This window comes from Nipponia nippon, unplaced genomic scaffold (assembly GCF_047370975.1).
Source record: "Nipponia nippon isolate SJK-2023a ecotype South Korea unplaced genomic scaffold, ASM4737097v1 scaffold_40, whole genome shotgun sequence".
NCBI lineage: Eukaryota > Metazoa > Chordata > Aves > Pelecaniformes > Threskiornithidae > Nipponia > Nipponia nippon.
Window position 1 is genome coordinate 1,001,986 of NW_028262359.1, and position 286,251 is coordinate 1,288,236.

General features: G+C 52.9%; 1 protein-coding gene across 3 annotated transcripts; it reads right to left on the bottom strand.

Moving 5' to 3' along the window:
- Positions 1–20,957: 20,957 nt before the first annotated feature.
- On the bottom strand, positions 20,958–232,130 carry CNTFR (ciliary neurotrophic factor receptor). 3 transcript variants are annotated; one of them, XM_087777690.1, is made up of 10 exons: positions 231,971–232,130; positions 178,502–178,606; positions 108,970–109,051; positions 81,477–81,707; positions 45,157–45,274; positions 44,507–44,673; positions 36,963–37,126; positions 25,081–25,261; positions 23,071–23,215; positions 20,958–22,134 (listed from the first exon to the last, which is right to left on the bottom strand). In XM_087777690.1, coding segments are annotated over exons 1-10 (1,293 nt in total). In that variant the 5' UTR covers positions 232,070–232,130; the 3' UTR covers positions 20,958–22,133. The 3 variants fall into 3 exon arrangements, with proteins under 3 accessions (XP_087633816.1, XP_087633818.1, XP_087633817.1); XM_087777692.1 differs by having other exon boundaries at positions 178,495–178,606; positions 231,971–231,999; XM_087777691.1 differs by lacking the exon at positions 20,958–22,134 and having other exon boundaries at positions 23,070–23,215.
- Positions 232,131–286,251: the final 54,121 nt, after the last annotated feature.

A 286,251-nucleotide genomic window follows, 5' to 3' on the forward strand; every position in this document is an offset into this window, starting at 1 on the left:
TCCATGGCCAGCAGCTCCACGCAGCCTGCTCCAGTCCTGCTGCTGTGGCAGGTCCTCGTCCTGGACAGAACACCATGGTGGTGACCGTGGTTGCTTTATGGATGGGGTTTAAGGTTTGGAGGTTGCTGAGGACAGGGAATCCTTCCCTATGGGGCTGGGGACAGGCGCCCAGATGGAGACTTGAGCCACCCCAGCTGCTCCTCACGGCTGTGCACTGCAAGCACTCGAGCAGCAGCGTGCAAAGCACTACATGCTGCAAGACACAGGCAAACTTGCGTCTGAAGTGAAGGAGAGAGAGGAGACATTGTACACATGGCTATTTATAGGGGCTGCCCTTCTGCCAGGACTTGACTGGCAGCAGCAAGGTCTGGGCTGGTATTTAGGGACCTCAGTCCAAAACCACCAGCCAGCAACCTGGGGACATGAGATGAAACCTCCCGGCGCTCAAAGGGCTCCTGGTCCCTGCAGAGTCACGCGGCTCGCCGGGCTGCCTTGCTATTAAAGGGAGAAAATGCTAGTGAGCTGATAAACACGGGGAGGTGAGCCAGTTCCTGAAACCCAGGGCAATTTGGCAGCCCTCCTCCCAGAGCAGGCAGCCGGGTGCCGGAGCCCACCACGTGGGACTAAGCACTTGGTCTGAAATAATTGACAGGGTGGTTTGAGCCACAGAGAGTTAAGTATGTGGAGGGCACAGGGAGCTGCCTGTAAGGAGGATTTTTAGAGCTCGGTATTAGTTTTGTTGTGTTTAGGCATCTTAAGTCTGTGTTTTCCACCAAAAGGAAGTCCAGGCAGTGATTCACTGAAGGACCATGACAGTATTTGAGTCTGACTTTCTGAAGACGTGAAATTTATAGCGTGAGATAGCGAGCAAAAAAAAACCCAGAGAAGTGGAAAATGAGAAGTTATTTCCAAAGGAAAAACTGGAATGTTTCCTTCCAGACACTGCCGGACTCCACCTCTTCTTCCCTCTGTTGTGGAGGGTGGATTTCTCTCCTGGCTCTGGGCAGCATCTCCCTGGTGCTGGCCCTTGGCAGCTGGATGCGGCTGGTGGAGCCACCCCTGGGTGCTGCGCAAGGAGACCCTGCCCATGGATGAGGCTCAGCTGTTTCCCAAAGTCACCAGTGACTACAGGCTGGCTTTTGGCTCTTCAGAACCAGGCATATATCACTCACGTACCTGCACTTGGTCCCTTGGCAGAACAACTCTGCATCTTCACAGCAAATCTCAGCAGATCCAAAGTGATGCTGCTGTTCCTGGAACACCCGCCTTCTCCAGCTGGAGATGCTTCTGCAGTGCCTCCCAGACCAGCTCCGCTAATGCCCTGGCCCTGCTTCTGGCTGTTGGCAAGTTGTCTCCAGAGAGGCCTCCTTGACCTGCCCCAGACTGGTGTAAAATCAGAGGGGACCCATCCCTTGGACCTGCTGGGATCTGTCCCTGGGCTGCGGATCAGGGCAGGATGGGATCTCTTCTTATACATGTGCTCCTGGAGGCTGCTCCTGGTTGTGGCCCACATGGGATGGGAAAGATCCTTATGCTGATGTGAAAAGCCCTGTTGCTCCTGCCCCTGTGAGCCTGGATCTGTGTTTTTTGGCTCTGGGTGATGCTGTGGCATGGAGCAGAGCTGGGAAATAGGGGCAAGATGGGGACACTCAGAGCCCGGTGCTCAAAACCCTCCATCCTGACAGATCCTCTGCTCCATCACGGAGTGGCGGGGGGGTTTTACCCCGGGGATGGGCATGGTGCCGGTTTGGACATAGCCCCGGGGAGAGCAGCAGGCCCCAGGCTGGGGCAGGGGGTGCTCAGCAAGGGCTGGGAGGCTGTGGGGGGAGAGCAGGAGCAGTCCCCGCCGAGGCCCAGGCAGCAGGCCACCTTCCCAGCTCTGCTGCTCGGGCTGCGGCTGCCCTCTCCCGGCTGCGGACCAGGGCTGAGCTTCGCTTCCCAGGCGGCATCTGCCTCCTTTGGGGTCCCGGTCTGGCTGCAGCCCTGCATCCCTTTTCCCTGCTCCACAGGGCCAGCAGCTCCCCAGTAACTCTGACCCATCAAACTGGAGCTTCCCTGGGCAACGTGTGACCTCTCTTTCACTGCTGACAAAGTCATGGCAGAGGTGAAGACAGCATCAGGCTTCAAATCCCCAAAAGCTGCTCCTTCCCCCTTGGTGAGAGAGAAGTGTGATATCTAATGCCAGGGATGTCACGGTGGCTTGTTCTACAGCAGGTGACAGGGACACCTCTCCTCCATGCTCCAGGTCTCCTGGGTCCCTGGTGCTCAGGACCTTCTCCGTTGTAATGGGACCCTGAACCAGTGAGAGCTTTGGGGATATCTGTTTGGAGTTTTTTCCTCCAAACAAACAAATACTCTGAAAAGCCAAGTTTTGGAAGGAAAAAAGTCAGAAGGACTATGGTGGGAAGGGCAGTGGTGCTGTGTGGGCTGTGGCAGGTGATAGCCCTCGTCCCTGGCAGGACAGGGACCTGCCTGGGTTCGGGGACAGGCAGGCATCACAGAGGACGTCTCTGAGGGAGAGGTTTCCTGAGAGGGGCCAAACCATACCCCAGCACCATTCAAAACTCCACCTGGGTTTTGAATTTTGCAGGTACATTCTCCAAGGATGATGCTTCAGGCAACGGCTTTCCAATCTGGAAAAAAGGCAAAAGCATCCATTTTGGCCAATGTTTCTGAGCTGCGCTGCTCCATGCTGCTCCAAGCAGAGCGGGGCAGCTGGGAGAGAAGGAGCAGCATGATCCAGGGCATCTGCCTCTATGGCACAGGGTCATGAGAAGATGGACCTTGAGCTAAGAGACACCAGGGAAAATGAAGACCTGGCAAATAATTGCAAGTGTCCCTTGAACAGGGGCAGGTCTAGATGGAGAACAGCTCACCCATAAAGAAAGGGAGGGAGCAACAGCCACCCTTGCACCAGGAGGAGATGCTGTGGGCTGGGGATTTAGGTGAGACATCAGGAAACGCTGATGTTTGCCTGAGCATGGCTGGATTCGTTACCACCCTTGTGAAGAAACAATACCTGCAGAGCAGTGGGTGCGTTCGCAGGGGCACGAGCAGTGCAGTGGGTGTATGCATGGGGAGGAGAGAAGCGGTAGGGAAGATGGAGAGGTCTGTGAGCAGAAAAGTGGGATTTATGCATTGTGCCATAAAACCAGTATCTCCAATAAGTCCCTGGGATTTGCTGGCTGGCTGGGTTATACCTCATTGCTGGAAGCTGGTCTGGGCCTCTTTCTTGGGATCAGGATGAGAGGGTGGTGTGGGAGAGGGGAAATATCCCCTCTCAGGGGATGTCTCTGTCCCTCATTGAGGGGCTGCGTGAGCTGCCCCAGTGCAGAGCAGCTGCAGTGTCACCGAGATGGGGGTCCCCGTGAGACGTATCACCAGCGGGGTGGCAGGTGTTAGTAAACCCATGGCTGTTTGGGGGGTGTCCTGCAGGCTTTGCAATGGTCCTGCAGCACAGCCTTGATCTATGGGTGCATTTGGTCCATGAGGAGCTGGCTTTTGCTGAGGAGGATGGAGGTGTATTTCAAACCAGGACCTTCATGGCTCTACGCAGCGCGGCCGTGGGAGGGCAGCACAGACCGCTGCCCGCCCCGGAGTAAAGCAGGAGCAGGAGCAGGAGCAGGAGCAGGAGCAGGAGAAGGAGCAGGAGCAGGAGCAGACCAGAGCCTGCACACCGCAGCCAGGGACGGCTCCTGCAAACTGCTCTGCATCAAGCAAGGGCAGGCAGGACCCCTCCGCGTTTTCTGAGTTAGCCAGGGCTCTCTGGATGGGAGACACGGACCAGGACAGCTCTAGCCTTGGTGGCAGACAGGGACATGACTGTGGATGTGAAGCGAGCCCCCAGGTTCCTGCATCCAACAGAGCAAGGGTCCCAGGGCAGTGTCCCCACTGGACCTGGTGTGCCATACTCAGACTATTGCTGCATCCTTGTGGGCATGGAGCCCCTTCCCCAGCCAGGGCAGGTGGGCAGAAGGCACCTTCCCTGGAGAGGAGAGGCTGGGGCCGCCAGCTCCCACCCTGGTGTGCTGCACTGGGCAGGAGCAGCAGGGATAGGAGGGGGCTCAGCCCTGGCTCATGTCTACCCTGTGCGTCCATCCCTTGTGCCCCTGCTCTTCTACCCTCTGCAACGCTCAGGTGCAGCATCCCATGCAGGATGAAGAAGATGGGCTGGGGATGGTGCTCACCAGAGGAGGTAAAAGTCCACAGTCAGAGCTGCCTCAGTTCCCCAGCAGGCTGCACTCCCCGGCAGGCTCTCTGGCTTCGGGGTTGCACTGCAGTGGTCCTGCTTGCTGAGGACTTGTTGCGCAGGTCCCTTTGGGCACCCTTGCCCAGCTCTCCCTCTCCAGCAGGCCACTGCTTGCTCAGGTGGAGTGGAGCCGCTGCAATCTCTGCTGCTGGCTCAGGAAACTTTTTAGCTCCTTTCCCCATGGTGGGTGAGATGCAGTGACCAGCCTGGCTGGGTGTGCATGGCTCCAGCTGTACGTCAGCCGCCTCAGGCTTTGGAAATCCTGCTCATTCACTGGGAAAACCAGGCTGAAAATGGGAAAAGACATGAGAAAAATTGAAAGAAATTAAACTTTTTGGGAGCTGCATGGGGAGCCCTGCTCACCCAGAATTTGCCCTGAGCACCAACAGGTCACCTCACCACACCAAGCTGGGGACAGGGACTGGAAATTTGTCTGTGCCAGCAGCGTGCCAGCCCACTGCCTGCGCAGAGCCCTGTGGGGGCTGGACGGGAGGATGCCCAGAGTGACAGGAGCCTCTCTGGTGTGATGGGAGACCGGCATTGCTCCTGCAAGGGATGGGGATAGAGGCTGGGGAAGGTGGCAGGGCAGAAGTTGCATGGGCTGTGAGCTGCCAGAGGGACCAGCAGACTTTTGGGACCAGCTGGCAGTCAAAAGGGTGAGCGGGCAAGGGATGGTTTGTGTGTGATCCTGCTGGTAATCTGGCAGGCATCCCTCACTGCAGACACCATTTGTTAGAGACAGGCAGTCACAGAGAGGGCTTCCAATGTTTCCCAGCTCCAGACAGTGTCCGGAGGACTTTCCTCCTGGGAGAAGATCCCCAGTGGATGCTGGGACTGGGCTAACTCTGGATTTCTGGGAGGAGAGCCACGACTGCGGGAGCAGGTTACTTCCCAGGGCTATTCTTGTGCCCAGCCCAGCCCAACCAGCTCCCAACGGGCTGTGATGGGAGCGACTCTGCTCTCTGCATCTGCATTTGCCAAAGGACACCAAAAAAAAAAGGAAAAGACACTAAATTTGGGCATTGGTTGACTTTCTACTTAACTAAATTACCTGGAAACACTTGGGAAAGACCCATCCTCCCCACTGTAACAGCAGGCAATGGCACCAGCAGGTTGTTCTATCCAAGGGGTACCCCTATGCCAAGAACAGAGAAGGTTGCTCCATTTTTGGAGGAGCTAGCACACAGAGAGAGCATCAACCCATCAGCTGCAGCTAACCTTGATACCTGCTCGGGTTATAAAGTTATGTAGAATTGCAGTGTCTCCTCTCTGGATTGGACCGACCTTCCTTTATGGTTCCTGGAAACATTCCCTCTCTTCAGAAATGTGCTCTTGGGAATTTGAAGTACTCGGGGATACAGGTCTGTGTGAATCTAAACACGGCAGCAAAGCCAGTATCGCCCCATCGCAGCGTGGCGTGCAGATGGCGAATCACCGGCCTCCCCGCTGGGATGTGCTGCAGTAATTACGCAGCGGCTTCCACCCCAGCTGTCGGACCGAATGCAAGCGCCTTCTGCTTGTCAGAGGCACGAGGCTCAGGGACAGGGCACGGTGCGTCTCAGAGAGCTGCCAGCTTGAGAAAGCATCGGGGCTCCAAGAAAGCCAGGTCTGATGCTGCAGACCACCCTTGGATGGGTGAGCTGCGAGCACAGCTATGGGCCTGTGTTTCCACTGGGATCTGGAAGGGGCTGCTGGTGGGACCCATGTCCCAGACCCCTTCCCATCCTCTACTCCTTGATTTTTCTCAACCCTCTGCTCCACTGAAGCACAAAGTAGTGGTCCATCCTGCAAACTTCTTCCCTGAAGGAGCCCAAGGAAATGAAGAAAAAGACTTTTGTTACTGCCCCTGTTCTTAAGGCACAGCCTTGTCCAGGCAAAACGCTCCAGGGCAATGTCTGTGCAGGTTTCCCTGCACGAGTGAGCAGTCAGTCATCCCAATAATCCCATTAAAGCCAGAGCCACCACGCTCCTGCTCAGGCATCTCGCGCCCGGCATAGCCCGATAACACAGTTCATCCCTAGGACTTGCCAGGCACCATGCAAAGGACATCGACCTGGAGCAAACAGCTCCAGCTGGGCAGGGACTCTCATAACTCCGGCATGTCTGAGGCTGGGGAAGCTGTGGCCTCCCCTGGTTTCCCCTTCCAGTCGATTTACAGATTGCAATGACACCCAGGACGGTTTATTCTCAGCCATCTGATGCTTTCTCGCCTGAACATGCTCCCACGCCAAGGGAGCGCTCAGCAAAACACAGTTCTGGAGGAGCATCCCCCAAGACTGCAAGAGTCCATGGGATTTATCTCTGCAACTTATAAAAGTTTTACTACAAATCTTCTGGCCCAAGTGAGCCAAGAGCTTACTCCATAAATTACTACCAAGCCAGGGATTAGGAGCACTAAAACAGACGTACTTCGCAGCTAAAAATAAGGCACGGCACAAGCTTGAAGATTTGTTCTGCCTGGAAGTTTTATTGCACCCAAACTGTATGAGATAATGTGCAACAAAGAAACACTTAGCGGATCCATCTGCTTTTGGACACGTTCTCCTGCGCAATCACTCTGGAACGAGGCAATGAAACCACGAAAGAAAGTGGAGTTAGACAGTGTTACCCAGTGTAATAAAACTTTCTCCAGACAAAGGGAATGTCGACCCCGTCCCCTCCTAGCGCTGCTCGTACCGCAGCCTGGGGGATGCTGCATCCCCAGTGCTCCAAGGACCTCGAGCTCAGGCAGCATTTGGGGCTGCTTACGAAGGAGTGAGCCCCAGCAGCGCTGGTGCTGGGTGTTGCTCTTGCTGGGTTCCTGCCATCGCAGGAGGACTTCGTGCACAGCCCCAGCCCAGGCGTGGTGTCCGAGCCCAGCTGAGGACATGCGGACAGGAGGTCCCTTCCCTGGCTGGGGATGAGTGCAGGAGCTGTTGGCGTCCAGCCAGGCATAGTTAGGTCTGGACTGGGATTGCTCCCCTCTGTCTCCAGGCATGTCTCCACCATGCTTATGCTGGGCTCTCTTAGCCCATGGACATGAACAGGCTTGAGAAAGTGTTTCCCTTCTGCTAGGGCCTGGCTATATCCCCAGGGGTGCCCAGCTCCCTGCTCGCTGGGTGACTGAGAATAGTCCTGACACCTTCCAACCCAGAAACACGTGAAAAATTGTAATGCAAAAACTGTAATGCATACAAAATTGTTCACAGACTCACAGAGGTGTTGAGGTTGGCGGGGATTTCTGGAGTTCATCTTGTCCAACCTCCCTGCCTGCAGGGCCACCTAAAGCCAGTTGCCCAGGACTGTGTCCAGGCGGCTTTTGAATGTCTCCAAGGATGGAGACTCCACAGCCTCTCTGGGTAACCTGCTCTAGTGCTTGGTCACCCTCGCAGTAAAAGAAATGTTTCCTGATGTTCAGGAGGAACCTCCTGTGTTCCAGTTCGTGCTCGTTGCCTCTGGTCCTGTCACTGGGCACTGCTGAAAAAAGCCTGGCTCTGTCGTCTTTGCACCCTCCATTCAGTTATTTATAGACATTGATGAGATCCCTCCTGAGCCTTCTCTTCTCCAGGCTGAACAGTCCCAGCACTCTCAGCTTTTCCTCATGCTCTAATCCCTTAATTGTCTTGGTGGCCCTTCATTGGACTCTTTCCAGTATGTCCATGCCTCTCTTCTACTGGGGAGCCCAGAACCGGACCCAGCACTCCAGGTGTGGCCTCACCAGTGCTAAGTAGAGGGGAAGGATCTCCTCCCTCGACCTGCTGCCAACACTTTCTGTAATGCAGCCCAGGGTACCTACTTTTCAGCAAGGGCATATTGCTGGCTCATGGCCAGCTTGGTGTCCACCAGAATCTCCAGGTCATTGTCTGCCAAGCTGCTTTCCAGTTGGGTGACCCCCAGCCTTTGTTGGTGCACGGGGTTGTTCCTCACCAGGGGCAGGACTTTGCACTTGTGCTTGTTGAACTTTATAAAGTTCCTGTTGGCCCATTTCTCCACCCTGTTGAGATCCCTTGGGATGTCAACACAACTCTCTGGCGCATCAGGCACTCATGCAGCAGGAGCGGAGCAGGGTGCATTCCCCTGCATGCTCCCGAAGTAGACCAGTGAAATCCGGTAAGGAATGGGATGGAGATGTATGGCACATCCACCATGCAGCACAGCTGAGGCTGGTTGGACCCTGTGAGCATCGGCAGCGCATGCATGGTGTGGGTTGGCACAAGCCATGCATCCCTCAGAGATAGAGCCGTGCTGGCTGGCTGTATATTAAAGAGCTGTATTTCTGTCAGAGAGCCTCTGATGACATTGAGAGGTCTGGGAGCGAAGCGCCTGTCATTCATCAGCCTTGCTGGAGTGCCCATGGTAGGGGTGGGCTCTACACTGTGTGCCTTGGGCCAGAGGACCACGTTACTCACAAGGAGATGAAGGGAATGGAGTGAGTTAGGGCCTGCCTATCTGCGTGTCCCTGGCTCCTCTGCCACCTGTGGCTCACCCTGCATCTCTCCAGTGTCACCGAGGCTGAGCTGCTCCAGCAACAACCTCAGAGGTGGCAGCAGGACCCAGGATCCCAGTCCTGCAGTGAGGGTCAGCCCAGGCTGGTTAATATTTGAGGCCATGATCCCAGCAGCTTTTGAGGAGCCCCAAACATGACTTGGCAGGAGTTACCTGTCTCGGGATGAGTTTCTCTGGGACATGAACCAGTGCGCAGGGGAAGGCAGGCACTGAAGCAGTCAGCTTGGGCACAGAGTGCAGCCAGGGGATGTGCAGCTTAACAGAGCTGGGGATCACAGCTGCTCCGTGACCCTGTCCCCTGTCTGGGACAGAGACAGCCCAGCCCTGTCCTGTCACCCCACTGAATGTGACAAGTGTGCCACCAGCTTTGCTGGAGCCAGAGCTCAAGAAATGCGGCACTGTTGGACTTCAGCTGGGGCTCTGCTGCCCCTGGGTATGAAGGAGCCCAAGTGCTGAGCTGTGGTCACGCCCTTGGTCACGTCGCCAGGGCAAAAGTGTGCACCTGCTTCACAGCCCCATCTGAATCCTCATCCCACATCTGACTGACTCATGCCATGGGGCAGAGGAGGAGGATGAGGCACCCTGCTCTGGGAACTGCCTCTGCATGTGTGCAGGGATGGAGAAAGGCAGGAAAGGGTTTTCTGGGAGGGATTCAACAGCAAATGAAACTGCAGCCACAACCCCGCTCAAGAAAGCGCCGAATGTCCTGTCAGCTCCTGAAGGCTGTGAGTGTCCTCCTGCATGAAAACCCAGTGAGCAGCACAAGGGAGTCAGGTCTCCCATGCTGACCCATGGACCGCCAGCCTGGCGCCCAGCCCTACAGCAGCACCTAACCACCTGTGAAGCCCCACGCTGGCCGCAGCGTTTGCTGCTGCTCCAGGAATCCGCAGCCTCAGGTGTGCCCAGGTGGTCTTCAGGGCCACCACGAAAGGGCCAGCCCTGGGAACATACCCCGCGCTGAGACCAAGCTGTGGCGCGCGGCGAAGCCATCTGTTTCCATCCTGCAGCTGCTGTCCTTCCCATTGCAATTTACTCTGCCTCCTATAATTTATTCATCCCAGGATGCAGCTTGTACATCTGCAGTATCATTACTGGAGATGCCATTAGCTTGAAAATTTTATAAACCTCTGTGCAGGTGATAAGTTGAAAAGTTAAAGAGGGTTATTGTGGCAGGAAAAAAGGGGTATTTGATCAGTGTTCATCTCACACCAGAGAGCCAGGCTCTGGGGGGCTGTGGAGGGAGATCAGCAGACTGGTGTAAGCGAGTGAACTGCTGCCAGCTCCCAGCCACCTCACCCAGCTGCAAATCCCTCCCTGCTGAATCCATGTGCTGGCCAAGGGACCTGCAGGCATTTCCATGTCTTTCTCCCCTCTTGCCTCCTCCACTGCACCGTTTCCTCAGGCCAAGGACAAGAGGGGCTGCACATCCAGATGTTTGCATCTGGACGTGTTGCCCGTGTTTCTACCACCATCCGCGATGGACTTGCCAGTGACTGGTGAGTGTTAGTGCAATCCTGAATCATCTTCCTGCTGTCTGTTGTTGGTTTGGATGCTGCAGGACTCTCTAAGGAGCTGGGAAAGTCCCCACCATGTAGATGCCCACCACCCAGAGCATGCGTGGGGCTCCCAACCTGCTACCCCGTCCTGCAGTCCCCTCCTGCTTCTGCTTCCTGACCAGAGCACCCAGCTGCATGCGCCCTCATTAAGGACCACAGCAATTAACTCATGCTGGGGAATTTCCCCTAGGCAGTTTTCATGGCCTGGATGCAGGCATGCATCGAAGACTGCATTTGCAAGGTTTGGCAGGCAAGCAGGCACCGGAGCCTTCGCTGGAGGCCCCGCACCCCTCACCATGAATTAAGAGCACGCTGATCACTCCTGGCAGCTGGAGGTCTCTCTGACAGCTGAGCCAGGGGGATAAATTCCCTCTCCCCAAGGCCAAGGGAGATGTGTGTATAAGGATGATTTACGGGCTGCTTACAGGGAGTGATGAGCTGGAAGGCTGCAGGGAGCAGGGTCAGTGCCAAGCAGCTTTGGGGCATGGAGGAGTGAGGGGTGGTGGGAGCGAGTGAGGAGTGGCTGGGACCAGGGAGGGAAATGGAGGATGTGGGGTCCCAAGGGAGTCCTGCAGCATGCAGACAGCTTTCTCTCTCCATGTTACAGGTGAGAGTGTGGATCTGGACCAAGCATCCCAAATTCCCCCTCTACCCCTGGTGTACCTGCAGCCCTGCTCAGCGTCCTGCAGCCTGAGAGCTTGGACACCATTGCCTGTCCCCAGGGTATGGCCATGGCACATGCAGGTGTGAGCGCTGGGGACAGGCTGTTCGTGGGTCTTGCTGGCACAAGTCTACCCATCTTGTACATCTTTTTTTTTGTGCTGACTAGCGGTGGCTCTCTGTCCATCAGACATTTATTACAGACATTGGTTAACTGCATTATCCAAGCCCTGAGCCCTCACATGAGCTTTGCCAGCAGTTGGTGGCAAACCGAGTTCAAGCTTCAGCAGGCATTTCCCAGTCTGCGCATCTCTCTCCACCCTACACGCATCTTGTGTCTCCTTCCAGAGCTGCATTTGCCCACAATGCTCCAGGACCATCCTGAAAAGATGCAGGATCAAAATGCTCAGCTGGAGGAAATTCACAAACCCTTGAGCAACAGGAGGGGAATGAAGCATGGGGAGGTCTGCAAGACACATCAGCCCAGCTGGGACTGACCAGTTTCTGCTCTCCCGACATTGCCAAATTGTCTTTTCCTTCCCCAAACAACGTCTACACGTTAACTTTCCTGCTCCCCATACCTCTTCACTGTGATTTTCTGTCTCTGGTTTATTGCGGGAGATGAGCTTGAGATGGGACTGAGAAGTCTGAAATGGTCCTAAGTAGGAGGACAGGATCATTCTACTGCCTGCCTTGGGTAGCTGTTGTCTGCTGGGGTGACTTTGCCACAGGGCACAGTTCCCATTTGCTTTTTGGAGCGACATGCCATGGGCTGTGAGCATCATCTTTCCCACATTTCGCTGATCCAACACTGTTGATGCCAATATAAGGTCAACCTTCCCGTCCCGTCTCACTCTGCTGCATAGTTCACAGCAGCGGCCCTCTCCTGGTCTTTCCCACAAAGCCCTGGCTCCTCGGGAGCAGAGAGGGGACTCCTAGCAAGGCCTAGTCATCTTCTGCAGACAACAGAGTCCTTGAGGACTTTATGACCCTCAGCAAGCCTTGATGATCCTGGACTTGACCCCATGTGTCTTGGTGAGCTGGGACAGAAAAGACAGCCCTGCGCTGCTGTTGCTGCTACACACTGCCAGATTTTGGGGACAGTGTGGTGCATCTGGGGACTGCTGGCTGCCTGCCCAGATGTCATGCAAAGGGTGACACTTTGGAGGCAGCTCATCATCTGCTAGGATGGGATGGAGCCGCATGGCTGAGCAGAGGTGGCTGGAGGAGCTAGGTGCTCGTGCTACACTGAGATCTTATCCATGATGATCCCTTCTGGAGTGTAAAGACCAAGTGAGACTGCACTCGATGGCCAATTCTGGCAGCAAAAACTAGCTCCTTCTTGCTCTTCCGCTGCATTGGCTTTCTTCCCTCCATGCTGCACAACTTCCAGCCACTGATAGGCCAGGAGAAAGTCTTCTCTAATTGTTCCTGACTTCAGACTGCTGCCAGGTAAACAGTGTGGAAATTAGTGGAGTCAAGTAAATAATTTGTAAACAATCATTTATTTATTACTTTCCCCTCCTCTCTCTGTGCAAGCAGATTGCAAGATGCTTCAGAAGCACTCGCAATTTGGAGTGAGTTCTCTTGTGAGGCATTTCCCACTCCCTATGAATAACTTATGAACAGATCAGAGTGAATAATAAAGGCCTGAAAATCCAGAGACTTGGGCTGCTGAGCTGACTAAGTACCACTCCAGCTCCTCGAATAGATGAGCTATATAACCAAACAGCACTAAGTGGATTTACCGTGCTGTAATTAAAGGGTGTGCACATTTGTTAGTCAATGGGTTGCCCATCAGGTGGGGTAGGTAGTGTGCAGCAAGGGGACTGCATGCCTGAGGGATGTGGCAGGCCTATGAACGTGATTTGTACACCAAATGTTAGCATTTGCTTTTGGGGGTGATTCGTGCTGTACAGTGCTCCTACTGAGCTGTTCATGGGAGGCAAACACAACCCGGCCAGCTGGACTGGGTTGATGCTGGAGGTTCACAGAGGAGCTTTCTGTGTAGCCTCGCACGTCTATAAATTACCCGAGCGTTGGTAGAAGGCACGCACGGAGGGTTTGAGCCCCAAACCCACTGAGAGCACGAAGATGCACTGACTTCAAAGAGTCCAAAGCCAGGCTTGCACTTGGCTTCAGCCAGGTGCTCTGTGCTGGGCATTTATCCACCTTCAAGCTCAGCCGCCTGCTTTGTGTTATTTTTTTTAAAAAGATTATTATAATTTACTCAGTGAAAGACTCCCAACCCCCTGCTTGGCTCCTGAGGCAAGGGTTCAGATCAGTGCTACATGAAATGGGGGAGGTGGGCTATGGGCTGAAATCCCTGTTGCTCTTGCAAAGCTCCCTACCAGCCTCATGCACGATGCTCCCCACATCCCAGCCCCAGCAGGACTCACTGCCCAGGGTGGTGCTTGCAGGATCATGGGCTGTGTCTGATCCTGGGTGTCTTTCCCAGTGCAGGTCTCAGCTGTCTCCCAGTGTTGGAGGAAAGGCAGGAGCCCCCACAGCTGGGGACGTGACCAGCACCCTGTCCTGAGCCACTTGGCACAGTTTCTTTCACGCCACCTGGCTGAGATGGCAGGAGGAAGAGGGACTAGATGATCTCTCCAGATCCTGCCTCTTTCCTTCATTATAGTGGCTAGGAGGTACTTGGTAGGACTTAAACCAGGGGTGAATTCAATGTGAGTCACACAGCCATGGATCTGGGTACCTGAACACTTGTGGTACCCAGGGGATGCCAGCAGTCACCCGCTGTCAGCCAGAATGCCATGAGGCTCCTCTGGGCATCCTGCGGCACATCTACTGGCATGGTGTAGGTCTTTCCGTACCCCTGGGCATCGCCACGGCAGGCTGCATGGGGGCAGCCCTGCCAAGAGCACCCACAAGGCAATGCAGCAGGCTCTGGAACAGATGGAGGGGACTGTTCCCACCACAGCGATGGACCCGAGACAGCACACAGCTTGAGGCCGGCCCCAGCTCCCCCTCGCCGGATCCCCCATGCATCTGTAGTCCCTTCCCCTCTCCGTCAGCCCCGTGCACCTGCGCTCGAAGGCGGAGTGGGATTTATCCTGCCCCAGGCGCTCGGTGCAAGGGGTCAGCCCTCATAAACCTCGCCAGCACCGGAGCCCGGGCCAGCTGCCTCACTCATGCCCGTGGGGACGGCCTCCGCATCCTGGGCGCGTTTTGCTATCGGTGCCTGGGACCATTGTCCGGACCAGCACCCGTCCTGGTGGGTCCAGGGCATGGCGTGGTGGCAGCGCAGTGGGGATGGGGCTGAGTGCTCCCGGCCCCCGGCTCCCCTCCCCACACCAAGCACTCCGGGTAACCCCGGTCCGTGGGAGGCAGCGTGAAGTCATTCTGGTCCTCCAGCAAACCCCTCCAGCTGTCTGGAGCCAGCGCAGATTGTGGGACGTGTCTGGTGACTGACGGGGCCTCAAATCCACGTTTATGTGAGATGATATCGAGAGTTTTAATTTTTTTATGAGCAAGGGGTTGGGGGGAGGAGGAGATTCCCAGGGCAGCTCGGAGGGGAGGCGGCAGTGCGTGCATGTGCGTGTGTGAGACACGTTTCGTCCCATTGACCCCCAGCTGCAGGAGTCCTGTGCAGATAAAACCAGCATCCCGTCACCTCTGAGCGGCGGGGAGCAGCTGGGGAGGAGGGCGGACAATGGCTGCTAGCAGCCTGCCTGGAGCAGGGATGCCATGGCAGGGCTCAGAGCTGGCCCTCCAGACCAAACCCTCTGCTTAGGCCCTCCTGCACATCACCAAAGTCCCCTTCAGTCCCTGCCCGCATGGTTGCTCCAGGCTCAGCCCCTTCCTCAGCAGATGAATCCCTGGAAAGCTCTGTTGAGCTGGTCTCCTCCCTCCCCGAAGGAAAGCCCACTTGATGGAGCGCCTGAGTGTGACTTCTCCAGCATCCAGAGCCTGGTGAGATGCCATGACCACTTTCAAACCCCACTGATCCTTCTGGAAAAGCCGCTCTCCTTCCATGTTTGGTGGTGCCATCCATGCTGGTGGTTTCCACACAACTACCCTGTCTGCAGATTGCTCTGCCCTGGTTTAATCCCTGCAAACCTTAGGGCCTAGCCCTGGATAAAACCTCATCATGCCATTGAGGAATAGGTCAGAGTCACCAATGCTTTTCAGCTGGCCAGAAAATTGCCCCGTCTGGTGTCAGGCAAAAGCAAGGCAGAAAGTGAGCCAAGGTGGAGCCTGGACACCTGCTCCTGAGTGCCCTGTGCTGGGTAGGATCCTGTTGGGAAAGGACCCAGAGCAACTGCTTGGCCAGGAAATCTTGGAAGATGAAGGCACCTGCCTGCCGTGCATCCAGGGCCAGTTGCTGAGCCTGTCCCCAGGGCAACGTTGGCACCAGGTGACTTCTGAAGGTGTAGGAGATGCCCACAGGGAGCTGGGAGCCACACGCCATCAATATCCCATGGCCAAGGCTGTGAGGTGGCCACCAAGGTCACACATCACCATCCTTGACGGTGGGATGGGGATTTTGAGGTGGTGCTTGGCTCCTTTGGTGGGAAGATGCTGTCCCTGCTTCCCGTGGACAGTGAGGATGGAGCAACCACTCCCCTAACCAGCCGGAGTGCCTGCGTGCAATGACTCTTGCCTGGAAAGGAGGAGGGGGGCCGAGGCCTCTTTGTAACCCAATCTCGTCTGCATGGGCCCCTTTGTTGTTATTACATTTATTTATTGATCCCCCTTGGGAAAACCTTAGCGGTGCTGGACTTGCCGGGGCTTTATTAATGGGGGTGGGGGGTGAGGGAAGGGGAGGGGGGCCGAACAGAGCACTCGGACCATCTGTTCCCACCAAAGGGACGGAGCAACAATAGCCATGTTTATAAAACTCCTCTGCAACTCATTGTGTTTGCGAAAGGAGAGCTTCCACATCAAAGGCTGTTTCCGCTCCTGCTGCTCGGGGGCCCCTCCATCTTCTAACATCCTGCAAGGATCTCCCCGTCTTGGTCCCCTTCTCCCCCCACAGCCCCAGCCGCATGGTGAGGTGGCAGTGGCATCACCCATGGGGGGACCATGGCATCTGGGGACACCCTGGCTGAAGGAGCCTGCATCAGCCCACTCACGTCCAATGGTCCAGGGGGATTTTCCAAGGGGGGTTTCTCCTGAAAGCAATTAATCTCTACCATAAGGCAGTGGACAGAGTTTACAAGGCACTGGCTGGTGGGCAGGAGACCTGTCCCTGAGCTGGTTTCATTCAGTCTGCTTGAATGGCAATGTTTGTGAAGCTGCTTTGGTTTTGCTCAAATTTCAGATGTGGGAAAAGAAAGGAAGAAAAATGAAAAACAAGGAAGTGGGGTCTGGCCATGTCAAAACTGGCTGCTGGGGTTCTTCGTAATGAAACAACTGTGTTTGGCTTTGCTCTAGGCTTGTATTAGATTATCTGTTACAATCAGACATGAAATAAAGACCGTTAAACACAATGAAATATTTTGACTGAACCAATATGTTGTTTTTTCTTCCCAAACCAATCTCTATGGACAAGATGAGGGTTTAGTTCTGTCTCAGATCAAAGCTGAACGCCCTCTTGGGGACTTGGAGTTGTCAGCCATCTCCTGACCACGACCCGGCCCTGCGGCTGGGGGACGGGCTGCTCTGGGGTGAGTCTGCAGGCTGGAGGTTTGGGATGTGTCCAGGCTGTCACACATCCCCAGTGTGACCCTGAATAATGGCATGTCACCTCCTGGGACTGTGGCTCCTTCTCTGTTTGCTGGTGCTTTACGGCCGTGACTGTCTCCATGGTGTGATTCACACGTGGGTTGGTGATTCTGCTGGGGTTCATGCCCACTGGGTGTGAGGAACAGGGAAACCTCCCCTAGGGATATGGGAACATCCCAGTCCAGCCTTGGACAAAACTGAGACCTCTGGAAGATGCCGCCAGCCTGCAGGAGGGCAAGACCCCAGGCCGGTGGCACTCTGTTACTCATGGGAAAAGCTCCTCTCTGCATCACCTGGTTATGCAAGGACCTGATTTCCAGCCTGCAGGATGGGCACCCTGACAGCAGACTGGTGGCTGGACAGGCATGGGCTGTCTCACATCTTCAAACTACCCCTTCCAGTCTGGAAGGGGGAAACCTTTCCAGGGACTATATGACGCCTTCTTGAGAAGCAGTCCAAGTCCCCATTGGCCGTGTCCCCTTGGTCTGTCCTCCTCCAGGCTGCTGGAGAAGACCTGAGAACAGTCCCTGATCACTCCTGGCACGGCGTTGGAAGCACGCTGCTCTCTCCCAGCACTTAGCAGCTTCCCCAGGAACTGTGCAGGAAAGAAGAGGAGTCCAGACTTCTGGGAGACACTTTCATTTCATGCCTAAGCCACTGCTCCTCTGCTCAGCCACACGGCTCCATTAAGTCCCCTCCTGGCTGTCTTCTTTTCATCAATCACCCCATCTCTGTGAGCAGCCCAGACACCGGATCTGGGTTATAAATAAGACAATCAATCAGCAATGCTATTAGATAAACAGTGGCAGAAGCCAAACTAATGCTTGGCTTTTTCTTGAAAGGGAGGGAAAAAAGAGTCAATTGCTTATTAGGGGACCCTGGTGCGGTCCGGTCTGCGTGCTGCAGCTGAGCCGGGTGGGCTGCGCTTGGCTGCCGTGTCTGCGTGCAGGGAGGTTTGGGATGCTGTGAGCTTATGGTCTGTGTGGGTTACCCTGGCCAGAGCAGGCAGGGAACTGGGTCAGACTGGAGGTGGGCAGAGAGGTCACAGCACTGGGGAGGTGATGGGGACATGGGAGGGCAATGGTGGGTGCTGCCCATCCGGCCATAGTGCAGCTGGGGGGTGAGGAGGTGTCAGAGCTGGCCTGGTGGGGAGGGAGAGCATGAGGCTGCGGGTGGAGGTGTCTGGGGACCAGGGACACAGTGCCAGGGCAGAGGCTGAGCCATTCGGGATGGACATGAGGAAGAGGAGAGTCACTGCTTTGACAAAAAACAGACAGCCTCTTCTGGAGAGGCATCAAGTCCTGATCTGGATCCACCAAGGAATCCGGTGGCCCAAGGCTGTCCTTTGCAGTTTGGTGTGACATCTGTCACCTCTTGCTGCTACAAGCCTCTGCCCTACAGCATTGTGGGAATGCCCGGGGCTGCTGTTACCCCCAGGGACCCCACCTGCAGCTCTGTCTGCTTCTCTGTGTGGTGGTGGCTGAAGCCTCACTCAAAGCTCCTGGGCTCGTTCCTGCACCACTGGTAGTAGGCAGGAACCTTTCCTTGTGGTGGGACGCTGGTGTCTGAGCTACCCCTCCTGCACTGGGGAAGAAAGTACTGGAGGAAGGCTATAACCTGCCAAGGGCATCCAGTGCTACATCTCTGTACAGGAGATGTAGGCATTTTCTGAACTAATACCCCATGGTCTGGGTTGGGCTTTTTTATTTTGCTGGACTTGACACCAATATGTGTTGAGGACCAGGGGAGTCTGGGCTCCTCCAAGTCAAGCTGACTCTATTTGCATCCTTACCCCTCGCAGGTGCTGCTCTTCACACTTTCACCCTGGGGATCACCTATCCACCAGCTCCTGCTGCTCTCGCCTCCACCTCCCACCTCTCCCTGTTGTTGTGATGGAGGAGGACGTTTGCCCCTTGGGCCCCTGTGCAAATAAGCAGCAGCTCTCCTCTGCCAGCTGGCTTGATGGATCCCACCTGGCATTTCCACCCAGCTCGGCAGGATGCTCTCATGCTTGGGTCTGGCTCTGCAGCTATCTGTGCTTTCTTGGCAGCAGAGCCTGCCTTCACGCCCCTCTGCCTCCCTGGGACTGTCTAACGCTCTGCCCGAGCCGAAACACACAGCACCATGCCTGCTGCTCCACCAAAGTGTGGTGCTCCATTGAAGCCCGAAGACACAGCACTGTCAGACTAATTCGTGATAAATAAGCTGCTTGTTATCACCTGGGGGCTCCAGGTTCCTGGGAGGCTGGTGGGGGAGCAGGGAGCTTCTCCAACCATTGGGTGGGGGAGGGTGAGATGTCTGCTGGCACCCGCCTCAGAGAAGGATGCAGGAGGTGCAGTGACTCAGACCCGCTCTGCTGCTCAGCCCATCGCTCAAGCAAGGGGGCTTTCTGCTTCCTACGAGGCCTCATGGCCAGGAAATAGCTCCTGCTTTCCAGCCACACTTCTGATCCCTCTTGCAGAGCCTGGGGAGCTCAGTGCAAGGCTGCTCTCGCATCAGCAACAGCCGAAAACAACACCTAAGGTGGGATTTACTGCCACATATGTGCTGGGAAGGTGCAGGGACCAGTTGCGCCCAGCTGATGTATTGGATTTCAGGTTATGCGATGCACAGGTCTCTCTGAGCGTTGTAATTCCCTCTTTCTTCCTGTATGGATTTATACTGCTAAGTGGATGGATTTTCTGCTTGGCAAGGATGCTCCCCTGGGACCTTCCCCAGTTAGAAACATCTCCGCACATCTGTACGTAATATTGCCGGGGCACTTCACGAGTGGGCTTTTATGACACCCCTTGCTTTATGGACTGCTGCTTAATCTGGCCAGGCACCGCAGAGGAGCTGACGAACAGCATCCCGGAGCTGGCAGCAGGCTGCATGCCAGCTCCAGGTGCTGGAGGGTGCCTGGGGCTGTGTGCGACAGCCACTGCTCTTGGATGGCTTCTCATACAGCTGCCCTGGGCAGTGGGAGCACCGCTCCCTTGGTCCCTGAAACAGCTTGAGAGGGACAGGTTTCCTCTGCTTAATAACCTGTGACAGCATGCCTCCGGACCAGGCGTGGAGATCCTGGGTGGAGATGAAGGCAATCTGTCTGTCTGGGATGCTTCCCCCAGGCAAGGGCTGGGCCTGACATTTTCATTGCTGCTAAGAGCTGTCCCTTCCCCCTGCCCCAAAGAGCCATCTGCTATGGTAGATTACCCTGGCTTTTAGCGCTGTGAATCCATAATTAGTGCATAATTAATTACCAGATGTTTTTAACACTAATGAAACATTAATAAATGATGGAGGCATGTTGTCTGGTAATGGAACATTAACCAGTGAACCAAGCCAGCACGTGGGGCAGCGCTGCTGCCGGCCCGGCCAAGCTGGAGGCAGGGTTGCACAGTACTGAGCTCTCCTCTAATAAAGTCTCGGCATGGCGAAAATCATAGCAAGTGCCTGGTGGGAGCTAGTGACCAGCTTGGTGCTGCCTTCAGGCTCTGCAGAGCCAGGGCCGTGGCTACTTCGTCTCCATCCACCCATCCATCCATCCGTCCATCCACCCACCCGTTTCCCAGCTGGAGAGACCCTGTTGGTGCACTGGGCAGGCAATTTGTTTAAAAAAACAAGCTTTTTTTCCCCTGGGATGAACTGCAGCTCGATGACATCTCTGCTGCAGTTGGTGCTCACAAGCAAGGCACATGGGGAGAGGCCAGACCCCGACTCAGCATGCTTTGCTGCACCCGCTGCCCCTGCGCTGGATCCATGGGAGCCCTGCCCTGATGGAAGTTTAATTCAAAGCATCTGGGCCAGTGGCATTTTCCTAACGTGAAATTATTAATCAGACAAGGAAAGTGCATTAATTGGGACTACGTGTCATCTCCAGGCTGCAGTGTGGCGCAGGCAGGTCTGCCTGCCTCCTGCCTCCGTGAGACGTGTCAGGGTGGAGCCAGAGCTCGGGGATACATGGGATCCCCAAGGGCCTGTGAATGGGGACACGTGGCACCTCCCCATCACAGCACGGGTGCCATACGGGGTGGTGACAGCCATCCTCTTTACATCACCAGGGGTTTCCAGGGGTGGGCATCCCCTTGCACCTTCTCAGGATGTCCCGAAGGGCAGTTTTTGGGTCCCCCTACCCCCTGGGGACATGATACTATGGGCTCAAGCCCTGGGGCAGGCTCCAGGGTGTCTGTGTCCCCCTCACTGCCATCCCCAGGGCCTCCCCATCATAGCCAGCACCACGCGTGGGAGTGGGCCGCCAAACCCACCCACTCCAGCCAGAAGGGAAATAACACCCAGAGCTGCCAGTCATCATGAAATGATCATTTAATGAAGACAGTCTCTCCTGGTGCATGTGTGTGTGCGTGTGTGCGTTGTCTCTGTGTAGGCTTTATTTTTATCCCCTCTATTACTTTTTTTTTTTGATTTTTTTTTTTATATATATACATCTATAAAAAATTCAAATACAGCATGTCAACAGTGGGAATACTAGGACGTACGGTATTAAATACTGCGCTTGGGTCCAGGCAGGGGCAAGAGGAGGTGTCTTTACAAAACAGGGCTTGGGGCAGGATGGGGAGGAGAGCAGAGCAGGCACGGGGACAGCCAGGGACAGCGGGGGACAGCGGGGGACAGGTCTGCAGGGCTCCAGCTCTAAAGGCAACAGCAGAGCTATTCTGCTTTTGTTGGAGAATGAGACAAACGTCAATGGGGGTGATTCCCTGTATCCAACGTGGTTAAAAGTTTGGGGGTGATGTGGGGATGGGGTTGGAAGTGGCGAAGGCTCCCTCGGGGTGCTGCGGGGGGGGAGCCAGAGGGTCAGCTCTCCCAGGTGCTCGGCAAGGGGCAGGGGGGTTTTATCGGTGTTTCATTCCCTTTTTTTTTTCCATTACAACCCTGCCAGCTCCCTGCTCCCCACCACACTTGTGAAAGCCACCAGTTCTTCCCTCCATCATCCCCTCGGAGAGGACCAAGACCCCCCACCCGTGCACCCCTCCAGCTTCGCCACGCGGTCAAGAGCTAGGGGGAGCGAGTCCGGTCCTTGGTGGACCCCCATTTGCTGTAGGGGGGTACACAGCTGGGAGCATCATTCCCCTCACCACCACCCCCATTTTCATATCCCCTTTTCTCGGTGCACCATCCTGCTCCCTGTCACCCGGCTGGGTGGCGGGGCGGCGGGCACGTCTTTGGCGTGGGGGGGTTAGCTGTATGAGCGGGGTCCTCGGCTCCGGCGTGGTGCCCGGGCTCGCTTCGCCTTGCTGAGGAAACGGGGACGGGGATGGGGGTGACAAGTGCGTCTCCTCGCTCCGGGCTGGGAGAGGATTTCGCGGCTCCCCAGGGGACGGCAGCGGCTCTGTCCTCCTCCGAAGCGATGGCGAGAAGCGTGATACGTCCTCAACGTGTGCAAAATCGAAGAGATAAGAGACTCAACCCGGGATGGGGGTGGCGGGGCAGGGGGCGGTGGCAGCGGTGGGCGGTGGGAGGTCGTCTGCACTGGGCTGCGACGGACGGACAGACGGGCATCTGCAAGCAGGGAGGAGAAGGGTCACTGGTCCTGCTCAGGGCTCGGCTGTGGCTGGCCACTGAAGGGACACACTGAGCAGAATTTGGTCTTTCTCCATGGGGAAATTCACCCCTTCCCAGAACCTGGGTGCCCAAACACATCCCCTCCACCTCCTCCTCCCAGGGCCAGACCCTGCCCACCCACCCCTGGCTGTGTGCCACCGCCTCTCCCATTGCCACCGCTAAGATCACACATGGAGGTGACACAGCCGGAGGGGAGCAAAGGACCCAACACCCAGGGGAGCTGCCTTCTGATGGCTCCTTCTTGGGCACCAAAGGACAGGTGGCACATCCTTTATCCCCCAAAGTGACACAGGAGGCTGCCGTCAGGGTCGATCCCCCAGTCTTCGGGCAGCATGGGCGCAGGGGAAGGGCACAGGGGGACCCAGTGAGAGAACAGCGCTGGCCCGGGAAGGGATGGGGCGTTCTGGGGCTCTCCAGGCTGCCAGCTCCATTCTAAGACAGGCCAAGGACATTTTTGAGATGCATCTTTGAATTATCTGATGTTGGACAATTTTGCTTCCATCCCTATGCAGAGGCCTTAGATGTCCATGTGGTTTCTTTGCCTCTTAAAACATCAGCAGTGGGGAGCAGGGAGGGCTGCTGAGAACGAGGCGTTGAAGACCGACCCCTTTGCAGGCTTTGCAGAAAATACTTGAAAAGCCATTTTTTGAGATCTTCACCAGAACACCCAACTTGGAAAAGCAGCCAGATTTGGTGCATTTACAAAAATCTGCAAGAAAAACCCAGATGGCTCCTTCTCAACGCCCTTCACACAGAGCCTGGCTGGAGCATCCCCTTCCCAACCACACTGGAGCCCCTGGGGTCCCCAAGCCCCTGCCCCCTCTCAGCACCCACACCCTGTCTCTCACGTCCTCCTGTTTAGGGGATACTCACTAAATAAACAGGACACCATAGGCAGCCAAGACCAGTCCAGCTGTCCAACACACTGCCACGGCCCCGCTGCCCACCACGGCCCCCTTGTCGCAGATCTTGGTGGTGGGGGGCGGCATGAAAGAGGAGGTGCTAGCGCTCGTTGTCTCTGCAGGGAGGGAGAGAGTGGATGGCGAGGGGAGCTGGGATGCCCTGGGATGCATCCCACAGGGGCAGCCCTGCTCACCTGCCAGTAGGGACACTGCACCGTCCTGTCCCCAGATTGCCCCTCTCACTGCCATGCTGTGCTAAGGCTGAGCTAGGGGGCTGGGATGATGAGCTAGGGGATGGTGTAGTCCATGAGACTTTCCCTGTTCTAACACTGGACCTACTTCTCCAAGATGCTTCCACCACCTGGCAGATCTGGGCATCTCTCCTGGCCGCATCCTGCCCAGCCAGGCTGCTCTGTGCATCAGCTCTGCGGGAATTCTGGCTAAGAGGTCATGACGACACGGCCACAAGTGCTCAGCAGAGAGCATCCATCACCGAGGGAACGCCCTACACATGGCTGCGGCTGCTGGGCTGGCTTGCATGGCTTGTCCTCCTCTGTATGGGACCAGCTGGGGTGTCTGTCCCCACAGAGGGCTGCAGGATTGCAGGGAGGGCACGGATGGGCAGACAGGCTGAGGCAGCTTCAGTCACATCCAGAGGGTCCCAAGGTGCCTCCGGCCACACAGTCTTGGGGGGATGCTGGGGGTCACAGGGCATCTGTCTCTGCGTCTTTCAGACCCCACCAAGGTGCCATGGCAAGGCTCAGTCCCAGAGCCATGGTGTCACACATCAGCCCTGCATGGCTGCAGCCAGCTGCATGCACAGGGACAGGTGTGCGAGGGACACACGTGTGAGGGACACGTGTGTGCCTGCACAGGGAGCAGGCAAGTGCCATTTGAAGTGGTATTTGCATTTAGCACGATGCAGGCGGGTATAGAAGCAAACCCCAAACTCTGACACCAGCATGGTGTGCCTGTACTCGTTGTGGGGATTTATCCCCCTAGGGATGAGGGGCTGCAAATCCCTGGTGATGCCTGCATCCCCAGGTGCTCTGCTGGGTGCTGTTTCTGCAAGGCGGGGCGTCTCTGTGTAGAAAGGACTTCCACCCGCTGGCAGCGGGGCTTGCACCCACCGCATCCCCATGCAGGGAGCATCGCCAGGGCCTGCAGAGGTTTGTGCATGGCTCTGGCAGCGCACGGCTTGCACGCACGTGCTGGGATCTACACGCTCAGCTTGGAGGGTGGGGGGGCTGAGCACTCCCCCTCCCCACATGCACATCAGGCCAGCTCACAAGCACGACCCTGATGTATAAGCCTGGTTGTTGCCTGCCTGCCTGCCTGCAAACCAGTGCTTCTCGCCGTCCCTCTGCCGGTGCCAGCCGGGGGAACCAGCGCAGGGTCTGCTCCAGCCCTTCTGGGAAACGGAGGGCCGATAACGCCCATTTGGACACAGTCCCAGCTCTTTCCTAGAAACAGAGGCTTGTTAACTTTGTGGCTTTTATTCCGAATTGGCATCGCTCTGAGCCATTGTGCAGGGTATGGAGGTATGGAGGGAGTAGGACTGGAGAGGGAGGGCTGGAGGGGGGGCGGTGGCACTCCAGGGAAGAATAATATTAAATTAATAATGCTAATAATGCTAACAATGATAATAATAATAATAATAATAATAATAATAATAATAATAATAATAATAATAATAATGAACAGCCAGCTTTGCTGTCACACCCAAGCATCGTGGTGAGGAGGATGCCAGAGCCAGGTGAGCTGAGTCAGCATCCCTCAGGCCATGGTTGCATCTGCTGCCAGGGCCATGGGTGGGGGGCAAAGTGTAGGGTGAAGGGCTGCAGCCCCCTGGCTGCTGGGGATATCTCCTTGGCTGGGGACCAAACTTGCAGGAGCTGGACAGGGGGGAGCCTCAGCCATGACTCCTGGGTTGCTCCCCGCTGTGGGCATGGCCTGTTTGTACTGGGGAGGGGGCTCTCACCTGTCACCTGGGCCTCCGTGGTGAGATGCTTGGGCTCCTCCGTCCAGGGGGTGGCATGGACAGCCACGCTCCAGTCGCTCCACGTGCCGATGTCGTTGTCTTTGGCTGCCACCTGGATGATGTACTCCTTGCCAGCGTAGGCATCCGTGATGGTGTGTGATGTCCCATCTGACAGCTCGACCTGTGGGCAGCAGCGGGGAGGGGAGAGTGGTCAGAGGAACCCCCGACACAGGAAGGTAAGACAATCAGCGTGTTTAGCTTGGCTAGAGGATGATAATGAGATTTTCACAGCACTTTGGGAAGTGCTATGGGGTTTTGAGCAGAAGCAAGAGCCCAGGACGGGGATGCAGGGTGAGAATGCTCCAGCTGCAGCTAAGCCAAAGGTCTGGTGAGACCTCGTCCCGCTTCCAAACCTGCAGTGCTGGAGCAGAGCAGCTTCCTCTAGAGGTCCCCAGAAACTAGCAGATGTGCGGGCAGGCTCCGCTCGGACATGTTAGGGTGGCTGGGACATCCAGGGCAGCGGCTGGCATGCGTGCACACTTTCTGGGCATCAGTGCCAGTGCTGGGATGAGGCTTCCCCCACCAGCACGTCTCTGGCCACCGCTGGCATCCCACCGGCTTGGCTTGCAGCCCTCTGGCTGTATGGACAAGGATCAAGCCGTGCCCAACCGTCTTTCCTAGGAAAATTCCCTTTGTCCTGTTGTCACCACTGCCTGGGCCACGGGAGGTCCTGCCATCCTCCTGGGGATGTGGCTGCTGGTGCAATGGTTTAACCCCAGACTGTGTCCACACTTTCTGGGGATCTCTGATCTACCTGGAGCTTGGCCCAAGGACAGGTAGATGCAGGTTCCCGGTAGAAATGCACCCCCATCACAGGTCACCAGTGAGCAAACACACATGGGTGACAGAGGAGGAGGGCTCAGCACCCAAGTGACCTTCTGGGGATGGAGCCAGGCTTGGCCTCCGGGTCCTGCAGGCATGGAGGGGACCAGGGCAGGAGCATCCCACAGAAGCTGCACAGGAGATTGCCCTCCACCCAGTTTCTGAGGCTAAGGACTAACACGCTACCAGCTTCTTTTCCCCCCTGCACTGCCTGTGCATGGCACGGGGGAGACACGGGGCACCCCTCATCCTTCCCCCATGCCCTGGCCAACACAAACCACTGGGGATCCCGCTGCCCCAGGGAGCACCAACAGCTGAGTTTTATTAAGAACTCGGTTCAATGATACGAGCAAGATGGAGCCGAAAACTTCTGCCTGGTCTTTGATGACATCCTGAAGCCCAAAGAGAGAAAAGCTGCACCATCGGGGTGCCCAGGGGTACCTGGGCCAATGCACCTGCAGGACGAGGCTGACCTGGCACTGTGGCTTTACACACACAGGGATGGTATGCATACCAGGGACGTGCGTGATGGCCTGGCCAGTGGCCAGCGTGGTTAATCTCATCACCCTGCTATTTGCAGGGGTAGCTGAAAAGCAGGAACCCACCCTGAGAAGGAACCAGCCCTTTTCCAGTCCCCCCAGTACAGCACACGTAACACCCCAGCATAGATTTAATCCCTTTGGCACCCAAACTGCAGACCCTCCTGGCTTTTACAGCCGCTCTGGGGGATCCCTATGAGGGAGTGGGGCACTTTTGCTTTCTTGCTCTAGGTGAGAGCCTTTACTTCCCTATTGCTTCTTCTAGGGCCGCATCCAGCCTGCTGCCCAGCACGGCAGGGCCCTTGGGCTCTGCACTCCCAGCTGCTCATGCCACCTGGCTGGAGCCCGCAGGAGCCCCAGATGTGGAGCACATCTGGAGGCAGGCCCAGCCAGCCCCCACCCCAGCTGTCGGGGAGCAAAGGGCCTCCTGCTGCCCACGAGGCACGAAGCTGCTACCAAACCTCAGCAGGGGAGCAAGATGGAGAAAGGAGTGTGTCCATCCCACCGCTGCAGAATTTCGGGCTGGGTGGGGGGAGGCAGAATCCTGCCTCTCCTCGCAGCACCGACTCGGGACTGACGCCCACAGTGCCGGTGCGATGCAAGCAGGGGATGCCGGCGGTTTCACCGCAGGACTTGTGCCAAGCTGAGATGTGCCTGAGCCCCATACTGCCGTTAGCCAAAGCACGAGGGCAACTGGTGCCTAAGTCCATCCCTACTTTCCAGGGGACACCTTCCCGCCACGCCATGGGTCTCACCATTGGGTCTGACCTGTTGGCATGGGGGCAGCTTATTGGCATGCCCACCAAGATGTCACAACCTGGCTAGAGGGAGCCTGGCATTGGGGTGAGATGAGCCCAGCAACCTTGGTGGGGCTCCGTGACGGATCTCCCTCAGTTTCCAGCATGCCAAAGTGGCTGAGAGCCAGCCCTGGGGTCACACGTGCTGCCTCTCATCCAGATAACGGGGTCAGGCTTAGAGCAGTCCTATTTAGCAGCTCGCAGGTCCCCAGCACAGTCTATGTTGGGGTGGGGGTGGTGGTGGCTGTTCCTGTCCCAGGGCTGGGCACAGCCCATCCTGCAGGAAAAGGGTCTTGGCCCATTTCACTTATGGGATAGGTGAAAAATGAAATCCTGTGAGGTCTGGGCAGAAGGGAGGATGGGGAAAAAAAGATGAGGATGCCAGTCCCTTCTGCAGGACACAGCTGTACATCCTCCAACCCATGAGGGCCGTGGCTGAGATCCCTCCCACCAACCCCACCAAGCTCCAGCCCTCCTCAGCCCAGGACCAAAACCCAAGCTGGATCAGGGTCCCTGGAGGGGACAGGCTCTTGGCACCCACTGCTGCACCCAGGCATCAAGGGACGGGTAGGCAGGACAAGACACCCAGCAGGTTGTGAATGACCTGGCCCGTGCAAAGTGCCATGCTCGGCAGCGCATACCCCCTGCAGCCTCAAAGCATGGTGAGGCTGTCCCTGCCACCTAGACCTTGGGATTCACACTGTCCCCCACCTCTGCCACCAGCTCCGGTCGCTGCTCACAGGCGTGCTGCTTGCAGGCACAGCGGGAGGGGATGCACGTGCAGCACTGCGCACATCACACAGCGGAGACCTGCCTGGATGGGATCAGCCCAGAGCTGTTTGGTGGCATCCACCAACTTGGACGACAATGCCAAGCTGATCAAGCTCAATTAATTCCTAACGACAATTAATGAAACCTTGCTGGGTGAGCTGCCAGCCCCCTGCAAGCCTGTTTCTCCTAGCTTGGTCTGTGCTGGGCTGGGGGTACCTACGAAGCAGGGAATGAGAACAGGGCTTGGAAAGATGCTGGGCTTATTGGGCTGGTGTATGGGTGCCTCTACGTCTTTCAGCACCCTCTGGCTGCTCACTAAGCCCCACAGCAAGCAGGCTGTGGGCAGGCCAGCCCCACTGAGGTCCCGCTTGCCTGGCCAGGCTGCTGCTCTATCCAGAGCATTTTCTTCAGCCCAAAGAGTCCTCCCAACTGGGTGCTTCCCCTTGGGATCAATTCCTGCCTCTCCCCAGGCACATCCAGCCTCCAGCTGAGTGTTTGCAGAAGGGGCATCGCAGGCACAACGGGGTCAAGACTGTGCCTGGCCCTGGCGGGGGGATGTTCTCGCAGGACCCAGGCTGGAGGACCTGGAGGACCTTCCTTGTAGGACCTGGGAGGATGCTGCCCTAAGCTCCTCTTCAGACAGCAAACAAAAAGAGAAGGTGTAGACAACAGCATCCATCTCTCCCCACACATATGACGTCTGCATGCAGCACTTCTGAGCTGGGCAGCTGGGGGCCACATTTGCCATGGTGGGTGAGAAAGTCCCTGGGTGGGTGCCTGTGGCTCAGTGCAGAAGTGCAGCAGCAGATGGGAAAGCACATGGGGATCGGGTCCAACTGGACACAAACATGGAGAGCTGGAGGGGGGGACACTAGGGAGGTCGTGGGGGGACGGATGGACACACAGCATCAAAGGCAGAGGGAAAAATTCCTTAATCTGTGTCCCCGCCACACAGAGACAAAAGTTGAAGGAAGGCTGCGCATGGTAATTTTTTTGGCTGGGGGGTCTGCGTGTCGCTGCCTGCCTTTGTGCACCTGCCAAAAGTCACTCTGGCTGGCTGTGAAGTGCTGCCCAGATTAATGAGGGATCAGTAGCCAGTGCAATGCAGAGCTATTAGCATTGCAAAGAGAGAGAGAGAGAGAGAGACAAATGAAAAAAAGCCCTTGAACCCAGTAACTCAGCCAACAGCTTGCTGAGGACAGCGTGGGCCGGGATCCCATTCCCTGCCATGGCCACATACCCCCATATGGAAAGATAACGGGGCTGCCGAGGGACAGCCAGTGCCTACCCACAGCCCTGAGCACCAGGATGAGCCCAGGGGCCAATGCCACATGGACGGCATGGGGACAGACACTCAGGACAGGTGGAGGGGAGGATTTCCCAGCACTTGGCCTTCCCCCTGCCCATGCTGGTCCCCCCTGCACATGTGCTGGGGGCCTGGGGACATCCACAGGAGCCATCCAGGCCACTCCCACAGGGGACATCCATGTGTGCCCTCGTCCCAGTCCCTGCCTGCAGACTGGTAGCACTGCCGTGCAGTGCTCAGCACAGCAGGAGTTAAGGAAGCCATTCTCCCCCCAGGCCCCCCCAGCTCCCGCTGCCCCCAGCCCACCCTGCCAAGGTGCCCCGGCAGTAAAAAAAGGTCACTGTGCTCTGTTCCCACCCTGGCTCTGCTCCTGGTCCAGCGTGATCAGGTAGCAATTACTTGCAAATAGGGTGATGCACAGGCAGGTCTGACGCCCAGATGGCCTTTGGAAGGGGAAGGGGGGAAGAAAACTCCAACCCTCCCTGCCCCAGCAGCTGGGCTGGGGGCTGGTGTGTGTTGGAAGGAGGTGGAGGCAGAGAAGGGGGGATCAGATGCCTCCTTCTCTGCAACCCACATGAAAATGTGTTTGCCTGCTCCCCCGTGGCGGCAGTGGCTCTGCTTTCCATTCCTTGACACCTCCTGCTCCCCAGTGCGGCTCCCGGTGTGGGAAGGGGGTGCTCCGCTGCCGGGAAGCTGGCAATGCGGGGATGGGGGGCTGGCACCCCTCGGTCCCACGGCAGGGATGCAACACCTCTGTGCATGCCAGGACAGAGACCACGTGCCTGTCCCAGGTGTTGTATTGAGCCTGTATGAGCCTGCTTTCCCCAAAATAAAAGGAGCACCCCGGCCATTGCAGGGTGAAGCTGATCTGCTCACACAGCCTGTGCCACCCACAGTGAGCGGGGGAACGCAGACGGAAACCCCTTGTAAGAGCACAAGCCTGGGTCTGCCATGCATCTCATGTCCTTGCAGCCTCCTCCACCTCTGGATGCTCCCTGGGTTATCCTGGATAATGGGGAAATGGGAACTGGGAGGGGGATGGGGCACCCCAGTGGGCTCCATTTCACAGCCTCTTCTCCCCTGCAACAAGAGGCCAGATCCTGCCACCTGGCTGCAATGGGTTTTGCAGGGACTCATGCTACACAAGTAGCTGCTGTTTCAGGTGCCTTCAGTCCTCGCAGTCAAAGGGCGACCCTGGCAGGTTCCCACCTGCCCTGGGGAACAGGCTAAACCAAAATCAGGGGTAACCCCCAGCGAGCCACCCCGCTGCTGGGAAGCACAGGAGGGTCACTGCAAACAGCCACTGCAGCCCCTGAAAAGATGTGGCCAAGCAGAAAAGACATGTTTTGCTTTTTCCCTTTCAAAGCCATGTCTGCAGAGCAAATAGGTGTGACATTCATTACTAATAAACGAGCCCCCAAATACCTCCTCCTTCCATAGTGCCACAGGAATCAGCTGGGCTAACCCCAGACAAAACTTTCTGCCTGGACTCTGGAATAGCTAAAAAGTTGGGAAAAGTGAATGCCCCCCTTCCCCCCCCCCCCCCCCCGCCTTATTCTCTGCCAGCTGGGTAGCGGAGGAGCCCAGCAGGGCCTGAGCTGCAGTCCCTGCTGTCACCCCCCGCCCCAAAAAGGCTGCTGTACTGCTGCTGCACATAGCTCAGCCCTGCTGCCGGTCTGGGCGGACAAGTTATCGCAGGGCTCCTCTGCAGCCTGGGTTGTGTCACACCAGATGTGGCTGAACGGCTCCCTTCTGGCTTAAAATAAAGAGCATCATTGAAAGCAGAGCTGTAAGCTCGTTAATAACGGGAGTCTTTCTCCGGATGCACTGTCCCCTCCTGCCAAGTGACAATTGGCAGAGCTTGCTTTCACTTGTGGCTCCAGGGATGATGGTATCGGGGATGCTCAAGGCGCTCAGCACCAGCTCTAACCCTGCCCGGCACTGGCATCTGCTGCCCGCAGATGGATTTACCATGCTGATGAAATGGGCCGGGGGTGAAAGCAGATGGGTGCAGCTTGTGCGTGGGCACTGTGGGGCATGGGCACTTGCCTGGCATGGTCTGCACGCAGGCAGGGAAAGCTAAGCTTGCTGGCACCATCATGCCTGCGTGTAGCTGTGTGAGCATGCAGGTGAGCACAGGCACGCGGGTGCATGCATGAGTGCTCTGCTGCTCAGTGGCACTGTCAGGGATGTCTCTGGAGGCCTGATCCTGACGGGTGCTCAGTAATTTTAGGTCACCAGTGGTTCCCCTGGGGGCTGAGAGCACCCAGGCAGTGCCAGCCAAGGGTCCCACGCCCAGCTCCATCCCTGGAGCTGGCGAGGGATGGAAAAGGTGATTTCTGAGCATTTCCTCCCTTCATCCTCCTCCAAGGCGCTCTGCTCCAGCCCTGCCTGTCCCACACCGAGCCACAAGTGACACTATTACAGCATCAACATTTCGCTCCCACCTATTAATGCCTTTTTTTTTTTTTTTTCCCTTCTTTTTTAATCACTGACTTTGCAGCCGGGAGGGGAAGGGAGAGAAGTGCCGCAATAAAATCTACCAGCCGTGAAGCTGTAACCCAGATCGCTCAGGGTGACCTCCCTGCCAAGGTTGCCTTGCGAAGAGGGGGAGCGCAGGTAAAGCGGCAGAGGCACCGGGGGATGCAAATGGGCATGCAGAAGCGCACCACCACAAAGTGACATTGCTGCCGCGCCGGTGGGGATGCAGCTGCAGCGGGTGGTGGCACTAATTGCCTTCCCCAGCTCCATCACTCCCCCTTGCCTGTTGCAGGTAGGATACGTGTTAGCACACACTTTCAGGTTATTTCAGGCTGCCCCAAGGCAGGAACTTCCAGAGACAGCCTGTGAGATTCACCTATTTGACCAAAAAATGTTGCTTTGCTTTGGGGGATGAGCATGAGCCCACCCTGGCAGCCACCCCCGACACGAGTGACAGTGGCTGGCCCAGAGGACCATGCCCTCCTCACACCACCGAGCCTAACCACTAAATATTTGGCAATACCCATAAATTGCGCATTCCTGTCCCCAAATCCCCATCATTTGCCTGGATCAGAGCTGCTCAGCAGCAGAGCTGGCACAGACGCCTGCATCGGGGGCTCTGTGGCCCCAGCTCCTAAAATCCTGGGATGGTGGGAGCACCTCTGCTTGCTTTTCCAAAGAAGGACGTTTCCAGCCTTTACAAATGCTCATGGACATGGCTCTAATGCTTCCAGAACAGAAGAGGAAGGAGAGAACCCAACCACATTATTAGCTTTAAATATCTCATGACCTTTTACTGCAAATCTCAAGATCTGAGGCGCAGCCCGCCTCACGGTTCGTTAACATTTCATGTTGTCAGCGCGGCCAGTGGGTTCAATTAGACTTCACGACGGCATCTGCAAATTGCTGGCAACCCACCGGAGGAAATCCTCCCTCGGCCTGGCCGCCAGCTCTGATGCTGCTTAAGAAATACCTTCTGAGCCTTGCCACATTCCCGGGACGTGCACTGAGCTGGTCAGTGCTCAGTGCATGAGATCTCCCCCCAAAAATCGGGAAAAAGGGAAAGCCTGCTCCAGCAAATGCTACAGAGTGGGAGCAAATTGGGTGCAAGACCTGCCCTGGGCTCCCCAGAGATGCTTGGGATGGTGCCTGGCCACCCGCCTGCATCTAGGGGTGAGCGTGCAGACATGCTCGCGGGGAGATCGCATGTGCGAGCATGGCGTTCGCTGCTGTTGCGAGTTAACTGAAGGAGCCTGTAAAACCAGAAACAGGCTATTAGCAATCCATTAGGAAAGGGTATCCAGTTCCAGCCTAGGTAAGCCATTAGAAGAACATCTGAGAGCATTAGGAGAGCTCGCTTGGGGCCAGGATGGGGCTATAAAACAGAAGAGGAAACCACGCTAATCTGGCTTGAATTACAAACTTAAAAGCAGGAGAAAAATAAAGGATACCCTAAACATTTAATGTTTTATATTTAGGAGACAGAAGGGGAGATTCTGCCAAAAGGAGAGAATAAAAAACCTGTTTAGGCTACAAATATCCCATCTCTCTTCTGGCAGCAGAGAAACCACCAGCCCCTCTTCCAGAAAGGGAGGAGCGTGACTTTAAAGTTGCTTGAGTTTCAGAGCGAGGTCAGTGCTGGTGGGGCAGAGGGGAGTTGGTGGCCACCCGATGTGACACGGCTGCATCCCAGGCAGCCGGGAAATGCCCGTGCCCAGGTTTGAGGGAGCCGCTGCAAGGCAGCACGATGGTGCAAGGAGCATCGGGCACACGCCCCGCTGCACGCACATGTGGAAACTCATCATCATCATCATTTCTCCATGATAATAATTCCCAGAGCACATCATCACAATTCCCAGAGCAAACTGCAACACGAGAGCTGCTAAGTGGCCTGAGCGGAAAGGTGCTGCTGAGCAGGGGAAAGGGAGTGGAAACGGCACACTGGGGCTCAAACCCACCTTTGCAAAGCACTGGGAAGGGGATGAGGGTGTCCCCCCGGCTCTGGGCCAACCCCAGATATTGCTTGATGTGTGTGGGGATGCTTGGGCCAAGCATTGCACGGCTCTCTCTGGGGGGGGAACTGCATTTATGGCTAGCTTGCACAGCAGTGGTCTTGATAAGATCCACTGCTCCCGCCACGGATGGCTTCATCTTCTGGTGCCAAGCCCTGGCATTATTAAAATCCTGAAAGGAAGAGCCTGGGAGAAAGCAGACACTGATTGAATCAGGCCCTCCGGTATTCGACAGCTCAACATCCATCTGATCCTATTAGTGCTCATTCGGTCCTGCCTGCCGAGGTGCTGTGCATAAATCAGACCCTGCAAAGATAATGCGAGGTGGAGGGAAGAAAGGGGAGCTGCTTCTTCTGCCAAGAAACACCACGTGCGAGGGGAGCCTGCATGGATACTGCTGGCTCTGGGCAGTCTCTGGGGCTCCCTTGTGGGTTTGCTCCCGCAGGGATGCTGGGCTTCCCACAGGACTGCCAAGGGTGTGGCAGGAGATGCTTAAAGCCCCCAGCCGGTGCATGGGTGGGTTCCCATGAGGACGCAGTGATAGGGCTCAGCGTGGAGACCGTGGGCACACAGGGATGTGCCAGAGCATGAGGTTACCTAGTTCCTCCTGGCTGCTGGCAGATGCTTTTCCTCTCCTCACTGGGCTCCTGAGCTGCCCCGTTGTCAGCAAGCAGGTTGTGTGCAATGACTTTTCCATGCCAGCAAAAGTGGGGAGAGCAAAAGCCAAGATGGGGGCAGCCAAAAGACCTTCACCTCAGCAAGAATTAAGACACCCCCATGCAAGCATAGCACACGTGACCGCTGCATCCTTTCTCAGGGCACTTGCGCCTTCGAGGAGAGACCCAACACCACCACCGTAGGATGAGCTGGATGGCTGAGCTAGGCTTGGCCCTACCAAACCATGTCCTTCCCTCTCCTGGCTGGGTTTGGGGGAACAGGGACACCCCTCAAGATGCCAACAAGCAATAGGTCAAGCAAAGCAGAGCTCAGCGTGGCTTGGGCATGCTCCCAGCCTGCTGACATCGGCGGGTTTCATTTTTGGGTGCAAACCCCTGCATTTGCAGGGTGCCCGGCTGGGCTAAGCAGGCTGAACGTGCCAAAGGGGTCTGGGGTCGGAGCAGCTCTGGAAGCTGCAGCGCTGCCAGCCCCTGGCGTTTGGGAGCTGATTGAATTAGGCTTCGCAAATAATTCATCTGATGAATAGTGGCAGTTTTCCTCAAATCATCCACAAATCAGATTTTTCATTACCCAGCTGGCGGGGCAGAGAGTCAGAAAACAAGGCTGGTACCTCACTCGCTGAATGCTTGCACTTGCTTACAGAGCAAATTATTCCCCAAACACACTTCTCCATCAGCCAGCGATGGGGAACATATCTCTTGCAAGGGGATATTAATTAAAAGCTGTACCCAGGACTGCTGTGCCCTCCCAGGATGCTGGGACATGAGCCCTTCTCAGCTCTCCTTGCACCCACCATGAGGGCTGATACCTCAAGCTCTCTCTGCAGCTCAGGGTATCTTTAAATAGGAGAAATCAAGTTTTTACTGCCCAAGAACTGCCTTTTCCAGCCAGCATGGCCCTGCCACCGGTGTCGCCAACGCCTCCATGTATTTCCCGCCATCGCTGCCTGCCTGAGAGCACGGTTGGAGAAGCCACACCACCCCCTTGGAGGCCCTGCAGCAAGGGGACTGGCATGGCTTGACCCCGCGAATATGACACCTAATACCCAGTGATGGAGGGTCCGGCCACCCTGAGGGTGTTGAGGCAGGAGGCAGCTCACTGGCTCTCCCACCATTTTTGGGTGTAAAACCCTGCATTTGCATGGTGCTTGGCTGGATCAGGCTGCGGCAGGGTAACATCAGCTTTTTCCACAACAGTTTTACACCTTGAAAAAACTGATGTTGTGTCTGGTATTTCCCATTAATTCTTCCCCTTTTTTCACAGCTTCTACAACTCGAGTATTTCTCCCCCAAGTGAAAAAAAATATCCACAGCAAACTCATACTCAAACTCAACCTCTGCTTTCTTACCCCTCGGGATGCTCCACAGATGCTCTCCTGCTCCCAGAAGGGAAGCGAAGGGCAAAGAGACAAGCAAGAAAACCCTTTCCCAACCCTTCTCTGATTTTCAAAGCCATCAGCAAACGCTTCAATCTGAAACACGACCTGTGGCGCTGCCTCATCAAAAAACCCAACCAATGCAAAAAAAAGTCGCCAAGACACCGACATCGTGCAGAGACATGAGCAAAGCCTCCCATCCCCTCTCAGCTGTGTCTCTCCCCAAGAAGAACTGGTGGGCAGAAAACCTCACTTGGCTCCACAACACAGGTGAGCTCCCTGGGGATGGGGTGCTGCCTCCTATTTGTCTTTTTTTTGGGGGGGCCAAAACACTTTATCAAGCAAAGCACCTAATTGGCTTTCAACAGGCCCAGCTTGGTGCAGAGGGGATGCTGGATGAGCCATGCCAGCATAGCAACACCTCTCCTCAAGCAGCAGATTGCTTTCCTTCACAAGCTGAGCATGCAAGCAGCACAGAGGAAAAAAAAAAAAACAAAAAACAAGCCCGTTCGTTATCTTCCTGCAGCTAACAAATGAAAGCTGTCCTCCGGGCTCCCAAGGATTTCACTGACTATTTTTTTTTTAAAGAAACAAGAAATAAAAGTAAGAAATACGATAACATCGCGGCAATCGCTCCGTGGCTGTGCTCTGAGTTACAGCAAGCGGTATTTTATCTTTAGTTCAAAATCTAAATGTGGCAGAGGCACATTTAAATGTGGTGACATTTATACTTTAAATGCCTTTTACATCTCGTTGGCAGATTTTATATAGAACATATGTATGGAAAGTAGATAGGGGCCGTGGATGAAAATGTGGAGCAGGGAGAGCCTGCAGAGCCATTTGTAGGCAGAATGTGAGTTAAAAGAAAGAGAGGAATAGAGAAGGGAGGAGAGACAGAGAAGGAGAGGAAAAGGGTCTGGGTTGCCTGGGAGGTAAATTGACATTTTTTTTGGTCCCCAATCACTTGGTCCTAGTGCAACTTGTTCCCAGCCACCAGCTCCCCCTGCTCCCTCCCGTCCCAGCCAGCTCAGCATCGCTTACGTGTTGCCACTGGTCCAGGATGAGAGGCCGATACCGCAGGAAGAACTTGAGTGGGAAAGACTCGGGGTCCGGCCAGGACGAGGGGTTTTGCCATGACACCTCCAGCCTCCGAGGGTTATTGGGCACAGGTTTGGCGACCACGCTCTCTGGAGGGTCCGGCTTTACTGGAAGAGAAGAGGGTGGCTGGTAAAGCTCTGCACGTGGCATCCTTCCTTACACCCCTCGGCAGAGCTGGGTGGGTTTTGCGCCGTGTGCTTTCCAAGGGGAGCAGCAGAACATCCTTTTCCCGAACTAATTAGATGCAAATCACCTTTTCTTGTCCAGGCCAGTGGTACGGCTGTCCTGGCTCAAAATAACCACTGTCAAGGAGGTGCCAGTTCTGGAGACACACAGAAACAACCTGGCCAGGGCAGAGAGCATCCCTCCTCCCCAGGGCTACTTGGGCCAAGGTGAGGAGCCCACCAAGCCCAAATCCTGCACTTTCCTCGCACCTCCTGATTTTTGGGAGGCTGACCCACATTCAAACCTGCTTACCTCGCAGTAACGTGGCAGAGTTTGGCCCTTCGGTTTAGGGCTGGAGTTTGGGGGATTCAGAGCATTGGCACATCATATTTGCCAAGGGCGAAGGACTGCCATGGTCACCTTCCACCCCAGGTATCTCTCTCTCAGCCCTGCTCTGCTTTTGGGATACGGGGTTATTTTCTTGCTACCTGACAAGTATTTCAAGTGAATATTAATTGGCTGTGAGCTATGCAACGTGCTTTGAAGTTGCAGTGACTTTTAGAGTGCTGGGAGAAAATCACAGACAGGCTGTGATGAACGGCATTGCCTGTTGCAGAGAGAGCCTTGCTCCTCGCCAAGGGTCTTCTCAACTCCCGACAGCTCAAACTCCCAATTTGCAATAGGAGAGCTACAAAAAGACTGAGATTTGGGTACACCCACGCTTTTCCTTTTCTCACGGCCAGGAAGGAGCTGGGCATGGGGAGCTGGGCACACAGCTGTGCCTGGGGTGGGAGAGGGCTCTCTGTGCACTCTAAGAATAGCAATGCACATGAGTCCTCATGTCCTGGGAGGGCTCTCAACCCCCTCCAAAGTCCACGTGCAGGCCAATGGATCCCTCCTGGCCTGAAAATCTCTGGATTGAGTAATGGTCCTCTGGCTCTGACCACCGCGAGCAGCAGCTTGTGAAGGTGCCAGCCCTGAACTCCATTCCCAAGCATGGAGGAGGGATGCTGGGGCCGTGGGGAGCCCCTCTCTGCTGGGCAGAGCTCCTGCTCTGCACTCAGAGGTCTTCTCCTCCATGCTGACCCCAGGGGATCACCTGCTGCAGGTGGGAGGTGATGTCCACAGAGGGGCTTTGCTTCCCATGGGAGATGAAGGAGGTGCCGGTGATGAGTGAGTTGCTCCCTTGCCCACCTGCATGCCGGCTGCCTGCAGCCCTGCCCTATGCATGAAGGGCATCTCTCCCTCTGCTTGAAGCTGTATGGGACCAGGTGCTGATGTGGGACCAGTCTGCTGCAAGTGGAGTCGTGCGTGTGCTATTCGCTGCCATCTCTGCTCCAGGATGATGGTGGCATTGCAGCAACTGTCCTCAGGAAGACATCCTCCCTGCACCACCACTTCTTGCTCCTCTTAGGAGAAATGAGCCTCTGTGTCTTTCAAATCTGCTCTCTTGGCTGTGGGTGAGGCAGAGGGGAGCCACTGAAATGAAGCCGCAGCCCAACCACCTTGGTGGGACCCAGAATTGGCCCTGTTCCCTCCGAGACATAGCCCACCACCACCTCCCTCTCCCCAGCCCTCCTGCTCAGCACCCTGGCACACACTCTGCTGCAGTCCTCCTGCACTGTCATCTTCACCACCACCCCAACAGCCTCTCCTGTCTCTCATCGCCTTCCCTCTGCTGTGGTGGGTACAAGGAGGGCTGGACAGCTTCCTCCACCCCCACTGCACCCAGCGCTCAGAGGATGCTCCCGGAGGCTCGGTGAGCGGCTGGTGAGCAAGCACTCATGGTCCTGACCACAGGTGCCCAGTGCCACCTCCCAGTTCCCATAGACCCCTCTCTGCAGCAGGACAGGACACAATTTTCCATTTAGAGCTTTATCCTTGGTGGGAGGGACGAGTTGCTGGGGCTGCGCTATGCTGAGCTACTCCAGATGGCTGTGCAATTCCTCTGCTTGCCTCGAATCCCTGGGCTCGGGCTGGACATCAGCTTCCATCGACAGGGACTTGGAGTCCAAATGCATATGGAAAAATATAAATCCAGCACTGGCTCAGTGGGCTGGGTTTGCAAAACAAAAGTCTGTTTGGCTGAACGAATGCAGATGACTGTGAACTGCAGCTCTGCAGTGAGGAAGTGGGAAGGAAAGTGCTGGACTGGGGATGGACACGATGGGGTACTCCCTGGGGTAATGCAGGGAGCCTGGTCCTGCTTTTTGGCATGCCAGCCTGGAGCCACAGCAGAGAGATGCTTAAATGCAGTTGTGCCAACAGGGCACATGTGCTTGGGCAGCAGTGAGAGATGCCACTGTGGTGGGTTGGAGGAAAGCAAAAAAAAAAGCTGCCCTGATGCTGAGGTGGGAGTCACCTGCGCGTTTTGCAGGGATGTTACCCCCAGCTCCGCTCCTGTGGGTTGGAGACTGTCCCAGGAGGGCTGCCCTGGCTCTGAGCAAGCACGGCAGAGCCCAGCCATCCAAGGGAGCTGTGCTCCTGGCTGTGGCGAGCCTTCAAAAGGCGCTGAGGGTTAATGGGAAAACCAGCAGCCCCTGCTACCTCCCCATGTGTCCCGCCATCCACGGGATTCCTGCCCAGGCTAGAAAGAGCAGCAGTGCCAGCCCCTCCAAAAGCACAAAGCCAAAGCTGTTCCTGCCACGTCCCTCCAAAGTGGCAGGGATGCAAGAGCCGGGAGAGGGGACCACACCTCCGTCAGCCAGTCCAGTCAGGACAGACATATGTCTCTTAGGACAGACCTCATTACGCTGTGTTCATCATGGGAAACATTGTGGCTGGTCCTGCAGGGGCCAGTTGAGGAGCAAGGGGAGACAGGCTGTGTCCAGCTCCCCGATTTCTGTGTGACCTTGAAGGAATCATTTATCCTCTGCAGCCTTCCAGGTCCCTGCTCCGCACACAGGGATGAGCGCTCCTCCTTCCCCAGCCTTTGTCTGCCTCCATTTAGCCCACACATGGCAAGGCAGGGTCTGTCTGGCTGTACATCAGCCAGCATAATAGAGCCCTGTCCTCGGTGAGGGCTTGCAGGCAGTAACGTAATAAAAGCAATAATAGCAATAATAATGGACGATGGGCATTAGGCTGAGCACTGGTTAAGCGGCTACAAAACCAGATGTAATATTATCCCGCAGAGCTGAGGGAGCATCTCCAGACATTCCTGGGAAGGGGACTTGGCTGGGAGGCAGCTCACAGCTCTTCCCGCTTGGTTTTCGGCTGCTGCATCCAAGCAAGGGCTCGGTGTGCGAGGAGAGCCGCGGAAAGCGGCTTTTCGTAAACGCTCTGCACGCTCACGCTTAACAGCGAGTCTTTAGCTATCCATCACCCCTGGCTCTTGTTAGACACATCTCGAAATGAAGCCTGCAGTTCAGAAAGGCAGCTGAGACCCCGCAGCACGGAGGGGCCCATTGCCCATCCCGTCTCTCCCATGAGCGCTAAAATGGATCCCTTGCGGCCGTTAAATATCCCCTGGCATTTTCCATGAGCAGAGGGATATTAAACTCCATGTCTTAGCCAAATGTCAGTCTAGGTAATTTAATTCTGCCTCCCTAAGTAGTATGAATTGAACTGACCTTCTGCCTAGGCAACTGTATACCCGTGTTCAGAGACTCTGAATTTTGTACAGACATAGGCACGTTTGTCCTCACGCAGCCCCTCCGAGATGCTCTGCGTCTTAATCACCGCAGAGCCAGAGCTGGGAGGATCAAACAATCTTCCCAAGGTCACACAAGGGATGGGTGGCAAATCTGGGGAATGCACCCATGCCTGCAAGGCCCTGTTCAAGGCTGCCTTCCTCCCTTTAATGCTGTGCATCTTCGCCTGCTAATTTGCCCCAGGCTCACACAAGGAGAAAGGTGCTGAGGTGAGATGCCGGTGTTGCTCCGTGGCGGCGATGTCCCTGCTTTCCTGGGGGATGCACGTGCCGGCTATCTGGTTCTTGGGCTGAAACACAAGCGAGGAAGGTGGGGTTCTGTCCTGGAGGGCCGTAAACATCCCTACTCTGTCCCAGTCGTCACGAGGGAAGCGCACAGCTCCCGACTCACCACCTCACTCCTCCCCGGCACCTCTTTCTGCCTCCAAGCCTTCTTCTCTCCAGCTTCTCCAGCCCCTTTCCCACCGCCTCCTGCCTTGGGCTGGAGCCCTGATGTCTGCAGGACTTTGCAGAGCCTAGCCCTCCCCACGCTCACCTTTATTAATATCGATACCTTTGCAGAAGACGTAATTATGAAAACAATTTCCAGGAGTGCGATGGGGAGGAGGGCAGCCTGGATCCCTTGCCTATGAGAGATGGGGGCCAGAGGGCTGGAAAACCTCTTCCAGTCATCACTGAAAATGGAAATGCAGAGCGACCCCTCACAGCTGGCTGCTAATAACCAGCACAGCACAACTGCCAGCAAGGCATGGGCTCAGGATAGCAAAAGAAAGTACCAGTCATTTTCCACTCAATTAGAGCCCATCTTCCGAGCGGCTGGGGAAGGGATTTTCTGCTGGAGGCTCCAGGGAGGGAGGAAGGAGAGAAGAAGCAAAACCAAAGGAGGTCAGTCCTTCCCAGGGGACTGTTTGTGTTTGCCCAGGCTGGGTGGGTGGTCTGACTCTGCTCCTGGCTCAGCTGCCACCAGGAGGGAGAGCTGCTGGCCCCGTGCTGCTCTCATGTTGGCAGCAAGCAATGAGATCAGGGCTTCAAGCCTGGGGTTTAACCTCCATGCAGAAGGTGTGATGGTTTTCTCTAGGCTAAGTGGAAAACACAAGGCAGGTTCTGACATCCCCAGCCTTGGATTTTAGAAGCAGCATCATGCAGTCGCTTGTTGACACCGTCTCTCCATTTTAGCAGGATGCGTGCACATGTCGCAATGCTCCGATGCAGCATTTTTCCAATGACCCGATGCAATGGCTTTGTGCTAAGCCATGGGTTTTCCACTCCTCCATCCAGCAGAGCGAAACCCAGCACAACTTCCAAGATGAGATCCCAGCCTAGCTGATGCTGGTAGAGATCCCCAGGGAACCTAGTGGGTGCTAGATCCAGACTGCCAGCACCCACCATGCTGGGACACAGCCCCAGGCTTGCAGCTGCAGAGAAGAGAGCCAGAAGAGACACTGAAATGCAGAAGCTTCTGGAAGGAGAGCAGGCAACCTGCGGTAAAATTGCCTGGCAAAATACACTAATGCAGTGCACTTGTTTTAATTGGAAACACTGGGACGGCACAAGGAGAAGCTCCGTTCAGGGTAGGTGGCTGTTGATCGGCAGCAGCTGAGTTCACCCTGTAACGACTCTGCTAAGCCTGTCGACTGCTTGCTTGAACACTCAATCACCACCGCATCTATGCTTCTTATGCACGGCAGCCGTACCAAATCCTGAAGAGGATAATTTCATAGCTGTACAGAACGTGGAGATTTTAAGGTCACTAGATATTGAAGGGTTTATGGGAGCGGGCTGGCTCTGGGGTGCAGGAGACAGCCCTTCCTATCGGCACTGGCCCATCGTCCCTTCCCTGAGTGCCGTCCCGCAGGGGGTTAGAGCATCTGCCAGGTGCTGCCGGGGGGTCCCACCTCCCACCACAACCACCGGGATGTGGCCAGGCACCCTGCCACCGCTCCGGGCACTCGTGGAAGAGGAAGTGATATCGCACCCGTGCTAATGGCTGGCCTGGGGCAGCGCTGGCCTCCGCTCACCGCTCCTCTGACCTGGGCTGAGTTGAAACTGCTGGGCTGGATCCGGCTTGTGCTGGTGCCGGGATGCCCGGGTCTCGCAGCTGGGTGTGCTTCCCAGGGGGGTTGCCCTTGTGTGCTGGATGGAGGACCAGATGTTTGGGAAGCCAGGCAGGGCATGGGTGGGATGCAGATGTTACAGGATGATGCCCTGAACTCCTGCAGGAGGGAATGCAAGGAACTTGGAAAATGCAGCTTAATTGCTGCCCTGGGCCCTGCAGGCTGGAGGTTACCTTCATTTTTAAGGAGTGTATCTTCCACAAACACAACAATTTCCATTTAAAGGCACCCAAGTGACTGAAACTCCACCACTTCCCTGCTAAGCTCCTTGCCTTGTTATCAACATTCGCAATGCACCAACAAATATAAGCTTCAGATATGGACCATGGCTGCAGGGACACGGCAGGACAGCCCCTGCTCCAAAACAATTTCCCTGCTCTGTTCAGAGCTAGCACCTTGTTTCTTGTTTGATGTTTTCCAGGATTTGGGGTAGAAAGGGAAAATCTAGGATAGCAGTGGAGCTCCTCTTCTTGTACTTCGGCACTTCCAGACGCTTGGGACTGGGACATGCAGCACATCGAAGGCAAAGACTGACTGCTGGCTGCACTTCAAGGATTCATTTATTTGTTTTTCTAGTCCAGTAATTGCCACATGTAACCAGCAAATTGTTTTTTGACGTGTTCCTGAACTCTATTCTCTCCCATTTTTCCTGTTCTTCGAGGATGGGCAGTCTTGTCATGGCACCAGCTGTAATCCGGCTTTGGCTAGTGGCAAAAGCGCTGTGCCCAGCTCCCTGCTTTGCTGTGCTTGGCACTGAATCGCTCAGTCCACGCCGGCCCTTCACAGTCAGAGGAGCACCCATGCTGCGGGTCCGGACGTGGCCAGGCAGCATCCCTGCGGCACAACCGGCCGCACAGACACGCCGGCGCCCGGGGCCCGCTGCTCTCTGTCCCACATTGCACGGCATCTGCTGCCTGGGTAGGGCAGTGAAGAGGTGCAAAGCAAGGAATAGGGTTTTTAGGAGCATGTTAGGTAAGGGTTGGTGGAGGATGACTTTGGGAGGGCTTTATCCTGACTAAGGGTGGGGGCAAGATGATGGGACATTTTAATTTCTCTTCCAATCCTAATTCCCATGACTTTGCTTCCAGCACAAACACCAAACCTCTCTTTTAGGAACACTCACACGGGCAAGAAGGTCAACGCCATTTGGACCACACCAGTTTCACACCCCAGTACTTGGCAGCCACTTCCCCAGCTCCCAAGCAGGGAGGAGCTGAGCAACCACGGGAGACCTGGACCACTGGGGATGGGACCAGGCAGGGCACCAGGCCACTGACGGGACCAGCATGGGGGCTGCCTGTGGGCATCCTGCCTGGCTCCCCCAGGATGCTCAGGTGCCGGCATCAGTTAGGGCAGGGCCATGAGAATCAGGGGGGGCACGGGGAGGATGCCAGTGTGGCTCAGACCCTGGCTCCATCTCATGCATGGATAGGCAGAGGCTCCACTTGGAGAGCCCGCCCCTTCCCTGGCCCATTGCTCTGGTGGGCGACGCTGTGTGCAGAGCAAGCCAACCCCAACACCGTCTCAAAGAGGCCAGTTGCCGCCGTGGAAGTTACCTATGGCGAACTCGTCAAAGGTGAGAGTGGTGGAGTTTTTGCCCAGAGCATTCGTGACTGTCAGAGTCACCTTGTACTTCACCGTCGAGAAGAGCTGGAGGTATCTGATGTGACACCTGTTTTTGGGAAAGACATCCTTCTCACAGACCATCTCTCTCGTGCCGTGTCTGGAAAGCAGAGGTGAGAAGAGCTGTTACCTATGGAGCGGTGCTTGGGGTCGGGGATGATGCCATGCCATGGCCAGGTCTAAGTGAGGGACATTGCTGCTGCCTGGCCACAGCCAGCATATGGCAGAAGGGAGCATGGTTGTGCCAAATGCACCAAAAAACAGTGGGCACAACCTTCACTGTGGACAAGTGGTGCAAAGAGGATGGACTTGAGGGGCATGGAAAGGGGACCTGGGAGCTGGGGACTTTCCTGGTCCCCTCTGGGGAAATTGGAACTTCACTGGGACAAAGCCCGAGTGTCAAGCATCCAGTTTGGATGTCCCTGGATCATCCTTCCCCAGGCCCATTTTTGGGACACCAATCCCGTATGCTCAGCCCAGGTCAGACCCACTGCCCCAACACTTCACGGCACTACTTGGGATCTGCTCCAGGCTGCAGGGACAAAAACTCACCCCAGTGCACCCTTCCTTCCCAGGCACTTACACGACGGAGATGTTGAAGGAGTTGGGGATGTAGGTGGGAGTAGGCAGGTGCCAGCTGCAGTAGAAACCCTTCGGGTAGTTGTTGGACCGGCACATCAGCACTGGGTCCTTCGGCGGGGCTGCCAGGGAAAGAGAAAGAGCAATTACCCATTGAGGTGAGGTTATCACCAGGTCCTGAACAAGGGGATGTCCCTCCACTCTCAACAGCAGCCAGCTCAGGAGGGGACACAGTTTGCAAGTGGAGCCTGGTCTGTGTTTATCAGCTGCCTGAAGCATCCAGGGGCCCTTGTCCCATGTCTGCTGCTGAGGTCCCCGTGAGATCTTGCCTTGGACTGGGCTGCGCACAGCAGCTCACCTTCTTCCCTGGCAGCTCACCAGCTCTAATGCGAGATGGAGTGGCAGAGGAGATTGGCAGGTACCGGGGGAAATTGTCTTCAGGGCTGCGACAGAGACGTCGTTGATGGGGAGGAGGTGCTGCTCTCTTGACCCTATTAAGCTACAGCGCTTACAGCTTTCTCTGCCATGTCCCTGGGGAGGGATAAACTTGTTGAGGGATGATCCTCCAAAAGACCAGAGGTCCTCGAAGGGAGGAAGAAGGACTGCTTATGGCAAGATGAGGAGGAACAACCTGAAACCAGCAGAGAAAATTCAGCTCTGCAGGAGGACTGGCAGTGTTAACGCTTTCAGCAGTGGGGTAGAGCATCCCATCCTAGGGCCCTGCCTCCCAAGAGCCATGGAGGTAACTGGAGATAGGACGCCAGCATGCAGCGGGGAGCAGCCTTCCTCTGGCCTCGTCAGCCGGTCCTAGGGGTTAGAGGCAGAAGAGGATTTTAAACCCAACCAAGTGTTGACACTGCACTCAGCTTTCCCAGCCACACGTGCACTCTGTGCTCTTTGCAGGAGCAGACAGAGCTGCAGGAAGACTCTGCAAAATGCCAAGGGGCTGGTGCGTGCAGGAGGATGAGATGTGACACCTTTCAGCTGATAAATTTTGCTCTTGTAGGTTGGTAAAAATCTTATCTGACACTGAATTCAACTCCTCTCAGAACCTGGACACTTTCATTGCTAAGAGCAGAGTTTGGCTCTAACTGGAGGACTTTGGCACAGTACCTTGCCATAAAATACACTCCCTGGGCTGGGTGTGCACCAGGGTTCCCTTGGAAAGGCTGTCTGAACCTGTGGCAGTCCCTCTTTCCCTTCCTTCGTTAGCCCTCATCCCTATGCATCCAGCTGGGATATCCCAGGACATGTTCTTCTCTCCAAGCAGAGGTTTTGAAACAAACCTAGCAGACCTGGCAGCCTCAGTGCTCACCAACCCACCATGGTTCCAGCAGTGCTCCCCATCACACAGCTAACCACTCTCCTCCCTGCCTCTAAGACAGATGCCTTACCCATGGCCGTTACCGAAAATGAGATGCAAACCGGGATGCAGTGATGCAAGAGTTCAGGGAGCAACCCCAGCCTGGGAAACTCCTTCCCCCAAGGGCTGCAAAGGGCAAATCACAAGTCCCACAGCCCTGTGCATGCACCACGCCTTGCTATGGAGCAGCACATACTGATGCTGGTACAGGGAAGCTGTGCACCAACCTAACACCCCTCTGCATGCCATGCCAGAGAAGCAAAGGATGCAGTGACTTGGCTAAGGGTGCCCTTGCTGCACCGGTGAGCTGGCAGCACCAGGAGGATGCCAAAGCCTCAAGTCATCAATGCAAAATGGGACATCACTGCAGCCATGTCTCTACGAATCCCCCATGTGGTGCACAGCCCTGCAGAGCTGCCGGTCTCCAGGAGGTCTCCTCAGCCCCGCTTAGGCGCAGCCCAGGCCGCTCTGGTGTAACATGCTTGGGGATGTGTCTAGGACTAGAGCAGGACGCTGATGGGAAACAGCAGCCTGACCGTGCCCTCTGGAGAGGGCCAACCCAGCCTGTTTGCTGTGAGCGCGGACTGCCAGGGTGGGCTCAGCATTGCACAGAAGAGCCCATCGTCAGAAAATAATGATGGGTTTTGCTAAAAAAGCTTTCTGAGAGGATGCCATGAGCTCCAGCTGCAGCACCCTACTGCAGCCTACAGAGGGGAAACTGAGGCACTAGGCTTGCACCCATGCTGGTGCCTCTGGGGCAGGGCTGGAGAGGGAGCAAGCAGATGACAAGAGAGGGAGAGGGAGCGGGAGAGGAGGGGGCTGGCAGGGACGGGAGGCTGTGCCAGTCCACGACGCGCGTTCCTCCTAATGGCTATTTCAGCCTTCAGCCGGCAGACGAAGGCCAGAGCCTGGTTAATGAGCCTCCTAGCTAAATTATTCAAGCAGACCCTTTGCAGCAAAACAGAGTGGCTAATCACAAGGCCAGAGACAAGGGCCCAATCCCTGCTACAGCTCCATCCTCCTCCTCCTCCTCGCCAGCTCCTTAACCCCTTCCCTGCTCCACAGCTGCCCCCGGGGTGGGGTGGGAGAAAAGGCAGGGCAGCATCGCCCTTCGCAGGGGGCAATGGGGGAGCCGGGGACTCCCGGGAGGGGTTGAAAGGGTGCAGGGGATTTAGGGACAACCTTTGGGGTCCGAGCGACCGCGTGGTGGCAGTGTGGGCTAACAGCACCCGCCTGGCACCCGGCAAACGGGCAGGGGGCTGGACATATTGCCTGGAGGTAGAGGATGCTGGGGATGCTGCCGTGGGACTCACCCACTTGCTGGTTGTGCTCAGCTGCCCCGCACGACACCAGGAGCCAGCCGGGAAGGCAGGTCAGAGGCAGCTGAGGCTTCGGCGAGCATCCCTGCGTCCTGCATGGTCCCTGCCCAATGAAGAGGCTCTGCCCTACCTGCACGGCCCCAGATGCCGCAATGCTACTGAGCCGCAATTAGTCCGTCTGAGGATAATTTATCTCCATTGTCTCCAGTACTGTGCCGGATCTGGCTCTTGGTGATCTGTGCTAATTCCTCCAACGAGGAGGTTGGGACGGGTTTGTGCCTCCCGGTTTGCTTTGCTGGGAGAAGGCGGGCTGCCCAAACTGCCTCCTGCTTCCATCCCCCCTCTGCAGCAGCCTTTGAAGACGCCCCATTTTCACAGCCTTGAATGCCTTGAAGATCCTGTCCTTTGCTCCAAGATGGGGGGCCCCAAATGCAGCCCCTAGCCTCTGTGCCCACAGCATCCTCCACCTTTCATCCTTTGGTGCCTGTTAGCAAGCCAGAGGTTAAGGAGAGCCTGGGGAAGGGGGACAAAATGACCCTCGTGTCTCTGCCACCCTGGTGCCCATGCAGAATCCTCAGCCTGCTGCAGCTGAAGGGATGCTGCTGTATGAAGCCTGTCCCGCCCCAGCCATCACCCTCTCTCTCTGGGCAGGGACAAGCTGTCTCATGGGCACATTCCTGCCACCTCCATCTCTCCAAAGAGCCATCAGTCCCAGAGCCACAGGCATTTTGGGAGGGGCAGAAGTCCACCCCATGGGAGAGCGCAGGGCCAGTGCAACGTGCCACTCGGGGCTGTCACCATGACACTATGCGGGTGACTGTGACCATGACCACCAGGCACCACGAAGGAGAGGGCTGTAAGCTGCCATGGTGCATTGAGAGGGCTGTCTTTGCCCACCCTGCCACAGTGTCTTCTGCAAGCTGGTGGCAGGGTCCCCATCTCCCTATGGGAGACGGTGGCTTGCAACCCCATTCCTCTCCCCTCCTCTCCCAGGAAAGGCGCTCGCCAGCACAGCTCATCCTGCCCATCAAAGGCTCTTAAAGAGAGCAAATAAAATTGCAGGCTCCAATCGATCCGGCACTCCGTAATGCTGTCTTTGGAGGTGGGCCAGCCCGTCGGGCCGATGGAGAGAGTAAGAAAGGCAGCGGAGGAAAACAAAGCCATCAAGGGAGCATTAAAGGCTTTTTCTGCCCTGAGGCTTTGGGCAGTGCCTCTGGGTGTCCCGCTCCGACCTCCTCTATCCTCTCCTGGCTGATGTCCGGCTCTCAGCCCCTGCCTGATGCTGAAAACAGCCTGCGCAACACATTGCCCCTGCATGGGCACTTCTCCCTGTGCTCCTGCATGCAGCCTCCCTAATCCTGGCAAATATTTACTTCCCCGTCGCCACATGGAGCTGCTGAACTCTGTAAAGGCAGAGCGCCTTTCCTTTCGCTGCAAACAGTGCCTGCCCTCTCTAATCTGTCTATTAACCTCTCGCATGGCAGGAAGCCACTTCTCCCACGCACTCTGCTGATGTCCTCTCTGCAAACCCAGCGTATTTAATGCCCAGCCGTGGCGGCTTCCCAGCGGCTTGGGCTGCAACCAGCCTTGCTGCAAAAGCTCGGGGCAAGGGGATGAAAGGCTGTGCCAGACCGGGCGCATCCCACCTGGGTATGCCACTTGCAAGCCATGTGATGCTGCAGCAAATTCGGAGCTGTAAGAGGCAGTGAAGGCTGGTGCCAGGGTCACCGTCTCTGCAGACCCCGCAGAAGACCAGTGGCAGGGAAGGGGTTGGCCTTCCCACCACACAGTGACCAAGCTTTGCATCCATTTGACCACTGTCTCTCTGGCTTGTTGGAAATAGCTGTCGCTTGACCAGCTCCAGCATTTCTGCTCAGCTGGGGAGAGCACAACAAGTGGTCCTTAAGGATGAAACCGCTCTGGATGCATCAGCACAGACACAGATTTTTGTCTCCCTCCCCATCTCTAAAGCCCAGTCGTCCTTGTACCCTGAGTCCCACTGTGCAGGGGGAAAGTGTGACCAATCCATTTTAGAAACCACTAAAAATGATCTACAATAGCTTTTCCTAGCCCTGCTAGGTCATGAGATAATGGACATTAAAATTGTGGCATTTTTATATATAGAAAAGTTATTTTAGGTCATTTTTAGAGGTTTCTGAAATGGATCAGTTATAATTTTCCTCTCCTGCTGAGGGCTGAACGTACTAAAGATACCTTGCTCCACAGGTGGAGGGATACAAAAAATAGTACCAATAAAAGTTTTAAGAGGCCTCTCAAACACTTCTGTAGGAGGTATTTCTTCTGGTGCACTCAGGGCACATTCAGGCACCGGGCTGCTGAGGGATGTTGATCCTACAGTGTGCTTGTGGGGTCACCTGCGTAACTCATCATCCCTGTCTCGGGCCAGCAAAGCCTCAGGGTCCATGACAGCAGCATGGGCTTGTGCTAGAGCTACAGCTGTGACACAGCCTGCCTGGACGTGGGCAGGACCCCTGTGCTGCCCCGCGCTGGGGGACAACCCCAGCACCGATGCTGTTCTGCCACCAGATGCCCACTGTGAGCATCCCTGCCTCTCCCCAGTGCCCATGGCAGGATCGCTGCCCCGTCTCTTGCCTGTGTCTGAAACAACCTCCACATCCTCACCCGATGACTTTTTTCACACCACAGCCATGACCTTGCAGGCGGTGGGTGTGTGCCAATAAGTAAAAAGGGGCCGAGGCCAACTGTATGAGGTTCAACAAGGCTCAGTGCCGGGTCCTGCACTTGGGTCACAACAACCCCATGCAATGCTGCAGGCTGGGGGAGGAGTGGCTGGAGAGCTGCCTGGAGGAAAAGGACCTGGGGGTGTTGGTCGACAGCCGCCTGAACACGAGCCAGCAGTGTGCTCAGGTGGCCAAGAGGGCCAATGGCATCCTGGCTTGCATCAGAAATAGTGTGGCCAGCAGGACCAGGGAGGTGATGGTGCCCCTGTACTCGGCACTGGTGAGGCCACACCTCGAGTCCTGTGTTCAATTTTGGGCCCCTCATTCCAAGAAGGACATCGAGGTGCTGGAGCGTGTCCAGAGAAGGGCAACAAAGCTGGTGAAGGGTCTGGAGCACAAGTCTGGTGAGGAGCGGCTGAGGGAGCTGGGGTTGTTCAGCCTGGAGAAGAGGAGGCTGAGGGGAGACCTTATCGCTCTCTACAATTACCTGACAGGAGGCTGTAGCGAGGTGGGGGTCGGTCTCTTCTCCCTAGTAACAAGCGATAGGACCAGACGAAACGGCCTCAAGCTGTGCTGGGGAGGTTTAGGTTAGATATTAGGAAGAACTTCTTCACCGAAAGGGTGGTCAAGCATTGGAACAGGCTGCCCAGGGAAGTGATTGAGTCCCCATCCCTGGAGGTATTTAAAGAACGGATAGATGTGGTGCTCGAGGACATGGTATAGATGGACTTGGCAGTGATAGGTTAACGGTTGGACTCGATGATCTTAAATGTCTTTTCCAACCTTAACGATTTTATGATTCTATGATTCTAAGGCACCCAAGTGACCAAAAGCAAAGCTGCAGAGGCTGGAGGGCACAAGTGGGACACACCTGGGTGTGAGATGCCAGCCCTGAGCACACGGGCACATGTGCACAAGAGCAGCACACCCTGCACCTACACGGATGCTTTTGTCAAGCACAAGCTGGCTGCAAGCACAATGTATTATTTATCTAATGCCACTTTTCTAAAATTGTCTGTGTACAGCAGGCTGGTAGAAAACAACAAAGAAAACAACAATGAATATATCATATTTCTATACGATCGGGGAGCATCTGCTTGCTGTGCACCACCTGTGCTGGAGTGCAGCATGGCTGTGGCTGGGGATGGTCACCTCCGCTGCCCCAAATTTGGGATGCAGCTGTGTTTCGTTGCTGGAGAAAGAGAGGGTGGCGAAGCTCCGGTTTTGCTCTATTAGCCCTTGTCCAGAAGGTTCTTGGATAAGGGTGAGGATGAGGAGGGTTGCAGAGGACAGTGGCAGGCAATGTTCCCCTACGTCGTGTGGGAACATCATGTTCATAACCACTGCTTCTTCAAGAAGGATTAAGGAAGTTTTTCTTTAAAATTAACATGGCAAAATTCATTTGAGAAAGAATTAGAGAGTCCAGGGGTGCAGGGTGAGATGGGCTCATCCCTCACTGACCTCCTAGGTGACCTGGGCAAGTGATGGAGACAGGGTTCAGGTCTCTCCCAGTCAGACTAAGCCACACCAACCTTAGCAAGGGACATTTTCAGGGGGACATTATTCCCCCTTGAAATTAGACACCGAAGACTTATCCCTCTAGAGTGTGAGCCATCCCAGCTGAACACCAGAGTTGCCCAAATTCAGCCCAGCCCCGACACCTTCACGCTGCAGCATCTCCCCGGGAGCTCCCAAAACGGGCCAAAGACACCTGCGGCTGTAACCAAAGTCCGCTGGCCCTGCTGCCACCTAGGAGCCAGTTCCCCAGCCTCAAAGAGCAAGAATTTATTCCCCAGAAGGTGCTGGAAAAAAAGGTGGACTCAGCAAAAGATAAATTTCTAAAAGGCCCTGTTTTACACTGATTGGGGCTCGTAAACCAAGCTATGGATTTTCTCATTTCCCTTGCAGAAAACTCAGCGCGTGTGTCAAGAGGTAGCGCTGTAAATTTTTGGGTGAGGCATTACTCATAGAGAAGAGAGAGCTCAGAGCCCCGCTTTAAGCCCATATCGCAGTGCAAGCTCCTAGCCCTAAAAGCTGCCTTGCCGCAGGACAGTGTGATAACAGGCTCACCAGAGTTTGCTTCATCCTGCACTGCACGAGGCCGTGCTATTTGCAGAACAGCAGAGCTGCTCTTCAAACCTGACAGCTCTCAAGCCTGGTTAAGCAGCAAGAGGAAAGAGCAAGAGGAGAGGGGTTCCGGCAGCCATGCCATGGGGTGGGGTGGCCAGCTGGCACAGTAGTCCTCTCTGGAGATGCTGCCCAAGGTGCGGGATGCTGCTGGAAGGTGATTTCGGCAGGTGAAGCCATCAGGCATCCTGCACTCATGACGGACCCCCTTGGTCCCAGCTGCAGAGATGACTCCCTCCAGCAGCGCAGGTGCTGGGCAGCATTGCTGTCCCAGGGCAATGCCCACACGGGTCCTTGGAGATCTCGCCTGGCACACCAGCACTCCAAACCCAACTGTGCTCCTGCAGGTTACCCTGTCCCCACGGGCCGGGATGCTGGGCTGGATGCCTTAGGGAACGATGTGCAGAGGGGATACTGGGCATCTCCAGCCTTCACTTGGGACCACACCACAGCAGAAAGTCCCTCCTAACCCTCCTGTCCTCCATCGGAAATCAAAGAGCAGCTTTGCTCTGGAACAGTATTAAATATTGAACAAAAGAAAGCAAATCTGTTATCTGGGATAATTGGGAGTAAATAAAACATTTAACCAAACCAAATGCAGCTGTTTCTACTTGGAGCCGGCACAACAGCAGGGAAGCCAGCTCAGCTACTCTGCATCCTCGTTACGGCAGCTGATTATTGTTTTGTGTATAACAGTAGCACCGCCAGGCCTCGAGCGAGGCCGGGGCCCACGGTGCTCGGCGCGGCACACCCGGGAGGGGTACACCAGCAAGGCAGGACATGACAGCACGGTGAGTGCGCCGGGCATGGGAAGCCCTTTGCAGCGCTGGGGTTTGCTCTCCAGCCCGGGGAGTTCACGGCGAGGCCGGCTTTCCTCCCCCAACACCTCTGCGAGGGGATTTGCATGTAACATAAACCATTTCAGAGCCAGGTCACTGGTTCACACATAGCCCCGGGCAGTAATGACCAAACCTCCTTACCGACTGCTCTGGGATTGAGCGTGCCGGGCCTCCGTCCAGCTCCTGGAGACCTGAAGAGTGGCGTGGGGTGAGGGACTGTGCAGCTCCCAGGGGAAGGTGCCGGCAAATGGAGCCAAAGGAGGCTCCAAGGATGGAGAGTGCCCAGGTGGCGGGGAAGGGGCTGATGTGCTCTTTGCTTTCTCAGAGCAGCCATGGGGCTTTCCACCGTTGGGGTTTGGGGAGAAGACCTTGATGCCCCTGCAGCTCCCACCCAAATGCTGACCCTAACCCCTCTAAAATGGATGGGAAGGATGCAGGGCATGAATTGCATGGGGTTTTCCAGTCCCTGCCAAATAGTTTCTGCTTCTGGGGGACCTTCTCTTCGACATGAGGCTGGATGCACTGTGCCAAGGCGATGCAGGGGGAAAATGCTTCCTAGCACCCACACGAGTTCCCCAGAAGCTGCTCCTCACCCCAAGGAGCTCGTGGTCGGTGCACATGGGAGCACATCCCAGTCCTGATATCCAGAAAGGAGTAGCTGCCTCCCTTGGTACCCCTTGATAAAAGACTTGATCAGAGCAGCCCAAAACTGCTCTGAAGTGTTGTTTTCTGCCATGCCTGGTCTCAGTGTACACCAGCTGTGAGCAACACTCAACCCTGCAGCCCGAGTCTCCTCCAGGAGCTCAGCTGGAAAAGCTGCCAGCCAGAGGGAGGGAACATCCCTGTCTGCTGTGTGGGAAGGCTGTGCCTTCCATGGCTCAGCTGTGCAGGGGGCATGCGGGGTCCCCCTGAGGGCTCCCCAGCAGGTACTGGGGAGGCTGAGGGTCTGTGCCATGGCAGCCCGCTGCCTCCATGCCTGTGGAGGTTGCAGAGGGCACTCAGCATCCCCTTCTCCCTCTTTTCCCAGCTCCAGGCACAAAAATCCTGCACGATCTACCCCGTGCAATGCCCCTGTTCCCTCCATCACCTTATTTAAAGGTTTCAAGAAAGCAATTCATTCTCCCGGCCTCTCCAGATGGAGAAGACAGGGAAAATACCAGGTGCAACCAGACACAACTGGGACCATCAGCAGCCGTGTATCCTCGGCAAAGTTGTCCCACCAGAACTCCTCGAAATTGTATATTTATCCAGGAGGAGCCTCTTGAGAGAAGATACAAGCACTTTGTCATGTACCAAGCAACAAGCTAGCCACGAATATTACCAGCTATCACTCCCAGTGGGGGAGTGTGGGCTGCCTCTAACAGCCAGCAGCTCTCCAAAAATGCCTCTTCTCTCTCCATCCCTCACGAGAGCAGCCTGGATACGTCCCCTTGTCTGCTCTGCTCTTCCCCAGGCTGCTCTCTGCAGCGAGGGGGGTACCTGCTGGCAGAGAGGTCTCTCACCCCACAGGGAATGGAGAGGAAGAAGTAAGACATTTCTGACTCTATGGAGGAGAAAAACAGATATTTTTGGGCTTCTCTTCTCCTACCTGGGCAGGAGGAGGAGTTGATAGGAGCGGTTAGTAACCAGACATACCCCCCATCCACTTTCTTCTGGCACTGGCTTTTGCAGGAGAAGCTCCTTTCCTTCAGCATTTACAGAAAACCACCCTCTCCTCTTTTCTTCGTTTTGCTAGAGGAAATGCTGCAGACTGTGCTCCCATCCCCTTACAAGGCAGACCCCTATGGCACTCTCCAGACTCCACTGGCTGCTCCACCTTGGATTCAGTTGGGACAGGGGACCTGAAAGTGGGCATCTGTGTGCCGGTACTCCCTGTGCACTGGTTGTCTGCACAGGCAGCGAAGCCATTTGCTCATCCTCGAGCCAGCCCTGTGTTTGGCCATCCAGATTGCATCTGGGTTTGCTCACGGAGACTCAGCATCCCCTGGCCACCGACTCACATCCTCGGGACTGCCCTTCTGCCCCACACCACTGCTCTCCTGGTGAGATGCTATGCTGTCCCATGGGGCTGATCTGCAGCCTGTGCCTGTCCCTCATCCCCAGGGACCATGCAGCACTTCATGTGTGAGACACCCGGCCCCTGCAATGCTGGTGGCTTTGCCCTGCTTTGTGTCATTGGCACAGTTCTGCTGGGAAACCAACTGCAGGCACCTTGTGAAAACAGCTGGGCTGGAGCCAGAGGTCCCCCGAGAGATGCCGAAGTTGCTGTAGAGAGCTGACACAGGACCAGAAGGCGCCTCATATGGCTTCTTTCTGTGCTGTTCCCACCCTGAATCCGTGCTAGTCCCCGCAGCAGCAGCCAGACTCCTTGCGTGTCTGGTGATGTCACCTGGCCCATCCCACATAATATACATATGCATGTATATTATGTCCTTCTGCATAATATACCCTGGAAAATCACAGCACTGGACTCTGGTGGGGACGGGGCCGAGATGGACACCCCGGGGGGTGGCTCTGGTTGCCGGTGCTGTTCAGGCTGCTCAGGGATGCTGCTAGCCCATTAATGACATGCATCAGGGAAGATGCTTAATTTGTCCCAGGAAATGAGGTCTCCGCACCAGTCCTTAGCTGCGCACTCTCTGCCTTTAAGAAAATATCAGTCAGGCATGTCACTAACAGCAGGAGGGTCCCCAGCTCAAGCCTAAATCCTCCCCTGTGCTGCTGTTACCATGGGGTGGAAGCAGGAAGGAGGAGGAAGCCCAACTTCAGGGCATCAGTCTCTGCAGCTCAGCCTTCAAGGGGACAAAACCCAGAGGACCGTGGCATTTCTGGAAGAGGTGGGCTGAGATACCAGCTCAGCTAACCCCACTGCTTGACATCACTGCTCTCTTTAGGAATATCTTTTTTTTAGCCTCAGGCCTGAATCAGGCCCTGGCCTCATTCTTATCTTACGGCAATGAGATCCTTGGGATGATGTAAGTCACACAACCCCAGACTTCACTGCATTTGGAAGTAATAGCTGCATCCTTAACTCAGTCAACTTCAAGGGAGGTCCCATTATTCAGCCCATCTGTAAAGAAATGGAGCTAAAAAAAGGCTCTTTGCTTTATGAATATGATGCTCATCTTCCTCAAATCCTGGCTTGACTCTTAAATCCCCACAAGTGGCAGAGAGCAAACCCCGCGGGATGCTCCTGCTGCGCACGGTCAGGACAGCTTAAACAGCTTGAGGGGCTTGGGGAGCCCCCTCCCACCCGCGTGAGAGCCCGCAATTTGCAAAACGAAGCATGAAGCACAAACCAACTCGATTACTCACAGCGACTGTTCTCACCCGCTCTAATCATCACCTGTAAAATCTTTGCAAGGTTGTTTTCATTTTCTTCCCTGACGCTTCCCCCAGCTATGGTCTGCAGCGAGCACCTCACTAAATTCCCTTAATCTCCCCTTTAGGTCATACGCTATTTTCCAGTCTGTTAATCAATTTTCCTCTGGACTCCCTCTAATTTATCAATGGCCTTTTAATAATGTAACCCCCAGAAGCGAACACACTTTTCCTGAGTGCATTGGCACCAGATCAGTGCCAAGAGCAGCATCGTTGCTGACCCTGCCCCGGCAGCGATAACCTGGATGTTCAGCACAACTTGTCCCTTCTCATGGAGGACAGAGGCTTCTCATGCATCCTCTGATTTGCTTCCAACCAAGAACAAATAACAAGCAGTTATTGTTACGAAAAATGCTGTTATAAATATTGTAATTATTTCCCGAGGGCTGGCAGGAGCCCCCAGCACAGAGCTCCCCCGGGGCAGGCAATCCTCCTGCAAATGCCAAGCACCAGAGCTGGGGACTGAGCTGTCGCCTGGAGGTCCCCAAATCTCTTTTGGGCAGGGCAAGAGGGGCAGGATGCCAGGATGGGCACCGGTCACAGGTGATCAGCGCACTGCTGCTTTTTTTGGGGATGCACCGCACTGTGCACACAGTGGCACTGCCCACCACAGCAGGAGACCCTCAAGAGACCTGGGGCAGAGGGGAGAGGAGGGCACGGTGCCCAGATACCCCACCAATGGGCTGCAACTGATGCCTGGCTGGGTTGTGGTCTCTGCAAGAGGCTCAGCATAGGATCAGGGAGTTTGGCAGGGAAGCCCAGGGCTGCTCTTTCTTCCCTTGCCTTTCTCACCCCCTCCAAGGTCAAACAGTTCTGGACTCTCAATAAACTGTTGTAGAGGCTCCAGGGGATTTCAGGAGGTATTTGATAGGATTTCAGCAGACCTGAAGCGTGACTTCACAGGGACAGGGGGGAAATACCCTAGAGCTTTGGAGGGAAACGTTATTAGGGTCACTGAAGGATTTTGCTGTGCTCTCTGAAGCATTGCACAGAAAATTGCAGGAGAAGTGCAAGCCCCATGGTCTGGACCTTGCCAGCAGCAGGATGCTGTGATGTCCTGGCTCACATGAGCCCCACTGCCCTGTCATGGACCAGGAGCCCACTGCTGCTGCATGCACTGCAACTGCCTCCTGAAACAGGGACAACTCTCCCCTCGACGCACGCAGATGGCTCAGCATCCTTCTGAGATGAGGTGAGTAGCGGGGACAGGTCCGAGAGCCGGGGCTTGGCTGCAGATGAGAGCTGCAAGGACATGCTGGGGAAAAACAGACAGGGCAGGGCAGTCTAGTTTTCCCTGAATACCTTGCTATCCTCTCCTGGAGCACAAAAAGCAACTCTGGCTGGGTTAATGCCAATGCAGCTAGGTCTGTCCCATGGCGTACATGCCACCAGCAGCACTGGAAGGAAGGCAGCATGCCTGGAGTAAGTGGAGAAGTGTGGTGATGCCGCCGAAGTTTCTAACCTTTCCAGCAGTGACATGGGGTTGAACCTGCCTAGGATCCAGTACAGGAGGATTTGGGGGTTGTGTGGAACAGGGAAATGCTGGAGGCACAGCTTGGTACCTGCCCCGTGCCCAGAAAATTGTTCACAGGCATTTTTGGAGAGCAGTTCCCACAGCAGCACCCAGAGTGTTACAGCAGAGCAGCTCAGCCATGGCCCCACATAATGAAATGCAAATGACTTTTGAGGTCATAGCTTACACATGCATCTCAGCGGCTGTCTCTCCTGCTTTCTGCACTAATATGGGCTGGAAAGGCAAGAACTGCGCAAGGACCCGGAGGGCAGATGCATGGTCTTTGTTCCTCCTCCCCATCCCAATGCTTTACTTGGACCCTTGGGTAAGTTTGTAGCTTGAATGCAGCCCTTGCTGTGAGCCAAATGCGTTGCAAATGTATTGGCATGTGTTGTGTCATCTGCAGCAGTTAATAGGATCCATTTTGCAAGGAAGGGGAAAAGAAAAGGAAGAAGAGGAGGGGAACGCTTAAATCTGCAAAACAAACGTCCATCACCCGTTCTGGAGCACTAAACCCACGGCAATAGATTATATATGAAAAACTGGTCTAGAGCAATAATCTGCAAGAGCTTCTCACAACAATGCAGCTGGATTCAGATGTCAAACCAAAATCCTTAGCCCTTAATACCTTCAAAGCCTGTACAAAGAATGGATGTGATGCTGGCCCCGGTGGGGTTATCGGGATATTTGTCTCTGATTTCACCAGGAGCCCCATTAACACACCAATTCCTGCTGCCCCAGGAGAGGGCAGGGGACCTCCCTGTCCAGTGGCACCTACGCCATGCCCCAGCTCTGAGATGTTGCAGGAGTTGCTTTCCCACGTGGTATTTGCTGCAAAGCTTCGGAGAAGTGATAAATGAGAGAAAAGCACCCTGTGCCACCTTATAGCCAAGGAAATGGAGGTACAGAGCAGCCAAGAGATGGCCACTGAGGTTGGAGAGGCTGATGGAGGATGCCTGCTAAATCCCTCAGCCTTGCGTGCATCTCCCCATGCATCCTGGTGAACCTGGGTGCTCAGTCCACCTCTGCCTGTACGTGAGCATCGCCGGGCTCAGCACCCATGGGTGGCTGAGCTGCCCAAGCCCCTGTCCCCCCGCTTGGCCCCAGGCAGGGCTGGGAGAGCCCCACTCACCCACCCGGCTTCCCTGCAGCCCAAGCAGATGTTCTGGGTCCTGGATCCTGGGACGGATCCCGGCTTGATTTATTACTGGACGTGACTTCTGGAGTTTGTCAAAGGCACCCGCTCCCCCTCCCCGACTTTCCCCACACCCTTCCCATTTTGTTTTACGTTCACTTTGTGGTCTCCCCACCATAGCTTGCAATAAACAGAAACTCATTTCCAGTATAAACAACTGCACACTCTGCCCCAGCAAGCCCTACGACCCTGCCTTTCCTGCTCCCCACCCCTGCCTGCTTTGGGCTCTGGGAAAATGGTCTCTTCCTTCTGCTTTTTTTCACCCCCCACCCTCCTGGACCTTAGCATTTTTTTTCTGTTGAGATTTATAACGTGCCAGCCGGAGCCGGAGTGGTCTATCCCACTCCACGTCACGTACGTGCTATTAAAAGTAACTCTACCAATAGATCTCGGTAAGGAAAGCCACCCGAAATCCCAAAGAGCTGGAGAGGGGAGGAAGGCTCTGCCTGAGCTGGCGGTTTATGCCCAAGATGGGGATGTTGGCCCTAGCACAGCCAAAAGCCTCCCAAGATGCAGGATGCCTCTCAAGGCATGAAACAGGGCAGGATTTAGAAAACTTGAGTCATAGGCTCAGCTCTTGTGCACCGATGCATGGGGGCAAGGCTTTGCCCAGTGCTGGAGCGGCTGCTGGGCAGCTATTGGGATAACGAGGCTGTTAGAGACTCTGCACTGCTCATAAACCAGAGGTGTTAGTGCCGATGGTGTTATACAGGGGGGATGCTAATGGTGTTCCCATGGGGGTCGTGCCTGGGCAATCACCAGGACCTGCCTGCAGCTACTTGTGCCTGCAGAGCCCCTTCCCCATATGGCTTTAACAAAATGCCCCTGTGTTGACCACTTTGGCCCAGAACCTGTTTCTGCTCAAACATCCACCAGCTTGTGCTTGTTCAACCCAGTGATCCCCTCCAGGGTGCCTTGCCCCCAGTGATGGAGGAGTGCAGGGCAGATCCTGCCCTCCCCAAGCCCTGAGTCGGGAGGGATGCCAGCAGGATCAGACGACAGCCCGGTGGGAGCCAAGCCCAGGGAGAGAGGCTTTGCAGGAAGGCCATGGAGAGCTGGATGGATTCACCTCTCCGAAGGGCTGGGCTGATGCTCTCAGGGTTGCCTTTATATATCTTCCCCTACCTGGAAGGGAGCTGGCTGGGCCAAGCAGCCTGTCTCCGCTCTTGCTGTGCTCAGTGGGGACAGACAGGCACCTGGGGAAGGCAAATCGAGTCTTTCCTCTACATGGGGTACACAATTGTCTGCAGTGTTTTATGGCTGTACAGGGAGGGTAGCTAATGCACTTGTGTTAGAAAGCCCCTTAACTTTGCAAACACGATGCCCATCAAATGCTTTTGTCGCCCAGGGCGAGCACAATGTGCAAAGCCAGGCTGGCTGTGGCTCAGTGGTGCGGACGGTGTGCCCGACCCCACCATCCTGACCCTCCATCTGCCAGCATGAACCCAAGTGGATGAAGCCAAAGCTGCGCAGATTCAACCAAGAGAAATGGTGAATGTTTTTGACACATGGGTAATTAAACTCTGGAAGAGCTCGCCGAACGCTCCAGTGGATTCTCTGCCACTGGAAGTTTTTAAATCAGGGCTGAATGCTATCCTGGCGGCTATGCTGCCTTTCAAAGAGGGATTCATTCAGGGCAGTGCCCTGGCAGGGGCCACCCAGCAGGGCAGGTGGCAGCAGCGGTCCCCTCCAGGTCTCCCTTGCATCCCACGTCAGAGGGATGCTGCAGGGGATGCACACACCTGCCTCTGTCCATGGCACAAGGACATCAGAGTCAGTTACCTCACAGTACTGGGGGACAAGGCTGCTTGTTTAGCCACAGCTCCTTCGCTGCAATTTTGCTCCCCATTACCCTCTCCCTGGGACAAGCCAGCCCAGGACCACCAGTGGTTAGGAGACAGTCATTTAATTCCAGGCAAGGAGCTGGTCAAAGCAGCCAGTGATTTCATTTTTGCTGGGAGATTAAAACAAACAAGGAAATGAGGTGGGTTAGTGGAAATCTGAACCCAAGTGGTTTGGCTGGAGAGTATCCCAGCATTGCAAACTGGCCTCTAAGAGAGTTGGAAATAGCCTTATCCCTTCTGCAGATGCTGCCTGACCCCAGGCTCATGGTACCACCGGCTGGGACTCACTGACACCAGGGCTTGTGCAGCCCCAGATAGTTGGATTCTGGCTGCTTGTGCAGCATTTCTCTTAGTTTTGCCCCATTTGTTGTTTTTCATGTTGAAATGAGCACCTTGAGGGGGGTGCAGAGCACTGGGGTGCTGCTGGAAGGCTGCAGAGCACCGGCAGCACTGCACCGGGAGATCCACACCTGCAAGAAGGTTGCACTGATTTGGAAAAAACCCACGCACATCATTTATGGGGACGTTAAACCTGAATGACTGTGCAGAGCCCGAGTGCAAGCAGAGATTGAGGTACCCTGGTGCAGAAACCCTGCACAAAGTGCAGGGGAGCTCCAGCCACAGATCCCGGTGTCTGCCCACTCCCAGCAGCGGCAAAATTTGCAGCTACATCAAACAGGTGGGTTTGCCCACCTTCTCTGATTCTCAGGGAGCAACTGATGCTGATTGGGTCTGTAATACTCCTGAGACAAGCCAGTGGGCAGGATCTGGGCTGAATCGTTATCTCCGTTCACCCACTGTAATGCATGAATGCGCTGGGTTGAGCTGCACATACGACACAAGTACCAGGCTGCTGGCTGGCCCCAGGGAAGTCGTGTCTTCAGTGAAGGAGCTGCTCCAGGTGGTTTAAATTCCCTTGAGCAGGAAGGGACTCAGTGACAGAAGTCTGGTAATGCCAAGCCACCTTGGTATGTCCCATGCTGTCTGTGCTGCAGGTCCTGCAGATGGTCTGCCCGTCATATTTGATGTGAAAGTTGAAGGGCATGGGAGGTTTCCTCTGCAAAATGACCGATTCCCATGGAAGCACAATGATCGGGAGGAAACACTCATTTAGAGAAAAGTACAAACGAAAACCTTCAAGCAGAAAAATCCCTGGAGTGGAGAAACCCTTCTGTTATGTGCTGAGACTAATTTTATCTCAACAGCTTGGCTATTATCTTGCATCATGTCTCCATTTGCCGATGGCATGGCATGACACGGCTCCATATCATGATGAGAGCAGTTGGCGTTGCAGGTGGCTGTACCACAGCACAAGAGTTACAGCCGGCTACAAGGAACTGTACAGGTCTGCCGGATTCCCTAACAACAAATCCATAGCAATGGATTAGCTGTCTATGGAGATAGCTGGCAGCATTTTATCACCCCTTCACACCCCATTGATAAAAGCACTCTTGGTATGAAGGGTGGCCAAGAGACCACTCTTCTCCTCTCCTATGGATGACCAGCTGAAGCTGTCTGCAGCTGGCTGGAGCCCCTTAGCCTTTGCTTTGTCCACCCAAACCAAGCATCCTCAGCGCAGTTAATCACCGCAAGCGTCAAGGCTGGAGACAGCCAAGGCCGCTGAAGCCTGGTCCAGTTTGCTGACCCTGGGGAGGAATGCAGCTGACTCACACCATGGGAATCTGACCTCCATCGCGGCCCCAAGACTGGCTGAGATCACAGATATCCATCTCCCGGCACTGCGGCTCCCGGCACTGCTGCAAACGGTCTGGCTTGCCCTTGAGGGTCGCGGCGGGTTGAGTCTCTAACCTCTCCGCAGTGATGCTCTTTAGGCATCCCAGTGCACGTCGCACACCCTGGTGCAGCCTCTGCGCCCCTATCCCTCTCCCTGCCCACTCAGGAGCATGGGCAGCAGCCCTGGCTCTCTCCAGCATGATATCTGCAGCTAGGAAATGCTCAAAGTGTGCCAGCACTGGAGCTCTGCTGCCTCTGATTCTCCTCCAAGAGACCCACAGGGTCCTGTTAGAGCTGCCGTTATGGTGATTTTTATTTAAATCAATATCTTCCATGTTATCCCTGAAGTGCTCGCTACTAATAACCTCTCATCCTCCCAGGATGCCTTCAGCCGTGGTCAGATTTGCTTTGCTCTGCAGAGCTACAGGCTCTTGACACTTCTTTGCAACTCCACCTCTGCCCACGCCGCGAAGCTGCTTCTACCCCCGGTGCCATTCAGCCCCTCCGGTTGAATACCTGCGAGACTCCCAGCTGGTATTTAAGCTTCCAGCCACTGTGATGAGAGGAGAAAGCCCCGAAAAATCTCATTTCCAAAGACTTTTTTCAAGTGCCAGCCCCAGGTGGGAACTGATGAAGCATATCCCCAAGTGTTTGGGTTGAATAGCAGGTTTCAGGTCCAGCGTGTGGCTTTTGAATCCTGCCTCTGCAACACTCCTCGTTACTATTTGCACAATTTAGCCCCGCATTTTTGGCCATGCGATTGCGTGTGCATCCCTGGGGAGAGCAGGGGTTTGTCTGGCTGCCATTTCTCAATGCGAGCATGGAAGAAGTCTGGGTCACTTGGTCACCTGTGCCAGCAAAAAGGGGCAGGGGAAAACTCTGGGCACTGGTGAGATCCTGCTAATCACGTGGTGCACAAAGAAATAGCCTGGTTTCCTGACATCTCTGAATTTAGAAGAATAAATCCTTTCCTGTATCATCTGAGCAAGTACAGGTGCTTTCCTAACGGAGCTAAAAGGCTTGGTGGATCTTCCCCATGCACATGCATGGCTCAGCCTGACAGCCACAGGGTGACAGCCCTGGGGTTGGGGACCGGCCAGCGTGAGGCACGGCCCTGAGGCGACCAGAGATGGAGTCCCACAGAGATGTGCTGCAAAGCCAACCCTCGCTGCGAAGCACCGTGTCCGGGGTGCTGCAGACCCTTGTGGGAAAGGCCTCCCAAAATGAAGCACCAGCCACCATCTCACTTCCTCTGTCTGTCCTGGCTACCCTTCCCCAAATCCCTCCCCAGTGGCTTCCCCCAAGGCTGTAAAAGCCAAAACCAACAGAGGAAAAAGTAAGGCGTAAACCCATCATCGCAATGGCAGATTGGTGCGTTACGGATTTCCCATGTCAAAATAATGGATCAAAACTTGTCCTGCTGCCCGGGCTCCAGAAGGGCACTGCCGCTCCTGCCCATGGATTATGTTTGATGAAACTGAGTTAGTAGCGTTTTTATCTGTCAATTAGGAACCATGAAACAGTTATTAAATAGAGTCAGAGCCCTCCTTGCTGCTCTCTTGGGCAGTGCAGGAGACACATAACAGCCTGTAATGAAGCATTAAGCAGCAGCAGTTTTGTTTCTGATAGGATTGGAAATGATAAGCCAGCGAGGCATGGCTGGATGGGGGGAGCGGGTCCCCGGCTCAACGGCCATATACTGGCAGCTGCTATGGGGAAGATCAAGACTGAAATTTCTGCCCCCTGCCCCGAATAAAGTCTCTGCAGGACTACCATCTTGCTGCATCTGCTTGCTGGGGGAAAAGCGAGGGCCTGAATTTAATTACCTGCTTTTCCTGATGCGGCTACGGGTGATTACCATGGAGCCATGAGGGCCTTCGGCTGTGTGCGGAGATGTTATCCCAGCCCCAAGGAGAAAAAGGGCTGGTTTGAACAAGCTTTAAGAGACAGGGACTGGGCTGTCTGCGAGGATGGAGATAACAGGCGCAATCCACTTCTGGAGATCATCAGAGTCCAGGGGATGCTATCATTGCCCTCTTGCCGCAGATGCAATGCCCCACGGCATCTTTCAGTATGCTGGCACAGCTTGGGGCTGAAGCTTTCCCCAGGCCAAGCTGGGATGTCTACCTGCTCTCAGGGGCTCTCTGCCCAGGATTTGGCACAGGGCAAGGCGAAATTCTGGGCAGAGGGGTGGTGGTCCTGCAGGGAGGGAGATCCCAGGGAGGGGGAGAGAACCGTCCTAGCACAGGAGGGGGCAGAGGTGGACGGTCCCAGTGCCACTGGACACATTTACCCATCTCCTTCCCAGCCCTCGTGTCTCAGGGCTTGGTAAGCCCTTCCTCTGCCCTGGCAGCTCTGCACCCATACTAGCCCCAGGATGCCCAGGAGGGTGTTTGCTCACCCACCCACCATCATGGACACATCCCCTCCCCAGCTGGTGCAGGCACACCTGCAGGCAGCGCATGTTTTCAGCCAAGGGGCCACCCAAATGGGGACAGAGCAAACTGTCCTACCCACACCTCGCCCCAGTGAACACCAGGGATCTGGCCACGCCAAAGGGTTTTGCACATTTGTGGCTGCTTTGCAGCTTGCTCACTTCCAACAGAAACAACAGAAGGTTTTTTTGCTTCTAGTTTTTTTAAATGAAAGGTTGATTTTCCAGGGCTTTCCCTTTTGGAGCTCCCTCCAATTTCATTAAAACCTCATCAAACAAAAATAAAATGAGCAAAATCTTGAACCCAACTGCTTAATTCTCTAACTTCCTGATTCATCAAAAATTTTCAGCTGGCTCTGACTTCCAGGGCATTTTTCCGAAGTTGCCAGTGAACAGCAAAACCCATTCATTCCCCTCTTCTGGGCAAACCCCTCAGGCAAGCAGGAGGGAAATGCACCGTGGTGTTATGCTGGCTCTTTACAAGCCAACACCATCCACACCTCTCTTCCCAGGGATTTTGCAGAGGTTTGGTGTTTGCAAGCTCTTAAGGGACTCTTGGACACGCTGCATCATTGCACCGCTGTGTCCTGAGCCCTGCCAGGACAGCATCCCAGCAGCACAGTCTGCAATGCCTGGCCTTGAGGCTAAGCCCTCTCCTTTCCTTCCAGTCATGCAGAAATGAGAAAGAGACCTCAGCCTGGCACAGATCTGAACTCTCCCTGCGTGGAATAATGTAGCTATAGTAACAAATCACTCGCGGCTGCAAGGGCAATGACAGACAGGTTTCAGCATGGCAGAGAGGAGGGATGCTGATACCCTGGCAGGTAGGATGCTGGTGAGAGGAGCGTGGAGGGGACAGCGATGGGCACGCTTCCCAGGAGAAGCAGCCTCCTCCTGCACCCTCTGCCCTGCTGCATGCCCATAGGGCTCTCTAAACCTCATGGACAGAGGCAGACTTGTTGAGTATTTATTGCTCCCAAGCCATCTCTGACACCTTCACCTTGCTAAGATGAAGAAGATGCCCAGGACGTGGCTGAAGCAGTTGTGCTGCCTCTCCAATCTATCTGTGGAATAAAAAAGGGGAAAAACTTGAAGCGGAAGGAGAAGCAACAGCTGCTATAAAAGAGAAGCCCAGAAGACAGGAAAGGCACAGAGCCGTATCTGTAGAGACTGGCACACCCAGCCCCTCTGTTCACCTCTGCATTGCAAGCTGCTCCCTCGAGCAGCTGCGAATGTGGCCTCGGCACATTGGGACGGGACAGGATCTGTGGCAAGTTTTCCCGCCCTGCACCATGGCAGGTTGCACATGGCTTGCAGGCAGCAGGGGAGCTGAATACCACCCAGCCTGGATTTCATCCCAGCTCCTGCGGGCAGCTTGTGCGCAAGCCCCTGTTGTGGTTTGGTATCAGCCAGTGGAGCTGGTGCAGCACAGCTGGGGCAGGCTGGGGAAGGAAAGATGCAGCAGGGACAAGAGAAATGGTAATCCCTGTCTGTTCTGGGTATATGGTGGGAGGTTTCCAGCCCCTTTCCCACCTCAACCATGCCTGCAAGGTGGCCAGGAGGGAAGGCCATGTTGGGTTGCTGGAGAAAGGCACATCTTTATTCAGTGCACCAACATCAAGATGGGGGGCAAGGAGCAGCCCAAGTGGTTCTCCCCCCTCTAGCCTGAGAAGGATGCAAAATATTAGGGCCAAATGCAGCCCAGGGTCCTTACAAAGCACCTTCCACCCTCAGCTGCCTGGAGACCTTGGCCTTTGCAGCCCTGCAGCAGCAGGATGCTGCCCTCACTGCACCTCTCTAGCATAGAAAGAGAGGCCCCAGGCTGTTTCTTAGGGATCAGCCTCTGCTTTCGGAAAGCAGCCAAGTGGCAAAACCAGACTGGAGCCTGCCACCGGTGCCACAGAGCTGCTCAGCCAAGAGACAAACCCAGGGCAGGGATGCAGACAGGGAGACCCGCGGGGGCTCTTTGCAGCAGTGATGAAAGGGGTCTGTAAACACCTCCATCCCAGCATGAGCATCCTCTGGCTGGCAGGAGGGGCTGCTGCCTGACCAGCTCTTCCGTGCATGCTTTGTACCCAGGAGGGATTCTGAGGGCGAGGGGAGGGAAGGCAGCCAACCCCTCCTCCCACACCTCCCCGGCTTCCCTGAAATTTGCCCAAGAACAAACTCTCAGGGATTAGCGGTGGCCACATCCTGGTGAGAACAATATTAAGGGATTATGAGATTAGAAATACCATTTATGCCGAGAGGAATAACTCTAATTCTTATCTGATTGTCTACAGATGTCAGCAATCAAAGCGCCTCTTTCATGCAAAGCAGGGAGCGCTGCTGCCGGAGCAGTAGGTGAACGCAACTTGGCCCTCTCCTAGCACAAGGAGAGCCAGCTCCTCCTGCCGATACGTGCCCTGGATCGTGTCTGGCAGCAGCCGCCAGCATGCAGACAGGGTTAGTTTCTTTTGTGGGGAAAAGCTGCCCAGCAGGAGCCCTGGACTGGGCCTGCATCCCCCTCCTCTTGTGTCTCTGCTGGGCTGCTTGCCCTGTACAAACTCACACATGCCCGCTGTGTGCAGGGTGCTGGTGGCGACCCTGGGGTGGTGGGTGCTGCTTTGCCCACAGGCAATACCAGCCTGAAACCCCACATCTCCAGCTCAGTTGCAAGCCCACCACAGCCCGTTTGCTACCCTGGACCACCAATTCCTCCTTCGGACAAGGACACGGCACCATGACCTGCAGGGTGCATGGCATCCCCTGAGTGATGCGTGGCTCTTCTTGCTCCTGGAGGAGTCAGACAGCTTCAAAAAGAGACAAACTAACCCGGTCTCACCTGAAACCGGTGTGCTACCCTGCTGCACTCTCAGAGTCTGCCTTACGCCCAGTTGGAGGGGCCAGGAGCGCCGGGACTGGAGATGGCATCGCTGGCTCCGTGGCACGACTGCTCCCTGGGCTGGCTGAGCACTTTGTGCCAGCTCGCCTGGGGAGGCAGCTCCTAATGGGGCAGCCTGGGAGGCTCTGCCCGGCCATTAAGGGAGGTAAGTGCTTCTGTGCACGCTGTGCCAAGCTCCTGTCTGCATGCTGAAGCCAGAGGTTCACGGGAGCTGCTCCCCGCTCCCTCCGCACCGCTGTTTGATGGCACATTATCTCCATTCGGTTCCTCATCAAAAGCTCTCTGTCAATCCCTCCTTTGGAGGAGGGCTGCGGGAGCTTCCTCTCCTTCACACTGATGTCTCACATGAGTCTTTCCTCCCTGTCTCCTTTCCTCCTTCCCTTTCTCAGCCCTGAGCCATCTCATCCCATTTTGGTCCATTTTGCTTTTCTGCCTTCCCCGTGCCTTGCAGACACCCTGGTGCTGAGCCACTGCTCAGCTCCTCCTGGCCGGGAGCAGGGTGCACACAAAGCTGAGGCATCAGGGAGCCGGGATGGAGCAGGGCGAGGAGCCATGCTCCTCCTGAGCTCTGCAGGACTGCTGCCAACCCTCCCCTTCCCAGGCACCTTGTTCCAGGGTGCTTGTTTCCCCAGCCCCTTGCTTAACCTCCCTGCACTGGCCGGAGCAGCTCAGACTGCAGGGAGCTGGCGTATCTGGAAAGCCACCATTGTCCCCATCCCATCACTGTCCCACAGCAGCCCTGCACAGGGCTGGACTAACTCAGTTTAGACCCAGTGAGGGCAGCTCTGACCTTCTCCACCTCCCTCATTTTGCTCCTTATAAAATCCACTCTCCCGCTGTCTTTCAGGCCAGATATGAGCACCAGTTGTCTCAGAAGATGCAGGGGATGAGGGGCATGGTCTCAGCACTATCCTAAGCAGGGACATGCAGCATCCTCCGAACACCCCACAGCCTGCTGCGCTGCAGGTTTGTCCTCGCAGCCCTGCTCCGCACCACCAAACACCCGAGTCACATTATCCGACGAAAGAAACAGCCACCGTGAAGCTAAATCTGCAAGACAGGGATATGCACCCTCCTTAACTCACCGACTTGAAGGCCACAGGAGGAAATTAGTTCATCTCACCTGACCTCCTGGGTTGCACAGGCCATTATGCCCCTCTGTTACCCCTCTATTGAGCCCAATAACTCATGTTTGACTGAATCATCTTTCAGCAAGGCAGCCAGCCTTGCTCTGCAGATAACAAGCGACAGAGGAGCTGCCACTGCTTTTGGCAGTTTGTTCCAATGCTTAATCATTTTTTCTATTAAAAATATGAGCCTCATTTCTAATTTGAATGTGGCTGTGCTTAGCTTCCAGTCATTGGCTCTAGTTATGGCTTTGCTTGCTGGTTTAGTACCCAGTATCTTCCCCGCTTGGAGGTAATTACCAACGGGAGTCAGGGCATCTTTCCAGCTCCTCTTGAAGCCACTGAACAGACTATTTTAAGTCTTTCTCTGTACAGCAGTTCCCCCTGCTCTCTTTGCATCCTTCTTTACTTTCCCTGGTTTTCCAAGGTCCTTCTCAAATTACTCCTCCCATAACATCCCAGTACCAATCTGCAAGGAGGTAAAATTTTCTCTTCGTTGTACATATGCAGCATTTGGCAGAGTTGGCTCAATCTTGGCCCCAGAATGGTCTTTTTTGGCCCGCCTGTCCCAATACAAACTCCCAGTTTGGGGCGTCTCCATCCTGCCACCCTCCTGCAGGAGGTATCTTCTGTGCTTTCTGCAATTTTGCTTTTTTTCATCATAATTAAGCCCTGGAGGTGTGTGGCAGACCAGACCTCACATCACCGCCAGCCCCGGGCAGCTGTTCTGCTCGCCCCAAGTGAGAATCATCCCCGAGGTTTGCTCTGATCCATCAGTCTCTGGGAGACGGGGAAGGGAGAGAACGGAATGCAGCAAAACGATGCCTGCAATGACTATGTGTCACAGCAGCTTTGTGAGCTTTTTAATGCCCGTGAAAAAGCCCACTGCTCTTTTTCACTTCTGAACAAACCCCTCAGCATCTCCCGTGGGCTGACGCAGCAGCCCCCGCACCACTACGGCAAAAATCACACCCACAAACACTGCCTTGGCAGCTAAAAAAGAGAGTGGGGTTTCCCCTCCCAAGTCTCTGGAGGCGATGGGAGCGTTGTCGGTGTGCTTATGCTGCTCCAGCAAGGCAAGCCTGGTTTGCAAAAGCCATGTGTCACCACTGGCACTTGTAGCAAAGAGCAGCCTGGTGCTCTTGCACAGTCCCCAGCCCAGCAGCTTTTTCCCACCTGCTTCGCATTAACACGAATGGCAGGGATGGCCACAGAACCAGCTACCTCCCTCCATGCTCTCTTCTCCAGGAGGAGTGTAGGGGTCTGATTTTGGACCTTATTTTGCTACTTATGTCCAACACAGCAGGTCAACTGGGGATATGAGAATTCCCCCCTTCCCCAGGCTTCACAGCTGTGTGCTGCTCCCCCAGGGTGGGCTGTGGTGGGTGGGAGCCCTGGGGTGGGGGGTCCCAACCCAGCACACCTGAGTTGAGAAGCCATATAGGGTGAGAAGGGCACTGAATCACCAGTCTGGCTTCTAAGCCCAGTTGTGTGGCTTTGGGAAATTGCTCTCCAGCCTGTGCCTCAGTTTCCCCATCTGCCTTTTCATTTAGGCTCTGACCCCACTGCTTCCCACTGAGCTGGGGCTCTTCTCCCTGGCAGGGAAGGGAATGGGAGGTGGCAGGGGGTGCTCCGTGTCCCCAGCACAGCACTGGAGTCCGAGTCCCTGGGTTTCACTGAGGACAAGGGAGGAAGAGGAGGAAGAGGCTGATGAGGCCAAGGAGTCTTTGCAAAGGGCAGCTGCACCTGGCTGGTGACTCAGGGAAGTCAGGCACAGAGGGAAGGGGGAGCGGCTTGGGTCCAAATGCAGAGAGCAGAGACAAATCCAGCACTGGACAACTGAGCGTTAGGAAATCAATCGGCAGCCAGAAACGTGCTCACAACAGCCAGAGACCTCCATGCCAGGATCTCCTCATTGCAAAGGCACATTCAAACCCACTGCACACCATCTTTCAAGCAACAGAGCTGCCTGCCGGGCTCTGCAACCACACTGCTGTACACGCAGGGATGCTGCAGCATGTGGGCAGTGATGCACAGGTACGCATGGGCAGGTTGTCGCACCCCCGACCAACACCTGCACAGAGACAGCCGCACAGGCACCTTTCTGCCCAGCACCCTCTGCTCTGTGCTCAGACAAATGCCTGTGCAGCACTGGATGCTTTGGGCTCTCAGCTCGCTGCAGGGATGGCTTTGGGAGAACAAACTGCCTTGGGCACTTCTCTGGAAGAAGTGTGTGTTGGGACCCACGGGACACGCAATCAGCATGTCCCCCGCCATCAGAGGCAGGGATTCAGCAAGGTGGCTATTCCCCAAAAAAGTGAATGGCACCATGTCAACTCCAAAGACAACAACAGACAATGAATCCCAGCCTGCTCACGATACACACAACGTGTTTCACAGCTCCCTGGCTCCAGCCTGACGGAGTCCCCAGGCACTGGCTTGGACCAAAAGTTTGCACAGCATCCAGAAAGCAGCCAAGAGGCAGAGAGCTGCTCGCAGCCCTCTGCTTTCTTCCCTGACTGAAAGGACAAGGCACGTGCCCCCACGACATGAGACAACAGACGCCGCCCAAGGTTGCTCCTCATGGAACATGCACTGAGTTGGGCTCTGGCTTTTCACATCCCCAGAGCGAGACCAAATTTCCCCTGCTGCTTGGCACAGCAGGTTGTCATTGCTCGCTTGCTTTTGGCAAACACCCTGCAACGCTCTCCGTCCCCTGCATCACCAGCAGCCAGGCTGCCCAGCCTGGTACCCTGTGAGCTGGCAGGAAGAGGGACGAACATCCCGCCGTTAGCCACATCTGCGCTCGGCAGGCTGTGCACGGCTCCCAGCGGTGCAGAGAAGACCATCCTGGAGAGAAAACAAGCAGCCATCACCCTAGGGATGGTATCATAAACCATTTTAATAAGGCATTTTGCTCCCCCTCCCCACCATCCCAACTCATGCAAACACTGTCTTGTTTAGTTGGCAGCAAACGATAAAGATCCCCAGAGAGCAGAGGAGGGGGAGAAAAGGGACATCTGTTTAGAGCATTTCTACTGCGTGGCTCTCCCAGGCTATTTCTATCTCTTCTTGTCAAAATTTATCAACTGCGTAATTGTTTAAATAGCATTAAAGTGCTTGGAGCAAGAGCAACTGGAAATTGTCCTGCAGTTGCCTCTGGTACCGATGCTGACAGCTTGGGAGGGGACTGGGGAGAGAAGGGATCCGTCGGGCATGGGAACCCTCTGACTCCTTTTCTCGGGGGGAGACACCAGCCCGTCCTGATAACAGGAGAAAAATAATCTCACTTTATTCCCAGTGCCCCTCCCTGCTTTCCAGACACAAGACTCTCCTTCCTCTCCTCTCCTCCCCGCCCTGACCTGCTGTTAGCACACATTTACTCTGCTAAATTATTTACAGCAGACGCACCGGCTCGGGAAACCATAGCTAATGACAATGTCTTTCATGCTGAAGTACACTGGATCCTGCCCTGACCCTGCTGAGCCCTCGGCCGGGACCTCACCGCCTGCCCAGGCCCTGCTGCAGTTCCCACCTGCTGCTGGCAATTTTGGAGAAGGATGGAGAAGCACTGGGAGCTGGGAAAAGATGAGGATTTGCTGCTGCCTGCCATCTCCTCTCCTTCCAGGTGGCAGTGATGGGGCTGCAGAGGCTCTTCTCATGCCTGGGAAGACTCCCTGGCCTGGGTCCATGCAGACACGGGCACATGTGGTTGGTGACAGGCAAGAGCTGTACCCCAAGCTGGTGACAGTGCTGTGGCTTCTTCTTCGAGCATCATCTGGGAAGCGGACTGTGATTTTTTTTTAAGTGCCACAGCTGTGTGGAGCCGTGGGTGGAGAGGGAAAAGCAGCATCCACATGCAGAGCATCATAGAATCATAGAATCGTTAAGGTTAGAAAAGACCTTTAAGATCATCAAGTCCAACCATTAACCTATCACTGCCAAGTCCACCACTAAACCATGTCCTCAAGCACCACGTCTACCCGTCTTTTAAATACCTCCAGGGATGGAGACTCAACCACTTCCCTGGGCAGCCATCGACCCCTTTGATCCCTGCCCCATGGCTGCAGCGACAGGAGGTGGCTGCATCTCGGCTGGTCCCTCCCCTCCCAGCACCCTCGAAGCCAGGGACCCACCGCCGGTGGGCAGCAGGATGCTCACACCAAATATTTTGACAAGGGGCACTTAAGAGCAGCTGAGACAAAATCCTTCCTGGTGCAGAGGTCAGCACAAACAGAGCGCCAGCATGTGTCTGCTCTGCTCCCCCTGGCAGGCACAGTCCCAGCCTGTGGCCACAAAGGCTTTGTCCTCCCAGCCCTGGGCATCCCTAATCATGGGGAGCAGGGGTTGCGGGAAGCTGTTTAGACTGGACTTGGGCTTCTTTAATTACAGGGCTGGTTTTGTCATGTTAAGGAGGATAAACAAACCTCAGGAGAGTGGGAGGAGGCTGCGCTGCCATCTGCCTGGGATATGGGATGCTGGCGTGGCACACAGCCTTCGGCATTCGTGCTAGGCGAGGACGGGGAGGGTTTTCCAGGAAGCTGCCAAGCCCCAAAGCCCTTTTTCCTCTTCTCCTCCAGCCCAGCAGCTGCCGGGATGGGGATGCATCCCATGAGCTCATCCCCAGCCCCGCTGCCGGAGAGGATGCACAGGCAACCTTTGGGCTTGTTTCACACCCAGGTCCAAAGCTTGGGACCCCACCAGGTGCTCACCAAGGGCGCCCTTGCACCTGGGAGCACCCTCTCTCTGATGGATGCTCCATCCCCGGCTCTGGGTGGTCACTGGCAACCCCAGGACTCCCCCACCTCTGCCCTGGGGAGGGGCATGGCGAGGGTGCGACCACGTTCTCCGCTTCTTGGTGCTCTCATGCCATGTGATGCTCCCACCACGACTCACATGAAGAGTGAAACTAAGAGCTCTCCACAGCACCCAACCCAGCATGAGCTCATCAGTTGCTGGGGTCAAACGGGAGGCCATGTCCCTTCAGATGCTGGCGAGGACACATGGGACCCTGCAAGCGTTGGCCACCTCCCGGGCATGCTCTTCCCTTGGACAGGGACTCTGCAGGCCACAGCATCAGCGAGGCCAGGGCAGAGCTGCCGGCGCTGCAGTCCCACGCCGCGGCACCTAATAAATGCCACGTGCCGCTCCGCACGCCCTGCCGCCGCACGCTCCCCGCCGCCCCCAGCTCCCCCGCGCAAAGAGGGGGGCTGCAAGGATGGGAGAGGGGATATTTTTATTGTTTCTGACACCGGCTGCCCCAGATTATCATATTTTACACAGCGAGCCAAAGAAGCATCACTCTGCTATGCTGCAGCTGGGCAGGCTGCCCAGCCCGGCGAGGGGAAGGACAGGAGGAATGCGGCGGGGTGCGGGTGCGTGCACACATGGGTGCGAGCATGCGAGTGCGTGCACACGCAGGCCACGGGGTACTGCTTCATTCAGCCCTTCCCGCTGTGGCCCGGCAGCGTGCATCCCACCGGACGGGGCAGAAAGGTCGCCCGCTGCCTGCAAACGTGTTTGTTTTTCTAGTCTGGCTCCTAATTCGATTAGGACTAATTGCATTTGGGAGCGTGGTGGTGTTTTTGGGTGGTTTTTTTTTTTGGCCTTCTCCTTAAAAAGCAGGGATGGTAATTTGCATATTGTTACCCAGCATGCCTTTCCAGCTCCCAGCTGGGCCAAGACCCAAAATCTGGGCACAGGCAGCAAAGTTCATCCGTTGAGTTTTCCCAGCCGCAAACAAACAGCTCAGCATGGCAAGGCGGTGATTGGAGAGCATGTGTGCCTCGTGAAACAAAGCGGAATTTCGATGAACAAGGCACTCTTGCAATCTGGTTGACCCTGTCTGCAATGGTCCCTTCCCACGGCTTTCAGGAACTGGGGGGCGATGCTTGGCTGTGAAGCCCCCCAGAGCCATTGCACCTACTCAGCTCCCAGTGCCGCAGGCATGTGGGGGAAAAATCAACCACATCCACAGCAATAAACCCAACAGCTTTGGGGTACATGTCCCGATGCTGGAACATCAGCAGCCACATGCTTAAATCTATGAGCTCTATCCCTGCCATAGGTTTGTTCCAGGTTAATGTAGTCCTGCCCCAAGCACTGCTTGGGGCTGACCTTGCACAGGGCCGTCCCTGAGGGGCAGGAGGACATTTGGAGGGTGAGAGGGATGAATTGCAGGGGCGGGTGCTGCTCCTTGCCAGCTGGCCCTGGTGCCAGGGAACGGTCGCAGTCATGTTTAACTTGCTGCTCTCGAAATAGCCTCAGTTTACACGGCCACGGGAAGGGATTGGATAAGTTCATAGGGGAAAAATCCATCAAAAGAGCTTTTTAAAAAAAAAAATAAAAACAAGCCCTGCGTCACAGATCACGGGACACAAGCAGAGAAATATCTGCACGCGCTGACCCCGAGCCGTGCTTCTCCATCAGCATCCGCGCTAGTGGCAGGAGCACTGGCCCCACTGGCGGCACCCTGCTCTGAGGCAGAGGCATCCTCGCTGCTGGCTGCCAGAGCCAGCCAAACCTCTGTTTTCCCAAGCCAGCATGTCAGCAGTGCCCTCCTCCAGTTTTTCACACCAAACCAACATGCGGAGGCAGCTGGACAGACACCGATCCCTGGCACTGCCTTCCTCCACTGTTTAGCCCATGCCCATCATGGGATGCCCTGGTGCTACATCGCTCTCCTGGGGACCCATAGGTGCACGTCTTACATGGAGAGGTTGTTACCTTCTTTGTTTTTTCTGTATTTCGGATGGGTGAAAAAGACAAAAAGTTATAAAAACAACAAAAAAAAGAAGATGCAAACTGCAGTCCAACCCTCTGGTTGCAGCTGGAGCCCAGCTGGGAGGAAAGGGACTTCTAAGGCAGAGAAAAGGGAGGCTCTGATTATTTATTAGTGGCCGATGTTTGATCGTTTGCTAATCAGGCCAGAGAACACACTCGGGCTCTCCCGGCCTCGCTACTCACATGTGGTTCCTGTTGCTTTGCCCCTTCCCCCCTCCCTCTCTCTGGTTTTGCTTTGTTTGTTTTTCTGTTAATTTGGTTGTTTTTCCATGTCGTTTTCCGTCAAACCGCATGTTTTTTCCCCTTTCCCTCGCCAGCCACTGCAGTGACAGACACGGAGAAAGGAGGCCAGCCCAGAGCCATGTGCCCTCTGCCAGTCCCTTTCCCACCATCGCCTGGGAGCCAGTGATGCCCACGGGGCAGGGCTGGGGCTGGCACCGGGCTATAAGCCCCCATGCCACCACTGCGATGCGGAGGGCAACTCCACTGCCTGCATCCTGACCTGTGTCCCTGCTGCTGGAGGAGATTTTGCTGTATTTTCTCTTTCACGAAGACCCCATCCTTGCGGGCATCCCAGCCCACCCAGCAGCAGCCCCATTAGGCAGCGGGCAGCAGCGCAGCCGGCATCATTTGGGCATCCCCAAAGCCGGGCAGAGGGGCAAACAGGCAGAGTTGCTGGGTCAGGATGGAGATAAGCAGGTTAGAAAGGGACAGAGGGATGGGAGCGGAAGGACAGACGCCCACCCTGGCTGCCTCCCTCCCTCCCCTCTTTGCATACAAGGCCTCCCCGCTCCCATGTGCGCTCTCCAGCTTCTGGCAGCCTTTCCGCCGCGCATTTCCACTCCTCTCTGGCCCATTAGCAGTATTTTTATAACATTCTGTAATGCACAGTGCTGTGTGCCAAACCTCAAGAGCGCATTATTTCCCAACGTCTTTGTTATATCCATCCCTGGGCCCTCCAGCCGCGTGTTTCCAAACGCAGAGCTGTGGCTCATGGGGGCAGCCGGGAGCCCGGTGCCGTGCTCCTGGTACCCACAGCCTTCCCCTCCCTCCTGCCTGCTCCCGATGCTCATCCCTAGGCTCAGCTCCAGGATGCCCAGCATGCAAAAAGCCCTGACCCCATCGCCTGCTGCTTCTGGCCACCCTGGGGCAACCACCGCTCTCCAGGCTGCAGAGCAGATGATCCACTGCAGATAAACACAGAGCATCCCGGTTGCTCTCCCTGTGCTTCACCCTATGCTCAGCTGCCTGAAAAAAGCAGGCAGAGTAACATGTTGCTGCTTGAAGTCCCCTGGAAGAGGCTGCCCTGGAGAAGTGCCACCTTCCCCTGGACTGGTTTGTGCTCAGGGTGATTAATGAATGGTGGTGGGAAATGGGTGATCTGGGACCCTTAGGGATAAGCAAGCCTGTGGGCCCTTCCTCCTCCCCAAGGTGGGCTCTCCATCCCTGGTCACCCCATCCCTGGATGCATGCTGCCCTCACTGCACGTGCACTGGTGTCCCCATCTCTGCAGGGGACAAGACAGCCCACTTTAGCCCCAGCCATCTGCGCTCCCCTGGGTGCTACTGGACTCCTGGATGTGTCCCCCATGATGTGGACCTGGGGGTCAAACCCCACCCCAAGGACCCGCTGAGCTACCCATGTCCTCCTGCCCATCTGCTGAAGCTCATTGATGAGACAATTTCTTTATGCCTCTTTATGCAGCATCCTGGCCCCTCCAGCATGACATCCCCAGAAATCCTGGGGTCCCTCTGCAGCCACTGGCATGTCCCATGGGAGCGCCCTGCTCCTTCTGGGCCGGAGCCATTACAGGAAACACTCCTGAGAGCCGTCTGAAGGCTGATGCTGAAGCTCCCCCATCCCTCCCAGCAGCTCCCCTTTCAGCACAATCTGATCCCCTTTAGCCATTTCCTAAGCCATGATCCAACTCTAGTACTAATCCACATTTTCTCTGGTTTAACTCATAATTTCCCATGTGGCATCATAGCAAATACTTCACTGAAGTCAAGACAGATTACATCGACCACATTTCTGGGCTTAGGAAATCAGTTCCCTTATCAAAGTGAGCTATCAGGTTAATCTGGTGCGATATATCCCTGGCAAGTCTTCCTTATATTTTTCTCCCATTTTCCATTTGTCTCCACGTCTTTAATTGCTCCCTCTTCCAAGCACGCCCCATGACCCTGCTGTGCTGTGAGGTCAGGCTGTCTGATCAGGATTTTTCCTTCTCTCAAGCACAGGAGACGTGTCGCCTCTCCCCACGGCACTGGGTGCCACCAATAACCTCTCAGCTGCTAACAAGCCTTGCTAATGAACAGGAGATGTCCTCACCTGGGGATGAGGTGCTCCCAAAGCCTTCGGTGCATCATTTTCTTTGAAGGTGCCTCCATGGCAGAGGACTGTCTCCAGGTTTTATCCTCCTTCCTCTCCCCCAGCCTGTGCTGCCCTCGTTCTCAGCATCGCCACTTAGACCCGGTGGGGTTCATTCGGTACCAGGCTCTGCCGAGCTTACCTTTAATCTCACTGAAACCTGGCTGCATAGCCAGCTCTGCTATTCTCTCCTTGTTTGCTCCGTATTTATACAGCTACCCCCTCTTTTCATTTCCTCTGCAAGGTCTTGCTCAGCTTGACTCCTGGCAGGTCTCCCTTCATCCCTGCGCTTGCTGACCCCCATGATGGAGCTTGCTGTGCTAATTGACAACCTTTCCTGGTCCTTGCTGTTGCTCCACTCCCTCCCCACATCCTTCCTGCGGCATTGTCTGCCCGGGAGTGCCCCTGCCTCGCTTGGGGGGCAAGCTCCACATACTGTCATTTATTTAACAAGATCCCCAGACCTGTGCAGCCCCCAGACCCTCACTCCCGCTGCTGTCACCTTTTTTGTTGCCCCCGTAAGACAGGAAAAGGCAGGAACAGGCCTGTTTTCATTTAACTTTCCATCCAATTGAAATTAAATGAGTCAAAGATCCCTCAAATCCCAGGTTTGGGTGCCCAAAATCCCAGGCTTGGGACCCCTCAGATCCCAGATGAGGGCTCCAATTGCACTCAGCTGCAGCAGGGATGCTGCCATAAGGCCATGATGCAAACCTCCTGCAAGCCACCCATCTCCATCCCCACCTTCACCACCGTGCCCATCTCCATCTCCATCCCTATCCCCTCCTTGGATGCTCCCAAACCCACAGCAGCCTGCACACCTCCAGGGAATCAATCACACCCCGCAAAGGTAAGAAAGTTGGGGAGGTTGCAGGCAGGGGCTGGGGGTGGCAGCACAGGGAAAAGAAACCTCGCGGAGAACATTAAATTAAAATCCAGGCAATTAAATTAATTACCACTAAAAGCATCTCACCTGATTAGTTCCTTGCATACTTAATTGCATTAACAACACTGGGCATTCGCTTATTTATTTGTCACCCCCTCTCCTGGGGCTGGTGGCCCCTGCGGTGTCTGACTGGGCTCCTCAGCTGTCTGGTGCTCGTGGGGGCTGTGAGCCGCCAGCAAATGGGAACACACGGTAATAGGAAACAGCAGGATTTGGGCTCTAACGCTGAGCAATTCCCACGGGTCCCTGAGCGGATTGACAGGGATTACTATTAGTGAGGTGCTTAGCAGATGGAAGAGCCATTCCGAAGTCACGGCAATGCCACAGCTGCAGAGGAGGCGGTTGGAGGCTGCAGCCCTCTCCCCAGTCCCCTCGTTTCCTCCAGACCTGGGCTGCAGCCCCCGTGCACTGGCATGGCCTGGGACCTCTCCCCAGGTGTGATCGGGCAAGCAGGTGCCCAAGCAGAGGAGCCGCACAGCCTCCTCCTGCTGCTGCCTGTGCTGCACCCAGCTCCTGCCTTCCCTGCCTCCGAACTACCCCCGAGCACCTCCTCACCCTGACAGTGTGGCTGAGAGGCCCCTGACTCATCTGCCACTGCCTTTTTGTCTGCTTTGCTCCCAGCCCCTAAACCTACTCACTGCCGTATCCCCTGCCCTACGCCAACTGCTCCCCCCTCGCCTGCTTCTCGTGTTGCCTTTCAGCTTCTTCCAGCATCCCCTCCCCTTGGCCCTCGTGTCAGGCTCCCTCCCAGAAGACCCTAAACCATGAGTTGGACACGGTGCAGCAACCCTGAAATGTGGATTTCTTCAGTTTTACCTATGGATGCAGTGAACCCCCCCCGCCTGATTTGCCGGACTTACACAGACCATGGCTGGTCCTCCTGCGACCCTTTGCCACTGGACCACGGTCTAGGATGGAAACGCCACTCTGGCCCTGATGCGAGGTGCAGAAGGTGAGACAAGGAGCAGAGAAAGGCTCTGCCATGTCCTCCAAACCCGGGAATGTACGGCCACCTACACGATGCATCCCCAGCTGGCGGGGCTCCCAGCTGGTGCCTCGCAGCATCCTCTGCAGCAGTTACCATCCCACAGCCAGCTATGCCGGCTGGTGCTCCCAGACACCCACCGCTGCCGGTTGCAGACACCATACTGTGAAACACACAGTTGCTATCAGCTGTACAAACACAGCAGCCCACCAAACACACAGCTGCTATCAGCTCTCAGCGTTGTGTGAAATATAGCACAACTCTTATCTCCTGCGCTGAGACCTGTGAATCAGCGCATCTTGCATTTAAGATATGCAAAATCCGGGAAACGTGCAGCTGTCCTCCAACATGCCTGTACACAGGGGCTCCTGCAAACACACAGCAACTGCTACCACCTTTTGGCTGCTCCTCTGAAACAACCACGTTGCAGTAAGCCCAGCCAGGACTTCTCCTTCCTAGCTGCAATCCCCTCTGACAGCTCAGCCCCAATGCTTCCCACCTGCAGAGATGGTGGTTGTGGTACTGGGCTGAATGGAGAAACAACATCCCTTCCCAAATTATTCCTGGGGCATCATTTAATCTAACGGCTTTGATGCAAAGTTTGGAGCAGGAGGGGCTAATTCCAGCACCGTGGGGAGCTCGTATGGTGGGGTGCAGCAGGCAACTGTACGCATGGACAGTACAGGGGTTGGTATGGCAGGAGGGGGCTGTGAGGGGTCAATATGGGAGCAGAGAGCATGGCTCTGTCCCCCGCGCTGTCACACGTCAGGGTACTCACTTCCCACCCTCAGGTAGGTCTGGTATTTGAGGTGCCAGGAGGAGCCCTCGTAGCAGGAGTACTGGCCGCTTTGTGTCAGGTCGACATTCTTCAGGATCAGGTAGGACCCGTTCAGGTGGGACTCATCGATGTCGGTGCCGTTGGCTGTCCAGGTCACAGCTGCGTCCCAGTCCATGGAGCCACACTTCATGGTCACATCTGCACCTACCCGCTCATACTGGATGTGGCTGTCTGTGAGGAGGAAGAGGAGAAAACCAGATGAGCTCGGAGCGCCATGGGCAGGGCTGCCTTGGAAACAGCATCTTAGCATCACTTGTACAGGAATCGAGGGAAGGACTGGGGCATGGACTGACACTGTATGGGTGGGCAGGGAGGCCCAAGTTCTCCTCCTGGCTCTGATAATGATTTATTTTAACTTTAGACCAGAGTGAATCAGCTGGCAAGGACCAGGGGATCAGTACTCATGGACCACCTGTCTCACAAGATGCTTTCCTCTGACCTTTACCTTAGAGGAGACTCAGGGCTGCACCAGCCAAATGCCTCACAGCACAGGCAGGCGCTCACACCAGCAAGTCATTGCCACTCTTGTATCTACGTGGCTTGTTGCAGGATGCAAACCAAATGCACACATCAGAAATTCACAGCAGACAGGTGACAGAGCCCCAGGACTTGTCACCAGCAAACTCAAGTTATTTACTAGCAGAGATGGGAAGGAGGCAGCTGTCCTTGCAATTCCCTGCCTAGGAAATGAGGTGGGAGGACTGCAACCTACCTGTGCCATGCTTTGGAAAGGGGCAGCTGCTTGGTGCATGCTATGCTGTTTGTCTCCCTGGCTGGCTTTTCTTCCCTCTCCACAATAACATGATGCCTTGCTGAGCTGTTTGATTTAGCATCTTGCGAGTGGGCCAATACAGCTCATTGGGCACCAGCTGCCTAATTGAATTTTCTCAGGTTTCTGGACAGGAGCTCAAGCTGACATTCATTAATGATCCTTAGCAATTGAATCTTTCCCGTGTTGCTACACTGGCTGTGCTGAGCTGTGTGTGGCAAGGATAAAAGCATGTGTGTGTATGCATGACACCGGGTGAAGCAAGACAGGGGGATGAGCAGAGGATGAGGTTCCTTCAAGGCTTCATCAAGCCTTTGTGCACAGACAAGGGCTGTTCGGTTCTCAAAATACTCCTGGGTTTCAAAAACACATTTGACAAGGTGTCTCCCAAGGAAACCAAGCAGCCCTGATACATGAGGAAAGTCCTTGCAAGGATTTATAGCAGCGAAAGGTCAGGAGACCAAAGGTGAGAACAAGCGGTGAGACGTGGCAGTAGAAGACATCACTGGCAAAGTTCGACAGAGATCAGAGCTGGATCAGAGCTGCCCAACACCCTCATAACTCACAGAGAAAAGGGGGTCGAGGCAGTGAGAGGAGACAGCGTGCTGCTGAGGCTGTCAGGGCAGCCAAATTACAGCTGGGTGCGAGAGCATTGCAGGAGGACATCACGGTACAGACCCACCAGGTGATAACACGGCGTCAATAAATGCACAGGGATGCACATAAGGAAAATCAAGCCTTGCTTCCCCTACCACTCACAGCTCCAAATGAGCTGCAGCCTCCATGGAAACATATCTTGGAGGTACTGTGCTCACTTCCCTGAAAACATCAGCTCAGTGGCGACTGAAAATGCAAACTCAACACTAGGGGTTATTCAGAGAGGGATGGAGGAGAAAATGGAAAGCACTGTACCCTAAAAGCCACACACAAATCTGCCCCCGTGCCATTAGGAGTACAGTTCAGCTGAAAATGGAGCAGAGGGAGAAAATGGGGAAGAGCAAAGGCTGGAAACAGCCGTTGTGTAAGAATGGCTTAACAGACTCGATCCCGTCATCCATAAAAGGAGACAACTGAGCTGAGACATGACAGACACCTAAGCAATGATGAGTGACATGGAGAGGATGAATAGAGAAGGACGGCTTGCTCCTTCTCCTAATAAAATAATTAAGAGGCAGCAAATGAAAACAAGCAAAAGAAAGTGCTTTTTCACACGAAGTGTGATTAAGTTACAGAAACTCATGTCCATCAGATGCTGTGGATGTCAACATTTTGGGGAAAATAGTGATTAAATGAATCCACAGCAGAAGACACCACCCAGGGCGGTAAAACACTGAGCTGCCTGGTGAGCCCGGGGAGGCTGAAGGGAGCTGGTGGTGGGGAGGGACGGGAGAAGCACCCCTCATGCTTGTCCTGCTCTTCTCTCCCTCTCTAGACATCAGCTCCTGGGTCCTGTTGATAGGTGGGACCACATGGGCATGATCCAGCCATTCCTTGTGTGAAAGCCCCCAGCCTGAGCCCATCTGCAAAGGAGAGAGCCCCAGGGCGAAGCTGGGTCTGAGTCCTCCTGCAGACGCTGTGTCAGGACACCTACTTCAGATAGGGAAGAAGCACCTTTGGGGGTGCTATCCCTGCTGGGAAAGGGGTTGCTAAGAACAGACGAGGAAAAATTGGGTTGTAGCGAGTAAGATGCTGGTGAGATGCCTCAGAATCACCTGACACTAGTCAAGAGTGGGGACCTTTGAGAAACTGTGCTGACCAGACAAGTGTGTTTCAAGTGTCTTAAAAAAGCGTAGAGCATATACTGACAGGCAGAAAGAGGGGAGAACATCTAACCTGAGGCGTCTGTGTGAGGAGGGGTAGCTGGAATGGGCCCAGATAAACAGGCAGATAGGCAGAAGCATGGAAGAAAATGGATGGGTGGACAGAGGAATGAATGCGTGTGTTTGCAGACGGACAGCTGGCTGAATGGGCACAGATGGGATGGAGGGAAGTGTACGAAATTGACAGGATGGATGACTATGCAAGTGGATGGATGGATGAGCATACATGGGGATGCAGAGACGTGTAAGAGGATGGAGGGATAGGAGTATAAGCAGCTGGCTGGCTGGCGGCGTATCTGGATGGAGGGATGGGTGGACGGATGGGTGGGTCAGTGGAGGGAGCGATGGAACGATGAATGATCAGCAGTGGGGTTGGGTGGATGGTTGGCTGTTCGAATGGCTGTGGAAATGGATGGATGGATGGATGGATGGACGGACAGACAGACAGAAGACTAGGCAGATGGGTGGATGGATAGTTATAGATAATAGAGCTAAAGTAAGAGTCCCAGCACCTGAGTCAAGATCTCCTCTAATTTCTTCTACTGCATAAGGTAAAGACATTTTCTCTTCCCCTTTCCTGCTGGCTCATAAAAGGCCATTGACTCTCCTGGCCTTACACTTGGGGATCTGCTCGGCAGAGACACTGGAGACGCTGCAACACCCACCAGCCTCGCACTGAGAAAGGCTCATTGCAGCGATGGGCCCACAGACCTGCCTGCCTTGCCTGTCTCCTGCCTGCTCAGTGCCTGGCCCCCAGGAAGGCTTGAGAGCCTGGGGAAGCTTTGGGGTGTCCAGCTCTGCTTCTCAGGACTGCAGCTGAGAGCTTATCTGCAGCTGGTGGCAGCAGGACTAAGCTGGGAAGGGGGAAAAGGGACCTTGAATTATTTCCTATTTGTCCTTAAACACAGTGCAAATATCTTGGCACTCATCCAGAAGGGCTGAGGGAGCCATTCCTGGAAGACAGGTCTTTGAAAGCAATGCTCCTTTCCAAGGCAATGATTTAAGGCCCCTGATGAAGGAAAAACCCAAAGCACAGCTTCAGAGGAGGTGTTTCTTCCAGCCGGGTTTGCTGAGGCTCTTACTGGAGCCAAGCCAGGTCCCCAAGTCCCTCCTGCCCCGTGCCAGCCGCAGGAGTCCCACCCAACCACACTGCCATGTGAACACATGGCAGCCCCACTGGCAGGCTTCACCTCCCTTTGAGAAGGGACACCATGGGGTCAGCCCCCCCCCCACCCGCCCTCGCAACGCTGCAGCAGCCCTGTCTTGCGCTGCGGACACCAGTTCTGCCTTAGGATGTGGATGGGCAAGGGTGACCAGAGCTTTTACTGGGGACATTCACTTCCTGCAGGCTGGGTATGGGCAGGACCCGCCTGCCCACCCAGAGCCTCACATCTCTCTTGAGCAGGGAGGGAAGGGTGATTTGTCCCCTGTCCTGGTCATCACATCACTGGTAACACATGAGATCAATGCCCAAGATGTTGCCTGTGCTGCAGGGCCAGGCCTGCTGGATGGACATCAACTGGTGGCATGGGCAGAATGAGGGCCAAGAGCCAGGGACTGCAGCTTGGGAGGTTCAGGCTGGACATGGAGGAAAATTTATTCTCCAGGAGGGTGGTGCAGCCCTGGGACAGATACCCACAGATAGGGAGGATCTCCATCCTTGTAGGTTATCAGGGCTCTGTTGACAAAGGCATGGCTGATATGGTCTACTGTTGCGAATAGTCCTCTTCTTGAGTGGGACATTGGACTTGACACATCCCTTCCCACCAACACTGCTGTGATCACTGGCTACAAGTGATCCTTAGAGATGTTGCCCTGCCCCTACACTATGCAGCTTCTCCAAAGTATGATGCTTTTTGGGTCACGTGACAACACAAGGGTGAAGCACACACGGTGGAGAGGTCGTGATGCTGGACCCCAGCAACCAATATGCCTCTGAGCACGCAACCCCACCAAGGGCCACATCATCTGCTGCAGCACAGCACAGCCAGGCACAGCATGGCTTACAACATAAAGGCCCAGAGCTGGAGAGGAGCTGTGGTGATGCATAATGAGGGCAGAAATCATAGCTTTACCCACAGCCCTGCACAGCTGCAGTGGAGGGAAGATGGGAGCTGCCCACGGGACAGACACACACACACCTCTCAGTGGTGGACCTGGGGCAGCTTGGCGAAACAAGCTGCGAGCTGCTTTGCTGCCCTCCTAGCGATGACGAATGACAACTTGACGGTGCAATCTGTGCAGCTGCAATGCAACCAACGGGGACCAACAGGACAGCGGTCCAGGGAAGAGACACAGAGGGAAAACGAGACGAAGTGGCTGAGAGGCAGGGCCCATGGGAACACGTTTAATGCTTCCCAAACCCATCCTGCTCAGCTGGAGCTCCTCAATGGAAACATAATCCTTGTTTTCCTTCTCAATGAATCTTGATCTGCATCGAGACTAGGAGGACAACAACACAGGGAAATCCTACAAACCTGAGGGCTGCCCTGGGGAAGGGAGCAAAACTCCTCTCGGGACCCTCTTGCAGTCCCAGCATCTCTACTGGCTGCTCTCCCTCTGTTCCCACCAAGGCTCCCACCCTGCCCTATGCAGCATGCATGGAGTCACACCATGGATGCGGCCCTGGGGGTCTGTGCCCAGATGCCCAAGGGGTCTTTTGAACAGTGAGCAGAGGAAGCAGAGAAGATGGTTTGCATTCCTGGCACCGGTACTCACCGCAGCCCCTCAATGGGGCTCTTTGTGCCAGGGCCATTGCAAGCCAACCTCCAGCATTCACTCGCGGGGACCAAAACCATCCTTGCCGTCACGGCGATTTGCAGGCAGACAGGGCCAACTGTTCCCCCTAGAGCCCTCTGGCCAAATGCACCACAGGGTTGTGGCTGGCGTAAGCGCAGAGAGAGCGAAAGGAAAGCACTGAAGCATTTTTCGGGACAGACACAAGCACTCTTCTCCTCTGCAGGACCCACGGCCTCTGGCTCTGCCCCTTTTTTGCAGATGGGGAAACTGAGGCAGTGAGAAAGGACGTGTTCCCACTTCCCCCAACAGGACATGGAGCACTTCTGCAGCGGGATGGAGAATTACATACATGCCTTTAGACTTCACTTAGATGTGAAGGGCCTTCACATCACCTCCATTAGCCTTCGTACCTCCCTCCCAGAGCTAAGCAACTAGCCACAAATAATCATTTCAGTGGCTAATTAGCTCCCTGTGTATGTATTCATAAATTATACATTTAATATTTACACAGCACCAGGGCTATGCAGAGAGCTTTCCAAGCAGATAAACTGGCAAGGTCTTGCACCCTGCAACTTCCCATGGTAAATGAAATTAATAACCCCACAGGAGACGAGTGAGGAGCCCCAGAGGGTGGGGAGGGCGAGGGGAAAGAGCCCAGACAGCATGGGGAGAGAAGAAGGAGAGCACTGATCCCCACCTTGGCTGGCCACCACTGCAGGAACTGCAAGTGCTTCTGCTCAGCTCTGTCCCAGGCTGCCCTGCCTCCTTGCAGCAATGTCTCATGTGCTGGTGCCTGGGAAGGAGGTGGCTTGGCCATCTCCCGTCATCCTTCCTGCACGGAGGAGGACATTCCTGGCCATTGGGTCTGAGTCTCACAGAGCGGTGGCACAACCCTGTGGCTTCTCTCCTGCTCCTGCACCTGTGCTGGCCAGCATGAGCATCACTGACTATGCCCAAGGGATGCTGGTGGCTCTGCTCCCATCTGCAGCTTCGCAGCCCTGAGGTCTGCCCTTCTTGAGACGAAACAGCCTCTGGCACGGGAGAGGGTTTCCCGACACCAGGTTCCTGAAGCACACCCCATCCTTGATCTCCTCACATCTATTCCCTCCAGTGCTGCTTGGTCTTTGCACAGCTTTTGTTGCCAGCAGAAACCTCCCTTTCAAGGAGAAGGAATTTCATGCTTAAGGAGGCAGTTCTTCCACGAGTGATTTAAAACTAGATACATCTTTGTAAGGAAACAGGCATAATTAAGTGTCATCGATGTAGCCAAAGATATGGACCATTCCAAGTTAATTTTGTCCATTAATGAAGAATTGCAGCAAGCAGAGCCCACGTTTGTTTGCTCTGCTTTGGTAAATCCCTGGAGTCAGCAGCTTTGCTCTCTTGACAAGAAAAAATAATTAGCAAGAAACTTTAATTAAGAGATAACAGATGGGTGCTAAAGGACTTGTACTCAATCACTCCACGATAGCCTGGAAGCAGACCTCAGTTTACTTCAGGGGTGTTGTAAAGGAGGCACTTTCCCCCTCCGCCATGCTCAGCTCAGGGCAAGATCCAGGGCAGGAGAGCCTCCTCTCTCGGCCTGGATGTGACCACAAAACATTCTCCTGTGATGGACAGCAAAGCCCTGCTGCCCCTGAAGAAGCTCTCCTCCAGCTTTGCAGCAGCCTTACCTCCCACCACTGCTCTGCAGCTGAGTGTACCTCCCTCTGCAGCTACACCCCAAACCCAGCTAGGGATGTCCATCATGGGGTGAAAAGGGCCTTCATGGCTGTTTGACCCACTCAGCTGCAAGAAGCTGAAGCATCTTCCATGAAACTTAATGCAACATCTACTGGGACTTTCTGAGGATGAAGGGACACTTTTGCAATCAAATATACCATTGTCACAAATAACAGTCATGCCACAGGCTCCCTCCTGGAACCAACAGTCCAGTAGTGGGGAGGTGTGATGCCTGCTCTGCTACCAGCTTGGCATGCCGTCCCCAGGACCGAGCTCCAGGTGGCACAGCTGGGATGGCGGCATGGTCAGGATGGTGGCACTTGCATGGCTCGTGCATGGAGGCCAACAAGGCTACGTAGTGGCAGGGCATAAGCACCCTCCTGGGGAGAAAACGCATGCTAAACCCAGTAGGAAACCACAGAACAGAGACCCACCGCTGGAAGCAGAAGCAACACAAACTCGCAGCAAAAGTGAGGGCCAAGTCCTTGCTGCAGCACTGGCTCAGCCCCAAGGGATGCAGCAGCTCCCCGTGCCTTGTGGGCTGTGGTCCCATGCTGAGCCCTGGCTGGGAGACATAGTAGCAGGATGGGGGAAGCTGCCTTAGCAGATGAGTAACTTCACTGTCATTTTTCTGCTTGTATGACACCATCAGACTGGCTGAACCTATGGCTTTGGCCCTGTCTGAGTGGGATCTCACCAGGCCAGAGCGTGCCCTCCCTGTGCCAGGACAGAACTCCTATGTCTCTGTCTTGCACTGGTCTTGGTGCATTTTTGGCAGACTCATGTTGTGATGGAGCCTCTCTTGCAGCTCTTCAGACCTGCCAAACTACATCAGTCCAGAGCATCACACTGGCAGTGCTCTTCGCCGCAAGCCAGAAGGGCTCTGCAGCAGAGGCAGCCTTGTTTCCCCATGTGCCATCACACTCAGCTCTCGTTGGGTGTAGCAGGGGCTGTACGGCAGTGTGCTGCCCAAACACCAACTCGTCCCTGGCCACAGAGGACAAGTAAACCTGGGAGCAGCAACCAAGTCCATCCTGCCTCGGTAACAGGGTCTCTCCAGCCACGCACGGGAAAGCTGCCCTTTCCCATGGCTTCAGGGTAGGACTGAGCACTGCCAGAGGGAAGCAACTCCTCCAACCTCCTGCATCTATATCATGGCTGCTCCAGCACGTGGGGTGGTATGATATGGAGGGGAAGGTGTTGGAGGACCAGAGGGATATGAATGGCACTAAGAGGAACCAGCACACAGCAGAAAAATCCCACTGATATACTCCAAGCCAGGCTCACTTGAGCCTTTGCCCTTGGCTGCCAGGTGACTGGTGTTAGCACCGCGGATGAATTAAAGGCTTGTTTTCTGGTCCTGCTTTTTCATGCAGGCAGGACAAATAACTCTAGGCCACAAAAGAGTGCTTAGATCAGGCTTTTCAACACCGTTTAAGGAGAAATCAATACGATTCAGAATTAGGTGCCCAAATCACAGCTGTAAACACAAGAAAAGCTCACTGTGGTCCAGCAACAGCGCGAAGTCACCTGTATTTACTGAGCTTTGGGGAGGGGGGGCAGTGCTGGATAGAGACGTCGGGGTGCCTTGCACCCCACTGACCGCAACCTGCCTTTTAAGCCTGGTGCACAGCGTACGCTTGCTCATCACTGTTTGCCAATGCCCACGCGCCTGCCCTCAAATAACAGCCTTCCTCCACGCGAATACACCGGGGGCGACTGCTGTTTGTTCACATAACAACCCGGTTCTTGCTTCACCCCACTCAAGGCTGCAGATTAGCATCAGGCATTGTGCAATATTTTTTTTATTAGCACAGAATTATGGAAGTCAGAGGTGTAAAAGACCTGTTGGGTCCCACTCAGTCCATCCTCCTTCTGCCAAGACAGTATTGGTCCCTACAGCATATTTACTATTTCTCTGGTCTAATTTTACATACTGTACAATCTGTGCAGTGCCAAGTTACGATCCCTGTGTGAGAAGCAGAGCTCTCAATTTCCAGGCTCTTGGGTGTGTAAAATCACAACCTCGATGTTAAATTAACTTTTTTTTCCTTGCGTTTAATCATTTAATAGCTCTAAAATTCAGCCCCTCAGGCTCTTTCTGTCTGTCTGTTGGCTTGGGTTTTGCCTGCTGTAGGCCAGTGGCTTGTCGCTTACAGAGTAATGCTCACACCCCTGGGTGGATCGGCAGCAGCTGGGCTTGAAGCTGGGACTGCTGCAACTAAACACATGAACTTCTGTGGCCCAAGGATGGAAAAACTCCTCTGTTTTCTTAACCACAGGTACAGAAGGTTCATCCTCCTCCTTATGACCCAGCCCCAGCAAGGAGGAGGTACAGGGCACACTGCATGCAGGGTCAGGACTCAAAGGCATCACCCAAGCTAGATTTAGAAATCAAAGTAGGAGTGCAACCTGCAGCGCCAAGACATGGGGGAATAGGGCAGAACCAAAGTATTCCCAGTGATGTCTTGTGCCCAGGAACTCCCAACAGAAACACCAATACTTTTTCCTCCATCCCTACATCCACCAGAACTTAGACCCCAGGACTTGTTTCTTCCCAAGAGAGGGATTTCTTCCCCCTGCACCAACACAAGGACTTTTCTTTATGCACATGGCTATGAGATAACAGGGGAACTGAGCTGCTGCCAGTGCAGCATGGCAAACAGAGGGTGGGAAGAATAGATGCCGATAAAATGGGAAGCATTTTCCCAGGTAATTTTTTTTTTTGACTCAGTCACCATCACTCACTTCTCCAAGTAACACTTGCACTTCTGGAGCCTGGTGATGATTTCAAAGCAATATTAATAATAAGGCAACCATCTACTCTGCCCATCAGGGGCTGTACTAACAATTAAGCCAAGGCCTCAGGATTTGCCTCGGTAATAATGAGATATTACATTTGCATTTCATGCCTTTCACTCTGAAGGATCCTCAAGCAAAGCCAAGCCTGGAAATGATCATCGGTGCGTGCTGAGCCGTGGCACTGCTGTGGAGCTGCAGCCCAACAGTCACACAGAGCATCTCCTGGGTGCAAGCCCCTCTGGGGTGAAAGATGGTGACATGTGAGACTCATGGCACACTGGAAAGAACATTACTTCCACCAGAGACATCAAGATAAAATCCCTGAGTGTAGCTAAAGAAGCATTGCAGACCATGACAGGACCCCAAGACAGAGCTCCTGGATCTCGAGCAGAGCTTGGAAGCAGGCTCCAGCTGAGTGATGAATGAGGCTGGGTTTATGGTTATGGGCTGGAAGGTGTATCTGTGCCATGAATGACACGACTGCAGGATTGTGGTCCCCAGATGGTTTCTGAGCAACTCAGAGAGCATATCTACGAGACAGCAGGACACTGCAAGCACACGGTGCTTTGGGGCATATGGACGGAGGCTTTGCATGCCTTGTGCAAATGCACATACATATCCCTACAAAGCACAATGCCGAAGCTCACACAGCAATCATACCACCTCTAAAAATAAAGCCTTAAGATGAGGATGGTAAGCATTTCATTTCAGCTGGTTCATTACTGGCAGCAGTACGAAGTGTTTTCACCGGAGGGTGCGTGCAGCTCCTCAGAGGGTTGTGAACTAAGCCATCTCCTGGCTGGCCCTGCTCCCTTGTTGGTGCCTTGAAGCACCAGTGTCCAGCACCCTTTCCCAAACCTCTGAAGATGATGTCCTTCATTAAGCAGCTGAGCATCTCCAAGTGGCCCCCATCAGCTGGCTGGTGGCAGAGGCCCCTGGGTTCACCATGCAGAGCCCATAACAACTGTGCCATAACTTCTATTCGATGCTGGCTGCCTCTCCGTTTCTGGAAACACCTCCTCCTCCGTAGAGCCTTTCCTGCTCGTCTACCCACCGCTATTCCCTCTACATACTGCTTTTATTGCCATACCTCTGACTAAACTCTCAAAAGCAGAGAGCAGCGCTGCTTTCAGGCTCTGTGAAACAGGAGCTCAGCCTGCCTTTGAGAGCATCTCCTAACCTCCGATTACCGACGCTGCTGTTTCTGAGAGCCCTCAAGTTGGTGTTTTTTTTTTTTTTCTTCCCTGTGTTGGGGATGATGAGCAAATGTTAGTTCAGGAGCAGACATTCATTCAGTATGATTTGAACTAATTGCCCATTATTTCCTAAATTTCAACACTTAAAAGCTTTGAGCGTCTCACTGCAAAACAACAGCTAAAAGGCCAGTTATGTTCATTGACTGAAATACAAATAAACGTGCCCAGCTCTCTGGAGGGCTCTTGGGTTTGAAGAAGATGATGATTTTAGGGAAGCATATTTTTCTGAAAGTAAGATTATACAGAAGCTCACCACGTCTAGAGCTCCAGTTATCTGAAGGCACTACTGAATTACAACTATTATTAGCACAAGAGATACTTGAATTCTGGAATTTCTGTAAAACGTTTTGAATTCAGGTTCTGAAGCATTTAAAGGACTTGAGAAAATATCTTTGGCTCCAAGTCAGCGAAGCACTTAGGCAAGCCCTTAACTTTCAGCATGTGTTTAAGTACCTTGCTGACTTGGGGCTTTTAACCCCAGCAAAATGAAAGCAGAGGAAAGAAAAGCCAAAGGAAAAAGTTCTGTTGTGTGTGGAAATCTTCAGGCAAGCCAAAATAATACGGGAATCTCTTCTGGAAAGTAAGAAAACAAAAAAATAATAGTGACTTGCTTTAAAATTAAACACTAGAGGAAGCTTTCTGGAGAGGGGAGAAAGACTCCCAGAACAAATGGTGTATTTCAATGTAGCCTAACGCCAGCTTCGCTCTCCCGCCTCTTCAGCATGCTGAAATTATTTATTGCTGAAAAAAAAAAAAAACAAACCCAACCCCAAAACCTGCTTCCCCCTCCCACTTCCAGACTAAGCGTGATGGGAGAGAGAAAAATCTTGGCTTCGGCAGTGAAAAAACATCTCTGAAATGAGTCGGCTGTGAGAGACTGTCTCCATCAGGAGGGAGGAAGAGGAGAAGGGATGAGGGAGTGAATGGTAGTAAGGAGGAGGAGGAGGAAATTGCCCACAGGCAGGAGCCTGAAAACAACCGCACACACTGCCTGCGGGAGGGGGAATACGAGAAAGTCCACAAGGAGAGAAAATCAGTGCAAATCTATGCACGCACGCATGGAAAGCAGCTACAGGCAGCAAGCAGCTCTTCCCCTACCTCCGGCTTCAGGCCACGAATAGAAAACAAACTGAAGCAGAGCAAAAAGAGGATGCTCTGCAGCCCACCCAGGGAGAGCAGCCGCTGGCCCACAGGAGATGGGGACGGGGAGAGCGGCCGCCTGCATGGGAATGGGTGGGAGCAGATGCTCCGGCTCCTCCAGGCTCTGGTGCTTGGAGCCCCTCGTGGCGCTGGCATGGCTGGGGCAAGCTCAGGATGCCATGAAGTTGGAAACGCTGCTCTGTCCCCATCAGGGCAAAAGCCCAAACTTCCAAAAATTCTCATTTAAAGAGGGGGAAAAAAAAAAGAAAAGAGGAAGGTTCTTTCCTTCAGAAGGAAACCAAAGCGTTTCATGTCTTTTAGGTCTTTTTCAAAACTGCCCCACTGTGTTGTACAAAAGGCTTTGCAACCCTTTCTTGGGGGGGTGTGTGTGTGTGTGTGTGTCAATTTAAAGTGAAGAGCCTAACCATTTCTGAAAAATACCAAAAAGACATACTGCAGCCCTTCCCCTCATCCCACAACTTTTTTTCTTCCCCCTTGACAAAGAAATATGGATCTGTAAAACATTCAGACGTTGATGGGACTTCATTTTCCAACAGAAAATGGGTCCCTTGAAGATCTTCCCCGTCAGCTCTGCTCAGGACAGATTGGCAGCAAGCACTTTGCTTCCCGACGGAGATGCCCCTCACAGGAAGCGCAGGGTCCCGGCGCAGGGGAGGGAGGCAGCTCTTCCCCAGCACTCACGCTGCCGCACTGCCTGCAGCCCCCTTAGGAGAGGCACCCTGTCACCCACTGCTCTGTGCCAGCACCCAGAGGCAGCTCTCGCCTTAACGAGCTGACAACACAAACAGATGAGACTAATGAGGGGAGCGTCGCTCTCCACATCGTACAGATGGAGCTGAAGTCCCCAAAGCAGACTAAATGACTGGCCCAAGGGTGTGCAAGGTGTTTGCATCAGAGCTAGGCTCTGATTTTGCATCTCCCCTGTGATCCTATGGCACCTGTACATCGACACCAGGGTTTGGCTGGGCTCTGCTGGCCCTGCTGAAATACAAACACCCAAAGCATAGAATTCATTTGAGCTGGTGTCTTTTTATCCATCTTGAACCCCCGTATGTCCCCCAAGATGCCAGTACTTGGATGTTGCAGCGGTGGCTTGTGGGGGTATGAGACGGCTGTTGCAGTGTACACCGGTGATACCCATGAAGCAGCAAAGTGAAAAAGCCTTCCATAAATACTAGTTATGCTAAAACACTCCTCAGGGCTAAGCAAGTTAAGAAAAATGGCCCAAACTCACTGGAGGAAAGAAAACACAATTAAATCAGCTAACAGCCCGTATCCACCAATTCCTCGTGCTACGGCCCACCGGATTTGACTCGAACATCTCTGCCTGCTGATACCCACCTCCCACCCCCCTTCCAGCCCTGGCACTGCTTTTCCCAGCCTCCTGGCAAGCCAGCCATGCATGTGTGTTGGTTGGGAGAGAAAGCCCACCAGAGCCTTGAGCTCCCAGCATGTGGTCTCAGCCCGACTGGGACCCCCTGGCAATGGGTTACGCACAGACAAGCTTGGAGGCGCTGGCCCAGACCACGGCATGAATTAAAGACACCGCGTTTGCAGGAGGGTTCAATACTCACCTGGGACACAGGTTTGCAACATCACAAAACATATTAAAAAAGCTGTTATGCATTCTTGGTGGTTCTTGCTATGTGGTCTTCACTCTGGAGCTGTGATTTAGGGCACGATGAAGAATTTAATGGGATTGAATCTGCCTTCCTAAATCCTGAAATTTTCCTTCTGGGTTTATATCCTAAAGTCCTCACCATGGATCAGCAGAAGGATGCCCACAGCCACCTCTCTGGAGCTGCCAAGAATGTAATTGCAGAAACGTGGAGAAACAAACGCATCATGGATGCAATAGCCCACGGACTCACAGAGCTCAGTGGGAAAGACTTGCCCAGATTATGGAGTGAGATGGACAACTTCACATGGAGGGAAGGTTCACCAGCACAGAGAAAGGCTGACCACTGCTCAGATAGGGTAGACACCTCCATTCTGAAGTGACTGATCCAGTCCACCCCAAGTTTCTTGGGGGACAAGGCACATTTCCACCTCCTAAATAGCACTTCTCGGTGGCCCAGTGGTTGCAAGGTTGCTGCTGCCCTCGGACAGGGGAGCTGGGAGCAAAGGGAGCACATGGGGGTCCCACGCTTTGACGGATGAATCTGCTGGTGGGCTGATGGACCCTGTGCTGACCCTGCTACCACGCAGGAGACAGGAGCAGCACCTTCACTAAGGCTAAGTCAAGCTAAGCCAATGCCAAGAACCAGAAAAAAAAAACCAAACAAACAACCCAACCCTGCATAAATGCATAAACAAATGTTTCTTTTAAAATGACAGCTTCCAAAGTCCCATGTCGTTACTGTTCCCCCAGGAATTTCCTTTCTGTCTCCCACGCTGCCATCGCAGCAGCTATGTAACTTTTGAAGAGTACCGACCAGCAGTGTGAAAATGGCGGCAGTGATTATATCGCAACACTTCACTGCTTCCCTGAGCTGCAGCTCCTTCCTCCACTGTTGGAAGTGAAGTACGATCAATGCTAATTAATTATGGGCCAGAACCTGCTAACCATGGTCACACTGAGTTCAGTGCTGTTTCTTGAATATTTAGGGCTTACTCTCTGTAAAAAAGAGGATCAGTGTCCAGCAGCTTGGGCTGAAAACAGCAGAAGCTCTCTTTGCAAGCCGGGACAGATGGATGGATGTGTCCATCTCAGGGCTGAGAGCTGGAGGAGTCGCCTCCGTGGGGGCAGACCCAGCACGCCGTGGCTGTAAATCAGCAAAGCGCCGTTGATGCGATGGGAAGGGCAGTAAGACGGCTTGAAGACGTCCCTAAAGGCTCTCTGCCAACAGGAACCACAGACCTGACAGAGCTATTTCACCCGACCAAAGCCAAGAGGAGGATGCTTGTGATGGGTCCAGCAAGAGAGCACAAGCATCCTCCAAGAGTCAAGGAGGAGCAACACCCTTTCTCTTAGCACCTAAAGGGCTGTGCCCTGCGATGCTGGGAGAGCGCAAGGCAAGGGCTGGGTGTTACCAGGCAAAGCTGGGGAGGCTCCTCAAGAGCAAAGCCCTGGAGATAGCTGAGGCAGAGAAGAGTCCCAGAAAAGTGAATGGACTTCCAGCAGGAGCACCAGTGGGAATGGTGCTACAGCTCACTAGCAAGTCAGCCTGTGGTCATTGGCAATGGCCACGGTTCCTTGCCCTGCCAAGGGGCTCGTGTGATGCTCTAAGAGCTGGGAGGAACCAGTGGGGACCCAAGCTCCTGAGTTGTCCTTCCCCTACATCACACAGCAGGGATCCTCACCCGAAGGAAAAAAAAGAGACAAGCACACAGGCCTATTACCCCATGCTTCCCATTTTCAAGTCTACTGAGCACAGGAACTTGGATGTGATCACCAGCCAGGCACCTTGCTGCACCCCAGGTCATGCTACATCCCCTCCCAACAGCAGGAGTCCTGCAGAGCTCAGCAGCCCCTTCCCACTCCAGAGCAATGTCACTGGATTCTCATGCTTTGCTCCAAGCCTCTCTAGTTGTCTCAGCAGCTGGCATAGGTTGTGGCAGATCTCCAGGCTCCCAGTTATGGACAGACATGGAGGCTTCCCATGGGAAATCACAGGGAGAGGAGCAGACAGACAGACTTCTGGATTTAATACACTCTCACTCCTGTGTGCCTCAGTTTCTCATTTGCACAGCATGCTCTCAGCTAGAGCAACCACACCACAGTGCAGGCAATCTGCAGATGCAGCAGAGGCTGCCCTGCCAGGGCTTGCAGCTTGGCTGGAGTCAGAGGCTCTCTGTGACTCATCCTACCAAGTCTTAAGTTCACAGCCACGGCTGGAGAGTCCCCTCGGGAGCGAGTGCTCCGGGCTTGGCTTACTGTCCCCCCGGGTGTGGGTTTGCGACATAAACAATGTGGATGGTGAGCAGAACTCTCCTGCCTGGTTGGAGATCAGCGCTTGGACAGACACATGGACGTGGGGCTACCAGGACTGGCCCCCAGCAGCAGATCCCAGTGCACATGCTCTGCACGACGCAGCTTTGCACCAGCCGCTGCAGTTGTGAGTCTGCCTTCCTGCCGCTCACAACAGGACGGGACCCTGATCCCCCTCCGTAGCTCTGTTACCTCCACGAGGGGTGCTTAGCAACTTCCTCGGCTTTACTTCAGTTTGGATTCTGGAGGCAGCAGGTGTGGCCCACTGCAAGCAGTGCAGACCGGCAGAGTACAGAGGGGACCTCTCTCCAGAGACCAAAAGCACACTTCGGTATAGCAAAACATCCATTCCCCACCAGCTCTCTGCCAGCAGAGCTGTGTCACCCAGCAGCGCGCCCAACGCCTGGACATCAGAAATACATGCACATACATGCACACCTCATTACACCTTAGCAAATTCAGCAGGAATCAAGCAAGACACACTACACACTGCAGCTCTGCTTTAGCTTGTGCATCCCAGTCAGCTCCTCAGTGTGATGGTGCCGGCTCTCTCCTGCCTACAAAGCACACAGCTCTTGCCTGGCAGAAGTCCTCCAGCCTTCCAGGTCAATGTTTTTCAGCATCGGCTCTGCAGACCTCTGGCTGCTTTGCCACACTCCAGAACAGATAACTAAGAAGAGCCTGGCTACTCCTGGATGGCTTAAATCTGCTAACGGGGATCTGCACTGGGGGAAATGCTTCAGGCTTTGCAAGCTGAAAAAGCTAGAAGGTCAAGTGTGTTGAACCTGGGACGAAGGGCAGTGCATGGCTCTGCCAGCTGTGTGCACCCTATGGCAAGGCTCTGCCCCATCCAGGGGGATTTCACACTAGGAGGTGGATGTGTCTTGCCCAGGGCTGTGGGACAGGGACTCACCCTGCACACAGAGGTATGCAACGTGCAAGGAAAAGTTTTTAGCCCCTTCCCCTTGTCTCCTGAGCGGAGACAAAGGCTGTTTCATCCCCACATTGTGAGCCACACACACAAAGCCCGTTCCCCAACACCAGCCTCTCCAATATGGCTCTAAGCAAAGGAAGGCAGTACAATGAGGCTCCAGACTCCTCAGCTTTAATTAGCACCTGGTGGCAGCTAAGCCTAAATAACAGTCTTTCCCAGCAAATCCTACACCAGGAGATCACTGGTCCATACGCTGGACTAATACTGCTGTAACCCCTCCTACCTCCATCACCGTCGATTGCTGTGCAGTTTCACTTTTCCACCTGATTGGCCTTCCTGGAGCACTCATTACAAGGTGACACACATTGCTTTTCCCCTCTGTAACGAGTCTGCCACAGCCCCTGCCCAATCCTTCCTCTTCTCCTTTTCCTCTTAATATGCCACTATTATATTGGCTTTTCTGCATGGATCCGCTCCGTTTAGTGCTGCCCAGGAGTGCTTATCCTGCAAGATGCTCTTTTCATCCACAGGACAGACTACACATCTTGCAAGCTATTCTCCTGTTTATTTTTTATGCTCCAGCATCTCCCACACGGATTAGGAATCTGGGTATCACGTATTTCCCGTTGCACCGAAGCAGTGTCTGCCCGGAGACATTAGACCCCCGCCCCAAAGACTCTGATTATTAAGGTTTGTGCATGTTGTGTCCCAGCACCTGTGCTCCCGAGCATGCTTCACGGTTCCTTTGCTCTGTTCCCACCCTAGCAAAATCCTCTCCCTGGAAAGCAGAGATGATGTTGGTCTCAGTATCTTGCTGTGGCTGTGCTCCCATTATCCAGGGCTTTGCTTGGTCACAGAAGTGTGACAGGTGGCCTGAAGACAGTGGCAAGTGACTCACTCTGTGTCCAACACTGCTGATGGATGCGCAGGACCCGAACATCTCAGCCCCAGCCCTGCCTGCCCTTTTGGTCCCAGGGTCTGTTGCACACAGCCCTGCTGACACACTCCGGGAATGATTTGTAGCACTCTCTGCTAAGGTCGTGGGCTCCTGCAAGCGGTGCCCGGAGCTGCAGCAGTCTGCTCTCTCAGCCTGACCAGAGACTGGCTTTGCAGTCCCAGGGCAGCCTACGATCCAGGACTTCAGACACTAGAAACGCTTCAAAGGGGATAAATAATGAGTGGCACCTTCAGTCCAAGTTCAGCTGGGCACGTGTCGCTGAACAGGCTGGTAGGGACCAGGCTGCTTTGGAAATGTGAGATGGCTGGCTCCCTGGGATGCCTGCGTGTGACTTCCAAGGCGAGACCTTTCTGAGCTTTTGGAGGCTAATTGAAGCCAAACCCCTGAAGCACTAAAGGTTTCCACTGCAACTGTCACTGTTTTATGAGATCTTCCATTTCTGGAAACCTTTGAGAATGTAACAACAGGCATAAAAAAACAACAGGCATAACCCACGGACGAGGATTGCTTCCTCCCTTGCCAAAAGGAGCTCAGTGCTAAGACAGGACACAGCCCTTCTTCAGCAGTCAGAGCTCACGCAAAGAGCAAAGCCCGCGGCTATTCTCCGTGTGTGCTGGGCTATGCCTGAGCTCCCTGGGTCTGAAAATCTGTGCAAATGAGATTTTGGCTCCCACCAGCATTTGGGGGCTCCCAGCTGCTATGGCAATGCCTCGATTTACAACCGAGTGTCAGCAGAGGAAGTGATGCTCCTGCTTCGCGCAACGGGACAATGTCACCCTGAGAAGACAACCTTTATCCAAACCCTTCCTCCTAGCCTCTTCCCATGATCTGGGCTTGTCCAGCAGTGGGTTTCAGCAAGGATTTGTCAGTAAGGACCCAGCTGGCTTACACAGATGCCCCATGAGCCGAGTGCTGCTCCCTGTCCTGTGCTGTCCCCTCTGCACATCCACACCAGCAGGTCCTGCCTCCTCCCTGCGGGTTGCAGCAGCTTTGCCTCTGCCAGCAGTAAGTCCCAGGGCTTCATCCTGGGCTGAACGCTCTGCATCCAAAGCTCCTCTGGGTGTCAGGGTGGACTAAAAACCCCATTCCTCCTCCTTCATTGCTTGTTGATATGTTTAATGAAGTCTTAAGAGACTACTGAAACACAGTTTTCCCTGCCACTGGCAGAACTAATGAATCCTGGCAGACTGCGATCCTCCCGGCGGTTTCTTTTTCTCACCACAGATGTGAACTATTTACACCAGTTTTGTGGGATCACAGGCTTGTCCAGAACCTGCCAGATCCACACTCTTACCTTTAGTTACTTTTTCTCTCTCTGATGTTTTTTTTTTTTTTTTAATGTTTTACAGCTTTGTGATCTGCTCCAGTACAGCAGACTGATGGAAAAGTTCATATTTTTGACAGCATCCCATGTAACTGCTACTAGATTGCCTTCCAAGCTCTTGCATGGCTCAAGTGGACCTGGGGACAGATCCCTGCTTTGCTCCAGAACCTCATCTCTGTTGGCTCCATTTCAAATAACTTCTTCCATTCCCAGAAAGGTGTAAATTCAGTGCAAGTGCCTCCAGACTTGTATAGCAAAAGCAGGCAGCTTATTTGCAATGTCCTTTGCATGTCTCCAAGCTTCAGTAACTTGCAAAGAGCAAGTCTTCAAAGCCCTGGAGCCGTGCTCCCTCTCACCTAAGTGCCAGTCCCTCTGTTTTTCTTCCTGTTCTCCTCTCTCCCCCATCTGCACCTTAAGAGCACCTCTCCTCATGCATCGCACAGCACTTTGCACAAGGGGACATCCATCTCGCGCTGACCTGCAGCTATTTTCCAAGTACAGACCCTAGGTGACTGACGGGAGCTCTCCGCTCCCTGATGGGCATGAACTGAGCTGTGCTCCTGCAGCTCGCCCCAGCAAGACAAGCCACCCTGCCCCACGCACCCGCGACTTTCTGCGGTGCAGAACTAACAGACAGTGCATGGAAATCAACCCTCTCGATTTCCCAGCACCCAGGTGGGAGGAGTGAGCCTGGGACATGCTCCCTGCAGGGTTATCCTGCCCAGCTCCCGGGGGATGCTCAGCTCTGGGACCTGCAAGGCGATGAGGCAGCAGGCAAGAAAACACAGGCACTAAAAATAGGCTGTCTGCAGCAGGGGCTGACCACGTTTATTAGCAAGCCTGTGCTCCGTCTGACCACAAGGTCAGCCACCAAGAGCTTGGCCATAATTCACTCTGTGTCTGGGCAGGAAATCTACTTGAGCTCTGAGGGATGTCCAGTAATAGAAAAAGATGTTCCAGGACCTGGGGCTATTTTTGCTGTTTTCTTTTACTTTGCAGACAGGGAACCTTTCAGGAGATGCATCGTGTGCTGGAAAAAAAAAAATAGCCAGGTGCTCTGGGACAGAGATGTAGAAAGGAAAAGCAGGGCGGGTAGAAGCTTGTGCCTGTTTGGGTCTGAGTTTTTTCTCAGACAGACTCACCTTCACCATGTAGGGCAGAGAAGCAGTAGGGAAAGATCAGAGCAGCAAGGGGGACCCCAGACCTTGGTGGGCTCTTAAACACCCTAACAGCATGCAGCAGAGTTTAATGGATTGCAGCTGGGGTGTCATTGCAGGTGGGATGAGGTGCTGTCTCTACTGCTTCCCTGCAGCTGTGAGCTGGCAAGGAAGATGGGGAGACAACGGGGAAACCACCACGGTAACGAATGCCCAGGGATGGAGGTAACAGACCTTCCTTGCAACAGCATCAGAGGGACATCAGTTTCATGCAACTTGAGCTACAGCCAGGTTGTTCTGGCCAGCATGGGGTGGGCTAGCAGATCGGCCCCCAGCAGATGTAGAAACCTCACTGGAATGATGCTGGTCCCCAGCAGACGGTCGTGAGCTGGGGCTAGCTTAGCCCTGGGAAGCAATTAGCAAGGCAAAGGAGGCAAAGTGCAGATGCCTGCCCTTGAACAGCAGCCTTCAGAATGATTTAAGCAGGCTCCGTCTCACGGAGAAGCTCGAATCCTAATCGTTGCACATAAGCTGCCGGCACTGGAGCCTTCATGTGAGGGGTAATGTGTCCTCAGTGAGTCAGGCTGACTCACCCGCCGGGTACACGAGTTGCCTACCGAAGTGAGGTGATTGCTGGGGTGCCCAGAGGTGCAGAATGTGCTTCTCTGCCAGGGGTGCTGCCATCCTGGGGTGTCCACACCTTCGGCAACACCTTCCCCCATTGCCCCAGTACTTGTGTCTTTCCCCTCTTGCAGCTCCGAGGCAGGAGCATCTATCTACTCATGACATGCCCTGGGACCGAGGTCTTCCAGATACAGCTGATTCCTTCAGCAGATTATGTGAACACCACCAAGAACTGAGCTCATTTAGCCTGAGGACAGGCTGAGCTAAGCCTCCTGACTTTGACTGCATTGAGCAAACCCTGATAACATCCTTCCAATGCCAAGACTTGTCTTTTTATTGATCCAGCACGTGCCTTGGTTCTGGCTCTACAAGCTCTCCGTGAAGCGAATCTGAAGAGCATTTTGGCTTTGAGATGTCTTGCAAAGACTGAGGGATGCAGGGGCAGGTAGAGGCTATGCCAAACCTTGCTTCCTAACCCAAGAGAGGTCCTGGAAATGCTCTGAAACCAGCTCACACGCTGAACAGGGCTGCAGTTTGGAGCCAGGCTGGTATTTCAGCCAGCTGGATAATGAGAGCATCCAGTGTTATAACAGGAAGGATTAAAAAATGTAATTGCTAATGGGGAATTAATTGTTAATGGGGAATCATCATTGCAGGAGGGTGTTCCCAGTGTGGCCCCACAGGGATCTGTTCTTGGCCCATTGCTAATCACTTGCCTTATCAATTATCTTGAAGGCAACATAAAACTGTTGCTGGCAAAGTTTGCCAGTGACACAAAGGCTGATGTATATAATGGAAAGGATGAGTCCATCGCATGCAGAGCTCTGGCGCAGTTAATATAGTAGCCTTCCCTCGGCAAGAGCATGTGTTTTATGCAGCCAAACACAAGTCCATTTATCTCCAGTGGAGGAATGTAGGTCAGACTTGCAGAAAGCAGGGCTGCATCTTGAGGAGGACAACGCCGATAAGGCCTTGGCAGGAGCCACCCGGAGATGAAGTGCCAGCGTGCTGTGCCGAGAGCAAAACTTGGCCCAAGACGCAAGAAGGTGTCAGGGGAGGTGGGAAGGTGCTATATAATGAGGAGACAGAGCTTTCTCCTGTGCTGCCCCCAGCCTGAGCGGGGGACGAGCCTCTGCGGGAAGCACGCACTGTCTCCAGCCTCCCGGCCGGCCGCTCGGCACACACACGCGGTCCCTTTGACCTTGCCTTCCCCAGTGTAAACAGCGAGTGCCAATTAAAAAAATTCCCAAACACTCTGTTGCACATGCATCTCGCCCTGGGGAGCGGGTGGAAAAACAAACAACACATGACAGATGTTAGTCATGTCGCTTAATGCATGACCGAAAGGCACTCCAATAGTGAGGAGAGAAGAGAGGAGAAGACAGGAGAGGAGACACAAGACCTTCTGTATGTATATTTGGAGAAACTAGGTTGGATGCACATCTCCCCTGTGCACCCATGTGCCCAAGACCAAGCCTTGAGACCCAGGTAGCCCATCACACCACTTGAATCCAGGCACGTTAACTGAACAGCATTTGCAAAACAACCAAAACCAACTCAGATGTCTACAAACAAACCACACGTTCCTGCGTGAATCTACAAACACAAATCTCCTACACAGAAAACCCAGAGAACACCCCCAAAAGCAAAGAAACTAGTTTAATCGTGGCAGGCAGATGCCCTGGGGAGTTGCATGGGCTGATTGATGTGGGAGGAAGCAGTGTCCAGAAGGAGCTGGTGGCATCCCCATCAGCCAACAAATGCCACACGGAGAAGGTTGGACAATGCGGGGAGGTTAGAGAGGACATATCTACAGTTGGTTTCTCTTCAAAAAGCCAATTTGCATGGCTTTGCTGTGCATTTTGAAGGCTGTTTACTGGCCCAGGCTTTGTCTTAGCTGAAATGTGGGCAGCATTTCTAACGAGGTGCATGCAAACCAGAGCTCCCGGGAGGCTTTGCAGCGGAACCGATTGCAAAAGATTAGCGCCAGGGCTTAAGAGAGCAAGAGAGAAGGGAAAGTAATGAAACAAAATCTCTCTTTCTTTTCCTCGGTTAAGGAATGATGGGGGCTAATTGCTTGTTGCTGGTGAGAAAGAGAGGAGATAGCAGCCTCTGCAGCCATCAATAAATTAACCCCGGCATGTGGCATCTGAAACGCATTCATTTCCAGAGACGTTCATCTCTTTGTCTCCTCTCCTGGGTGAAAACATAATTATTGTTTAAACATGAGTTAATTCAGCAAGGTGAGGATCAATAAAGCAGAATTACTCCTCTTTTAAAAGCAGAGAAATCTCAATCTGGGACAGATGTGGACGTAACTCTGGCAGAGCTGACGGATGGGGAAGATGCTTTGGTCGTGGCAGGAGCCTGGAGAAGCAGAGCTCCCCCTTCCCGGGACTGCTTTAGCCCTTGAGTCTACTGGGAACAGCTAAGTCCAGCCACAGGCAGTCATGGCAATGAATAGAAAGAGCTGAAATCACCCATGCATGTACACTTTATGTCCTGACATGCGGTTAGGCACCTCCACCATGTACACACCTCCCACCTAAGGAGCTTTGGCAAAGCCCCAGGACTCGTGCTGTGGCCTCTCCCTTTCCTTTGAGGGTGCCCAAGCGCTGCTAGGGAGAGGGTCTCTGCATGGCAGGGACCTCCGCCAGTGCTACTCTGAGACAACAGGGGCCCTGGCCAACCAAAAGTGCAAGTGTCACAGCAGGCAGCATCGCTTCTGTGCTCTGCTGAGCTTTCCCCATCACCTTCCTCTCCTCTGAAATAAATCGGCAGCAACCACTGCCTGGAGAAGGAAACACAGGAAGGAAAACTGAGCTACCCACAATAACAGGGAGGGCACCGGGCTCTTCTCCATGGTCTTCAGCCAGTTCTGCCTCCTCTGTCCCCTCCCATTTCTTCTTGCAGCTCCTGTCCACACCTCTGTGCTGGCTGGGAGCTCTGCAGATGGGACAGCCCCGTGGCCGCCAGGGGCAATGCCCGTCACTGAAGGCAGGCTGCCGCCCATCCAGCAGCCCCATCTGAAGCTGGTTTACTTTTAGTGCTTACCCATGCCGCGGGGGGACATCCCTGGACCACTTGCTCAGCGAGACTGGCAGGAGGACCAAACACCACCCTACACCAACCTATTCTGGCAGCTAATCCCTGCAAGCCTCTTCTCTTTTTTCCCCGCTTCCAATTATACCCAGTGCATCGCCTTTTCCTCTGCTAAATTCAAGAGCACTGAGGTGGGCTGTTCAAAACGATCCTGCGCCGGCTGCCCTGGCCGTGCTGGGGAAGGGTGTGCGTTCAATGCAGCAGCAGCGAGCGGCAGCGATCCCACCCATGCTGAGCATGCCATCAGAGGCACCCAGCATGAGGGGCTGAGCAGCGCAGGGTGATCGGTTTAGCAGCAATAGGATTAGCTGTGAGCGCACTGTGCAGCTCCTGGCAGCTCCAGCGGCACCCACGGTTCAAGCTGGCTGCCCCAAAATGGCATCAACACCGGAGCCAAAGACCCTGTCGTGAAGGTGGGCTGGGAGCAATCCCCGTTTGATGGCTTGAGCTATTCTGGGGGTGAAGACACCACCCGGGAAATCAGGGATGTTTCTCCTGCGGAGCGGCATCCCCCGCCCGCAGCCAGGCACTCCGCCCCATCTCCGGTCGGGGTGACCCAAGGGACTATGTGAGGGGAGAACCCCTCACTAACACCCTCTTTTGCTGCAGGAGGACACTCAAAACCCCCTGCCCGAGCCAGCAGATTAGTGACACCCTCTGAGCATCCCCCTGGTGCTGCCCTGAGCGATGGCTCCGCACAGTACCCACCCCCATGGGTAGCTGGAAGCGCCAGTGCCCAGCGGGGTGGTGCAAGTGCAATTTTAGCAACATGCCACGGATGTGAAGCAAGGGAGCTCTGCGACTGGAGGGAGGGAGGGTACCCAAATCTGCTGACGTCTGAGCCCCTCCACCCCCACCCCCAATCTCGGGGAGCATCCTGGGCTCCCCCATCCTGGACAAATGCACCCTTTGCTCTGCCAGCTCCAAGGAGAAGGACCAAAGATGAGCAGCAGAGGGGTTAACGCATGAGCAGCCTCACCTCCTCTGAGTCCGACGCTGCTTTTATTAATTCATGTGGCACTTTGCAGGACGCTCCAGTAATCACCAGGGTCCACGTGAGAGCCAGGAGCGGGTGGCCAGCCTTGCTGCACCCTGCTCGTGCTCACTTAACAGCTTGTCACATCCTCCTCACTCAAGTATTCAGTGCTAATGCATCTCTTAAAGTGCTTCATGAGCTATTAAAGTCAAGCGTGCCTCAAGTGCATGATAAATGGACTCTATGCCAGCGTCTTCCCCCCACTCCACCCAGTCCCTGCCACCAGTGGGATTAATCCATCCTCCCACCCCATTCCCGCTGTGCTTTCCCAGCCCAAGTGCCTGGCTGGCGAGGGGAGGCTGTAGTGGGGCAGGGGGTGAGCTCTGGGTGGGAGGGATGGAGCAACGCCCCTCAGGTCTCTAATGCAGGGCACATGCTCCCCGACTTCACCTGCATGTGTGCAGCCTCTCCAAACTGGACACAATGGGGTGGGCAGGAGACCTGCTGCTCCAAAGCCTGTGCCCCCAGTGCCGAGCAGCCCCTCTGGCTCCTGCAGGTAGGGAGAGCCCTGCCTCACTCCGCACATCCCCTCCAGGTGCTTGTTGATGCACTCAGGTCTCAGCAGCTCTGCTTTCAAGCTGGTGCCCCAGACATCTCCCTCCTGGATACAGCCAGGCAAGGGAAGGAGGAGAGACACAGGGATGGGGAAGCTATGCTGCCAAATCCTTGAATCCTGCTGGATCACAGAGCAGCAGGTGACTGTCGTTGCAGCTCACCTGGCCAGGGGCCTTGCCCAGGGCTGTGCCCTCTGTGCCAGCACACTGCTGCCAGCAACGAAATACATGGCCCTGGCCAGCGCTGGTGGTGAGCAGCATTTGTTTCTCTGTCTAGACAACACTTTTCAAGTGTGTATAACCCTGAAGTATCTGGCACTTCTGTGTTTTGTGCATCTCCCTGTGCAACAGGTCTGGGCTGCCATGCCCACAGCACGGAGGGAAGCAGCACAGTGCATCCAAGGGATGCTCTGGCAGCCTTGACACAGGGTCCTTCAAGGCTTCCCAGGCAGCAGTCCTGCAAGCACAGCAGGACCAAGCAGCGTTGCTTCTCTGCGGAAAGCATCACACCACCACAAGCAGCACAGCTCAGCACACAAATGCTTCGAGCAGGCACCCTGGGAAGGTGCTGGGAACGCTCCTGCAACACCATCCAGCAAGTTCCCTCTGTGTCTGGAGAACGGCTGATCCCACACAACGGGGATGTGCCACTGAACCCCATCTTCTTTGTGTCCAAGCAAGCAAGGCTGTCAGTTCCAGCAATGTAAACTCACCCAGCTGGATTTAGGGGAGCTCAGTGGGGTGCTCTGGCTGTGTTCCTCGATCCCACAGAACCCACGAATGAACAGATGTCCTTATCGGAGTTAATCAGCAAAATTCTCTATAATCCACCGAAAGCAACAACAGCCAGGCTGACTGCCAGGGATCCAGTGAGTTTTGGAGGTCCCCCATTTTGTCCCATTTTTGCAGGGCTGCCACAGGTGACCCCACAGCGGGACGCAACCCACTGCCTCATAACCCTCTTGCTCCTACCTGGACCCAGGATCACCAGTGTCCCTAAAATTTCGTCTCTCTAAAGTCATTGCTAAGGTAAGCCCCAAATCCTCTGCTAACCTGGAGAGGCAGGAGCTAGTGGTGGGCACAGATGGGTGGTGGCAATGGGGGCAAAGTCACTCCAAGGAGGTCAGAGCAGGATGAGGCACCCATCATGGTGATGGGGTAGGGTGCCGGGGCTTGGGGCGGTCAGGCTGCCACTTCTTTCCACCCACGCATCCCTTCATGAGTGGGTTGCACAAGGCAGCATGCAGAAAAGTTGGGGAGAAGGGCTGGGAAGTGGTGCCCTGGCTGTAGTAGCACCCTGGGACATGCGGGGGTGTGGGCAGGGCGAGGGGCACCAGTAGGCATTGTGGGGATGCAGGATGCCCAAATCCTGCAGCGGTGGGCAGGAGGGGACGTGTCACGGAGCGGAGAACAGCAATAACATCCAGAAACGTAGTATCAGCCAAGCCTGGAGAGCGCACCCAGCTTGCCCCTGGACAGAGGCTGGAGGAGTGTCATTCACATTTTTTGGGACCCCAAGGTGGGAGAGGTGTGAAGAGACTCACCCTGTTGGCTGTGTCTCTGGGCGTACACCACCACCACCGCGGCGAGCACCACGCAGCAGGCTGACGGGACAGGGTTAGCCATCTGTGGAAGTAAACACAGGCAGGAGCAGTCAGGGTTTGCCCCCAGGAGACCTCGCACACGGTGTGCTGAGAGCTGGTCCCTCCTGGGCAGCGATGGGACTGCAAGGAGATGGCCATGAAGTGAGACTTCAGCTCAGCCACAGGGGAACTCACTGCAAAATGAGGCTTTTTGCCGGTGCACGCTCCATTGTTCAATGGCCTGTGGCACTTTCCATGGGAGCTACCAGCACAACCAGGTGCCTGGAGGCGATGATACATCTTGCATAAATGCTGCGTTCTCCTCATCTCATTTTCAACCTTTCCCTTAAGAAAGTCAAACCCTGGTGCTGGGCTGTCCTTGGCAGCTGCAGCATCACCCTAGGAACAGACACTGCCTGCAAGCGGATTCCAGAGGTTTTTTGAAGAGATGGGAGCATACACAGGCACTTCACAGCTGCAGCCAGTGCTTAGGATGTGCAAAATGCCAATCCCAGCACAGGTAGCTGCTGCTGCTGCTCTGGTGTGGAGCCTTCTGGCATTAGCACCGAGCACCATGCTGTCCGCCAGCCTGATGCAACAGCAGCAGCATTTCTGGGCATGCCAAGGACAGCATAATCCTCATCGGTGTCTTTGCAGTGACCGACGGGTGCTGCAAGCTGCCCCAGCTGCCTGCCATTGATAGCCTGATGGGCCACAGTCAGCCCCCATTTCTCTGGGCAGGGAGAGGGGCAGAGGCTGCTCCATCCCGTGCCATGTCCCGGAGGATGCTGGGGTGCAGGGAGGTACAGAGGGGGGACAGCTAAGAAGGCAGGCGGGTGGAGACATGCTGGGCTTTAGGGGCAAGCAGGGAATATACTCCTTGCACCAACAAGCCTCCCCAGGAGTGGACAAATGGCAGCAACAACCACAAGGATGCCCTGCGCAGCCCTGCCAGGCTTGGTGACACCTGAGCTCTCCTCCTCTTGCCGCTGGGGCTGGTGGAGGAGACCAGAGCCAGGAGGGAGCTGCTGGGGATGGTATGATGGGGATGCTGGCCCACCCGCCAGGAGGTAAATAGCACCATGCGTGAAAAGCAAATTACACCTTCAAAACTGTTTAAACCTCTCTAATCTCCAGCGCTGTATCGGTAACGCGCGGAGGATTGCCTTTTAATCTAGAACATGAGTATGGGCTCGTTAGCCAGATGGCGTCCATTTAAACCTAAATGAAGGGGGAGCTGTACTAGCCAGAGAAAAAAAAACATCAGAACATATTCCATTACCCAACACGGCCGTTGCAGGAGCCCAGATGGCCTTGGGTTCGCAGCAGGACATGAGCCGTTGCAGGGCTGGAGGGGAAGGCAAGCATGGCTGGGAGGGGTGCCATGAGCAGATTTTGGGGTGCAGCCTGGTCTCAAATGCCTCTCATGGGCAGGGATGCTGGAAGGACAGGGACCCTGAGAATGGGGAGCTGGGAGACAGGCAGAGAAGGGACCCATGACCTTGCTGCTGAATTTGCAGCGCTGGGTTTGGGCAGCGAGGGCTGGCAGCAAGAACCGGCCCTGGCATGGCTGTGGTGGCAGAACACGGACACGCCAGCCCCAGATCCTGCTCCCAGCCCAGCCCCAGCCCTCCTGGGTCACCTTGAGCAAATTGCTCTCACTGCCTCCCCCGTGCCTCAGTTTCCCCGCCTGTAAAACAGAGATAACGAAGGTGACCTTCCTTTGAAAGCTCTGGGCGAGAAGCGCTAAGTGCTAATTACAACATCATTCTCATTCACTCTGCTGCTTCTCTCCTGCTCCTCTTTTTCCCCATGCCGGCTCCCCGCTCTGCCTCCTCCATGTGTCTCCACCGTGCTCGCAGTGTGGCTCGCCTGCTGCCACCCCACCTGTGTGCTAGCTGCCATCGCAAGCGGCACCTTGGGGAGCGGGTGATGGCTGGGACCCGAGGCAGGAGGCAATGCCACATCCCTGGGCAATGCTGGCATGTGGGGCACCAAGCAGCTTGGAGCTGCCTGCAAACCAGGAGCCAACTCTCCCTACCAATCCCAAATTCACTTCCCACTGAATATTGCCTCCCTACAGCCCTGAAAGTTGGTGGGTGGCACCAGGAATTGAAGCAGGTAAGGAACTGCACCAGAGCCGGAGCCCCTTACTGTGCACTGCAGTCCAGGCACCCCCAGGTAGCGCAGCCATCCCATCTCTGGGGACAGTGGCAAGATGGGATGCAGGACAGGAGCCCCTCCAGCCCCCCGGCAATCAGCCTGCTCTTTGAAAAGCGCGAGATCTGCTCGCTGTAGCCTTCGTTTTGACTTGTGCCAGTGCAAATATCATTGCCAACCATCACGCTCTACGTCTTGGTCCCGCCAGGGAGCAAAGCCACTCACTCTCCCCTGCTGCTCCTCGTCTTATCAGTCATTAAAATAATTGCTGCTGCTCCTGTCCATGTGCCTGGCAGCCTCACCAGAGGCCAGACCTGTGTGGAGACAGACACCAGAGTTACATGGCAAGGGATGATTCCTGTCCCAAAGCACTGATAGTCTTGAGCACGATGCTGTTTGGCTACAGGTGGAAAAAGAGTGAAGAGGGACCCAGCCAAGGTCCCTGGGGACTCTGTGGCATGGCCATGACACAGCCAGAGGCTCCCAGGGCTGGCACAGAGACCTCACCGCTCCACTGCTTTCGCCCTGCAAAACCTCATTACTTCTTGGAGATGAGCCCTGCCGCCAGGCAGGAGCCGGAGCTATTTCAGTGCGAAAAATCTAGCCAGAAAACCAACTTTTTCTCACTTGAATCGCAATTTCCCATGCAGTATTTGCTTTGTTTGCCTGTTTTGCCCAAAGCCATGTTGATTTTTCTTTTCCAAGCACATAACAAAACCTTTGCAATTTCTGCAGATGCTTCTAATGCAAATTTCCATTTGCTGTATTTGCTCATTTAGCAGTTTCTCTAGCAAAATCCCGCACCCCGGCACACGGGCACACGGGCCAGCGAGCAGCAGCTCACCGGGCATGCAGCTCCCCAGGCTGTGTCCCTGCTCCGGGAGGGACCAGTTGAAAGGTGACAGTGGGGAACTGCATTTATTACACAGCAAACCCAGCAGTGGGAAACTCAATCTTCTGCGGAAAAAGAGGTTGGAGAGTATTTGCTTTTGACCCTGTAGTGAATAATTTCTTGGCAGTGGAGAGGAAAGAGGAGCCCAGGCAGGAGCAGAGGGAGGTGAGGGGGCACATGAGATGTGGTGGCCCAGCAGTTCTGGAGCTGGAGCCGCCTCTGGCAGCCTTCCTCACTATCCCCAGCTTCTTGTTTTGGGAGAGACCAGCTTGATCCGTTCCTGCCTTGTCCTCTGCACCAAGGGTAATGAGGACATCAGTCATGGTCACTTTTAGCAGAAGACAACTCAACGTAGGCATGAATGTGGTCCCCTCCCACATTTCTTGGTCTAAACCAAATGCGTTTCCAGTTGTGCTTTCCCTGAGCTGGATCAGGCTATGTGGAAGGGGGTTGTGTCCAGACCTATGAAGACAAACCCAGAAGCTGCTCCTGCAAGCAGGATTGAAGGGGCATAGCGATGTGACATTACCTGCTGTGGTATGATGGGGTGAGGACAGTCCTGAGGTGGGCAGCAAGAGCAAAGAGGATCGTGTATCCAGGCAAAAAATAGGATGCCATCGTCTGCTCAATAGTCCCAGTGTCCTCTTCTGAGCAGGCATAGAGATGGATCCTTTCCAGCTCCCCCTTAGAAGGATCCCCAAAGCCATGGGGATGCTCGCTGGCAATGGGGTATTAACTGGTGACAGCCAGCTGGAAATGGCAGCAGCTCCAGGGCAGGGCTGTCCCCAGCTAGTGAGGGATGCAGGCTGCACCCCAGCCTCCCCCCACAACTCTCACCCCCTACAGCCCCCTTCCAGCCACGATAAATAAGTAAAATCCCATTCTGGAAGTGGGGGTTCCTGCAAAAAAAAAAAAGGGTACTTTCAAAACCTAGTGTTTCCATGACAAAGTGTTCTGTTGGGCAAATCCCCACTGGATGCTGTTACAGGGCCTGGCTCTGAAGTGGTGACCCGGGGGAGAAAAAAGTTTCATTAAGTCATTTTCTCCTTGTGTGACCCCTCTGCAGCCTTGCCCAGAGCCTTCCAAAGGAGCTCTGCAGCGCCTGTACTGCAGGCACCAGCTGTAGACATTACAGTGTGCCTGTACGGCAGACAGCGACTGTAGATGCTATGGTACAAACTCTACTGCAGACATCAGCTGTAGGTGCCATGGTACACCTGTACTGCAGACACTGACTGTAGCTGCTACAGTATGCCTGTACTGCAGACACCTCCTGCAAATGCTCTGGTACGCCTGTACTGCAGACACCAACTGTAGACGTTATGGTACGCCTGTCCTGCACACACTGACTGCAAACACTACAGTACACCTGTACTGCAGATGCCAACTGTAGACACTAAGTACACCTGTACTGCGGATGCTGACTGTAGATGGTACCATACACCTGTACTGCAGATGCTGACCATAGACACTGCAGCACACCTATCCTGCAGGAGAGGTCATGATCTGCCTGTCCCCAAGGTGTGATGCTACGCCTGTAGCAGACGCTGACTGTAGCCATTAAGGTGCACCTGTGCTGGAGACACTTCCAGCAAACACCTCCTGGGCCCCAGCCCCACACAAACACCCTTACCAAAGCCACCCTCCATTGCTCAGCCCAGCCTTTTGCTAGCAGAGATCCTGCCACAGCTTTCCCCAGACCCAGGGACCTGGGGTGCCTCCAGCAAGATGCCAGCCCTCCTGGAGGGCAGCACGTGCTGCTGGGACAAGCAGTGAAGCACCACAGTGGGCAGGACATCCCCCAGTCCCGTTTCCTGCAGGGATTGCTCCACTCGTGGGCAGCCCTGTGGGCAGCAGGGGCAGCCCTGGGAGCAGTGCTTGGGTGCCCAAAAGCACCAAGTGCCGTCTCCTCCCTTCAGACCTGCCCTGGCAGCAAGGCGAGGGAAAGGAAAAAATAGTTATTGCTTAATGCTGTACACTTGCTAAGAGCCCTCCAACCTCCTGGTCTCACAATGCGCCGTTTGCACTGAACTCCACTTTGCTGCTTAAGAGGAGAGAGAAGAGGGGCTTTATCATCTCCTTAGTAAGTGCTATCAGAAAGCTTTACCTGCAGGGCCAGAGCCCCTGCTGCTTGAAAAGCCTGCTTAAATCTAATTTAAACCCCCACTGTCAACAGGGCGATTAGCACTGCCCCCCTGGACCACAAGCGCCATGGGGATGACTGGGGCCAGCTGAAATTAATTCACTCACGGCTCTTGCAGACTGCAACTTTCCTCCCTCCACCTCCTCCCTTTCCAGTAACGAAGCAGAGAGCCCGAGTGAGAGGATGCCCTGAAGGAAGGAGCCCCCCATGGCAGAGCCCCTCCATCGCTGTGCCTCTGCCAGCCCAGGAAGCACTGCCAGACCCCTGGGCGGCTGCACAGACTCTCCTGCCCTTGTGGTCTAGGAGAGATGGACAGAAGGTGGAGGGATGGCCTTCAAAAAATTTCCCAGCTGCTTTGGTTGAAGACATGCCCCTGAAGGTAGCTGAAGGCTTGCAGAGCTCTTGGCTCCACCACATGCGTGCTGAAGCCTGGAGTTGCTCCATCATCCCTGGATGTTGCTGGTAGGGTATCTCAGTGAGAAAGGCAGTGACCAAAGCTGCTTCCCATGCCTGTGGGGATGAAGAAAGAGGCTCTCCTCTGTAGCCCAGCTAAAACCAGAGCTGCTTTCCAGGGCATACTGCACAGCCCATGGGCTCCAGGGGGAGCTGGATGGTTTGGGGAGGAACAAGCAACCCATGAAATGTCTCAGGCTGCTTGGGAGCCTGCCTGACTGGTGAGCTGGCTCCCAAGACAACTAATTTCTTGCCCATGTGGATCACAGCGATGTGCTCCCACTGGGACAGGGAGCTGTGGAAAGGCCAGCAGGGCCCCGAGACCCCCAGGAGCAAGGTCCCCACGCTGCAGCTGCATGGGCTGGGGGATTTCTGCTCCAGGAACAAGGTGGGTTCCTCTCCTCTCAAACCACACCTTGCAGCTCCTGCAAACTGCCCAAGCAAGCCCTAATGCACCAGGACACTGCAGCCCACAGTAGGACAAGGGGTATGTGCAGGGGTGCTACCACCTGCCACCTCTGTGCCCTGAGGACAGGCAGAGGAACCGTCCTTGCGGTGTGGCTCCCTGCCAGCCACATCCTACCTCCATGAGCAACATCAGGAGAGCATCACACAGGTACACCACTGGGAACCTTTCCAGTGACCCTGTCTACCAAGGGCCCTTGGTGCCACAGCCACATAGGGCAATGCTGCCTTACAGGCAGCTGCCTGCCGCTGCCCATCCCCTCTTCCCACTTGGAGCCTTGAAGGCGGATATTTCCCACAGCCTGTACCTGTCCTCGCAACTACCATCACGTTAACCGGCCTTTCTGCAAGCGGAGGGCAGTGGTCCAAGCCCAGCCATCTGCTCCAGCGGTGATAAAAGCCAATGCAAAGCACAGCATACTAATAAGCATTGCACATCTTCGAAATTGGTGCCAGGAGAAAGCAGAGCAGGAGGGGGCCTGAATCCCAACAGCAGAGGTTGTGGAGAAACATTGCCCCAAGCCTGTTCCTCAAGGACGCTGGTGCCACCCGGGCGGGAATTCAGCTGAGCTGCTGTACCCGAGCCCCACTCCTCCACACCCCACATCCACACCCGGACAGCCTCTGAGATGGAGGAAAACTTGGACCAGTGATGGGAAACTCCATTTTCCACCGCTTTTTACTCAACTTTCCTCTGTGCTGAGCTTTTTCTGGCTCCCCGCAGAGAGAGATTGCATGAACCAATTGGATATTTGCTTCTATTACAGAAGTGCCGAAGATGGTGTTTTTTTCTGGAGCCTCCATTCAAGTGGGGTCTTGGGCTGTTTTTTTTCCATAGACATTTCCCCCAGTGGCATGGAGCTGATGGTGCCACGCCAGGGACAGACAGAGGAGATCAGACAGAGAAGGGAGGGAGATAGGAGATGAAAGATGCGAGATGCTCATGGTCCAGCCTTTTCCCAGTGCTCCTCCCTGGAAGCTGGAGAAATCACCCAAGATCGGTGCATTTGGGGGCAGATCCTGCTCACTCTGCCTCTCCAGGCTGTAACTACTGCAAGAAGGAACTCTCGATGTCGCACTGAATTTTGGCACTTTGACTCCCAGTCTCTACTCGCGAAAACAGAAAATTAATGATGGGGAACAAAACCCAAAACAAAATACAAAAGCAAAACCAAACTCCCATGCAGCGAGCGAACAGCCCCAAAGGCTTGTAACCTTCCAGTTAGGAAGGTCCTGCTGCCTCATGACAGGTTCAGTTTGTGATTTCCAGGCGAACGCTTGCAACATTTCTTATTTTTGCCCGCGGGGCTGCATTGCCCTTCAAACCCCCCAGGATTTTGCTCACAAACCTGCTTTTTGCCTTGAGGAGAGTCTGTGGCCAGGCTGCTTTATGAACTGCCCAACGTAAGATGCAAACCTCAAGGTAGAGAAAAGCATCCTAGCATTAAAATCTGGACTGTGCCACAGTCATGTGCTGTCCGGAGCAAAACAAAGAGGAAAGGGAGGACAGACGGAGCTTGTTGTCCAGACTTCCTCCATCAGCTGGATGCCCATGGCACAGCGGACGTGGCGTAGGGCAGCATCGTGTTTCCAAGCCTTTCCAAGCCTTAGGAGCCTGGTCGCTGCTAGTGAGGATTTTTGGGGGGGGGGTGTCTGGCTACAGGAGCTTTAACATTCCCCTCAATGGTACATGGGACACAGGGACAAAGGGGTTTGGCTTGAAATATGAAGACTGCCCCTCTTAGTAGCCCAAACTTGCTCCTCTGGAGGTCTGTTTTCTGCAATATCCATGCAAGGGGCTGGACACCAGCATGGGTGCTGGGTCCAAGCTCGCTGGTGCTGGAGTTACCCCAATGCTACCACACCAGAGAGGCGAAGGGCACCGTGCTGCTGCAGAAGCACAGGGGCAAGCGGGGTGCAGCTGCTGGTTGCTGCCCCAACCCAACCGCTGGCATCCTGCAGCCTGCAGGACCCGTTCCCTCCAGTGCAGGCAGGACCACGCTGGCTTGGCCCCAGGAAACCTCCTGGTGGTGATGTCCCCAAGCCAGGGAGAGCTACAGCTCACTCCCAAATCAACGAACACAGCCACGGATCGAGGTCACAGTATTGCTGCTCAGAAAGCAGGGCAGGTTTGCTTTTTGCCAGCAAGCCAAGACAGAGCTGGAGGAGGATGACAGCCTGAAGCCCATGTTGCAGGGGCTCAGGGACACGAGCAGGATTGGGGTGAAGAGCACTGGAAGAGACCTTGGCAGCCTATCTTGTTCAGGGATGGAATAAGACACTGGCTTAGCAGCTGGGAGAGTAAGGGAGGAAGCATCCAGTTGTACAGAGCTTGCTGAGCATTTTAGTTTTGGCTTGTTTATTTGTTTGGGCTTTTTTTCTTGCAGTGCTTGGCATGGAGGAAGCCACTCGAATGACTCTGATGCCGCCTCCCCAGAGACGCCTCGGGATGATTTGTTTTGCTTTTCTTCATCTCTCCCCTATGCCTACAGTACGAGCAGCCTCCGCGGCCCAGGGAGGGCAGCAGGTGCTGTTGGAGGCAGGCAGGGGCTCAGGATGCTGGGAAACATGTGCTCCCCACTCATCTCTGCTTGCTGTCCTTCCCCATCCAGGTCTCACAGGAGATGCTGGGCTCCCCGCTCTGCAACGCATCCACCCATCCTGGGAGCTCCCTCCATCCCTTGGAATATGGGCCTCCTTCCCAGCACAATGGACCATTGGGGACAGCAAACGGTATGGGGAGAGCACCAGGACGGTCCAAGGACCACGGCTCTGGCCAGGCTGTGAGCCTACCCCAGCCCTCCCCTCCTGCCCACCGCCCCATGAGGTGCAGGGTGTCCTCTGAGCCCTCACCAGATGGGGTGCCCCAAAGGAGGAGTGCTGCTGCGGGTGGGCGAGCGGGACGAAAGGCACTCTGCCACTGGCTTCCATGCTCGCCAAGCTGCTCTGCACACATCTGCTCATGAAATGCATATGGCTGCACCGCAGCCATCCCCGGTCCTGCCCCACTGTGCCCTTCGCGAGCCTCCTGGTCCCTCCGCACCCCAGCCCACCCTGCCTCTGCGGCCCCAGGCTCCCCCCAGCTGACCAGCAGGTTTTGCAGGGGAAACTGCCACAGTGGGTCATGCCTGATGGCCATGGGTTTGCTTGAGCACCACACATGCCTCCAGCTCCAAACACCCGCAGAGCACTTGGGGCATGAATTTGCAAACAACGTGATGGGACAGTGCCCTGGACAATCATCCCTGCAACATCTTCATACCATCAACCAGCCTGGGTTCAGCAGCCCCCAAGCTGCTTTGGGGATGCAGGCCATCCCAGGCAGCCAGGACAGATGTGACGGTGGGGACATGTGTCCTGCACCTGCATATGGGATGCCCCCTGCCTCCCTCCCCACCACAAGGATGCTGCCCAAAACCTGGGCAGGGAAAAGCACAGGCTAGAGAGAAACGCTGCCTGCCCCGCAGCCAGAGAGGGTTTGGTGCTCATTGCCTCTCCCAGTTCCATTGTTTCTCCACCCTGCTTGCACTGTGCTGTCCCACAGGCTCCCAGCATGCCCCATGCAGCCTGCTGGGGACTGCCTCCAAACGCCACAGCGGCACCCGTTTTTTATAGTGGGCAACTGAGCATGCTGCAAAATGGTGAGCTGGTGGAAACTGAGGCACAGGGCTGCTCCATGATGTCCTGAAGACAAGTGAGAAGAGCGGCAGTGCAGGGAGGGACTAATCATCCCCTTCGGTGGGGGCAGCCTGTGGCGGGGGCAGTGATTCTGCAGGGGCTTTCTGCTGCCAGCAGCCCCTTTGGTAGACATGGGGATGTGCCACAGTGCCAAGCCTGGGGATGGCTGTGGGACTGGGGCAATGCACCTGCACACTCCTACCTGCAGACACCCTCCTGGGAAAGCAGGAGGGAGGAACCGACCCCTTTTCTCTCCAGCCTCCCAAACGGCCCCACTCACACGTCGAGCCTCGCCATGCACCGGCAGCTGCCTTGCTGTCACTGCCGCCTCGGTTTGCAGCAGGACCTTGGTGACCCCAGCCCCACCGCCGCCCGGCATTGCCTGGATGGAGCTGGGGGAAAAGCAGCTGCGAGAGGCCAAAGCACGGGGTCTCTTCCCCCTCCAGCATTGCTGAAATGGGCTGGGGGCACCCAGAAACCCCAGGCTGGTGCCGCTCACCTGGCTTCTAACTGCTGCCTCTTTGGGGTGCTCTGAACGCTGCAGCTCAGAGCCGCCGGAGCACGTGGGGTGAGCACAGTGGGCCACCAAAGGCACCTCTGAACGCCCCTGGGGACCCTTGCCCTCCCCGAGGTCCTGCCCCAGCCCTGCAGATGGCGTTTGCTGAGAGCAAGCAGAGGATGAGGAGGGAGAAACGGACTTGGCCCAAAGCAGCTGTGCTGAAATAAAAGGCAAGAAAGTCTCTCGCCCAAAACTACAGGAAAATTTAATTATCAAGGACAAAACACCATCTGTTTGTGCTGACTGTGACCTCCCGCTGGCCCCTGGCTTTAACAGCTCTTAAATTAGCATGTTTGTTAGGGGGTATTAGCTGTCTGACATCAGGCAAGGAGTTCCCGCAGGGTGAGGAGGAGGACGGAGCGGCTGTACACTGAAACGCGTGCCGGGGCAGCGTGGTGGGCTCAGCAGCGATGGGGGAAACAAAATACCCCTTTGGACACAAGGATTCCCCCTGAGCATGGCTCTTGCTAGGAGTGATAAGCCCTGGCAAGCCCAGCATTGCTGTGTGCTGCCACTGGCAGGTGAGCTGTGGCACGAGACCTGGGTCTCAGCCTCTTTCCAAAAAACAAAGAGACAAGAAGATGTATGCTCGGAGGAAGATTTTGCTGTGCAAAGCCAGCAGAATTAAATGAATACTCAATATAGGAGAAACTGGGATAAAATCCCATTTGTTTCCAGCCCTGCAAGGGAGGGAAGATGAACACATTTGTACCATGCGTGGGAACCAATTTGGTCCCCAGGTGATGTCAAACTGCACAGATCCTTTCTTTCTTTCTCATGGTTTATGGGGTACAGACTCAAGGTGGGCATATCATCACCCTCCTACCTACCAACACTGGCTGCAGTGAGCAGAAAACGGTATGAAGCCAATTCAGCTGTTTAGGAGAAAAACAGCTCAGCTGGGAGAGGTTCCACTTTGCAAGATCCCAGCAGCTTTTTTCTCCAGCACCTGAGCTTTGCTGTGTGAGCTCTGCTCTGGTCTCAAGCCCTGCAGCCACTACAAAGGAGGCTGGAGGCAAGTGCAGCTGCTGCCAGCATTGCTGCTCCGAGGCACTTTTTCCACCAGTAAACCATCAAAGCCAAGTGCTAAACATGAAGGCAAATGGCTTCTCTGACTTGCCATGAAGACTTGCATCCCAGGAGCATGGATCCAGGCCTAAATTCATCCTGGGGCAATTCTAGGGGCTACAGCTCCAGAGGTGGCCATGCTGCCAGACCCCAGGAGCGAGCAGAGTTGTGCCCGATGCTCCTCCTGCCTGTCCCCCCGCTCTGTGCCACCGCTGGTGCACGTCACTCTGCTGCCCATCACCCTAACCCGCCAGCCAGCCTCTTGCTGGACCTTCCTAGCTTTCTTTTCCTTCCAGTCCACAGAACCAGCACCTATCTCCCATTCCTGTGCCCCTGCCAGGTCAGCTCCTCTCCCACTCCGTGCCAGGTTCATACGCCTTAAAAACTAGCAAGGGGTTTTGTCCCCGCACTCAAGACAAGACCCAGTGTCAGGTCTCATCCTGCATATCTGCCCCTCCTTGGGCTCCTCTCTCTCCAGTGATCACCCTGTCTCTTCCACCCCCAACACCATGCCAAGTCTTTGCTCCTTCTCACCTTTGCAGGCAAAACAGCTGATAGATGAAGAGCAGCCCTTGCAGTGCCAGACTTTGCTTGGAAGTCCCCTTGCCCAGCTGCATCCCACTGACCTCCATCCCGGGAGGCTGGTGCTCCTCAAACTGCCTACCCGAAGCCTGCGCTCATCCCTCCCCTCTCTTGGGGGCCAGGCAGCAGGCAGGGACCAAGCTGCCACCCCCTGCCCGGCTGGCTGCCTTCCACCACGCATGGCTGGGCAGATGCGGACCACGTGTGCACTTTATCTCAGGACCCTTCCTGCAAGCTTCAGCACTGAAGGAGGAAAAAAACCAGCAGCCGAGAGCAGCCGTGGAGGCCCCGGCGGCCTCCAGCCCCCTCCCAAACTCTGGCTCAACTCCATCCACTGGGGCAAGACTCAGTTTAGGGGAAGGCTTGTTTTTTAATTAGAAAATATTCATCAGCGTTTAAAAATAAAATAATAAAAAAAGTGTCAACCAGCTGGGGCTGCGAAAGCTGGGGCGTTTTGGCTCCCGACCGAGCACTTTGATAGAAAGACTCTTTGGAAAACGCCGTAGAAAATATTTAATTTCTCCCAAGGCCTGCATATGGGGCTCATCACTCGTGCATATTGCACAGGAATATTCATGTGCGCTGGCCTCCTGCTACAGGATGACGAGCGTTCGCCGGTGCAGCATGCGAGAGGGGCTCCTTCCCTTCCCTTTTTTTTTTTTTTCTTTGGAAGAGGAAAGCGCTGTATTTCACTTTCAATCCCCAAATATTCCTCAACGGCAGAACAAAGGAAAAGCTGAGCCAGAGTCAAGTCTACTCATACTCATCAGCTTGCTGTGCTCACCACAGGGTAAAGCCACGGATGAGCAGCAAATGTGGGGAAACACATTTCTGCCCCCGGTTTTGTTCCTTTCTGGTTGCCTGAGCCCATCGTGATGCTGCTTGGATGGAGAGTGGGAGCCCAGCTTCCACCTTGATGGCACGGCAGGAGGTTTCAGTTCAAACCCCAGCTCTCCAGCCCGGGGATGTGGAGGTGCTGGACCTGCTGCTGGCCATTTCCTTTAGCTAATACCCTTCTGCAAAACTCGGGGAGGGTGGAAATACTTCACCGTGGCCGCAGAGCTGAGCAAGGGGATGACTTGCCCAGCAAGAGGATGACAGCCACGGCTCGCTTGGTCCTCCATCTCCCACTGGTGCTGCCGGCTCCCTCGCTTTCACCCTCAGCTTTTGGCTCAGCAGCATTTGGGCTGAGGGCTTTTCTGCAACAAGCCAATGAAGAAACCAAACTCACGCCCAGCATCTTCTCACCCTTTCCCAGGGATGCTCACCTCCAGCAAACGCTCCCTTCTTCCCCGTGAGCTCCCACCTTCGAGGTGCTCTGCCTCCTGCCCTGCAGCCTGCCAAGGCTGCTTGACCTTCTTTAACCTTTCCTAAAGGGTTCGTGCTCCCTCTCCCCAGTTCTGGCTGCACCCTTCACCCCCATCACCCCTCTGAGCTGCTCTCTGCAGGTCCAGCACCTCCCAGCACAGTGTGCAATAGCCCTCACTGGAGCAGATCCTGCCCAGCCCCAAAAAAGCTTCCTCCTGGCAGATGAAAACTCAGAGCACTAATTAAGAGAAACTCTGGCCAAGGAGAGGGGGTAGGAAAAGAAACCATCTGAGTTCACTATCTCTGTGGCTGAAGCGAAGCCGACAGCAGCTTGGGGAGAGGGCACAGCTCCTGCCAGGGTTGCAGAGGAGCCTCTGACCAGAGCAGCGCATTTGCGCAGGGGTCAAACCAAAGTTCTTAAACACACCCGTGAAAAGTATTAATAAAAAAATCTATTGAATCTTCAAAACAGAAATCATTCCTAAATAACTGTGCACATAAACACGCACACACACACATGCGCCCTTTATTAATTTTGTTATTTTTTGGCAACCTTTCCCAACCAGAGGGGAAATTTGATGCCAGGTACATGCCTAGGTGGGGTCTGCAAGATCCACTATGGAAAAAAAATTCAGTGAAAAAAAAAAGTCTCTACACCACACCTGGAGCATTGTGCCCAGTTTTGGGCTCTGCTAAAAGATAGGCATTGCTGACCTCCAGCAAGTCCAGTGAAGAGCCATCAGTGTGGCGATGAGGCTGACACACACGGGGATGAGGACAAGTCGAGAAAAGAGGGCTTGTCCAGCCCGGAGAAGGGATGGTTTCGGGGGTACCTAATGGCAACCTCCCAGCACCTAGAGGGAGGTTACTGAGATGATGGAGACAGAACTTTTCCCTCTCTAGTGGTAAAATGGGAGACAAGAGGCATGAGCTGCAACAGGAGAGGTTCTGGCTTGCTGTAAGGAAGACGTTTTCCCATGGGGACAGTCACCTGCTGGAAGAGGGACCCAGACAGATTGTGGGATCTCCAGACCTGAAGGTTTTCAAGACTCAGATGGGCAAACTAAACTTGTCTGCACTCAGTATTCACCCTGCTTGGGGCAGGAGGCTGGACTAGAGACCTCCTAAGGTCACTTCTCACCTGGATGGATGTATGAGCACACCACTGCTGGGAAAAATTAAATATAAAAAAGACCCCCACAAATTCTGGGAGGGGGACAGCTCAGCCCAGAGTTCCTTTCAAACACCGTGGAAAGCAAAATCTGTTTGAACAAATCTGGCCAGCTCTTCGCTTGGAGGCAGATGGAAACCACGGGCTGCAACACACCAGGGCCAGATCCTGCACTCAGCCCATCCCCATTGATGAACTGGAGACCGAGAAGACGGCTGTCTTCCCCTCTTCCAAATCTCCTTCTGTGGGGAGCGACTCACACAACAACGGTAAGTGATTAACGAGCGGCCGAGCCCGTCAGCATGCAGGCTGCGTGCATGGGCGCTTGCGTGCGTGCATGCTGCTCCCCGAGACTTGGCGAGGAGGGGAGCTGGGGGGAAGAGCGCTGACAAGCAGATGATTAATTGAAATACAAGGGGGAGGAAAAGTAATGTCCGCTAAAACTATCAGGCAGCATGAGCATGGGAAAGAAACTCGGAGATGCTGTCCCCATCCCTACTCCGCACGCATCGTGCCTCCCAGCTCCGAGCTGCTCGCCAGTCCCTTCCTGGCTTCTATTTTTGCAGGTGCAATTTCATATTTGAAAATAACCATGCTGCACACGCACATATATTTTTTTCCTCCCTGGCCCCCGGCTCATTGCACGCGGAAACGGCAGCGATGGGAGAGCAAACCTCCCAGTCTGCAGCACACGGCAGCAATTATACATCCAAGCGCTCGTTACCCGGCGCCTCTGGGCGAAGGCACCCGCAGCCTGGGCTCTCCGCACTGCCTGCATCACCTGCACCTTCCAAGCGGCGCAGGCTTGAAAACGCACATAAAGTTACCGTTTTGCGCTAAAATAATACGAAGAAAAAAAGAAGAAAACAATAAAATAAAGGAGGCTGAAAGCTCAAGCCTGGCTCAGCTCTGAAACCTTGCTCAGAGTCTGTAAATTATATCCCAAGCATCGGAGCTGGCGTGCTTGCACCATCAGCAAAGAGGGCGAGCAGCTTCTATTCCTCATCCAGCGTGAAGGGGCTCCGCTTGTGTCACCGAATAAATAGCATGGAGATGCAAAGTGGTATATGCTGTTCCCCTGCACTGCTGCAGGAAAAAGCACAGAAGGCAATGGGACAGGGTATCCAAGGGGGAGGTCTGAAGGAGCAACAAAGGGATTTTGTTATGGCCGAGGTCAAGGCTAGCATGCCAGGAACCTCCTGCCTCCAGCTCCTCCTCCAAGAAGGAGGACCAAAGGGAAGACCAAATGGTTTTTCCATGGAGAGGAGAGGATCCTGAGCTTCAAAGCCTTGGGTTGGAAAATTAGAGGTGTGATCTCACCAGTGGCCTCTGGGTGCAACCATAGTGCAGATGATAAACTCTAGCTCTTTGCCCAAGCATGTGCCAAGTGAGCACCAAGTAAGCAGAGCTTTACAGAGGCTATCAGGAAGGGGATTTACACCAGGAGAAAACAGGACCCGAATTTGGGCTGCTGGGGTGCGGTTATTACCACCTTTCGCTCGGCAAGCTGATCCCCAGCTAAGACGACTGGCTCGGAAAATTAACTTGGTGCGTTGTTCAGCACTTCGCCGCTCAGGTAACGAGCGGAGCTGTAGGCGATTGCATCGGAGGGCTTCACGAACCGCTTGTACCATTGACATGGTTTAACAGACTGCTGTTTATGAGACAGAGCAGTATTTAAAAGACGCATTTCTCTCAGAGCCGCACATAAAATTTGATAGCTAAATAGCTGTAAATGCTACTGAAGTCTGACAACTCGAAGAGGAATCAAGGGTCTGTCATGCGGAGTATCCGCCAATACACCCGGCCCCGCAGAGCCAGCGAGACTTCCAGTCTCATAAAACCTTTTTTATATTGGAAGTGAGAATTTGTGCAGCGCATATGAACTCTTTTTTATTGGGCTGGTGTGATGCTGAGAAAATGCAGTTAAAGTTGTACAAGTCCTCCTTGGAGCGCTATCTGGGCGCCTATAAATCAAAAGCTTTATCCAGGAATAGGTTTACTAAATAAGCCCGCTTTAGTTCGGGCTCACACCGAATGGCAGGAGCTCACAGCAGGAGCGGGTGCCTCCCCTCAATGCTGCCCATTTGCACCAGCCCAGCAGAGCCAGCCCCGAGCAAGAAGGACTCTAGCCCATCTCCCTTCTCTCGGGGCCAAGAAGAGCATCCCAACAACATCATCCTCCAGAGCCTGGCACCGCTCTCCTCTCCTCCAGCACGGGGCTTTTACCCTCCTAAAAGATCCACGGCCCCCCACAATGCTCCCGGCTCGCAGCCCCAGCCCAGCTGCTGCCCTGAACCCGGTCCAGACCCCCATGCCTACGCAGCTGATTCGGAGAGATCCCAGGAGCATCCCAGGCTGGAAGGACCACAGACCCACCTTCGGTACCCAGTGGAAATGGAGTATTTCCGAACCTTCATGAAGGCCTGGAGCGCTCCAGTTGGGGATGAAGATTTGGGCCAGCTCCCTTATCCCCCAAAGACTCCTACATCTCCACTCTACAGCTGCATTAATTATTTCATCTTAGTCTGGCTTCCTCATTAAGCTAACCTAGACGGCCCGCGGCTGAGTGACAGAGAGCTAGTCTGCAAGAATCCAAGCCAGCAGCGCTGGAAGCCATAGGCTTGATTTGATTTACGCGGACTAATATTACACATATCTCAAACACGCAATCTTTAGAGGACCTGAGGCTGCCGGACGGACGGGAGAAAGCCCACGCAGAGCCGGCAGCGCAGCATCTGGACTGAGCCTGGGTATCAGCATCTCACCCTGTGCTTGGCCAGGAGGGTCGAGCCTGCCTGCAGGAGCAATTCCCTCGCAGATGCCCTGGAGCTGTGGGGAGCAGAAAGCCCCGGCACTGCTGCCAGCGGACCCAAGTGTGACACAAAACATCTGTGTCAAAGCAAGGGCTGGGAAGCACAACTCCTCCGGCACCGGCCGCGGGACAGCCCTTTCACCCCACTGATGTGACTGCGACATTCAGCTAATTTTGGCAACGGGCTCCCCTTGGGATGTCTGGCTTTCGTGGGCTATAAGAACGATGCTTCGGGGCATTACACAGATCCCCTTTTTCCAATACTGCCAAATCCGAGGCTTTTGTGTGAATCCACCGCATTTTGCCGTCTCTGCAAACAAGTGTATAGAAATACAAGACTTCAGCCCCTTGGAAGCCTCCAGGGAAAATTCAAAGCAATGAAGAAATATGAGTTGTTTTTCCATGAACCCATCGAAAAAAGAAAAAAAAAAAAACCCCTGAAAAACCCCACATTACTTTTCAGCCCGGTTTTGCCAGCAGTACAGGTCTTTTTCCCACAGTCTAAGGAATCAACACATTTTCAAATCACTCCTGCTTATGGTATTGAATATCAGAAAACGATTGCCTTTCATTCAGCAGCTGTTTTGGGACACCAAGGGAAAAGGCAGGCAGTCTAAACTTAGCAAAACACGACGAAAGGCTTCGATGCACTTAAAAACTAGTTGCAAGGACTGGAAAGGGAAAGGAGAGGTCTGCAAGAGGTGCATGTGAAGAGGAGGATTTCAGGGTGCCGGCATCCTTCCACAGCCCCAGTCTCTCTTGGTAGCAGAGGGACCATTGCAGCACTGCTCCTCTCCTCCGGCTCCTTGGAAAAACACAGAGATGTGTCCTCATTTCCCCATGAAAATCAGGAGTATCTCCAAATTTACCCACCTTCAGCATTTCTGACGCGTGGATGCCCTGGCATTTCTGTGCTGCCAGTGGGGAGTGGGCAGCTCCAAAAATAAACCAAGCAGCTCGGTGCATTAAGAGGAAACCCAAAGGAGGGAATAGCAACAGGGGGTGGAGGATTTGCTGAAATAAGTTTGCCCAGAAGCACTGGAAGTAGAAAAGCCCTGGTCTCCTACAGGCTTGTGCCACTTAATCCCCCTGTGCCCCCAGCAACAGCTCCAACCTCCTGCTCATCTGATGTCCCCTGCCTCATCCACAGGGAGGGGACCCAAACCCCAAAGCTTTCCTGAAATGAGGGCATGACCTGGTCACTGACTCTGGCGGCTTTCTCTGTCTATCACACCTGGCTGCAATCAGCCAGCAGGATGGCAAGCCTTTGCCAGGGAAGGCTGACAGCCCAGCAGACCACAAGAAGGGGACCAAAAGGGAGAGGAGATGGGAATAGCCAAACCCGGCAGGTATCAGCGCTCAAGTTGGGTTGTGCAGCCCATCAGCCCTGGTCAAACATCCTCAACGATACCTCTGGGCGAGGGACCGGAGCAGGACATCTTGTCCTCATCCTATCTGACCCCTAGTTCCCACCTGGCCCCTGCAGAGACACAGAAAAGCCTTAATGCCACCAGGTAAGCAAAAAGCCACGACCGCCAGGCTTCTAACAAAGACAAACTGCCTCTCTCCTTCCTCCCAGATTGCAAGCAGATGTGTGCTTAAATTACCTGCTGCTGACTGCGACGCTTAGCGAAGCGCCATGGTCTAGGAGCAGAACGAAGGAAAAATGTGTGAAACGAGGGAGGGGAGGATTAGCAGGAATTCAGCTGGCTCTGGGAGGGCAAAGTGTCACTGTTGCAGAAAACAAACATCACTTCCATCACAAGAGGTGCGTTTGTGACAGCTAGCACAAGGGACACCCTGACCTGGCTAAAGATACCGACGAAATTAAGAAAGCCCCAGGAAAGGCTGCAGGGTTGGGTCTGGGCTCCCCAAAGGGCTCCCAGCCCACAGCACACTACAGGAGCAGCCCTGCTTGCATTACCTGGCCTTGGCTTCCTCTTTCAAAGCAACCCTTCAAGCCTGTGCACGCCGCTGCCTGCATGGCTTGTACACCCTGGCTCCAAACACCTTTGAACTGCCTCACCCAGCTGCTGCCAGTGTTGGCTCCTGCGGTGGGCCACATGTGTTCACCCATCCTCCTCTGTTGGTCTTCCCAGTGATGCCTTGGGAAGTTCACCAGCAGCCCCCACACCAAGGAGGGCGCAGACACCCAGGGCCCATCTCGGTGGTGCTAAGAATGATGCTAGTGGAGGAAAAGCCTGGAGAAAGGTATCCCCACCGTGCTGGCCCACCATGATGCATGGGGCAGATGGGAACCCTGGGCTCTGCACCACCTCTGCCCTTACTCAGAGCCAGCTTGCACCCATGCTGGTGGCAGCTTTCCCCTCATGGAAGGCTGCCCAAAGCCTGAGGCATCAGGGCATGTCTTTGTACCAAGGGTCAGGCTCCAAGCAATTCCTCCTTACAGAACTGGGATGTGGGTGCAGCCCAGGAGAGCCCAGATGCTGCATTTCTATCACACCATCGGGGGCAGCAGCTTGCTGCAAGGATCCCCGGTCTCTGGAAGAGCATCCAATGGGGTCTCCCATCTCCCAGCAGCATCCCGCGCAGCAGGACAGCATTTTGCAAGCTGAGCCACACAAATCAAGCCCAACCTGCTCCCCTTCCCCCTTCGCCGCTCCTGGCTTGCTCTCTGCCGAGCCCTTGTGGGTCACACGTGGCGTCCCACTTCCCGGCACAGCTCCACCGGCTGGAGCAAAGAGCAGAGTCAGACCCCAAATTGCAGATTAGTGCGTTGGGTTCATGCACGGGAAACAAAAGATCGGAAATCTCTGAAGTGCACAGCTGGAATCCACACCCCGACCATGTTTTTGTGAGATATCACGTACGTTTTTAAAAGCTATCTAGAGAGGGTTCTGCTTTAAAACAGCCTGGCAGCTGCTGCACTGACACCACTGCCTGTCACGCTGACCAGGACCTTTGATTGTTCCCTGTCCCCCACAGGCCATGCTCATCTGTAGCCTTTAGCCTTAGGTTATGAAATTATTCAAGGAAAGGATTAAACATCCTCCTCTGCGTTCGTTCAGCACCAGCTGTGGAGGGAGGGTGGGAAGGGAAGGACGTGCAACCCAGAAAAATCACTGTGGGATACTATGTGCCAACACCCCGAAATGATGGTCCCCAGAAACCCCAGGGTTTCTCTCTCCATTGTATTTATGGCTTCAGAAGGTCACTGCAAGGGGAAAGGCCACGAGCAGCTGTAAGATGCTCATGTGGTACCATGAAGAAGAGGGACCACAAAAGCACTCATCCCTGCTCATATTGCAAACGCGTTTTCTTCTTCTTTCAAAGCTCCTGCAACAGCAACTATACTTTTATGGGATGCCAAAGTATGGGGTCTTTCTTTGCCCCTTTCCACACAGCAGGCTTCTGGGCTAAAAGTCACCCAAGGTGAGATCAAATACCCTTATGAGATGCTTACCTACCTTGTTCCTCAACACTGCTGCTCTCCAAGGAGAGATGCTGCAGAGCCTGAGTGATGGTTTATTCCCCTTGGGGCTTCATTTCTTCCTCACTGCCTCTCCTCCCCATCTCTCACGCTGCCTGGGTTGCAGGCTGCCCCCTCAGCCTGGCTCCATGGGACGTTTGCTTCACCTTAATTCACAGCTGCCCGTCTGCAAGCCCTTCCTGCCTGTGTTGCCAGCCAGGAACAACCGGCGAGCCCGGCCTACACCTACTCCTTCCCCAGGCTCCTCCACCCCAAAGCATCCTTCTCCACAATCTTGCAGCAAGTGTTTCCTCCAGGAGAACACGGTTCTCTCCAGTCAAATTGATTCCGGCAAAGTGGCAGCTTCTCCATCGCTCCTGTCCCCTTTGTTTGGACCAGGGGAATTCACACAAGACATTGCATTTCCAATTGAAACAATTAGCTTAAAAGCCCAGCTTGAAATTAAAGGTCCAACCCAGTGACATGCCACAACCAGCCTCCCCAGAGAATATTTTGGGATCTTCTCCGGTGTTTGTCCTTTAGGGACTGTAGAGAAGGTGCAGTGTGGTGCCAGGATCCAGCAGACACTGCTCAATGCACTCGCCATGCTGTGCGCCCCACATCCCATTTGGAAAAATGCTTTCCCAGACATGCAATAAATACTGGAGCAGCAATACCCAGTGGTATGGCTGCAGGCTCACCCCGGTGTGGGGAGGAGCCAGGCCAAGCTGACCTGGGAGAGCAAAACTGGGAGTGAAACCCCGTTCCAGCAAACGCAGGGCCAACGATGAGATGCAGAAAGGACGTGAGTCATTGAACGAAGGCGTCTGCTTTTTCCAGCACACGTGTAGAGTTATTCTCACCTGAAATCAGTTTTTGGACAGCTAGAGAGCACATGCTGTTTCAAGCCAAACATGCCCGGGTCACTCTCCCAGGCAGGGAGTTATCTCAGGGTTTATTAATGGGGAAAGCCACCACACCAACATGCTCGCAGGCTCCAACTCAGCAGCGTCGTGGCAAGAGTGGCGGCGAAGGAGAAGCAGGAACACCCACTCTGCTCCTCCCTAGGGAAATGATCAAAAAAAGAGCAAGACCATCGCCCGCAGCCAGGGATGCCCAGCACCGTGCGGACAGCTCTGAGCCCAGGCTGCCCTCCCTCCCACGCCGAGATGGGAAACCCATTAAATGCTGCAAGCAACGAAGCCTCCGCTGCTCCTCCCTGGAGGCACTTTCACAGTCAACTTGAGGAAATTGTTCCTGATATCCAGCCTAAATTTCCCTTTGTTGATTTTCAGTTGAGCAGCGGAAAGGTGGGAGCTTTAATGAGACAAGCGGGGCCGCTGCAGGGGAAGGAGCCGTCAGTTTGAGCGAGGCAAGGCACAGAGCTGCGGTTTAAGTGGAGCAGCTATTGAGAAAAGCCCAGAATCCTACAAACTTGGGAGGGAAAAGGTCTATTAACTTTCCCAATGGACTAACATGAGATTGTTCCCCCATTTTCTAATGCTTCTCCCAGTCCAGCTATTTGATTGGGACCAGAGCTCTGCAAAAATATGAAGGGCTTGTTCTTTTTTTTTTTTTTTTTTTTAAAGGAATTGCTGCATATGGAATAAAACGTTGGGCTTTATGGCCAGATTTTCTTGTTTCATCCAAGGGCAGAATTTTTGATGGCTTGCCTTCTAGACATAGCTGCTTCTGCCCTGAAAAACCCAACAGAACTCTTCTGGCACACAAGCCAGGGTACGATGTGTGTGGCAGCAAATTGCTACCAGCTTGTATTTGAAAAGAAAAGTTTTTCGGGGAGAGAAATGTGACACAGAAGTGCAGACAATCACTTTCTGGGACACAGGTGCTGCTCAGCAAGGCATCACCCGTCTCAGACACTTCCTCACGGGAGCCCAGCATGGTGCTGTACTGCAAACTGGCACCAGGAGAAGTTTGCTGGATGTGAAGCTAATGCCATCCTTCACTATTTTTCCCCCTTTAGCTGAGGAAAAGGCTTTCCATCAGGAGATAAGACACTGCAATGCTCACAGGAGCATGCCCAGGGCATGCCGATGCATGAGCAAGGGGTATATAAAGGAATGACGGTGCAGCCAAGCGGGCTTGGCCATGGGGAGAGCATGACATCTATTGCTTCAAGCAACAGGGACATCAAGACCTAAAAATCTAGCTTGAGACATGTGCTTCAGCAAGCAGAGGAGCAATGGTTGGGTTCAGAAGCGCTGGGCCCCTTACTCACCTGAACAGCATCAGCATTGTAACTCCCTGAATCCCCAAAACAGGCTGGCTGCTTCGAAATGGAAGGAATGCTCCTTGGAAATGGAGGCATTGCAAAAGCTAGACCACGCAGGGCTACCCCACCCTGGCAGATGTTTGCCTTAATCGCACACCGTTTTCTTAAATGTCAGATGGCTGCATGGCAGTAGAAGGGCGCTTTTCCACTCCGCTTTTACGGGCTTGTAAAGGCAAAACGGCTGCACGCTCCCTGGAAATGTCAGGCTCCCTTTTCCTGAGGACCTGCCATCCATCAGGTTCTACCAGCGAAAAAAGAGGAGGGTGCGCTTGGCCATGCTAGGCGAGGGAGCTGCACGGGCAGGTATCGCTGCAATGAGCCCTCCCTCCCCTTGCACCCGTGTCAGGCCAGAGACGTGCATCGCACCCCCCAAAAGCAGCACCCAACCTCCCATGCAGAAAGGGGCAAGGGTGGCTGCAGGCACACACTCCCTGACACTGACACCAGGTTTTGCAAGCTTGGCAGGCAATGCTGCTGTGCAGAGCACCCTGCAATTAACCCGGAGCACGCAGCCCTGGGATTTCCCTGTTGTTGCCCTCGCAGTGTCCTTTGGTGTCACAGCCATACGCTCGTGGGATAAACCTTAAGCACACAGGCTGCAAAAACTTCAATAAGAGAGATCCACACCACAATATTAAAAAAACCCAACCCGCTGGGTTTTGTTGCAGGGTTTAGCAGCAGGACAAACCTGAGCGGAGGGGAATGAAATAGAGATTTTCTCCATCTACTTCCTAAATGTCGGGTGAGGGAGCGCATTGCACGGTACATTGCAAGTTTGGGATGTGGCAAGATACCAACTGCATTTTATGTGTTGCAAAACCACCTCCTCTGTGGCAGCTGAGATTTCAAAGCATAAGCTCTGACCTTGGTAATATTTTTTACATATTGAGTCACTGCCGACACTGGAAATAACAGGGGAAAAGGGCTAGGATTTCAAAGATTTTAATGCATGGATGGATCTGCTAAGAACTGGGACAGCCCCAGCTGCCAGCCCGGCCCTCCAGCCCTCTGCCACTCTTCATTACAGGCACAAGGCAGCGAGATTGAAACAATCCGAGGCCATGCTAAGTCCTGGCATGCCAGACTGCGCAAGAGGAGGATAAGGATTTGAAAACCTGCTGGGATGCAGCGGGCACAGCCCTCCACTGCTAGCCCTAAGGTTGATGAGCATGGCCAAGCAGGTGACTCCCAGTTTTTTATGACCCACCTCCAAGGGAGGATGGCTTGAGCTGACCAGCCCCTTTTCTTTTCCCTTATGGAAAAAATCAGGGCAGGTTCATGTCCTTTGCCTGTGAAGGCAAACACCCCAAAAACGAGGGGACAGGAGAGAGGAGACTCAGCAGACAGCCTTTGCCACTGGTGAGAGCAAAGCTAGATAGGTAGATGGATAGGGAAGGAGAGGAATCCTTCTCACACATGACATCCCACCCCATCTGGTCCCTTCAGATTGACCCTCAGCCTGAAGGTCTACCCCCCTGAGAAACTTCACAGATACATAATTCGATTCCCCAACTCTCCCCCTTCACCTGGCAAGGGAATAGCTGTCTCTCATAGCCCTGATTTGCTAAATAAAACACTCCTTGAAGGCTCCCCGCAATAACATTTGCACAGAAAATTGACATTCTTCCTCCTCCCACCAGCCCTGATGCTGTTTGTTTGTGAGTTAATAACTTGGACGCTCGGCTGAGCTATTGATCCCTTCTCAGTACAATCATTCTTTTGGGTCCAAAATACACAAAAAAATAAAAGAGCAAGCTAATTATGAAAAAATTAACTTGGCACTTGCATGTGGCCCCATGGCATTGGCATTGCAAGGGGACTCAGGTCCTTCCCACCTGCTTGTGATGTCTTCTGCAGATGCAGGCGTACAAGGTTGGATTTATTTCTCCATCCTTCTCCATCATCAAGGAAGCGGTTCTGCAGCTTGCAGGTGGAAAGTCAGCTTTCACAACCCAGAATTATCGTTTAGCTTTAAACATTCATCACCTAGCCAGGGCTTCATAGCAGGACAGATCATCCACGCAGGTGTCCCAGCTAGAGATCTCCAGCAGCAGTGGCAGATGGGTACCATCACCTTTAGTTATAGGAAGGGCAGTGTTTCAGAGCCCCAACTCCCCAGCTGAAGGAGAGAGGGCAACAACGGATCCGTCCCTCCATCCAGGGCAGGATGCTCTTTGGGCTTTTGTTATATTAGACAAGACCCAGCATGCCAGAGGCAGAGCTCCAGGTTTCATTGACTCCCTCCTGCCGGCACCCGCTCGGCAACGCGCAGATCCCCCTCCAATACCCACTGTAATGAAACGTGATGAAAGGAAACAATTAAAGTCTCTGCAATGCCCTCGTCCTCCTTAACTGCTCCTGTACCAGCAGGGCATTGCACTACCTCTCCTGGGGGAATCCTTGCCTGTGCCCCAACGTTGTATTTTTGCTTTGCAATCTGCTCACATGCCTCTGGCTAATTGTTCTTCAGATTGCTCTTTTCACGGGAGATTTTCATGGCAAACAATCGATTTTTCCCAAGTTGCATTTTTTTTCTTCAAAGCCTTTGATGTCTGGGAAAATAACAGGCAACCTCAACACACGGCTGAGCATCAGGCAAGGGCTGGGAAGCACTAAGCGGAAATGCATTTAGTTGTCTGGGTCAAAAACCATTTCCTTTGTTAAATGATTATTATTGTTCCAAGAGGATTTCAGTGGGAATTGAGGGTGCTTAGATAGATGGATTCACAGGTTTGCTGAGCTTCTATAAGGGTCTCTATATCCTCCACCATAATTCTACATCATAACTTCCAACACCAATAACTCTTCTATGACTCCCAACAGATATTCCTGTGCCTTCCAAAGCAATAACTTCTCAATGAACTCCAGACTTGCCAAATCGACTGTTTTCCCCCTGTGGACGTCTGCTTTTTGGCCCTTCTCACCGCCCCCCTGGGAATCTTGACCCATTTACCTCTCCTTCTGGTTCCAAGCTCAGTGCAAGGGGAGATGAGATCAGAAAGCGATCTGCCTCGGACGTCAAGAAATAGCTCTGGCACTAAAAGCTTTCAGTCATCTCCCATTTTCCTGACTGCTCTCAGCAGCCGAGGATCTCTGGACCTGCTCGCACCACGCATCCTTCCGAGCAAACCTTCCCCCATTACACGCCTCCCTTTCTCACATTGCTTATTTCTTCCCACTCGTACCTGAAAATTGTTATGAGTGTGTCGCAGGTCTCCCCTGGAGAAATTACTTAGGTTATTCACCGGGGCTAGAGAACAAACACTTAAATAAGAAATAAATTGCAATGCATTTCTTGGGTCGCCAAGCCTCCCAGTTCAGCCGTAAGAGCAGCGCGCCAGGCACAACGACACAGAGCTGCTACCTCTCTGTGCACTTGATCTTAACGATGTGTTAATTAAGCTAAGGTTAGAGCTGCTCATTACCTTATTATTTTTGGTTCCATCACAGTAATGCTCAGCAGCCTCAATCAGGAACAGGCTTTTTTTTCCCCCCTCTCTCCTTTTAACTCACAAATTATTTCAAGATCTGGTAAAAATAAATGCACACAAGCAGGCTCTGCTCTTTTCCAGGGGATTTTGCTCTGTGAGGAAAGAAAGGTTTCGACAGTGTGTTTGAATCAAAAATGAACATATGCAAGAGGGGAAGAATGATATGCATCAAAAGTTACTCTTTTTTTGTTGAAAGGTTTTCTTTTAAACAAAGAAAAACCCCAAAAGACTAATCTCACAGCACTAGGTGCTGCGTACAGAGTCAGTTCGTGCTGCAGAGTGAATATTGAGCAAGCTACAAGGCTGCCCAAAGGAGGACAGAGGAAGGATAAGCGATTTGGCTCTGTTTTTGGGCTCTCCAGTTGCTATCCCACTCGCCGACCTGCAAACTCCTCCAACCGCTGGGGCCGAGCGTGGCCAGCCGCCTCTCAGGTCATCCCCATCACACATGCACACAGAAAGCAAGCAGCACTCTGCGCCTGAATAAATAACAGAGTTTTAAATGATGACAGTAAATTTGCCAGTGAGCACATTAAAAGAGCACGCCCTGATGTAGGTCTCCCCGTGTCAGTCTGCCCTCACATGGGTGCAAGGAGCTGCCAGTTCTCATCAGCCCCTTGACACGCTGCCAGGGGCACAGCCCTGCCTTACCCCTCCTGGGGAGCGGGTACCAGGCAGCCAGAACCGGGGAGCAGGAGCTCTGTGAACCAATTCCTGAAACCAAAGGGAGTCCAGGAGGGAGATGCAGCCAGGGAATGCCATGGGGGCAATTTGGGCAAGTCCTCTTGACCTGGGGTGGGAGGCAGGTGCCCACCTCCAGGGATGATGCTGCTGCCCTGGGAAACCCCAATAGCTTTCCCTCTCTCAACTCCCTCCCAGCCAGGGGGAAATGAGCCACAAAAACCTCACAGGGTCTTTGTAGGAGTGTCTAATGCTTCTAATAGAGTGGGCACCTTTGACCACCACAGCTGCCAGCTTCTCCTTATGGATATCCTTAGATGTTGGTATAGGGGCATGCCGAGGAGTCCTGCTGGGAGCACAGGCTGGCGTCGCACCCCCCAGCTGCACCCTGCGGATGACCTGAGTTTTTAAAAGATGCCATCACGCCCACGCTATCCAATTACTAGGAAACAATTAAGCTGATGATGGACCTCAGGACCACCATGGAAAATTGTGAAAGCGAGCCACCTGCTCAGCAGCGGCCCGGTTTTTCCAAAGGATTTGTAACTTAACAGCACGTCTTTTGTTGAATGGGAGCCATGATTCGTTTTCTCGTGTTTTTCAACCAAAATCACCCTATGCTGTTTCTGGCTGCTTCCAAAAACCGCTCGAAAATGTCATTAGGAAACGAAACCTCCGGGAAACTGTTAGTGTTTCCCTGCCCTGTGCCGAAATCGTCACTTCCCTTTGCATTCAGTGCTACTATCCTCATTGGGAAAGAGCTGGTTCTGTCCCAAAACTTAACCCTTAACATTGGAAAATCTCTGGAAGGAAAAAAAAAAGCTCTTTCTGGGGGATAACCCATAGGAAAAAGGCTTCAGAGAGGCTCAGCAGTGCTTAAATGGATAACGGAGCAGAAATGGCTCCAGGAACCAGAGCAAGAGCAGACTTTTCTGGGGAGCACAGTGTCTCCTAAAGCAGCAAGTCCCATCAGCTCTAGTTTTTCCAAAGAGGTCTTGCAGCACAAACCGACGCAGGCAGACACGCAGCGACTTAGTCAGGGGCTCTGGCATCCAGGCTTCGAGCAGGAAGGCGCTGCACAACTGCACTAATTATCTGCGGAACATCTGTCTCTCCCCTACTACCGCGGGGCGGGAGGAGTCCTCCTGCATAGCCGAGGATTAGCGCTGGAAAAGATTTTGTTGACTGCATGATTTCGCACAGGAGGGGGAGAAAAAAAATCCTGCAGATACTCTGGAAGGGAGGTGTTTCAGGGAGAATCTCTTGGATGAAGGAGGGGAATTTGTGGTTGAAACCAGAGACCTTGCAAGCAGTGGGCACTCGCTCTGATGTGGGCTGCAGGATTTAGCCCCTTGCTCCAAATCGGGGGGAGCAGGAGCTCTGCTCCTGCGGTTCCCCATGGCTCGAGCAACACCAGGGCATCTATTAGAATCCAGAGGATCCTGGATTGCAATCCTCCTCCTTCCAAAACCCCTCTCACATCTTCCTGCAGCCCAAAATGAAACCTAGGGGGATTAACGGAGCAAAACCACAGAGGCACAGGGCATGGCTGGGCTTCCCCGGACCTCTCGGTCCATGCTTGGTGCATTGTGGTTGGTGTTGGAAGTTGGAGCCACCCTTCAGCAAAGGTGCTGGGTTTCAGTGGGAGGGGAGCCCGGGGTGGGCAGGATGAGTCCCCAGCGCGTGGAGAGCTTGCACAGGGCTTCTGCTGCGGCACCCAGCCCGCTGCCCTGGCAGCAGGCTTTAAGGAGAGGTTATCTGCCAAAGACTAGACTATCGGTGGCTTTCCAGGGACTGCTTCATTTCTGCAGGATGAAGGGGGATTCCCAAGTTTCCTGGCAGCTCCAGAATTTATGGCTTTTATGGACAAATCACTCAAAATTACCCCACCTGGAGGACCATGTCCAGCTCTGGAGTCCTCAGCACAGGAAGGACATGGACCTGTTGGAGTGGGTCCAGAGGAGGGCCACGAAAATGATCAGAGGGATGGAACAACTCTGCTATGAGGGGAGGCTGAGAGAGTTGGGGTTGCTCAGCCTGGAGAAGAGAAGGCCCTGGGGAGGCCTTATTGCAGCCTTTCAGTACTTAAAAGGGGCTTAAAAGAAAGATGGGGACAGACTTTTTAGTAAGGCCTGTAGTGACAGGACAAGGGGTAATGGTTTTAAACTACAAGAGGGTAGATTCAGGCTAGATATGAGGATGAAATTTTTTTACGATGAGGGTGAGGCACTGGAATAGGTTGCCCAGAGAGGCTGTAGATGCCCCATCCCTGGAAACATTCAAAGTCAGGTTGGACAGGGCTCTGAGCAACTTGATCCAGTTGAAGATGTCCCTGCTCATTGCAGGGGGTTGGACTAGATGACCTTTAAAAGTCTCTTCCAATCCAAACCATTCTATGATTCTATGAAAATAAACTTCAAGGAGGAGGGAAGCAAGACTGGGCTTTAGATTTACAGCCTTCTGAGGTGAGGAGGGCAAACACTCTAAGACTGCACTGTGGGCATGAAGGGGAAAGAAAATTCAACCTTGTTTGGTCTGCTTCTCCCGGCCCAAAAGGCTAGAAAAAGCCAAAAAATAATAAGACTTCCATTTGTGGTGCGGTACCTAGTGGAAGGTGTGCATCCTTCCTGCTGTCTCGGCCAGGATGCAGTTCTCCCAAGCCAGGGAGAGAGGCAACAATGCAAGGGACCTAGGACTGGCTCCTGACACAAATTACCCCTTAATAAATCGAGGAGCCTCCTTTCTGGACAAGCAATGGAGGGTATCTGGGACTTCAGGCAATGGAGCTGGGTGGTGGGAATACATCCCTCATCTTCAGTCTGCATCCCACCAACCTCAAGAGGAAAAGTATGCCCAACTTTGTGTGACATCCACCAGCCATGTTAACGAGGTCTGTGGAAATCTGTGTGCAAAAAGCCTGACAGAAGCCTAAAAAACAAACCTGTGGTGAAGAGAAGCAAATCCCCCACTGTTTAATTAGCACAAATATCTTGTGAGCTGGGAATCTTTTTTTTTTTTTTTTTCCTTTTCCTTCAAGACCATCGAGGCCAGAAACTCGCACAGTAACACAAACAAAATGTCCCTTAAAATCAACTGGTGCTTTTGGCCAAGCAGAAACAGTTGGGATTTCCAAATATGGCCCCATGGGAACATCAGCCCAGGCATTCTCGGGAAGCATCTTGGAGCCTGAACCGTCTCCCAAGAATAAAATCCCTCAGTCCAGCACGACAAGAGAGCCATTGCATGACAGTCGCTATCGCACAAGCGTGCAAATTAAGCAATCAATCAAATGAGCAATACCCGGGAAAACAGCAATGCGCGGTGCACATCGTAGCAGCAGCGGGCGAGCAGAGCTGGCCCGTGGTTGCCTCCCATCAAACGTGGGCTGTTGTGTTCCCTTTTCCACCAACATCAGAGCAACTGGGGGTTTCTTTTTGGTTTTGGCCTTTTTATCCAAGTTTGGGGAGCAGGACCCTTTCTCTGAGAGAATACAGGTATCCAGCAAAAGCATTTGTTTTGGACTCAGCTGCTATATAAATCAATGGTTATTCTGTGGGGATGTGACAGAGCAAAAAATTAGATGTAAAATTTGCCAGACGGCGAGAAACGAGCTAGAAATTCTTGCTGTCTCTCGTGGGTCGGGGAGCGAATCCTGTCTCAAAGGTTCAGGATTGCATGTGTGCCTCCAGTTTCACATAATGATGTCCCCCAGGGCAAAAAGAGAAGGCAGACTATTTAAAACCTCCCATGACTTCTTGTCTTCCATGTTTTTTAATTGCTTCAAAGAGGACATCACCGCTGCCTGTTCATGGACCGAAACCCCAGGAGGTGATTTTTGGAGCCCCGACACCAGGGCTGAGCATCTGCTCAGCACCCAGAGGCCCAGATATGTTTGCAAACAGACTGGGCAAATGGCTGTGTGTTTGTAAGTGTATTTTAAAAATCAGACCCTGTTGGCAGGCAACTCTCAGACAGCAAGCAGGGCCAAATCCCATGAATAAATTGCTTGGAGCGAGTAGTTTGACGCGCCATTATTCATAACTAATGCAGTCTTAGTAAACAGAAAATGGAGGCCAAATCTGCCTGTATAGACACCAATGACCTCATCTGTTTTCATCCTATTTACTGAGCAAAATAAGAGCAGAAAAGAGCTACCACCATCCTCTAAAAGGGGAAACAGAGGTTTTGGAGGAACAAATATTCCCAACAGCTCTGGGGTGAGGTGGGAGTCCGGAGAGTGGGGACACGAGCTGAATTCAGAGTCAGAGCAGAAATTTGGTCCCACTGGTGCAAAGACACAAATCAAATCGAGCAAGCACCTCTCCCACCTCCAAGCAGCTCTTGCTCAGGGTTATGAAGAGCATGGTTTGCCTGAGCCAAGAGGAAAACCAGAGCTGGCAGAGGGGGCACAGCACCCAAGGAGCACTCACCTGAAAGCAGGTGCTCTTCTCCCATTTCCCAGCCAGCATCTCAAAGCATGTTGTGCCGAGTTTTTTGGGAGCAGGCAAGCTGCAGTGCACTTCCCAGCCTCTCTATAGTGAAGTTAAAAGCAAAACAAAGAGCCCACGGAAGCAAAGAGGGAGCAACTGGCTGCTCCTCCACCCAGCACAGCAATCGTGGACTGCCCAATACGACCATCAACCACTTGGTTAAAGCAAACACAAAACACAACTCTCGCGGTGCTTTCACGCAACAAAACGCAGCAGAAGTCACTGCCAGGGCAGGACTTTGTATGAGCAAAAAACCATCCTGATGGCTGAAGGGAAGGGACCTTCAAGAAGCGCAGGTCTGCTGACGCTGAGGCAGCCACCAGAGCAGCAGCTGCTTGCAAAAAGCTGTGAGGCTACAAACCAGAGCACAGATGTGCTATTTCTGCCATGTTGCCTATGCTTTTTAAGAATTATATTTATTTCAATTTGGGCAATACGTAGGAAAATTGTGAACATGGCTGTAATCACTCCTCCCTTGCTTCTTTTCCCAAACAATGCAAATTTTAAAGCCATTTTAGCTGCAAGCTGCTTCCACCATGAAGGGGCCAGCTCAGCACCTCCAGAATTTACCTTAGGGAAAACCAGAGTCATTGACCTGAAGACTGCCACATTCATCTCGAACACAAAGGGAAATACTTCTGTAAATGACAAAGAAAATTTATTAGGCTGCTTAAAAGTTACAGCCCATTAAAAAAATTGCCCTGATTTGAATCATTGACTTTTCAAAATAAATACTATTCTTTCATCAATAAGCTCAAAATATAAGCTAACCACAAAACCCTTTGGAAAAAAGAAACATAAAAATGATATCTTTACACATTAATAACATCTATTGATCTAACTGTAAGCATATGTCCACATACATAATTTTACCATATCGCACATCAATAATACTCTACACTTTTTTCATATTAAACTATGCTATTCCCATGAAACCAAAGTCCTAAGTATTTCCCTAAAAAGGCCCTTGACATTTAAATGCACAATGGTTGCGTTTCAAAGTATTAACACTAAGAGCATATTTGATTACGCAGACCAGTATTAACCATTCATAAAGTGAATGAGGCAGATTCGTAGCCGTGTCAGAAAACAGAAACACTTTTATTTGTAATAAAACCAATGGTATTTTCTCTGTCTCCTTTCGCTACTACCTTCTTCACATCTCAGACCCGGAATTTATTAAGCAGCCAAACCAGCTCTGACCGAGCGCGGCACTGCCAGCCCTCTGTGCCTTGGTGTTTTGGACGAGGCTTAGCATACTATAATCTGTTTATTAATGCTTTGAAGAGGGCTGAGCAACGAGGAGGAAAAACTGGCAGATGACAATATTATTTAGGCTAATCAAGAATATGATGGATAGGGGAGACCTTCAAAGCGAACAGCAGCGCCAGGCAGTGAGGAAGCCTGGCGTGGTGATAAATGCAAGGCACTGCACGCTGCAAGGGAGATTTTGAACTAATCACACACATTGCTGCAGTCTAAATTAGCTGAAAACAGCCAGCAAAGTGATGTCAGCCTTTGCTGTGTGGCCACGGCTAAAATGGCAAACAAAATGTTAGGCGATTATATAGAGACCTGGGATTATAAAATACGTGATGGTGTAAATCAATGGTATGCCCTGACCTGGAATGCTCTGATCAATCCTGGATATCCTGTGTAAAAAAAGACAGAGGAAAAGGGTTTCTGTTCAGAGATGAGCAATAAAAGCGATGAGATGTAGAGAAAGAGCGGAGTGCGAGACTGAAAAGCCCAAGACTTTAATTTACAAAGGAGGCGGATAAACAGGAAGAGGAAGGAGGCGCAGGGAGCAACAAAAGGCAGCTGGCAAATGCTCCTCGAATACAGCAAGGGCAGAAGAAGAGTCCACAAAACTGAAAAGGAGACTTGAAGCTGCTTTATTTACGCACACGTAGTGCCTGGTGCATGGCCAGCTCCTGGGCTGTGCTGCCTCTGAGCATCCCGCGGACCCACGGCCAGGGAGAGTTAAGAGCACAAATTAAAGGCTTTGATTTCTAAGAAGACTCATAGGTGCATGGTGGCACTAGCGGGTGGTGGGTGAAGGAAGGGCCGTGCTGGAGAAAAGAGCACCAAGGTCAAGGGAAACGCTACCACGGCCAGCATGAGGTCTTGTGGACAAAACCCACATCCAACCAGGAAAACGCGACCTGTTCCCCACAGGAGATTGCTCCTGGCTGGGCAGAGCCAAGGGTCAACCAATGCCCTGCAGCAGGCAGGACCTCCCCTGTGCCTCTTAGCGGTATTTTAGGTATTTATTGACTTGGGTTCTCTCTCTTCGGATATCTCCTCTGCCCTTGATGAGGGGCTCCGCTTCCAGCACATCACTATGAACGCAATGTCCATATGGCTCTCCCGGGCAGCCACTGCTCAGGGTGGGGAAACTGAGGCAGAGACCTCACCTTCCCCGACACCACTGGGATGCTCCTCAACACCACGCTCCCCGCATCCACCAGGTGCATCCTAAAAGCACGGTTGCCCAGGGGCGGATGGGCAGACACAAATCCTCACGCGTCTCTCCATCTCTCCCTTTCCGGTTTTTCTGAGGTTCGGTGATTTCCCAGCTGATGAACACATTACCACCTCATTCGGCAACGCCTCGGAGGCGCTCACGTTTCAGGCCCCGGCGAGAAAAAGATGAAGTATGAAAATCCCTTTCCTTTCCAATCCAGTCCTCCCAGCACCGGCCAAGGAGCGAATACAAAACACCTCGGAAAACACACAAAAAACACCGGATGCGAGAGGCTGTGCCGAAGTCGCACCATATGCAGGTGTCAGGGAAAAAGGTCTCCCGTCTCCCACGCCAGGCTGATATCTCCATCCCACAAAGCCTTCCCCTGCGGGGCTGATACCCAGTGAGGACCCTCTCCCTTCACCAGCTCATCGGTGACCTGGACCAGGCAGAGAAGTGGCGGAGGATGCACCCAGCCATGCCCATCAGCACCAAAAAGCATCTGGAGATGTTATCTAGCCTTGAAGGCTTCAAATATGTCCATGGCAACATGGAGAGCTGTGCATATGAGCCCCTGCCAAGATATCATCTCACCATTCAGCTACAAATATCACTCAGGGCATTTTTATCCCAGGCATCACTGGGGAAAGCACAGTCCCCCTTCCCTGCCCTTGGAGCTGCAGCAAAGGGAGAAAGGCATCGGGTCTGGCCAGGAGTTAAAACACTACCCCAAGGCATCTCCTGGTCACATCACTGTCTGCAAACAACTGCATTTTTTTTTCAGAGAGGGCGCAGCATGTTAAAACCTGTGAGACACACTGAGAGCTCACCCTGCTTCTGTGGCCAGGGGCTCCAGAGCCCCCGTTTGGGCTATTATTTAGGAAAAATCAAGGCAAGCATCCACGGGGGTGACGGAGAGAATGCCCAGTCCTGCTCCAGGAGAAGAGGACACGTTGGACAACCTTCACCTTCATCCAAGATCCTTGGGAAAAGGCACCAACTCTGCCAGCACCTCAGCCAATGGGCACTGATGCTCCTCAGGAAAGGCCAAGTCTCCTCCCTGAAAGGCTTTTTGGAAAGGGAAGGGGTTTATAGCAAATACAGCACTGTTCCTCCCTCCAACACCCTTGTAATCCCAAGCAGAGCAAAAAACCTCACAGCTTTCCTCCATGCTGGTTTTTCACCCCCTAAATAGAAGCAGTCTGATCACCCCAAATCCATGCAGGATTTTGGGGAAAGCGCAAAAGAAAACGGGACAGAGGTTTGTTTAGCAGCGACAGCCCCATTCTGCTTCTTTGACATTTGCTCCAAACCAGTGAACTGCACGGCATTTGAACTTTTGTTTAGACAGATAGGCCTGTGTATTTAGAAATCCTTGAAACTCATCCATCTGCAAAGACAGCAACTCTCGATAATGCAAAAGCTCCAGCCGGGATGCTGAGCTCAGCAGATCTCTCTACAAATGATTCCTATTAAAGTAAAAAATTACAATGCAAGCGTCTATTAGACAATCCAAGCCTGACATAAAAAAGGAATTAAAAAAACATAATATGTTCGTGCCAGCCATCTTTATAGACCACGGAGGAGCTCAGGGAAGGCATCAGGACACCCATGCTCCATTGCCTGCCCCGTGCCCGAACCCACCCAGAGCAACGCACCCTCCACCACACCCAGGACCATCCTGGTGCAGCCATCCTGATGGGGGTCTGCTCAGTTCTTCAGCACCTCTAGAGATGGAGACCCCAACCTATTTGCCTGGCAGACAGTTTGGACATCCACCCACCCTTGCCATGAGAATCAGCTCTCCTGGCGCCCAGCCTGAACCGCCCTCGCTGTGTTTTACACCCAGGGTTTATTGCCCCAGGGACACAAGGGCTGGTTTCCCAGGGAGCTTTTTGCATCTTTGAAAGCTTACAGCTTTTTTGGGTTTTCTCTTCTCCAGCCTCAATGCTCCCAAACCATGGCCCTGGGGACGTGGGACACACTCAGCTCCCTGGCTGGTTTGTCCACCATCAGCATCAGCAAAGCACTGAGACACTCATCACAGGTAATGGGTGCAGCCATACACCAGCACTGGTCCTGGTCCCACCAGCAAGGGCAACGAGGCACAGCTATCAGGACAAAAGGAAAAGCACAATCATCTTAACCAAGAACTGAAAGACCACCTGAGGCCAGAGTGAGCTGAAGGAGAGCCCTCCCTGCAGTCTCCCCAGCTGGGGCAAGAGGGTGGGATGTGGTGGGGAGACCCCACGAGCGCCATATCCCCTCTCCCTCCTGGCATGCCAGGCAGCAGCAGCGTGCTCAGCTCCCAGCCCCCTGCAAAGCCTAAACCAACAGATTATCACATTAACGCTTCAAATGTTTAATTTCCTGCTCCAATTACACCGGTTTTGCAGCAGGAGAGGCAGGAGCGGGGAACAAATGAAAACAAGCTGGGTGTTTCCAAATAAACCTAGGGTGACTCTGAGACCACCAGGTTTCCCCCTCCACCTTCTGGGGATGGGGGACCAGTGCTCACACCAGCAAGGTGGCTGGATGGAGGCATGGGAGCCACCTGAATGCTGACCCCTCAGGCCAGCAGCGCGGTCGCTCTCCATCCCGCTGCTAAAATGAAAAGGTCCTTTTGTTCGTCAGCTCCGACGATCTCCACAGCGCTGCGGAAACATTTGCTGCACCGCAAGAAAAACAAGACAGCTGGTGTTTGCAGAGCAAAATGGTACCCTGCTGCAGAGAGGGGGCAGGGGGAGCATCGAGGAGAGAAAGGGGATGGGGTAGGAGGAGGGCAAAAATAGTGGGAGTAGGGAGGGGAGGGTGTGGGAGCACAGGGGAGCGATGGAGCGAAAGACGGAGGGATGAAAAGCACAGAGGGGAACTGAGGGAGAAGGAAGGCGAGAGCACGAGAAAGGGGGAAAGATAGTGGGGAGAAAGCGAGGGCAGAGAGAAGGAAAGGGAGATGAGTGAGAAAGAGAAAAGTGCTCAGGAAACTTCAGGCTGCGGCGGCATGCAGGCTCCAGCGGAGCTGCCTCCGCCTGGACGCTCCCCCTGCCACATCCATCGGGTTGCTCAACCCTCCCCAGAGGAAAAGAGAGATCTGGAGGAAAAAAGATATCCCAGCCCAGGCGCCTTGCAGGGCAGCAAGTCCAGCCTGAGCTGCTCACAAGGGATATTAAAAAAATAAACCCATCCCCAAGCAATCGCTCAGCCTGAAAGCCCCGTCAGCTGCTCGCAGGGAAGAGCGGGGCTCTGGGACTCATATCCCCATGGAAAAAGCACAACGATGGCTCTGCAGCATCCCACTGCCCCCGGGGGGAAGGTGGCCCCCCCATCGCCCTCGGCTGGGCTGGGGCAGGGGATCCCGGCTGCCCGCAGAGCCGGGGATGCTTTCCCCTCCGTGCCCTTCCCAGAGGCCGCCCACGGCTGCCGTTATTTATAGCTCGCTTAGCGTGCGCGCCGCACTGAGCTCACCCGAGTGCACGGGGAAGGAGGCAAGGAAAAAGGACCGACCTTGGGGTCGGGGCCAGGAATAGCCGCCAGCGGCCAGAAATAGCTAGTGCCATGTTCGGCCCTGGTTCTTCGAGAGCCACTGGATCGGAGCACGGTGTTTCCAAGATTTCATCCCCAGCCAGGATAGGATTGATTTCTCCTTCGGACTCATGTTCCCCCCCAAAGACCCCCCCCATAGCTGCTCTCCAGCTCCAAAAAAGCTGCCGGGTGGACGGAGCAGGTGGGAAGGGGCAGGAAAGCAATCCAGCGGCAGGGAGGGGACAACTGACCTCCAGAAAATGTGCTGGAAAGGCAAGGGAGGCAGGTCGCGAGGAGGGACGGGTTTCAGCACCTGCTGCCGCGAAGCCCGACGCTGACCTGGGAAGGGGCGACGCAGGGGAGCAGATTCCAGAGGATTTTGGCAGCGCGCAGTGATCAGCGCGCAGCTCGATGACTCCTTTGGGTGCCTGCGAGAATCTCAGCACATGAGATCAACGCGGATGGCGTGCAAGGCACGGAGACCGTCACGTGTGTGCCTCCGTCCCCCCGAGGAGGCTGCGAGCAGAGACAACTGCCTCCTCGCCCCGGGCGTGCAAGGTGTGGGCATCCTCCCCATCCTTCCAAGCACATGCACGTATGACACGTGTGTCCATTTGCACGTGCAAACACAAAGCCTGGTGCATGCCGAAGCATCCAGCCCACACGCAAAGGACTTTCCTGGCTGCACTGGCTGGACCTGCCTGCAAACACCCCGGACCCCAGCACCCCCCACCCACCCACCCTGCTCCATGCTCGGCTCTGCCGGAGCTGCCTGACCCAAGGCAGGGCTGGATGCTGCGCCCAGGTCGGGGAACAGTGGCTGAGCCCTTCTTGCCAGGATTGCTGCTGTTTACGGAGCCGATGTGAGACCATGGGAGTGGGAAGGCCCGATCCTGCTGCCTCCAGCACCAGCCCCCAAAGCCCAGTCGCTGCCGGAGGCAGACTTTAATGATTAACCCTCAAATACCACAGCCAGGGGCCAATGCTTAGGTGAGTAAGTGGAAGATGAAGGGACACAGGGGAGCATGTTGCAGGCTGTGCAAAAGGCTGAAAGCCCGGGGTGAGCAGTGATAGCCCACTGGCTACCTGGCCTGCAAAGGAAACTGCCTTGAGCTCCCTGCACAGAGGACATCCTCACTCCCTACCGACCAAGAGAAGGTTTGAGTAACCCTTCTCCCATCCTCCCTGTGTACTGCCCTTCCTGGAGAGCTTCCCAGTCATCTCCAGGGTGCTGAGGGAGGGATGCTGGCGTGGCTGCATGGGTTAGGACTCCTTGCCCCCACCACCTCCCAGGACAAAACACAACCTGTCCCTTCTGCAAGGTCTCCCTGCATGGCTGCTGCTTGTCCCTGGGCTTTTTTCCATGGTGTTTTGAGCCCTGTTTTGGATATGGAGGGAAATACAGGGCCAACCTGGTCCTGCCCCCCAGCTGGACCATCACAGCATGGACCCATGGCAAAGCACTAAACCAGCTCTGTGTGCTCCTTCCCAAGAGCTCTGGAGGATGCTCCGAGCACCATCCATCCGATTGCAACGCAGCAGATATCCCTAGTGACAGACAGGGAGAATATCCCACCCCTTGCTCCATAAAGAGCCTCTTCTGCTTCATTTCCTTATCTCGACGCTGTTCTCCCCAGCCCCTTGCTGCTTTCAGGGTACCAGTGCTGAGGATGGCTGTGTGAACACACCTGCGAGGAGCTGGGCAGGGCAGGGCAAAGCTGGGCAGGGAGGGAGGCAGCCCAGGGAAGTCTCCCAGCCCAGGAGGATGCACAGCATCGGGCAGGTCTCACCAGGTGGCAGCAGGTCATGCTCGTACAGCTGGGAAACGAAGGAAAGGCCAGAGAAGGTAGAGAGAACAAACAGAAAAGTAAAGGATACCCTAAGCAAAGTGCTGAGTAGAAAACATGCAGCACTGGTCCAGACCTTCCTACCTCCTGCAAAAATACACATGCATGCAGGTATTTCGGGGGGCGCTTGTACAGGGCTGGTGGACACAGTTCCTGCAGGTGGTCCCCATCACCCCCAGCTGTCCCACCCTCCTATGGCAGCTTTGTGCACAGTTGTGCATGGTGGCCCCTCAGATCCACTCCCTGTTGAAGTGTCCCTAAAAACCGTGGAGCCAGGTGCTGCCGTGAGCACACAGCAAGTCTGCAAAATGCACCAGCCTAGGGAAATCATCTGTCTCACCGTGCAGCACCAAAGCCCCCTCCCCAAACCCATCCAGGAGCAGCAGCGTCCCCTTGAAGCTTCTCCTGTTTGCAACACACCTCCAAGCTCAGACTGTGTGAGCCCAAGGCCCTGGGGAGCAAAGGCTTAACAGCATCGGATCCAGGAGAGCTGCATCCCAGCAGGGCCACAACAGGAGCAGGGAGGTTTGTGCACCCACATCTGGGGCAGACCCAGCCCCGGGGAGCCTGCGGAGGTCTCCCCATCACCTCAGTGTGCAAAACTCAGCCTCTGATCCAGGGTGGGTTGTTTTTTTTTGTTTAACAAACTACTTTCCAGCCTTGTAAGATGAGTCCCCACGGTGCCCAAATAAGCTGAGTATTTTTGGCCACTCTCCCTGCAGCATTGGGCTGGCCTTTGGGAAACGCATACCCTGCAGCCCTCCATGCCCTGGTAATTGAAGAGGCTGCCGCTCCTCTGGGCCAGAAAAGGGATTACAGGACACGCTTAAGGGCTTGAATTCATAACCTTCAGCCTCCCCCCAGAGCTCTGGTCCCTCCTGCCTGAATTGCGGCAGCGGCACCGCTAGCCGGCAGCACCGCCAGCCATCTCCATCCCGGGCATCTGAAGGGCATGGCCAGCATTTGGGCTTCAAGCTGGGGCAGAGCATGCTGCCCCTCTGGGCTGCTCACAATTAACTGCTTTTGAGGCTGCAAGGAGACAAATGACTATAATTTAACAAATAGACTTTATCTTAAAACGAGCGCCTTACCCAACACCTATTGATTCCTGCTCCCCCTCCGGAGAACTCTCCGCAATTAAGTTGTCACATCCCTAATGCCCACGTAAAAATGAGCCAGCTCCAGCGTCTCCCAGAAAATCTCACCCTCACAAGATTACAAAACCCAGCTGGTGAGTTTCCTTTTTACTCCTGAATTAGCCAGAGATGAAATTTATCTCAGTGGTAGACAGCAGAGCTTTTATCTGCATCCCTCTGGCTGCCACGCAGCTTGCAGACAGCTCGTGTTTTGCCCATTCTCTTCCAAACTGCCGATGGTTTTGCACAAAAGCCAGGAGGATGGTGCCGTCCGTGGGCAGGGCACTGGGGAGAGTAGAGATCCATTTTTCTGGGCTTGTCTCCAGATGATGAGAGTGTTGTAGCTGTTGCAGAGCTGATCCCTGGTTGCTGGGACAGAGGGGAGTGCTGCAGAGAGGGGTTGCGGACGGTAGCGCCCCATCACCCCGAGGGGCTGGCACAGGGATGCTGTGGGCTCCCCTTTCCCATGGCCCATCCCTGCCCTGCTGGGAGTCCCGCTGGCCTGGGACACAGGCTGAGCAGCCCCGAATGCATCGCATCAGCACGCCGTGCCTCAGTTTCCCCATCGCCACAAACAGGCTGGCTGCTGGTGACACCTTTGCAAAGCAGAGGAAGAGCAGCACATGCTCAAGGAACATGGCGTGTTTGCAAGCGCGGGGGGCTTGCTTTCCTGAGAGCAGGTGGAGGTGAGGATGAGAATTGCTTTTTCTCCCCTCAAAAGGCCAATTAAGCTGCTGTTTTTAATAGCCAGGTTAGGATCATCACCATGACACAACCGTGCTCTCATGCTCCCTGTACGGGGGCCAGCAGTGGCCCCAGCGGAGCGGCTCAGAGGTTTGCAAGCTCAGCCAAGGCTGCTGTGCCTCCTGGACACCCCCAGGACCCCCCCCAGAGGAGTCAAGGGGAGAGGGAGAGAAGGTGAAAAAGCCCTGGGCGTGCACAGTAGCACTGTGGAGTGGGATTCAGCTCCAGGACAGCCAACAGTGCCTGAAAATCCGGAGGTTTTGCATTTCCAGTGTCCCAGCCCAGCTCAGGGGGAGGATTTCTATCCCGCTGCCGCTCACCAGGAGACAGGGGAGGGCAGCCAAGGGGAACGACAGCACTGAGAAAAACAGCAGCAGGGGGAAAAAGCCACAAGAGAGACTGCGGTGTCAAAGATTAGGAAGGGATCTTTGAGATTTAACAGAGATTGGGGAGCTAAACTTAATAGCACACCACACACTCCGGCAGCGAGCCCCCGGCTGCTGTTCGTTTCACGGATGCAGTGTATAGATTTGATAATCACTGCTACGTAGTGGGGATAATCGTCCCCTTGCCATCTCCTGGCACTTACTTCGCTGCAGGGAGAGTTGCAGCCGGCGCTGCAGAGAGCCCTGCACCCGTGAGCAGAGCCCAGAGGATTCAGGGATGCAGATGGGTGCTCAGCCCCACAGCAAGGGTGTACAGTGGCGGTGCTGGGCTGGGCAGGGTGCATGCCCGTCCCCGTGGGTCCCCCACGGGAGCATCCCACCCCAAAACCTCCTTGCAAGGGAGGACTTGGTCCTCCTCACCAGTGAAGCCAGTGTCATTTATTGATTGTGTCCCCTTGAGGCAAGCAGGGGACTAAGCAGATGCATGAGAAAGGCTCTGCAAAGCATAATAAAAGCAAGAGGAAAAGCCACACTCATAAAACACTGAATGCCGGGAGTTAATACAGGGCACCAGGGGTGCCACGTCTCACTTCTCCGCCCCAAAAGGACCTCACAGGAGCTCAGCATTGCAGTCATTTTACCTGTGGCGTGAAACCCAGCCATCTCTTGCTTGTTCCTAGGAGGACAAAGTAGCCCCCCGTGCCCCAAGTGGCAGGGCTGGGTCCCCCCCGGTGCTGCTGGGAGGGCAGTGGCAGGCATGGAGCGGTGAACCCCCCCCAGCCCCCGGCTCCCGTCCTCTGTGGAACGTCAATCAGGCACCTGCCAGTGCGGCCAATTCACTTCCATTTGGAAAATTAAAGAAATAAAATGAATCGTTTGCTTAATTTGAAAGGGTGGCAGGAAGCAAAGACGCCTTGGGCCTGTGCCAGCACGCGGAGGTCTGCTGCTTCTGGCTCAACCGCAGGGTTTCACTAGGGGAAACATCAGCCTCTTCCCCTCCTCTGCCTGCTGGACCAAACAGCCCCTGCCCGGGGGCTGCGGGGGCTCCCAGTCCGCTCCCACCCATCCCTGTGCTCCAAAACCAGGCAGGGATAGGCAAGCACAGGGGTGCTCAGAGCAGTGATTCCCCCCCACAAACCACATCCAAGGGCCACGGGGACCAGCTGCCCTGGGAATGCTGCCCCACCACCAGCTGGGAGGGTGAAACAGCCGGGACTGCTCGGCATCCCTTCCTCCCTGGGGGCACCTGAGGTTTGGGCTCTGCGCCCTGGAGGTGCTGGTCCCCAGGACCCACTGCCACCAAGCAAGATGGGAAGGAGGGAGCAAATGTGGCGGTGAAAATGATAGGGAGGTGCAGAGCAAGCACCCCCGAAAACTTCTCCTCTCTGCATGCCTATAGGCTAAGCTCTGGAAATGGCCCCTCACCCCAATTTTCATCATTTTGGGGGCATTACACGCAATACTTGCTATTGCTCCCTGTCTTGGCTGCTCTCAGCTCTGGGGCAATCTTCTGCTCACAGGAGTTGGCCTCATCCGGGCTCTGCAGTCCCAGAGCCTGTAGGATCTGCTCCTGCTTTGTCCTGGGGAAGGGAGAAGGAGCCACTGGGTGAGGACCCTGGCCTCCAAGATGGGTCTGAACCCCGGGCTGTGTCCTTCCCCCTCCCCAACGTGTCTTCCTCACTTGCAAGAAACAAACATCATCTCTCATTGCTTTTTTCCTCTTCCCCCCCCCCCCCCCCCCGCAACCAAGGCGAATCCCCAAATCCCATCTCCTTCCTGCCAAAGACACGTGCACCTGCAAAGCAGCTGGTGCCAACATCCAGAGCAGAGCCAAGCACAACAAACGGGCTAAAGAGCCCTCACTGCACAGAGACCAGCTTACAAAAACAGCCGTATTTCACCCAAACTCTATTAAACTGTCCTGGGTTATTGCTCCGTTTCCTTTCCCACCGCTGAGGATCAAATGAGATTTCTGTGGCTACACAGAGATGCTCACACTTCTTCCCTTCAGCTGCCTCTTCTGTGCTCTGCACAGGGTGAAACCCATCATGGCATGGCACAGCCTTGCATGCAAATAATTTCCCCTCAATGATGGCTTTTTCACTTTGGGAAAAATACAACCGGGAGTATGTTCCCACGCAGTTACCCAACAGGGCACCCAAACCCTTTGCAAGAGCCCAAGCAAGTCCTGCAAGCTGGGGTCTCCTTGCAAAGCCCGAACAACGGGGTTACACAGGCTTCAAAGCCAAAAGGGACCAGTATGATGGTGATACCAACCAGCACGGCCCTGCTGCATCCTGGTGCTCTTCACCCAAGGGTGCCCACAAGCTCTGACCCCACTCTTTGCACAGCAATTAATGCAATGAGGCACTAACTGAGGAACTGGGCACCACGCTCTTCCCCTTCCCTGGGAGCATCCCTCTCACTTTACCTTCAAGCTTCAGGGTTTTCCTTGGAAGACTTGAAAGCCAGCTGGACTCCTTGTTTACAACTCAGAGGATTTAGAAGCTACGCATGAGATTCGGAGCATGGCTCCCATTAATTTCACCAAGTTTTACACATCTAAGCCTCAGCCATCAGTTTCTGACAAAAAAGAGGCTCACTTCAAGGCAAAAAATAGCCAAGAAGAATGAACTTCGCTTCCACAGGCTTTTCAAAATAGAAGTATCTGAAATGCAACAGTTCTTGCAGGCACTCAGCGGGCTTTGCAAATAGGTAAGGGCATTTGGGAACGAAAATCATGAAAATTTCTGCTGCCCGTCTTGTCCCCCAGTATCTGCATACACACACACCCCCCAGCTCAGCCATCAGCAGTGTCTGGAGAGGAAACGCAGAGAAAAAGTCCAAGAAGTTTAATGAACTGTCACAGCTTAACAAACTAATCCCTGCTTATGCTCACCTCATCCCAAATGAGAGGCTGGGAAAAAACAAGTGTGCAAAATAAGGCAGCTACCTCTTATCTGTTCCGTTGTTCTGTATGGGCAGATGACTGAGCAGAGACTCCTGAGTCACGGCAAGGCACTGCTTGCTCCTCCGCAACGCATGGCCAGAACTGAGCGAATACCTCACAATAATTTCCCATGAAAAGTTTGCATCTGTTTTCCAGAAATACTTCAGCTAAAGGTAAGAAATGTACATGGGAGCAGCACAGCTTACGAAACGCTCACAGAAAGCTTTGAACTCGGACACGAACATGCATCTGGCAGATTGGGTGCAGAAAGACAGTCCTCACCCTGGTGCTATTCATTCCTGGCACTGGAGTTGTCCTCTGTCCAGACCAGGACCACAGCTGAACGAGCCAAGGTGGGGGCAGAGCAAAGGGATAAAAAGGAGAAGGTCTTTTCCTCCGGCTTGCAATGAGCCCCAGAAAGATTTTGCAAAGGTTTTGGGGAGAATGCTGTGCCCGCAGAAGGAGCTACAGCAGGAGCCACCAGCACATCAGCTGCCCTCTCTGAAGCTGCAGGGAGCCCGGCGCCTTCATCCCGGCGTCCTCATCCTTGGGAGGCAGGGCTGGGCGCCTCGCTGGCAGCCAGAAACAACAGCGCAAGGCAGGTTCCTGCTGCCGAAAACTCTAGGCAAGCTGCTCCCGAGCGATGTAAACATTTGCTGGCAGGAGGCACTGGGTAAATAACTCGCAGCAGTGCAAACAACAGCAAGTAGCATTTTCTTGGTAAAGCAGCACCCAGGCTTTCAATCAAAGCTCAAGGATATATTTTCTGAGGCCCTTTATCGAGCTATCAGAAGGCTTTACCTCTCCCATCTCCCTTACAAAGGCATACATGCAGACATGCATGAGCTCCTGGTCCCCAAAATCCTCCCCTCTACACGAGCTGCTTCTTGGCAGTTCCCAGAAAAGGGAGAAATTCATTGTGTGAAACATCAGCTGCTCCTGACCTGCAGCTCCGATCTTCATAAAAGCCAGTGTATGAACGCAACATCATATTCTTGTAACGCAGGCAATGCTTCAGAGATGCCTGCAGGACAGTGGGTACCCAACTGGAAATTACTTCAGCGACACCAGGACGCAGGTTTAGCTGAGCAACAAAAGCCTGGGTGTAGATGCTAAATCAGCTGGTAATCCTATATCTCAGCAAGAAGGTGGTGTTTGTTTGTTTGGGTTTTTTTTTGCATTTAAGTAACGCTTTTATGATATTGCAAAGAAAATCCTGATTCCGGCTGATGCTGGCTTGCTCTAAGGTAGTAGAAATACCAGCTATGTTGCCAATCTGTCTCACAGGGGTGACGGTTTACCTCCCCTTTCTGTACAAGTTTCTAGGAATAGGTTAAAAATTTTCAAGAAAAAATAAAGTGCACAGAACAGCAAAAAAGGAAGGAGCTGGGGAAGCTGGTGGTGGTCCGCAGGGGAGCGGCGAGGAGGTAGAAGGTTAGGTCACACAGCACAGATTTGCTTTTCATGTCTTCTCCAAGAAGACATCCAGCGGCTTCGGCTCAGACCCCCATCGCTGCTAACACAACACCCCGGAGAAATGATTCTCTGCAGGAAAGTGAACGGGGCAACAGGATCCGCTGCCTAACCCTTATGTCTCACGGGGGGAGAGAGGGGAGAGCAAGAGGAAATGAAAAACGAATCCCAGAGCCGGGGATGTGCCGACAGGCGGCTGCGACGTGGTGTTATCTCTGTCGGCAGGGTGGGCTCTGCGGGGGTCACCGTGGGAGAGGGGATTAAGTGCTCGCATCCAGACGAGCAGACATGCCTCCGTAAAGGCGGGGGGAAAGGGGAAGCTGCTCTGAAAACCAACAGGAGGGCAGGTCTCACTGGGATGGTTTTATCCCTGCGGGCTGCATGGCTGGCCAAAGCACTGGTGGGACCTGGAGAAGATGAACACACTGGCAGTCTCCCTGGCTGGACTCTGCTGGCCAGGCTTCCCATGGAGGAGACAACTCCGTGCCACGGGATGATGCCCACCCGGTCTGGTGCAGCCAACCTGGGAAGAGTGAAGGGGATGCACATGGAGGAAAAAAGGGAAAAGGAAGAGGTGAGAGGATAGCATTAAAATATAAATGAGACGAGATGGCTATGTAGATACTTTTAAACCTACCCACATGGGAAGCCACAGGTAACCAGGTCCCCACACACCATTAGCACATCACTTATTAATCACTCATTAATGAAAGGGCTGCAGATAGAGTCCCATCTTCTACTACTACAATATTTTTCAGCCATTCCTCCTTCCCTCTCCAATTTTATTCCAAGAAATTCCTCCAAAAGCTAACACCCAGGAGCTGTGCTTTCATTTCTCTTTTCCTTTCTTTCAACCAAAGCCTTAAAAGAAACAAACACGAGCAGAAGCAGCTCCACAGCAAGTTTCCATCTAGTCCTTTTTCCATGCAGGACTCGCTGCACACCGATAAAAGCCCAGAGTCCCTTTGGAAACTCGCACGTAGCTTCTCTCTCCAGCTACTGCCCACAAAAGCAAATTCAAACCTCTAACCTTTTTTATTCCAGGCAAATTATTTGCAAACTGAGTCCAAGCCCCCTAGAATGTATTAAGTCTCTTTTACTACTTCAACGGGCCAGCAAGTTGCTTGCGAAAATATCTGGTTTTCACCCATAATGTCTGCGGCTGACTGCCTCTTGTGCTGTGGATGATGCACCTAAAGAATTATTCTGCATTGGCGTTGAAAGTAATGGCACCTACTGATAATATGTATGTGTTACAGTATCTATACTGCCCTTTTCTTGCTTCAGAGAAACAACTTGCTTTCTGGATTCAGTAATAATTTCAGCAGAACCACGGTCACAAGAGATGCAGTTTTGGAAGGAGCAAGCAACTCATTACTCCGCTATTTATAAAACTTTAAAAATACATGTACAAACATAAAAACACCACCCCCCCTGCTCATACACATACCACCTTATTTGATCGGACCTCATAAAAAACAGATGCTATCTTGGAAACTAACTTCCTTGGGAAAATAAACTGCCTGTAGTAAATCCTAGGGCCAGCACAGGCAGCTGCCCCGGCACGCTGTCTGCACAAGGCTTGCCACTTTGCAGAGTATCAGGACAAACAGTGTCAAAGCTTTCTGCGAAGCAGGAAAAAACAGGGAGAAGCCATGAAAATCTCACAGCAACCGCCAGCAGGGAGCTGGGCTTAGTGCTGGGGTTTTGGGGTGATGGAGGCAGCCGAGCAAATAAAAAAAACCCACAACCCACAGATGTCAGCAGGTTGTCAGTGTTTTGGAGGCACCGCCATAAAATCCGCACGCAGCAAAGGGCTTGCTGGTCGCTGGGCGGGCTGGTGAGAAAGAAAACAACGCGCCGGGTGACAGCAGAGGCTCTGTGCAGGGAGGCTGTCAGCGCCCGGAGGTGGCAGAGAGCCTCCTGCTCCGCCAGCCCGGCCTCCAGCACACCATGCCGGGGCGTGCAAGCGGGACGGGAGCAATTGCATGTGGACTCAAAAGCATGCGGGGCTGCTGTCCTGCAGGCATGGAGTGCCGGTGGTCTTGCACAGCCCAGAGCTGGTTGCATGACGCTGCCATCAGCCAGGCAAACAGCACCGGCGGGATGGAGGGTCAGCCCCGGTGCTCGGATGCTCGGTGAAGCTTCCCAAGCTTGCCGACGGAAATGAAAGTGCGCTGAGCACGGAGGGATGCCTGTCCCGGATATTCGGCGCAAGGAAGAATGTGGATTTCTTGGAGCGGGCACGGCCACCCACAGCTGTGCAAACAACCCCGCCGAGAAGGTGACTTACCTTGGCCCCCGGCTGAGATCGCAGACCCCCCTGCCTCCAGCAAGCCTTTTCCCTTGCCCAAAGATGGGACAAGCAAAGCTGAGGGCTGTTTCCCAGTGGGAAGCTGCTGTCTCACAGACCAGCACGTTAAATGAGCTGGCTTGGGTTAGGACCGAGCACCGATAGCCACTGTCAGCCTGACCCAGCCCAGCACATAGCAGTTGCTCCTCAGTTTTAATTTATCCTTGCAATCAAGATGAGCTTCTCTGCCAGCAGGAAAGCCACAGCAGTGACTGCAGGCGAGAGGGCTTGCTGCACTGCTGGGGTCTCATCCCCCACCGCGGCATCCCCCCAGGTTGCAGCCCAGGAGGGATCCCACATCCAGTTGGACAGGCAGGAAGAACGTGAGGCCCGATCCAGGAAAGCACATGCTGATCCATCAGCACCCGAGTACTCCTGACCCCTGTCATCTAGAGGAAACTAACTTCAGATGGTGAGAGAGGGAGGGAGAATGATCGGCGCCAGATCCGGGGGGAATCAGACGCCCTGGGGCGGGCTGACCGGAGGTCGTACAGGAAAACACCATGTTGGAATCTGGATGCAGCCCGAAGTGTTGGCAGGTCCCAGCCTGGTCCCCCAAAGACCATCCCTGGTGCTGCAGGCAGGAGAGGAAGAGAAAGGAGGCGCAGGCCATGCCCCTGGATCCGCTGCAGCTTCCCAGCCCCAGCTCCAGAGGTGCAGAGCCCAGGAAGGGTGAAGGTGCTCCCAGCTCTGCCCTCCCCACCTCCCAATACAGGGAACATACTAGTTTTCTCCTATTTTGCCTCCCCAGACTACCTGCCACGGGCAATAGATGGAGTCTGTAGGCCCTACAGTAAATAAAGATGGAAGGGTTTTTAATCCCACAATTCCACGTATTCTTCAGACATGGGGGTGAGGAGAAGGAGGGGGGACCCAGCACAATCTCTGAATCTTTGTTTCCCCAGGCTCCCTCAGCCTGTTTCCTCCCAAGCTTTTGTACTACTTCAACCAACTTTTATTTTTGGAAAAATAAACTGGAACAAACGACAATAAATACAGGCGGGCTTAGAGGGAAACTGCTGGGAGAGCTCCAGATCCTGGCGACAATCTCCTGACACCACCGAAACCCTAGATCCCATTTCTCCCCAGTGGGAGACAAGGACCACGGTGGAAGATGTGGACCACGGTGGGACATGTGGACCACGGTGGGACATGTGGACCATGGTGGCAGCCTGGCCAGCTGACCCTCCTGCCCTAGCCGGGGAGCAGCTCACCCAGCCCCAGCCAGGAAGGGGCTCTCCCCAAGCTCCTGGGCTCGGCGTGACTTTTCACCGCATGCAGCTATTGGATCCAGATGGGGCGAGAAGATGAAGAGTCGCTGAGCTGGCGCAGAGCAGCCACAGCAACAAGGCCACGGGGTATCATGGCTTGACCCTGGGGATGAAGCCTGGTCCGGTGGCAGCAGAAACCACCGGCTGCAGCAGGCTGGGTGGATGGGGGCTTCCCTTCCCAACATCCCTAGGAAGGAAGAGAGATGGTGTGCTGTGCAGCACTCCAGGCTGAATTCAGGCTTTTCAGTGTTAGGACCAGGGATGCTGTTGTACGACAAAGCACTGCTTAATCCAGAGCAAGTCAGCAGCCATAACCACGCTAAATCCTACTGCTCTGAGGGTACACATATCGTATGAGTACATCTGTCATATTTTCCTATGTCTCAGCTTAGAGAGCCCTCTAACCCCTGTCAACAGGAGCTAGCAACGGCTGAGAATCTCAGGCAACTAACGCCAATTGAAAAAACAGAATAAATATTCAAGTAAATCAGAAAAATAAAAATGAGAGAGGGAGGAGGACCCTGCAACACACTAGTTTCTGCCTGCCACTGGGAGCATCATCATAAAATGATCCGACAACCAAGCCATCACATGAAATCCCAGCTGCAGTCACGCCAACTTCTCTTCTCAAAGCCCTTCTACAAGCTTTGAGGACACCTTCCAATGAAAACCACACTAAAGGGTCCGCTCAAGATGATGGAAACCAAAAAAACCCAAACCCAAGAACACAAACCCTTTTATCAACTGCAAACCTGGCCAGAGGGACACAGCTGACCCACAAACCCAACACCAAACAGCACGTGAGCTGATGGTCATGCCTCGCTGACCACCGTAGCCTCAGCGTGTCCTTACTTCACCTTGCATCCCTGACGGAGTCTCCTCATTTGCCTTCTGGCCCTGGACTGTATAAAAGAAGTTTACAGAAAAAGACAAACACATCCCAGCCACTACCCTACTGGCCACAGGTCAAATGATACCAAACACACATATTTCCTGAGCAAGGCAAGATGAGTCAAAACAGCACAAAAGAGTAAGCCAGACCACGCAGAAGAGAAATGGGCAGGCAAAAAGACCAACCAAAAAAGCTTTACTCTTAGGTCGGGCTTCAGGAGATGGCTCTGACAACTGATATTTTATATCAAAGCCAGGGACTGGCTCTTATCAGATTGGGTCTGGATGGCCCTGCCCTGGTGCCACATCTCCTTCATCACACCAGTTTGGGCCTATAGCAGCCCCCAAAGCGATCCTCTGGGAGCCTCCCAAATTTGTTCTGGGCTGCAAAGATCCCCACAGTGCCATCTGTGGGACCACTCCATCCAGCTTCACCACTTCCAAGGAGGTGACCTGCCACCTTGGTGCTGGCAAAACCACCTGAATCTGTTTTCAACACCAAACAAGCACCAAAAACCAGCCCTTACTGTAGCAGAGCAGAGGGTTAAAGTCCCAATTACAGAATTGGAAACACAGTTACCCAAGAGAAAAATAAACCAATTACAAAAAAAGCCAAAAACACAATTCCAGATTATATTTAACACTCAAATTCCTCCTTAATTACCCCAGTGTCTCAGCCAGCTTGCAGGGGAGGAGTGGGGACAGGCAAATTAGCTCCCCCCAGGCGCTGCTTCCCCCTGGGGATCTTTCCCAATTTACATTCCCATTGTGTTCTTTAATTAGTACATTCCTACAGCTTTTCTGAGAGTCCCAACACTTCCAGGGCTGTGACAATACTTTATAAATAATAAGTCTGAGGGAATATTCACTGTACCCTGCTTCACTCCTCCCAGTGTCCCTGTCAGTGGCTGGCAGCTTTCGCAGGGACCACACACGGTCTAGAGCAGCCCACCACCTCCAGCCCCAGAGGTGGCCTTTGGTGGGGACCTCAATAACCTCATTTCTGCTTCTTCTTCCCACCTTGCAAGCCTCTTATGTGGGGTCCCACTTCCTAGATGGGCTTCTCCCAGGCAAAGCATTTGGACTTGACAGCATTCCCATAACGTGTTCCCCACGCTGGTGAGAAGAGCTGGGAGGACACCTCGAGCGAAGGTCCCTGCAGCCCTTTGGCTGTCCAGCGGCTGGGCAGGACACTGCCCGCAGGCATTGCTGGCTCAGCCAGGCTTTGTGACTTGGGCTCTACCCAGAGCCATCCCAACCCCAGTGTCATCAAGCAATACCCGCAAGCACATGGCATGCTGCTCCTCTGCACCAAGACCTAGGCAATACCCTCCACCCCATGATTTCTGGCACCCTACGGATGCATGAACTACTTCCTTGGGGACAAAAAAAGGTGGAAAATTTATTTAGTCTGCAGCACATCAGCCAGCCCTTGCCAGGAACGGGACCTGGGCAGAGCCCAGGATCCCTCATCACCCGAAACAGTGAGAAAGCCTCCGACACCTTCAGCCGCACAAAGGTTTCACCCAAATAACCCTAAAAACCAAACAGGAAAAAAGCCCGATGTAAAGGAAAGACAACTCAGCGCAGCCATGCATCAGAGGCTCCAACCCAACATTTTCCCAAGTCTCATTAGGGATGATTTATGAAGGCTGACACCGTTGTTAACCTCTGACCATATCCCCACTGCCTGCCGGGCATTTCGCAGTCTGCCCAGGACTGTCCAGCAGCAATGTGAGGGGATGATTGAGTTTTTATCTCCCCCATTAGCACAATTAGGCTCTTTGAAAGAGACCCATCGGAACATCTTGCCTGCAGCAACCCGGGCACTTCACCCACCCTTGCTCCCAGGACGAGCCCTGCATGTAGCAGTGCCGCTCACACCGCGTGCTTGCACACACGCATGGCACCGCTTGGCACAGGCAGTGGGCACTAATAACCCGCCATTTGCAACCCCATCTGGTTCTGACACGTCCATTATTCAAAGGCATTTGGCAAAGACCTTGGGCAGCTCATTTGCAGAGTCCGGGTCAGTTCACAGGCTCATGAATTCCCAAACTATTCTCTGGTCATGCCCGTAGCCAAGCTGTGAATAGGTTTTTGGCAGATTTGAAAGGAGCTAGTGTTTTCTGAAAACACCTGCCTTCGGAGGCTGCAAAAGCCTACGTATTTCCTTTCCTGTTTAAGATGCACGTCTAGCCCTCCCAGAGGCGGGAATAAGATGAAAACCTGACTTGTCTGCAACTACAGATACTGAGAGCATCCCCCACTATTTAGCAATCTCATGGGAGATCAACTGACAACAGGGCCCCTGAGCAAGGGGTGCAAGTCTCACCTCACCCCTTCTTGCCCATCCATGGCTGGAAATGGGGCAGAGCAGAAGGAGCTCCTGGTCTGGTGCCAGCCCCAATCCCTCTGCCCAGCCCACCTCATCCCGCTTACGATGAGAGGGGTTTAAGGGATGCAACCAGCTGCCTCCACTTCCAGCAGAGCCCCAGTCCCAGAGAGATGCCCTGGGAGCGCAGGCAGCGGCAGCCTTGGGAGCGTGCTCCTGGTTCTGCCGCTTCCCCCTGAAGGTAACACACCAGCCGGAGCCCCACAGGAGACCTGGAAAAAACACTCAGCACCTTTATTTCCAGCCAACTTGTATCATGCTTTCCTCTCCCTCGACCCACCAGAGCTGCAGCATGTTGCAAAGCACAGGCTGTTGGGGTTTGCCATCTTGCACATGCAAAGATGCAGCAAGTTTTTCCCTCCCGTCCCCCGGCCAAGGCTCTGCTCTCCTCCTCCCCAGCTGCCTCGCTCAGTGCGAAACCCCACTGAAGTTTGCTCAACCAGTGGACAACCCTTCCACGCTGCAAACAGCAGCCCACGAGGCTGTCTGAGACCAGGCGGCATTGCACACCCGCTCAGAGAAGGAGCGGGAGGCGCAGGCGGGGGAATACGAGATGGGGTTTGCTCGGAGACAGCTCTGTGCTTTTGGCAGGACTCAAGAGCATTTGTTTTGAAGCTGTGTTTACATGCCTTTGATCAGACGTGTTTAACTTTTCTGGTGCGTGACAGCAGCAAAACAAGTTTGATACAAGGATAATGAAACACATTGTGCGCCTGTACGTGTAAATGGCTATAACAAGGCTGCGCACATCAGTAACTCAAACTGGGGGTGATGGGGGCGGCGTGAAGACAGGGAGATGCATCACAAGGATGCCAACAAGTTAAATATATTAAAAAAATAAGCGCTAACCCAGCAACAACAGCTTAATCTCAGCTGCTGGAGTTGGCCAAGTGGAGTCTGCCCTGAGCCCGGTGCAGAAGCAAAACTCCAGCATCGCGGGGAGCTTTTGTTTAGCAGCTAAACAGGGCAGGAGCATCACAGCTGGGGAGAGCTCAGGGCTTGCTCTCAGCAGCACCCCAGGGCACCGGTGTGGAGCAGCCCATGCCTTTTCCAGTCTCTGAAGGTTATCAGCAACTCTCAAAGTCAGAGACAGTTTTTGAGAAATGCTGGCACAAGACCGGAGAGCAAAAAGGAAAGGCAGCTTTCAGAGATGCTCCTAAAATAGCCTCTCTCCGAAATGCTATGGCACACCTGGCACAATTACCAAGGACATACTTGCATATGTTCAGACCAACTGGACCACTAAACACCCTGCCGTCATTTCAAGACTTGCAAGGCAATAAAAGCTCTCTCCCAGCACGCCAGGGAAACGCAGAGCACTGCCGGCATCCTTTCAGCATGGGAGGACGACACAGGAGCCATGCACATGGCCGTAAGCTGGGAAATCTTTCTGGGCGCTGCAATGCGAACAGCCATGCGTTGAACTGTGAACACAGTCCCTGGCATGGGGCAAAGCCTCTGCACAGACCACGGGCTGCTCCCACGGAGCGGTCTGGATGCAATAATCCTATTTTCGAGGATAAAGGAGATGTGGAGGAGCGTGGTTGCTCTGGCCTCTGCTAGAGAGCAAAACCAAGCAAGTTTAATTTACTAGTGCAAATGCCAACAGAGAGACTTTATAATAGAGTCCCATGCTGACCATGTTTCAAGATGAGAGATGCCACCATCTCTCCGTGCTTAGCGCAGCAAATGAGTGGAGCACGTTGGCACAAGAGGTTTCCTAATGGCATGCCACCTCACTATGCAACCTGTCAAGCCGACGCAGGCTTAAGCAGTGGATCTTAGTTGGCAATAGAGGGGGAAGTGAATACTCAGCTGTGATAAATATTTAACGTGCTTTTAGTCCTGAAGAAGTGTAGCACTGAGGCCATCATCCTGTAAGTGAAAACCAAGGCTGATTAATGGGGGAAGGTACTCCCATTTATGGGAGGTTAGGATCAATCCCAATTCTCAGCTATTTGTTGAATCTTTAATGCTCTTTTTCGAGAGCAGAGTTCCTTGGTGAAGGGCAGCATCCTAATAAGGCTGTTTTAACAGCACGGATGTTAAGGGGGTATAAATAAAAGCCCCCTGTGAAAAATAAACAACGAGATGAAAAATGAAGGTTTCATGTGGTGACTGAATTTGGCTGGCTTGGAAAAAATGGTTTTGAGGTCTTCTCTGTTCTTTGGAGGATGGGTTTGCTTCTTTCAGAGCTTGTCCTGTCATCTCAGAGCTGAGCCCAAGGTTACCCCCCGAGACCCTCCTCTCTGCCAGGCCAAAGACAAGCTGCTGCTTTGCTGGTGCCAGCCCAACAGCCCGTGTTTGATCTTTCCACATCCTTCACTCCACGCTAGAAAGGTGTCCCCCTTCTTGCACACCTCAGCCCTCTTCTCAGACCCACAGTTTCATCAGCTCATGCTCTACTTCTTCCGTCTGTGAGCAAGGTGGCCCCATACCACCTTTGATCTCGCCAGCCAAGACAAATCCCCTGCCTCTGCAGTTATACCAGCATCAACTACTCCCCTTCTCATGCTCTCAAACACCCCCCTTCACTTCTCCTTTCTCCAGAGCACCCAGGGTGAACAGACAGTTTGCATTTGCAAGGCATTTCCCAGCGGTGCGTCAAGGAGAGCATCCCCCTTTGTCCTTTTTGGGTCTTCCATCGCATCACCCTTCCACGTCCCCCTGCTCCCATGCTCGCTTCCCCTAAGAAATTCCTTTTTGCTTTTCTCTGCCTTGCCACCCAGCAGAAATAACCCTTGCCATCCGCAAACAAAACCCTCCCCACACATCTCTGCTCGCTGGCCATCCCTCCCTTGCCAGCAAGCAGCACAGAAACAAGACCACAGACACGAGCCTTGTAACGAAGATAAAGAGCCACATGTTCTTGCCGCACCTCTCCATCTGCCCGCACCTTTCTGGTTGCATTATGCCTTATGTTGCTTCTTGTCTGAATCTAAACATCAGCTCCTTCCCAGCCGTGCTGTTCCTGTCGCCCACGCACTGCACCGGGGACAAAGAGGCCAATGGAGGCACAAAAGGGAGAGGACAAGAAGTGAGCCAGGAAAGGTGACAGCAAAAGACAGCGAGGGAGGGAGCACATTCGTGGCAGGGGAGATCAAAGATGCCGGAGCCAAGCACAGGTTCCCACACAGGAGGGGGGCTGGCACATCCCTGCTGAGCAACTCTGGCTCCATCAAACCATCAGCTGGAACAGAGTCGGTTGTCTGAGCTGAGAAAGGGTGCTGGATTCTCCTTGGGGTGACGACAACCACCCCCAGGCAGGAGCCTAGTGCCTCTCTGGCCCACCAAGCCTTTCCCCCCCTCTTCATCCTGCCAAAGGACCAACTTTCAAAATCCCTCCTCTCCATCCATCTGCTGAGATAGTCCTTAGAGCCCCCCACAAAAAATGAGACTGACCCAAAAGCAGGCAGCATGGCTGGATAAGCTTCTTCTAGGGCTGCAAGTGCACAGGCTGAACCCTCTCACTGCTGTACACACACCCGGTATCTCCCTTCCTATTCCCACCCCGCAGGCTGGACCACTCCTCACTGACCACGCACCAGGATCAATCAGCATCTCTCCCCTGGCAAGCCATCCCCACCATAATTGTCTTTCCTCATCCACCATTGTAAACAGGGATTAGGAGCAAAGATACCAGTCTAAGCCTCTGCTGCAGATTAACCTGCGCATTGTCCTCAGCGACAATACACGTGCCAGACATCTGTCCTTGCCCTGTGACAGGCCTCAAACATGCTTCCCTGTGTTGCCATAAGACTTTCAGAGAGATGCAATGAGACATGCTGCTCTGCCCAGCCTTAGCAAGCTGTCCCACTCCCTCCTTGAGCTCCTAGCAAAAAAAGCAAGGAAGCAGAAGTATTCTGCTGTGTCCCTATAAGCTGGCAGAGACAGAAGCTGCTATGCAACCTGCTGGCTTTAGAGGAAAGATCAGCACCAGAGAAGCAGCTGCATCCCAAAGGGGACAGCATCACACCACTGTGGGACCTTGCATACCCACTGCCAAGCAGCATGGCAATGCCAAGCGGAGGAAGGATGCTCCCAAGCCCAGGGAAGGCACAACCAAGCCCTAGTCCGCAGCCAAACTGCCCAGGTGCTCTGGCTTCTCGCCCCAAACCAGGAGACCCTTTGGCAGAGCCACACACGTGGGAAGACGATGCCTGTGCAAACGTTACAGACAGGGCTGCTTTTGTTTACAGGTCGCTGGCAATGGCGCTGCGCACCCAGCATCCTCCCCCAGCCAGGAGCGAGCTCCAAGAAAGGAAATTACACGAGCCAGAAGGTTTGATGGAATGAGCCCATTGGGCGGCTTGAAGATAGCTATTAATGGAGAGCTTTCTCTAATTGCTTTTGTATAATCTGGGGCTGCTAGGCGGAACTGGGTAATAAATGAAATCCAATTACATTTTCTCTCAGTATTTATTTTATTAAGTAGAATTCATCAGCTGATGAAGGGCCCCTCGAGGTAATGGCTCATGACCTAGTGGAAGGCACTTTTTTTATTATTATTATTATTATTTTCCCCACTCAGGGAACCAGATAATTCAGTTCCCCAGTAAATGCAGACTACTCCCCCTGCATTGTGGGAAGACTGACAGGTCCCATGGCAGAGGGGATCCCACAGGATGCCTAGCACCCACACTATCCTTCCAAGCGGGATCCCTGCTCTGACTGCTGCAGTCCTAATGAGCACAACAGGTGATTGAACCTAAGCTTCGGAGTGCCAGCCAAAATGGAGATGGACCTACAGTGCATAGCTTGCATGGTGTGCTCCAGAGGGATGCATCAGGGATTAGTCCCACCAGGGATGCAGCAAGAATCAGTCTCAGTCCATGCCTGCTTCTGTGGAAGCTGAAGATTTTGGTGCCGGCACTGCTTCCCTGGGATGGGTCTCCACTGCTTTGGGCTTGGTACTGGACTACAACTGAAGAGGCTATGAATACCAGCAACTCATACCCATCACACCCAGCCCTGTGCTCCAGCACATGCATAAGGTTCAGCCTCGTATCACTCTGCGACACGGCACCTCAACCACCACTTGCTGGTGGTTTGAGACCCAGTTGCTGGTGGTATAGACACAGTTGCTTCCACAAATGCTGCCCAGTGAGGCCACCAAAAAATCACTGGTGTTGCACAGAGGTGCCCAGCCAAGCTTCATGCCACTGTTCGCACGGTGGTGCCAGCAGGCAAGGCATGCCGGGGGTGTCCAGTGCTGGCGCCGCTGCAAGGGACTTGGCTGCCAAGCAGGTTTTGCTGGAAGCCGTGGCACTGCTGGAGCACAGATCCCAGGTGCACACAGTCCTTTCTTCTTTGGGGTGCAGGAGGAAGCAAAACCCAGCCTGCATTGGGAGGGGTTGCTCTGAGTGCATCCATCTGAGCTCCAGCCAGCATCCCTGTGGAGCAGGGGTAGCCACCATGGCGCAAGCCCCTTCCTCCTCCTCCCTCCACACCAAAAAGCAGCAATGAGGCTGGGGTTTGCTAGGCAATCGTAGGGTCCAGCGCAGGATCACTGCCCGTCTGCTGGAGCCCACAGCAAGGGCTCCTCCAGCTTGAGCAGACAGGATAGCCTGGGGATCTCGCATTTGGCTGCTGGGCTTTTCACCACCCCTCTTCCCATCCAGATATTGACTGACATTCACCCCTTGCTCCCAAACCCAGCGCCGACAGCCGTGGCTTGCCCAGCTTTCACTGCCATCTTGTCATACAAGCAATTTATCACCCGCCAGTGAGCACTCGTTACAGACAACAGACTCCAGTGTCCATTAATTAATGGGAAATACTTAGAGAGGCATATACACAGGCACAAATCTGTCTGAGCGGTTTCCTACGGCACCTACCGCAGGCATATCCACGCGCTGCAACAGTGAGCACAGGCTCCAGGAGCTGTGGCAGAGGTAGCAAGCAGCAGCTGGGCTCAAAACAAAGAAGAATCAACACCACAAGGGAAAAAAAAACAGCCTTGGAGGTGATAGAGTACCATGGTTTTAATTCCTGAATTAATAAGAAGCTACTCAGTTTAAGGGATTAAAAAAAAAGGATGATTATTCAAGAGGGGAGCAAGTGAGCCATGTCCCAGCTGCTGAGGCTTTGGGGTGAAGGTTATTCCATAGGACACCTCCAAAGGGTTTGCACACTCTTTTGCTGCAGGAACAGCTAATGCTTTACCTAACCTTGCATGGGGGATGAGCTGTTGTTGGCTGTGATGCCTTCCCCAAACCTTCCATGGGTCCGTCAAGGCAGGATAAGCCCAGTTCCCTGGCGTGGGAGCAAACCCAAGGGTGTGAGAGCTGCCCCTCCGCAGCCTTACACGTCCCCGCACTCAGCTTCGCAGCACCAAACGAATGCCCGCCAGCGGCTGAGCATTCACACCGCTGGGTGAACTAAAAATAAATGAAGTATGGGTTCGCAGCGAGTCAGTGCCAGGTTTAAGAAGTGCCACATTTTGCTGCTTCGCTGCAGAAGCCAGGCACAGAGGGCGAGGAAAAAGCGTTTCAGAGGGATCTTGTGAAACTCGGCTGGCTTTTTGATTTGGGAAGAAAACCTAAAACTGGTTTGAAAGGAGATCTAAACATCATGTCAAAACCCAGCGCTTGATCTTTTTCACAAGTGGGCTTTCACTTTCTTCTGCTGAGGCTATTTGCCAAGCACAACACAGAAACACAAGCTATTCCCGTTGATCCAAAACTATTTTTCACCAAATAAGCCATTCATCTGAAATCTTTTTGCCCAGCTCTGCTGCAGAAGGAGCTATCTGCTCACGGCAGCCCAGGATTTATGCTCAAATGAGCATTTGTGACTAACAGACAGATTAGATTCATAGTGAAATGCATCATCAATAAATCAGTCAATCACTTCTCCTGCCCTCAGTGCAAGGCTAGAGTCTCGAGTAACTACTCAGCACTTTGTCAACCTTTACTCCAGCAAAGTCTGGGTAAGAGACCTCAGGATTTAGCCTATTGATTGCTTACTATTGTTTGTGATGCCCTGCGTGCGTTAGACATGCTCCCTTCAAGCAAGATTAAATACCTGGCTTATGGCATCGGGATTCAAGGGAAATTATCTTCTACAAGCACAGGAACAGACAAGTCAAATTGCCTTGTGCAATGGTCCATCGTGGTGCAAGGGCGACGTGAACCCCCTCCGCCTTGCTGCCAGGGAGGGTGCACACAGCGGTGCTGGGTCTCCCTTGGGCTGGTGTAGCGAGCCCCACAGCTGTAGCACATTTCTGCTAGTTAAATGCAATTTTGGCTGTGGCTCCAGAGCCTCTACGGCTCTCAACTCCTCCGGTAGCGTTTTGTTGCGAGAACAATAGAGTGACAGCTCCCCGGCAGCTTTGAGTAGCATCCCCAGCTCAAAGGCAGCCTTAATACCTCTGCCGATCTCGAGCCTTTCAGATTTTACATTCGTTTGAAGTTAAGCTGATCTAACTTGGGTGAGTGGGCGCAGACGGAGTCGCTCAACCAAAGCTGAAGCATGTCGCAGCAGGGCTGCCGCAGACGCTCGGCAGCAAAGCGGATGCCCCTCTGCCAAAGGACCGGCGCTTGTCCCCCACACACCATCATGTATATTGAATGTATTAATATAGATAGCCATTGGTGACCACCCTGTCCCCGCAAAGGGCAAGCCTGGGACATTCCTTCCCCCCACAACTATAAAGCAAGGAAATACAGCAACCACTTGCAAGGCAGAACACCTCTTATTAACCCTCTGAATGCTGCCCACCCCCCAGCACCTCCCTCCCTCTACCAAGGAGGCAGGAAAATTGATGCCACTAGCCTTCAGCCTCCAGATCCAAGCCTGAAGTCCAAACGAAGCCAGGAGATGACCCGACTGTCCCTGCAGCACATAGGCAGAGCACTGAAAACCAAGCCGAGAAAACAAGACTGCAAATAACTTTCTCGCGGGAGTCCTGGTTCTCCTGGGATTTGCCCAGAGTGTCCCTGACTCCAGCACCACCGGTTCCATGGTTGGGATGACAACAAGACTGCAGCCAGCCCAAGATGAGTCTGCTGCTTCCCACCTCTGGGGAGCTGGGTCTGCCTGCTTGTATGGTACAGGTCGCTTCAGGGTTTTACTGATTGCTGGCGTGGAGGCAAGTACAAGGACACCACCACCTCCCCAAGCACCCCTACCATGGGTTGAACACTGCTAGGGATGAAGGGAGCTTAGAAGGAAGATGAAGTCTCACTTTCTAACGATGCTTCTCCCTGCTGACACTATCCAGCATACAGGGAAAAACCTTCAGCAACTAAAAACCTGCAATTCCTGCAGCAAAAAGCAGCCTGCAGAACCACCTAGCAGCTTTGTAAGGGGGGGAGGGGGGGGGGGGGGGGGGGAAGGCAAGGATTTACAGCATCCCAACTCAGACCACCAGCCGCTCTCCCAACGCCATGGCATGCCCATGTACCGGAGATGGCACACCGATTCCCAGGCTTCACCCACGCATCCCGCGGCAAGGCAAGCTGATTTCTGACGCTCGTCCCGCCTCCCGCCTTGTTTTATTTCTGCCCAGTGCCCGACCTCCCCCTCTCCTCTGGGTACTTTTCCTGCTGCCGTTTGTTCCTGTCCTTTACAGCTCTGCCTGCTGTCACTCGCGTAACCTTGCCTGTTTGGTAATTTGTGGCAATAAAGTGTCACTGTGGGGAAAAAATACAGCGTCGCAGCGGCATATAAATCTCTGATCCATAAATTGTGCTGGTCCCCACGTGCATGCCCCTCCTTTTCGATGTAAAGTGCAACAATTTAGGGCAAGAGAAAGAAAAAGGGGCTGGTAATATGTGATCTTACTGAAGGGCAGCACTGAGCCATCCTCGTCAGGGGCTGTAACGAATGCTTGGGGGCTGGTGTGTGCTGCAAATTGCCCTGGAGACATGGGGCCTCAGTGGAGGCTTCCTAGAGCTATCCAGAGCTCCCTTTCATCCTAAAAGGAAAAATAATACAATAGACATTGCTAAGGGCTGCCATCAGCGCTGCAGTCTTCCTCCGCAATGAACAGCCTCTCTGGTGCTGAGCCAACAGGACCCTGGGAGCACCATGGAAGGGATCCAGGTGCATGCAGCTGAGCCCCTCGCTTCTCTTCCCACCCCGATGTGGGATCCTGCTCATCTCCATCGCAGCTGAACAGCTCCTCCAGTGGATCCCACCAGCACCCACTCCCCTTGGGCAATAAGGCAGACCACAAGGAGGCAGGTCTGCATTTTTCCCCCTCCATCTGATGCAGCAGGTCCCCGCTTTACACAGCCATACGCCCACCTCTGGGCTGACAACGGTTCCCCGTGGCTCAGAGCCAGGACTCAGTGGGGCAGCTCCCACCCCAGGCAAATGCACCCCACGTTTGTGGCCCCATGATCCCCAGCTCTACCTGCGCAGAGCATCGGGCATCCACCACCATGGTCCTCCAGGAGCCGTGACACCATCTGAAACAGTTTCAGAGGGAGTACAGTCCCTCTTGCTGATGGTTATTTCTTTTATAATTGGAAAACACTGCTTGCCTCCATCAGAGCCCTCATTTACTGAATGATCATCTCAGTCACGCTGCAGCTCAGCATCCCAGGCCAGCTGTAAAAAGTCACCTCCAGCACTACTGCTGCCTCTCCCCTGAGCCACAGCTGCCGTGCCAGGCCCAGCAGACGGTCCCTCTCCCACACCCACGCTCCTTGGCACGTTGGGGTCTCATCCACCACCCACCACACAGAACAGCAGGAAGCCTTGCATTAAAGCCTTCTCCTGACACTGACATCTTTCTTGACATCTATGGCCCACCTGAGCAGCTAAGTAACACTCCTGTGAATATAAACAAGCAGGGGAAAGTGCATTCACTAGACAGATAGCTTGGGGAAGTGTCATCACTCGTTGAAAGCCCATATGTGGTTTTGTAACAAAGGTATTTGCTTCCTGTCTTGCCCACCCGTCAGAGGAATATATGAGCGAAGCTAAGCAGCACCCTGGAGACAGACTAAAACCAAGCGGAGAGCAAGGGATGCTCAGAGCGCTCTGCAGAAGCCGTGCAGACGAACATATTATGAACACCCTGGGGAAAAGAAATCTCCTTTCTCCCAGGCTTGGGAATGGCACGCAGCCAGAAGCCATCATGCAACTATCCTGCACCTGATCAAGAGGACGTGTTAAAAACCAAAAAAAAAGAGTCAGGTCTTGGTCCCCAAACCTGCCCATGGACAACTCCTTCCCTCCTGCAGCCACAACCCACCAAAGCCTGGGAAAAAAATAAAAACAAAAGCACTTACTGTGAAATCTCCAGCCCGTTGCCATGGTGTGCTTGGGCATAGGGACACCCACCCTGTGCCGGCATGGGTTGTGCAGGCAGCGAGCCCCGCGCGAGCCAGCTGCCTGCCCTGGCAAAGGGGGCCAACAGCACACCAGGCTGCGGGAGCAGCTGCACAGCCAGCAGTTCACACAGCACTCGGACCACATCGAGACATTGCTCCTAGTTTTGGGAGCCCCAAGATGACACACATGTTGATTAACTGGAGTAAATTCAGCAGGGGTCACTGAGATGGCCAGGGGAGCTGTTGAGAAGACTGAGCCAGGCTCTTCTCAGCAACACAGAGCAAGAGGATGAGCGACAGTGTACAGTAGCTAAAACAAAAGGTTCCCACTGGATGCAACCAGAAACTTTTCCCCCCTCAAGAGCCTGCCAGCACTGGAACAGTGGCCCAAACAGCCTATGTTCTTTCCATAGACAGGGGCTTTCAGGAGCAGGCTGGATAAAGCCCTGAGCAGCCATGTCCAGTCTCAAGTCTCCTGCTTAGTGCAGAGTCTCTGCTGGACTTGAGACCTCCAAGGTCCCTTCCAAACTGGACGGATTTGCAAGTCTGTTGTGAAAAACTGTGGCTGCAATGTCACATCAGGCCACTGCTTCCTAGGATCATAACTGAGGGAAAACCAGCACAGCACCTTTAACAACAACACTCAAAGCTAGGCAGAATGAAGCCTTTGCCCTTCTCCCATTCCCAGTTTCACAACTATTGTGACAGAGCAATATATGGAAGGAAATTAAGAGCAACTATACCACATGAGCACAGGCGCTCCTTCACGCCAGGAATCTGGAGTTGGTAACCCATTTCATCCCACCCTTTCCACCATCCCCTCAAAACACATACACTCACTGAAGATGCCTGTGTACATAAACTGCAAGACCTGTGCTAACTTGGCCCAAGGAACCACTCCAAACATGCAGTTTGCATAGCTGGTACTGATTCAAATGTCCTTGATAGCATTTGACGAAGGAGGAAAATGCATGAGACTCAACACGGCAGTGGCCACACATTGCTGCTTGGGAGGTTTAGGGAGAAAAACCTCTTTGCTGGGAGGGTGGCACAGCTGAGGGCCAGGTACCCCAGGAGATGGCAGGTGTCCATGCTTAAGCTGCGAACACACAGCTAAACAGCCACACTGATCTGCTGTAGCATTGGTGGCAGTTCTGCTCTGGAGGCCTCCGAGGTCCCTATGGGTCTATAAAGATTCAAGAACAAGATGAGAGATTGCTGCTCAGACCTTATCTTGGTCACTGACTCCACAAGCACCTACAAGACCTCTTAGCCACTTCATTCTTCCCATCTAAAAAGCAGGTCTCTACTTGGAGGGAGGACAAAGCCCACCTAGAAGCAGTACCACTGCGGGTTCTGCCTGGAAGGGATGCACCTAAGCCAGAAGGTAGAACAGATTCCTTCAGACCCAAACACTGCTAAACACTCAAAAACTGCATAACCAAGTGACAGCAGCAAAGCTTTGGCAAGACATCTGTCCATCTATAAATAGAGCTCAACCGTGTGTCCTTATCGCAGGGCTTTGATTCATTTGGGGAGAGTATTTTTTTTCCCCTTCACCGTCGAGTCCCAGGCAGCACAGATAATGGGCTTGAATCGATCCAGCTCAAGTATTACTAAACTTCCTACCACCGTGGCAGCATGCCAGCCTCAAATAGGACAAGAGAACATGTGTCTGTTCAGAGCCAACCACAAGGAGCAGGCAGAAAATTGCTTTAGACTTTAAAAAAAAACAGGTGCTTTTTGCAGATTTGTAGATCAATCTACAATGTATTTTAGAGGTTTAAGAAAGTCAATAGAAACAAGATATATCATTGCTGCACAAGAACCCGAGAAGTTGTATTTCTATTTATGCTACTACTAGCACTCCAACCGCAGGCTCATTGTCCTGCTGCTCCCTGCTGTGGTCCCACATCACTGTTTCTCTGGCAGCAAAGTCGAGGGAAGGGGCTCCCTCCGCTGCTGCAGTTCACCACCCTGTTGGTTTTGCCAGGACAACTTGACCCCGGGGCTGGTTGGGGTCTGAGATACCCTAAAAGTGTCACCACTGCACCTTGTGCCTTGCTGGCAGCAAGAAGACGCAGGGACTGCTGGCAGAGGCCAGGCTGACATCCCACAAACTGGAGCTCGTCTCCTCAGGTCTCCATCCACATGGGCTCAGCACACAAGTTCACTCAGCTCTCTTGGAATGCCCCAAGACAGTGCTGAGACGATCCCTTGGCATTTGTTACTCAACCTGGTGCTGCTGCAGAACTGCACAGGGCAGCAGCCTGCCCTCTGCCGTCTCATCCCCAGGGATGTGACAAGCCCGTCCCCTCCTGCAGACACATCTGCCACGTACCCACCATACCTCTTGCACCATCATGGCACTACTTGGAGAGGCCTTGCACGGACCCCCTTGCAAGCCCTCTGCCCCCCCAGCTCCCCCACAGAACACTATAAAGCATATTCAGAATTTTCCTTCCCCTATTTTATTACTATTAAATAAGCCACATGACATGCCTTATCAAACCTGACCTAAATCATGGCTGTCGCTCCCTAGATCCTGTGCAATGCGTCAGCCATTAAACATGCAATTAGCCTGCATTTACAAATCCGTAAGAGGCTCTCGCCAGCCATCCATGGCTCAGGGGCAGGACTGCTCACATCCCTCCGGCAGAGCCTGTCCTAATGAGCCACCAGGAAGCAGATCCCACTAGAACCGGCCACATCCATCTCCCAGCCTCCATGAGGCACAAAAAGCATCTCCTGGCTCTCACCCTGTGCCTCAGAGGGGGAAGGACAGCGTGTGCATCTGGACTGGAAAGAGTTGGCCGTACACCCTTGTTGAACAGGCAAAGCCCCCGCCTGCAGAATTCCCTGCTCCAGCCATCTTTTGGCCCTAGAGCCCAGCTGGGCATGCGAAAACAGGTCAGGCTGCAATATAGGAAGCAGAAACTGGCTTTCTACCCTCCCTACAAGGCTAAAACATGTGCAAACGCCTGCCACACATCCCACCCGAACCCCATTGATGCTCCCTCTGGAAGATAACCCGGGCGAGGAAGCCCACAGCCCCTGCAGGGCAGGGACCTGCAGCTGAGGCACCAAGGCTAGCAAGAGTACCAGCCTGCTTCTGCTTCTCCAACCCCCTTCCCATCTCTCTGCCAGGCTTGAGCTACTCCAACAGCACATCAACGGGGCTGGGCTTTTATTTCTCCGCTGCTGCGTACGAGCGGGCGCCAGGGGACGTATCATTCAGCAAAGCCAAGGAAGAAACAAGCAGCGTTAACCGTTAGCATGTGTGTACGGAGACCCCTCATAAACTCTTTTTTCCCTTGCTCCCATCTGCTTTGCTCTGGGCCACTAAATCCAATTCAGCAGCACTCAGAGATTGTACCGAAGCTGCGACACATTTGTCAGATCCCTGACTAGACCCATGGCTAATTTTACAATGCTAATTTATCTCACCATATTATATAGCTTTCATTTCATCCCCCCGGATCCCATTACTGCCAGTGTACCTTGTAGGCAGCATGTAACAGTAATTGGTATTATTAGTGACGTACCCTCCTCGAGCTGCTCTATTTGCAGAGCTGCAAGGAGTCCCGTGGGCGGGCCGGTCCACACTCAGGATGGAGAGGGAAGGGGTCCTTATCCCACACCACTCCACAGATGCCACCACCAGCAATGCCGAGGGCAGGATTTTGCTGCTGCAGAGCATCCTTGCGTGTCCAGACCCCAGCCTGCTCCCCACTGTGGCTCCATCAGGTGCTGCCCACCCCTGCAGTCCCTTAACCTTGAGCTTTTAACTCCAGAGCCCGCGTTCAGCCTTGCACACAGGGAGCTTTTCTGTCCTTGCCTGTGGCTCAGAGGATACAGAGCTCTGCCGATCCAGGGTGAAAGGGGCTACAAAACACCCCTGGGAAGCACCATGTGGCGGGAGAGGGCAGGGGAGCTGTATAGGGAAAACTCATGACACTTCATGCTATTTTAGCCAACAGTTTCTCCTCTTCAGTGTAAGCAATTGCTTTTCCAAGATCAACGCAATTAAAGCCATGCAGTTTTAGCTAAGTGGGAGGCTGTGCTAGTCAAACGGTGACAATTCCCACTTAAGATGTCCTTGCCTGGCATTTAGAGACTTGTTAAATTTTAATTCATCATTCTCATTTCTCAAGCACAGCACCAGCAAACACTGGCTTCCCCAGCATGGCTCTCCGCAGGATCTGCATCCCCAAACGGGGCAGCCCCATCTGCAGGCCCCTTCCCTGCTGCACCAGCGTCCCCACGGCTTGGAGAAGATGACCCCAAACCTCTCCTCAACCAACACGTATCACAGCCCCATACAATGCACATACACAACAGGTCTCAGAGGTGCAGCAACCCCTTGACCATGGCTGGTGATGGTGGTGGTCCCCTAAGGGGATGCAGCCCTTTTCAACAGAGCAGAGCCCAGGGAAGTTCATCACATCTGTGATGCTGCAGTTCCCCATGTAGGAAAGCAGAAAGAACACCCAGCAGGCCTGAGAGCTTGAAGTTGTGCTTGTCTGTGAGAGGTGGCACCTTGCCTCCCACCACAAAGCAGGGCTGGGTGACACTTACCTGCTCCAGAGTAGCTCAGCCACCACGGGACCTCTGCTATCCCAGTTAGACCACACATCCCCGAGTTGTCCTAAGGGCTTTCAAGCGGGAAGGCTCTCTGTGGAGAAGCCTCCCATGTGCAGTCCATGTGTAATGGGTCTGCATGGCAAGGTTTTGGTAGCAGGGAGGGCTACAGGGGTGGCTTCTGTGAGAAGCTGCTAGAAGCTTCCCCTATGTCCAACAGAGCCAATACCAGACGGCTCCAAGACAGACCTGCTGCTGGCCAAGGCTAAGCCCATCAGCGACGATGGTAGCACCTCTACGATAACATATTTAAGGAGAAAAAAAACCCCTGCTACTGCAGTCAAAGAGAGGAGTGAGAATACGTGAGAGGCAGAGCCCTGCAGACAGCAAGGCCAGTGCAGAAGGAGGGGAGGAGGTGCTCCAGGCGCCGGAGCAGAGATTCCCCTGCAGCCCCTGGGGAAGCCCATGGTGAGGCAGGCTGTCCCCCTGCAGCCCGTGGAGGTCCACGCTGGAGCAGAGATCCACCTGCAGCCCCTGGAGGACCCCATGCTGGAGCAGGGGGATGCCCGAAGGAGGCTGTGATCCCGTGGGAGCCTGTGCTGGAGCAGGCCCCTGTCAGGACCTGTGGCCCCATGGAGAGAGGAGCCCAGGCTGGAGCAGGTTTGCTGTCAGGACTGGTGACCCCGCGGGGGACCCACGCTGGAGCAGTCTGCTCCTGAAGGACTGCGCCCCGTGGAAGGGACCCACGCTGGAGCAGTTGGTGAGGAACTGCAGCCCTGGGAAGGGCTCACGCTGGAGCAGTTGGTGGAGGACTCTCTGCCGTGGGAGGGACCCCGCGCTGGAGCAGGGGCAGAGTGTGAGGAGTCCTCCCCTGAGGAGGAGGGAGCGGCAGAGACAGCGTGGGGTGAACTGACCCCAACCCCCATTCCCGTCCCCCTGTGCTGCTCGGGGGGAGGAGGTAGAGAAATAGGGAGTGAAGTTGAGCCTGGGAAGAAGGGAGGGGTGGGGGGAAGGTGTTTTAAAATTTAGTTTTTATTTTCTCGTTATCCTACTCTGATTCAATCGGTAAAAAATTAGATTTTTTTCCCCAAGTCAAGCCTGTTTTGCCTGTGACAGTAATTGTTGAGTGATCTCTCCCTGTCCTTATCTCGACCCACGAGCCTTTCATTCTATTTTCTCTCCAGCTGAGCAGGGGAGTGATAGAGCGGCTTTGGTGAGCACCTGGTGTCCAGACAGGGTCAGCCCACCACACCATGACATATGCATTTTCCAAGCTGTTCATCCAAACCTGGCCCTCTACAACCTAAATAACCACTGTCAGCACCTGCCCCCTTTGCACAGCAGCCACGGGGCTGCTCACACACCAGAGCCCGGAGCAGCCTTTTGCCACACTTTAATAAATGCCATCCTAGCCAAAAGACACATGGGCTGCAGCCCCATCACAGCCAGGTGGCCCAGAGCACACCAACCGAGGACAAACCGGGCAAGCAAGTGTTTTAACCCACCTCTTACCTCTCCACCAGTCCAGAGTCCTTGGGGCGTCCCCAATTTCTCATCAACGTCTGGGGGATTCTTCTGGCTGCTTGACCAACCCTCGCCGCTCAGATCTGGGATTTTCTTCAACAAAACAGAAGAGACAACCTGTCAGATTACCAGGTAGAGCTCTGTCATCGCTTTGGGTTTAGAAGACAACCGAGGGAGGGGGGCATCTGTTTTCCAGCCCTGACAGCTGGGGGTAACTGGTGTAAACATGAAGCTAGTTTAGATGAAGAGCCCTCCCACATGAGCATCACAGTCCAGCCCCAAAGCACGCATTTGCTTAATTATTTCGATTTAGAGACATGAAAGGGGAGAGGGGAAAAAATATACTGCAGCTTGGGGCAGCTCTGATCTTCTTTACGTACAGACAGCAATGCTCCCCAGCCAAAACAGCATAGCAGCACTAAAACGTCAGCCCAGCACCAAGGTATTTGCCCACGAGGTCTTGTGCTGCCTAAGCCCTAATCCTGCAAAGCCTCACACACGTGTTAAACCGTGCAGGGAGAGGCCAATCTGACTGAACCCAGGAGTGTGAAGAGGAAAGCACGCACGTACGGCTTTGCAGGACGGACACCGAGGACTCGAAATGTGAGAGAGACCTTCTGCGCTACATCTGACATGCTGCCTAGTGAGATGGAGTCTGAGGCATCACTGTAACCAGCAGTGCCTTCAGTTATAGCAGCAAATATGCTTTTTGTGTTAGACAAACAAATTATCAGTCAAGATCTGCGCTTATTATCTAGCTCTTGTGGCTGAGCTTGTGTTGTTCCCCCTCTTCCCCCCTCCTTTTTAAATGCTTTGAGGAGAAAAAGAAGTCTTACGGTACTGCATTATTAAAAATGAAAAATAGGAGCCAAACTTCACTGGCAAGAGGAAAGTCTGGGAGTTGCTCCTGTGGAGACGCTTTACCAAGGGCGACAGCGACTCCAAGCCTGCAACATCACAGGTTTTAATTAGCACCTGACCCCGAGCTGACGAGCTTCGCCAGAGCCCTCCCCAGGACCCCATCCAAAGCCTGAGCAAGTCAGCGGGAGGATGCTACAGAAACCCAAACTACAACCCCCATCCATCCCCCACTCACAAAACCTAAATAATAAATAAATAACCCCCCCCCAAACTCCGCTGGGTGCCTGATGGAGAAACCCTCATTTGCAAAGTGCTGGGAAATAATTAAAAAGTTTTCCCAGAGCTTAAAAGGAGGGAAGCGGACCGTTTGTCATGCCGGCAGCCCATGGTGTGCCGCAATTTATCATGCTTGTCAGGTGTCAGCCACTGAGAAATTTAACTCCAGCTGCCCCGAGCCCAACACCCGCAACGCCCCATCACTCAAAACCCACTCTGCCAGGCACCCCCGAGCTGACAAGTGACTGGCAAGGAGGGGAGAGGGCTCCTCCCCACCAAGCCTCCCCTCGCTCTCCAGTGTCAATGCAACTTTTTAGTTTTTGTTTTTTTTTTTTTTCTTTTTTTGCTCGCAGATGAAGCGGAACAGAGGAGACCAGGCTGCAGCAAGCGGCGAGGCTCGTTCGTCATTACCTGGCAGGGACTCGCCTGGGCTGTCACTCCAGCTTGGCAGGGATAGGACAAGAGAGATGGGTCTAGTACCAAGCATCCTCAGGGAGGTTTTTGCAGCATCCCCTGCTCAAGCCGTAAGGACGCAGCTCTCGCAGGGACAGTGTGCTATGCTGGGTATAAAGTGCAAAATCCCAGTGCCTTGGCTGAGGTGTCCCTGGAACCTGCTCATATGGAAAGGACTGACAGCCCCTGCTACCTCTGTGACCTGTCCTGACAGGACAAGCCATCCCTGCCACAGGTCCAGCAGCCCAGCTTGCCCCATGGAAGTCGAAGCATGGATTTGCTTTTTAAGAACACCAAATTGAGGTCCAGTTGGGTTTTGGAGGAGTTCAGCATGCCCAAAGCAGGTCACCAGCTGAAGGACCTGGCTCAGGGCATGAGCTACCGCTGAGCCAGCGGGAAGATCTACGAGCTAGACTGCCCCAAAAAACAGGGGACAGTCTTGACCACAGCTCAGGCAGGCTCATGTAAGGAGCAAATATCACCAGCCACAGAGCAGGGATGTGTGTCCTGGGGAAGGTCCCTGCAGCAGGGCTTGCACCAGCCCTGGGCTCACCCCACATCACTCAGGACTTGAGGTCCCAGCAATGCCACAGTCAGGACACTTCATCAATGTGACACCTGCTGGGTCTGGCTGGGCTGCCCCCAAGAAATACTCTTGTTTTGGCCATTTCTGTATCAACAAGCTGAGTTAGGAGGAACCCGCAATCGTTGCAATGCAAAAGCACTAACTGTTTAAACAGGTCCCTGCAAAACCCTGAAGGAAACCCAGGACCCGTTGCACGCTGCATGTCCCACATGATGCATCTGCATGCTACAGCGAGGGCTAAGGGATAACTGAACCACTTGGAGAAAAAAAAAAAAAAAAAAAAAGAGAGAAGGTGCCAAACACACAGCATTTGCCAAAATTTTTTCTCCCCAGTGCAAGCCAGAGCTATGTTGATCAGGGATAGGGCTACGTGGATCAGGGATGGATGAGTTTTACTTGTACCAATGGAAAGGGGCCCACGGTTTCCCAGCAGCAAGGCATCCCGTGCAAGAGCTGGGGCGTAGGTTTTGCACTCACATGTGCTCAAAGCAGCACAGTTCCTGCTGTGGGAGCAGAGCGGCCACTACCTCCCCGCACACGCTATATATAATACACCCACACAGCAGTGTTTTTCGGAGACTCGCAACTTGGCGCAGGGAAGGTGGATTTTCATGGCGTCAGCAACAAGCAGATCCCTGACACCTGGCTGAAAACCTTCCCCATAACTATCAGACCCGGTCTCACAGTGCAAAGGTACTAGAGTTTCTTCAGCATAACAACTGCAAGGATTTTTCTTAAGTTTTTTTAAGCTGTGGATAAACTAATGCCTTTTTCTCCCCCAAACTGCGTTCTGAGAGCAGCTTAAAACCCTCTTTGCTAAAATTTTCCAAAAAAATTCAGCCGGAGGCAGAGACATGTGAAGTTTCAGTCCAAATGGTTAAAGGCTGGCGCAGTTTCAAGCAACTGAAGACAGGGGCTTATAATCAGAAGTGTCAGGCAACCTTAATTATATTATTTCCTGAAGGAAATAGTTTTCCCTGCCGAAGTCCAGAAGTTATTAAAAAAAGTTGACCTCACTGGAACCAATCAAGATGGAGACAAGAAGCCTGTGATGGATTTTTAAGGCAGGCGAGTTCACGCATCTGTATTTTCGGGGGTCCAGGATTTTAGGACAGGTGTTCCCGGAAAAGCCTGGCCCTGCGACAGCCCATGGCCAGAAGCCAGGACGCAGAGCCCCCTCCATCCATCTTCCCCAAGCCCCCGGGGCAGGGGGACGCGGGAGCCCCACACGCCTGAGGAGGGTGCTTGCCTGCGCCCAGATCGATCGCTTCGCCAACGCGAGCAAAGAAAAACAGCCGGCTGCTTTGTAGCTGTCAGGAGCACACAGGCTTTTTGTCCGTCTCTTCCTCTGCGCCCATAAATAAAAGTGACAGCAACTTTATTTAGGACTTCTTCCAGTTAAGAGGGGATGGAAGAAAAGTGAAAAAAGAAATCGTAGCTCAGCAAAGGCGGAGGGGGAGGATCCTGGAGGCACAGCTTGGGCTGTGCTGCGGCTGCAGCACCCTGGGCTGGCGGCAACCCTTGTGCTCCCAAAACCAGCACCTCCTCATCCCCATCAGTACACCCTTCTCCTCTGCCCTTCCAGGTAAAGAAACCCCATCCCACGTGCCCCTGTCTCCTGCTGCCCATCAACTCCTCAGCGCTAGCCAAGAGGCTCAAGCGTCTGGAGGGCATCAGAGGTGGAATGTGTCTCCTTTCCTCCTGAAAGAGATTAAAAAAAAACCCCAAATAATTCAGAAGAGAAAGTCACCTGTTCCCCACGCATACGCAAAGCTTGTACTCGTCATAGCTTCAACAGCAGCCCCGAAATGCAGCTCAGCCCCATGCAGCTCACCAGCATGGCTGAGTGGTGAGCACAGTATCTCCACCAGCGTCCAGTACCATTGGAGGTCCTGGCTGTTTTGGGTATAACTTCCAAGGAGTCTTTTGCAATTGACGAAAGACCTCCTTTCTATAAAAAGCATAGAAAGAGACTTCAAAAGCAAGAGAGGAGCCAAAGGCTGCTCCGTGAGAGGGCTGAGCACCCAGCAGAGCTGGCCCCAGGCAGTGCCCTGGCATGGGGGAGCACAGCCAGGGCTGGAGCATCCCAGGTCTGGTCTCCCCCAGCTCCCTGCAGCATCTCCCAGCAGTACAGCACCTCGTGTATCACAACGGTATTACAACACATTGAAAACACAAGCTTTGTTTCAGCCTTCATCTTGATCGTACCGCTGCTGAGCTGGAGCTATGCCACGTGCAGGAATTCAGTCCCCAACAGGAGTTGCAGGGCTTGCAGCGTCTGCACCACGCTTAGGAGCTAGACAGGAGTTGCGCCATGCACCTTCATCTGCACACGCTCACACTCAGAAGAGGCGTGTAGGAAGAGACCCAGCATCCCTGGGGATGGGCACCCACCCCACCCAGAAAGGTTCAGGGTGGAAGCTGTGTGCAGCTCTCTGGGGAGAGAGGCTGCGAGTGACCTCATGGGTTTCTTCCACCACTGCCCTCTCCGCTGCCGTGAGTCAGAGATTAACGACAGGCCATTTGTCAGCACTGGTGGCATCATCGCCAATCTCATTTCTGAGCAGACATCTGACCCTGCTTGCATCCCTGAGACCCGTGTTACCGCACGGCTCAGGCAGCCTCCTGACAGCTCCCAGGGGATGCAACACAAGGCAGGAGACCGAGCTGTGACACAGCCTGATCCTGACTCAGGATGCACAAGACAAGCCTTTCAGCTGCAGGATGAGTGCTGAGTGTTCGTAGGCTTGTCCCACTGCCCTGCCCTTCTCCCAGCTGGTACCCAAGCAAGGGTCTCCCTTGCTAAGCACTGGATTAAGTTATGGAGAAGGGAGATGTGTCTCCAAAGAGGAGGGCTCAGGCAAAGCCAGCCTTGCCTGAATCTCAGAAGCAGAGGGGGAAGGCCCTTTTTCCCATGCCTGCAGCATCCTGTGTCTCAGCCCCATCTGTGGCAGCCCCATGCTACCCAGCCAGCTGGGGGGTTCAATGTGCAGTACCAACTGTGGCACCCAGACCTTCTCCACACCCAACCAGGACCCAGGCTGAATTTTAACCCAGATCTTACTCAATGAGGAGACAAGATAAAATCCAGACGCATACCCACACTGCATTTCTGAGCAGAGCTTGTACCTGTGTCCTGCAGAGTGGACGAGCTATGCCACAGGGTCCAGCACCCGTCTGCCCCAAACCAGACCACGTTGCCACCGTACAAGTCTGCTATGCAGCTGTCACTTGGACACCACACACACCTCAGAAAGGGAGTTAGTGAGACTGCAAGATGTACATGGGAAGGGCAACAAAACAGCTTCTGCATCAGGGCACACCAAGCACACCAAGACTTTTCAGCCTGGGAAGGGGGAAAGGGGAGAAGGAGGTGACAGGACTTAGGCACAGGACCTCAGGCTAGACAAACTGTGTTGGCCAAACCATGACGTTTACACAGCTCCTTGCTGGCAGAAAACAAACGATTTCAAGAGGAGCGGGGAAAATTCAAGAACAGGTCCTCTGACGAATCCTGGTCCTGATGCAAGCTTTGCCTCCACACAACCCTCAGCCTTAGACAGCCAGATGCTGGGAGGCTTGCATCCCCACCAGGAGGGACAAGACACCCAGCAGCACAGCTCTTCGTCTGCACTAAGTCAAGCCAGTCCCAGCTCTCTACTTCTCATACGAGGAACGAATTAAAATGATGTGGGACTGGGAAAAGACACACTCAGTTAAGATGAAGAAATCAGTGCCATTAAACATCATTAGAATAATATGCCCAGAAAGCTTCATAAAAGGAGATACCATATGATTGAACGCTCTCCAGACCCTCATTTTACACAGACCCAAAACACCAACTGAGAGTCTCTTCTAACAGCCAACTCTCAACTATCGGATGGTTTTTTGGTTTTGTTTTGTGGAGTTTTTTTTTTTTTCCTGAGGAGCTTTTTGGATTTGCAATTGAAACTACAATTCTTTTAGTTCCTGAGGAAAAAAAAAAAAAAAAATCATTTTTCATTAAGCTGAAGCAAATGGCATTTTTGCTTGTCAAAAATATTTGACACAACTCTGACAGACTCGACCAGACATATAAATAAAAGATTTAAACCCTTCTGCTTCAGAGCTTAAGAAAAACCTGCCGTCAGTCCCACGCCAGGACAAGCTCTCTCCTACGTGCCATGCTGCCCGGGGGCTGCCAGCACCATCCCAGCGCTGATGCTGGGGGGGAGGACAGGGACCAACCACACCAGCCTATTCACCCAAGTAAAACCCCACCACCTCACGTTATCCTGCTGCAGGCTGCCGTCTCTGAGGCTGGACCAGGCTCCCCCTGGCTCAACAAGCAAACAGCCGGCTCCAGTGGCAGGGAGGCAAGAGGCATTGATCCCTTTCCTCTCCTGCCACCATCCATATCCGATAACGGCATCGACCGGGAAGCACTGGATGCTTTATTTCCTCAGCCACCCGGGCTTGTGTATCAGCAGCCATCAGGCCTCCTTCCCCACCCGTCGTGTCAGCAACGCGGCCGCAGATGCTGTGACAAGACGCAGAGCGGTGTCGAAGCCCATTTCGAAATCCTTCTATCCTATTCAAGCCAGAGAGGCTTATCTGCATGGATTTATACTGTTTGCCCCAATATTTAGCTACTGAGCTGACTAATCTGTGTGCAAGAAAAACCCCAGTGGCTCAGAGGCTGAGCAATCTACATCATTCATCATTTAGATTAGCTATTGTCTTAATCCTCTTTAAACTACCGTATAATACATAAGGGAATGGATGTCCTATATGCTTGGGATATGCATAAAAAAAAAAAAAAGGCTGAAGCTCAGAAACTCAGACAGAAGCTAGAATGACAGATCCTACCAAGCCACTGAAGAAAAAGGAAACCTGTTGCACCTCCTGACAGCTGGTTTAACAACTTCTTGCTCTCTCCAGCCCAGCAGCCTTTAATTATTTCCTAGCCAGCTTCCTAAAGCAACACATAGCTCCCCTGCCCTCTCCCCTCATCACAACTCTGTTATGAACCGGGGATCCCAAGCCATGCCAGCCCATGCAATATGGTTTTGCTAAAGCCGCTGCCCCGAGGACGTGTACCTCTGCGCCCCAGGAGCTGGGACAAGCCAGCATCAGCCATGGCTGTGCTGCTATCGGAAAGGCAACAGCTCTGCAGAGCCCAGTGTTGGGCTTTGGGCCCTGCCTTGCAAACAGGCAGGCTCAGGTCAAGGATTAAAGTCCGCTTTGCTATCCAGGATCACACCACGCATTGCTGCGGCGCCCGGTGGGAGGACGAACAAAGAACAGGTTTCTTTATGGAAACAGCAAGGAGTTTGGGGGGAGAAGGAGGGGGTGCAACAAGGCAGTAGCAAATGAGGCTTTAGTTCATTGCCTGCCAGAGCTGAGGGAGCTAATAAACAGACAGATGAGAGCTAAATTGTCTTCTGAACCTCTGTATCAGTATTCACATTACAGAGGCTGCTTCCAGCAATTCCAGCGTATTAATAATAAATGCTACATAATTACAGCAGACTTGCTTTTGTCCTCTGTTCCTGTTTTCTGTCAATGTCTGCTTAACCCTGTGCAGTCCACAGCCGGCTCTCCACTAGCCCCAGCCCCTCTGCGGGCAGCACAGCCCTGGCAACACTGATGGGTGCCTCTCCCAGCTCCCTCCCAGGCTGGACATGGTACAAGGGGAGGTGAATGAAAGCTCAAGTGCTGATGCCAGTCCGCAGCGATCACCTTCTACCTGTCAAAGCTGTGATGATGTTGCTGCAGGGCATGAAAAAGGAATACTTGGGGCCTCAGAGGTAGCCCCAGGCTGGGATGAGTTGGGCACTGTGCAAATGCCACTTCCAAAGCACAGAGGAGCACCGAGTCACCGACAGCTTCTTAACAGCCAACAGGGTTTATATCCTTTCCTGGTGTTCATCTCCTCTGGATTTGCAGCTGGAGATGCCTTCCCTACAGAGATGTTTTTGGGGCATCTCTGCCCCAGCCCATCGGAAGCCCTCCCGCTGCACCCATGGCCATGGGGCTGTCGGTGGTGACTGCTCCCCGGGATGCACAGGCCAGGAGCAGGGGGCTCTGGGGCAATCCCAGAAGGAAGCAACCGTGGGAAGACATAGAAGATGACCCACAGGTCCATAGTCTGTCACCCAGATAAGGAAGAACAAAGTCTTCGCGTAATCAAGTTCCAGACGAAAACACCTCCAGCTTGCACAGTGCTGCAGCCACCTCCCCATGCTCCCCCCTTGCCCTCCGCAGTGCCAGGGACCCTCGGACCCAGCCGCTCTTCCCAAGCGTCCTTCTTCCTAGGCGAGCTGTACTGAAAATGCCATGCCCTGTCTGATCATTTCATGAGCTGATTCAAATGAGCATTAAAGACCCTCTGGCACTTTTTCCCTGAATTTTAGAAGCGTTTCATCCAATCTAGCTGCAAACTGAGCTCTGGAGCCTGCTTTGCTTCCCACAGGACCATCTTGGTGAGCATTTCTTCCTCAGTTGCAGGCAAAGAGCATCAAAACTCTGGAGAAGCGTCCACGTTAACAGTGCAATAGCTGTTTATAGCAGAGCACAGGTTTCATTTGCACCTTTCAGGCTTGCTCTCTCTTTTCCCAGCCTTGCAGGGAGGCTGCCGTGCCCCCTAACATGGCTTCAATAATAGAATAGAACAAATATCTCAAACGGGATTTCTGCGAGAAGAAACCAACATGCAAAACAAAGCATGCCTGCCATCCAGTGCAAATTAACTCAGCTTCTGCCCTAACTGTAGACCTTTCCAGACATGAGACTCACTGGACAGCAAATGAATGCCAAGCAACTCAGATGCAAATCTCTGCCTGCACAGAGAGAGCCTCAAATGCTAAGGGAACACTTGGCTGAAACAGCTGAGCACTGAGAAGCCTTGAAATGGAAAAAAAACCAACCAGCTCAAACCCAACTACATCACTGACACAGGGAAGACAAGGCTGGAGCGACATAAGACCAGCTGTCCCTCAGACACCAGTGTCCCACCCAACCTGGGACATGCACAGCATCCCCCAGTGCTGGCATCCTGCCACCGCTCTCCGATGGTTCCCATGGCTGCACTTATCCACTTTGCGTTTTCTGTGCTGTCTCCTGTGCAAGGTGAAGCATAGAAGCATTTTTCTCCCTGTACATGTCATAGTCACTTTTTTGCAGTTCTCAGAAAATGAAGCAGCAACCAGTTGTTGCGGAAAAAATACTGAAGAAAAAGAACCACAGCTCTTCTCTGTCCTACACTGACCAGTAGAAGTGCTGAGAAAAGTGAGAGGTACTGACCACGCAGACGATGGGAGGAATGCGCAGGACCTCTGGACCGCTCACATAGAGTGGGCATGCCAAAGAAGGATGGAGCAGAATGGGGAGAAGGAAGAAAAGAGGTATCATCATTGTATCAAGCTCTTCCTTGCAGGATGGTATGAGGAAGGCTACTTGGAGAGCAACATTGCTAGTAGATAGCCATGTGGTATGAGGAAGACCAAATTCATCCCTGCTGGGTGGCCCTGGGCCGGTCACTTCTCCATGGGCTGCCTCTCTCAGCAGGGCAGCCCCAATTTCATCACTGCAGGGACCTTTGCTCCCTGTGCAAAAGGCACTCAGCAGGCTGGAGTGCCCACACACTGCCATGAGCTGCTGTGGCCGGGAAAGTAATAAGCCATATGGAAAGTGAAGGGAAAGCCACCAAGAGCTGCAAGGAAGGTGACATACGTCAGCACTAGAAAGGAAGATCCCGAGCTGGACTGCAGCGCCGGGACACATGCAACCACCCAGCCAAGCAACCTGTGCTGCTGGAGCAGCTCCCACACGCAGAGGGAAGCGATGGCCCTGCCAGCCCCTCGGAGCGCCCGCCAGACACACGGACAACCTCCAGCACTGCTGGGCTGGCTGTCACAGAAGGATTGCAGGCGTGGGAGGACACTGGAGCACCCAGACTGCTCTGCACACCCCTCTCAACAGGGCACACCCAAATCAAGCCCAAACCCTCCCAGCATGGATCCCTGCATCACAGTGCTACAGAGTAAAGAAAGATTTGCCCCAGGATGATCAGCTAGCACTCCTAGATGCAAAGGCAGAAAAGCATTAGGCTTCCAAGCTCCCAGGCTCATCTCCAGGACAGCCTGTGTCACATCCCCCTGCCGGGGCTGTTTCCCTGCTTTCCAACAACCTCCGTGTCTAAACCCACCCCCCCAAACCTTATGATGCTGCTAGGCAGTTGATGGCAGCACGTTGCAGGCTGCGTGAGCCTCTTGTGTCAGCCCCTTCCGCAAGCCATTTCAAAAAAAGAGAGCACGTTATTAATTACAAATTAAGCTGCTAATTGAGACTAAGCTCTGTTAGCTCTAGGGGAAACAGAGGCAGAGCTGTGTCCCTCACACCATGGCTCACTGATTGCAACTGCAATATGAGGGGCCTGAGCTGCCCGGGAAAGCTGCTGGGGACACAGTCCCACCGCTTCTAGCTCAAGCTGCACATGCCAGCCCAGGGATCTCTTAATACTCCACTTCTTCCAGCCCTGACCTGCCTCCAACCACTGTGAGGTTGGAGGTTCAAAGGTTCAAACACCCTCCTAGCTGATAATCAGACCCAATTGCAAATCCAAAGTCAGCACCCACAAGCACCGGCAATTGCCTCCACCAGACTTTTTCTGTAACACAGCAATTGGGGGTGACAGCCCCAGGGCTCCCCTCAAAGATCTCCTTACTGGGAGAGGATGAACAGTTTCCCCATTACCACATCCCAGCAGCACTTAAAGGTTTGTACAGCAACAAGTCCCCGTTTTGCTTGGCCCTATGCAGAATCCTGCGCCTTGCAGAGGACAAGGAGATGAAGCAATGCAAGAATCAGCCCACGCCAGACAGGTAAGATCAGGTCAGCTGAGATCCTAGAGCTGAAGAAGCCCCTGCTGCCACAAGTTTCTCAGCTCTGACTTTTGGAAAGCTGAGAAACACAGTGCAGAATTACCTCCTCTCTTAATAAGTAACAGGTAATAAGTAATTAAATAGTAATATTAATAAATAATGAGCAATAATTCCTTAATAAGGGACAGTAAAGCTTGAAGTATTGCACCCCTTTGTCCCAACTTTGAAGCACACGGGAAGCTCCTCTCTTGCACAGGGAAGCACAACACTTGCCCATACTGGACAGACCTGCCTTGTGCAAGAGCTCTGCTGGAGCAGGACCAGTTCTTCTGGGTTTGGACATCAAGCAGCCAAGGCTGAGGTCTCCATCCATCCACTCTCACACCACCCTTCTCCTCAGGCAGCTCAATTAAGCCTAACAAATTACATTCAGCACGAGTCACAAGAAAACACAGGAAGACTTGGCGACCATGATGCTGTGCAAGCAGAAGGTGAATAAATAAAATTGACTCAAGTTGACAGAAAACCGCACAGTGAAGCTCATTGGGAGTTGCCAATTTAGTGATAGATTCTGTAGCAAAACATCTGTTTGAGTGACTTTGGCTCAAAAGGGGGCAAAAAGAAAACATGGCAAAAGCCAATTCTACTTTTAAATAGGAAAAAATTCCAGAGAAGTTTTATGCTATTTCAACATTTAAGTTAAAAAAAAAGTTTAACCAAGAACAAAGAAAACATTGCTAGTTACCAGAATGGATTTAGGATCAGATCTGTAGAATAACATAGCTTGGCCCAGATCTCAACCTAATACCATGCAGGACCAGGACCAGCCACCTCAGGTCACACAACAGGGGCTGCTGCAGATCAAGGCTGCGCATCTCAGAGGCTGGACTTCCAAAAATGAGTCCATCTCCTGCCTCTCCTCACCCATCAAGGGGCTCAAAACAGCAATAAGACCCCTCCCCCCCCCCAACACCCTTCTTCACCTCCCCTTCCCCAGGCTGCACTGACCCGCTGCTCTCAGTATGTCCGACATCATTCTCCTCCTCCACAAACCCTCCAAGTTTCCCTGCTGACAACCACCAATGAGTTTTGACATCACATTCCCACGGGAGATTGCGGTGGGGAAATATTGTAAACCAAGACAGACTGCACAGCTTCCTAGAGGGCAAGAAACCCTTCCCAAATCTAGTCGTAGCCATAACCGACTGTCACGGTTTTCCCTTCAAAAACCAGAGAGCCCTGCTCCAGGACAATACAAACAGTTGCCATTTCAACACAGTTTTCCCCCTGTTTCTTCAATTTGAAGTCAATTACAGCAAGGTTAATGGGGCAGAGAGGATGCCAGTCGGCTGGGTAATGATGTCAAAGCACCTGGCATTGCCTGGGCAACAGCTAGGCAGCGGGGATGCAAATGAAGTCGCAGGATTGCACTTGGTCCCTGGAAACGAGCTGATGCAATTGAGCATATCGGCATTAATGAACATGGAAATAACGAGAGCACCCAGAGAAACAAGACACTGATGGGGGTGGGGGGTTGCATCCAGCAGGAAGGGATGGCAATGAGCACTGCGTGCTGGGTGTCAAAGGAAGCAGGCTTCATGGTGCTGAGCTTCCTCCAGGTCTTCACCCAGAGGTGCTTCCCATGGTTTAACACTCCAGCTTTGCACACCCAAGACCGACCACGTTGTCCCTCTGCTGAAGTCCCTCCTCCAGCAGCTTCTGGCTCCTCTCCAAGGCAAGCTGCAACAGGGAGAGCAAGAAGGGAGCTGCGTCAAGATATGTGTCAAGAGGGTGCATCTCAGAGCGACCTGATAAACATGGGGCTGAGGCAGCACAGACCAAGGGGCAAGAGGTGCACCAGAGCAGAGGGCATTTCAGTGCAAGGAGCAGTGACCTGCTGAGCAGGAAGGCTGCTCCAGCAGTGCGGCCCAGCTCTCGCCAAAGCTTGCAGTCCTCACATCATCTACAATTAGTATTTTGAAGCTTGCAGGCAGAGCAATAGGAGCTGCTACGTGGGACGTTGTCTGCCAGGACAGCTCTTGGCACAATGTACTTCCATGGATCAGGACAGCAGATAAGAGTGCTGCAAGCCTCGGCCACCAGCAAAATATGCCTCAGGGCAGCAACAGCTCCACCAGCAGCCATGGTGAGGTCCCACAGGGGTTCTCCTGCCCCAAGAAAAGCTACATCAGATGGGCAGGGGGAAGCTGACAATTTCTCACACTGGTGACTAGCAGAGCTTGCACAGTTGAGATGCAGATGTGCAAATGAGACCCCAGCAACCACCCCCCAGCCCCAGTGACTCCCCACAGGCATGAAGAGCTGTATCAGGGACACAAAGCAGCCGACACCACAGGGGAGCAGTTGGGTCATGCATCCATTTACAAGGTCATAGACCTGTGCCTCTTTAAAGCCCTTCACTTTCCCCCGAAGCAAGTCAAGGTGACTTGGACAGACCCTGCTGCTCCTGCTCCCACCCATGCTCTCTGCTGTCCCCTGCCCTTACGCTGCAAGCTCCTCGGAGCAGAGAGCATCCTTCTCTGCTCTCTGGAAATGACCCAGCAAAGCAGCAGCCTGTGCCATAAATAACACTGGCAATGGGCAAGAGCAGAGCAGCCATGGGCTGTGCAGGGACTGGAGCACACCAGGCCAACCCATGCCCAGGCTCTGCGGGACACAGGGCTTGCCCTGAGCAAACACCTTCCAAGCATCCTCCCTGCCCACCACAGCGGGACCAGGCATGCCTGGGCTCACAGCACTGCCACCCCCAATGCCAGGCCTCTCCTTGAGTCCCAGCTCAAAGGAGTGTTGCTTTTAAATGTCAGCAGTAAAACCAGCTACACATCAGAGGGAATTAAATGGAGGGGGGGAGAAAAAAAACAGAAAGACGAAAGGGAGAAGAGACAGCTCTGCTAATAGAGAGTCAGACAGAAGTCTCCGAATCCATTTGAAATGCGTAGGGCTTAATTTAACTTAATGGTTTTGTCAAACATTGGCACTCTGTTAAAAGCACAGGAGAGCTGGTAATCCAAATGCCAGTGGCTCTGCCTTTGCTAGTTGCAAGAAGGCTGCTGTTCAAGTCCCCAGATAGATCCATCTGGCTTCGCGCAGGCAGCAAGCATGGCCCTGGCTACTGCAGTCACTCATTAGGGCAGCTCTGTATTTACTTAGCACTGGCAGCAGCCCTGGCTTTGCCCAGAATGCAAAAACAAACACAGCCACTGCATTTCTGAGCTTGTACATGTCTTAAGGCAGCTCCAGGCTTCTGAAAACATGGCTCGGTCAGGGGGAGATTTGCAACTTTCCCTCAGGAAGACAAAATGAAATCTCTCACCTACGTGGACTTTGGAAAGAAGTTGGAAGAAAAAAAGAAAAACAATCTCTTTGCTCACAGGCAGACAGAGAAAGCCATGGGTTGAGCTGCAAAAGCCCCTTCCCCACCCAGACCTGCTCTCCCTCCTCTCTCCAGCAGCACTAGGTCAAGGGCTCCCAACAGCCCCCATGAGATGGGATGGGGCTCAGCCCCAGGGGAAACCAGGCAGCACTAGCTCTGCTGCTGTCAAACCCTCTTCTAGAGGAAAAAAAATAGAAATATCAACCTGCCATTTAAGATGATCTTTCCTCTGCAGACAGGAGACCGAGTACATCTCTGCACACATTAGGGACAAGACAGAGGATGTTTAAGCCTCCTCAGCTGCCCTGATGCCCTATTCTGGCAGCAGATGGGGAATTCAGGACACCTCACATGCTGCCTTGTGGTTTTGCATCCCCTCTGAGGGCACCAGTGGATGACTTGCAGCACCAGGCACTGTGTGATCCAAGCCACTGAGACACAGGCACACCATGGATGGGGACGAGGGCACTCTCCCCTTTGCAGTGACAACGGTGCAAAAAGGGCAATCTTGCTTGTACTGTCTTGGGAGGAAGCTAAAACATTGTTTTTAACCTTGCAACCGCCTGCAGGACATCAGTCAGACACAGATCTGTCCTCTGCATGCACCAGCATCCTCCCATGCACCAGCAGCCACCACAAACTGGTGGGGCCAGAGATGTTGGGAGCACAGCTCTGCCCACCCCCCCAGCCCCACGTGCTCCCAACAGCAGATCCCAGAAGCCTCCCCTGCCCCAGCGCAGAGCCTCCGTTCCCCAGCACACCCCTCAACCCTCCCTCCAGCTCAGCGCAGAGCACCCTCCCTGCCATGTACCGCAGGCAGCAGCATTTGTTCAAAGGGCCAGCCCTAAAGGAAGCACTGCTGCCAACCCCCAGCCTCTCAGGACAGCTCTAGAGCACAGGGCTACAGAGGGAAACAAGCCCTAAACTCCAGGGCCATGGGCACATCCCCCCCTCCACACAGTGCAGGTGGGGAAGGGGCTCCAGGAAAACTCAGGGGGGGCAGCGGAGGCTTTTGAGCCTCTGCATCCCCTTAAACCTCCCCCTCCATCCCAGGACCTAGATTCCTGTTTGATTTAAGACGCAAATGGGATCGAGTTTAAAGGTCTCAGCCTGGCCCTTGACTCCTTGGTGGGAGTCTTTCCACATCACAAAACCACCAGACAATTCAGCCTGATTGACAGCCTTTCAGGCAGAGAGGCCCGGGGCTGGAGGGAGGGGAGGGGGCCGTGGGTCAGGGCTAAGGGGGGGGGGCAGCCGGAGCCGTGCATGGGGCTGGGAGAGCAGGAGATGGCTGTGAGGTGGGGACGATGCTTATGGTTTCTGTTTCCACAGGAAAAAGGCTTCTGGGGAAGGATGAGAGAGGCTAGAGCATCCTTGAGGGATGCAGTTCCACTTAATACTGGCAAAGGCCAAATTGCAGATAGCACATGCAAGGGAAAAAAAGAGAGTTGGTTTAACGCACTTTCTCCTGAGGTATGTGTATAATAGCAGTGTACACCAGAGAAAGCAGGGAGCTGAGGCAAAGGCAGAAGGGGGACCTGGGTTCAGAGAGAGGAGAGGGGTCAGTGACAGGCAAGAGCCAGGAGGGATCAGGGATGGGAAAGCAGGTGAGCAAAGCCAGTGCTCAGTGACATGGGGTCAGCCTTTGAGGCTGCAAAGGCCGAGATGGCAGCATGGAACGTGGGGACATACTCTGCCTTGTGCCCCATCTCTGCTCTCCAGCACCAGCAAAACCCAGCCCAGTGAAGGGACATCACCAAGCTTCCCCTGCAGCAACAGGCAGGATCCCCAGAACAGCCAGCAGAAAAGATGAAGTGATTCTTCGTCCCCTCCACCCTCCTCCTTCTCACATCCCAGATTAGGAGAGCCAGGCACAACCCATGGCTCTCTGCAACATGGTTTTTTTCCCTCTGTACCAGGGCTGGGGCCAACACTCCCCACGGGTCTGCAGAGCCCAGACTTCAGCTGTATGTGGCCAGCCCCCTTCCAAACCCACTTAGGTTGCTAATTTTTGGAGAAGGTTCCCTTAAAGTACACTAACCTTGCAGTCTGGGTCAAACCCATGTTTGCCAGCCCCTCATCTCAAGAGGACACAATGCACCTCTGCAGTAAGTTGAGAGTCATCTCTTGGGGAGACCAGGCAAGGGAATGCAAGAAGACCACAGATACTTGACACACTATCTTATTTATCCCCTGTTCTGCACACAGGAAACCCTTTTTCCTACCTTTTTTTTTCCCCCCCTTTAAATAAAAGAGAAAAATTTTAAGCTGGTGCTTTAAAGCACGGCAACCACCAGCCCATCTCCACAGCTTGCCAAGAGAGCAATTCATCCTCTGCCTCTATTCTGCAGTAGGTAAAGCCCCCCCCCTCGCTTTTGTTCATCTCCCCGCTCTTTTGTCTGGCCCTGAAAGCGTTGATCACTCCTGCATGAGAAATGTGAAACTGATGTGATGTGATAGGAACAATGCTCCAGCCCCGCTCCTTGCAGCCACATCAAAGTCCCCATTTGCATGGCTTCCCCTTGCCTGCCTGTCCCCCTCTGCCCCCGGCCGTGCTCTGGCTGCTTCAGCGCCTTCATTGTCCTCCTGGCTTCGAGAAGCAGCCTTGGCCTCCTGCTAAAAGGCACTCGATGGCCTCCCCATGCCTGCTGCTGCCTCTGCTTGCCCATAGGAGATGGCACCCGTGGGCAGCGTCTGGCTGGCAGGAAAGGTGGCATCTGCAGGTGGCACTGATGCAGGCTGGGATGCACCAGGATGATGTCTCTGTTAATCCCACTGCTGTCTGGTACCTGCTCCCAGATGGATGCTTCTCCTCATGGCACTGCCAGGTTGGGGTGGGGGAATCTAAGCAAAGGGATGGAGAGGTGAAGAAGAGCTGATAAATCAGATGTGGGGCAGAGGGGCCCCAACACTGCTAGAGGAGAACAGGGAAGCGTGTGGGGGGCATTAACGCAAAAATTAGGACATTTCTTCAGCCACTGAAGGGCACAGAGGGAGTTCACGCTGAATGCCCTGCTCTTGCAGTGTCTGGGGGAGGCAGATCCCTGCCTGTCCTTCTGGTGCAGGAGGAGAGACCAGGAGCCGGACAATCAGAGAGGACGCAACCCGACAGCCGGACACCACCACACCTGTAGCACTGCCAGCCCACGCAGCACCCTCCGGCACTGGCAGCAGAACAGCGCTCAGCAGATGCTGCAAAAGCCATCGGAGCAGATGGATAAACACAGCTCTGGGTCCAGGCAGCCTCCTGCCAGGCTGATGAGCCTAGGCATGCTGCCACCAGGTAAAAATCCTGCTGCTACCCTGTAATGAGCAGCCGCAACCCAATGCTAAGAGATGCCCTTCCCAGAGCATACTCCACAAGGAGCCCAGCTTCTCCAGACCTCGTCAGGTCAAAGTCTTTAACCCAGGGCCAGCAAAGGAGGCTGACGAGAGAAAACAAACCCTCCAGCAAGACAGAGAGCCTCTCCCCAGTCTCACAGCAGATGCGGCTCCATGGCAAGCGTGTGCCAACATGACAGCAGCTGGAAAGTGATAGCTCTCCAGCTCCCCAAGGCATTGCCTGCCTCCATGTCCCCTGGGAGCCCCGGGCAAGCAAGCTCCATTTCCCTTCAGGCAGCAGCCAGGTGCCTGCTGCCAGGCAGAGGGATGCAGGCAGCACCCAGTCAGGGAAGGGGAAAGCCAGGCACTGGCCATGCCACCTGGTATGCAAGGGGGAGGCTGGCACAGGACAAGACCAGAGGAAAGAAGTAGTGGGACCACAGAGAACCACGCAGCACCAAGCTACACTGGAAACAGGAGGGACACTTGATGCCCTTGCAAAATTGATACTTTCTGCTGATACGCCTCACAAGCTGAAGGATTTAGTTTTTGGTGGAAGAGGCAATACACTGAGTTTACCCTTGCCACTGAGACCACGCAGATTGATTCCCTCCCATCCACATCCTGAAGTATGAGACTTCGATTTAACCTTAACACCAACCATGATACTGAGCCAGTCTGTGTCACTAGCCCGCACAGAGGCAGCCAGCATCTGTCCACAGAAAAAAAGAGGCTTCTAAGTCCAGCCATTTCCAACACAGCAAGCAAGATCCAGGTAATCAAGGCTTTGAGTCCAAGCACATCTCCAGTTTGCACCTCATACAGAAGACCAGTGATCCAGAGGGACTCCAGGTGTTTTGACTTCAAATGCATAGAAAATGCAAACCAACTGTCCGAGAGCCATTTCTGGATTATCAGCCCACAGATCAAAATGTTCAGTGGGTTACCGTGTAGGATGTACTGGTCTAATGTTAAACAGGCACTTCTTAAGCATTTCCCCGGTCACCTGTACCCAAGCAGCCCCCCAAAATCTTGAGAACCCCTGCCTCTTTCTTTAATTTTTACCTGGTTACTGCAGATCCCTACTCAAGCCCCCCTGCTCTTCATCTCTAGCTGAGGTTCAGCAGCCTGCCAAGGGACACAGCATGGGCAACTGTTCCTAATTTATACTGATGGAGAATATAACTTCTCTTTAGAAAAGTAAATAGAGCCACTACCAAAAGGCAAAGCACCTTTTTTTTTTTTTTTTTAATTAACGAGCATGTTTCTGCCTCAGTGCTTAAAGCAGAGGCAGGACAGTCAATGTGGAAGAACCAAGCCCACCTTCCTAACACTTTGGGTCAGATTTGCTACACAAAACCCCTCTGTTGTGCATTAGACCTGGCCAACGTCACTCCTGGTTAGGAAAGAACCACCTCTGCTAGAGGAACACACTGGGGTACAATTAAGGAGGACATTTAATTCTGGCATTTGAATTTTTCCCTGCCAAGCTGGTTTACCTTAGGAAAACACCAGAAAAACTGTTTTGCTGTAGCTGCCCTCACAAACTAACCAGAGCCCCCAGCAGCTCTGAGGCTCCTTCACTGGGCTGGGGGAGCACAGAGCACCCAACTGTGCTGCCCACCACCCTGCTGGGCTCCCACCTGGTCACCCCCCAGGGGCTGAAGCTCAGAGTCCCCTCTGCATCCCCAAGAGGAAAGGAGTCCCCCCAGCCCAGGAGGAAAGGCAGCATCACTCCTTTTTGGTGGCTATAATGGTGCAACAAGTAGCTTTGCTCAGAAAGACGAAAGCCAGCAGGACACCAGGACAAGAGCCTTGCTTTTGTCTTACTGGCAGCGAGCTGTTGCTGAAGAGGTCACAGATAAGATGCTGTACACCTCTCCGTCTCCCTGGCCCTCCACGAAGCTGTCAGCAAGGCAGGATAGGTCCCACTTCAGCAGGAGGGCCCTGTCAGTGCTGCAGCAAGACCAGGGAGCGAACGCCTTGTGCCAGTCGGGGATGAAATGCTACGATCCCCACAGTGCTCACTGGGGAGTTAAATCCACCCCCTAAAAGGTGGTGAAACATTGGAGAAACTCCCCCAAGCAGGGCTGGGTACCACTCATCCCCTGGGGATCGTGCACCAGGAGACATCCATCCTCTCCCTTGCTCTACCCCAATGGTCCCCACTGGTTCCAGCCACCTCCACCAGCTGGTGCCAAGCCCATGGGATGCTGCCCCCCAGGATGCTGCATCCAGACGAAGCCCCCTCAGCTTGCCTTAGGCCTAACCCAGCATCGCAGCTTGCTGAACCTCAACAGTACCATTCAAGCAGACCCCAGGCAGGCATCCCTAACCCTTCCAGCATGCACATAGAGCTAAAAGGCAGAAAGGCAGTTAAACAGAGCTGCCTCGCTCGCTGCATTCAATTGCCATCGGAGGCATACCTCAGGTGAACAGAACCTTGAATACAGCTAGACAGATGTTGTTTCAGGGCTCGCTAATTCTCTGTCCCTAATTCATTCCTGGTTTCTGCAAGATACAGTCAATTCTTGACCAGCCACCACACATGCATGTTTCTTTGCTTTCAATTCGGCCAGCAAAATCCATTTACCGTGCCTGTCTCATCCGGTTTCCATCAAGACTGCTGAATTCTCCTTCAGTGAAATAAGCAAGTTTACTGTAACACCCTCTTTTGTAAGAGCACAGCTAAAATGACAGTCTTTCTGGTGCCTGACTATTTCCCTTCACAGCAGGAGCTAAACACTGCTTGTTTTCAATTGTGAACTGTTCCGACTTCTTGAAATGCATGAAAGTACCAAGAGGGTCAATTTAACTGGGAAAAAGGTTTCTAAAAGAGAATATTTATTTACCTTACCGTTTGCTGTGGAGAAGTTTAGGTTAGTAATTTACTAGCCAAGGATGCACGGGTCTCCGGGTGAACATGAGAGGGAACAGATTCAACTCAATATCTGCCTTGTCCAACATTGGCCATGAGGAGCCAGGGACCAAGTTGTTTAAGGTTCCCGGTTGCAAAGCCCTGCCCCACTTGGTGAGTCTGGCAGAGGCAGGGAAAAAGCCCCCCTCCCCCCCCACTTGCACAGCCCAGGTTTCTTTGGCTTTCAGTGTCAGAGCCACATGCCACCTTCGAGCCTTGCAGAACATGGTCCCAGTCCTCTGTAGCATGTGATTTCCACCTCAAGGCACCTCCTAAGGGTTTCCTAGACTGAGTTTGGGGCAGGACAGAGGGAACAGAAAACCCAGACCTGTTCCTCCCACACCCCCTACTCCTTCCTTATTGCTTTGCTGGTGACATGCATCCATGCATCGCCAAAGGAGCTACAAGACACTAACATTATTGGCCCTCTGCTAAATATTGCTAAATAAGTAGCATGAGAGTCAGGGTGACCCTTTTATTCAAAAAAAAGCTGGAGAACCAGGCCAAGCTGCTATCTGCAAGCACCTGGAAGACCCACACTATTTACTTCTGCCCATAAGTAGCCACCAGCAGTCTCAGAGACAGGGAGGTAATCCCCAGGTATGCACACCAAAGAAGGAGACCAGAGAGCTCTCCTCCCATCCCCACTCCTGCCTGAGCAGGACAACTGCACATCTGGAGCCAGGCAGCTGATGGGAACCCAGCATGGGGCACACCAAGCTCTGCACAAGGAAACCTGGCCCCTGTACTCCATTTGCAAAATGCCTGAAGCCTGATGCTTTCAGCACAGGAAACGTCCAAAGTCCTTACACTTTAGGGCTGCATTCCCCCTCCTGCAGTAGCCTGCAGTTTTCATTTCTCATCCTCTCAGGTTATAGTTTCCTTACACTCTTTTCACATCCTTGCTATTTTTGTGGTGGCTCCTCAAGTTTCATTTTCTTTTCCAAGTAACACAAGCTGAATTTAAGACTTCTGCTACTCCTCCCTGCTCATTCGCAGACATAAATTAAAAGCAGAATTAAAGAGATTATTTGCAATACCACTTGAGACACCTTCAAGCCTCTTATTGCCTTGCCACGTACTGTGAATTCTGACCCCCCAAGGGACTTTACGTCTGGACCTTGCCAAGTGTTTATCTACATCCTGTTAGGTAGGTTTGGGGGAAGAGCTCTCATCCTTCTCAGAAATAAGTTAACCTTAAGGCTTTGTTGAAAGCTTTTGGTTCCTGCATCAAGTTTGTTGCAAAAGAGTTTCCACCTGCTAAGGTCTTTTGACACTGAACAGCAAATACAACCCATTCACAGGAAAAAAAAAAAAAACAAACATGCAACAAATGATTTTTTTTCTTTTCACGGAATTTGGGTAGGATATTACCAGACCTGCACAGGAAACTGAGTTACTGCCTGCAGGGCGCTGGGCAGCTACAGCCTCCCATGGAGACCATGGTTACAGTGAGCCAAGGAAAATCACTGCACACCAGCCTGCTTCCAGGACCAACAGCATCCTGTTGATTTCTACATTTCCAGGAACCAAACAACTGAGGACCTGCAGATTTTTATTGCTACGCTCTGCTGCATCCATCACCTCCCCTCTGCAATCCTGTGTGTCAGGGAAGAGGCTGAGAGAGATGGCCTGTTGCTGCATGCTCAGGACCTGATGCACTGACATTACCACCCAGAAGCTCAGGGAGGTTGTCCGAGAGCAATCAAAGCTATTTCTGAAGTCTTCTATGATGCTCACGGGTACAGCCCCTGCTGTTAAAAGCTCAGCTGGCACAAACTAGTGGCACAGGCCTTGCAGAGCCCTGCCTGTCTCCCAGCACCATTCACACCCTGGGAGTCGCACAGGGATCCAGGCGAGATGCAAAGCTGGGCTCAAGTGTCTCAGGGAGGAAGGGCTTGGGCAGAGCACCCAACCGCCTGTGGGAAAAGAGCAGCAAGAAGGACTGAGCATGTGTCACAAGATATTCAACCCCAGCTGGTGACCGGAAAGGAGCTGGGAGCGATGAGGACAGAGCACAAAGCCAACAGCTCAACAACTGTCAGCTCAGAGCGCCAAGGCACGGCAAGAGCACACGGGCCATCACTGCTACGTAAGACACCACATGCCTTAATCTTTCCCCGGGGAGAGAACCTCTTCCAGCCCAGACTGTTTGTGTATTCAGCTAATTTTGTTGCCTGACTTTCCACCTACTTGCTCAGCGGAAAGCCGATCCTCCCAAGTAATCATCACTATTTCATCCCTACCCTCAGACACAAGGCCACGGCATAAGCAAAACCCTGCTCCGCTGCATCAGCTGCAAACCCAGTGTCACAAGGGCAACTGGCTCCCCTTGCTGTGTCCCCTTCGCTGAAGCTCCTCTTCCAGTCTCAGCACCCTGTTTCCCAGCATAGCCAAATACTGCAACCCACTTGTTGATCTAAATGAGCCATATATATACTAAAATGCAGTTCCAAATCTCCTCCATGGCTCCTACACACAAGTCAAGCTGTTCAAGGGCAGTGGTATAATTAAGGGGAAAAAATACCCTGCATACACCAGGGAGCATCCTGAACAGCATGAGCTTAGTATTAGCTCTTGCTACAGCACAGTGAGACTATTCCTGGCTGCTGTCTTCACTGCCGGTGTCTGCACTGAGGGGGGAAGAAAAAAAAAAAAAAAAAAAGAAAGAAATAAAAAAAAGAGGTTGTGGAAGTGGAACAGCTTCCAAGAAGAATTAGGAGAATGAGTCGGGAACTGAAAAGCCTGCTGTGCAGCCACAGGCTTGAGTGCTCAATTGGTTCAACTAAGCCGAGAGACGATCAGGAGAGGATTTAATCAACCCCTGCAAAAGTACCAGTGCAGGGGGAAAATTTCAGCTGGCAGCAGGGACCCCACCACCAGGGTTGCCAAGAGGGAACAGGTTACGTCTGCCCCTTGCTCAGGTTCCTCCTAAGTACCTTTCCTGAGAGAGGAGAAGGGAAAACTGCTCCTGCATGGGGCACGTGGTGGGCAAAGGGCAGGATCAGAAAGGGCTATAAGCTCAGATCCTGCACAGCAAAGGGAAAGGAAACAGTTCAGCTTGTGGGTCACTGTCAGAGGGCAAACAAAATAGCCTGGGAAGTGTTATGCCCAAGTCTCAGCTCCAATTGCAAGCCACCCCCCTCCTGAAGACCCCAGGTGTAACAGAGGAGGGCAGATGAGCAGTGGAGATGCCTTGCTCCCCTCCCTCCGGATCAGCCACAAAGATGAACAAGAAGCCAAGCCATGTAGCGACACCAAGAGCATCTACTGACAGCCCACCCCGAGATGTCCCTCCCCACCTTCCTTTAGCTCTTTATTTCACATGGAAAACTTACCAAAGGAGACAGCCCGTGTTCTCACTACAGACAGCCAGGCCAATGGTCATTTGCAAAAAGGGAAGGCAGATTACCTTGTTTTTAAAATGCAAGTCAGCTACCCTCACTGGATCAGGAGGAGGATCAATCAGGACAGACCAGCAACCTTAAGAGGTCGGAACAGGCATTCCATGTGCTTCTACAGCACTTTGAAGTCTCACTGTCCTTTCATTCCCGCTTCCATTTTCACCAGGGAAGCTTTGCATCAAACACTGCTCTAAACCCCAGCTGCAACACTGAAACCTGCTCTTCACTCCTCCCTCCACTTACAGTGCTCACTTCACCTTTAAAGCAAGGCTGCCCAGGATGCCTACTTGAGCTGAGTAATAAATGGCACAGATCAGCCGCTGCCAGGCTGGGGCTGTAATCCCATCGCAGAGCTGCATCCTGGAGAGTCAAGCTGCAAGCGGAGAGAGCAGAGACATCACACAGCTTTCTGCATGGACGGGAACAACCGACTGGGAGCCCGTCTTCTCCCTGACTGGTACTCACCCTGCACTGGCAACACCCCGGCACCAGGCTCCTTTTTTTAAAGCAAAGGGACACCCGTTATTTACATTCAATCACTAATTCCCCTAATGCCCTGAAGACTATTTACTGAGGTTAGCCAAACATATGAGATGCTTGCAAAGTACTCTGAAGCTTTTCTTAACAGCTATTTCTGTATAGTCATCTTTTGTTCCGAGTCTCCCGTACACCTCTTTGGGCTTTTTTAATCTTGCTAAAAAACAGGTGAGGTGAGGATCTCAGTCATTTGAGAAGGGAAAAGAAATTGGTGAGAAACCAATTCTATTTAATAGGCCTATTGTCTCCCTTGTATTTACTTCTGCCTGGCAGTACTGTGAAAAAGCCTTTCTCCCTCCTTCCATCGCCAGCTGGAAGCGCTGAGATCATACAGCTCAGACACTTCCACACCATAACTTAAAGTTTCATCTCGTTGCATTCAACAGTGTCCACACTCCTCTCTAGCATCCAGCAACATCCCTGAAGACATTGCAAGTTTTTAATAGCTTGACCACTCTTCCCAGTCCCTCCAGAAACCCACATATGAGCACACTTCTGTTCTCCATTTTACATGCCTCACCGCTGCATTTTGCCTCTTGAATTTCTTCCTTTCCTGGTTCTTTCCCTGATGCAATCCTCCAGGGCCACTTTATACCTCCAAGAGCCTGACATTTTTAATTCCACTTTCTACTTCAGTTTCCCCAGGTACCGAATCACTGACCTAAAAATGCAACTGGGCAAGGTATCCTGGGGATACAAAGCTGCCCACAACTTCCCAGTAAGAACCTGCCTCAGGGATTTCTTAGTCCACAACAGTCCTTCACTGCTTCATCACAGCCTTCCCATCACCTTCTCCTGAAGGCAGCTAGGACCAACACAAATCCTTTGGTCCCTAGAAACTCTGCCTACTTGGAATGCCATCATCTCAACAGCAGCCTCCCAGGCTCGCTGCATCAGCCAGGGCAGTGCAAAGCCATCTTTTCCCTACCATCCGTTTGCACTCTTGTCTCTGCAGCATGCTCAGCGCCTCCAGCTGAGACAGCAGCTCCAACACGGCACGCACAGCAAGAGGTCCTGCCTGGAAAGATTTACAGCCTACGCAGACACAGCAGGTGGGGGGAAAAAAAAAAAAAAACAAAACAACAGGTCTGGAGAGAGGAAGGCAACTAGTTGCAGGCCACAGAGCAGACCATGCTGCATACTCCTTCTCCACTGCCTGATGTGCTTATCTCCAACCATTTCTGCAGGACTGGTGGAGGCTGGAGCAACCCAGTTCAAACATCTTTCTACAAGCATGGCTTTCGGGCATCAGTGCGAAGACATGTCTGTGTGAGTAGGGAGGGAGGGAATCAACCCTGAAGCACCAGTCAAGAAAAGGCTGTTTTGGTTTTGCATGAACTCTACCCACCCTTCACCTTCAAGGGCACTTCCTCCCCTCGCCACAAGTAACAAGCCCAGATAATTGAAGGAAAACATCATTTCCCAGAGCACTTCTGATCCGTATTATGCATGCTCATTACAAGCTGTGAGGCTCGTTCTGGTCTCCACCAGCTCCAACCAAACATGAAAGGCTGCAGCACAGGGACAAGGGGCAGAGGAGCTCCTGAGAACGCTACAAACCAAACCGAGCCACTTAATAGCTCTTGAAGGACCTGCAGCCACAGAGACACATGGACTTGTACTCAGGCCAGGACATCAAAGGCCCAGGGTCATTTGCATAGCCCAAGTTGCCCCCTAGAGCTTATGCAGAAGAGTGGATTTAACTGGGCAGTGCTGGAGCACCAGAAGCAGAGTTCAATTCCCATCTGCTCATTGACTTGCGTGGGTTTTGTCCTGCCATCCTCTAGGTTGCCTCCTCACCTGGGCAACAGTACCTTGCTGGTCAGCCTGAGAAAAAGAGGACTTGGAAAAGGGAAGAAATTTTTCTTTTTTTTTTTTTAGATTTTGAGGTCTTTTTTTGCCATTGCATGAGGACAAGGGAGCTCTTATCTGCTGCTGTGCTTTGGCTACTTCTACCCTGCTACCACAGCTGGTTGGAGCCTCTGAGGAGGTGAATGGATAGACATGTGGTCCCCAGGTCACTCGCTGTCCCACCCCTGGCATCTCACAACTCCCCCTCACTTAGAGGATCTTCAAAAAGACGTTAAAGGGCCATATTTTGCCAGCTGACTGCAAAAAGCCCCTCTGCTCAGCAGTGCTGAAAGTTGGATAGAGAAGGAGGCATTAGTAGACATGCAGAAAAAAGTAGCTAAGCAGGAAGAATTACAGGAAAACAATTTGTTTTGGCAGCATATTCTAGGTCCCTTTTTCCAGAAGAGCCCTGAAGAGAAGATCCAGAAGAGACGCTGCACACAGCCCACGTGCTAAAACCAGAGAGCACTTCATAGCATTAGCCTCAATCAGGGAAGCAGCAAAGGTCTGGTCAACCCAGACACAGGATAGCTGCATACCCCAAGCAGTGCTGTTTTCCTCTGCTGGGTGGTGGGATGCACAGATCTGAAACCATCACCGACCTCCAAGCCAGCTCCTGCAGCCCCTGTGCCAAATGCTGAGCAGGTGGGGAAAGAGCGATGAGAAGCAGCAGTGACATGCTTCAGCAATACACCACCTTCCTTTCAAACAGCCTCACTGCATGCCAAGCCTGGCTCCTGATTGCTTAATATTCACCCTTACCCAGAAATCATTTCCCACTCACTCAAGCCTCAGCTCCCTCCCCTCTTCAGTCCTTCTTGCTCCTCTTCTTCCCTCCCCACTCCCATCAGGTTCAGGAAACTCTCTGGTTCAGCATCTTCCAAGTGTGATTTATACCATCTCCAGCCTGGTAAACTATAAGATACTGGAGAGCATCCAGGACTGCAGGAAGCAGCTCTGCCTTGGCAAAGACAAGAGACAGAGGAAGAAACTGGATGGGAACTAGATGGGCTCTTCCTTCACCTGATGCCCCCCACCCCTCTTCTGCAAGCCTTGTGATTTATCTCTCTCTGGACCATCTCCGCAGGAACCAGGTCCATTACAGAAATTAAAATGAGCTATTGCCAGCAGCTGGCAAGATCAAACCCTCAGCATGCCTGTACCCTCCAAGCAGAGATGGCAGACACCACAGGGCTTGCAGCCAAGCGCATGGGAGAAAGTGCCAAGAGAAGCTCCTGCGCTGCACCCTGATGGGTCACCAGCTTTGGAGTCTACTGGCCAGTGGCACAGCTCAGAGGGCAAGTGGGATACCAGTCTGAAGCTGGACTCTGGCACAGCCTGGCTTCCAGGAGTGGCCAAGGGCAAGCACAGACCCTCTGTGCCATTGCATGCAACCCTCAGTGTGAGCACATCCAAGGTGTTAGAGAGACTTCAGGATGCTTCAACACTGAGGGACTGAGTTTGGGGTGGGGGGCGAAGAAAGCCCTTTCTCTCCTCTCCACAGCTTCCCCTACTAGGGAAATATCCCTCATATGAAGATGCCTGAATCAGGGAAAGATTAACCTCCCAGGATGAATAACTATCACAGGAGGTTGCTGGCTGCAGGTACCACTAGGAGATGCGACCAACCAAGAGATCCTTCCCTGAAAGAAAGGCTTCAGCTTCACACATACATACAGAGTGAGCCACGGGCAACCCAGAAGAGGCAGCTTGATGTTTCATTGACCTGAAACACAACAAGGTCATTATCATCCCCCAGAAAAATCTTTTTTCCCTTGTGTATTTCCAAATAACACAAGAGCATTCAATCTTGAAGAGGTTTGTGCTCCATGATGGTGACAGCTCTGAAGAAAGTACAGAAATAAATGCCTGTGGAAGCATATTATAAGGGCTCAAAGCTAGTAAGGCAGGGACAAACTTCTCCCGAGCATGAAGAGCTTGGTCAGGCGTTACTGACTGACACAAGAAGAGAGAAATGCAACCCATGCTAGGAGGAGATGTTTTCCAGGTGCTGCTCTCTCCTCCTAACCCCATGCACCATCATAGAGCTCCCCAGGCCAACACTTCTCAACCCAAGACATTGAAGGCATCACAGCGCAGCCACCAAGGCAAAACCTCACACCCATACAGCAGCACTTGCACCCGTAAGCAGCTACAGGAGACAGCAATTCTGTAAGCAGAGAAACGTTGCAACACTTCACAAAACAGCCCATGGATGTTTGTCAAAAGAGGTGAGGTGGCCCTTAAAAGTCAAGGAACGCTGTCCTGAAGGCTCAGATCTTCGTGGCCACAGCAAGACCAGGAAGGAAAGAAGCCTTATAACCAAGAGGGCCTTAAAAACTCTCACCACTTCCCTGATGCAGCAGGGATGCAGGTGATGTACACGCACTTTGGCCTTAACAGCAAGACAAGGTGTCCTTATGCATTTGAGCACCAAAACAGGAACTTGTTCCACCTGAAGTTCTGCTGGCCTAAGCTCTCATACAGGCAAAGATCAGATGAGAAACAACCAGCTTTGGAAAAAAATTAGGCAATTGTTTTTTTTTAATTCACTTCCTGCAAACAGACTTTTTGCTGGTATTTTCCATTGCTTTAGACAAAAAAGCTGAAGTTATCATCTGGACAGTCACAGCGCTGCCATGCTGACAATTAGCCTAATCCATCTGATTAGAAGAGGATTTGGAAACAAACAGGAGGGGAGATTTCCTTCCTGCCGCAGCATTTCAGAGAAACCCGCTTTGTGCTCTGCCACGAGGTAACCTTTCGCCAGGCTGTCCTCAGCCCAGCCTAGGCACAACAGGGCACTGAGCACTGTATCTGGGGCCAGAGACCTAATTCTTAAGTGTCTCTGAAAGCATCCTGTTAAAGGGATCACAGTAACCCCCGCTGCACTGCCCACACACCAGCAATATCCTCCTGCAAGTCATCTGGGAGAGCACGGGGTGACACCAGCCTCGGTTGGATGTGAGCCCTGACCTCCCAGCCCCCTTTCTGACCTCCCTCTGCTCTCTGCATTGCCATGATACTCCCACTCCTGGGCACAGGGAACCTGCCAGGTTTGCTGATCAGCTGCATGATCGGTTTAAGAGAAGAGCAAAGCACACCACCAGCCAGCTCCTTTACAGTCTGTGCCATTTCTTTCCGATGCTCCTCAGCTCTTGGGGGAGACACCAGGGCCAGCCAGGTGGACTGCAGGTAGCACTGGGTGGGCTTAGCCATGCCTGTCCCCCAGGAGCTGGAAGATGCTGGAGAAACCTGGCGGCTTTGTATTTGAATGCCCTGTGGGAAATAACAGAAGGGAAAGTAAAAGTGCCCTTTGGCAGGCCCCTGTCGACCAGGGAAGAGCACTTGGGCCAGCAGATTCAGGGAGGGGGGCACAGTGGGGCTGTCCATCAGCTGCCAGCAGCCCAGACACTTCATGCTCCACCAGCAGGAATGCCTGGGCAGCCCTGCACAAGCTCCTTGGGTACTCTTGGACCCGCACCAAGTGACAGTTTGCCCTCGTCCTCCCATCCTTGCCAGCCTCCTGACTATCCCCTCCCTAAATAGCTCACAGCATTTCAAAGGGAGGGTACAAGGAACGAGAGGATAAAAAAAATAAATTTTCTCCTCTCCCTCACCTGGCTGTGCAGCATCTCTTGGTCAGAGGCTGCAGGTCACACAGCCTCCTTCAGTTCAAGGCAAACAGAATGCTGTGATTTTTAAGTGACCATCCACGACCCAGAGTTGCAGGGCGGAGGGAGCGGATGCAGACCTGCATCTTAAGTAGATTAGATTTTGTATTACACTTACATGGAGAAAGCAGAGAAATCCCCCAAGCGCTTCACAGCCAGCTGTAATAGCAATGTGCGAGACTTAATGGCATGCAGGGAACATGCTTTCCACTCGCTGCAGTCTGGCTGCTCAGACCCTGCCTCATCCAGGGGAGCATGCGCCAGCAGGTACTTGCTTTTTTCCTAAGGAAAGATCTACAATCACTCAGCTTTTGGTTAACCAGGCATGTAGGCAAACTGCTACCAGGGCTGCAATCCACCACATCTGCAGGCTAGACGCAGGTGAGGGTTATCCTAACCCAGAAGCACCAAGCAAGCCTTCCATGATCTCTGCACAGGAGCAAGAGACTGCTAACGGCTTTCTGCCTGCAGCTCAGCAGTACAGGCCTAGAGCAGCTGTGGAACAAGACCAAAATCCTCCCATCTGCCTGAGCATCACTCCCAGCAAAGCACAGCAGGCACATGGTGCAGCTGGGAGCTCCCAGCATCTTTCCTGCTGGTGTTTGCCCCCTGGGCGCAAGGCAGATCATCCTTGCTCTGCAAACATCCTTGCACATCACTGCTCGGGACAAGAGCCATGCTCTGCAGCTCAAGGGCCAGCAGATGGTAGAAAGCCACAGTTGCAGCAGGAGCAGAGCAGGAAGCTTGCAAATCAGGCTACAAATGCAACACGGGCCACGCTGCTCCAACTGGCGAGCCCTCTGACATGCATAAGTAGACTCATTGCCTCCCAGGGACCTGCGCACTGCCTTCAATTTACAGCTTATGTGACAGGAATGATGGTCACCATCAGGACAGCTTGCAAGAAGTTAAGGGTATGACAGGTCCCCCTGGTGTAAGTGTCATGTTAACACATGAAGGCAGTAATTAACACACCATCATCAATGGATTAAGACTGGATGATCAATCTAGCGATCACAGCCTCCCTCCAGCCCCAGCACAACTTCTTGCAATGAAGAAGTCACACCAATCCCTTTTCCTCACGATCAAAAGGGCACTGCCAAAGGCCCACCAGAACGGGTGGTGCCAGTTTGCAGCTGTTCTTTTTTAATTTAAAGTTGTATAGAGAAATTTATGAGGCATTTTTCAGGCTGAGATGTTGACATTTTATTTGCCCAGTGTGAGAGCCCTCAGTTGCTTTATTGCCAAAACATAATTGAACAAAGCTCCAAGAAGAGAAAGAGACAGGGAAAATTTCAGTGAGATGCAGCACAACAGCCTGGCATGTGCACATGGGATCCCAGGAGCAACTTGACCCAGCTGCAGCCTCTGCCTCCCTGCAGAGTCAAGCTGATCTTTCATCTGTCACACATCAGGCTGGAGTTGTGCAACCAGACATCTGTGGCACAGTGTGAAACACGTGCCTGGAGACACCTGATGAGGCACGGCCAGGCAGAGAAGGGATGCAGTGTGAGGCTGGGGTGCACAACATCATGCAAGATGCCTCAGAGCACAGAGCCTTGCTAGAGGATACCTTACTGCTGCGGGGCTGGAGATACACAAGCACAAGCTTTGCACTGGTGGAGTGTGAGGCATCACTCTCCCACTCAGCCCTTGACAGCACCCAAGCCCCTACGGCATGGGACAGAAAAAGGCAGCAGGTACCTAACGCAGAAAAGACCAGCGCTTCACAAGAGGTGTAGCAGAGCAGTGGGAATACCGGCTGAAGGATGCTGCGGGTGATCAAGACTTGCTTTCTTCAATCTATGCATTTGGACAAATTCACAGCAGAGTTAAAAAAAAAAAAAATTCTTTACTTCTGGCTGAAGACATTTTAGCCACAGGCTGTCAAAGGTTGGAGCTATACCAGTGCATGCACACCCTGTTCTTATGCCTTTCCTCGCATGTCCACTACTGTCTGCTGTCAGGGACAGGACCCCAGGACATTTGGCTGTACTGATCAAGCCACTCTCAGGGAATAAGCCAGCCTGAAGCAGGCAGCAGGAAAGCACTGGGGCAGATATTTTGATTCACATTTGCAAGGGCTTTTGACAGGAGCAAAGAAAGAACATTTTAAGCATTCCTTTCAGCCAGCACGCATCCCGGCCCACAAGACCCCTCCTGGGGCGAGGCACAAGAACAATCTCGCTTTCAGATCAAGGGCTCCTTTGTCACCCTGCTGCAAGCCATTTGACCTTCAGAGTCAGAAGCAAGCTCATATCACAAGTGGTCTGATGGGCCTGGGTTGGGAGCAAGCCCAGGCACTCAAGAAGGACCGCAGTCCGGCTGCCAACCCCAGCATCTCAGCAGGGCGATCAACAGACCCGGAGCCTGAGAGCTCAGCTCTGGAAACACTTGTTTCAGCTCAGCACATTTCCTCCGACAGCCAGACACAGAAGGTCACGCAGGCCAGCATTTCCATTTACAAGAATATCCTTGCCAAGAAAGAACAGACCCAGGCCAGGCTATACCAGGGTATCCAGAGAAGGTCTAAGCCTTTGAAATAGAAGCTAGCCTTCATTTCATCAACAGCATCTTCACATTTTTTCAAAGTGCATCAATTCTGCCCCCCCTTGCCCCACTTTGAGGATGGAGCCTACAAACACCTCCTCATTAATTTGCACTTCTCACTGCAACCGCCCCACCTTGAAAATTTGGAGCCTTCTTCCTTGCACCTAATTGCAGAGGTATTAGTACAGAGCATCACACTTTTGAATGACACACCAAGGAGCCAGCTGACCTGCACACAGGGCAAGAGCCACCACAGCTTCTGCCCCAAAATTCACCAAGTACCCTCGTGCGCAGCCTTTTGAGCACTACTTGCTAGCAACAACACAAGCTGCTCCCCACACTAGCAACCTCAACAAAATAAGAGTTAACACGAGTTGTTATTGCTGTAAGTCATCCTACACGCAGCCTTGCTGCCAGAGATCGCTCTCCCCACAGGCTGTGCCTCCTGCTCTGCACCAAGGCAGGACCACAGCACCCGCCAAGTCACTGCAGTGCCCATCTAGCCTACAAAATACTGTGTCTTCTCCCAGCCTTCAGATGCTGGGACCTAGCAGAGCAGCCAAAACTTCAAATGCACGCCTCAGATACCAGCATATTTGCACACAGGGGCTGCTCGTGGGTGCAGAAGTATCAGTAGAGGCACCAAGCCCTCGGACAGGGCTCACTGGTGTTGCAGTCACCCAGCTACCCTGATTTCCACCCCCCCTGATACTTACTTTTGCCTGGGGCCCCAAAGGACATGGGCTAACGCCAGTCCAGCCACTATTCTCCTTCAAACCTGCCCTGCAATGACTGAAAGCACAACAATAACAACAACAGTTATTGCAAGGAGACAGGAACAAATTTGAGCATCAGCCACCACCCAGAAGGAAGTCACAGCTACGTGGACACCGCAGAAAGCTCATCTTGAACAGTGCCTGGGTCAGCGTGAGCAATGTACGCGCTGGCCTGCATGCCAGCTTCTCCAGAAATGGGAAATGTGTGACAGATGCATCGTATTTATGTAGCAGAACCACCACCCTCATTCCCGCAGAGCCCCGTCGGTGTGTTTGCATATAGGCACACACTTCAGGTCCGCACGCATAGCCTTCCCAGCCTACCCAGGCACCAAGGTATTACAATACACATTTAACTAATTCAATAACAGAAAAAAAAAATATTAGGGCATGCAGCCTGTGATTAAGGAGAATTTCTTCCCCAACAGGCTGGCAACATGCCTGCAATTAGCAAGCCCTTGATTCTCTAAATTCCCCAGGGATCAACAGCACCTGATACTGGCATGTCCTTAGGTCCGTCATAACCCAGAAAGCAGCTCCCCCACCCCTCTGTCTCAACACTGGTGAGATTTTTCACACCTTGCAGCTCAGAAACACTTAAACCGCGGACACCCTGATCCCAGCTCTGCAGGTCACACCAAATCCGCCGGTGTAATTGGCAGCACAGGTGGGCTGTGGCTGATACAAGCCAGGGCAAAATTACTCTCATTAAAAGCAGCAAAACAAGACCACGCTCAGCACAGTGGAAGGAAAATTGCTTCCCACACCGGCTCTGTCAAGCCAGCCACTGGGAGGACTGCAAAGGCAAGAGCTAGAGCAGCTCTCCTGCTAATAAGATCCCCCAGAAATGCGAATGTTGGCCAAAGTAGCTGCATGAAGGCAGGACGGGAGGCTGGGGAGAGCCAGATGGCTTTTCCCAGCAAACAACCCCAGCTGCCACAGGGTTAAATCAATGCATGAAGCTATTACAGGAGGTGGAAATGTTTTAACATGGTTGAGTGAAATTCCTCACACTTTTAAGTCGACAAGGAACCCCATTGGGGCTTAATAGGCTAACACAACCCATCCCATTACAGGTCGTTAACACACACAGGAGCCTTGGGAAGAGGGGCAATTAGGGCTCCCCACACACCTCTGGGAGAGGGACTCCCACCCCAGCTTTGAATCCCACTGATGGGGAAGAGGGATGCAGGAAGGGGCCATCCCCTCCTCTGCCTCCTGCACCTTCTCCACCTGGAAAGGCACAAACAGCAAGAGCTTGCAGCAGGCTGAGCTATCATCAGGCTGAAGGAGCAGAAAGTTGGTCCCCAGGGCAAGGTGCAATGCACAAAGCTCCCAACCAAATCTCCTCTGCTGGAGGGCATCACTCCTCCCCGCTTTCCTCTCTCACCATAGCCCTATTCCCAGACTCAGGGCAGAGGAGCCACTGTCCATCACACATCTGGCAGCAAGAACAAGGAGATACCCACAAAGCATCTGTCCCAGGGAAGCAGTCAGCTGCTCCCCAAAGGCTACAGTGCAATGCTGGAATTACTGCAGCCCTCAATTTCTGCCCTATGGAGAACAGTATTTCCAGCCTAGAAATAAGGTTAAGACTCCTCAGGAACTTAAGAATAGGTATATACACCAGTTATTTTCCACTGGCAAGAACACAATAACTAAAGCACAGGTAGAAGGAAGGTCAGAAAGAAAAGCAGAAAAGTCTTATCGCATTACCCCTTAAACTACCAGGTTAGAGCACCTTGCCCTGCTCTCTTCCAGACATCCCCGAGGAGGGCAACCGCAGATGTTAGCATGGTGGGGTGGGAGCCCTGTGACTGCAGACCTGGAGCTACAAATAGAAGTGGCCCACAAAAGTGGCTGCCGGCTTCTCCCACACTTGCAGATCGATACAGCCAACTCTGCGGATGGTCTGAAATACTGATTTGCTGAATAAAGTCTGCAAATTCAGAAGCAAGACAGATCCAGAGCATCAATGCCCTGCTCACCCCAGAGCAGAGAACAAGCTGGAAAAGGCTCTGGGTGGCTGCAAGAAGAAGGACTATGGATGGGAAAGAAAGACCACCCCTGAGGGAGGATGCCTGGAGCAGTCCCCAAAAAAGTGAAGAAAAATCCTACATGTAGAGTGCACACAGTCTTGGACAAGATGATTTGGCAAATTAGGGTTTGACTGCGATGGAGCTGCTATTTGGTTTTACTTCCCTCCTATAAGAGGGTCCAAAGCTTCCATATACAATATAAGGAACAAGCCCCAAAGGTCTGCTTCCCTCATATACCTCTTCCTTTGGGCATCCAGCCCTGTCCACAATCTAAACAGCCCCATCTCCCACAACACATGCAGTCCATCAGGACTTTGGTCTCTCACAGCTGGCATTTCACCTCCTTGCCTGTCTCAAGAGTGTGGTAAGATCATTGTAGCAGCACCATTCACCACAGACAGTAACATGACTCTGGACTTGCATCAGTCTAGCCAGGACTCAGCTCCAGCCCTTTCCCCTCTCCAGGCAAGCACCTACCAAACATTAGGGAGACCCCACTCACAGCCCTTTGGTGGCTGTGCGAAGTAAGTTGTAGCGGTATCACTCCCACATCTCCTCATGGGGACCTGGCTGTCACTTCCAATTCAGCCCAGCACAAGCCCATTTCCCAGGTCTCTCTCCAGATGCCTCCACAGCAACAACACTCTCATCCTGACCATCACCTGCTCACTCCCTGGCCCAATGCCATCAACTCTAACACCACTCACCCCTCCGGCTGTACCCAGCTCTTCCAGGCTCCCACTTTCTCACATGCCCATCACTGCAGCTGCCTTTCCTTGGGCAAATGGGCCCCGCTCAGATCCCATCAATCTCCAGTTGCAAATACTCCCCTCTTTGCATCCTCCTCCAAGCCCCTTCCCAGGATCCCCTTTCCCCCAAAGGAAAACACTGCTCACCACCTATGGCAAGGCTCCCCAATATGGCCACAGAACCACCTAATGTTCATAGACAAGCCACTTTATGCTTTGCTCTCATCATCCTGGGAAGGAGCCCCAGAAAAACCTACAGAAGCATTGCCACATTACCAAGTTTGCTCTGATGCCTCAGAAGTGACCAAGCAACTGCTGTGAAGCCACTTGCAGTCACCTCTGTTTCCTCTGCCCCGACATGCACCAGGGCTGGCCTTGCACCAAAAGCTACCTACGTTTGTGCAAGGCAGAGAGCTAGAAGCACAGCCCAGCAGGGCTAGGCCATGGCCCCAAAGCAGAGTAAGCTGCAAGTTGCTACCTTGTCCCTGCCTCTGGCTAGGAAGGGCAGAAGCACCTGCAAACTCCACACTAGAGACAAAAAAATCCAAGCAATTGACTTTCTTGCTGTCCACTTGCACAGGGACAGATCCAGCTGGAAAGGACCTCAAGGGGATACCTACTCCATGCTCTATCCCCCAGGGAGGGCTCTTGACCCAACCACCCCAACAGGCAGGGCTAGAACAAGCAGCACCAGGAGACACCCAGCCCCTTCCAGAAGTCCAGGGGAGCAGCTGGAGCCCCTTGGAAGGAGGAGCGCTCAGCCAGGCATGAGCCGCATGTTGCGGCAAACTATTTGGCTGCTTTTGCTCTGCAAAGACCAGGGCAAGCCCAGCCTGCAAAGGCTCCGGCAGGTCTCATACTACAGGCAACCCCATGCTGTTTTCTGCCAGAATTAGAGCTTGAAGACAACACAAGGGCACGGACTCCCTCCCAGATATGCCCCTCCCCTGAGGAGACATTACCTGGCCTCATATCATCACAGATGTTCAGAGATGGAAACCAGGACAGGGTGGTTGAAGGGACCCACCCGGAGAGCCAGGAGCACTGCTCTAACCCTACTTTTGCCCTGCTTACATTGAAAGCACCACCAGACCTGCTCACCCTGCTGCCAGCACACCACAGCGCTGCCCACGGAGTACAGAGTACTTCCCCACTTGATCCATAACGCATTTGTGTTTCAGGCACCAGCAGGTGTTATTTGTAAATCATGAAATGGTCTGAAGCCTTACGAGAATGCACCAATTAGATGCTCCAAACCCCACGCTCAGCAGAAGGTCAAGCGCGCGGCGTGCCGTCTCGCCGGCCGTGTGCTCCCCATGTCAATTGGGCTCCTCCGATTGGGGTGTCTTCCGAGGAGAGCTTACAACAGTATCTGCCGCTTTGCTTTTATGGTGCACAAGGAATTGGCTTACAACCAGGAGTGGGGGGGAGAAATAAAAGTTGATTTTTTTGTTTTAAACAGGCAGACCAGAGGTATAACAGCTTCCCAACTTTGAGCCGTTTTGATCCAGCCAGCCCCCTCTCCGCTGAGTTCTGGCAGGAGACAGGCACAAAGCACCAATTAAACGAAGACGAGTTATGCTTTTTCTGTCAAGCAAAAAAGAAAAAGGCGGGGGGGAGATGATGTGGGGGGAGGGAAAAAAAAAAAAAAGAATCCAGCCCTGGAGTCATTTTGCTTTCAAAACAAGCTGTCAAGGCAGCCCCCTCTCCTCCCATCTCCTGCAGAGGAAGAGCAAGGAGCACCCGCGCGCCTGCCGCGGACGCGTGGCGTCAGTCATCAGACCACACCATCAGTCACTTGGCACATCAGGCCAAGCCGTGCCCTCGCTTTCCCTCAGGCATCCGTCAAAGTCTGTGACAGGGAATGAGAACAGCAGATTCCTGGGGAAGATGGGCTGAGCATGAGCCCCACCAGCTCCGCTGATGAGAATCCCCACTTATGGGCCATTAGGCTGGCAAAAAACAAAACCCAAGAGCAGAAAAGGCTCAATGGACTAGCTCGTCTGCCCACATCAGCACTCATTTTTTCCATGGCATAGATGTGCGCAGCTGGCACAAACATGCAAAGGCTGCCTCTTCTGCCATGTAGGTTACCGAGTTTGAAGTCTCCCGACACAGCCAGCAGCTCTCCTGGCTCACGGATGAGCTCAGGACAGTGGGCTGAGAGCCTCCCCCATATATTCCACACCACTGCTTGGTTCAAAGCAAGGCTACCTGCCATTGCAATGTACTGCCGAGGAACCACAGCACTCAGCATAGACATAGCAAGCTCGCTGTCACTTTGGGCACTACCAGCTCTGAACCCACCCTGAGCATCTGCAAACCGTCTCTGGGTCTCACCCAGCAAGCATCAGTCCTGCAGCCGGCCAGATTAGAAGATTACAGAGATCCCTCCAGGCTTTACTTTTGCATGCGATTGAGGAAGATAAATGGCAAGCGCAGCCACTTCTAGGATGGAAAAGGCAGGCATTTTAGCAGTGCACAAGCACCAATCCCAGCTTTAATATCCTATCTGCTTCCTTAGCAGAGTCCCCTTTGCAGAGCCCGTTGGTACTGGTGAGGGCATCAGCTTCACTCCCACCTCTTCCTTCCTGGGCGCTCCGAAAGCAGCGGCTAACTACAACAGCAAAGTCACCTCTGGGAGCTAACGCATGCTTTCATTTCAACAGGGTGGCACTCGTGCTGGGCTGACTGCTGAAGGAGGGATACCCTCTGCCACATTAGCAGGGATCAATGCACAGCCTGGTATTCTGGGCTGGATACATCCCACAATTAGCACAGATGAGGAGTGAAGAGCATCTCTGCCCCGGTTAGGTCTGCTTGGGCCGGCAGCACGCACTCCCAGCTCACTAGCGAGTGCCCTGCTCATTAGCATGGGGTCACTCAGCTGTACCGGGGCACAAACACCACTTGGTTATTGCAACACCACTCACGTCCACTGCTGTGGAAGTGCTGAATTTCCTTTAAAAAGCTCTGAAGCTCTCGATTTGAACTTAAGAGAGGAAAAAAAAAAAAAATCTCACAAAGAATTGCAGGATCTCTGTAAACATACCAGAGGAAAAAAGAAAGTGAATCTTCGAGCCTCTTGACCTTGACAATATCCTTATAATTACAAGACTATTTATTTTCGGCTAAACCCCAACTATTGAACAGACAGTGTCAAGTTGTTTTTTTCTGAGCAGGTGATTATCCTGCCCAACTAATCTAATGAAAATTATCAGGAGGCTACTGACCTCCTGCTAAATACACTAAATAATGCACAAAGCTTCAGGATCAGACAGGCAAATCATAACCCTGCCTTATCTTATCACTTTCTATACAGCTCCAGGCTTGTTCCACTCATGCTTGGCTGTGTTAGCCAAATGCTATCTCAGTGGAAACCACAGCAGAGCGAGCCCTGAGAATCGCACAGCAGAAAGTTACCTCCGTAAGATTTATTTTTGTAGAAGGCAAGAGCTGCAGCAGCAGATATATTTAGTCTTTAAGCTGCTGTCCGGCTCCTGACCTCGTAGCATGAGGTGGTGGTCCCCTTGCACCAGGCTTTGGGAAAAGCAGTGTTGTCCTGCTACTTTGATGAAGGGTACAAGGAAAGCAAGGTCTGAAAAAGGGGTGCACAAAGGGGCCCATTGCTCCAGGTGGGAAAAGTCACCCCTTCCACTTCATCCTCTCAGAAACCCCCCCTGTTTCTGCCTCTTCCTGCAAACAAGGCTGCACACCCCCTTTGGATGTGCCACAGCATGGCCAGCTGCACAAGATGCAAGAAGACCCAACGCTGGAGATGCTCCATCCCCAGCTCAGGGCACACAGTGGGGGCCAGGGGGTCTCCAGCGATCCTGTCCCATTTACTGCTGTGCTCCTCTCCTTGAGGACAGACAAACAGCAAGAGCAGCAGCTGGAAGAGATAAAAAGCTACAACTAGCAATTAAGGAGGCAAGACCTAAACAAGGAGCCACAAAAAAGTTATCATGCACTCCCCATACAGCCTCAGCCTGAGCAGCACACACAGCTAGAGGAATAGATTTTCACAGGGGTGACTTCAAGCCTAAAACAATTTTCCACTTTAGAAGCTACAGAAAACTGGAAAAACACCGCTGAAGGACAACGTGACTAGTTTTTATGCTCCCCCAACATGAAACCCCAGCTACACCACTACAGAGAAGACACCCCTCTTATCCAGCCTGCAGTCATAGCCCAACAGTCATAGAATTGTTTAGGTTGGAAAAGACATTTAAGATCATCAAGTCCAGCCATTATTCCAGCACTGCCAAGTCCACCACTAAACCATGTCCCTAAGCACCACGTCTACCCATCTTTTAAATACCTCCAGGGATGGGGACTCAACCACTTCCCTGGGCAGCCTCTTCCAGTGCCTGACTACCCTTTCAGTGAAGAAATTTTTCCTAATATCCAACCTAAACCTCCCCTGGCGCAGCTTGAGGCCGTTTCCTCTTGTTCTAGCACTTGTTACTTGGGAGAAGAGACCGACCCCCACCTCGCTACAGCCTCCTGTCAGGTAGTTATAGAGAGCAATAAGGTCTCCCCTCAGCCTCCTCTTCTCCAGGCTGAACAACCCCAGCTCCCTCAGCCGCTCCTCACCAGACTTGTGCTCCAGACCCTTCATCAGCTTCGTTGCCCTTCTCTGGACACGCTCCAGCACCGCAATGTCCTTCTTGGAGTGAGGGGCCCAAAACTGAACACAGGACTCGAGGTGCGGCCTCACCAGTGCCGAGTACAGGGGCACCATCACCTCCCTGGTCCTGCTGGCCACACTATTCCTGATACAAGCCAGGAAGCCATTGGCCCTCTTGGCCACCTGGGCACACTGCTGGCTCATGTTCAGGCAGCTGTCAACCAACACCCCCAGGCCCTTTTCCTCCAGGCAGCTCTCCAGCCACTCCTCCCCAAGCCTGCAGCATTGCATGGGGTTGTTGTGACCCAAGTGCAGGACCCGGCACTGAGCCTTGTTGAACCTCATACAGTTGGCCTCGGCCCAACGATCCAGCCTGTCCAGGTCCCTCTGCAGGGTCTTCCTACCCTCCAGCAGATCGACACTTCCACCCAACTTGGTGTTGTCTGCAAACTTACTGAGGGTGCCCTCGATCCCCTCATCCAGATTATTGATAAAGATATTAAACAGCACCAGCCCCAGTACTGAGCCCTGGTGAACACCACTCGTGACCGGCCACCAACTGGATTTGACTCCATTCACCCTCAGACCCCCCAGTACAGGAGCATCCCAGCTTACCTCCACTCACTGCTGCAGCCAGGAGCTTCACCCCACAGCCCGTGCAAACTCCTGCCAGCCCCAGCAGCCTGCCCTGCCCTGCCGCCCCTCCCTTCCTACAAAGCTCTCCCCACCCCCAAAACACCTGATTTATCCTCCCACCCTGGCTATCATCGGACCAGAGTTGCTTTTCTCCAGCTGGGGGGGGTGCTAAGCAAGACATAAGTGGGCAGGATTTCTCATCTTTTAAACAGCCAATTCCTCCCCTCTTGCAAACTTTTAGAACATAAAGGGCAAATAGTCTCCCCAAAGTGAGCAGAAACAAAGACCAAGGTGGGTTTAGGCATAACAGCAGAGGAAGCAAGAGAAATTATAGAAAGACAAGCAGGAAATAGCACAAGATTCAGCTTTGGGAAAATACCAGCTAACACATGCAAAGAAAATGATCCATAGCAGAGATATTCAAAGGGAAGCAGAAATCTGGGAAAAATTAATGTCCACAGCAGCAATCGCGGGGGGACAGTGAGCAGGCAGGGCTTTGAAACCGAGCACTACCAAGGCAGAGGCTCTACCTTGGGCAGATCCCACCTCTGCAGAAGGGAGGAGGTGCTGCCCTGCTGCTCCGTGGACATGGCTGTGCCCAAGGGTGTCTTCAGAGAGATGATCTTGAGCCCCAGGGAGCCCAGTCACACCATCTGCGCACGGTATGGCTAAATGGGTTAACTGGCTAGGACTCAGCAAAAGGAGAAGTCCTTTGTTTTTCTCCCTTCCTTTCAGTTGTAGAAAGCTGTCTGCTGCTGAGGCATCTGAGCTACTTCTGGAAGAGGTTAGAATGATAATTTAATTCCTCCACCTCCTAGCCTGGGTGACAGAAGCAACCTCAGGCTTCTGGTCGTTGAAGCCAACGCTGTAATTGCTTATGTCACAGCCTTCCTCCATCCACATGTGCTGACTCTGCCCTTAAAAGCCAAGATGCAGGTCAGTTCGTGTCTCTACTGTCAAGCAGCTGCTTGGTGTCCTCCAGGGGCACGGCAGCGAGTGCTGGAGCTGCAAGAGGGCCATTGGCCAGGTTAAACTGGCATCACCCTATTGAGTTATGTGGTATCCTCTGAACTGCCATCCCTCCTGGAAAACGCTGCTCAGGCAGCTCCCAACAGACATTATGCAGGGTCTGGTGGGCATAAAGTGGGAGGTGAGACCCTGGCAAAAGCCAGTAAAATACATCTGTCTTAGGACTGACCTTATCATCAGGCCTGGTCAGGGAGGAAGCTTGCACAAGAGGAAGGGGTGGATTTAAAACCATCCTGCACAAAGCCCTCAAAAATGCTCTGAGGACCAAAGCTGAAGCTGGCTGCTGGGGCTGGGACCAAGAGACGTCTCTAGCTCCAGCGCTTGCAGCCACTCTTGGCTCTCTGCACCAGCTGCTCCAGAGCAGAGGTGACACCATCCCCTTCTCATGCCGGGAAACAGGCACTGAGCCCAGGAACCTCTCCTCCCCAGCTCACCGGGTGGCAGAAGGTTGCGACCGCTTGGGAGGGACTACGACACACCAGAGCTTGCGAATGCATGTTCTGGGGAGGTTTCTCTGCTACCCAAGCTGACTTCCAGCTGGAGACACGTGTCTGTGCTTGTCCCCAAGGCAGACAGCAGCAGCAGAGGCATCCTCTGGTGCCACTCCCTGCCAGCAGAGCATGGCAAAGCGTTAGAGTGACAGCCTCTGGGGACAAGAGAGCAATTTACTCACCACGCACGGACAAGTGCTTGCCTTCCTTGCTGAAATCCAGCAGGCAAGCCACTGATTAGTGTCACTCTTCCTGGTTGTCTCAAGGCAGACACCCAGCCTGCTGGGACTCTGATGAGAACCCACCAGCTCATTGCACGCACGCTCACCACTAAGACCCAGGTCACATGCAGGCTTGAGGAGGAGGAAGAGATTGCATGCAAGTCCCTACCATTGCCCTCTCCACCCCAGCACCTCTTTTCCAGTGCAAGCCCTGGCTCCGCCTGTTGCTTTTGAACACCCACCACCAGCTGATTCCAGCATGGCCTGAGAAACAGGGAAAAAGGAAGCTGAAATCTGTTTCTCTTCATGCATCCACCAGCTGAGCTGTTGCTCCAGCCCCCACGCGTTACTGCCAGTGACAGCAGAGGCAGGAGGAACCCAGCTGGACTCCTCCAAGGCAGGGATGGAGCAGGGTGAGCTGTTGCAGGGCCAGCACTTAGGAGAAAAGCATCTTCAACTTGACAACTCAGCAAATTTGATCTGGAACTGGCAAGAGAGAATAAATGTAAAGCTTTTAAATGTCATCTCAGGGGTTCGGCTGCCAGAAGAACTAGACGGACAGACAGATAAGCGCACAGTGCTGTGCAGAGAGCCGGATGCCCTGCTTTGGTCTATGCAGAGTATTTACTAATGTGTCCCGCAGCTGGCATGAGCTGTCAGCAACTCAAGAAATCTGGTTTTCTGCCACCAGCTCTGCCTCTGGGACCTCAAGGAAATCCCAAAGCCACTGCAGGTTTCAGTTTCCCTCTTTGCAGGCAACGATGCTTCCCTGCAACCCTGGGTCATGGCAAGGTTAAAGGCTGACCCTGGTAACGTACTACAGCAAGCAGCCTTGGGGAACCCTCTAAGCCTGAATGCAGGTGTGCAATAAGCCAAACATCTTCTCCTAGACCCAAACACTGGTCAGACCATCCCAGTTCCTTGTTGTAAGAGGGAAAGTCAAAATCATCAACCCGCTTCCTTTGCCATTGACACATCTGACCTGGGCAAGTCACATCGTCTTCTCCTCCCTCCCTTTGGCAGCGCTGGGGAGATAGCAAGCCCATCAGTGCACAACTGGCTCTCCCCTGTGCATAAGGCAGCCCTACTTGGAAAAAAACATCCTTGCTGACCTGACTGCAGGTAAAGATGTACCGAAAATGGGAAGCACAAATACCACATGCCCTTGAAGTCAAGGACCCACCATGGCTGTTGGAGAAGGTACTCTTCATCCTTGTGTCCCAGAGGAGCAAGGTAGGGTGAACCTGAAGTCGTTGATCCAAAGGAAAGAGGGCTGGGGTGCAGCAGATGTGTCCATATAGCAAAAAGCACTGCGCAGAGTTGGGATACGAAGCATCAGTGATTCCCCCTCCCAATCTCGTCCCATCTAAACAAGCCCCAATAACCTGGTGTGTCTCAGCATTGCTGGGAGAGCGCAACGGGCACCAAAATGGAGCACAGCAAGCAGAGTGCACGGATGGGAAATGGTTGATGGCAGCTTGCTGGACTTCTAGAAGATGGATACTTTCACTAGGAGACCCCAGGTGCACACCCGCCATGTCCTGCAACACTTGGGTTTCACAGAGCCCAAACTGCATGTTCTCTGGGCAAAAAACCTCAACTGCAGCCAAAAAGGGGAAGCCCCCAAAATATTCTGGGAGTTGAGATGTACAGAAATGTTCTGTCAAAAGGGCAAGGTGTTTCTCCCAGGTGGCATAGCACATCAGTGGCATGGCCAAAAATATCGTTCAGCCAGTATGCTCCCTCCTGCATAGATTTCAGCGTTAGCCGGTGCACTATGGCCCGTCACAGTACTGACTTTCACACATGAAATAAAAACTAGACTCACCAACATACCCAATGGGCCTGTCAAACTAATCAGGTTAGGAGGACTGGAAACACACCAGCAGCAAGGGCCAGCCCCTGCTCCAGAGCCCTTGCAGAAATCATGCATCCAGGAGATGGAAAAGCCTCTGTCGTTCCCGGAACCAGGTCAATAAAAGCACAGACAACTCCATCCAGAGAGAGACTTTTTTATGAATCACAAGAAAGAGCAGCTTCAGCTCCCCCAGCTGCAAATAGGTAGGCAGGCACAAAGAGCCAGCACAGAAACATGTCTGTGCAACACGTGTGGGGAATCGGCCGCCCCGCACATGTCCGGGGTATGGGGCGAGAGGAAACCACTCCGAACCGCGGCGCGGGAGAGCTGTGAAAAACAGCCACTGCTGTTCAGTGCGACTTCTCCCACCCCCCCCAGCCGGGTTCCCAAATCAAACAGCCTCCCACCGATACAGCCATTTAGCATGCCGGGGAAAGAGAACAAGCTAGGCAAAGATTTCAAAGCTGAGCAATCCCAGGCAGCTCTGAAGGGCCTCATATTCAGGGAGCAAGAATAACACACCCTTTGGGGAGCAAAAAAAAACGAAATGAATTTAATCCAGAACAAAACCGTCCCCTCCCCAAACCCATAGTTATTTGTGGGTGCACCTTTGCTATCACACTGTTATTTCTAGAGCTCTTTGCTAAGTGAGAAGCCCGGAGGACTGGACAGAGCTTTTTTTGATCGAATCTCAGAGCAGCAGCAGCGTTTTGTTCTCTCTCCTTTTTAATGTATTTATTTTTCAAGCCCTTAATTCAGATGCACAGAGGAGGGTAAATTACACATTGGTGAAGTCTGGCACAGGCTGCCTGTCCTTTGCATCCGAGAACCACGCTCTAACCACAGGAGAGAATGTGTCCTCGTTATCACCAGCATTTTTTAGGCCATGGACAAAAGGACCACAGTGCAGAGAGTGTACATATATTCCAAGCAGACACAAGCTTGTTTTATTGTATGTAATATTGTTTAATTTCACAAGGGAACACTCGCGCCTGGCCCCGAGGAGCCCAGCCCAGCCTACCTTCTCAAAGCATGCTGGCAGCAGCAGCAGATCCCTCCTTCCACGTTGCTCAGCTTGCAAAGCTCCAGCAAAGGGAACTTTACACCTCTCACTGATGATCCCGTGCAGCATGCAATAGCTGCTGTACCTGCATGGGATTTGGGCAGGGATCAGCCTGGCTCATCCATAGCTGTGCTGCTGGGCATTTGCAAAGCACGTAGCAATAAGATGCCTTGGTGGTCACCCTGAAAGAAGCTACTTCTGGAGCAAAGAAGATGCAGCAGTCAAAAAGCAGCTACCTTCTGTACCTCCCCATCCATCACCTATAACATGGCACCCCAAAATGCAAAGTGGTCCCCCCTCCCAGCACTGGGAAGCCATGGCAATAGCATGGAGTAGGGATAGCCAGGTGGGTCAGCTCTGCAAATCCATGGCAGGGTCCGACAAGTTACTATGTCCAGTCTCCGAGTTATTCTAACCCATGCTCCAGAGACTGGGAAAGCCACCAGAGACCACTAGAAGTAGGAAAATACCAGGCTGCAACTTTGTGAACAAAATGCATTCACTGGCTTAACACCCACATAATTAAAAGCAGGCGCATCCCTCGGTAATTGCTAGCACAGGGATGTGCCTGGTTGTGTGTTTGCTTTACGGGGCCTGTGATACTACCTACAAAAGCAAAGCTGGCCACCAGCCCCTCTGCAGACTGAGGCTGCTCACAACGCTGACGAAACATGCAGCTGACCATGCCTTGCCCCGAGGATCTCCTTCTCTTCCCATCGAAAACAGGGATAAGAGTAGCTCCTTTCTCCCAAGGAGGTCTGAGCCATCCACTGCTATTCCCAGAGGTGAGCATCACCCTCAGGGGGCACTTGGGTGCTGAGGGGACAGATTCAAACCCTCCTGGCAATTCAGAGGGCTCTGATGGCGGTGGGGACCTCAGCCCTGATGGAGGAGAGGATGCTTTTGCTCACTGATGCTGGGAATGACAACAGGCCCTGCCCTCCACACTCATCCACCAGCCAACTCCCCGGCTCCACGTGGCTCCTAGTGGCTCTTAGCATCACTGGTGGGAATGGACAACTCATACTGTCTTCTCCTGGCAGGGAGGAGTGAACTGACTCAATAAATACCAATTGACTCGATGGATAAAAAGCAAGGAGTGAGAGCGGCCCCAGAGCAGCACCCAGTCCCTCCTCTCAGAGGGGGACCAACGACCCCACCATCCAGGTTTGGGTCAACGGAGGTCCAGGCTGCAAGTCACTTCCAGCATCAGGGCAAAGCCTCCTCAGCAGCCTCTCCCCCTCACCCAGCATTTCATGTGCCGCTTCCTCCGCCAGTTCCCCCCCTCACAGGGTGTGTTGCATAGTATTTAAATGCAACCAGGTCCAGGCAAGCCAGATTTCAGTTGATCCCATGTCCCCTCTGTAAGGCAACACTAAGAGAGGGGTCATGATCCCTCCATCAGCTGCTGCAAACACAGCCGTGACTACAGTACAGCATCATTTATTGCAAACTCTTCCAGCCTTCCTCCTCCAGCCTCCCCTGAGCAGGGAGCAGTAGAAAGCAATCCCCCCAGGGAAAAGAGAGAGATTTCCCACATAATGGGCACTAGTATTAATTCTTCCATCTGCTGCAGCTTTCCTTTCATTCTGCGACTTTACAAACATACGAACATCATTCGATGCTGGCAGCAGCCCCAGAGGGCATCACAAGTCACCTGAAGGAAAACAGCTTCTTCCAGTGCCGGCATCCAGGCTGCCTCCCAGGCAGAGGGTGGCAGCCCCAGCCATGCACGGCCAAGCTGCCCAGACAGCTCACCGCCACGCCGCTGGATCAGTGGTGCCTCAAGAGGGCTTCGATGACATCTTTAGGGTGTCACGGCTAATTAGAGCCCTGACTATACCCTCTAATTAGGTAACACCTTCAGACAAATCACCCTCTCCTCTTCAAACCACGTCACGCCTTCGGATACAATCCCTAATTGACTTAAAAGTAGACTCGGCACTTCTTCCCGGACCTCCTTCCACTTCACAAGGCATTTCAAAATAAATAAACCCCTGGTCCTCAGCCCTGGCTCAGAAACCAGCTGGGGAAGTGCCCTCACATCCGCAAAGGCACACATCGCATGGCCGGACACAAACCCTCCATCAGAGGCACAAAGCAAACACACTGACGCAGCAGCATCGTCCTCCTCTGATCTCTCATTTCTAGCCATCCTAGTGCTACTTTCAACAACAGTCAGCAAAGCCTTTTCTAGGGGAACAAGCGTATTTCCAATGCATCAGTGTCCTACTAAAAATACTGCCTGGGGGCTTGTGAGAGAAGCAGTGCTCTGGCAAAGGAGCCTGGTATCTGGCAACAGAAGGCATTAAAAAAAACTAACCATTTAGAAATTAATATGCCAGAATGTTATCAAGCATCAACATTTCAATCCAGAAGCCTGATTTCTGTTTTCATTAAGTAATGAATAAACTGAAACGATCTGAATGTTTTCAGTTTCCCACTAGCACAGAATCTTAAGTAGACAGGCAACCCCCCCACCATCATAACTGCAAACATACTGAACAAAAACTATCAAAATTCATAGAAGATAAATATTGAGTCCTTCCAAGCCTGCTATGAGAACAATGTCTCTTTATTTGCTTTTCTCAAGGTTTGTTATAACAAGAGAGAGAGACTCCAGTATACAGCGTTTTAATATACATGCACGCATTCACAGCTGGAATAATAGCTTTTAAGGACAGAAGACAATATTACAGCTGAATGCATGCAGAAATGCATAAACATACCTTCAAAAACCTTCTTTGCACCCTACCCAGATATATACATGGACACATATGTATAATATACATATACACACCCACACACCCACCATGTTTCAGATTGATCAGAACCATTCATTAAATCAGACTCTGTAAAGTTTCTGCTGCTTTGGGAAAACATGACCCTGAGGAGACATCGCGCGTGAACTTAACATCCAGCAGAAAATGAAACCATGACACGCTTCATCTTGAAAGCCAGCCCTTAATCTAACTTAATCCCTGCTCTGGACAATGCCTCTGGAGAGGCATTAAAACCATGCTAGGTGTTTTCCTGGATTTCCCAAATTCCCTGGAGACTCCCTGGCACTCTGGCTGCATCCATCTCCTCCTTGCTTCGGAGATGTTTACGGCTGAACGCTCCCATCCTTACTTCTGCTGCTCCCACAGCCGGCGATGCACGGATCCAGCGGAGCAGCATCCGGAGAGCTGCACCCTGCCCTCTCTGCAGGACGAGTTACCCGGAGCAGCCCCTGGGGTTTAGCACTCGGATTCCTACAAAACGTGCAGGGCGATGATGTACGGGCTTGAAGGGTCAAGAGCGGCTTTGCATCCTCCATCTCCATCCCCAACAAAGGGATTCCAGCAGATCTCGTGCCCCCTAGTGTCATCCTGGCGAAGGGACCTGCACTGGGCACCGGCACCGGGTACCGGCACCGGGTACCACCTGGCCCAGGCAATGCCCTTATTTATCCCACAGTAAAGCCGGTGCCATGTCCTGCTGGTACCGACAGCGCAATTAAATGCCATTTCCAACAGTTCAGGTGAAGGGCAGCTGGCCCTCCCGAGCACCCCCAGGGCAGCGTCCCTGTGCCCGGCACGGTGCCACCTCCATTACACTCCTGCAAAGCCTCAGGAAGATCTGCCCCACCGGCAGATAGCCCAAGCGGTGTCCCTGGCGAGGGGCCAAGGGAGAGAGCATCTGTGGTGGACACTGTCCAGAATACAACTCTTCCTAAAAATAGATGGTGCCTGGAAGGGCACAGCCCTTCCAGCTAATGGGAGCGCTCAGTGCTAGGAGCTCAGGGGTTGGGATGACAAAATTTCAAAGTGCACGAATGCAAGACACCACTGCCTTTGCACAAAGTCCCCTTTTCTTCCCCATGATAACACCTGTGGCATCGAGCTCTGGTCATTAGCACGAGAAGCAACGCACAAAACCCAGCATCCCTGCCTGCCAGCCTGCTCTGACCAAGCGACAAGATCCAGTATCTCCTGGGAAAATGCCCATGCTGGCTGCAAGACCAATGGGTGCAACTAGGACTGGACCCCATGCACAGAGCACCTAAACAAGAGGCACATACTGGACAGGAGCATGGGAAATGTGCATTGAGCCTGTGCATGTGCCTCAGTTTCCCCAACTATCCAGCAGTCCCGATGCAGCTTGCCCTCTCTTATTTTGCTCATCTCTCCTCATTCAACTATTAGCTTTTGTGGGGAAAAAGCACCCCACAGACAGCACCTAGAGCACCGGCCCCTTCCAGCATGTGCTAGCAGCATGCAAGCAAACCTTGGCAACTCACCGCCAAAATTTGGAGGAATTCTCCACAGGGCACTGACCTGGGTATGCTGCTTTCTTCTGCAACACCAAGCAGGGACTATAGCTTAGAATAATGGGGAAGTAACTCAGTTCAGTGCTGACAAAGCATCACAAGCCCCAGCAGGGTGGGAGGGGAGGAGGTGTCCTTCCCTCACGCTGCCATGCCTGGTATACATCATGTTTAGGGCCAGGCATACGTCACCGACACAAAATGGACAAATTGGAGGGATTTCAGAAAAACGAGCGACAAAAATGATCAGGAGGCAGAAGGGATTGATTTACAAGGGGAGATTAAAAGAGCTGCGATCAGTCTAGCTGGGCTGAGCAAGTACTGACAGAAGCAGTCGGATGCTAATCTGCAAATGGGATGAAAACGATATGGGAAGGAATAATTTAGCATCTTCAGCAGTAATAGGATGAAGTTAAAGGGAACTCGGGGCTGAGTAGGTAGGCAAAAAAAAAAACCCAGAACCCAAAATAAAACTCCTTTCCTAGCTGTGCATGACTGTCTTTATCAAAACACAGAAAGTCCCCAAAACTCTTTCTGCCTCAGACAAGGACCCTTGGGAGCAACCGTGCCTCGGTGCCTAAGAAGGTGTGCACACACACACAGGCACGCGCGCACACGCACACACACACACAGCCCCTTCCCACCCCTGACTCACACTCAGAAAAGCAGCAGGGCCTCCACGTTAACCCGAGAGGATGGAGGCTTCACGCTTGCAGGAAAGCAGCGGAGAACGAAGACTAAAACCGCTGGGAGCGGTGGGAAGGTCCCCGCAGAAGGATGCCTGTGCTCTCCCAGGTCTTCACAGGGGAAAGGTGCTGAGACGGCTTCCTGCAAAGTCGCAGGAGTGAGCTCAGCTGCAAGCACTCAGATATTTACACACAAACAGCACATTACTCAGCAACTCCCATTTGTCAGGCGTAATGGCAGCGGCAGCAATAATAAACGACAAAGCCTAGAGACAGGCTCCCCAGACACACTCCCAGCCCCAGCCTGAGCTGGAGCAGGATGCATTCCTCCAGCTTGCCGGGGAATTAACTGAGAGCGGCCAGGAGCTGGGGCTTGCACCCACAAAACTCCTGCTGCCGGCTTCAGAGAATCGGCCACGTCTCCGAAAGCTAAGCCTTCACTGCACGGTTATTTGTATGTGTATGTGCATCACAAGCTTTGCGGCTCCGAGAGGTACGAGGGCTCCTTTCTTCCCAAGCCCAGGAGGTGCTGAGCACCTTCCATGGGGATGGGGACGCCGCGCTTCAACAAGATCGGCTCCTCTTGAGGTAAATCAGACCAAAGATAACGCACGATCGTCAGATCGTGGCTTGGCCTGCTCTGACAACAGGCTCTGATGAAGTTATCCTAAAGCACTGTTGCAAAGAAGTCTGCCAGGCATGGGGCTCTCATTTCCAAAGCACAGCCTGTCTCAGAAAAGTCCACCCTCCCCAGCCAGCCCCAGCGACCTCTGATCCCAGGACCTGGTCCCGGCGAGATTCCCGTCGGACACGAGCATCCCTCGCACTTCTCCAGCCATCACGGCAAAGCTCTAACTCCTCACGGAGGGGCAGGGAGCAAGAACGGCTGCTCCCACATACCTGCACGTTTCGCAGGGAGCAGCCCGCGTCCCTGCCTCGCTGCCCGCACACACAGCCGGCAGGACTGGCAGCGGCGTGCGCAGGTCCTGTCTCTCGCAGAGGTAAACAACGTGCCTGCGCTGAGAGCGGGCACGGTCAGAGTTAAAACAGCAAAATCCCAGCAGAAGTCAGCAAGTTCCTCAGCAAAAAAAGCCATCTGAGGAAAGAACCCCCTGGACTATCCCACAAATTAAAACACAAAGAGACGTGAAAAAGAAATCAAATGGCTTTGCAGGCAATCCCCTGTCTGCAACCTGCGGTCTGTACAGACCCTACGCTTGTGTCTATAAGCACAGGGTGGGGAAAAAAAGGGGCTTTCTAAGAGAGTGAAGGAGAAGTGCCGATCTTTATACCAAAAAAGTTTAGCGGATTAAGAAACAACTGCCAGAGGAGCCAGGGAAGCCGAAACATGCAGACCAGGCTCTGTCCCCAGCGAAGGCAGCACAAATTAGCTCACGCGCCGGTTGGAGTCCCAGTCCGGTTTTAAGATTGCAGTGGGGGAAGTCACCAAAATCTGGAAATGTCAGGGAGTTTGTGCAGCAAAGGGATCGGTGTGTATTATGCAATTCTGGAAAGCAGCCCTCGTACTCACGCTCGGGATGAACTGCCTAGCCCAGGGAGAGCAGTTCCACAGAAGCGCCAAGCAGACGCTTTTATTATAAAATCACACACACCCCCCCCTCAAAAAAAAAAAAAAAAGAATAATAAATAAAATCAGCATTGCCACAGTAGGGGAAAGGGCAGGTTGCGCCTTTGGAGAAAACGAAGAAGTCTGCTCTCCCGCCCAGGAAACCCACGGGCTCCGCGTTACAAAGAGCCACCCCGCAAGCTCCGCTCCAGCCCTGCTCAGGCAATGCAGCAGGGCTCATCCCGCTCCCAGCCTTCAACCTGATGCCGCCGGCCGCGGCCGCGATGCCCTCCCCACCGGGGAGGGGGGGTCCCGCCGGGCCTCCCCGCCGCGGACCCGCTGCCCTGCGGGGGTGCGGGGATGCCCCAAACCCCGCGTGTCCCCCACCCATCCCTCCCTCCCCCGCCGGGCCGGACGGACATTCACGGCGGAGCAGGAAAGTAAAGTTGCCCAAATTGTTTCCTCGCGGCTTTTTTACCCCTGCCTCGGCGGCGCGGGGGGGGGGGGGGGGGGGCGGGGGTGCGGCCCACAGCGGGGCGCGGACACGCGTGGGCGCGCTGGGGAAAGGTGTGCGGGGGGGAGGCAAGTAAGCGTTCCCGCCCCCCCCCCCTTTCGCCTCCCAGTCGCCTCCACTGACCCCCGCTCCCGCCCGCCTCCTCCTCCGTCCCGCGGGTGAGGGGGACACCCCGCACCGCCCTCCGTCCCCGGTACTCACGGCGCCCTCCTCGCCGCCGCTCCCGGCTCTACCCCATGCAACCACCGGCTGCTTCTGCACCGGCTCGGGGGCTATAAGCTCTTTTAAACTCCAGCACATAACCCATGTGACCGCAGAAGCCACTGGTAAGGAGCGCCGGGGAGCCAGCGATGAGCTCAGCCCGCACCCCCCGGCACAGCGCCGCGGACGCGCTCCCGGCCCCGCCGCGCGTACCCGCCCCACGCCCGCACACACACACACACACACACACACACACACACGCACACAGCCACCCACCCACCCACCCACCCACGCGTGGCCGCCGCCTGGCACACGCCCGTGTGGACACGCAGCCGCCCCCTCCCCGCGGATGCTGAGCCGGGGGGGCGGGGGGGGCACCGCACACACGCACACCGCTCCCCGTGCGAACGCACACGGTGGAGCGCACTCGTGAAAGCACCGTGCGCACAGAGCCACGCAGGCACGCACCCGCACAGTGCACGGGGCAGGGGGCACGCTGCTGGCCTCCTCGCCACCCCCCGAGATGCAGAGCCGAGCGAAGGCAGCACGCTCACCGCACACGCACGCTCACGCGTGCCCCATGCACGCGGAGCCACGCACACGCTGTCATGCACAATGCACCCTCCGCACGCCCCCCCCCCCCATCAAGAGATGCAGAACCCAGTGAAGGCACTGCACTAACATTTCCATGCACATCTCCACACGCACACCTCCACTTGCGAGTGCCACACCCCCTTGCACAAGCACCTTCTCGGAGTGCACAACGGAAGCGCCACACGCAGCTGCAGACTGAAATGAAAGCACCGCACACCCCTCTCACAGACACACACGCTGCACAACTCAACACCCAGCGCACACAAGACTGCTTCCACACCCTCTTGCACAACCGGTGCACAAGCGAGGCAGCCCACCCACACGTGCACCCACCTTTCCCACTCGAATGCAACCTGCCGGTGCGTGCCGAACAAGCCCACCCTGCCCATCCATCACAGCCCCATGGCATGGGGTCCCCTGTGGCGTAACCCCGTTTCCCATCGCAGGTAAAGACCGTGAGCTGTCACACACATGGGGTGTCTGCAGGGCGAAGAGGACAGACGTGCCGACGTGCCGTGCACAATGACTCCTGACGACGCAGAAGCCACAGGGGTGGCCATGCAGTCGGGCCAGGTTGCCAGGCCGGGGTGCCTGCTCCAGCCGTGGCACGATGGAATTCGGGAGTGCCAGGATGAAACGTGCCAAGGGGGGACGGGAGACGGGTGTGAGGCTTTGGTGTGCAAAAGGCTGGGACAGGCAGGCCTGGCTGGGCAGGTGCAGGCGTGTGCTGCTGGGGCACGCCAGGAACACGTGTGAGAAGGCAGAGCTGGCAGGCAGAGGGCTTCACTGTGAGCTGAGTTATGGAAAATGACTCTTTCCAAGGAATTGCTAAAATTAAAGCAGCAGCAAGTCCAAAAGAGCAGGAGCCAAAGGGGGGGGGGGGGGGGGGGGGAAGCAAGGACAGCCGAGCGGCCTCAGGGCAAGGAAGGGCAGGGTGGGCAGGAGGCCGAGGAGAAGTCACCCTCCCAGGGCTCCCACCTCCCCCCCCAACTCCTGCCACCCCCACAGGCAACTGCGAACACCTGGGGGGGGAATTTGGGGAAAGGCTGATTGGGCACCGTGGTGGCACCAGCTGGCGGGTGCCATGGGGCAGGGGGCCTGGGGGGAATAGCCCTTCCCAGCCACATCACCCTCTTGGCTGCCAGTGTGCACATAAATACCTCTGTTTCCCCAGCCTGGAAGAGACAAACGCCCATAGAGAAACAGCCTGCTTGCTGCCAGGGGCTAGGTGCTGGCGAGGGTCAGAGACCTGTGCTGACGGGGGCTTTTTGGGGAGCCCTGCAGAGCCCTTCAGCTTATTATGGGAGTCCTCTGCCCTGCCCCCCACCCCAGGGGCTGCGGTGGGGCTGGGGTGCTGCTCCCTGGACATCAGCACTCGGGTCGGCAGTAAGTGCTGTTTCAGCTTCCAGATATCCGAGCATTCCTAGCACAAATCCCCATGACTCAGGAAACAACGCATGCGAGAAAACTCTGCAGAGAGGACTTGGGAGAAATACTCCCACTGGCATGTTCCCACTTTCCCTGGCATCCCAGGACTTCTCCTGGGCTGCAGAAAACAACAGTTGTAACAACCACAACAAAACTTTCTTCCTGATCTTCCTGTTAAAGAAAAAAAAAAGAAGGTAATCCTTGGGCAAACCTACAAAAGCCGATCTATTTTGTTCCAACCAGATATATGTTGATCAAATTAAAGATACCACCTCTCCCCGCAGTCCTGGCCTCACACAGACACTGTCACACAGGCAGAGGAAGGGGGCTGGGTGGAAGGCAGGTTTCGTCTAGTTTTTCATTGATGCTACTAAAAGCCACTATTAATTGGATGGAAATAATGATGTTTTGTCTCAGATGAAGGTCCGCAATAAATTATCTGTTTATTGTTACTGGTTTTATCCATGAAGAATAACCAGCATGTTGGTGCTCTGGGGGAATTTGTGATAGATAATAGCAGGTCCTGAAAAAACAGGAGGGAAAACTAAGAGCAGAGAGGGGACATGTCCAAGGCTGTTAAGCAGGCTGCAGTAGAGCTGGAGAATGACCTTCCTGCCCAGAGACTCTGGACCAGATTGAAATAGACACAAAATGGAAGAAGAGTAAAGAAAATCCCAACCCCTTTTTCTCCTTCTTCATCCCTCCAGCCCTGTCGTCACCCAGGATCAAGGCTGAAAAGGAGTAAAAGCCGTGTGGGAAGCAGCAGCTCTCAGATGCTACTGGGAAACGTGTCAGGACAGCAGGTGGTTTTGTGGGTCAGGGATGGAAAGATGCCGCAGCACCAATGGGTCCAAGAAGAGAGCTGGACCCAGGGAAATGATTCTCCGCTAGCTTATGAGCCAGCATCAGGCCATCACCATGGGCTGTTTTTCCCATCCACTGTATCCCAGTGGGAGCGACTTGGAGAAAGCAAGGGGCTCATCACAAGCTTGTACATTAATGTTCAACCATGAGACTGTCACCAAAACCATCACTACCCCTTTACATGCTGCCCACCTGCCTCCAGCAGTGTTGGTACCCCGAACAGGAGAGTGGATGCTTCACAGCTGCATGGCAAGAGTACGATGGAGCTGAGCCATGGTCAGATCCTGAACTTTTTGGGCTGGATCTGGCCAGTTGTAAAGCAAGACAAATCCCTTGGACACCTGCGGCCAAAGCGCAGGGGACAGCACTTGCCTGGTTGTATCCCAAAGCTGAGTATATATCAGGAGAGAGTCTGAGCCAGTGTCTTTCCAAACCGTTTATTTGACACTTTGTGGCAAACATCTGACTAAATTACTCACAGATTATTCAACGATCAGGAGAGCTGATTGAATGAGTACTGGTGAATCATTTGTGCAAAGCAAAATGCCCAAATTCCTACACTGAACTACTGGCAGGCAACACACAGGCGAGTTTCAGTCCTCCAAAATCCCTGAGTTCACATCAGCCCCTAGGTCTGCGCTCCTCGCTCACGACTTCCCCAAAATATCCGCCCCCCCCCCCCCCCGCCCCCCGACCCCTTGCCACCGGCAGGAGCAAGGTGAATAGGAGACGTGGGGAACCATTCCTTGAATTCCTGCTGGACTTCAGGCGAACAACAACACAGCAGGCTGAGCTAGGAGCCTTGTCTCTCCCCTTTGCACAAAAGAGATTCTCCGGAGGGGGAAAAACCCCACAACAATGGTGAGGAAACGTACAGGGTAGGCAAAGAAAGCAGCTGACCTGGCATGCCGCAGGCCAGAAAAAAGTACAAATGATCTTGCAAAGAAGCAGGAAAAGATGGGAGCTATGGAGCTGACGAGCTTTTTACCAGCCCGATTTAATCATCTTCTCAGCAAATGCTCCCCACGAGGAACAAGAGGGGAAAGCAAGATCATGAAAAGATTGCAGGCAAAGGAATTCTGCTGGTACTCCTGGACTGATTAAAATTCCTCAGGACTCATGGCAGGAGAGATTATTTTATGTAAAACTTCACCTTGTCTTTATTACATTTGCCAAACTTCTTCCTGTGTAGATAGAGGGGAATGGCGGGAGGTGCATGCGAAAGACAAAGATGGAGATAATAAGTGCAGGACTTGGCTGTAGCTTTCCAGCCTGTTACCCATTTGCCTGGAAAGGCTGATGGTGGTGAGCATTTGTGTGCGTGCACACAGCAAGGTGCAAGCGAGGAGAGGCCATGGGGACCTCCCAGAGCCTGGTCAGGGTATGATGGGGCCATACGTGTGTGCAAAGGTTTGCACGGGAGAAAAACCCAGATGGAGCCCTGATCACAGGCATCCAGTGGGTTGGACATGAGTGATGAGCATGACTTGGGATGTCATGGGGCGCAGAGGGCACGAGGTCCCACCAAGGAGCTGAAATATGTGAGCAAAGTTTCCATGTGCAGCAAGGATGTCAGGTTTGGTGCATGCTGTTATCAAACCGCTCCTGGAAAACAGCGATTGGCATAAGGCGAGACCCCTCGCTGCTACTGCCGGGTAAGATTTCGATGACAAAGTACCGCCTGACACCTGTTATAAATAACGTCCGTCCCATCACCCACTCAGCACATGGCCCACTGCTGCCAGCTCCTCGCTTGGAAGAGGCTCAGCATGGAATGAAAGCCATATTTAAAATACATTTTCGCATATGTCTTTTTGAGGAAGGAACAACAGGAGAGGGGTCTGGAAAAGGTTTCCCCTCAGTAATTTTTTTCTTGGTGTCACAAACACAGCCCCACCTAATCTCAGTCAAGAACTGAGATGCTATAGTGACCATTTTTTGCATCTCTGTTGCGTGAATGTCCTGAATTACAAGATGGGTGTTGCAATGCTCCTGGAACCGGGAAATCAGCAGCATAATCCTATGTATTTGCCAGGTGGGGGTGTTTTTTCCCCCATGGATCAGGGCATCTTACAGGGATGGGCCAGTGCTGTCCCTCTGTCAGGGGTGGGGACCATGGAGGTGTCCAGAGGAATGTGGCTGGCACGAGGCACACACAGGCTAGTGCACATCTTCAGGAGGGCATCCAGGCATCCTGCCTCCAGCCCCTCCTCTAATAGGATTGCACCCAAACCACCACAGGGGCTGCAGTCTTTTACGTGTGGCAGAGGTGCTCTCATTGCCATTGAGAAAGCAAGGATGTCCTGATGGTTGTGGTTCTTGCCTGGATTGAGAAACCCTGCCACAGAACCCTACTGGTCACCACCCATGTGTGAGCCCGTCCCAAGATGTGGCCTGCATCGGCATGGCTGGTTTGTCCCCCATGATCTTCCTGCAGATTAACACCTTGAGGCAGGCCAGCATCTGCAGCAGCATGGCTCCTTGCTCTCCTTGCAGGACTGGCTTCTATCATGAATCATCCTCCTCACACAGAAAGCAGAAGCCAGGGATTAGAGCAGTTTGAAGTTTTTAGCATGAAAAGGTCGGGTTTAAAAGAAAAAAGTGAAAGGGCTGCTTTTTTTAATGTATTTTGGTGAGGAATTTGCAAACCTGTGCCCCCATGATTTTCAAAAGGGTTTTTTTTTGGGGGGGGAGATTAATTTTGTTTCACTTTCTCTCTTTTTGCCTTTAGTTGAAAAGCACGATTCCCCCAGAAACCCACATTTGGAGTAAATATAATATTGCAGTTAAAAAAAAAATTCTGGGAAATGTCAGGAAAAATCGAAGGTGACTCAGTTTCAAACTCTGCAAGTCAGAAACACCTGGGAAACATCAGTGCCGGGTGGGGGGAGCAGGGGAGGGAGAGGAGGCAGAGCTCCCCGTCTCTGCCAGCAGCCCCCACGAGCTCCTGTTTGCTGCATTCGGGAGGGAAAACCACAGTGGGAAATCACCATCCCAAATATGATGCCGGGAAAGAGGTGCCACCATCACCACCTCCATTCCTGTGCCCCCCACTATTTGGCTCTCAATGAGTATTAACCTTTCAAAGATGCATTTCTTGCAATGATTTGCTGAGTTTCTCCTCCCTAGCCTTGAGGGTAAACTCCTATAAGCCCAGAAACTCACCCAACTAAATGAAACCTTCTTGGGTTGAGCCCCATCCTCACCCCATAGCTCCTTGGTGCCTCTATCTGGGGCATGTCTATACAATGAGGATGGGTTACTCCTACGGTCACTAACAAAGACAGTATGGGCACAGTTATGCACCATACAGCCATTATATAGCGAAGGAGAAATACCCCCTCTTCTCTCTGCTCCTGCATCCTCTGCTGTCTTCCTCTTCCTCCATCTCCTCTCCTTCATTAGCCATGTCCCAGCCACCCCTTCCTTCAGCCTCACCACTGCCAAGACCAAAATTGGACAAATGTTTGCTTTTCTCTCCCACAACCTGGCAAAATCGCCGGGTGTGAAGCACACCTGCCTGTTTACCCCATGTTGAAATGTTTCAGTTGTGACCCTTTAACACTGTTCTTTTTTTCAATATAGATTCATTTGGCTCCTGCTCAAAACTGAGCAGCAGACCCTTTCTTTGCAAAAATGCCAGAATGGGACATTAAGACAAATTGCATAATTGCTTTTTATTATCTCCTCAGAGCAGGAAGGGCAACAACATGTTCCTGTTCTCAAAACTTCAGTTTTGAGAATTTCCAATTAAAAAATATCTGTTTTGTCTTGTTTTGTTTTGTTTTTTCCCAAAAAAAAGTCTCAAACAGCCTCAGCCAGGAGTCTTTTATCTTATCCCAAAAACATCTGTTTTCACAAGAGAACTCATGGGTGTCTTCTCACTGGGTTTGCGTGATATCGCCTGTTTTGGGAACACCTTGCTGCCTGGGACAATACACTGCTGGGGAGAAGAAACACTGGTCCTGGGAGCATTCAACAAGTATCTGCCGAGAAGACATAATGGTCCAAATATTCTCCCTGAAACGCAAAACTATCCTGACCAAAACTGTTCAGCTGTGACTTCCTGAAAGGTGTTGAAAAATCTGGCAGGGCGCAGAAAAGCCCATGAAATTTCCTTGGGAAATTGGGCCGGCATCGCAAAAGGCTGCCGAAATTTCTCAGTTTCATCCAGGTGGAGATTCAAGCTCTCATGAGAAACAAGAAAATCCGCATCTCCCCTGATACCTCAATGCAAAACAGCAAGTCAGCAAAACTTCAGGTGCTGTAAATTTTGATTTCCTGACAACCACTTCAACAAAACTTCCCACCTAGAGGGGGAAATTCATTATATTTGCATGTTTCTTTGTTTGATCAAAAAAAAAAAAAAAGCTGCCATGGAAGTTTTGGGTGATTTTGGAGCTGGAGGAAGCTGCAGTTGAAATATTGATGCTCTGGAGGGTTTGAGGCAGTCTGAGAGTGCAGACCTCTTGCATGGAGAGGGCTGCTTTCATCCCCCAAGGACAGGCACAGACTTTTCCCCCTCCATCCTGCTTTCCTCAGATGCTGATAGAGATGTGCCTGTTATTTCCAACCATCCGTCGCGCACCCACTGCCTCGTTAGCGGCAAGTTTCGCTTGGCATGAAAGAAATGTTACTAAGCAGCAAGAATGCAGCCATCGCAGGTGACAAGAGGAGTATTTTTCCAGTAAGGTCTCAGGGGAAGGAGGGGAAAATACAAATAAAAGGATTCTTTTGCTTCAGCAGCTCCTGCCACCCTCGGTGCGTGGCGGGATAATTCTCCTTGCTTGCAGTGCCATCTCCCGGCAGGGCCTGCGCGGGGACCGCTTGAGGATGCTCTGCGTTTGCGGAGCGGCTGCGGGGGCGAGGGTGGGTGCGTATTTTGGGAGGGCAATGCTCAGCCTGGGCTGCTTTCCCCAGCCTGCCAAGGGCTGGGCTGAGCACCGAGGGGCTGAGCTTGCAGGGGGAAAAAAAAATCAGTTTTCTCAGACCTTTTCCTGCATTAATATAGGAGATGCTTTACATGTGGGGCCTCTAAATGAGACAAGCTTTCTCTTGGATGATGGGGACCTAGCTAGATCTGATGCCTGGACAGAAGGGGAAAAGTGATGCTGGACATTGCAGCATGGTGTAAATGTAGAGGTCATATGCTGGCCCTACATCCTTCCTCTGTCCTTTGACTGTTCTTGCAGCAATGGGGTGAAACAAGGGCTTGTGCTTCTCCTGTGTCTGTAAGCACTGGGCCCTGGGCTCTGCAGGCACTCCTGGGAGAGCAGCAGTGATATGGAGGAGGGCAAGAGCTGAGTAGCACCAGTTTTCAACCCTGCAAGTGGCTGTTGTTCCATCCCCCAAGGAAACAGAGGTTTTGAGCACTAGTTTTGCTTCTGGGAGCATGTACTTGGGTTTAGGAGTGTGGGGGCTCTCATCTGTGAGCCTCCACAGATCTGCACCGGCTGCTGCAGCAGGGATGCAGTGGAGACAGGATCAGTGGAGACAGAAGGTGGGGTAGCAGACACCCCCCCAGCACTGGTGAGGCCAGTGCTCCCCCAAGGATAAGCAACACATCAAATAAGGCAGGCAGAGGCAAGAGGAGAGGCCAGGGCACAGAGAAGCAACCAAATCTCCTCATGGGGCTGGGATAGCCCAGACCTCGGTGTGCTAAATCCCATCTTGTCCCCACCAGCTGCCTTGCTTGGCCCTGGCTGTGTCCAGGTCAGCAACATCCCATGCATGCATCCCACGGGCTGGATTCTTCCCATGGGCTCCTGCAACCTTTGAGCCAGACAGGGAGCAAACACCAGTTTGGGACTTGGCCTCTCTCTGCCTCTCAGCACCTCCCAAGCATCTGGATCATGTCATGGCCAGAGAAAAGATGCCTCCTTCCTCCCCGCCCTGCCCCTTATCAGCACCATTTCAAACTCATGCTATGAACGTGCCATAACCCTGGCACATGGGGCATAACAGCTCCTGCCATGTCACTTGCTGCAGTAATAAGTGATAAATAATTGCAGTGACCTCCTCTGTAGACCACAGCTGTACTTAGAGGCCTCTCTGGAGGTCATGGCTCTGGGCAAGGTGTACTGAATACTAATGGCTGTCCCCACAGTGCTAATTTAAGTAAGGATGGAAACAAAAGCACATTAACTCTTATTTTCAGGTAATGGGCTGAGAAGAGAGCAGTGAGAGCATTTTGCCAAGCAGTGAAGATCAAACTCTTGGATTCCTTCCCCTTCTCTTCTGGCTCAGTGTTTTGGCTTTTCCTGCTGGTACATCCTTCAGGCTCTGGGAGCCCTGAGCCCAGAATTGGGTGCAGAAGCAGGTCCTCACTATGTCTAGGGCAAGCACAAGGCATCCTTTTATTCAAAGACTTGATAAGTCATCTTAACCTCCACTTATGGACCACATAAGAGCATGGGAGACTCGCCATTGACCTGTCTGTATCAATACAGACTGTTTTTCTAAAAGTCCTCTGCTTGATTCAGGAGTACTCACGCTGGCAGGAGGGACCAGATTTGCACCAAGCAAGAAGTCAGACTGGATGATCAAAATGGTCCTCACTGGCCTTAAGGTTTGTGAATGCTGTTTAAAGGGTTGGGAGCTCTGCTTCGGTCAGTTGGTTTAAGCAAAAAACCTTTGAATTTCAATTGCTTTCCCATTCAGCTAAATCCCAATTCAATTTCTTCTGCACAAGTTTATCATCTTTCTCCTGCCAGCCAGGCTCTTTAATCTCTAACATTGACTACTGTTGCTCATCTAGTTCAGGCTGCTTCAGCCTTTTCCAAGCAAACCCAGGTGGAAAGGGCATCTCAGGACAGGCATCTCTGCCTGCCAGCTTGCCCCCAAAGCCTATGTCAACTCTGCCAGAAATAGGCAGGCGTTGTGGGGTGAGGGGCTGTTTGGCACCATGCTCACAACCATGGTCCATACCCTGTATCCCAAGCATTCTTAAAACTCAAGTAGGGAGGGAAAGGACTGCCAGGGATAGATTAGTGTTGGCTGCTGGCAGGTAATCAGCCAGGCAAGAAAAAGAAGTGGAAAAAGGAGCAAAATGATATGTGGATACACTCAGCTGCAGGGTAACAATATTTCTTGTACCAGCAATGAACATGGCAACAGGAAAAGGCTTTGGATGTAAGAATCCTGATTTTTTAAAGTATGGTCCTGCTGCCGCTGTAGCAGCATGTGCTTGCAGATAAAGGGTGTTTGGCAGGAGTGTGAAAAGCAGGAGCAGAGTTTCCCAAATAATTCTGTTTCTTCCACAGAGATCTGCAGTATGGGAGCAGCCAGCACAAGCAGCACCACAGTCTTGCAAGGGATGTGGTCAGCACAGCACACATCCAAAATCTTGGCCTTTGCTTGGGGAGGACTGTCAATGAATGAAGATCCTCTGATGGTTTCCTTGTGGACCAGAGCCTTCTCCTCTTGCAAAGGCTGCTGATGGCATCTGTCAGCCTTGGGCTGCGGAGCAGGGGTGAGGAAGGGAATGCAGCTGGAACCAGGCAGCAAAAATGTGCAGATGGGATTTGGAGGCAGCCACACATGTGATGAGCTGGTGGAAATAGTTAATTTGAGGAGGTGGAGATGACGCTTCCAGGAAAATTTCTGTGCCTGGAGTTTTGGGTGCACTAACCATTATGGGGTGGTCCTGGGGCATCTCTCAGCAGCACAGCTTCTGTGTTCCTGTACCTTGTCTCTATCATCAGATATATGCAGGACTACCCTGTGCTTATACTTGGAGGGTCTTGATTTCAAAGCACCACCACCCCCCCCCCCCCGCCCCCCGCAAGCCCTCCTGCAGCACTACCAGGCTGCCTTGGATGAGGACAGGGATCACATCTCCCATGACATGGATGAGGCAATTCTCGATGCCAGGCAAAGTGCAGGGCGAGCAGAGGATGTGGGAAGTGATATATTAAAGCTCTATTTATTGTCTATCCACCACCCAGACAACATGGGTGGGAAGAGCACAGACACCATGAGCATTAAAGGTCTTTCTGCTGGGAGAGCCTTTCTCTGCTCGAGCTCCTCTCAGCAAGAAGCGGCTCTCAATAAAACTCTTTCAGCAGCGCTGATGGCAGACTGAAGCGGAGCAGCAAACACAACCCCAGCAGGAGACCGTTTAGGTTATTATTTTAATTAATTGCACATGTAGCTAAACTGAAAGAAAAATAGAGACGTGACACCCAATTATTCAAATCAGTTCCTGCTAGTCACATACTGCTGCTGCTACCACAGTCCCAACACAAAGCTCTGCCCTCTGCTACCTCCACAAATGCCAGAGATTTGCATCTCAAGGTTGGCAAGATGTTCTCTTGCCACTTTTCTTGCTGTGCAAAAGGGATGAAGAATTGTAAATCTACCAGCATGGTCTCACAAGGGATAGCATTTCCTAGAGCTGGTGAATTAGTCCCTCCTCTGGCTGAGTTTCTCCCCAAAAGCCTCATTCTCCGCAATGCAGCACAGACTGCTCCAGACAAGCTTCCCAGTGACCCAGGGAGACACCAGGATATGCAGCCCCATACCCAGGAGCAGGCCTTATTGAGAACAACAGGCACTGGGCTCCTGATGGGAAACACCCTCAAAGCAGTGTCCAGCTCCAAGGAGATGCTAAACCAACTCCAACCACTTGGGATGAGTTCAGGAAGCTAAAGCAGAGTGCTTTGGGCTGAAAGTTTTCCTCTGTAGTGACCAAAAATGTGAAAATGAGACTGTCAGGCTTTTCAGGACTGGAGCTTTTGAACATAATTCCCTCTCAGGAGCAGGTGTTGCTGGGATTTACATCTGCCTGTTCTCCCACCATGGGGGAAGACATGCCTATATCTGTTCAGCAGTGCCAGGTACAAATCCCTCTTCAGCCCCAAGCAGCAGCCCTGGGGCTGTGATCCCCAAATGTGCTCTGAGTGAGCAGAAATAGGGTGGTTTCCCAATTTCCTGCAGTGCATTTTCCTGAAAACAACAGCTCAGTGAGGTCTCTGGTGATGCCTCCGCTGGAGAAAGGGCAGAGACTTCAGTAGAAAAGAAAACTCCCATTTCTGGTCACCTCCGATGTGTTTGTGAAGCCCAGCAAGGCCACCCATCAGGGTGCTCAGCGCAGTCCAGCTTGGCTCTGCAGCTCCTTGTGGTGCAGCTGTTTCCCCTGTACCCAAGCCGTGTCTCTGGCACCCAGTGGGGATGAGACCTGCACCAGTGAAACCAGGCAGACCCTGTCCCCAGGGGTCCCCGCTGCCTGTACAGGACAGGTGAATTTGCCTGATTTTATTCTATTTTTTTAAATCGATCTGGTGCAATCTGTTGAGCTGCCTGTGCTCCTGCATCCTTAGCTCAGTGCGGCAGGGGCCAGGCTCTCCCCTACACTTCACGTATCAGCTACTTCTTCACTCTGAGTCTAGCTGATTAACAAGTCCAATTAAAGTGCCGGCTGCGCTTCTCCATTTGCATTTCCCTTTGAAGTTTGCTCCTTGTATTCAAGACTTGGAAAAGGTCTGGCGTGCCCCAAAACCAGTTGTTTTTTTTCTGACTGTGCTAGTTAGTCTAATAGAAGATGTCAAATTTCCCTTAAATTCTGATTTCGCCTAGGTGCTTGAATTGTTGCAGCAATGAAACCACCACTACTTTCTTCCTATATGAGCAGATAATTTTCTCATCGCGTTATTCACAGTTACCTCCTGGCTACCTGTTGGTCCTCTGCCTCCACCCGCTGTGTCTCACCCCATGGTTTCACTATAAGTCCTTCAGAGCAGATGCCTTCCCTGGGCTGCACCATGTGGAGATGGGGGAACAATTTTAACCATCCCGCTTTAGAAATGGATGCAGTTCATTAACATCATGCCCCTTCTCCCGATAGCCTCTGTCCCAGCAAGGCTGGCTGCAGCAGAGCAGACTAGCAGGGGTTTCCTATAGCCTTGCAGGGCACAGTTTGAGGTCTGCACCTTCATAGCTGCTAGGTCTGCCCTGGCACGTTGGGAGGGAGACCTGATGGAGAAGCAGAGTGCCCATTTCCACACCGTGGACACCAACCTAGGGGTTGAACAGTCTCTTCCATTGCATGGTTTGCCCCACCAAGAACAACGCTGTTGCAATGCGGATGCTGCGGATCTGGGGGTGATGCCTGCTCCAAGGAGGCCTGCCTGCTGCTGTACGGGCAACACATCATCAAACCATCATTTCGCAATTAACGGCTTTCTAGGTGAGGCTTTGATCACAGCCAGTTTGATCCCAGACACCACACTCCTCCTGCCTTCTTCTTTACTGTTACAAAGATATTTTTAAAAATTGTGATTTTTTATTTTTAAATCATTGCTCTCCCAGAGTGGTGCTCACACCTCTCCTTCCTGCAGAGCTGGGGCTCAGGTCCTGCCCCACTCAATTCCAGCTTTATAAGGACATTTTACCCTGCCCCAGATTTAACCTGCCAGTCTGGTGGCTTATTTAGGGAGGCCAAAAAAGCAGGACAAGGGCAGAATTTCTCCTGCAGCTTTCACCAAAGTGATTGTCATTAAAAAATATACCTCTCCAAACCACCCCACAACTATATACATAGGTAACCCTGCTTTCCTCAGTTCCTTTGTGAATTTAAAAAGACAGCTAGAAACACTCGTAGCCCTGCCTCATACACTGTCTGGGTCACCAGTGAGGTGACAGACAGGAGGGAGAGGTTTTTGGAAAGCTGGAGGGGTCCTTCCCACATTGGGGCACCTCTCGAGCCCTGCAGCTGCCCCACAGCAGCTGGGCTTCAGCTCCGTGCTGCAGCCTGCACCAAGCCCCTTCCCCATGGACTCACGTCCCCCCAGTCTCAGCAAGATGCAGGGAGAAGCGTAGTACCGGCCTGGGATGCTCAGGTTTATGTACTTGCTGAGCCTGGGGCAGATTCACAGCAGTTACAGCCAATCTCATGTGCAATCTGAATATGAAGTCAGCTATCCCTTCAAAAGCTGCTTTCTCTCTTCTCAAAGTGCTGGGGAAAGTACTCATATGTGGAAACCTCAGAAGTCCCTCCAGGTCTGCTCTCCTTCACTATCAATTACCTGCAGAGCAAACTGCCCTTCGCTGTCACCTGTTGAGTTTTTGCAGATACGAGGGCTATTTGCAGCCCTCATCAGGGCTGACCCTTGCCTTGACCAGCCCGCGGCGTGTTGGCCCCTTACTAGGCGTGGTACCACACTGGGTGTGGGTGATGCTGCGAGCCCATAGGGACCCTGGTATGTCTGCCTTGGGGACTTGTGCCTGCCCCTGGCTGGCTCTGCCCAGAAACAGGAGCTAGGACAACCTGCTGGTATCCCACAGGCCGGCCCTGGATTTTCCTTCTTGCTCAGGGCTGATCCAAAATGGTGGGAATAGACATGAGTCTCTGTGGACCTCCTTAATCCAGAGCCTTTCCTGAGCAAGGCTGGGGAGTAACCACTTTCCAGTGATGCTCTAACAACAGTAGCTCTCCAGAGGCTGTGTGCAGACTCACTTTTTCCTCTCCCATCTCTCAAATGCAGAGAAGCAAGGCAGGCAGGGGTATGGGATGTGCCCCAGACCACACAGCGACTCAGTGGCATGGACATGAGCAAGAGCTGCTGAGCCCTAGCCGGGTGCACCAACCGGCACACTGCCCAGCCTGGTGCCAGCCCAGCTCGGCCCTCCCAGGACAGGCCATCAGAGCCCCTGTGGGCCACGTCCTTGTCCCCAAACATGATCCCACTCCAGCACTGGCTAGGCACACTAAGCTGCAGCTTGGTTATATCGCTCCAGCCTGGGAGGTGCACGAATGAAGTCTTTGCAGGCAGATTCATCAATCTCTGTGGCTCACAGCCCAAACAAGCCCATATCCCATCTTGAAGGAAGCAGGGCAATTTTCACATTTGGTTTGTTTTTTTTTTTTTTAATAATGATGAAATCCAGAAGGGCTCATGGAAGTGAGACCCCCAGGCAAATCATGCTGAGTTGGTGCCTCATGCCCCAGCCCCCCAGGGCAGGGCAAGGGCTGACTGGTTGGGGAGCTGGCCGGACCTCCAGCTTGCTTAGCGGCCATCAGGACATGTAATGAGCTGAATCAGCTCTTGCCAAGTCCACCAGGCTTCCACCAGCCTTTTCTGCACCACCAGTGACTGCCAGCCCAGGCTTATCTGCCTTCCTCATCTTCCTCAGCACCCAGGACACAATTTAGTACGTGCATTGAAGTAGCATTTCTGCTTGGGAGGGCTTAGAAAAAGCTCCCTTGCATTGTTCCTCAAATGGACAACAGCACCAAAAGAAAAGAAAAAAAAAAAACAAATCAACCCAAACCAGCTCTATTATGGGACTTATTGCAGACTTATTACAGGAGAAGAAAGAGAAACTCTTCCAGGTCAATTTTCTTCTGCCTCCTCCAGAAAGTGTGTGATGGGTATCAAGACAAACCCAGAGCCCAGCAGACCAGGTAAAAATCCAGCCCCTGCCCCTGTCACCAGGAAGCTCTTCTGAAATCAGAGCGGGGAGCAGTGGAAGGAGCCCCCTCCTCCTGGAGGAGATGGCCCTGATGGAAAGATGGCCCCAAGGAAGGACAGGCTTGGTTTGGGATGATGCTTGTGGATGGTTCAGATTTATTTGCAACAGGCAAGTTTTCAAAAAAAAAAGGAGGAGCTGTTTCAGTAGAATCCAAGTCTTTTGCCAGAAAGGTATCTTTTTGGTAATATATTTAGAGGAAACCGTTCAATTTGGAGTTTAGATTTATACTTTATATTCTGTTGCGACTCACTCACAATATGTTACGTAATATATATCACACACCCAATTTGCATGCTGAATTTTAATATAACAAAAATGCTGAGAAAGTGTCACTTCAATTTTCCAGAACAGCCCTGAGGAATGTTTGCTTGACCAGAAATTTACATTTTTCATTCCTATTTGGAACAACAACAACAAAGAGGTCGATATTTCCCACGAAACAGGACTCTGGGGCTCCGACCTGTTCTCCTAGACAGTCTGGGGAGAGCAACTTTAAAGACAGAGCAGGCAAAATACTCTTGATGCTTTCTGTTCCCCATCCCGCACGGTAACAACTGACATCTTCAAAAGAAACAGCTCTTCGAAGTCGCAGGAAGAGTGAAAACCCTGAAACAGACCCACCGTGCCCCGAAACCATTCCTCTTCAGAGAGCACTCCCTCTGGGCAAATGAACTTCAAATAATTCCTCCCTCTCTCCCCCTCCAAAGAAGCCCTAATGACACCTTGTCCGTGAACTTAATGTGTTTTAAACTATCTCCATGCCTGGCCACATACTTGGAATGTCCCCTAAGGACTGCTAAAAAGTCACAAGCAGGAAAAAAAAAAAAGACAAAAGCTTCAGTCTGGGTCCCTGGGCTCCCACCCCCGCAGAGGGGAGGGTTTGCCGGCACTGGCGTTACCTTTCGCACACTCGGGCAAGGCTCCTGGTAGTGGGAGCTGGGCACAAAAGCAGCTCTGGGACACCAGGCTGGGTTTGAACTTTTCACCATTTTTTTTCCCCCCACTGTCTTGACGGGGAATTTTTTCTTTTTGGTTTGAAAAAAGCCCTTCAGGAAATGATTTAGGAGCAGAGAGCATGGTCAGCTAATGGGCTGCAGCTGAGGCAACGCGGGGCTACGCTCCTGTCCCTGCAATGGTTTCTCGGCTTCGCGTGCACGGGGGCTCTCCTCGTGCACATGTACGTGCCCACGCACGCCTGGCACACCCTGGATCCTTGGCCAGGCAGAGCTGGAAACCCTCCGGAAAATAATCAAAATCCCCAAATCCTCCAAACGGCAGCTCCCCTCCACGTGAGTTGTTGAGAAATAGGGACTAAACAACTCGTGTCCTTCCCCTCCGGCACTTGCCATGTGTCCCTGCGTACGTTGCCTTGCCCTTGCTCAATGTGCTCCCAAGTGACCCTACAATAACAAACCAGCGATGGCTGCCCAAAATGCAGCATGGTTCCTGCATCCCCACGCTCTGGGCAGAGCTCTGGGTTGATATCAGGGAGACTTTGGGGCTGGGAGCGTTTACGACTTCCCCTCCGTGGGTTGCCCTCCCCCAGAAAAGCAAGCCAGGCTTCAAGCACAAGTAGTACGACAGCAGCCTCTGCCAAGTGCCATCTGTCTGGGAAGCGCAAAGACTTTTGGAGTCACAGATTGCCCTGCGTTCTCCCGCCGCCCCTCCATCACCCATGCCTTGAATTATCATCTTCATTTCCCTGCTGATATAGAGACGCAAACTGCATCTTGCAGAAGGTCAGAGACGGCACAGAACACTGGAGTCCTGGTGGTGGAGGTCTCTTTTCTGTTTGTCTTTTGGGGGGAAGAAAAGTTGAGACACCCACATTGCTCTTTCAGAGCCCCCCTCTTCCCGTTAGTTGCAGACGGCTATGGCACGGGTGATGGGCAGGATCCGGGGGGGAAGGCATGTTGCCTCTGGGAGGGCAACAGGGTGGGAGACTCTTGATCAGGTCCCCATGCTCTCCACTGTGCTTTAGCAGATGGAGGCATCTGCTCCAGGGAAGAGAACGTCTCTCCTGGGTCTCCACAGTGGCGCTTGGACTCCAGCTCACATGTAGACACCTAAATGTGTGCAAAAACCAGTTGTACCCCACAGGTTGCTCCTAGAAATTATTTCTTTTGAGTCACCGTAATAAAGAAAGACCCATGCGTGAAGGGAAGTGTATGCCATGCCTGACCATTGAATAAAACTTGGCATTTCCCAGCTGGTTCTCCCTAGCTTTAGGTTAGCCTTGGACACAGAGTACGGATGACTGCCCTTCATCTTGGTAGCAGCCAAGAAATTATGAGCCCGCTCTCAAAGGCCCATGCCACCACCACAAATAAAACCCCTGGAAGAAAGTGTTCCATGGGGTACAGGAGAGCCTGGACAATGCAGAGACTCACTTCCTTGGCCAGCATCCTGCGGCGCCCGGTGGTGTTCCACAGCAGCCCAAACCTCCCCGCCGACCCTGTCTCCTTAGGCTTTCTATGTTTACCGCAGACTCAGCCCTCCAGACAGAGATTTTTGCTTCATTCATGATCTTTCAGGTTCTCAATTAAGAACTGTAAAATTCTCCAGATTAAAGCAGGCAACCACGCAAGCCCTAGGGTAATTTTACCATCCGCCTTAAAAAAAAAAAAAAAATCTAGAAAATATTAATGAGAAAAACTGAAAACAATTATTCTGCCCTTTAGAAAAGTCTTACCATTTCCCAGCTAGCTCAACCCAGATGATGCAGGAATCAAATTGATCTACAGAATGGATCTGGGGCTGTCTCTGGGGCAGGTGACCCTCCATCCCCAAAGCATGTGCTGGCCGTGATGGGCCTTCTGCCAGCAGGCAGCGAGAGCTATAGGGCAGGAGGGAGGAAGGCAAGGACACATGCATGTTTGGGGGATGGATGATGCTTAGGCAGGATTTTTGCTTTTCTTTCCTATTTTCCACAGCGCTGGAGGCTGGAGGTAATGCCTGGTGCCTCGGAGCTGGGGTGACTGCTGGATGGTGGCCAAGGACCAGGTTCTGGAATGGCACTGGGGTGTGGAGATGGAGCCAGAGGCCAGAGGGGAGCACTGTGGGGCTGAGCTGGGGCCACAGGATCTGTGCCCACCCAGGGAGCTCACGTGGCACCTGCACGCCTGTCCCTCGTCTGGTGTCAGCTGCTTTCTTCTCTGCCTTCCCTCATCTTTTCCACCAAATTAAATTAACATTGTCTCCCACTGGCTGGGTGTGGAAGGATGGGACTGCCACCCCTGTCCTCCCGAACACCCACTCCCTCCCTACACTTGGCTCCTTGGTGGGCACTTGGAGAGCTTCTCTGAGGCGGCACAGACAGCAATGGGAAAACAAAGAAAGTTGGTTTTGTTTTTTTTTTTTAATTTTAAAATTATGCTTTTAATTTTTTTTCAAACTAAAAATACCCTTTCATTTTAAAGTTTCCAAGCACGATGCCCTGAAGAAGCAAGAATGACAGATGCTGCTGAGTACAGATGTTTTGCTTTCCTTTTTTTAATTTTAATTAGTAATATTTTCCACACCAAAACTCACAGATGGCTATTTGTGTCCCTGCGACTGGGTCAGGCCAGGACTGGAATGACCTGCTGGGGACATAGCCTAACCACCCTGCACGGTGGTTATATTTAGGCAGGACTTTGTCTCTGCCTTATTAACCTATTAGTTGCCATTGCCTCACTGAGCACATCCAAACTGCCCTTGCCCTCATCTCTGAAGTCTCCTGCTTCCTTTCACTACAGGTCTTCTGGGCGGCCAGCTCCCCACAGCCCTTCAGCAACCAAGTGCCTGAGCTGACTCCATCCTATGGCTCTTCCGACAGTCCTGCCTCCAACCTTCCATGCACATCCATTCGCGCTATGAGTTTTTTTGTCAGCCTCATGATTTCAAACCAGCCCGTTGCCTTTGTCCCTTCAGGTGTCATGTGTGAAGTTGTGCTTCTCTAACAAAACATTGCAATGTACAGCAGGGCAGCAAGGGTGCAGAGAGGGGCTCTGGACAGCACATGGAGAGATGCTACCGCAAGGATGGCTGGGGACAGCACCTGGGGGGGGATTTACCCCCTCTTTCCTGGGCTTCATACGGCATGTCTGCCTTGCAGGGCAGTGGTGTTTCTTCCCTGCATGGCTCTTGTTTCCCAGTGGGAGTCTTTGCTCCAAGAAGCCCTGCTGGAAAGCCACCTTCCTACAGTGAGCATCGCAATTCCTGTTTCACTGCCTTCTTGCACACCCACACATGTGTGCTGACCCATGTGGAGGACTCATGACTCCCAGAGAGGGAAAAAATGCAAGGGCAACATCAACTGATTTCAAACTCTGTTCTGCTGGGAAGATTTGTGCTAGCAGCCTGGAGAGATGATGAGTTTACAGTGAGCACTGCTCCCCATGTGAAACCTGGCCGAGGGGAATGGAGAGATGGCAGGAAGAGAGGGCAGACTCTGTAGCATGTACTTATGTATATTACACAGCAGGTGTTAGTCAGGAGTCCCCCTCACTGCCCCATCAGCCTACTAGAAGAATATTAAAAAGGCTTCCTTACGTTTTCAAAGCACCTCCTTTGCCCTGACCAAGGCATTGCTGCACAGGAACAAAATCGTGGCGCCGCAGACACCTCTGTGAAACATTGGCTTGGTGAACTGTGGTGATGAAAACTGCAAAGTGAGAGGCAGGAATTATCAGGAAGGATCAGAGAGCAAATCTGCTGATGCCATTATGATGCTGGATGGAGGCACATACACCTCCGCCTGGGGCGCGGGGTGTGACTCTGTTCCTTGTCTTTCAGCGAGATGAAGATGGAAAAGATTTAGAGGATACTGGCAAAGATGAGCAGAGGGCTGGTTTTCAGGTGGGGAGCAGCTACCTAGGCTGGAGCTCTTCTGCGGCAGAAGGGGTGGCTGGAGGAGGAAGGAAGCAGTGCATGATTACCTGGGGATGGGAAGTGCATCCAAGCACAGCACTCCATCTGCACTGCTTGTGGAGCCATGGGCAGGTACCTGTGCTAAAACAAACCCAGATTCCCCAGGACAGGTCACCTCTGCTCTGGCAGCTTGTGTGCACCTGGGGACTCGCCTTCTCCTGCATCTTTGATGGAGACGTCAAGGTCCATCAGCAACTGAGTGTAGCCCAGAGCACAGCATCAGAGGAGGAATGGTCAGAAGAGGGGAAAGGTTCACATGAAGCTGAGAAAAGAAAAAAAGAAAAAGGTTTTGCACATGGAGATCCTGAATAGCACAATCTGAAAGAGCCCAGAAGTCCTGCAACTCAGGAATGATATATGCCTAGTGAATGCTAATGAATCAGCCCTAATTGCAGAGTTCTGAATCTCCCTCTCTGAGGTATGACATGCATTACAAGACGTCAAAGCAGAGGACAGAAGACAACATAGTTTCTTGGCTCTGGGCATGTACATCAGCCCTTAGTCCCCTCCCTAGAGCCACTTGCTGGTTAACAAAGCTCATCCATCTTCTGAACCAGGCTGGCAAGAAGTCAAAGCAAACAGAGCCATCAGCCACGGCACCATCAGAGCACACAGGCTTGGGCTGTACCAGCCGTCTGGGGAGCCTTGAGCCACTGGGGCTGGACTACAAGTGGGGATGTGAAAAGCAGCATGAAAGCCATGCTAAAAAAACCCAACAGGCAGCCAGACTGGGAAGGACTGGCCATGACCGGTGTGGCATCTACAGGAGCATCCGGGTCTCCCGGGCGGATATCCTCAGATATCTCCAGGGATGTCTCAGGAACAGCCAACTTGCAGGAGAGCCTGCCAGGTGGCTGTAACTGGGTGAACCTATGCTAGCAGCAGCCCTGCTTAATGTCAGTAAATGGAGCTGAAATCCTTTGCCTTCCCCAGGCCACGGAGTTTCATGTAATAGACCCCAAGTGCTCCAAAGCCCAGCCAGGTTTATGTTGCGGGGATATGGCTGTCTGCCTTTTATTGTGTTTTGCTCTGCTATTCTATTATACTGCACAATAAAACGCCAGCTTCCTCCTCTCATTAGCCATTTGATTGTGCTTGAAGCGCACTGAGCGTTTTCACGTGCCTGCAAAGAGAGGTGTAATCTGCTCTTTGGGAGTCGTTCACCTCCCCGCAGACCCCCGGCACACCGCCTGCATTGCAAGCGTGGCCACAGTGCGTGTGTGTGTGCCTGCGTGTGTCTGGCTGCGTGTACAGCTACAGCAGCATCACATAAAAACTGCTCTGAAAGTACATTCCTCAGGCTGCAGGGTCAAGCAGACAAAAACTGGGAAGAGGGAAATTCATGGTTATCTGGGTAGCTTTAATTTGTCTTCTTTATGCATCTACCTCCTGGATTAAATAAGGTATGGGGACCTATAAAAAACATTAAATCTGAGTGCCATTAAAGACAGCACCATAATGCATAGGTAGGAAGGGGCAGAAATAAGGTACTCCCGCAACAGCAAATCTGGTTGGTTTTTTTACTTTGCTGGCTTAGATACTGCTTTTCCCTTACAGATTTTCTTCTTTGTTTGGTTGATTTTGCTTTTAGCATTTTTATGATGCTTCCTAAATAAAAATGAGGTGATAATACAGGTGCGGCAGTCTAGCACCTTACGATGCCCCTTGGGTGTGAGAGGAAAGCAGAGCTAACATGGGCTTTGGGCATCAGATGGCAAATACAGGCAGGGTTTGTACGTATGGGAGGCTGTGCTAGGAGAAGAGATAGAGCATCCATTTCTTCTTTGCTTTCCTGTAGGGACGTGCATGTAGAGAGGAGAAGAAGAGAACCATCTTGGTGCAGGAGGTGACTACCATCACCCTACGCGAGACCAGGCACGGCTTGGCCTCTGCTGCATGGACTCTAATTTGGAGGATGAAACAGGCCTGTGAGCTTGCAAACATCTCCAGTCACCTCCAGCAGTCTGTGGCCCCCAGTGCAGACTGCAGCTACCCCTCTCTGTGTGCCCTGAAGATCTGCAAAACCTCCTGGCTTCGAAGTGACCTGTCTCCAGCAAGGACCGATAGTTCCCTCTGCTGGGAGGATGGTGAAGAAATGCGTTTGAGCTCCTTTTCCCATCTGAAGAGGACACAAAAATGAGATGTTCTATTCCTGGAGCATCCTCCCCACAAGTATCTCCAGAAGCATTCTTCCCCAGGTGTTACTCCGCTCCCTCCTTGCTGTCCTGCTAGCTGTACAGATGGAAAGACAATGCACAGTTCCTGTCATTTAGCCAGTTTATTTGGTGGCATTCATTTTTCTTAAGTCCTCCCCCATGGTGGAAAAGTGCTATTTCCAGGAAATTTCAGCTTGTTTTTTTCAGTTTCTAGAGTAGAGCCTCTGCTTTCCTAGTTGCAGAGAAAAGCTGGGCAATGTATTCCTAAAATAGCAAAGACCAAATGCTTCCCATTTTTTAGATCTTGCAATTCTTTTTTAAGCTGATCTTCAGAACCTGATAACTAAGGGGTTTTAAAAGTTGTATGATATTAACAACCAAACAGAGCATCCAGCAGCTCCTCTCCTTCATTTCTGGTTTTCAACAGGTAATTCTTCATTACTCTGAGGCATGTGGCTACGGTTCTCAGTCAGATAAAATATCTTTTTCTGAGTCCTGTCAGCCTGAAAACCCATTAATTTTATCTGGGATGATTGGTAAGAACATATGGGATGTTTCTTTTTCCTTAACCCAATAAATCAGGGACCAAATTAGGAGCAGTGGGAAGAGGAAGAGGAAGAAAGGGTGTGCTGAGGAAGCAGAGGCTTTGTGTCTTCCAGGAGAGACAGCAGCAAGGCTGGGGAGAGTATCTTAAGACATCCTTAAAAACGAGCTCAGGACCCAGCAGAGACATTAATATTTTACCAGCCTAAAGCAAACACTGTCCCACCTTGCCCTGCCTGATTTGGGGTGCAGAAACCCTGCAGCTGAACTAGGTTATTGCTTCCATGCTGTGACTTGACTCAGTTATGAAGGTTGCAATGAGTAGCCTGTAGCTCTGCGTGGCTCATGCAAATGCAAAGTGATGCACCTGGGGAAAAAACAAGAGATGCACACAGCTGTATCCAACAGAGAACAAGCTATTATCCTCCTGAATGTGGATTTGGTGTGGACAGATTTACAAAAGTCTTAGCCTCCTGTTCATTAGCAGTCAAAGAAGCAAACAGACAGTTGTGCCTTATTAAGAAAGGAATGGGGAACATGGCTGTGCAATTGCATGGACCGCGGTGAAGCCGCATCTCAGATTCGGCGTGTGGCCTCGACCTCTGTCTCAGACAAGACACAGAGCTTGAAACAGCAGAGGGAAAGGTGACAGGGCTGATCAGAGGCACAGAACAGCTCTGGACACAAAGTGACTAAATCGGTTAGGGTTCTGCAGCTCAGAAAAAAAGCTGAATGGAGATGTCAGGAAAAACCTGACAGGTTAAAAGAAGGTAGCAAATGAAGTATTTCTCTTTGCTGTTGCTTACAATGCAAGGGCAAAGAAGCATCCAGGGAATTCACCAGGCAATGGGCTTAAAATGAACAAAAAAGGGTGCTTTTTTTTCCCCAATATGTATTTAAATTGTGGAGCTTGTTGCCAGAAGATCTTGTAGATAACAAGGGTTTCGACTGTTTCAAAAAGTGACTAAGGAACACAAATGGAAAAAAAAAAAATCCCATCAAGAGCTATTAAGGGCAAAGATACCATCCTGAGAGGTGTGGGAGTGGAGTGGGTATGGCCATATGCACCTTGTCTCTTGTGCTTCTTTCCAAAATTTTTGCTAGTGGGAAGTGGCAGCTGGCAGATTTGGGAGGAGGAGGCTGGTTCTGACCCTCGCTGCCCATCCTTATGGTCTTTGGTAGAAACTTGGGGTGGGCTGGGGACAGGTCGTGTGCAGAAGAAGAGATAAGCACCATTTAGGATCCAGTGATGAAAAGACTGGCAGGCAGTAGAAAAAAAACAGGTCCAGCCTCACCCAATCTGCATTTCAGCTTGGCTCCTTAACAAGATGTGCCATTGCTTTCAACCCTCTCTGTAGCCAGTAGAGATGGAGGCACTGTCACAGGGCGGATGATAAGGATGACCATACTGAAGCTCACCAGAAGTCCCTGACAGCAGCCAGCAGTGTCCACCTCAAACAAATACAGTAGGACAAGCATGTGGTGGTGCTTCCCCAGCATATCCTCCCTGCTGCCAGCAATCTGCTGCTCTGGGACGTCCTTAGCAGTGAGCAGTTCTCTGTTCACTAACTCCATCACTAATTTTGTGACTGCAAAAGGCTGCAATGCCATTAGGCAGTGACAGGCAGATGCCCAACTGCCTGGTGAACCTCTGCATGCTGTGGATCTCAGCTGATATATTCCAGCTGAAGATCCGACCGGGCATGGAGTCAGGAGCAACATGTTGTCTCATCTCTCACCCCTCCACGTGAGCATCAAGCACTATGCACTTCCCAGAGGGGTGGCACCTCCCTGTCTAGTCCAGGTTACTGCTGCAATTTCAGCTCACACATCCCACGGTGCTGAAGGCATGGATCAGTGCCCAGGAAGGCTCACACAGCAGCACAAGACCCATACCACAAGCCCAAGGTCATGAAAGCACTTCTAGCTTTGCTATTTGCTGAAAAGTATCAGCCTGGGAGGTCAGGAGAAAGGGCCAGCATGCCAGGCAGGCAGGGAATAGGCAGCCCTTGGCCAGAGGAGCTTCCTGACTATAAAACATCATCACTTTGCAGCCTGAGAGATAAAAGAAGGACTAAAAGAGTCCTCATGCCAAGTCCACACAAAGTGCCTGTGTCACAGCCAGAACACAACCCTCTAGCCATGGTCCCCAGCCCACACAAGAGCATTTGTGCTAAACACCTTGGCCTCTTCATCAGAGACAACATTTGCATCTAGGTGCATTCAGCCTGTTTAGAACATGTCCATCCTGCAAAACAGAGCATAGCACAGAGAGCCGAGCCAAGACAAACCCCAAACAGCAAGTCCACATCACACAGTGGAGGACTCTGAATCCTTACTGTCTCAGGTCAGGTGCAGCTTGGTCTTGATGACCCAAGCACACAAATCCTGACTTTTAGCAGGCTTGATTTGCTTGGATGGTGCCTAGGCACAAGGAGCTTCACACCCTGTTGCCTCAGCCTACACTGAGCTCACCAGCCAGGCTGGAATTTGCAAGCGCAGGTCTGTCAGTACAGACGTGGTCTTAAATTAGATCAGCTGAAAGAGAAAGGAAGACAGAAGGAGATGTGGTCCCCCAGATTACCAGAGGGAATAGGCTCATTTACCCCCCCACACACCCTGGAGACCCCAGCAGTGGGCTGGCTGCCCGCTAGCACCCAGGAACACATGGGCAGACGCAACATCAAGTAATACCGCTAGCTGGAGGGCAAGCGAGACCTGTATTTCCACCTCCCTAGCCACATTCCCTGCAATGTGGTCAGACTCCCTCCCTGAGGCACCCAAAGTTGGAGCCAGGAAAGTAGAAAGCACCATGGGGCACCTGTGTTTGTACCAGGCAATGCCTGCCCTGTGAAAGGCGATTATTAGTTTGTTCTCAGCTGTGACGATGGCTTCGCTTTTCTGCTCTCACTTCTGCCTTTCCCATATTTCCAAGAGATAATGATCTCATCTCCTAACTGTTGAAGATCACTCCTTCTCCGCTCTTCCCCTCCCTGTCCCCCTCCTCTGTTCATTATGGGATAGAAATGTTATCGACCAACAATCACTAGATGTCAAAAAACCTTATCGCAGAATCCAGCTGCCAACATAGCCTAAACGTGCTTAGGAAATGCCAGTAAATTACAGGAGAGAGAGAAAGTGACTGAGGGAGGAAACATTAGGATAAGCAGTGAACTGCAATTAACTGCTCCACATTTGGAAGAAGCAGGAAATGTATGGAGGAAAGCAGAGCTAAGGGGTCATTGATCTTGGTAATTGAGGGGAAACTGAGAAATTGATGGTTTAATGGGGTTCAGCTGGGAGGAGAGTGTGCTTTGTGGGCCATACTGGGGCAGGGAGACCACTGCTGTTGGGCACAAGGCTTAGGACCCATCCTAGTTAGGTCGTAGCACTAGAGGTACCCCTCAGCCTTCCTTGGAAGCATCTTGTCTGTGTTGTTCAGCTTGACACCTCTCTGGAAAGGGCTTCGTGTCTCATGGCCATGTGTAGACTATGTTCTTGCACTGGTATAGACCTGGGACCAGCCTTCTTTCCAAACTGACTGGATACCAGGGCTTGAGGGCTGGCTTGTCAGCAAGGCAGACCGGGATCAGTCATCTCTAAGGGCATGTCCAAGAGTGACCTGGAGAGGGATCAAGCCACACCTGCTCAGACTGAGTCTGTCTCCATTTATCCCATAATTCCTTCAGACAACATCATGTGGAAGATAGATACTCCCCAGTCAACCCTGTCACAGCCTTCCCCCACTGGCCTGAGATTCACCGGGTGGCTGTTTAACAGCCCTAGGGGTAGGATGTGAATAACTTCATAAGAGGCTCCAAAACTACCTGAGGGTTGCCCATGCAGCTCCTACTGCCTGTATCAAGAGCACAAGGTTCACTCATGCAAAGCCCTGGCACATCCAGACCATGGGTGGAAGCCACCAGCTCACAGGCCCTGCCTTGTTACACCATGGTGCTGAAGGGATCCTGCCATGCTATCTCCTGCTGTGGTAAGATGTGATTGCTCTCACCTCAGCTGACCAGGAGTTTGGGTGGTCCCATGCAGTAGTGTCCAGCAGTGAGTCCTGCTAGTAGAAGGGGCTCTTCCCTAATTCAATGCAAATCTCTTCACGGAGAATGCATATCATAGCCTTCTCCAAGCTGCCTGAAAGCCAGGAATTCTTGTCAGATCTGCATAATCTGGGATCACAAAGGTATCTTATGGAGTAATCTAGTCTCTCCCTCTCTCCCTCCCTCGGAGGCAGGACCAAGCATCTCTGGAGAAGTCCTGAACTTTCATCTTCTCTGTTTCCCATCACCATTGCCTGATTGTTCCCCATACACTTGTTTTCAAATATTTTGACCCGCAGGGGCAGGTCTTAGACAATGCAAACCACCACAAAGATCTGGAGGCTATTCTACAGACCCATCCACCCTCTCTCCCTCCATCTCCATCTCTCCTTCTTCCATACTCTTACATCTCCCTAAACCAAGCTTCTGGTCCCAGGGCCATTTCCATCCCCCAGCCTCTTAATGCATGCTCCACCTTCTCTAGCTCCTGCTTTCCACCCTATCTCTGCTTTTCATCTCACAGGCCACATCCTCCTCATTTTCCATCCTGCACACACCCTCTCCATGCTGTGAAAGATGCTGCAGAGAATGGAGCAGAACTGGAATGGAAAACATGAAACACTGCACAAACACGTTGCCATGACCTGGCTGCTCCACGGGAACAGTCTGACCTTGGCTTTTATCCCATGGTGGAGGCAAGATGTTTTAAGGCTCTTTGTACCCCTGAGGAAGAAATACTGAATAGTACACTTCCCGAGCACAACTGCAGGTCCCCTGCTGTGACTTCCTTGTCATACTGTAGACACCAAGTACACATTTGGGAACCATAGGCCTGACGTCCTGCAAGCATGGGTACTACTCACTCCATTAGGAAGATGTCCAGGTCAGACTGCTCATCACCTACTAGATTAAATAATCACTTACAAAATTCACAGGCCCCTTGGAGATGTCAGCGTCTACTAGTACAAGATCGTTGCTTGTCACTGTGGCTCTGCTCAGCTCATGCTTTGCACAGCTGAGACAGGCATCAAGAGGCACTGACCTGTGTTTCTCCATATGCTCTCTGCCCTGTCTGCAGCTGCAGCCACAGCCGGGAGCTGCACGGCTTGGGGATGCTACGCCTCCAACTCTTCCCAGGGCTTTTCATGGCTGCAAAAGCACGGTCAGGTCCAGGATTCCCTTTAAAACCTGCACAATCAAGGTAAGGCTAGGACAGGTCAATAATTTTCCCTAAATGGACTAGAACATGAGCAGAGGATTGTTCTTTTTCCATGGGGTCATTTCCCCACTTGTTACAATGAGACACTGCCATTTAAGAAATAGCAGATCACATTTATTTGGCCAGTGAATGCATCCAAGAAAGATGCTCAGGGTTTGGAAAAAGATGCTCACCCTCCTCCAGGAGATGATGACATTTCAGTCTTTCTAATTAAGTTTATGTCCCAGGCCAGCAGAATGTGGAAGATATAAATCTCATTTTTCCCTCCTTTGTATTAAATTGAATTTAATGTTCATGTAAGATAAAGAGCTTATAGCCCAGTATGTCTTGGTTCTAGCTCCCTATGGACTCTGCTTAGGATAGCATAGTCCTCTTCTCCCTGGCCCCTGGTCCTTGGGCTCTCAGCTGCAGCTGCTGATAGCCCAACTATGGCATGCTCGCAGTGCAACCACCTCTCGCTGGGGAATCAGGGAGAGACTTAGCCTTCTCAAGGAGTTTCAGGCCATGACCCCCAGCAGAGGAAGGGGAAAGCATGATAAGCACCATAGAAGCGTGTCCTACCCAGGCTAGGCAAAATGGCCCTTGTGGCTGTGACACCTGTGCTGCTGTGCAGAGTTGGAGAGTAATGACAGAAGAAAAGCTGAAACTCTAGAAATCAAAATCAGCCTCTCCTGAGACAGTTTCTGTCTGCAAGTGACCTGAAATAAAGCAAGTATCTAGACATCAGCTACCACTGCAAAGCTCTCAAAGCCTGGACAGAGCACTATGTCCCACCATGAGTGAAGGTGAATCTTCAAAAACAACCATAATGACACTGCTTTCACAAGACTTCAAACCATCCGCTGAAAAAAATGACTTGACTGCACATGGCTCTGCTCCTCAGTGCTGGCAAATGCCATCACCATCCAGCCATCGTTTGCTGACATGTAGGTCATCAACACCCTGCAAGCTTGTGCTGTTTTTTTTCTGTCTGGTCTACTGGGCACAGCTGGAGCTATAGACCTGCCCTTCCTTCTTTCTTATATATCTATGAAAATAACAGAGCTAGTGGTAAGCCTGAAGCATATTTGCTACAGAGCTGCAAAAAACAGTGGGAAAATCCCTTGTGGCAGCAGTCTAGCAGTGGAAGATAGCTCTGCTCCTGTGGAGACCTGCCCTTGGGTAGTGCTTGGTGTGCTGTACTGAATGTGCAGGGTTTCAAGTGTAAAGAGGTTGGTCCTGTCTTTTGGCCGTGAGAAGAAATATTCAACACCCCAAATCTGGACAGCTTCATCCTTTCCTTTGCTGTACCCTGGGGAATAATGCCTGCAAATTTGCCTGCACCCAACTGGGCATCAGCTGGGGCCGTTGCATTAACATTGCCCCGCAGCAGGAGCAGCCTGTCTTCCCAGCCACATAGGCCTGTCAGCCTGACCGCAGTGCTGGGGAAGGTCATGGAGCAGGTCATCTTGAGTGCCATCACGGGCATGTGCGGGACAACTGGGGGATCAGGCTAGGCCAGCATGGGCTTACGAAAGGGAGATCCTGTTTCACTAACCTGGTCTCCTTCTATGACAAGGTGACCCGCTTAGTGGACAAAGGGAAGGCTGTGCATGTTGTCTACCTGGACTGTAGTAAGGCCTTTGACACTGTCTCCCACAGCATTCTCCTGGAGAAACAGGCTGCTCACGGCTTGGATGGGTGCACTCTGCGCTGGGTTAAAAACTGGCTGGACGGCCGAGCCCAGAGAGTGGTGGTGAATGGAGTCAAATCCAGTTGGCGGCCGGTCACGAGTGGTGTTCCCCAGGGCTCAGTGTTGGGGCTGGTCCTGTTCAATATCTTCATTGATGATCTGGATGAGGGGATCAAGGGCACCCTCAGTAAGTTCGCAGATGACACCAAGTTGGGTGGAAGTGTCAATCTGCTGGAGGGTAGGAATGCCCTGCAGAGGGACCTGGACAGGCTGGATCGTTGGGCCGAGGCCAACAGTGTGAGGTTCAACAAGGCTCAGTGCCAGGTCCTGCACTTGGGTCACAACAACCCCATGCAACGCTGCAGGCTTGGGGAGGAGTGGCTGGAGAGCTGCCTGGCTGAAAAGGGCCTGGGGGTGTTGGTTGACAGCCGCCTGAACATGAGCCAGCAGTGTGCTCAGGTGGCCAAGAGGGCCAATGGCATCCTGGCTTGTATCAGGAATAGTGTGGCCAGCAGGGAGGTGATGGTGCCCCTATACTCGGCACTGGTGAGGCCGCACCTTGAGTACTGTGTTCAGTTTTGGGCCCCTCACTCCAAGAAGGACATCGAGGTGCTGGAGCGTGTCCAGAGAAGGGCAACAAAGCTGGTGAAGGGTCTGGAGCACAAGTCTTATGAGGAGCGGCTGAGGGAGCTGGGGTTGTTCAGCCTGGAGAAGAGGAGGCTGAGGGGAGACCTTATTGCTCTCTACAACTGCCTGACAGGAGGCTGTAGCGAGGTGGGGGTTGGTCTCTTCTCCCAAGTAACAAGCAATGGGACAAGAGATGGCCTTAGGTTGCGCCAAGTTGCTCCAGGGGAGGTTTAGATTGGATATTAGGAGAAACTTCTTCACTGAGAAGGGTAGTCAGGCACTGGAAGAGGCTGCCCAGGGAAGTGGTTGAGTCCCCATCCCTGGAGGTATTTAAAAGACGGGTAGACATGGTGCTTAAGGACATGGTTTCGTGGTGGACTTGGCAGTGATAGGTTAACGGTTGGACTCGATGATCTTAAGGGTCTTTTCCAACCTTAATGATTTTATGGTTCTATGATTCTATGATTTTCTCTTGCCTTATGCTACCGCAGAGAGGCTCCCTGACCACAACATCCTTCAAACCCCATGAAGCCACTGGTGTGTGATAGCTAAGCTCGAAACCCATCTGCTGCTCAGAAACTCATCTGCTCCTCCATGGTCTCCAATGCTGCCTTATCTCCCTGCTCCCTCTGCTCCTGCTGTGACAGTGGAAGGAGCAGGTCATGGACCCCTGGGAACCCACTGTCCTCTCCCCCTGCTCTCACTGAGCAGCCTTCCCTGCCCTGTGCAATTACGAAGGTGCCACTGTTCATTTGGCTAGGCCTGCCGTGCGACAAACTCACGTAGCCCTCGAGGGACTCAGAAGTCAGACAATTTTGGAGGGAAAGTAGAAGCTTCCACTTGCAATTTTCTCATTCTTTCCCATCTGCTCCGCTGCAGCAATGGGAGGGTGGAAGGAGAAGGAACACAGTGATGTGGCTGAAATACATCAAACCCAGAAGATTCATTAACCATGTTCAAGAGTTATTATTCAGGCCTTCCTGGTGCTCCAAGGCTGCTTTTAGTTGGCTGAAAGCTTTTAAGTGCAAAGCCACTGGATATGGGCCAAATTGTGTGACTGTGATGCTGTCCATGACCTCCTTCAGGCTCCCTGGACTTTTTACCTCCAAGGTGTTCCAGCTGACCTGTAAAATCAATACACTGGGACTATATATTTAACTGAGTGCTTGTCTTGGGCCAAGGCCTCCAAGACATAGATCACTGCTAGGTATTTCTGGAAAAAGACAACTGGGAGACAAGAATGAAAAGGATCTAAACATTGGTGCAAGAAAGGAATAAGCTTATGCTGTTGAGTAGAAATAGCATAGTCCTCCGTCTTGCTCTAGGAGCAATTGCCACTAACGATGCATAGCCTGGAAGATCCAATGGCCTGCAGACCTCTTCACATGTTTCATGGTCATCCTGATGTTTGAGCAGTCTCCTGAGAGTGGGAGATCCAAGGTCCATCCCTTGTCTGATTCACTCATATCTTATGCAGGTACACATCAGACAGGGTCTTCACTGGTGTCCATTGCCACTTCTATTCTGGTGGCTGTCCTGCTTGGCATAAATTGTTCAGTATTCATCAATACCTGTCTTTCCTCCAAAGCTCTCTGGACTGGACTAATACAGTATTTGTTTGGCCAGCAGGAGCCTGGTACTCAAATCTCTGACTGGAGAATAAAAGGGTATGTATTTTTCATTTGCAAACCTGTAGTGACAGAGGGCGGATGGTGGAGAAGGCATGTTTTCCTGTCTTTTATCCCTAGGATCTGCAAGGCCTTCAAAGCCCACTTGCTCTTTAAACTCATAAATCTGCTATGATCCCAGCTTAGCACAAGCTGAGATCGCTGTAGCCATGAGTGTTGCTAGCAAGCAGCTGGGAAACATAACAGATAGCATCTCTGCAAAGACAACGTAAGGAAGTACAAGGGTAGTGCCTACATGTGCCTGTTCTAATTTTGTATTAATTACTGCCATTAAAGTAGTACCCAGATGAGATCAAGCCCTCTGAAAAACAAGGGACAGTGCTTGCTCCCAGTGTCCATCTCCATCTGAGTGTCCAGACTTACAGTCTGCCTTGAGACAAAAGGTAATGAGGAGTAATAAGTCTCTAAGTGTTATAAAAGTGAGAGGGGCAGCTCAGAATGGCCCCATGTGCCTTTATTGAAGACATTCTGGAGAGTGAACCATTTCAGAAGCCAGCCTGTGGGTTTGTGCCTCCACCCCGGTCCTTCCCCAATGGAGAAAATCTCATTTACCACCACTAATTGATGCACAGAGCCACTCAGCTCACTGAAATTACAGAGAAGAAAGGGGTTTGGATTTTTTTTATTGGCCATCTATTAGCATTTTTAATTTGCTACATGAGGTAAGTTTCAAAAGGTGCCAGAGAGCAGTTTAAGAAATTAGCTGTTCTTAGCATTTTCTCTTCTTTCTGCCTGACTTGGTCCTCAAAGCCTTAATTAAAACTAGGGAGTGGTTCCAATGCAAGACACTGCAGACAATGCATGGCAAGGCAAGCTGGAGCCCTCCTCAGAGCATCATGCTCCTCTGGGACTTCTGGTGGGAGTAGGGAGCATGAGAGAGCAGAGGGGAGATGGTCTTCTCAATCCTCTGCAGGTGTAGGAGGCACATGGGCTGTGGAGTGGCACCACAGCTCCAGGAGCTGCTGCAGTAAGCAGTGATGGATCCAGGACTGGGTGAGAGGGGCGAGCAGGCAAGCATCACATCCTCCATAGGAGACTGCTGGGATCTCTCTCCTACGCCCCAACACCAGTGAGTAGATAGATCCACTTACTGGAGGGATTTCCCTACTCACCACTCATTACTGGGAAACATTTCTCCTCCTCCTGACGCCCATCATATCCCTTGCTGTCAAGCAGCATCATCATCAGACACTTTGGAGTGCCTGGAGGAAGGAAAGGGTTTTGCACTACTTTTCAAGCACATTGTGTCATGGTGTTAAGAGAAGCTTGCTTTAGGCTGGGTCACTTAAGGCCAAGAGCTAGGTTAAAGGAAGAGCAAATATCAACTTGCAATGATGGATAAGTTGCCAAAAACAACAACAAAAAAAGGGCAGGCCATCAAGATTGTACATAATATTTAGGTTCCTCCTCAGCTGCTTCAGCCCATCCTTAGCTTCCTTTCTCATTCTGGTAGGTCAAGTGTGACACTTTCTCCACCAACTCAGAACAGATTTTCCTTGTCTCAGCTAACCAATGCCTTCCTCTCCCCACTGGCCAGCTGTGCTGGGCATCCAAATTCAGACAGCCAGGAAGAGGCCACACTGCTGCCTTCACATGCCCAAGCTGCAGCCTTGGTCTTGTCTTCTGCCACGTGATTAAAGACAGCAAGCACATCTCCACCTGCTCACCATGGGCCTTAGCCCAGCACTACTGTCTGTATCAAGGCAAGAAAAGGGTAGGAGGCTGGAGAAGTGAAGGGCATGTCCTCCTTCCAGCAGTAGGGAGGTGGCCAAGGGAAGAAGCTCCAGGGAGCTGTAGCCCAGCCACAGAGCATAGCGACAGCTTTGCTTGATGCTTATCTTAGGTTTTATGTTGGAGAATAAAAGTGTATTTTGGAAGGTCGGGCATGAAAGTAAATGTTGGCTAAGCCAGGAACAGAAGAGGGACCACCTTCCTTCTGCAGCATGAAGCAGCCATGCACAGATGGGATGCTATCCTTTGAAGAGTGAGTAGTCACCATGACCTTGCAGGAATGGAGAATTTGGATCACTTTGCTCCAGATGACTCCACCTGTTGAAATCCAAGGACAGAGCGTGGCTGGAGCCACTCGCAATGTGGATTTACAGGCTCTGGACGGAAGCTGTCCCCAGCTGTCTCTTTGGCAATTGCTGTCTCAGCAAGCAATGTAAGCTGCGTCAGGGCCACCCAGGACCATCACCCTCTGGGACTGGCATCTTTAGGTGTAGTTGAAACAGCATCTTTAGATTGCCTGCAGTGAAAGCCTCCAGTGTCTAGCCCTTCAGTTTTTGTTCTGCTCCAGTTCCTGCCCCTCGCCATAACGCAGGGACTTGTCTAACCAGTAGAAAGGGCATCCTTACCCCTTTCCTTTGCTCTTTGGCTGGCAGCAGTCAGCAGTGACCACAGTAGATGAGACTGAAATTCTGTACTGGACCACACTGGGTTCTCCATCAACAAAGTGACCTGAATCTTTTGGCGTAAATGGTACATCTTCCAGTGTGGGACAAAGTTTGTGCCTCCAGGCATCACAGTTCAAAACTGTCCCCAACTGGAGATGCCTCTTCCATCTCGCTTCATGCCAGGCTTTCACTCAGCCTTTCTCCGGCATCTGGGCATTGGATAACTGCACAGAGATGCCGCTCTTGCATCGGGTCTGCACAGGAACACTCCTACATCTTGCCATCAAAAAGGGGTCAATGACTTCTGGCTGGCTCCATGCTAGCAGCATGTGAGGGCCGGAGCAGGAGAGATCCTCTCTGGGATATCTCCTTGCTGTGCATACAAGAACAGGTAGAGATTGCTCTGAAGAGGCTGTGACTGGTGCTGTCATTAGGCAAGAGGCAGCGTGTGCAGTGAGCAAGAGCTTCTGCATATCCTGCAGACGCTGGGAGCCATGCTGCGTGTAGCTGGGTACCATCTGTTCCTGCCTTCCCCACCGACTGTTCATCCCTCTCACATCCACAGGGCTCTTGTTAACACAGCTCTCCGCTGATCGAACCCTGCCGTCGTGCTGGGCTCAGTTTTCCTCTTCCTCCTCCTCCACTGAGGAGTCTTCTGGGGGTTACTCCACCCCAGCTTTAATTAACACTGGGGAGAAAGTGAAAACAGCTCTTAGTTGATCGTGGCAGGGGAGGAGACCTAATAAACCCCAGGAGAGGAAGACTGACTGCAGAAATCAGGGTAATAAAATCAGAAACCTCTGAAGCAAGGCTGGGCTCGGGCTCTGCAGTCGGTTAGTATTCAGCTGGAACGCCACACTGTTACAGACAATGCATTAACATCAAAGCCGCTGGGTCAGCGGTTTTAGTTAAGTGATATATTTGGTATTATATTTTTATTGTGTGTTTTTTACACCGTGTTTTTATTTTTATGTTTTCATGTTCAAGTTTTTGCAAGAATTTAGTGCTGCTGAAAAGCACTGTATCGACAGCCCCAGAGATTGAAGGTCTTTGTCTATATCCAGAGAAGGCAACGTGTTAGCAGCCTGCTGGCACCACGCTGGCTCTCTGCCTCAACCCCCTCACAGGGATCACCTTTAGAGATGAGGGAGCAGTACTGTTGGCACTACCAGCAGAGAAGGACGAGGAGATGTATCTGTGGGACCCCAACCTAGGCTGAGACACTCTGAAGCCCAGTTTGCCAAAACCCCTTATGCTTCTATGCCCCACTGTGCCAGAGGGAGTCAGGCACATCACACTGGGATTTCAGGGTGGTTGGGTGTCATGGATGCTTTTGGCCTGCAAGCCAAAAGTCTCCTCTAATAGCAGGGCTCAGGAAATCCCATCTGCTGCAGAGAAGTGGACACATCAGTCCCCCTCCTGTGGGACCAAGTTCTGTTCAAGAAAAAGCTGAGATCAAGCTTGGTTGGATGATGGGTCCGTGGCAGAGTGAAGTCCTCTGTCTCCTCTGTCACTGGTCAAGGGCACAGGGTGACACAGGTCACTGGTGCTGCTCAGTGGTTCTCCTCTCTCACTCCTCTCCTCCCCAACACATTGCTTTCCCCTTGCTCATAAAAATCTGAATTGACAGGAGAGGAGAGGATTAACCTTTGCCACCCGTGTAGGCTGCTGCGTACAAATACTTCTCTCCAAAGCATCAAGTAATAAATGAGTCTTCATCTTTGTCAAACACCTTGGAGTCCATTTGCCATGTCTCCCCAAAGGCAGCACAGCACGGCAAGGCAGTGTGTGAAATACAGGAGGACTATAAATCTCTCCAACACTGTATGGGCATTTTACAGCTTGCAGTTTTCACTGAGAAGTGGCTGTAAATAATGGAAGGGGAAATCTGCCACCTGTCTCCAGGGGAGGATTTATTTGGGTGTAAGTGCTATAGATCTTCATATGTATGCTACTGCTGTAAATAAGCAAAGTTTAAGCAGTGATTGGGGTCTGCCTCTCTCTCTCCCCCATAGTCTTTCTCTTTCTCTTGTTTCACCTGTTTGTTCCCCTCTGTTTCCCTGCTGTTATAGACTACAGCTTGCTCCTGAGGTGGGCATATGCCGGGAGAGTCACTTGAGGAGGAACGAAGTGGGTTGCTGTGATTGATTATATATTTTGCTTTCACATTCAGCCCATGCAAAAGATTTGAGGGGAAGACAAGCTGATAGTTAGGATTCAGGACCTGTTTCTATGTACTCTTCAAATGCTCCTTTGAGTTCTTGGTTCAGGATTTTAATGATGCTGTTATTCTCATGCAAAAGCATATGGTTTGCTCAGTCTTTGCTGTGTTGCTGTACAGCCGGCCCCTGTTTCAACTCACTGCACTCAGGGAGCTGCTGAGAGTACCTAGAGGGAAGTTAACTCTTTGAAGACCTCTGCAGGCATCGAAGCTGCCAGTCCATGCAGCATGCTGGGGACATCCCTGGGCTGTGGCATGCACCCTGGCCACCATACCCAAAAGGCTTTGCAAAGGGCTGGCACTGGCTGGGACATGGCAGGCTGGTTAAGAGGTAAGATATATCCCTCAGGCATGAGGCCAGGCTGCAAGGCAAGACTGGGCATGTGCAGCTTCATCTGTGGGGACGGTGAAGGATTTGAAGAAGCCACTGTTTGTTGGACACAGCAAAGCAGCCCTCAGAGGGACTGCAGGCACAGTGCCTGGTTTCCATCAGCAACCCACAGTCCAGCTGGTTGTTGTCCCCTGCAACCAAGAACCAAGCAGAAGGTGACCTGTTTCTTAGGTTTGGGAGCAGAGAAGCAGATCTTGGACATACCTAGCTACAGACTGCAAAAGGCTGCTCTCAGGCTGTGCATGCTGTGTTGGAAGAGGAGCATAGCTCATGGGTTTTACTGCTGGGAGGTGGTGTCTGTCGCTGGCAATGTTGCAAGAAACCCACTCACCTTAAGCTACTAGTCACCATCAGTCCAGAAGCATCTTCCTTCCATGACTGGCCCCACATGTTCGTACAGAGACTCCTCAAGCTCCTCTCAAACTCCAGAAGAAGAAACACAGATGTAGGGCCAGAACCTCCCAGACATTCAGAGGCCCATCTGATCCATTTGCAGCTCTTGGCAAGCCAGAAAGAAACCAGAGATCAGATCAGTAACAAAAGTAGGCACCGCACTGATGTGGGGTGAGAGTAGATCCCTGTTCTCATCAGCTTGGCACTGCATACATGTGCAATAAAAAGGCAGACCCCATTCAAAAAGACTTGTAGCAATCTGCGATGCAATATTAAGCACTGCCCTTCCCTCGCCCTTCAATATCTTTATAAATTCTACCCTCCCTTCCTGCCCGCACAGCATCTTATAGAAATCAGAGGAGAAACAAAGAGCCAAGGACAACAAGACCTGGCGTCCCGCAACAAAGGGCTCTGCGATTTCTTCAGGAGATCCCCATAGTGTGATTAGCATCTCTTTACAGCAACATCGTCTCTCCTTCTTTCATGTCCCCAGAGGAAGATGGAATTGTCACCAAGCGCCAGAGAACGGAGCTTGATGAATACTGAAAAGACACCCGCAAACTGGATTGTACTGGTCCCAGATGGGGACTGATGGGCAATCGCTCTTAATTAGCATTTTCAGAAGCAGCTGCAGCGTGATGGACAAAGGCTAGGGTGAGAAGAGGGAATATCAGGGGTCAGAGCTGTGAGAGGAATGCAAGGAAACAGGGCTGGTGTTAACAAGGAAGGACAAGTGGTATGGTCTGGGCACAAGTCCTACTCCCAGGCATATGTCCTACTCCCTTCTGCTCCCACAGATTCAAAGCAAAAGTGGTCTCAGAGTGGTGGACGTGGGTGTTGGGACACAGCCCTGCTCCAAAGCCACCCCTCTGGGCTCCCACATCATGGGTTGCTCTAACCATAAGTTTGAGTGAGGAGCTGTGGCTTCACCTTGTGCTTCATCAGAGGCAAGGAACTCCTAGTCACCTTTGGCTGCCTTATATTTCCTCTCCCACATCTCCATGAACCAGAAAACACCTTCCGAAGGAGACAACAGAATTGCTCATTTTCTTGTGTGTGTCCCCACTTCTTTTTTAAACAAGCAACTCTGAAAAATGTGTTAAAGGAGGTTGATTTTATTAAATGCTGTTGCTGAACTGAAATTTGCAGCCAGTTTGTGGGCAGTTTGGACTCTGTCTTGCCTCTTCCCAGTGACTTCTCATATTGATGTTTCATATAGTGACTTGTTGTCCTCTGTATAAGCATCCCTGAGCAACTGGAGTGAAAAGGCTCAATTAGAGAAGGGTTCGTCTATGGGTCCCCTGAAATTACAGTGGTTTAAATTGCTGCCCAGCAACCAGGAGCTAAATTACAGTGCTTCAGCACTCCTGGCAATTGCTGTTTCTCCATTCACATGCCAGGAACTGATGAGTCCAAACAAAGAGAGCCTCACCGGTGGAAGGAGACTAGGGCATGCATAGGAGAGCCATGGACTACCTCGGTAAGAGTTTCCAGCCCTCTCACAACAAGGAGTGGCTGTTGAACCCCGATTACATCATGATCGGGGTGTATTAGAGGTGAATTTGGACAGGTGCCTCTCTGGCCCCAAAGGGACAGACAGTTTAATGAGGTTTGGCCATCTCTTGTTGGTGAGGAGATACAGCTTTAGGACTAGTTTAGGAGGATCATCTGGACCCTGTCCATGACCCTCCTGGTGGAGGTCATCTTGTCCAACCTGTCTTCTCAAGGGGGACCAGCTAGAACTTGGACAGGACTATGTCCACTGAATTCTTTCCATGTCTCTCTCATACTGGAGAGCCCAGAACTGGATGCAGGACTCCAGGTGTGGCCTCACCAGTGCTGAGCAGAGGGGAAGGATCAGCTCCCTCAACCTGCTGGTAATACTGTGCCTAATGCAGCCCAGGATACCACTGGCCTTCTTTGTGGCAAGGGCACATTGCTGGCTTATGTCCAACTGGGTGTCCACCAGGACACCAAGGCCTTTTCTGCCAAGCTGCTTTCCAGTTAGGTGGCCCCCAGCATATGTTGGTGCATGGGGTTGTTCCTCCCCAAACTACATGATATTGTTGATATGAAACATTTACATGGGTCCAAGAATAAATTATATGAAAGATGTGTGGGGGTGGATTTATTGTGATTGTTAGCTACAAGGATGCCAGTATTGGTTTGGGATGTCTTGGGGAGCTGTCTTCTCTTTGTTGTCTTCCTTAGACTTCTCTGTTGGTCATGGTCTGAGCTGTGCAGGACATCTTCACATCCCTGTGCAGGAGTCAGCTTGTGCTCAGAGCTGAGCTGGGCCACATCCCAGTGGGAACTAGCAAACAAAAACATGGGCTGGGCCAGGACAGGAGGTACACTGCTGGTTTGGGACATGAACCAGAGCCTCTGATAAGAGGGCTGTCAAGACACTGGTGAAAAGGAATTTGGTACAGAAACTCAACCCAATCCTTTCTCCTATTAAGTAACCCCTGGTGGGACACTTTTCCTGCCTAAGACTGAGTGACCCCTCTGCAACCCAGCAGGCACTGCCTGCAAGATGCCCCGTCTCCGTGGCTCCTTTGAGCCCAAAGGTTGGTGACATTTCAATAAGCCCTCATTTCTCAGCTTCCCCCATCTGGACAGGACACCCCAGGCTGTCTCAGCACCGATAGGGAGGTGAGAGCTAGCTTTTCAACTTCTGTTTTCAACTCTTTTCATCTTAAAATATCTTGAAAAGTGCTCAAATAAATTTTTTCCAGCAGCAGTTTATTTGCTTTTGCTCACAAAGCCATATTTATCTACAAAAAAGAAGTCAAACCTCCCAAATGCTTGAAACACAAGAACGTGGGGCTGGCAGAGACTTGCAGACTTGCCAAATCCAATCCCTGCTGTTGCAGCAACACATCACAACGCCCTTTCGGAGCTGGAGTCCGCTCTCTCTTAAAAGCTATTTGGATTTCTGCCCCCGTGTCTCCTACTGGGCGGCTGCTCCATACCCGATTGCTCTAATGGTTCAAAGCCCCAACTAATTTCCAGTCCAGTTTATTCGTGGCCAGTTTATATCCATTTGTTCTTATGCCAGCACTGTCCTTTGGCTGAAATAGCTCTCCTCCCTCTATGGTGCTTACTCCCCAAACGTATTTATAGAAAACCATCCCCAGCCTTTGCTAATACACCACAATTTTTTTCTTCCTGCCATTCTGCAGAGGGTACAGTCTCCTGACCTGTCTCCACACTTTCAGTCCTCTGGTCTTCATGCCACTGCAAGCTCACCTTCAGCTTCCTCCCACCCTGGGTGGAAAGGAGCATGGAGTCTGCAGAATATTTTGTTTTCCCTGGGAACTGGGACTTTGGTGTGGGTCCTAAGAGAAATCCCATCTCCTTCCTGGGCCTTTCTCCCTCCTGGTGTGTTCCTGGAAGGAGCAACAGTCTCTCAGTGAGCATCTCTTATAAAACCTTACACAAAAAGAGCTCCAAGATTAGCAGCAGCTTCCGGCAACAGCAACAGTATGAGAAGCAGTGCAAGGGGAAACTGCAAATTATTTGAAAATATGCAAATCCGCTCATTAAATAATTCACATGAATTGTCACACATGAAGGTGGAAAAAAAAACTTGGCAGCTGTGTGTATTCTTTCTCCATCAAAGCCACACTGTATCGGCAGCTGCCATTCTCTTTCATCCTCAGATTTTTCTCTTTCTGCTTTCCATGTTTCAACCTCCCCTTTCTACTCCATCACCTGATACTGGGATTTCCAGAGTGCTCATACCATCAGGCAACATCTTCCCCTCATTTCCTTCCTTTTTGTTCTGCAGCCTCCCTTAAATCATTTCCATCCTTGGTGGACCCTGTCTCAGGATCATCAGGAAATGAGATTCCCATATAACTTGGGCTTTTCTACATCAGCAAGGAAAAGATAGACGCCATGTCCTGAGGGTTATTCGTGCAGCACTCTGCCCTTACTGGGTGAGGTGGCTGATAATTGTGCCTGGACAAGCTTCATTCCTGGCTGTAACTGATGGGAAGGCTCCCATCGGCTGCAGCTAAAGCTCACCCTGCATCCCACCCTGCAGCGTTCCCAGCATTGCCAGGATCGAGTCCTAATGGAGGGGCAGGGCAGGGCACCAGCAAGAGCTGCACACTTTCCTTGAGAAAAATTATTCCTCCAGTGAGATGAGGATGCAGGTCCTGAATCCCAACTTATGGGAGAGGAGCCCAAGGAAACTTAAAAGCAAAACAAAAGATCAGCAAATATTGATTTTGGAAGCAAAGAGTTTAAGGAAAATAGAGGTACAAGAAGCCACTGACCTCTTCTTTCTGGATGGTGGACATTTGAAAGGGATTCCCCTCAGACACTCCACACAAATGGTTTATACCTGTCTTCAAGTCACTAAGGTTCAGCCCAGTGCTAGACCACTCAGAAGAAGACACACTTGGTTTAATGCATATGTTCATTTTCCCCCTCTCCTGCTTCAGTGAGGGGTTTCCCAAGTTTCTCATCATCAGGGCATGGGGAACTCCTCTCTAACAAAGCCACTCTTTGTATCTTGATCCTTTACCCCCAATGGTTTCCTACTGGTAGCATATCCATGCAATCCCCACACAGATGATGGGATTCTGACAGAACAGGAGCCTGGCCCAGAGTTATTTTCCCATGCTGTGAACATTTTTAAGATAGGGAAAAAAAATAAAAAAGAAAAGAAGAAAAAAGAAAACAAACAAAATGTCTATTCCAGATTGGGCTAGAACAGGAATAATAATCCTTCAAGACTGGTTTGGCACAATTGAAGTATTTCACTCCTGTCATTGCCGACTGCTCTGTTCTTGCCTCAAACATTTCTGTTACCCTGGGGTTGCATTTCTAAGTGAGCACTGAAAGAAGTCAGAGACTCTTAGTTTTACAATTCCAAAAGGTATTGGGAACAATTACTTTTAGAGTTGGGAAATCCATCAATCCCAACCATTTCCCAAGGCAAGTTTTGGTTTTGAGAAATGAAAATTTATTTATTTTTTGGATGGGGGAAATATCATAAGATTTCCCGAACATCTCCAAGCCGATCCCCTTGAGCCAGAGGATTTCACGGTGCTGTTTCCTTGTCTTCTGGCAGTGAAAGGCAACCACGGGTAATGAAATGGATAAGCAAAATAAGAGACAGCTCTGGGATCAGATATCTCTTGGCTGGGCCACTCCAAACAACCCAGACTTGTTTCTTTACGAGGCCTTGTATAGCTGGGCTATTCCTCTGCTGGCACCTGGCTCTGACAATATGTTATTTTCATACTCCGATCACCAAGGCATTGATAACCTCATGGGGAATTGAGATAGATCTCTGTTTAGTAGATCTTCCTTCATTCTCAGCAGATATTTTCCCATCTGCCCTTTTACCTGTCAGTTGTGATGGCAGAGCCCGAAGTGAAGAGACTCAGTCACTTTTCTTTCTCTTTTTTTTTTGGTGCCGTTTATAATTTTTACTGAGAAAAGCAAGACACGCTCCATAAATCAGCCTGCAAGTTAGAAAGTCACACTGCAGAGTATGCAGCGGGATGAGGCACCAGCTGCTCTTTGCAGATGATAAAGCTGTAAATATAATGCTGGTTTAAGGAGGAAGCCTGTAGGTTGTGACACCGCATGCCTTTGCACCCCCCCTGAGTATTTCACAAGAGGTTCTCCAAACTATTTGAAGACCCCCATCGGGATGGGCTGCCAGGTCCATGCCAGCCACATCCACAAAGCCAGTCACCTGCGTGGGTGTGCAGGGGCTGGAAACACGCTCAGACTTTCCCGAAGGTCACAGCAGTCATATATTGTGCCTGGATTCATTCAATATGCAGCAGGGAGCAGGAACGGACTCCGCACCTCTTTTATAAGACCTTGAGTTGTTTGATGTAAGGCCACATGCAAATCACTGCCCAAGGATGTGTTTGTCATGTAATTAATATTAGCTCCCACCCTGGAGCACACTTCTGTCAACACGGAATAAATATTTCCCATCAGGAGGAGGGTTGGGGAGATCAGGACTTGAAGCGCTTGGATAGCTCTGTGCTAGCCATCAAGGATTGCTTCCCTGGTGCTTCAAGGCGACCAGTGAGCTAGAAGATTGCTCTTTTTTTTCCCAAGAGGTTTTGGGTTGTTGGTTTTTTTTATGATTTAACCCAATTTTCCCTTTGGGAGTGGTCTCTTCCTTCCCCAGGAGGTGATTGAAAGCCTGTTATCTGGAGATTTCAAGCACAGTTATGGACATGTGGGGGAATGGAGAGGCTCAGAGCAAGTTTGGCTCTGTACCCAAACACAAGCACCGCGGTCTGGTGTTACAGCAAGAGACAGATCTTTTTATTTTTGCATGGGGGGGAGATAAATAGTTTATTCATCGGAAAACATATGTGGGGAGAGGGTGTAATGAACTATCAGATTGAATTTGGCAAGTGTTTCCAAGCCAAAGAGGGGATGTTTAATCACATTTTCTTGCAGAGAAGGCTGAATTTTGGGTTTCAGCAAAATTTCTAAATGAAATGTCTCCATTTTTTTCAGTGATGTTTGCGTTTCTCAGCCTGACAATGTGCTGAAAGGGCTTAGAAAGGGATCTCAATAACTAGTTGAAACACTCTGGCAGAGCCTTCATTCACAGTTTCTGGGCTTTAGTACTTTCTGATCAGAAGAAATGCTGAATGAGCTAAAGACCAGCCAGATTTGGCTCTGCCTAGCACACCTCCACCCGCATGACACTGGGCACCATCCCCTGCCTGAACCCAGAGCCGCGGGCTTTAAAGCCAAAGGGACCCACGATGGCCCTGCAGGGATGAGATAGGCTGCGGATACGTGCAGGCTACTGCACTGGGAGCTGGGGCTGGGTGCAGGAAGGATTTGCTTTGTGAGGATGGTGGCTCCCGCCAGAGTGGTGACCCCCCTGTACCCAGCTTCTCTCCCTTCCAAGACTTTGGTTGTAATTGCATTGCAAGGCTCCCAGGAGCTGGTGTTTTCTGATGACAGTAAACAGAATATTTTGCTGGTGCTCAAACAGAGGCTGCCAGGGTAGCACAGACAAGAAAGGTTTCATTTAAAAACATTCTGAAGCAAAAAAATAAAACAAAACAAAAAAACCCACCAAACAAAGGATTATGCAAATGCTTCAGAGAAGATGAAAAATTAAGCATTCCAAACTAGCAAATAATTCAGTCTTCTCAGTCTCTTTTTTCTCTTTCCTTGCCTGCATGGGATCTGAAATTACATTTTACCACCTGCCTTGCTGAATTGTCCTTGTACATTCCCCGCCAAGTTTCACCCCCCCAGGGGACACCATCTCCCCGGGCTGAGGCACTCTGCACTCTCCTTGTCCAGTTTCCTCAGAGGCAGGCATCTGCTCAAGCACTGCATCCGTGCAGATGTGCACAGGGTGCCGCTGTGCCTCCCCTCTCCATTTTGGAGCATGCAAACCAGTTTCAACCCATTCAACAAGAGAGAGGGCATGTGAAGAGCGAGAAGCCTCTGGGATATTGCAGTGGGTACCAGGTGGAGGAGAGGAAATCCTGGTAATGTTCCTGTTGACAGAAAGGCCCCGTGGTGTGGTGGTGGTGGTGCTCACACCTTGCTAGCCAAAGGAGAATCCACCCAGCTGCAGCTCCAAGCCCCACTGCCTCCAGCCCAATGCAAGTACCAGGGGAGTCACCCCACCAAAATGCAGGACCCTTGATTGTATATGTACTGTATACATAGCACTCAGCTTGCAAAGGATGGGGAGAAGGAAGTTCAGCTGTAAACTCCTATTTTGCAGAAGGGAGATGGAGTCCCAGATGTAAGTAAAACGCCAAGCAGCGGTGTGCACAGTTTGCAGTGTACTGATCCCCCCCTTTCTCACCCTGAGAAGTGCAGATAATTTTAGCATAAGCACTTCTGTTGTGGGGCAGCTTTCACAGTGTGGACTGTCAGTGCCAGCAGGTAGGAGAAAGCAGCTGTTTTGCTCTTGGCTGAGGTTTTTAACCCCCTCACTTGTAGCTGAACAGCCACTTCTGGCTCAGCCATTACCTCTGGCTGCACCACCCTGAGTTACCGCAGGTCAGCTGGCACACATAGAATCATAGAATCATGGAATCATGGAATCATAGAATTGTTAAGGTTGGAAAAGACCCTTAAGATCATCGAGTCCAACCGTTAACCTATCGCTGCCAAGTCCACCACGAAACCATGTCCTTAAGCACCATGTCTACCCGTCTTTTAAATACCTCCAGGGATGGGGACTCAACCACTTCCCTGGGCAGCCTCTTCCAGTGCCTGACAACCTTTCTCAGTGAAGAAGTTTCTCCTAATATCCAATCTAAACCTCCCCTGGAGCAACTTGGTGCAACCTAAGGCCATCTCTTGTCCTATTGCTTGTTACTTGGGAGAAGAGACCAACCCCCACCTCGCTACAGCCTCCTGTCAGGCAGTTGTAGAGAGCGATAAGGTCTCCCCTCAGCCTCCTCTTCTCCAGGCTGAACAACCCCAGCTCCCTCAGCCGCTCCTCACCAGACTTGTGCTCCAGACCCTTCACCAGCTTCGTTGCCCTTCTCTGGACACGCTCCAGCACCTCGATGTCCTTCTTGGAGTGAGGGGCCCAACACTGAACACAGGACTCGAGGTGCGGCCTCACCAGTGCCGAGTACAGGGGCACCATCACCTCCCTGGTCCTGCTGGCCACACTATTCCTGATACAAGCCAGGATGCCATTGGCCCTCTTGGCCACCTGAGCACACTGCTGGCTTGTGTTCAGGCGGCTGTCAACCAACACCCCCAGGCCCTTTTCAGCCAGGCAGCTCTCCAGCCACTCCTCCCCAAGCCTGCAGCGTTGCATGGGGTTGTTGTGACCCAAGTGCAGGACCTGGCACTGAGCCTTGTTGAACCTCACACTGTTGGCCTCGGCCCAGCGATCCAGCCTGTCCAGGTCCCTCTGCAGGGCCTTCCTACCCTCCAGCAGATCGACACTTCCACCCAACTTGGTGTCATCTGCGAACTTACTGAGGGTGCCCTCGATCCCCTCATCCAGATCATCAATGAAGATATTGAACAGGACTAGCCCCAACACTGAGCCCTGGGGAACACCACTCGTGACCGGCCGCCAACTGGATTTGACTCCATTCACCACCACTCTCTGGGCTCGGCCGTCCAGCCAGTTTTTAACCCAGCGCAGAGTGCACCCATCCAAGCCGTGAGCAGCCTGTTTCTCCCGGAGAATGCTGTGGGAGACAGTGTCAAAGGCCTTACTACAGTCCAGGTAGACAACATGCACAGCCTTCCCTTTGTCCACTAAGCGGGTCACCTTGTCATAGAAGGAGACCAGGTTAGTGAAGCAGGACCTCCCTTTCGTAAGCCCATGCTGGCCTAGCCTGATCCCCCAGTTGTCCCGCACATGCCGCGTGATGGCACTCAAGATGATCTGCTCCATGACCTTCCCTGGCACCGAGGTCAGGCTGACAGGCCAGTAGCTCCCCGGATCCTCCTTCTGACCCTTTTTGTAGATGGGTGTCACATTAGCTAACTTCCAGTCAGCTGGGACCTCCCCAGTTGGCCAGGACTGCTGATAAATGATGGACACGGTGCCTCAGCAAGTCAAAGCAACCTGCTCTGGGGGCTCAGCCTGATAAAATACACATAAGGGAGCAGCTAGCAGCAGGAACAAGAACACAACACCCCAGGATCCTCAGACAAAATGTTCGCCCACACCTGTCTTAGTAATACTTTTGGCAATGGAAAAAGGAGCTTAAATGAGGTGACTTTCAGCACCTCTTGGTGGTCCTCCGTCACCTTCAGACTCCCAGCATGAAACTCTGTTCCTTGTCACTTCCCAGCCTTGCCATAGATCATTCTGCATAGCTTTGTCTTGCACTCATTTGCCTGCACTCTTTTCACAAGATTTCTTGGGGATGCCAGGTTCCTCCCCCACCGTGCACTGCCAGCTCCCCCAGCTTGGCAGCCCCCCACCACCGTGGGAAGCCCACCCTGCATTCCCCCTCTTCAACCCCTGCCCCTGCAATGAGACACTTTTGCATAGCAACTGCTGTATTTAACTCCAGGAGGGCTTATCTGCTGCAAATAAAACACCCGTTGTACTACAGCTCTCTTGCACAAAGCAGAGGGAAAAGGAAGTTTATGCTGAAGATCATGGAGGAGTGCTCTCAGAGAGAGCGGGTTTTGCCTGTTGAACCTCTGCATGGGAAAGTGTCAGAGGACTCACTGCTTAAGTGATTTAAGGGCAGGCTAGACAGATCACAGTGGTTGTTCATGGCAAGTGGTGGAAATGATGGGAAAGCATCCCCTTCTTCTGAAGCCACATGACAACCCCAGTCAAGGAACTGACAGAAAGCAAGCTGCCTGTATAAGTATATGTATCAAAATACAGAAATATGCATGTGCACCTATATTTAAGCCAGATCAGCCCCTGTTCATCATCTGGCCTCACAACCAGTTGTGCAAAGGTGTCTGGGTAAATGCTGCAGAGAGGGGAGAAAGAGCCGCTGGAGGCAGAGGAGATGGTGAGAGATGTGTTCACCCATACGGCTGATAAGAGAAGTGTTGATGGACTGCAGCCTGACTCACTTGGTGTACATCCTGGGGACTTTTGTACTACTTGGTAGTTTGTTTTCTTAAAGCTGCTAGCGACTGGAGTCTTGTGAAAAATCTCAGCCTGTTTGTTTTATTTATAGCCCTTGTGATTTCATGGCTGAACTTGAAGATGCGAATCCCGCTGACTGAAAGGCCAGTAGACAAATCAATAGATCCAACACCTGCTCAAAGCCTCTTCATTTTAGGAGCTTTATCTCATCATTTCCAAATGCGCAGGACAGATTTACCAACGGGCAGAGAGGAGTGAGGTGGTGAGCAATGCCAAGGAGAGGTGGAGTGGGGGCTGCTCTGTGGCCGCACTGGTGCCAACCCAGAGACATCAGCGCTGCTGTGTTCAGACCAGCGTAGCAGCAATTAGCACCAAGCAGAGTTGCCAGCCTCTAATGAACTTGTGCCTGGGTTATAGCATGCACCTTTGCCTGCTGCTGGTCCCATCCCAGGCTTTGTGTGATGTGCTGTCTTCCTCCCACTTGCTGCAGGTCTTGCCATTTCCTCAACAAAGAAGAGATTTAGGAAAGAGTAAGAAAAGGAAAGAAGGAAGGCTAGAGAAATCTCTCCTCATTGCAACACCCTTTGATCATGAGCAAAGAGGTAACCTTTTAAATGCATCCTTGGTATCATATTTGTGTCTACCTTAGCTGTAGATGCTCAGCTTGACTCCATTAAAAACTTCATTGGCCTTGCCATTTTAGACCGGTTTTCAGTCCTGTCTGCTGGTGTTCATGGGAGACCAGGCTTCTGAAAGTGTGTGTGAAAACCCAGCAACCAACCAGCCAGGCTAGTAAGCAGGGAAAAGTTTACAGTTTGCAAGTTCTTCAGGTACAGTGAGCTTCTGTATCTGTTTTATGTCAGCCCACACAGCCCCCAAAAAAGTATCTCAGAGCCCTGCTTCAGAGGCAGCCTTGTGAGACAGAGGGGATAACGCAGCAGGTGGGGGATGAATTAAATGCAACACTAAAGGAAATGCATGCCAGGGGCAGGTTCGGCTGCAGGGTGCCTCAGGGATGGAGCATGCCTTGCACACAGCAGGTCCCAGGGATCGTGTGGCGGGGCTCATTCTGGAGCTGGAGGCTGCATCCTTGCAGGAGACTCACCACAGGGCTAACCAGCTTTGTATCATGGCAAGCTAGGGTAAGTCTCCTGCTTCCAGCTTCCCAGCTGACCCTCCTGCACACTGCACTGGAATTTGTTTTATGCTCTTGAATACATACAGACATGCCCTAAGTTCTTCATATTGCTAGATAATCTAGATAGCATCACTCTGCAGCAGCATGCAAAAGTAGTAGTGATGCAGCAGTGAGAGCAGCACAGGGTTTTCAAGCAGGGGGTCTGGGCTGTGTTACTGCTGCAGAGTGGAGAAGAAATATGTTCTGCTACTGCTGCATCTCCCCAAGCGGTAAATGTTATACTGTGGCCACCAGTCTGCTGATTTCTGGCTCACAGACAGATCCAGCACCCTCCCGCAGGGACCGGAGTGACTGCGTTAACTCACACAGCACGGACGGTGGGATGGCTGCCCAACCCGGCCGGCTCCTGCAGAAAGCTCAGTGGCACTGATATAGAGCAGGCTCCTCATTGCGGTACACACACATAACGGCAGCAACACACAACGGCGCTGTCTGCCAAGCTGCCCATTCCCATCATAGCCTACATGCAAATCTTCAGTCTTGTTCTCCCAAGCTGGGGAAGGTAAAACATTGCACTGGCTTCAGCTGTGGTGATTAACAGAAAAGAAACCCCAGTGTGATGAATGAGAGGGATGGGAATGTTACAGGAGGCTTTGCCATGTAATTAAAACCAGAGCAGCAAAGATCAGAAATTGCAATGCTCCCTCCTGGTCTCGGCTGCTTCTGGTCTCCCCCATCTCACAGCTTTAATTTTAACTAGCCTCCTATCTCCGTCGCTTGCTCCTCTGCTCTGCAAACCCACTGCTGGTTTCTCTCCTTTCTGGCTGTACCCTGGGTCATTTCCACCCTTGATTACTTTCAGCCAAAGCCCTGCAGGACTTGCGCGTGTGCATGTTGTCAAACCGCAACAGTGTGCACTGCAAGCCAGGGCCACAGAGGAGTGGAAGGAAGGAGGACATGGCTAGCCTGGGTGTTGGTGCCTTGGGGAGCAAGCAAAGCTGTCCGAGGGCCTCTTACCAGTTGTGTGAGGCAGGTCTTCTTGCATCATGCATGGTGGAGGACAGGAGAAAACACCAGGGAAAGGCATCCCAGAGTGGATGGGCTTTCTTCAGAGTCCTCCTGCAGCTGATCCCCAGGCTCCACACTGCCATTGATGCCCTTAGCCTCTTACTAAAGCTATGTCTGGGACTAGCGTCACGCTGTGCCCATTGAACCATCTCCACAGGTGAAGTTAGTGGATACAGGTGAAGAGTTTATCGCAGCCAGGCAGCTGCAGAAAGCCCCTGGCAAGGCAGGGGATAAACTCACATCCCTCACTGTGGTCCTTCCTTCATGGAAACAGCTACTGAGGACACCAGTGGGATTTGTAGCATCTACCACTACGTAGTTTCTTCTTGAGGGTACTTCTTGTCCTCTTCCGTTGGGCTCAGTGTTGCACACTGTGGTAAGGACATGTTTCTGCCATCTCTCCACAGAGGCTCTCAGTCTCCTTCTGGACCACAGAGGAAGTACCTCATTTCACCCCATGCAGACAGCTTTCTTCAAGATGTTTCCCATTACGAGCTGCTTGGGGAACCAGCATAGGTAAGCCCACACTGCTTCATACCACCTCGCCAGCTCTGCTCCCAGGTCACGCCAGCATACAAGCAGCGATCGCTGAGTCTCTTTGCCAGCCTGCTCCTGGGAAACAAACACAAAAGGCAAAGAGACAATTCACTAGAAATTCAAGCCCCTAGGAAGGGTTGTTTGGGGTTTTTTTCACTGCAGAATCCACCCACTTCTATGATATTCAGCTTATTATGCAAAGCTGCACAGATAAAAAAATACAAATACTTCTTTACATACAGAGATCAGAAGAACTCAAGACTATCAGAACAACTTTATTAAGTCAGATCAAAGCCCAGATATCTCAGCATCCTCATAAAAGTGGATGTATAGGGAAGGCATAATATCATGGCAAGCAGGCATGATGCTCCCCTCCTGCACTCTTCCCAGGCTACAAATATTAGAGACTTACAGGCTTGACCATCAGTGGATCTCTCTTTCATGAACTCTTTCAATATCTCCTTGGAACCAGGTAAACTTTTAGCAGCCACAGCATACTCTGGCAAGGAGTTCCCCACCTAAATGAAGACCTGCTACCTCTGATTTGTTTTGAATATGTTCTGTGCCAGCTTCATTTAACGTCCTGCAGCTCTTGAGTCATAAGGGATCTGCAGACAGAACCCAGGTCCCAAGATTTTCTCTTATAGCCTCCTGCAAGGTTTGTCGTTTCTTCTCTGTACAGAGCCTAGCACATTAGAGACCTCAGGCCATTCCCAAGGCAAAATGCACTGCCTTTGTTCCTGTTCACTGCAATAGACCCCATCTCTGCTGCTCATTGTTTTAAGACTCTTTTCTATTAATAGCAGAAACAGACATGCCATTTCAATAATTCTATTCAAATTAATGCCTTTCATTATACTCCAAACACAACATCAAAGGCTTAGATTGCACCCTGGCCCTTTGTGAGACAGAAAGAGTTCTGGTATAAAGATTTCCATCAGAATAGATGTTTGATGGGAGAAAGCTTTTTTGTCCATCAGGAAAGATAAGTTTCTGAATGGGATTAGAGACTTCAGTTCTTGTGGATGAGTGACTGCAGCAGCCTAGGAGGTCCTTTGCAATGGCAAATTTTGTCCCACAGTTTACTGTGATGGAAACATTTCACTGTTGGGCATATTTTATTTTTACTCTGTTCTCTTCTGTGAGAGAAAGGTCTCCTTTCCCAGGACTGCCAGATCCTGGTGTTGGCTGGCATTACATAGGGATCATGCTGTGTCTTGGAGAGAGCTGGAACTACACATGTCCAATGGCCAGGGGAAGATAAGCTGCAGAGACCACTGTGTCTGCAAGGATCTCTTTGCAGGCTTTGCCAGCCTCCTGTCTCCACTAGCAGACACAGCCTGCAGAAAGAAGGTCAAGGCCAAGCACAGTGGAGGCAGTTTTCTCCTGGGGTGCAGCAGGGCCAGGTTGTAGGGCTATATTTGTCCCCTGAATCTGTCCATGACCCTTTGCCTTCCAACAAGAAAAGCACTAGCGGATTTGGGATCATTCTCATGGTCCCTTCACCTCTTGGATTAGGCATGTAGTGCGAGGGGTGGCTAGGTAGCTGTGTGTGCATTTTTCCTCTGAAGCACCTGCAGCTGGGGAGCCATCCACCTCAGGCTTGGCTCTGGGAGCATCCAGGCACACGGCTGGTCCTTCAGAGAGTGCAAAATGTGCACAGTGGGCTCCTCGAAGCATGGCCAGGGCTGGATCTTGTCCTTTTGCAACACCACACTGCAGTTTCTCTCACCCTCCCAGACCCCATGCTCGAGGTGCATCCATCATCCACCCAGGCCCTCACACCTACCTCCCTGCAGTCTATAAAACAATCTGGATGTGCTCCATCCCAGCCAGGACTGATCCCTGGAAATGCTGACACCTCCCTGGGCTTATGTTTCTTTGTGCACGTTTTTATTATGCAAATTAGCACTAAATGTCCTTGTAAGTAAAGGAAGAAATGACATCTCAGTTCATTGCAGGGAATGGGCTCACACATTCCTGGTATGTAGTAAATTCTGATTTTCCTACTTTGCTGTGTTCTCTTCATCAGGAACCTTTGATTGGGTTACTCTTCCCCTTTTGGTCTATAAAGGCTCTTAATGAAGCCCTATTATTGAACTAAACAGAAACATTTACTCTTTAAAGGACTTCATTATACAATTGTAGCTAAGCAGAACCTGCTGAAATGCCTCTCTGCATGTTCCTAGTTAAAAAGTCCAGTCTGCGTTTGAAACAGCAAAGGGTCTACATGATCACCCACTCTGGCCAGTGGTAACATGGAGGGCAGAGCTTCACCTGGTCACCATCACTGGGAGATGTTCCCTCACCTCACGTAGCGCAATTCCACCCCATTTTGGATCCACGTATGGCTGCTTATGGTATCTCAGTCAGACCAGTATGTGAGCAGGGCTGGAAAAGAAACCACTGCTTCCTTCATTGTTCATTTCAGTGGTTAATCAGTCTCACAGTGAAAAACCTACGCTTCCCTTCTGAGTTGAATTTAACCTGTCTGAATTGAATTCTAGCTGTTGGTTCTGGCTGGCACCATCCTTCGCTAGATTAAAGAAAAGGTATTTATTCCTTGTGAAGGTGTTTATATGATGTATTCGCCCCACCTTTCCATCTCTTTTTCAATTGCCTACCTTAGGTGAATTGCCTGCCTTAGGTGAATTGCCTTCATGTGACAAGACTCTTTATTCCCAGCCCTCCAGTCTTGCTGTTCCAAAGCCTTTTGAAAACACATGCAGTGAGAGCAGAGACAGGCTCCAGCCTCACCCTGGGACCACCCTGGGAACCCCACTCACAGCCCTGGGTTTCAGCCTGCAGCCTCCTGCAGCTCTGCCATCAACCAAGGGATTTTATAGGAAAATTTATGCTTATTTTCCTTTTTTCAGCTAGAGAACTATGCAACACTTTCACTAAAGCAGAGCTCACTAAAAAGGCTACTGAAATAATAGAAAGCTTACCCCTAGTTTACATGGCCTTAAACATGTCCTTTACTGGTGGATCCTGAAGAAGCTGGCCCTCTTTTTTCTCTTCTTATTAATTTGAAAGGAAGATGTTTCATGTCTGGTTTCTGGTCCATTTGTTTTAATTTTTCTCCAGCTATCTTCCCATGGATCACCAAGAAACACTGAAGCAAACACATAAGTGAAGTATTGTCTTTTGAAGAACAGATATTGTGCCTGACGTCTAAATGGCAGATTATTTGCTACACCCTTAACTATACTGCAGTATGTAAGAAAGTCTTTGTATCTATTCTCACGGAGGTAATGCAACAGTTTGTAGCCCTGGGAATCCAATTAGAGAATCCAACACAAAAAACAGCAGCAAGGAGAGCGAAGACCCACCTGCCTAATTTCTGCATCA

What these genes read in the sequence shown, in the direction of transcription:
- CNTFR (XM_087777690.1), bottom strand. Translation starts at nt 232,069, where the DNA reads ATGTGCTGGAGTTTAAAAGAGCTTATAGCCCCCGAGCCGGTGCAGAAG. An exon ending in GCGGCGGCGAGGAGGGCGCC is followed by an intron (nt 178,607 to 231,970) that starts GTGAGTACCGGG and finishes GTTTTGTTGAAG; the next exon opens with AAAATCCCAGATCTGAGCGG. An exon ending in CTTTGACGAGTTCGCCATAG is followed by an intron (nt 37,127 to 44,506) that starts GTAACTTCCACG and finishes CTTCTCTTCCAG; the next exon opens with TAAAGCCGGACCCTCCAGAG.